The sequence below is a fragment of the Cygnus atratus genome, chromosome 2 (assembly GCF_013377495.2).
Source record: "Cygnus atratus isolate AKBS03 ecotype Queensland, Australia chromosome 2, CAtr_DNAZoo_HiC_assembly, whole genome shotgun sequence".
Taxonomy (NCBI): domain Eukaryota; kingdom Metazoa; phylum Chordata; class Aves; order Anseriformes; family Anatidae; genus Cygnus; species Cygnus atratus.
Genome location: NC_066363.1, coordinates 79,630,507 through 79,875,116, shown reverse-complemented (window position 1 = coordinate 79,875,116; position 244,610 = coordinate 79,630,507). Strand labels below are relative to the sequence as shown.

The window sequence follows — 244,610 nt, the reverse complement described above, 5'->3', positions numbered from 1 at the left end:
GACCGTGTCAGGCAGAGCTCTCAGATGCCCACATCTGTGAGCGGGAGCGCTGCAAGGCGCTGCCCTGGGCAGGCTGTGGGGAGGTGGCCCCACACCAGCTTTTGGGGTCTGTGTGGAGGTATCCCCGAGGGACTGCGACAGGCAACAGCCATTTGGAAGGAGGCTTGGAGAACGGGCTTGTAAAGCACAGAGTGGTTCAGCCTTCCTCGCAAAAACCTCAGGAAACTTGGCCGAATACATTTCAATTTTCCAGTGGCTATAATTAAGCGTCTATTAATAATATATATTACATGCTCCAGAAATAACTTCTCCACACAGAGAATTTGCAGCCATTTTGCCACGTCCACTGGCATGTGCTGACAGCAAGGAATTCTCCAAATGTTGTAGATGGCTTTTAAGGAGGGTTTGGGGGGAGACTGCTGCCTAATTTGAGCGGATGTCTCTGATAAAACTACAGCCCTATTACAACACCCGAGTAGCACGGAGCCATCCTTCAGCAGGGTTCTCTCTTATAAAAGACACAGGGCTGTAGCTGCTCAGGTATCATTGCTATGATAAGAGGAGGAGAACCTGAACGGACAGGCAGAAATTATGATGTTTTAGTGATGTTGCTCCCAGGTATGCTGTAGCCCTGCCAAATGATTTCCAATCTCTGTGTGAATGCGCAGTAAAGCACGCAGATGAGCAGCAGCTATTGTGCATATTGATCTTTAATCCCATACTGGTTTTCATGGGGATAAGAAGGGCTGCTCCAGCACCTTTGAGCAAAAGACCGCTCGTCGTTTTCCCATGGATAATACACAGAGGTATTGCTGCCTTTCCAGGCCTCAAGTGGCTGCTTTTCAAAAGCACCTGGCATACCTGCTGTAGGTAATGCATGTTGTGGACGCCTCAGACTGAAAGACTTTTAAAAATGCATGCTGCACAGGATGAAACTTCAGGAATAAATTGGAAGGAGTGTCCAGTTCTTAGCAGTAAAACCACATTCGATGTGTGAAAGCTCCTGCTCGATTCCGTGCGTGTGCCTGGCCGCACTTACTCTCTGTTGCAGAACGTACTGGGGAAGGGAGGAGCACTTTTTCTTAAAACGATTCCACACACAAAGAAAGGTTATGAAAATGTAGCCAGGAATGTTTTTATATTCACAATTTATTTATTTGTTTATGTCAAAATGAGCATGGGCATATAATAATGCATTTGATTCTCCCCATTATTTCAAATCTTTACTCTTTCTCCTGTAGATCTTCAAGATTTTTATTGTCATTAATTACATGTATTACTATAGCAGCCAGAAGCCTCCAAATTTTTGCCCAGTGCATAGGGCAGCATTGTACAAACAGGTGTTAAAAACCAGCCCTTGCTCCAAAGTGACAACAAATGAAATCACGAGGGTACAGAAGTCCCTGTGGGGTCCATGTCTACGCAGCCAGGCAGAGACCCAGGGAACATGCAGCGTGCTGATGAGTGTGACATGGTTTCTCTGCTTTTGGGTAGGCTCTGGAGGAAGAAGAATCGGATCTACCGTTTCCTACAAGGGAGTGGCCAGTGCTGAGATCATGATGACCCTTTTCTTCATGCCTGCTGATGAACCTAGTGTCAAACCCTGCTCAGTAGGATCCTGCAATTTGGGAGGTGAAAAATGTGCCCTTACTGAGGAGCGGTGTCCTGGATTAACTCTTTTCAGGAAAATGTGACTGAAAACATTAAGTGGGAAAACACTTGCACCATCTTGCATGAACCTGATGTGTAGCTCTGCTTCCTTGTCCCTATTGCACCAGGATACAGAAACAGGCCTGAAGAGGCTACAAGGAGGTTGTTACAGGATCCAGCAGGAAAAACAAAACAATACCACAGATAACACAGCCTCAGTTGCACACCTTCTTCGAAGAGGCAGAGGTAGTTTAGGCCATCACTCAACAGGACAACCTACCTGCCTGGCTGAGTCCAGGGTAGGACGGTCTGGTTCTCTGAAGGCCACGGAGAGGTGAAAAGGAGCCTGGCTGTTCACACACCCTTTCCCCCAGCCACCCAAGAGACAGTTGCACGTCTGTGCCAAGCTTTACATCCCAGATATACAAATAATGCAGAATTATTTTCCTGAGAGGTGAAGGTGGCTTAGCCCATCCTTCTGTTTCCTGGATGAGTAGTTCATCCAGATGATCTTTTCCAACGTTAATGATTCTATGACTCATCGTGGCACAGTGGTCACTCTGTTAGCTTCTTAATTTCTCTTCACCCCCAGAGCAGTACTACTGCAAACAGGGCAGCTAGGTGATAAACCTCTCAGCTTTAAAACCTTCATGGAGAGGAGCCCTCCCTGCCTGATCTTTTCAGTCAGGGCGGATGAGATCACACTCAACAAGAGACCCCTTTGCTGTCCAGTAGGAAATACAGCACTGATCCTCCTGAAGGCTCAGACTGAAGAAAACCTCCTGCAGCACTCACACAATGCAGGAGAATATCAGAAAATTACCCCACGTCAGGAAAACATTAAAAATATCAACATCTCCTCTTGGGATTTCCCTGAGTCTCTGTTCCCTTCACCTTTCTCTCCATGGTGGCCGGTGGAGGAGGCTGAAGGATACAGGACCTGAACAAAAGCCAACCGAGCAGCTGAGACCCTACTAACGACAGCTACTACTGTTCTTTAAATCCAGCCCCCTGGCCCCATAGCTTGTCAGCGCTTAGTGTGACAGTGGTTATGCTCCGATTTCAGCTCAGACAGGCCAAGCTCTGGAAATAGTTTCGTGCTGCCCAAATAACGTTCTGCTTACTAATTAAAATATCAAGGGGAAAGACAAATTTGTTTGGGCAGGTGAAGGAACACGTGTCTGACCCTGACCAAATTCTCCATCTTCAGGCGCTCTCCTGTCACTCAGGAAATGTCTGCAGCTACTTCCCCTAGATCCTTCCCCCACCTGCTAGCAATTCTGTGGCTTAAACCTCAGTGACATGATTTGTGCAACAGCATGCCAGGCACATGTCGCTCATCTTTAGCTTCAGGGGTCTGAGTTCCTCTGGGGAGATGCAGTAAGGCAGAGGTGCATCAGGGTTCAGAACTATAAATGCTCTTTGCTCAGGATTAATCTGATACGCTTTCAAGGCATATCAGTGCTAATGTGCCTGTTACCATAACACGGGCGGCACTACACACAATCACACCCACAAGTTAGCAAGGGGCAGGCACAGATCCTGACTTTTGCACTGGTTTAGGACTGGGGCGCCTGTTCCTTTGGGGAAAGATGGGAAGGGCTGGAGCCACGCACCCGATCCCTGCCAGGAGTAGAGGTGGCTGTCGCTTCCTTCTACCACCAGAGGTATCGAGGAGGACCAAGGCCCCGTGAAACGGTTCACCTGATACAGCTACTAAATTCCTGCCCAGAGGAAAAAAAAAACACAACACCTGGGCAGTGCTTGGGGCCCCTTCCAGCACGCTGCCCCCTCTCCAGGAGGGGACGCCTGGTGATTCACGCTCTCCCCCTGGCCAAGTCCCCCAGCCCGAGGGTTTCCCTCAGCCATCCTTCGCTGCTGCCCGAGGAGGAACACAGGGGGAGTCCCTCAGCCCTCTCCCAGGGGACCCCAGCGGCCTCCGAAGAAACGAATCCGTCGCAACAACCGGGATTCAGGGTTGACCCCCTTGCGGGCCGTCAGTTCAACACCTTCTCCGAGGAGTGTCCCAGCCTCCCCTCCTCCTGCACGGGCTGCGAGGCCTCATGGCGTAGGCCCGGGCTCGGCACCGTGGCCGTGTGGTGGTGCCGCGGCCCGGCGGCCCCCCCGGCGTGCAGCTCGGCACACTTCTCCTTGTAGTGCTGCGCGTTGCCGGCGAAGGTCTCGCAGCGGCTGGGGTTCTCCTCCTGCACCGGGCTGCCCACGTTCTCCGAGGCCGCCCCTGACGAGGCCGTTGCCCCCTCCTGGGAGTTTTGGCTAAGGTAGACGACGATGATGTCTCCCTTGAAATTCATTACTTGTCCGCTGGAAATAAACGTGGAGTTACTGTTTCCAGTCACATTTCCTGGGGAAGGAGCGGGGGAGAAAAGAAGACAGGCGTGATTAATATTTTCTCTCATGAGGCGGGTGTTTAGCGCGGTGAATGTAATCTGCCGCGATAGCTTTACTTTTGTTCCATTATTTTCATCCCGTGACATAGGGATGCTCTTATAATCAATGCCTTCCACGGGGCTCTCTCATGATTTCCACTTGTGCCGCCTCGGGACGACACCTGTCACCCTCGGGGAGCCTGTCTGCAGCATTTGGAAAGGTTTTCTCTCTACACTGCTCTCCCGCAAGCGAGAGCACGCGAGATAACCTCATCTTCCCATGGCCTCTGGACGCTTGAGCTGCTCCCAGGCCGCCTCCACACGCGGTTTGTGAGGAAACAGCTAATATTTCTAATTCTTAGATGCGTTTTAGAGCCCCAGGCGTCACATTGCTTTTTCCCCCTTGGTAAGCAATCACTCCTATGGTGGGGGCTAGGCAGCAGGTTTATTGAATAAGTCCTGAATGACTTAATGCCAGGCCTTGCAGTCACAGCGTCCAAATGACACAGAGCTTACACGATTATCTTGTATTGTCCCATCTCCCACGTAGGCACACTCCAGCCCCCATCCAGTGCCCTCATGGATTTAACGGGATATATGTTGGCTACGGGGAAGAGAGAGTCTATAATACAGCAGCCTAACAGAGTTATGGCTTCAGTAAGTCTGCCTGCGGCTAGAGATTTCTCAGTATAAATCCAATCTTTCTCTCATTCAAGGACTGGGTCACTGACTCAAGTGACAGCAGGACCAGGCTCTGGGAATTAATAAACTTCCCTTGGAGTGGACAGAAAATAACTGAGAACAAAGTTTCAACAACAAACTAACAAACTTCCCTGAAATTAAACAAAGCTGACCAAAACAACCAAATAAATAACTCTTGTAGCCTATGAACACTTCTCCTTAGAAATGTTTTTTTCCTGCTGAGCTTCACTTAACCATGACTTGCAGACTGACCGTGCCCCTCACAGACGTTTTGTGCATTTTCTCAATGCTCTCCTCAACACTTGAGACGTTCACAGTCTGGTTGCAGCCGAGCGTGGCCCAGCCCGGAGAAAAGCTCTTTTCCCAGCAGCCGACGGTGCTGTTTACACACCAGCAGTGCACATTGGGTGCCAGCAGTGCCGAGTGAAGGCCTCAGACGAAGCACTCATAACCGAGTCTGGGTAGCACTGGAGCATCTCTCTAACAGCCCCCCTCAAGCAATCCTATTTATCTGAGCTGAACCACCTCACTGATAGCTCTCTGCCGTCTTTCCAAGTACTGCTGATTACCGTGAGGTGTCAGTAAGAGTGCTCACCGCAGAGACTTCTCCCTGTCTGCCTCTTCCCCTGCGTTCAGGTTGTTTGCTGTCAGCACGGCTCTGTTAGGCACCACGGGAGGACAGCAATAACTGTTTGCTTTCATACGGATTGCCTGCCACTCAAAAAAAGGCATCGCAAAAGTTCACCAGTGCTCGGTACGAGATTAAGAGTTTGGAAATGTAAATGATGGAGTAAAAAAAAAAAAAAAAGTGGATAAACACATTTAAATTGTTTAGTTGAATGTTGCTAGCAATTCTTCACTGCTTCCTGTTTATGCTGAAACAAAAGTAAATGTGAAGGACAGAAGCACAGAAAATGGACCTAGGAGCTTCCTGGATTGCACTAAGAAATGTGCTTCCAACCTGAAAAGTATAAGGGACACCTTCAGAGGGTAAGTGAAGGCAGACTTCTCTGCAGAATTTCAGCCTTTCGATCTCTTCGTACTACCTGATGATATTAATTACAATGACAGATTAATTTCTGTGGTAATTATTCACTAGGAACTGGAACGATGTAGGCGATTAATTTCCTCAGAGCCATCTAATGGCATCTGGGTGGTAGGAGCTGGTTGTTGCAGCTGAACCAGGCTGGTTTGGGCTCTGGAAGCGAAAGTCTCCACAAAACCACCCCTAGTCCCCTGTCACATGAATCTTCAACCACTCGTGTTTTATGCTGAAGCCCTACACGAGACGTGAGGTGGCTGTGATCCATGTCCTGACTGCTGCATCTTCTGACTGCCTCCAGGGAGATTTGGGAGGGTGCTTGAAGGCTTCCCTCAATTGCTGTCCATGACCCCTGTAATGGCACCTGTCCAGAGGTTTTACTTTGGCCCTCTCAGGTTATTTCACAGTAGGGGCAGAGTCTGCAATTTCTGTTGTCATTCTGAATGCTAAGGAACCAAAACCAAAACTTCATGGAATTACCCATGGCATTTTTCTTCCCATTTCTTCACCCACCCACTTTCAGGCAGTTCTGTCTTAGCACAACTGTGTGCAAAGCCTGGTGGCTACAGCTGCTTTGAGAAGCTTCACAGAAAGTTATTTCGCACATTTGTTCCATCCGGGCACCTCACAGGGCCCAGCAAAACAACTGATGTTGCTACAGCTCCACACACAGCCCCAAATGTGAGCTGGGGCGCTTCAGTGAGGAAGCTACTACTGCTAAGCCCTGTCCCCCTTCTCATGCAACCAGGAGTGACCAGCAGGGCACAGCCACTCCACAGGCTGAAAAATCCTCTGCCAGCAAGGCACCTTAGCTCCCTATCAACTAAACCCATGCTCTCATACTGCCCACTGCTCGGTCAGTGCCTCCACAGTCACTCCGAGGTGATGGCGAATTAGGAACGCTGAATCTGTGCTCAGGTGACAGCAGATGGCACCGTAGCACGTACATACCAGAAGGCACAGATGCAATTAAAATCACACAGAAAGAATTGCGCTGTCGAGTTAAGATGGCACTTCCCAGCATGTCACTTACATCCTAACTCTCCTGCATGTCTTAATGTTTCTTAATATTTTCTCTTCCTCTTCTTGAGAGATTTAGAAAGAAAAGCAGTACTTCTGCAGGGCCAGATAAGACTTGACTTTCAGTATTACCTCAGAGTCACCTTCCACAAAAATAAAATCTGTCTGCTTTTTACTACTATTAAGTTTTGTACAGATCAGGGAGCGAAACTGTTTCGAGATTTCAGGAAACTGAAGCAGTAGAAAGAGTATCTGCTCTTAGAAAGATCAACACTGCACGCTTTCAGGTTCTTGCACAGCTCGTATGCTTAGAAGGGAAGGGCCATCAAAATGTCACTTGTGGGTCTTCGAAGCGTCACTTTTGGGCTTTGGCAGATTGACAAGAAGGTCTGCGTAAGAAGCCTTAAGGCATGATGTGGTTTTAAAGAAGAGCAACCGCTTACGATTGCTGTGTGTATTACAGTAATACTCAGATGTCCCAGTCAAAGCTAAGGTCCCATTACGCCCGGCAGCACATAGATACAAAAGCAGAGCATCTGTCTTTAAGAGGTTATAATCTAACATGACTAATAACACATGACAAGAAGATTGCAGACTTTTATACTGAAAAGTCTGAGGGAGGAAGGTTTTATCCAGAAAATGCTCATAACTTCCCTTCTGCTAGTTTTGCTTCACTGATTTTTCTCCCTGCTTTCGTTTGACTATTTTGCAATATTCACTCAACTTGTAAATTAGTAGCCAAGCAGTAAACTGGTGACACCAGTGTTTCAGAGCTGTTTTGGGGACAACGTGCTTGCATGTGAAGAAACAAATGTATGTATGAAATTATTTTTAGGTGAATGTTTATATATTAGCAAATTAAAACAAAGAGAAAGTGCTAAAGGCAAAAAATTGATCATAGTCTCTTAGACCCTACCCTGGCCACCAGGTAACAGCTCCAGCTGGAGCTGTTTTACTGACGGCCACGTGACTGTAACTGGACTTCAACTTAACGGCAAGGACAAAGATGCACGTGCAGGCTGCTGAATGGAAAAACGCCCATCAGAGTTACTTGTCCCTTCTCAGCTCAGCCTCTAGGTCACCATTCTCTCCTAAGTTTTCTGTCATACAAATGCCCGCCACAGCGAAGATTACTGAGTTACAGGACTGGCTGGCTTTTGCAGCCAGATCAGAAGCTGAGTTCTGCATTGCTGGTTAGATCATGGCAGGACAATGACCCCTCACAGTGCTCGTGCTATTTGCAGAATTCACAGTGAACCAAAAGCCTTGCTAGTTCAGTTTTGTGTTTCGGGTTAGCGTCAGGGCAATTCAGCAAAAGGGCACCATGCCATTTTTCTCTACTCCTAGATAAGACCCTCTGGATGATACCAAGCTAGCACAGAGAACGGTCTATACAACTGCGTACAGGTCAAGCCTAATGGACTCACCAGATGCTGGAGGGAGGTCTGAAGTGCTGCTGTTTGTCCCTGAAGTGCTTCTGCTTGCGTTCTGGTACTTCGTGCTGGTACCGTCAGAAGATGCATCTTCCATACCATGGTCACTTGCTAGAGTGCTCTGACCAGCAGAGAGAAAATTCAAGCCACAGGTGCACTGTGCATAGGATCCAGTTTCTGGGGAGGTGGAGGCACTGTCAACTGCAGCACAACAGGGTTTGCTCCACTTTCTGGGAGATTCCCGGTATGAAATGCCACACCTTACACAGATCTTCTCTGAGTCATGGTTCGTTGCAAAACGATCTGTGTCTTTGCTGTCTGTTTCCTTTGGACAACTGTGGACACGTTGGTAAGATTTCTGAAGATATTTGTCCATGGCAGCGTGTGCACCATCTGCATCGGAGAAGGAGTCACAGCCTTGAGAGACGGATACGTCCTCTGTACTCCCAACCCCCGAAAAGCACTGATTCAAGCTATCGTTCTCCCCGATCTCCACCGGTTCTGAAAACGACGACACAGTTTTACTGTCAGGCCGACTCAGCAAAGATAAATAATCAGCAGCATTGAGATCTTTATCCATATATTCATCTTCTGTGGGAACAGGCGGGAAATGGTCGTGATCGGTCTCTGTTACCACAGAAAGCTGCTGGAGGTTCCCCCCGGCCTCGCAGGGTGCCGTGCTGGGGCTGCTGTGACTGCACGAGGTGTGAGCGCCGGCACAGGATGAGCTCCCGGGGCCAGGACAGGCAGCAGGGCCCAGGAGACGCGTGTCTTCAGAGCCCTGGGGGACAACGGCGTTCGGTATGTTTACAGCAACGGATGCATCTCTGGGAGGCTCCTGAAAGACACACAAAAGAAAAACGTATTTGATACGTAAACTGGCAGAAGGTTGTTTTCTGAACAAAGAAGGAATAGGCAATGTCTTGGTGTTTCCTTGGTGTGGAGCTGGCGGGGCTGAGCAGCACTGACGCATTTGAATCTTGAGAAGTGTAATTCTGTTCTGCTGTAAAACTGACTGGCTGGCTGAACTCTGCCAGTGATCAGAAAAAAATCAGGGTACAATAACAATGGTGGGAGAAGACTGTTCCTAGCTTTTAAGGATCACAGAATCATCTAAGTTGGAAAAGACTTTCAAGATCATTGAGTCCATCCATCAACCAGTCATCAAGAGGGCACTTGAGGGTAAATAAACCTAGAAGTTGCTAGATTCTGCTGTTCCTTCTGGACCATCAAAAAGCCCTATGTAACCTAGCTGCTAATAAGGTTTATAACCCCCCTGAACACCCTATGCCTTTCTTGATCTGCGGAGGCCTCTCTGGAAGCAGAATCTTTATTATCAGATAAAAAAAAAATCACACCAACGGCTGCTTTAACCTGGAAAAGGCTCAGACAACAAATACAAAAGCCCATGACGTTACTTTCCAACTATGTTTCACATGAAGCTATGTTTTCGGTTGGAGCTCCACAAAAAAAGGTTTGGGAAATACTTCAAGGGTTCCCTTCAGTTCCTGCCAGTCATGCCGTAATGATGGGTATTTGGGATCTGCTACCTTTCATTTCTAGCATCTGTTTGCTTCTTCCAGGATGGAGGAGAGAGAGTAAATGCCACCAGCCACTAATTGCTGTTGATTCACTCCTCTGTCCTGGGGGATGTAAACAGCTGCCAATGCAGGGCGTTACATGAACATTTATGAGAAAAAAGAGGAACTGCCTGCTCAAATTTTTTTCTTGTTGTTTTTTTTTTTTTTGGTAGCAATAGGATTTGAGTGTTGCCACAACTAAGCCAGACAGAGCTCCTAGACTGGCAGGTGGGATGGTGGGGACAGCATGCACCTGGGACACAGGGAACCTCAGTCCACATCCCATGTGGATCAGGCAGTGCATAAGCATGTGAACAAGGATTTCTGCATGTGCTAGAATAAAAGGGACTTGTGGCCATTTTCTCTAGCTGATGGCTGTGTGCTTAGTGCTTTGCATGTCTGGCATTCTTGGCATTGCCTCAGATCCAGGTTTCTCTTTCATGAGGACTCTGGTATGTAAAAAGGTGCAAACACAACTGAAGTTTCTTCTAATCTTAGGAGAGAGCCTTTCTAGATCCTAGGTAGAATCTCAGGGCTCATGTTCAACCTTCTCCTCTTATAAACATTTAATCTTCAAAGAGACTGTTACCGCTGTTAAAGCTGGCTGAAACCAGAGAGCAGGTTCAGAAGCTATTTGAGAATGGTGATTTCATAAGCCTCACATTTACAGAAAACCAGACTAAAAAAGCCAAAGCTGTGAGTGGTTTTTGAGGAACTCAAAACTTTTTTCTAGCCAAACATTATCATGGACTCTGAAGTAAGGAGGAGTGTCAGGAATATTGTCAGAAAGCCATAAAAATTTTAATGTCCCTGACTTTACCTTTGTTCCTTTTATTTGGCTGCACACTTCGTTAGCCCAATTCTGTAGATCTGCTGTAAGGAAAAGAAAAGAGTAGCTGTAACATATAGCAGGCGCTGAAGCTAGCCACAGGCCTAAACACCCGCAGTCATGCACTCACGATCCATAATATTACATTAAATAAAACCCAGCAAGACTGTTGTTTTTACTGATTGTTCAAGTGTCCCAGCATCAGTCTAGCTGAGGATTCATTGTAACTGGAACAGAGAGATATTTCTGTGGAATAAATGTTTCCAAGCTCCTAAAATAGACTACGGTTAAACTGTGTTCCACATCAAATGGGGTTTCTTTCCTGGTCATATGTCACCACGCTATGACTAGCCTGATACCAACCCACTTACAACTGTACAGTCTATTTCAAGAGAAGTCACATGGATGGCCCAAAGACCATTCCCAGAAAGGAGTGAGGAGACTGGAGAGAAGAGGGTAAGCCACTGAAACCACGGGATGGCAGACTGGAATACAGCGTATTCCACTTAATCAAGATGTATTTAATTGGGAAACTCACCTAATCAGAGTATCTCCCAAGGAAAAGCTTCAAGTCTAGTAACACTTTACAGCAGGGACTGCTGCTTAATAGAGTGAGCAACTCTTCTTGTTTTCTATTCATGCTTTCAGGAAATTTTGCAGGGCTCAGGTCTTGTGTACACTTTAGGCTCGTGCTGGTTTTGTATGTCTGAAGATAGATCAGCTACGTAGCCACTGGCACTTCTCAGCAATGACTCTGTTCCTCTGAAGTGAGGTCTGCACATTTACCATCAGTCCCCAAGCAGGCAGAGCTTCTTCTCTGGGGCTCTAATTAGCAGGATCTACCACGTGAAGGCAATAAAGGACTGCTGCTGCAGAGCAGCAGGGTGATAGGAATCTCAAATAAAGAGCATTCCCCCCAACCTGCTCTGCATCGTAAGTATTTGGTTTGCAGGGAGAGTCACCATTTCCTCCAGCCCATCCCAGGAATTCCAGATTTAGCAAAACCCGTGTTTAGTGTGGCAGAGGCAGCCTATTTCTAAAATATGGGTTGAAAAATACTTTACAAGAGAGGATTGCTGTACTCCCTTCCACTGCTCCCAAAACATTTCATGAATTGCTGGGGTTTGGGAAAGGAGATGAAGGGAAAAATACAGTAGGAAAAGCTTTCCATGGGAAAGAGAGGAGAAAATAAAAAATGGAGAGAACAGTAAGCATATGTCCTTCACTGTGAAGACATAGGGCTTAACACAGAGTTGAGTAACTGTTAGAGGTACTTCTGTCATATTCATAATATATTCAATGCCCTCATGTTATCCAGAATGTCTTTGCTAGATTTTTTTTTAATTTTTTCTATTTTGTTCTATTTGTTCTATTCCTTCTAATATTTCTGCAGTCTCTCATCAGAACTTTGTCCTTCAGATAAAACCATTGCCTCCATTATGTTTTGAAACAAACATCGGTTTTGAAATCCGTATTTTAATCCACCCAGATGCGGGTTTCAGGGGAGGAAAGGAAGTGGGGAGAAGGAGATGGGAGGTGGTGAAGGCCCCTTAAGTCCCTCCCTGCTTCCCTCTGACCACGGGCTCTGCCGTGCCAGGCAGCGCAGAGCAGCCCTGCTGATACAGAAGACCCAGCACCACCCTCCATCACCCACATCGTGCCCCAGTGGCAGGGCTGCAGGAGGATGCTGAGCAATATGCACTATGTGTAGGTGTAATATGCTCCCTGCCTACAGGAAAGGTTTAAGCCTGGCTTTGTGCTAGTCAAGACATCCGTACGGACAGCACATCCAAAACACCCCCTGAGTTTCATCACCTGGTGGTTCCCTGCGAAACCAGAGTGCACAAAGAGCCATGTGGCTGTCACATTCATACATATTAGCTATCATGTACCTGTCAGCTTTTTTCCCTTATTCTTGTAGTACACGATGAAGATGACAATGCCAATTAGTGCCACAAAAAACAAGATGACAATCAACACGTATAAAATCTTGTTTGTTCCTGCAGAATATAAGAAAGATAGTACCATCAACATGCAGCGTGTTCTCAGCAGTATGACAATCCTTGCTCATTCACTTGTTTTACTACAGCAGGGGGATTTTTTTCTTCCTAATTGATTTTCAGTTTCTGTAATAACGACCACAGCTCTAGCACCCACGTAGCTCTGTGACAAGCAGTCTCACCAAAGGTACCTGGTACAGAGCCATCTCAGTAAAAACTGTGCGTCTGCGAGAGGTGTGAGGCAGACATCCTTCTCTGAAAGTCTCCTTGCAATCTGTCAGCTGCCCTGGGCTGGGCTTGCTCTGCCTCCAGATAAGGGGGAAATGCAGATCACGGAGACTACGGACTTCAGCCAGCAGAATTGTGCCTTCATCTCAGATTATGAAGGATCACTGCATGCCAGCCAAACAGCCTCTCTGGTACCATATCCTCGCTGGAGAGAGAAAAGGGCTGTTGGCAGGAAGGGAGAGCTACATTCACCTGAGACTGTGTCCGCTGCTATAAAATAAGCGTGGGGAGAACCTGGTGGCCTTTAAACAGGAGACATGCATATGGAAACTGGCAGGCTGAAAAATGAAAGAGCAGGAAACGTGATGGAGGTCAGGGGTATAACAGCAGCGCTGCTCACCACACAGTTTCAGGGAGCGGTGTAAAGCACTGCTTAGTATTGGACATCTGGTCCAGAGCTGCTGGGCTTAAACTAATCTTTAAAAGCAAGATTTTCCAAGAGAAAAAGAGACCAGTCTTGGTCTACAGCTGCTTCTCCTAGAGTCAAGTACAACAACAATATAGTTAAGCCAGCCAAAAACCCTCGTAAATACATCCCTTCTCCAGGGACTTTCTAATGAATGATTTCTATGAGACACATACCGTCTTCTGGTTGCTGAGGTATCTTCCGTTCTGCACAAACTGCATCTGACTTATCAGTCCCAGGGACTACTTCTGCCATTCCCAGAGCTGTACAGCTGAAAAGGAAAGACAAAGAGGTTAGAATCCCAAAGACGGAGCTTGTCGGGGCTCCTACGCTTCTGCAGAGTGGTACTTTCTGTTGTAAAGTACTCTTGCATATCTCCACCCTTAAGAAGCTCAGGTACCTTCTTTATGTTCAGCTACATCAACTCAGCTGATGTTACTGCTCTCTCTTGTTCCCCCCTGGGGAGCAGGACTCAAGCTCCAGCATGAGAAAGCCCTTACCACTGCACAACTAGCCAAGATGCTCTGCGCACTCCGCAGACAAGAGGACACCCCCCTGAAAAGCGTGCTCGCTCAAGCTTCTCGCTGCCTTGTGGCTATCACAGGCCTTTTGCATGACAAAGGGACTTACTTGGTCCAGGCTTTACACTCGTCGGTGGATGAAGCAACCTTTGAGAAGTAGCCTCTGGGACACGGCATACACTTCGTGTCCTTGTCTTGTTGCACTGCGAGTAGTGAAGGAAGAAAAAAGATTACAGCTGAGTTTCTGTGAGTTCCTCTCATGCGAGGGGAAGGTGACTATGCTCCCCCATCCTCCCACTTCACCCCCCTTCCCAAAAGCTCCCCTGAAGAGAGGATCTAAAATTACGTTGGAGCTGCAATGACAGTCACACGTAAGCAGAAAGAAGTGCTCAGGTGAGACCAGCACAGTCTCTGCATGATCAGAATAAGAAATGACCAGGAGCCATTTGCAGTTACTGTGAAGTAACACACAGCTCTTACATCCTTCCACTGCCATTAACTTCCTCATGTCGATGCTATGCCACAGGCAGCGACACCAACTGGTGTTGTCACTTCTTTGAAGCCACAGTAAACACGATGCTGTATAAGGGTTTGCTAGATTGGAGGGAAAACACCACCACTGTGCTCTAGGCAGGCCCATTCAGCATTTCATCCTCTATTGCCCTATTGTGTGCTGCTTTTTTGGTGTTCCTTGTGCTTGGTACAGATGTTCCCAGTGTTCGTTACAAGTCAGAACTTGACTGTCTCTGTTTTCCACCCACAAAACACCAGCATTTTGATCTCAGTCAGAGACCTTGTACTAAATTAAATGTCTGTAATAAATCTTTGCATTACAAGTTGTCTAAAACAAAGAATACTTGCTCTATCTGAAAGGTGTTTATCACTTTTAACTCATAACATTACAGAATGGCAAACCAAAGCCATTTGGCAAAAACTGATTTCAAATCTGACCTCAGCAACAATCCCCAGTGAACCACTTCTCTGAATCGTGGAGCAATGCACAAACTGGTGATTCACAGACCGGCACCTCAGCAAACATTACAAATGCACCAAAGACCTTGTGATTATTGCCATGCACATGTGAAAGCTTGTAAATGTCACCTGATCCAAGATATTATTTAAACTACAGAGGCAGAAGCCTTCAAAATACAAATAGTCCTGGAGAGTTACATGCAGCAGCAATGATTTGAGAGTCTACAGTACCTGCTCTTTAACACCACAACCCACATGATGCTGGCCTTATTCTGTAGGCCTGAGCTGGACATTTTACTTTCATACATCCTCTCTGTATCTTACCGGGGTGCCCAATTCCAAATCCTGGAGCACATATGGTATTTCGTTGACAGCAGTCACAGTCCTCATTCCAGTGGTAACCTGTGGTACAGGCACACTGCCGCTGGAATGTGCTGTTTCCCGGGTTCACTTCTTTCAAGGCTTTCCCTAAAGGAGAAAGCAAACAGGAGAAAATATCTCTCTGATAACAGGCCTCATGTCTATGAACCTCCTGTTCTACCTATTTGCTTTGCTTGAAGGCCAGATGCAAAACCATTCATGTTAAAGAAAAAGCTATCTTGGGGGACCCTTGATTAGCATTAGGCACGTCACTGACTGGTCTCCTGAGCAATGCTTTTCCTTGTCGCTCCTGCAGAACATAAAGAGAGGGAGTGCACAGTATGCTGGGCAAAAGGACAGCCTTCAAGATTCAGCTCACAGGGAGTGAACAGCCCCTGTAAAGATAATCATATCAGCAGCACGGAGACTATGGTCATGGTATTCAGCAGGGCACAGAACCAAAACTTCCTGGTGTCTGGGGACCTCCCTATCCAACAGGTTCTTGTGCCACCTCCATTACCATGTACCTGAACAAAGCATCTGCCCTAGATCCGCTTGCTCATCTTTATGCTTCGCTAATTTGGATTAAAAGGTTTTTCAGTGTGAGCAGCTCACCTTGATCGCATATTTTATGTAGCAAGCATTTGTCTTCTTCATTCCAGACATCCATATACTCGTTTGGGCCACACGGCTGACACACGCTGTCAGAAGTCGCAGTGCATTTAGCAGACATATACTTTCCTGTGAACAAGAGAAGGACAAGCAGCTCATCTGTAAGTTGCACACCAGCTGTCTGAGAAGCACAGGGAAAATAATGAGCCGGGCTAACGCTGCTGTACTACAGGGACAATCATTTCTTCCTCTCCCCCATTCATTTCCTCAGTCTGGCCCCCAGTTAGAGGACTGAAACATCTGGAAGTTTATGGCATGGGAGCAGTCCCATGAGAATCCACGAGAATCGAGCTACTTTCCATCTCCTGCAGTGGTTAAATGCTATTCCAACACAACAGCTGCTGAGACTTTTGCTGAGGTCAGCAGGACCACTCCTGCACTACAAGACACTTGTGGGCCTGAGATCATGCATTTGCAAGGGTATGTGCAAACAGATTTGCAGAGTCACAAAAACAAGCTGCCTTACTGACCCCCAGAGCTGTTTCTAGGGAACTTTTTCGTTTACTAGGGAAGTGCAGCCCAGTGCTCACGTACCTGGCTCACACTTGGTGCAGCACCGTCCGGAGTATTCATAGTGTTGTTCGCTGTCACACAGCAGAGTGCTTTGTAGTGACAACTGCAGTGGAGAAGGAGAGAGAGGACATGAGACCCAGCATACCCAGAAAGCTTCAGACCTGCCTTATCACAATGCTGGCAGACAGAAGGAAAACTTCTCTTCAGTGCAGCATTTCGGACAGCAGTAAAACATTACTCAACATTTACGACTTCAAAGACGCTTTGCAGACAGACTAAGAGTATGTACGTGATACTGTACACACAGGGACTTGTAATGCAGCCAGGCGATAAACAAACAGCACAATCTTGCAATTTGTCATGAACTTTTGGCCTGCTGTATAATCTTTTCTTACAGTGCTCTATTATTTGAAACTCATGACTTCAAAACAATTGTAAAGAAAACTGTGTTGACATACTTCTGTAGTCTCTTCTACATATATGACCTCAGATCGAGACCTAGGCCACTGACAGTTTTAAAACACAGCATCTGGCTAACAGGTAAAGTGAATGATTTATACCCTTGAAAAATAAGTTCCCATCTTCTCACTGGGATACACAACACCCCTAGCTAGCACCATAAAATGCTGGACCTTATTTCTGCAGCTTTTTATGGTTCCCACTATGTTCTGCAGAGGTGACCTCATCTCACTGGGGCGGCCATCCACAGAGGGGACACAAACGAAGCCTTTTTGCTTCTCCAGGACCAAGAAAACAACACAACCGAGCCCCAACCCCACCAAACAAAACTGTTACATGAGAGGCCCCTGCTTTGGCCGCCCCGGAGTCTCCTGGTATTGGTCCTCCGGGCAAACTCAACACCTCACGTCCAGTTGGTGATCTTGTGATAGGTGAAACGACTCCAAATCAGGCCTCTAGCAAGGAACGCCTCACTCTGGTTGAACACTGCTGTTAAAATCTCATTTACAGGACACTGTAATTTTTACTTGGGAAAGCTGCGCAAGAACTTGTATTGCTGCCGAACAGGAGCTTTTGCTGTCTAATAGCATGTAAGAGCCCGGCGCCTGCTGATATTGGTTTCCATTCCTCTACTTAGCGTTCTCCCTTTGCTTCCACCAAGCCCTTGCCTCTCCTCTTATCTCCTTGTCTTAGTCTCATCAACTGCAGTATCTTGAATATAAACTACTTTTCCCTGAGCACCTTGACCTCTTCTAATGCTGGGAAGGGTCTTGTGACTTAAAGATGACCAAAGAGGTTGACATTTTTCTTTCAAACACCACCTCCTGGCTTGGAGTTTGAGCCATTTTTGCCTCGTTATTTCCTTGTCCCTCCCTATCTCTGCACTTACTAGCAGTGTCTTGTCTGTGACGAGATTACGCATTTTTTGGAACAAAGACTGTGCTTCATGTTTGCACAGCACCTCACGCAAGGGTCACTGTCAGCACGATTAGGATCCCGACCATAACGTAAATAAGCACAGACATACTTCCACAAGTTTTCCTTCTGACGCCTTGCTCGTCTTCCCGAATATCAGGACAACGACCAGTGCTGGCAAAGCAGTAAGTGTAATGCCAGGAGCGTGTTTTTGGTGCCGTGCTTCAGCTGGCGTGCACTGGCCAGGCAGGGGCTGAGACCACACTGCAGGACCCAGCAGCAGGAAGGACTCGAGGGACTGACTCCTATTCCCGGCCGTCTGCACTGGCAGCAAAAGCGACCAGACCAGGATGGGTCCAGTCACTTGCTTTTTATAACAGACCGCTCTTTCTTCCTCGTTTGCCCCAGTTCGAAAGTTCCTCTTTAGAAGAAAAGGCTAAAGAACGACCGGAGTGTCAAAGAAGGGCAAATCGTCCTTTTTAAGGAAGGATATGCAAATCTGCTGAAGAACTTTCCGCTAAAGGGTCTGGAATGACTTCCGAAAACCAAAGCTCAGCCTGAACAGAACAAGCACCTCCCCGCACTGAGGCTCGGAGAGCAGGCTAATTGCTCAGCTACCTTTAGGAAATCGATTCGGACCTCCCTGCTTTACAGCATAAAGAGGGCTATTGTTGCAAAATACAGCTGCAGCTGCGTAAAGCCACGCTCTGTGTCAATAAGTATTTTCTTCTGTGACTGTGTCCTTCCCCTTTTGGGACGAGCCAATGCATTTACCAAGCTGCGATATTCCCTTCTTTGGTTTACACTTGGAGAAATAAAGACAAAGCTATCACTGTCCATGTGCTAACTAACTCCCTCCGCCCGAAGGAGAGAGATCTGGGACAGGTATTTTTTGACCTGCCGAGTGTGAAAGCTGGGTGTGGAGAGGGCGGGAAAGGAAACAACAGAAACTTTGAGTTTTCTCAGGGTGGCAGCAGATCCAGCGAGCTGGGGGCCTTTTGTTAGCGGGGTGCGAGAAGCCGGCACGAAGCACGTGCGCCGCCAGCAGTGACGCCCCGCCAGCGCGAACGCATTCCCAGCCGCAGCGCCGGCCTGAGATAGGGAAGTGCAATTCATGTCACAGAGGAGGAACTCGCACCCAGAGGCCGGACGGCTTCACAAAGGTGACAGGAAATTAGTGGCAAAGCAGGAAAGAGAACCAAGTCTCAAGCTCGCCCTGTAACCCCTAGGGCATCCTTCCTCTCCTTGGCGCTTGCCCGTAAGCGGGAGCGATGTTGACATCTCCAAGTTCATCTCTTGGTGAAAAAGTTGTCGATCTCGTCTGAAGTAGCAGGACGGAACGAAAAAACAAAGCCTGATCATTCCTTTAACACTCACTGTTGGTAAAGGTTTTCATTAAATCCCACCACCGTATGTGAATGAGTGCTTCAATGAGGTCTAGGTATCCTGTGTACATTTAATTCGTCACTCGAAATGTATGCAAAGCACATGTTTACTCCTCTTCCTAAAAAAAAGTTAGCTCTCCTGCTTAATTGGTCCTGGGCAGCCAGCCAGGGCCTTGCTGGAGCAGGAGGACTGGGCCAGATGACCCCCAGAGGTCCCTTCCCACCTCAGGCATTCCCTGATTTGGTGATTTGTATTTCCTCAAAACAAGAATATCCAAGAGTGGAAGAATCTGGGGAACAAAGACAAACATCCTCTGGGCTCGGTGGATTGCCGCAGGCCCGGTTCGATAAAGCACACCGACACCTCCTTACCTTCAAGCACATGAGTAGCATCGATGACTTCTTTGGAAAAACAGGCATGCTCACGTCAAGGTTTGCAGGAGGACCGTGTTTTGGTGTCAGGCAGCTGCAGGCAGCCTTCTCAACTTCTTTTTATTTTTTTCCCCCCATTTCTTGCAAAAGGACGCTAAGCAAGAACGTGCTTGTAGGGTTGGAGAACGTCAATGAGTCACAGCTACAAAGCACAACTGTGTTACTCAGACCTTGAAAAAACACGCACGCAGGTGCTTCTGAAGGGGGAACCAGCAGCACTCAGATTCCTGTCCCCAGGCTTAAGGAAATATTTATTCTCGGTGCTGTTGAGCAATCGGATGACAGCAGAAGCTGTGTGTCATAGATGCTAAAATTACTTTCTCGCTCAGATGAATATTCAGACATACATTTCAGAGAAGATAAAGTTGCATGGGCCTCTCTCCTTTAAAAGAAAAAATCTGGAAGAGCAAGCTCGGGGGTTTCCACAGTCTTTTTCCCATGTCACTTCGGAACAAGAACCTGAGGCCTCAATGGGGACTGCTCATTAGCGATAATCTGACTTTTGCAAAAGTTGAGACGTAAAGGGACACGTCAAGGGGTAGCTATCATAAGATGACACCTTCTCGCTCAGTGTAGTTGTTTCTGGAGAGCATTCAAGCCATCCGTCATCATTTCACTGAGCAAAGCACATTTTTTCTGCATTTAGTACTGCAGACCCAAAGCACCTATGGGAGAATGAACTCCAGCACGTCCTGCCTCGCACACCTCTTGCTCTTTGAGCTCTGGCGCCTCAATTTACTCACACTACTTGCTTTTGAGATCCTTGGCCATGCCTGCTGCAGAAGTATAATATTTCCATGGCTCCTTGGGCTTTATTTCTCCCTGACAAGAGGACTGAGCTTTGACCAACCAGTCTGAAGTATCCTGTGCAGCCTCAGCACCTTGACCTTCAGCAAGGCAGGCCTCTGGTCACCTGCTGCCGCTCCTGTTTCAGATGCAAGTCGCTCCCTCTCCCCTTGCAGGTACCGACTGCATGCCCACAGCCCTTTCGGGCCGACCCGGTGTGGCTCAGCAATGTCTCTAAGCAAAACCAGATTTCTTCAGCTCACCGCCAGCCTCAGTGGCTCGACAAAAAATTACTTCAGAACAAAAATAGGATCTGGCTCTAGCGTGGCACTGCTCCACGTGGCTGGCATTCCCAGGAGCTCTGCTGGGGCACGTAACAGTAACGCTCACAGTAGACAGTTCTCAACATTTTTACAACTGCGAGTTGGTAAGGGGGGTGAGGACTTTTATATTAAAAAGGCTTGATCATAATCACACGGACACCGAATGCAACAGCTCCTTCACAGCCAGGCTTCGCTGCCGACACAAACTCAATCAGGACAGCCCGCAAGTCGCAGCCGCACAATTCCAGTTATTCGCTTGCAGGTCTGTAATTCAACGCAAAAATCTTAGCTTGTGAATGAAATGCTTTTGGTGATGTCAACTTTCCAGTGACCAGTAAACCACATCACAGAACTACCACCACGTGGTCAAATATAGCCGGGAAATGGCAACGGCTAAAAACTAAATATTATTTCGCTCTTAAAAATAGGTCCTTGAAACCCTGCTAGAGCCTGAATACCTAACGAGGCCAGAAGGAACACGAAGAATAACTCAGACAACACAGAGGTTAAGAGAAAACCATAACTTGCAAGCAGAAAGTGGACAAACGGGGGTAAAATCCCCATCCTGGCTATTCCCACTGCTGCCCCGTTTTAACACGTGCCGAAAAGCAAACACCTGAGCGGCTGGTGCTGCCCCACCGAGGGGAAGGTCCGTCCATCACTGCCAAACCCGACGGAGCTATTTCTAGCAGGCAGACGACGTGAAGGAGAAGTGCCTCGCTGACCACACTGGCAGCGGGGCGCAGGGGTAGGGCAGACAGGAACCTCAGGTACATCAGATGGGAGACGAGGGAGGTGATAGGCGGCGGGGCTGCAAGCGACCGGCGAGTCAGCCAGCTCTCTTCTGCGGACTGAAAACTCGCCATCACATGCACAGCATGGGTCATCCGGTGGCAAAGTCATCCCCGTACAGCATGCAGAAAGGCAGAGCTCATGTTTTCACCAGCTGGTCAGCAGCATCCACGTATTATTGATAGGGAGGAAGACAGCGGTGTGTTCTGAACAGCAGGTGGCTGCCAGGTAGGGTGATTTGGAAATGGATCAAAGAAAGGAAACCCGAAAGCCAACCAAACCAAAATATTTAACCAGAAGGTCTGAAAGCAACACAACGGTCCCTAAAAAGCAGGAATAAGAACTGCGGAGTAGTGACACTACCAAAGCTGCTACCTAGACAGCTTGGAGAAAGACCTGCGAAGGCAAATCCCATCTGGATGAAGCAGGTGCAGGAGCACCGCTCGGCAGGAAGGCTCTGCAGCCTCACCCCGCCGGGTACAGCCTCGGTGACTCGCTCCCTCCACTCATCCATGCTTAATTAAAATAATAACAATAAAAGGGCACTAAGGACACATTCACGGGCTGTTCTCTCCTCTCACATTTTAGTCCAACAGAGCATTTTTCCATCCTTCATGACCCGAAGTTGAGACTTAATGCAGAAATAACCACGAGAGATTTCTCGGGCCGGGCTATTTCTGGATGCCAGATTAGAAGGGCACAATAGAGACTGTGTACGCCAAAAAAACATAGAAAAAAACATACATAAACAAATGTGTTTATGCATCCTCTCCTTCCAGCACGCCACCAGTGCGGAGCGTAGCAGTCTCTGGTGGTGTGGTGTGGCCGGCAGGAACGGCGTGGCTGGGGCTGCCCCGTCTCGTCGTGCAGGGACTGCTGTCTGTACGAGAGGGCTCAGGACCGGGCGGAGAACTGGTTAATTGACTCTTCAGGTGCCACCGCGAGGAGCCAGCTCTGCCCGTGGGCCAGTTCAGCCCGCAGAAATATCCCTCCCCGATCTGGAAAGGCTTTGGCTGATCTCCGTAAGAAGCCTGTTTTACTACACGTGGTATCGCAGGGGAGAACTTTTTTCCTGTGAGGGCAGATTGAAGCAGTCATCTCACTGTTCTTGCTACCAGGCAATGAAAAGTTAGAGAGAACATGATGCTCGTAAAGGCAGAACTACTCGGTGTGGCAAAATAACAGGCTCAAAATAGATTCCCTTGTATGCTACGTAAGCGATTTTTAGGACTTCGTATGAACTTAGCAGCACATTTTCCCTATCGGTATTCCAGATTAATGGCTTGCCTAACAAAACTTCACGGTATTTTTTTTTTCCATAGAAGATTTTTTTTCCTTTTCCCTCCATTTTGACCACTGGCTAAATATATTCTGCACCGATCTGCAGTCACAAGTGTTGTTCTTTGTCATTCTTGAACAGACCCTATATACTTCTTTTTCTTTTGGAGTAACCACAGAGTGGTGAGGGTGAATGACCTCATTTTTTTTTTTCTTTCTTCATTTTTTAATTTTACCCCTCCTCGGCTAGTTGGCTCTCGCAGGGTGGATTGAACCGGCCAGCTCGGCTCTCTGACCGCACACGAGTGTGCCACGCGGGGATGCGGCGGGGAAGGGGCATGGGGCCAGGGGCTGTGCTCGGCCAAAATTTGTGTGGGGGCCGGAGGGGACCTGGAGAAAGAGGACGAGGGCTGGGAGACGCTGCCTGCATGATGATAGCCAGCTGGGGGAACAGATCTGCCCCCTTCCCAGCAGACCTCCCCATGACTTTGGTGGGAAGAGTACAGGGCTCTAACCCACGGTGATTAATGACTCTTCAGCTGTATTTGCAGCCTTGACATCCTAAGCACTGTGCAAACAGCAGGGAAAGCCAAGCCCTGGGCCCAGAGAGCTCACGCCCTGAAAAGACAAACAGAAAGGCGACCAAGGGAAGCACTGCGAGGAGCAGCTGAGGTCGGTGCACAGGCACGGGGCAAGGAGCAGGACGTCCCGGGGCGCCTGGCATCAGCCCCCCTGCCCCGGGGCTGAGCCCCCAGGGAGCTCCTGTTGCCGACGCTGACACCACGCCGCAGATCCCACTCCCTGGAGCAGCGGCACACGGACGAGGTGACACGTGAACGACAGGCCAGGGTGCTGGCGCTTCCCTGGAGGCGAAGCATCGCAGCCAGCGCTGCGGCGGAGCGGGCGTGAGGGCAGACTGCCTGCCTGGGGTGCCGGGGCTCGCTCCTGCAGCCCACCCTGCAAGCCGGTCCCGTGCCGGTCCGGGAACAGCCCTCCTTCCACTGCGTGAACTTTGGGCCGCGTTCAAAGAAGAGCAAGTCATAAAACGGGGCACGTCCTTGCAGGCAGGCTATTGTGCCGCACAGACCGAGGCCTACCCAAGTCCATAGTGCAACCTGGTTAAACAGCACTCGATTTTTATATCGTGTCTGTAACACACAAATATTTGCCTTTGCGCTTTCCATCGGTAATAACGAGCCATTCTCGGAGCAGCTGCTTCTCCCTGCGAGCAGCACCCACCGACGCACGCCTCAGCCAGAGGGCGAGCAGCTGCAGCAGCAGCCAGCGGCTCAGCACGTTGGGTTTCCATCGAAAGAAGGGGGCAGCCTGCGCGAGGAGCACGGCTGCAGCTGAGGAGGTGAAGAACCAGCCTCCCCCTTCCCCTCTCCCCCCCAAGCCCACCTCCAGCACGCTAACCCAGCACCCGAAGCACCGCCGCCTCCCACGGGGCAGAGCCGAGGGCTGCATCCCGCAGCAGCAGCAGGAACCCCGCTGGCTTTGGTCGGGTCACGGTCCTTGGGGCCACCTTTAATCCCTCTGCTTGACCTGTGTCGTCTTGTTTCCCTGCGGCACAGTGAGAAGAAAGCCCTGTGCCACAGGCGACAGGGGTTAGCACACCACAGATGGCAGGCTGATAAGCTCTGAATTCTACTGACTTGTGGAGCGTGGTGAAGGTCCGTTTTGGTCCTCGCTGTGGGAAAGTAGAAATTGCATCAGGAAGATGATGTTAACGTGAAAAGAGAAGCGACAACGGTTTCTTAGATTGTGAATCGGTTCAGTTTTATATGCAAGGCGTTACTCCTTTTATACGAGGTGCTGTAAAACGTTATTTCAGATTTTCACATGATCCAGGGGGAACCTGCAATGCAACGAAAAGCTTGCCAGTTTCCCTTGCAGGACCCTTTCCTGCAGGGGCATTTTGACAAGTAAACTAACCGAATGACAATAACTGTTAAAATTATGCTGTTAACACCAGAATAAATCCAGGGCTTTAGGCTAGATATGATATCGTAAGTTTTGCTCTGCTGGGTGACTCCTTTGGCCCTAACAAGGGCCGGAACACTGGACTGGGAACGCCTATGATCTGACACAGCACGGACACGTTTATGCTCTGTTTTTCTTTCTCGCCTAAATACTGTGCGTTTTAGGAAGTTTAAAGATAATCTACATGTTGGGCAAAATAAAATCCTAGATTATGAGGAATTCTGGATGCTTTCAGTGAGCAAACTTTCCCTGTACAGTAAATATTATGGAGTAGTGGAAGAATCCATCCTGCTGCCATACAAGAAGAATCCTTGATGTTACACCCGGTAACGGAGTTACCGCATATTTGCGAATGCACATTCTCACAGGCTTTAACGCCCATCTGACAGAAACGACCTTACTCTTCACCAGTCTGAAGCAAGGAACGGGACGTGAATATTCTGTACAAAGAAGCTGAGCAGATCACATTTGCTTTCAGATCTCAAAAAGCAAAATACTGTGTCCTCTGACATCTGCCCGGGACAAATCACTTGGAAAGATCATCTTGAGGCTGAAGCACAAGACAAAGAGGGCTGAGCTTTGCTCCCAGTAGTTCTGCTCCATGCTTGGTATGTGACCTACAGCAAGTCACGAATTCTCTGTTCCTGTTTCCTCTTTGGTGAACATGACGACGATGATAATGTCTATTCTCAGCAGCGTTATGAGTACCTACTAACTTACATTCGCAAGTGTTTCTCATTCCTCACAGGAAATACATTGCACATATTACTGTCCTACCACCACCCCACCATACTGTTGACTCTAACACCAAGGGCATCAGGCAAATTTCAGCCCTGCCACACTTATTCTCGTAGCTTGTTCCATCAGAAAGACCACCCGTAAGGGGATTATAAACGACACAGTTCAAATCAGTCAGGTAAAGGAGAACCTGAAAGGCTGCCTGGGAGCAGCATCTATCCAGGCCTGCCTTGCATTCTCCTGCTTTACTTTCAGGACTTGCTCACTGTGGCAGAGAAAGTATTAGATCAACGAGATTTTGACGACATGTGGCTTTTCCCATGTAAACTTAACTACAGCTTTCCTAGAGACCCTTATTATTTTGCACTGCTACTAAAACACTGGCACTGGGAAGCTGTACCCTATGCAACCCCCCGCAGACTCAGAATTAAGCACGTGTTGAAAGCAGTGGAAAGACTTTACACACCAGTCCCAAATAAATACAAGTTCCCTGTTTTGCATCCTCTGAAAGGCTATGAACTGAAAGACAAGAAACAACGAGGGGTAACTACTGGCTCCTACACCAAGGTACCTGAAACATTGAGATGAAAAGCATGGAAATCTGAATTTATAAGGTTTGGTCAAGAGGAGCAGGTTTCAGGCAATGAGGAGATTCCAGGGGAACAACTGCCCCAAAACCAAATAGCTCCAGAAAGAAGTAAATGTCATGGCTAATGATAACCAGGTCTGCTTGCCATGCTGCACTGAACACAGTCCTGAACACCAGTACAGAAAAACAGGTAGATACAGAAGCTGCTGAGGGACAGGACAAAGTGCCTGAAAGCTGTTATGTAAAAGTGACTTTTGAAACATGCAGGCTCGTTTGTATACATATGGAGGACACCTGGAAAGCAGCAATTTCGGAGAAGCCTAAGGAGTGAGGGTGGACAGAAAGAAACATATATTTTGGCGGGGAAAAAAGGCCCGTGTGGTTTCAGGCAACATATTTAGGAACAGGGATCCAGAAGGAAGGCTCTCAGGACTATGTGGTCAGACATTAAATTGTAAGCTGCAGACAGCAGAGTCTTTTCTTTCTTTCCTCCCTTAATCTTTTTTTCCTTGAAGCTGCACCTTGCTCTCAAGGGACGCTGACATGGCCCATGCAGCACCATGTTTAAGGAGGCACTTAACATGACACTCACGCCTAATCAAGAATAATGAGACAGAGAAATAGTAGAAGTTCAACTGAAAGAAATACGGATGGCAGCGAGGCTGCCAAACATTTGATTAATGGTTGCAATAAAGCGCCTGCAGCATGGGATTAGCAGAAGACCTGCCAGCATACAGGGCCCTAAGTAACCTGGAGGGAGAGGAATTATTTTTAAGCGGTCTGATGAGAAAAAGCAAAGTGAGATCCTGCAGACTTGAGAGGGGCTCTGTCGCGCGGTGCTGACGGGGCTCAGCGACAGCAGGCTGCAGGAAGGGGCTCCGTGGGCGCAGGGAGGCCAGCAGGCACCGCGGCGAGCGGCCGCCGCCATCCCGGGGCGCGAAGCACACGCTCGGCCGGCAAACGGTGGCGGGGCCGAACCCGGTGCCATCTTTCTCCTCGAAGCACGAGGGCCCTGCAGCACCTCCAAAGCTCACAGGGCCACCGGGTTTGGCACCTGGGCCACCCAAAGGGCCACGCACCCACCAGGCCCGCGCCCTCCAGCCATGGGGCTCCCAAGGCGGCTGCGGGTGCTGGGGGCTGGCGAGACGCCCCGGGTAGAGCCGCTGGGTAGGGTGGAGCCCGCCTGATTATTATTATTATTTTTTTTAACTCTCCATGCAAATTATACCCCTCGGCAACCTCACTGCTGGTTTCTCACACCCCGCCGCGGGCGGCTTTCCCCGCCGGTTCCCCGGCTTCGTGCGGAGGAGCTGGGCTGGAGGGCGAGGAGGAGCCGCCGAGCCGAGCCGAGCCGAGCCGGGCCGGGCCGGGCCGGGCCGGGCGGCCAAGGAGGAACCGCCGGAGCGAGCAAACGGGGGAGCCGAGCCGGGAGGGGGGGCAGCGGGCAGGGGGAGAGGTCCCTTACCTGCTGGTGTCCCGCGGCGGCCAGGCAGAGCAGCGCCAGCCAGCCCGGCGGGCCCGGCATGGCTCCGGGGCCCGGCACGGCACGGCCCGGCACGGCTCCGGGGCCGCGCTACCGCCGGCCAGCCGAGCCCCAGCGCCCCGGCGGCGCGGGCAGGCGCATCGGGCGGCTTACTTCTGCTTCTGCCTTTCCTTCCTCTCAGCTACGCGAGGGGAGAAGAGAGAAGGAGAAGAAGGAGAAGAAGAAGAAAAAAAAAAAAAAAGAGCCTGACTGTAGTTCCCACAGCATTTCCTCAGACTTGACATGCAGGTTTTTTTGGTTTTTGTTTTTTTTTTTTCTTCTTTGATTTGTTGGTATGTTTTTTTTTTTTTTTTTTCCCCTTCTTCTCGTCCCTCCCTTTCCTTTCTCCACCCCCTTTTAGTCACCATACCCACGTCCCTCCTCCTGCCTCTGGGCACAGCTTTCCATGTCCTGCTCCGCAGGGCTCCCACCACCTTCTGGGCAACATCCTGGGGACACGTCCTCCCCAAAATCTGCTGCCTGCCCAGTCATCGCCTGCTCCTTCACACCACTTCTGGCTGTTCCCTCATGCTATCTGAAGACGTCTTGGGGCTCAGCCGAGCCTCCAACAGCCTTCAGACACCCTCAACCCACCTGCCTTCATGCACCCCCGTGGCCCTCGCGCCATGCCAATCCGCACGGCCCCGGGGAGGCAGGGGGACCCTCGCTGGTGCAGCGTGAGGATGGGGCCGAGCCAGCCCTGTCATCCTAACACCTTCCCCTTATGCCCGTGCTCATGTTCCAGAGCAAAAAAAAAAGCCAGGAGCATGATTCTGGATTGAATTAAGAAGGAAGTTGGTTCTTTCACTTGTGTATTTAGATTTAACCCTTGGCTGGGGAAAATATATATATATATATATATTCATAAGCCGCTCTACATTTACAAGTAAATACATGCTAACACAGAAGACAGAGGGTATTTAAAAACTATTCTTTACTTGGTCTGCTGTGGTCTCTTTTCTGCTCAAAGGAGCCAAGGAGAAGTCAAGGCAGGGCTGGCCCCAGGATTTCTCTGATAGCTAATGCAGAGCACCTGTTTGGGTGGCAAAACACAGCTGCCATCTTCTCCCTACCTCTGCATGATTTCTGGAGGCTGTTAAGCCAGACCCATTTACTCTTTCTAAAGCTCCTTTCTACACTTAATACGTTCTCAGCATCCTCTGCACTGCTCGCCCTGACATGAGCTTGATGCTCCACACCACAGTGTGGTATGGAGCCAAACACGGGGTGATTCTCCTGGCCCAGGGCTGGCGGCTGGTCCTGCTGCCCCTTCACCTCAGGGGCAATGAGGCCAGGGGTGTGCTGTGGGCTTTTAGGGAGCTGTAAAGCTTGCAATCGTAGGATCAGAGCCCAGCTGAGCTGCCAGAAGAGTCAGGGCCTCTACGCGCACAGGCTGGCCAGGCCGCAGCTCTTCTGCTGAACAGAAGAATACGAGGACAGGGGGAAGGCCATGGCACCGAGTGTGCCCAGAGGGTGATGCACAAAGCCTCCTTCGCCCGGCGCTTCGTAAGGCAGCACGTGAGGCCTCAGTACCACAGGTGCCCAGCTGCTGAGGATGGCTTTTGCTCCTGGGGGGAGACCAGAGGAGAGCCTTCTGCCACAGCCACCTCCCCACCACCAGCAGCTCACAGCCCTGGCGTTTTGAAGTGCTTGTATTTGACGCACAAGGAAATGTTTCTTTTTAAACAGAACAAACTGTTAAGTCTCTTCCCCTTTTCACATTTAGCACAATACCAAGGCTATGAGCAGTGTTTATTTACCAGCTGCTCACTCTAACCACAGATTTACAGGAGCAAGCTTGCTGTCACCAGCAGTTAGACGCCTTGTCCTCTCTGCCTGGGAAGGTGCTGAGGACAGCCCAGCCCTGCTCAGCACAGAGCCGCTCCAGGCAGTTCACTGTTACACAGCAGCTTCGTTATTTTCACATTCTGATCCCCGGTCTTGCCTGAAGTATTTGCTGTTCGGGCTGAAATTTCTTCTTCTTTTTTTTTTTTTCCTTCTCTTTTTCTTTCCACTATCTGAAAACAGCCTCTTTTGGAAAGCTCAGACATTTTCCTCTGAGTTAAATTTTATGTTTCTGAGCCAAAAACCACAGAAGCCACTACTGGGTGCTTTATAGTCTTAATTATGTATTGCAGTAGATTGTTAGAAACTGAAATGTGAATGCTTGGAAATACAAACTAGAGAACATATAGGAGAAAGTGTTATCAACGCTCTTTTGTTTATTGCATTTATAATTCTATGCAGCACAAGTAAAAACCAAAAATTTACACCAAAACTGGTTTGTCAGCTTTTATTTTATAGAAAAGATACATTTTGTATTATCGAATACTGTTTTTTTTTGTTTTCAGCTAGCTTTGCAAAACACATACATTGAATAAACATGAAATACCTGAAATCTGAGTTTTGAACTTCTGATGGCATCCGGGTGCCTGCTGTTTCTATTCACTACTGTGATGTGTAAGCCTCAACTGGGCTATCCTTTGCAATGCTCTTCCTAAAGAAGAGAGATGGAAAACCACGTGCAGCCTTACAGGTGCGACAGATTCAAAATACCCTATTTGATATCAGGATCCCTTCCTTTGTGAAGTCTGCCACAGAAACAAACCATCAGAGCAGTCGATAAATTAGCAGTGGTATGGTTTGTTAGTACAGATCTCTTCTTACCTCCTTCCTAGCAAGAGAGAAGTAGAAATTGCATGCCAAAAATATGTCAAAGAAGTACAGCAGTCAATGCTGTATTGTCTTATAACTGTCTGAAAATGAAGCCATTTCAGCACTGGTGTGCAAACGCCTCTTTTCCCAGAGCTTGGATAAACAGTGACTAATTCCCAGACAACCAGCCAACTTGACTCCTGTCATTCAGACATTTTCAACCTGAAAAGCAAAGATAAAGACTGTTTTGATAGATACAGCAATCGAATGCAAACAACACCTCTACACACGTGAACAGGCTCACGTTCACATCCCCAGATATGCCTTCTATGGGTCTTAGAAGAGCCTGGGTCTTCGAAAGGATGGAAAGGAAACCTGAGCAGAGAAGCAAAACTGAAAGGCAGGGGTTTGTTTCAGCCTCTCCGTGCTGCACAGAAATGCTGTGAAGGTGCCTCACATGCAGCAAAGGGACAGAGGAATGGAAGGAGGGATTTTCCTTGGATCTAGGTGAGTGGGTTCCTTCCACTAGATGTAGTAAAGGCTGGTTGGGACTTGAGGTTCTGAACTACATACAGGCTTTGTAAATATGAGCACCCAGCAGGGTCAGGGTGAGTGAGAAACCCAGAGGATCTGCAAAGCTGCTGGGGCAGCAGCAACCCATGCAGAGAGCGTGTTGTGGGGCCAGGGAGAAAGGGTGCCCCAGCTGCCTCGCTACCCACCGCAGGGAGAAGCCCCCTGTATGGTGCAGGGTGTGCAGCTTTCTGACAGTGCAAAAGAAAAAAGACGTATTTGCACATCTTTAGCACAGGGGGCTCTAATTTCAGTTTAGGTCTCCAGCTGTTAAAATAAATCCATCAAAAAATTCCATTATTTACCCCCCAAAAAATCTATACAAAAAAACACTGTCAACTTGAAACTGTCTTCTTCCTCTGAAGTACACATTTCCACAGCAGACTATTGCCCAATCTGCCTAAGATTTTCAAACGCACACAGTATTTTTCATGACAGAGCAACTATAAGGAAGCTTGTAAGGCACATATGGTGTGGGTTACACCAAGCACACTTCTGACAATCCCACAAAAACGTACCAGAGCAGAATGCCTGTCAGAAACCTGAAGTTTGCTGCATTCAAAAGGAGCAAGCGCACAACTAGCCACTGCTAACAAGCTGAATGTTTGAAGTATGTGCAAGCACTCATTGAACTGATACGTTATCGCCGATGTTATCACCTGTGGCAATAACCATGCCTACGTACTTCTGGAAGGAAATACAAACGTTGTGGTGAATTTTTAACTTTGAACATTTGCTCACACTGATGCTGACCTCCGAGACTCAAGTCCTATGTTCATCCTTAGGACAAGAGCAGCAGTGGCAGTACTGGGAGCTTTCCCTGTGCTGCCCAGAACACCAACCTGTGTGCAGCCCGGAGATGCGTCTTTGGGGCTGGCAAAGCACCCAACAGCCCACCCCACCGTGAGGACTGGCACCTGAACACTTCTTTGAAACACTGTGCAGCACCCATCACCAGTTTGACAGAGCCACCCTGCCACGTTATCTAACCCTGCGTGCTGAACTATCAAGAACATCTTTGAAAATTCATCAGAACGCTCAGGTGACTCATCTGTGGATAAATAGAGTGCATTCATCTCTCAGCAAAGGATCGAGTTGAAATGAAACCTTGCTGCCTAGTAAAAACTACAGCTGCTGCTTTCCTGTCCCCACGCAGCATGCTGAAAGGGAAGGTGTAACAGGCCTGGCAGAACGACATAAGGGTTCCTACAGGGCACAGGCTACAGCTGCTGTAACCACTGCAGGACTCCATCGTGATGTGTCCACCTCAGCTGGAAAGAAGTTTCTCAGCTTTTGGGAAACGGGAAAAGAATAGCAGCACAAGATCACAACATAATTTTTGGAATGGGCATACTCAAATACACAGCAAACAGCTCTATTTGTATGCACAAAGGACTTAAACAGTAGAATTCAAAAAGGGCATCTGCCTCTAGGATGGAAATGTTGGAGGATGTCCTGCTGGGGATGCTGATGTCCCAAAGCGTGCCTCTCGCAGGTTAGGGTACAGACCAGCCCCAGGGGCAGAAGATGAGGGAGACTGTGAGGAATGCATACAATGCAAGTGCTGGGAAAAGAAACAGCCAGGTTCACAAGTCACATTTTCAAGTCATTGATTTCTACTGTGTAACTGCTCTTGCTCGAGCTTTCTACAAACTGGAAAACTTCAGCCAGAGGAAACTTTCCACTGTACTGAAAGTATGACACAAGTTCAAGCTCAGTACACAGTACAGGCGCCTCCAAAGAACCGGGCTGTTTGCCACTGACCTGCACATCTTTTTACAAACTCTGTAAGCAGAACCACCTTTCTTACAGCTTACCTGCAATACTGGAGAGCATCAAACGTAAAGGCAGAGCACTTTAGAAACAGTTTCCCTGGAAAATGATTACTCATTCGTGGTTACTTGTTGAGATTTGTTAACACCTGAGATATTACCGTGCACTACTGAAATCCAGGACCTGGCTAGCCAACATATGGGAAAACAATGCTCCTCCATACCTCTGTTGACTGATTCCATTGCCTAAAACAAACTAGCTACTCCTATCTTTTTTATGACCTGAATGTTAGCTAGAAATACCAGCCAAACACACTCAGCAAGCCAACAAACCAGTTTCCTTGACGTGCTGTTGCCTGACACTTTATTGCGATCCTGCAATTCATCAGTTATTCTGTGATTCTGTCTAGGATGAATGCCATGCCAGTCAGACCATTATATCAGCATATTAATGACTTTCTACTCCGTGAAGCTTTTTCATCCTTTACTTCAGTATCAACATCAGCAAGTTTTATACAGAAAAGTACTTAAAACATCTTCAGCGCGAGATATCCATTTTTAGAAACTGCACTAAAACTCCTAGAACAGAAAAATCCTACTAACACCATCACAACATGGAGTACAGAAACATTCCACATTCCTGCTTTTTCTGCACCACTGTTAAATCTTATCTGCATGTAGCAACAAATTCCAATACATTACAATAATTCTTTCCCCTTCTTCACCTGAGATATTTCACCTGTAATTTTTATCTTTCAATCTTAACATGTTAATTTGCAGTAATTAATGTCAGGTTCCCGATTTTCTCTAGCCATGAATCCATGCAAATACTGTTATTAGTTCTCCTAACCAGACCATACTTTTATGCACAACAAGCAGCAACAGCAGGATTTTTTTCCTCTTCTTGATAGAAAGGGGAGCTGGGAGAGAATGACAGAAGAATGTGTTGCTTTTCTCAAAGAACTCCCTTTATTCTCATTGCTTAGAATATAAAGAAAGATTAATTTACCTTACTTAAAGTTTAGAAAACAATCTCTTTCAGAACAGAGTACATGGAAATAATGACTTGTATCTAATCTACACAAAACTTATTTAGATCGTGAACACTCACCCAGGCAGCCATGTGTCCTCCACCCATCAATCATCTTTGCTTAAGAGCACAGGAGTTGATCCTTTAAATTTTGTCTTTCAACATTTTGTCTTTAAACATTTTGTTTTTTACAGAATCCTTATTTTGGCAAAATCATAAGCGATTGAAGATACGTCTTTGAGGATGAATTCCTTTCCATGCTGGCTATCCATCTGTCTTGTTTTAATGAAGCATTTTCACCCAAAAGGTTTACTTAACTTGTTTTGTATAATAACAGGAAGGAAAAAAGTTAATCTTAAAGAAAGAAAATACATTTTTAATTTTATTTAAGAGTTCTAACTCTTATCTATCCCACTCCTGAGTGCTACAGTGCCACTGTTTGGAGGAAAAACAAAACCAAAACAACTACCTTCCCCCCACTACCCCCCAGGAGAAAAAAAAAAAAAAGCCCGCACACAACCTTCTGCAACCAACATACACTAAAATAGACATGAAATTTAGGAGGTTAAACTCCTGGAGACTACCTGCAAGATGTTTGTTGCCTACGCAGCACTTTTTTCAGCTCAGTGGTCATGACAATGGAGCTGGTCTTTCTGGGGTTTCTCAGTCAAATTCCTCCTTGGATCAGCTAGTATGGAGTAAAACGCTGACTACTGAAAGCTAAACTTTGCAAGTTTACAGATATTACATTTATACTCATAAACTAAGGAGACTCTCATGCCACAATCACCCATGGTTAAATTGCTGTCACAGCTTTTTGGCTTGTGCTGATCAGCAGGTTTCCAAACTCTGGCTGAAGTTCAGTGGGGGCTACGAACCACTCTCACAGGCAGGCTGAATGCAGCTGCGCTGCTGTAAAGAGTTCAGCCGTAAAATTATTTCGGTCTCAGGACTACAGTGCTACCTCTGGCACTGCAACTACTTGTACAGATAATGAAAAAAAAAGGCTAAAGGATTTCTGTGTATTTAACATATATATAAGGGCTGTTTTGATGTGATCATCTTCTTGGAGAAGAGAGGAAGTAACAAGACACGGCAGGTATACAAAACTTTTTATTGACAACAGAACAATAGAGAGGAACATCACCACTTCCCATTCCTCAGGAATGTCTCCATTTCACAGTCAGTCTGCTAAAAGTATACTTTCATGGTAACAAGCAACAAGAAGGCATGGAGCTGTCTGTAATCTCAAGAAAAATGGTTCAGTGAAGGGTAAAGGGACTGGCAGTGTGCAAGTGTGCAGCAGGCCCTGTCACAACACAAACACGGCAGGCAACCGTATACGCAGAGCCAACAGGCACAGACTCCAAGCAGTCAGAAGCCTCAAATTACCTTTATTATTTCCACCTGAGGGCACTATGTGAAGTGCTACCATCTGTATCCTGCCCCAGGAGACTGCAATTTCTCCCTTCACTCCTTTGCTTCCCTATCCTTAAAGACATTTATGCTTCCAACTGAATGGTGTTGTCTCAGAGAATGCCTGATCTTTTGTATTTTATCACATCTTACCAGTTTATGCATGCACTTGAGTTTACTTTCAGAAGCTTACATTGACATAAAGGAAAAAAAAAGTGCTGCATAAGAATAAACGAATTTAGTTGTTAATGCTTCCTTGCCAAGAAAAACGCTTCATTACAAGATACTCCTTGTAATGTTTTTTCATAAAGTATGTATGCAGTCTACCTAACACTTGAAAGAAACTGCATGTCAAAACTCCTTACTATAATTTCAACTACTCTGAAATGAAATTTGAACTGAGATTCAAGCTAAACAACAAAATCTGTGAGTACACAGAACTGCGCAATGAATGCAAGACGAAAGCAGTCTTTCTCCTGCATAAGGTTACTCCGCCTGCAGAACTGTGTTGGGACCCTGTAGTAGTTTATACATTTGTGAATCTTCATTTATCATGTTTTGCCTTTACTTCAGCAAATGTGCCTCTGGATGTGCAACTAGTTGTTAAAGTGCTTTAAAATAAAACAAAAACTCCAACAAAACAAAACATCCCTCAAAAACCGCAACAGATGTGAGAATTTTATCTGAAGGATTTTGTACAGCATTTACAATGTCAGCATAAAGCATCTGAAACATGAGCATTCCCTGCAGACTGATGCAGTGCAAGCAGTCTTAGACATTAGATGCTGCAATTCCTCTGGATTCAAGATGCACAATACTTACAAAAACAACCCTAGAAGCACAGACAAATGCTGGTGGCTCCTCCTCTTCTTTTTAGAAACATAATAAAAAAATCTGCATTACTCTTTCATAATTTAAATACATAAGTAATCTCCACTTTTATTACTTCATGACAATGACTTCAAATTTACATTATTTTAAGTACCGTCATAATAGCTCCATGTATAATACAGATATTTGCTGATATCCTGTCAGAAAATAATAATAAAAAACAAAAACAAAAAACAAAACCCTTCCACTATATAAAAAAAATTATGCCGGAAAGACAAGAACACAGAACAGGGACTCGGTACAGACTATGATTTCAGTTTTATATCAACCACAGTTAACCCAAAATTAACAGATACACAGCGATATTCAAAAGCAGTGCAAATATCTTTGGAGGTTAGAATAAAATTATACTACAAGAACATAAGACAGAAGAAATAAAAAGGCAAGTACTTCAAGTACAGGAACCAGTCTCTGTGAGGTCCATCTTAGTGTTAGCTGGGAGCTCCTTTTCCCATCTTACTTCTTCCTCTGGAACACATTAGCCAACATTGCACCCGATGTAGTCAGCTGGCCCATTTTGTTCAAAAACTTGGTCTTTGTATCCTCACTCACAAGGCTCGCAGCAATCGACATTGAGCTAGGAAAGACAAAAATTCAGTTACAGAAGACTACAAACAAAAAGAACACCGTGCTGTTCTTTAATAAACATCTAAATTGTCTTTGCATGTTAGTGGTTTCAAGATGACAGAAGATCAGTCTATCAGGAATTAAAAAACCATCGCCACCAAGCCCAAATACATATAATACCATTCACGTAACACCATAAAGTGAATTATCATGGCCTCTAGAACAGTCCTAGTGAAAAGTAGTAAAACGTTTTCGTGCACACTATTTTTAATTTTATTTTTTACTACCTTTGGGAGTCATCACACTAGCATTAATTAGATATTTGATGATTGCTACAGTGACAAATACCTCTGTGGAAAGATCAGCTTTACCTTCTCACCAGAAATGTCTATCTTTATCCTTCAAATATTACATTTGTTTAATACAAGAACAACAGTATTGGATTAGACCAATCTAGCCCATGTATCCTGCTTCTGACAGTGACCATAAGCAGACATGCAGGGAAGAGTAAAAACAAAGAAAGTATAAATGGTGGCCCCTCTCCTTAAAACTTTCTTATTTTCCAACTGCTTCTGCCTGAGCAGAGTTTAGAATTTGCATTGTCTGTCAACTTAGTAACTCCCAATAGATCTTTATTTTACATACCTGCTCAGTCTTCCTTTGATACCCTATACATTTCTTGCAAAACCCACCCTTGGGCACAGCTCTATTGGTTTCACCTGGCAGAAAAGCCTTCTCCTGGTGGCTGCGAATGTGACCCCTACGACCTTTCCTCGAGCACTCCTACTTCATACATACTGAGGATGACAATGCAGAGTCCACGAAGTTTTCACAAACCAGACTAGAAAGAGCAACATACTGAACCTACATGATGCTACAGCTGTTCTCATGTGCTGTAGTCACATACAAGCAAAACCAGCAGTCTGGAGTAGGCTTTTAGCACTATGAGAACTTCAGCCTGCAGGCCATCCCCATGAAAGAGGGATGTGAGATGCATGCCACATGCATTGCTCTCAACACTTAAGCTAAGCACCTCCTGCCTCCTGAGATTCTGGACTGAAGCTCAATCACTGTCTTCTATGGATCAAAAACTAAGAACAAAGTCATGTGGAAAACAGGAGCTTCATTACTACGATACAAATAAAAGTGTGTTGCCCTGCGTTTTACACCAGAGAGACAGAAACAACCAAAACTGAATTAAGGTTCCTAAGATGTGCTTCAGTGCAGGATTTCTGGTCACAATCTTGGACACCATTATGGAAGATCCTCCACAGAACATTATGCTGGAGGCACAGAAAAAAAAAAGAGAAGTGAAAGCCTTACCCCTGTGGTTCTTGGACGGTCTTGTTTTCCACTTTCTGTTCACATTCTTTTATCATGGAGCTTAAAATGACCTAAAATGAATAAGGAAGAGATAGATATGATACTTTTTCTGTTACATCAACACTTCATACTAAATCTGCTCCCCAGCTAATTTTGACACTAGTTTAAAATGAATCTCCTGTGTTTTTCAAGTGCATTTAAGTAGCAACTATCTGACAATGCCTTAAGGTAGAAACTACAAAACCATTCAAAATACTTTAAGGAAGAAAAGATTTTTTGAACCAGTTACAAGACTTCAAGAGTCCCTCCTGCTTCCCTCCTATTTTTTTTTTTAAAGAGAGCCAAACAAAACTCACTTCTGTTATGCGTCTCCATATCTCCATTTTTTTTCAAACCTTACATTTATTAACAGTTAATACAAACGCTCATCTTCCCTGTATTTTCCTTTAGTTTTCAAGTATGTTTTAAAATTCTTGTAATTACCAGCATGATGCATGAAAGAAAAAGCAAGGAAAGAAAAGAAAAAAGCACGGTAGTGTGCAGAGATAACAACTTAATGGAAAGGAAATGTGAAAGCAAACTTAATACATCATTTCACTGATGTCTTCCAGGGTTACTATGGATCAAGTTTTTTTTTGTTTGTTTGTTTTTTCTTTTACTTTAGCAATTCCAGCACTAAAGGCTTCTGCAGAATATTTAGGACTAAACTTCCCCACTTGAAAGACTGACAATAGAACTGACTGGGTCTTAGAAATCTCTGTCATGGTGCCTACAAGCATCACGTCAAGGCAAGGAGCAAGGCAAGGCAACTCCAGTTCTGCAGTAAAAGCCATAGTGAGTTTTCTAGCACACTGGAGCTGGAGTAAATATTTTAAAGCTTATGTTTCCCTTAGGATAAGAAAATAAAACATTTGGCATCACGCCTGAAGACAATCTATCATAGTGAGGCAGAATGTGATAAAGATCGCTCTCAATCCTCTGTTATTTATTTATTTAAGCCTACTTCAGCCTTCAGTTCCTTCTCTGGCTACAGGACTCAAACCGAATTATATAAGCTCTTTTGGTTTAATTTAGAACTGAAAGTGTCCTTACACTTTACGAGTTCCACTAATGACTACACAAAAATGAAGTACTAATATTTGTAACAGTTATCTCATTAGTCAATACGACATAAGAAAGAAAATGAAACGAAACCCAACTTTTGCCTAGTGCATCTTTCAGGTATGTTCTCGGACTTCACAATACACAACACACCTCCCAGCTCACTCTGAACACAGAGTATTCAGTTGCCTTTGATTGATGCTCAGACCAGTACTGTCCCAATCTGAATGCCCTCTGAAGTCATATTATTTCCTTATAAGGTTTGAAAGTCCTTCAAATTAATTCACATCCCCCCCCAGTTCCACAGATAAATAATATAAAACAATATAATACAGAGCAAACAAGAATTAGACTATAGGTTATTAGGCTAAAAATGTAACCAGAAGAGATTTTGTTACCAAGTTTAAGAATTCAGGACTCCTAGAAAATATAGTCTAGCTGAATTATCTCACTTGACCAACGTAAAGAATAGTAATTACTTTTCTCGAGTACAAAGCAATCCCTGAAGAACACTATTAACCTTGAGAAAAGACATTCATAAAGACCTTTCTTCACACAGTTAGATTAAATCTTTTCTTCCATCACTTGAAGTGTTCAGACTGTCAAGATTTTCCAGCATGCAACTGAATTATTTCTCTGACTTTCAGCTACTGAATTAATCTCTATGTATTCCAATCCCTATTAGTGTTCATCTTCTTCAAGTATTTACAAAAAAGACCAAGACACATGGCCAAAACTTTGAAGTTTCTCAAGTCAGCTTCTCTAGCTACCTCTTTGCTTTTGCTGCTTTTTGTGAGCATCTACCATGGAAGATCTTGGTAGCTCTCATGTTGTCCTGTCTACTTATTATAATCTGCTTTTTATGATTCACGGACTCACAGAATGGTTGATGTTGAAAGGGACCTCTGGCGACCATCTAGTCCAACCCCGCCTTCTTAATCAGGGCCACCTAAAGCGGGTTGCCCCAGACCATGTCCGGATAGTTTTTGCACACCTCCAAGGCACAAGACTCCACAATCTCTCTAGGACCAGTGTTTGGTCACCCTCACAGTAAAAAAAGTGTTTCCTGATGTTCAGATGGCACCTCCTGCATTCCTGTTTTTTCCCACTGCCTCTTGTCCTGTCCCTGAGCACTACTGTGAAGAGCCTGGCTCAGCCTCTTTGCAGCTTCCCTTCAAGTGTTTGTACACATGGATGAGATCCCCCTGAGTCTTCTCTTCTCCAGGTTGAACAGTTCCAGCTCTTTCACGTCTCCTCATAGGAGAGATGCTCCGGTCCATTATCTCACTGGCCCTTCATTGGACTCTCCAGTATAACACTCTCTCTTCTCTGCTGGGGAGCCCAGAACTGGAAACCGCACTCCAGATAGGACGTTCGTCCCACATATTTCAGGACTATGTTTTCTTATCCTTTCTCTCTGCTGAATTTGCTTATCATTTGTCTCCTGAACTCCACCAATTTTCGCTTCCATTTTCTTGGACATATTGTGGCCACGGATTTTAGTATATTATTGTTTTAATGAAAAAACAGATGGTAAAAACATTTCTTTTTATTCAGTCTGTGAACATCTGTGATACTAGCTGCAGTTCAATACTTTTCTTCAGGGTACTCAGCCTAAAGATATAATCAATTTTACAGATTTTAAGTCGTGGGACTAATCTCTTTTCCCCCAAATCCTCAATGCTATATACTTTGATACTATTCACGAGTAGCTTTCCTTAACTTCTGGTTTTAAATATCATTACATTTCAGCTCTTGCTGCCACCTGTATCTCATACTCAGTAAATGCTGCTGCTCACCTCATGCTCTGGTGAGAGATGTTCCATGTCATTTCGTAAACACTTAAGTCCTGGTAAAAAGTGATTGACCATTAAATCCTCTGAAATAACTAAAAATCATGTCGTTAAGGATTGTCTTTTGAAATTATACAATTTTATTCTCTCTTCTGATACTATGCAATTTTGTCCTATCAAACACAGGGACAAGCTACAACAGCAATACACAAGAAACAACATCATTTGCTGCCTTACAACTAACAAAAAAAAGTTTGAAACTTTTAACTTCATATATTTCATACATCAATACCATTTTTCATACATATATATATATGTATTTTCAAAGTTACTGGTTAAGATCAAGGGATTTTTTTGCAAGTACTTTTAAGTTCCACCTTCCGTGACAATCTCCTCTTTATACTGAACAGATCATATTTTAGATCACACATTCAAAGACAAACTTAGTTATTTCTCAAATATTAACCTTCTCCCCCCACAATAGAATTAACACCCAAATTTCCCCTAAAAAGGAAAAAAAAAAGGATACAACAACAGGAAAGAGCACTGTAGGCTTCGAACAGGTGGGTGGCAATATCCAGTCTCTTAGAATCCACGGACTGCTGGTTGTTGACCAAGGCTAACTTGTGCAAGTGTGGAATAACAACTGTAAAAAGCAAATACTACCATAAGTATTTGAAATTGCTTTCCATAGACTTGCTTAGCATTAAGAGGTTGTTAAGTTACAATTGCAGGCATCTGAAACAGCACGCATCAATGTGGGATAAGAGCTGCAAATAATGGCTTTGATGGGACTGCTCATGCAGATGTAATTGACCAATTCCAATGTGATATAAAAGTGTAATAAGAACATCTAAAATGAAAAAGGCCCCTCAGAGTACCACCTTTGGAACAGTAACAATTTACAGAAAATATTTTGTGACATTATTATTCCCCTGTCCTTAAAGCTGTCCAAAGTATATTTCTATTTTATAAATACAGCTCATCAGCTAGCGAAAGAGATATTGCATGTCATGAGAAAACTTCACTGACTAGAGAGGAAGTCTTATCTGGTGAATTTAGCCTGCTAAACTCAATGCCTACAACCGTTGGTATGATTGCTCCTCATGCTTTGTTTACATCTCTAAGACAATCTAATAATGAACTTTGCTTTTCTATGTGCCTTACATTTCTGGGGCATGGAAAAGAAACAACAGACCAAACCTCTACCTTGTTAACCTGGGATACACTCACATTTAAGATGTGTGGAATACTTGACATTTATAATGCTAGAGGGATTGGGGTGAAGAAGGGGACAGGGGTGGGGGTGAGAGGAAGGCATTTTACATGCTAAGTAATTCAGAAAAGGCAAATTCGTATTTGTTCTTGTGACCAGTCCCCTTCAGCTTTGAAATTATTAAATTTCCACATGCTGATGTGCTGTAGGTACATCAATGCGAGGTCAAGTGAAAATTATACTGGCAAGGTCAAAAAAAATCTAAGGACACATCAAACTCTAAAAAATAGGAGTTTTCATGGATTTTTTTGTAAAGACAGTATCAACACAACCAGCAAACTATTAGCCTCAGGACAAGAAGAGGAAGAATTCATCTTCCCAACACTGCAACTTACATTCATCTCGAAACCTGGGCTCAGCATTAGGTCCAACTCTTCCAAACGTTTTTATGATTTCTGTATGTAGAGAATGTTGGTCTTGATACTGAGGGTCCTCCAGGAAAGATGCCAGCTGCATTTTTACCCTTTCCAGAAGCTTAAAAGTTCCCAGAGAAATAATAAGTTCACCAAAGAATGAAGATGTTAGAAACATTAAGCTCAGAGTACGTCTATAAATCTTCTGTATTTTATATGATAAACTTTGGACCTTCTGCTCACTTACAATCTTTTCTGAAAGGATGTTCCAACCTGTTTAATACAGCTCTGTATTTTAAAGACTTAACAGTGTTTTACTCTGATCTATCTTTAACTATAGGCAGGTGCTTTCACGTAGCCAGTCTCTCCTCCTGAAGTTTGCTCACAATTTTTATCTATTGTAATTTCCCTCATTACTAGTATCTTTGGAGTTTCTCTTTTTAAATACAACTGAGTTCACATTAGTTTCTTTGTAATATATCACCTAAATAAGATGAAAAAATTCCTGCAGAAGACAGATGCATAGATGAGCATCATAAAAGCAATGGAATTAAAAAGATTACTTCAACTAAAGGCTAGAAACACTGAAACAAAATACAAATATGTCTAAGATGACAAATAACTTAATTTGCACTCAAAGTTGTTAAAGTAACATTTTCTGATACATTTTGGAAGGAGCTACCACCTTTGTTCTCTAACGTTTATTATAATTAGTGCAATGAATACAGTCATTTTTGTGCGGTAACAAAACCGTATTCTTTCCAAACTGATTATAGACATGCAATCCAAACTACAAAATTGTAACTTAGCCATCTTCCAAGTACTTGTGAGTCATCACTGACTTCTTACTCACATTTCCTCAAATGCATTCTTTTAGAGTATGTTGAAATTACAGGAAGAATGCAAGCTCTGCAAAAAGTTGCAAGGACTTTACAAAGAAATTTGATTGTACAACTAGTACATGAAATAAAATATAGTATTTCTATAATTAGAGCAGAATCCTAGCTGTCTTGTTCAGAATTCTGATTTACTACCAATGTTTCATCATCTAGAAAACAAGGAGAAATTGCGTATCTACATTGTCCTGAAGTATCATTTCATTTACTGCACTACGATGTCTCTTCATGTCTTCTTGGGTACCAGATGCTGAGACAGTTGCAGAGGACCAGCAACATGAAGGAACTACAAGAGACTTGTGCCCTTCTAAAGTAGTTGGAAGCCAACAGCGATATCATAAGCAACCTAAAATGGTGCAATGTATTTATGTGGAGGTAACCAAATCCTAACATGACTTTTTGATCACCATTTTAAAGTAAAGCCACCTATTTAATTTGGAAAAAGTGGATTTGGATTTCTCAACTGTATTAGAAAATGTTTGTTTTACATATTTTATCCATGGGTTTCCCATCTTTTAGCACAGGCCTCTCCCTTTGCATATCTGTTTTTGTGTTTCTTTTTTTTTTTTTTAGTGTTTGGCTTGATATTTAGAAGCAACTGTTTTTCTTAGTTAAAAGAGGGTTTGCTTTTTTGTATAAAAATAGTACACAAAACAAACAAAAAATCGAAACAAACGAACAAACAAAAATGACTACAGAAAAACTGGGAAGCATTTTAAAAGAGAAAACTACCAATGAAGAAATAATTTAGAAGTTTTTTTTTCCTTTCTTCTCCAAGTTCATTAATAGTAAGTTATTGGATTTATCAAACCAAGTCTGACAATAGGACTCTTACCTCTCTTTGAGTAACAGTTTCCATGATGGTCCCAAAAGCAGGAATTGTTGCAATCCTCACTGAGCTACAAGAGAAAAATGGCGTCTTTAAGATCTATTCAACATTAAGAATATGAATAATTAAAAATAGAGCAAAACTAAAAAATTAGTACTTTAAGTTACGTTAGTTTCTAGCAATGACAAAACAAAAAAAGCAGACCAGGAGAAAAGACAGACAGGATTAACTCAAGGTCTCAATCTGAAACTCACAATTCAGGATCACTGGACAAGGTTACAAGGGCCGGAGCAACCCGCTTGTCAACTAATGCTTCACTCATGCCTCGAAGAGTCAGCTGTAAACCAGTCAACATGCAATAAAAAATGGTTTGGTAAACTGGAAGGAGAACTGGGTTAGCTGTGACTGAGGATGGGCAGGCAGACTCTTGGGGTTTATCTTGTTTTAGTCACCCACACAATATATTAAACTGATTAAGACACTATTCATGCTCTAGCATTTATTGATAATAAACCTGTTAGTAAGATTAGCAAAGCATCCCTCCTTAGCTTGAAAGAAATATCACATCAGAGTATTATATTACATGTACTCCAGGAATTGAAGTACTATGGTTGTCTACCAGAAATTAGGCACTGCCAAGACTGTTTCACATTTCAATATTGCATATGATACTTAATTTTGCAATAGTAAAGCTGGTAACATTACAGAGCACATTAATATGCAGCTTTCTACTAGAAATGATTTAAGCAAGTGTCAAAACTGAAATTATGATTTAATATAAAAATCAAAAAAGACATCAATTTAGTTTTCTACTTAAAATGTATTCTGCGATTTTATTCTGTTTAGTTCTAGGTGTTCCAATAAACCTTTCTATTTACAGATAGGTGATTTTAAAGCTACATTTGTTCAAAAGTAATACCTTTTTTTTCTCTCAGCTAGAATAACAAACAGAACTGATGGTTATTTCTTCCTATTAAGAGGGATGCTAGATATATAAGACAGTCAGGAAACTTACATTTCAGGGTCACTGGAGAGAGTAATGAGAGCAGGAACAACTCTCTGAGCTACCAGAGTTTCATGTACCCCCTTCACCAACAGCTGAATGGTCGGAGCAGGGGGGTTATCACAGGTGATGCACGGAAATAGCGAGCACAGTATCATGGGAAGAAGAACGGCACAACCAAGAGAGAGAAAGAAAAAAACACAAAAAGCAAACCAAAATTAGAAGCTAAGCAAATACTGCTACACTAGTGCTTCATAAATGCAAAGGCACGAAGAAAGCTGAAGTGGTCTGGCGATCAGCACAAACCTGACAAATTCCATGACACAATGTAGTTTCCTCTATTTTTGGCTATTTTAAAACTCAAACTTTAGAAAGTTTAGGAAGTAATTTATGCATTATCATTCAAATCTTGTAAAACACTAAAATGATGCCAATTTGACAGTCTAATCTAAACAGTGCTCTACCTCAAGGGAATGGTGTTTCTTATAGTATGTGACTGTCAAATGCAAAGTAAGATTTCTTTAGTTAGGCCAAATGCATGTGGTTTTCCAGCACTGAATGACACCTCTCAGACTTCTACCAAGGTGACAAACAGCATCTTCCCAGAGGCCACTAAGCTTTCCACAGTCATTATTTATTTTAGATTTAACAGCCTTCTAATCAGTCTGTATATGAAACAACCCAAGTTATACTTGCTGGTCTATGCAGGTAGAAAATGGATAATAATCCTTGATTTAACCATGAAATGTATTTCACCAAGTCTTTTTGCAGACTAAAAAATATGTTGCAATACATCCCACATATTAAAAACTGAGATCACAGTGAAATTTATGTCATTATCCATAGATGTTTAAATTGTTTACACTCAGCAGTGCCTAAGTGATTTTTTTAACATTACTTACGTAGCAAATATATACGTATTTGTATATACTTGTGAAGTATGTGTATGTGTAGCAGATGCCCTCTACATGTTTTCTACATACAAGATGGCCTAATTTTTAGAAAATGTCAGATTCTAAACTTTCCTCCTCAGTGAACAGTTCCGTTTTGTTTTGCTCATTTGTTTTTATCTGCATTAGTAAAAAAGGAAAAGCCTTGATATTTTCATCCTGCACGTTGTATAAGAAAGTCTGCATGTATTTGCTGGTTTTAGGGGATAGGCATAATGGGTTTGGTGAGTAGTTTCTGAGAGAAATTTGAAGTACGTTCTCAATATTTAGCTATATTCTAATTACCCACACTCCAGCATGAACACAAAGTAAATTATCTGCTTTTTCTCCGGAAGTGTCACGTAAGATCCATATGTGCCATGGGGAAAGCAGTACCTGGTAGTGTATCATGCAGTGCTAAAATCAGGCAAAAAAATATTTACACTCTCTAATTAGAGAATTTTACCTTCTGCTATTTGATTGAGCATTCCGGTTTTACTGACTCTGAATTTAAAACATGAAGTCAATTATTAAAGACTGGAAGGAACCTGACTTTGCGGAAGCCTTCTACACAAAGGTGTGATTTTTGTTAAGCAATATTTGTGCATGTGCGTGCATGTGTGTACACATGCTGTGAACATATTGTGATTACAGATAATAACTGGAGAAGGAAGCACAGGGGAGAGAATTGTTAAACTGCGTAAGCATTATTGCTGCAAAACACCCGGGGTGGAAAGCTGCAACTTCCTATACTCATAATTCACATAGTACTAGGAGTGCACTAGCAAACTACTACATTTTAATACTAATGCTTTTCATGATTAGTTAGAGTGGCAGCAACTTAAAAAGTGCTGCTGTATTCAGCTTTAGTGGTACTCTTCAAACTGATGTTAACGACATAGCTCACTGTTCAGCCATGGTGACCTTCCTCTCATACAGTTAAGTTATACAATGCTTACTGTTTTCAATTTTGAACAAATAGGTGCTTTACTTTTTTCTTTACTAATCTTGAGAAAAATCTGGAGGTAATGTAGCGCTTTGTAATTAGCAAACATTTTAGAATGATCTCAGTTCCATGATTATATGACCTGCTGCACTTCTAATTATGGTAAAGCATGGCAAACAGCATCATTGTCTTACAGAAAACAAAACATGCTTCATAATTCAAGTGTCATTCTGGACATATGTTCCTAACCTTGCACCTAAACAGACCAACAAAGTTTATAACTCAACTACACACTTGTTCAAACCAGCACAGTCAAATCTGTTTGCATCAACATTTAAATGGGAAACTACTGACAGAAAACATTCACACACAGGAGCAAAAGAAACAGCTGGATGGGCAAAGCCACATAGCAGCATGTAAGGCTACAGTGAGACAGACAACACAAATTTTTAAACCTCTTTTAATTCCTACGGAACAATGTGTGTTCATTACTTCAGACATACTACACCTTAGAAATTGTAGCACAAAGTTTCCTGTCCCCAAAGGCGAGCAGAGACACAGACCTCTGTGTCCTTCTTGGCCACAACAGACTATAAGGGTTTGGTAATGTGATTTTGCAGGCATAAATGGCAGTGGTCTCTGTGCTGCTGCAGACCACTGCACTGGTCAGAATATTTATAGTACACATATAGCTGTCCTGCTGGTGATGCGCTCTTCTGTCGTACTATCTAGTCATTATTATCTACCTTATCAGAGAATTGCTGGGCTTCGCCAGTGAACCACCTCTGAGACGTCAGAAATTCCTTGAATAAAGGAATCTTCAAAAGTAAAACCAACTATCCATCTCTTTACAGAGCTGACTTACATTGCCATGTATAAATATGTAAGCTGTGGCTACTAAGTGGCAACATTATTAAAATCTATCAGTTGAGAAAAGTGTCCTCAATCAAATTGCCTCTGCATTAGTAAAAACTGAAATATATTAGGAAACAAGCAGTCAAGCAGCATGCAGAACTACCTAAAAATAACCAATATGCAGTCAGAGTAGAAAAAACTGCAACTAAGACAATGGCCTGTATTAACTGAAGTCTTTCATGCATTGACCAAAAATTGCCATCTCCTTTTTACAGGGAAAAATGAGCAAATATGAAGTTGGGTATTTTCAAGCGAAGTCAAACAATAGGTCTTGTCGTTGTTTAGTGCTTTATCCGCAATGACTTGAAAAATTGCAGTAGAGAAAACTAATGATTTTGGTTATACTAATTGCTCTTTCTTTTTGTGATTTGTGTTTGCAAATAGCTACAAGATGGCAGATTCAGCTAGAGGTCTATAGCAAAGCTATACAATGAATCAAACTTAACAGAATCCCAAACAAAAGGAAAAGGAATGAAAGGAATGAAAAAAAAGATATTTTCTTTGTTCAGCAAGTAGAATATGTTCCAGTGTTTCTGTATATGCCTTTTTTAATTAAAACTTGATAAAACAAAGGCATGATGTAGAAATAAAATCATACTTATTAACTAAAGGCAACGGTCTATGTTAACATCTAAAAATCTGTTCAGAAGAAAAAGATGAAGTTGTCAATCTAGTAAATTAAGGAATTCTATATTTAGCCAATTATGTATTTTTTGTAAAAATTAGAATCATTTATGTTTATACTACCATATTTGGCACCAATGGAAACTAGTTTGAACTACAATGCAGGTGGACTGTTTGTATACAGTAAAAGGTATTGAAAACCATTAACTTGTGAATTAGGCTACTGATGACATGTTAAATAGCAAAAGCAAATGTTACAACTTGGAGAGAGACGCTTGCTTATATTTAATACAGACCTAAGCAAACACATTTGACAATGTATTTAATTCTGGTTTGAACACAATTTTGCAATGAAATGCATTTTCATAATCAGAAAATGTTTTTCAGCATGCAATAATCAAAATGCAAAAAACAAGTCAGTAGCAGATCAAAGAACACATACACGGTTACTACAGAAACATTTTGAAAGTGGCTAATGACAAATTGCTTAATGAAAGATGTGCTGTTGAATAAAGAACAGATACAGAAACAACTGTACAACTTCCTGCTCCATCACATAGTACACAGCTTATTGAAGCAATGTGTAATTTTTAGGCATGTATCAGTTTTATCTGAATCACTATTTTTATATATACACTAAGGTTTCAAATAAGTGATCTAAAAAACTTTGGGTATCACTTACCTCAAACATTCTAGCAGCTGTGCATCGAACAAGAGCAGAAGTATGGACAACTCCATACCATAAGACAGTTAACAGCAACTCGTGATAAGCTGGGTTTGCTCTACAAGGTAACAGTTGGGCAATCAAAAGAACAGGACAAAAAATATCCCCAAACCCTGCATAGGTTCTTTGCTTACAAAAAACTGTCTCAAGAATCTATTGCTCAACTAGTCTAAACCTCCAACTCTTATCCTTTATGAAGGATACATTTGCTCCATTCCAAAGAACACGCAACATTTGCTGTCTAGAAAACAGGTCGCATTTTCAAGTTCATTTAAAAAAACACCTTGAGAATATAATTTTCAGTATATTACAACACTGAACTGAATGCAAACACATACGTAGAACATACTGTAATAATATGCAAAATACTAAATGAATTCCTATTTTATCCTTAATAACATTTCTGTAGCTTGCTTTTTTTTCCTATGTGTGTGAGCGGGTTTGGTGTTTCTTTTTTAAGCTTTTTTTTTGTTGTTTTATCACTACATTTTTAATTTTTGAGATAAAATGTTTACATTTTGTGAAACACCAAGGAAAAACATAAGGATGCTCTTCATTCATCTGAAGCATCGCTGTTAATAAAATTACAGCCAGATTGGGAGCTCTTAATAAAAGCTTCTAATGCATTCAGTTCCAGTCAAATCCAATGTATATTTTTTACCCCAGTTCCACAAAGGAAGCTTTCAGGCTATCAAGAGGAGCATGTGACAGTGAAAGCATGGTCATGACATCTTCCAAGAAGCCAACTAACAGCTTGCGGTCTTCTTCCTAAAGAAATACAACATTAAATGTAGTAGAACTGCTGTCGTTGTGATGACCTACAGCTACAAAAAAGACAAACTATGAGAGAGAGAGAGAAAATTAGATTTAGCATTTAATAATCTTCTTATGAATTTCAAAAATGTCCTTTTAGAACATGAACCTTTCAAAGTACACACAAGACTGTATTCTTCTATTTTATCAACTAAGCACATGCTCCTGCACAAATTCCTCTAAGAGTTTTACTAAAGAAACTTAAAGCCAATTACTCGAGCACTTTCATGGCTCCTGACAGTTTGTGATTGCTTACAGCCCACTGTGAGAAATTTAAGTTCATCTGTGAGATGATGTAGGGTTTTGTAAGCCCCATTTTCTTGCAAGCCACGTATGTGCCAGTCCATAGCTTCTGCTTACTGCAGGATTAGGGAGTATTATTTATGGAGTGTTTATTTTAGTACTAGGTAACACTAAAATTTTATGACTCCAACTGTGCTCAGAATAGCTATTTACCTGCTTATTTATTTCAGAGACTGTTGCAAAATTATGGCTTGCAAGGGACACAGCTAAATAGCCAAGAACACATTTATTGAACATCACAAATATTTTTGATAAAGGCACATCACAGTTGCCAATGTCTAAGAGTTAGACACTAAGATTTAGTGAATTCAGGTTTTAACACTGGTGACTACTGCCTAAATGTAGCAGACCTACCCAGGAAACTTCTTAAAATGCACCTACAGCTGCCTACTTGTCTATTATCTTCAAAGCATAAGAGCATTAGAAGTTTTCAGAGAAAGTGGTGTGTTTTTTAATATATATTCTGTTTTTGTCTGGGAGAATAAATGTATAACGTTATGTGAAATTTAACAAAGAAACAGAAAACCAAACCTACCTGAATATAGCATGTAAGGACCCCTGTTGCATAGATGGGAACTGTGGCTTTTGTTAGCACTCCGTTGCCTGCTGTGGAATCTAATGGAACATAGTGAAGAATTTAGTTTTCATATGTACATATATAAAGTAAAATATTTTTGCATTGTAAGAGTGTGTGCATATATATATTTTCATCTTTATATATACATAATGTATATACATATACACACGCTAAAATAATGCTCGACTGGTATTTGGATTTGAGATTTTATTTGCAATTTACACACACACAGTGTACAACTTCAGCGTTTTGTTCAGATTAAGATGAGATTTTCAACATTTCAGAAAGATGAAAAATTTGAGAACTGTGGTGTGAAAATGTTATTTGAACAGGAGAGTAACAATTTTTTTCCAGCTGCTGCTAAGATCAATTTTTATTCGTTTGAATAAAACATTACTCACCTATGTTTTCCTCAGACAGTCTTAAGATTTCTTGGAATTGTGGTTTTACCTACATAAAGGATTATGAAACGCACATTAGAAAACCTGTTGGTAGCATCAATTAACTTTCAAAAAATTAAGACAACAAATCCAGAAAAGGACATTTTGAAGGCACAGAAAGAAAAAATAAAACCTTTAATAAGCATAGCCTTTTGCCACAATTTGAAGTATGACATAAAGAGAATAAAAATTTCTACTGAGTACCCACTCAGTAGCTACCTTTGAGGTAGCAGGATTTAGCACTCTTGCTGTTAAGAGCTGAAGTCTCTTGTCACTTTGCTTAACTGGGCCTTAGGGTTTATGGTTCTACCTAGCTATATGTAAAAGAAATAAATAAAGGAATAATTTTTGCGTGTGTGTTTATTTCCTTGTTGTCCATGAAGTGCTCACTTCCAAAATATAGCTGTGGTCAACAATACTGAAACACTTTTATGTAAGCAAGAATTGCAGAAATAACTTACAGAGGGGACTTTTTGAAGACCAGAGTGATTTTAACTTTCCCTATGGAATCTGCATATTGTAGGTTCGCACGGAATGCTAATCTAGTTTTTTAATTTTACCTTTAGATAATCTCGTATTTTAGCATTTCCCTTTAAAATATTTTTAATGAATATCCTGAATAAATATTCAGAAGTTATTGTATTGAGAAAAAAATTACATACTTCCTTGATAAAAAACATTTAGATAAAACCTGTAGAAACTATTTTCAGCAGAGAATATGCATTTTAAATTACTGATCAAGTACAGGATGGAGTATTTATAAGTGCCACAAGCAATGGACAGTATGCTGTTCTGAAGAAAGAAAATTGTGAAATCGCTAGAATTGGAATGATCTCTCCCACTCTCTATGCCACTCACAAAACAAGTCTGAAGAACCCAGTAAAAAAACCCTTGCACATTAGGCAAGATGAAAAGGTCATTCTGAAATGCTCATTGGCTAAAAAACGTAAAACAAAAGGATGCAAAAGACGGTTTAAAAAATATCAGGCTTAAAAGTACTTAGAGAAAAGCATCAGTGGGGCATACAAATGTCACATAAAACATGGGTACTCAAACATACTGTAAATATGGATAGTATATATTATCAAGGTACTTTTTTGGCAGAGCATTTCAAGGTACTTTCTTACCTTAGTGTTTGTAAAAATTTTCCCAAATGTCCTACAAAGTCTCCAGAAAAATCTAGAGAACTCATGGACACATGCAGTTGATGCTACATTGATCTTGCCAACTATTTCTATAAGTTGTGGTAGCCTAAAAATCAGGAAAAAAAGAATATTAGACACCACTTTGATATTTTGCTTCTCTCCAGTTATATTTGTATAGACTTACTGTTTATGCTAATAAATACACATATTAAGTGCTACTGGTTCTAATAAAATTATCTACACGTTCTGTACAATTCCTAACCGTTGAAGAAAGCAAGGGTTTAAATGTCAGAAAAGTGCATTCTGTTAGGTAGCTGAATCTTCCGACTAAAATCAAAGATAATCCAGAATGCAATAAAAAAAATCTATCCTTTTCTCTTTAAAAATTAATAACTCTTAAACACAATCATACTTGAAACCTTTATGTTTTGTACCGCTAAACAAAACCATGCTGAAGAACTATAAATTTTGACCGTTTTTAGGAATTGTAAGGTGGAAATGAACTCACAGTTGATTTACTACCCATAGCAGAGTCTCCCAGCCAGTGGTACCCTCGTGTTCTAGCTGGTAGTCGTAAAGTTGCAACAGCACCGCCAATTGTTCACGGCTTCCAATGATGATGGCCACATCCTGAAGAGGTGATGCAGGTCGGGGAAATCTAGTGACTGTAACAGCAGAGAACAAGCAACCATGAACAAAATAAGATGAAAATACCTTGGCGGTCATCTCAATAAAGATAAACAAGGAAGTCTGAAACTCTTTAGTAATGTCTGTTTATCAAGTTACGTTTTAAAAATCAGTGAGTTAAATATAACTCTAAATAGAGATTATAACCCTCACTTAAGAAAAGAAAACGCAAAGATTGCGGGTGATTCCAGAGACCACACTGCAGATTTATTGTAGAATGACTACAAGACAAGGTCTCTTGACTTCTTCTGCTAAGCTTTAATCATCAGACTGCTCCATCCTTTATACTTCAAGTAATTTTTGAGGAGATGGGGTAGTGGGTGGGCAGCATCAAGTATTTGAATCATCAGAAGAGAGGAATTTACAAAGAAAAAGCAAGACCTCCAAAAATCCTAAACCATTAAAATATCTGGGGCAGAAGGTCTGCTCCACCAACATTTCTTCTATTTCTCTCAATTTATGCCAAGTATACTTAAACTTATTCAACAATGAAGTGAGAAGTACGTAACCTTTCCTATTGTAGAATTCAAGAACACAAACTTGCCATTCTAGCAGCGCTACTGAATTAGTGAAAAGTACGTGAGATTTTTTCTTCCACTTATGTGGAGGAAGCAACTCTCTGACTATGTTGAAGCCTGAAATTTTTGAATTCCTTATTTAAGCACTAGCAACTCAGGGAAAATGTACTCATCTTCAAATGACTCAGGTCAGCTGGCAGAGCTTTACTGTGGCATGTCTAACATTTTTATGTTAATACACATAACATACCACTTGCTCCTTTCCAAATTCCCTTTTAAATGTAAAGTTGTTACCTATTCTTTGAATCTTGACATATAGCACCATTAACAGCATGTAGCAGGTATTGCCAGTAAAATCTTTAAAAAATATTCACAATAGAAGAAAGCATTCTATAGGCTGGGAGTGCTGATCTAAGTGTAACTTCACTAATAGGCCATTCAGTCTGCCAAGGTAATTACATAGACACATAAGAGACGGTGAAGCTCCTGAACTAGGCTGTATTTTTCCCTCTTGGTACAATCTTTTATTTGTAAGAATTCACTGAATCTGACGACAGCTTTCTTGAACTATTATTGGCTATTTGTGGAAAACAGGTATTCGGAAACCTTTAAGAAGTCCAATTAAGGGTTGTTTTGCTTCCTCAAAAGTTTCTTTTGAAAAGTAGAGAGAAATACTCTGAGATGAAATAAAGAAAACTATTTTTGGCAATAATCAAGTGGCTCAAGCATAGGAAAGACTGGAAAAAGGAAACATTGCTTAAGGATTTGCTAAGGGAAACCCAAATGTAAAAAAACATACAGGGCAAATCAGAAGGCAAAACCTTATTTCCTTCCCTCCTTCCTCCCCAATTCATGTTTTGTATTAGAACAATGAAGTATTTTACTGCAAGATTGTCACAGAATTACATAAAATGACATCACTAGGCACAGAGAAGCTATTTTGCCTATAACCTACACTAAGGAACACTGCTAAGTAACTAAAGAAATTTTAGCAAAAAATCTTAAAAGATATAATTTAGTTCTCCTTTCTTCTACTGGCAATCATTTTGTACATATTCACGTCTTACAAATTTCTTCTGTATCAATAAACTGATGTTTGTAATTAGTTAAATAGCTGAGACGGGTTTTTTCTATCATTGACTTATTTCATAGCAATAGAGTAGGAGTGGGGGTATGAGGGAAGGAAGTAGAAAGACTTTTTCCCAAAAAGGGAAAAAACAGAACAAAAAAAGTCATGACAAATCTTCCTATGTTGGAATCTAGCTTTTAAAAGAACAATAATTCACTCCATCAACTCAGTCACATTAAAGGAAGTTCATAACACGACAGAGGTTCCCTGAACTTCTTCCTCTGTTCTTCCTACATCTGAAAATACAACAAAAATAGGTAGAGTAGAAAAAAGGTTTGGGGACAGGAACTTAGATTATTTTATAGATAGCATGTTATTAAAAAAAAACACATTGAAGTTTATGCATAAATTCTGCAGCTTATGTTTTTTACTAACCCTAAGTATTTGAGAATTCCATGTAAATGTGGACTACGCACTATTTCTGACACTTCTTCTTTGCATTTAACACTGATTTGAGATTTGTCACTGAATTATACTTATGTTTCCCAAAATTCCACTTATCAGAAATTAATCATTTACCTTCTATCTGTGGTACTTCTCCCTGAAGTTTAGCCTTGCTTGCGAAAGGTGCATTCTGTAGCACCAATGCAAACAATGAAGGAATCAGTGACTGCAAAGCAGACAGATACATGTGGAGCTTATGTTCATCCAAGCCATGTTCTCCTTCCTGAAACAGACAGGACATTTAAAGTTTTCAGGTTGAATGCACTTGTGATGAACTTCTACATAGAAATGCTAATTATATAGCAATATATTCTGACCACAAGTGTACTTTGTGTCACCATCCAAACACCCTTCTCGCCCTTAGGGTACTTCTCAAAAGAATTAAGCTACATAGCCTTTGGCATTTAGTGGTTCACATCATTGAACATACCAATATTCTGAAAGAACGTTTTTCAGCACATTTTGAAAAATAGGACTCCTTCGTCTTGAGGACCAGTGCATCTAAAAATTGAATAAACTAGTTACCTGTACCCTTAAAATGGGCAGCTTGGTTAAGAATGTTAAATTGTATGAAATATCCTATTTTCCAGAACTCTCCAGGTATCTACCCCAGCCAACTGTGCAGACAAACAGACTCAAAACTGCAAACCACGTAATTAAACCATTCAATCATCCTTCTTCTGGTGTGCAATAAATACTGCACTTTATTAAAAGCTACACTGTGTGACTCTTAAAAACAATGTAAATACAGGACAAATGTATTCAGAAAAACACATGCCATCTGGTCACAGACTCAAGTAAGCTTTTTCTGAAATGCACATTGATTATTGGGCTATAAAACAAAATGTTAAAGAAGCATCTGTTTTGTTTGTTCTTTTTTGTTTGTTTTCTTCCCATTTTGAAGCACAAATAAATGTTAAGAGTTACAAAAAAAAAAACTCCAGAAAATTGCTAACATAAGTAGCAATTACATAAATTTTTTAAAAGTCAGTGTACATAACAAAGATAAAAAGAAAGCTCTCCAATGCAGAAACAGCTGAAAACATACCCTGAGCAGTTTTTCAATTTTATTAAGCAGTGTAGGTATAAGATGGAACTGTAAATTTCCCAGCTCTGTTGTCCAGGCAGCATATGCAGGTAAAAATACCTGATGTGTTGCACTAACTACGCGTTCTGAAGGGTCTCCTAAAGCCGAAAGCAGCAGTTCAAACCCCTGGCAAAAAAAAATAAATATTAAGAATATAATGACTTTTCCTACAATTTATGCTGAAGATAGATACACAAAACATGCACAGACTAGAAAAAAATCACCTATTGTAAAACTTTTACACTAATAAAAAGTAAACCAAAGTAGTGTATTGAGGCCTCTCAACATACATTCCCACTTCATCTGCAAAGGTAAACAACACGTAGTCCAACAACCTTGCTAGCATTTTTTTACCGTCAAGTTATCAGAATTAATACAAACACATTTGACCACTCCACCTTCAAAAACTCATGACAGGAAGAGAAATTCTTCGCTTTAAAGAACTTGAAGTATTATTAGCCAGCATTAATAACAACTACAAGTAGGCTTTGTTGCAGTAGATCAATCTTTGTTAGCAAATGATGATTTCAAATTGGCTAATAGTATCAGGTGAGCAATGAAGTGTTATATTCTTGAAAGTGATTTATGAATTATTAAAGAAGCTTCTGTATGAAGCTTACACTCAAGGTTCTAATGACACTTGTAAGTATATGCTTTCTTTTCAGTCTCAGTGATACAATAAAAATCAGCATTCATATAAAACATGAACATTTAAAAGTATCAAGAACTGTTTAATAAAAATATTTAAAATTATGTGTTTACTACTCCAGAAATAAATATAGAACACATTTCATAGACACAGAACCACACAGAACCCAACTCAAACTGTACCTGTTGATATTTGTCTGGATCGTCAATATACCCCATAATGATGCCAAGGCTTTTGATCACAGCTTCTCGTACCAGATCTGCCTTATCTTCCATTAGCATTTGTTGCAGCATGGAAAGTACTAATGAACTACGAATTTCCTTCTGTTTGTAAAGAAGAAAAATTCTTGTTAAATCCAGTGAAACAAGATATGCTGGTTCATATCAATTTCTATAAATAATTTGCCCTTCTATTAGTGCTCGCAAACAACAATCCCTTCCTCCAACTATGGATCCCCTTTTGATTACTATGCATTCAGCTGCCAAGATAGCAGATGAATGAAAATAAAGTTTCAGTAGCCTCATTATAGAGCCTTTTGTCCTACTAAGCACAGAACTGGAGTCCTTTAACTCATATGGAAGCACGTACCAGAAATAACTGACAGTAAAATACTACTGTAGGCCTAGACTTGGAACAGTACTTAAAACAGAATCTTTAATCACTTCATTGCTAAACTGGAAAAGCAGGTTTTTAATTTTGATTATTTTCATCTTTGTCTGAAGCTTCAAATTCTAGTTGGCCACTGACCTAATTTTGCTGCCTCTTTTGAATAGCAGCATTCTTCATGTCAAACATTACAGTGTCCAAAGAACTCTGTTACTGGGTGTCATTTTTTCAGTGATTTACTTAATTGATCTTAACTACCTTTACTTCATGTTTTCTGAAACAAAGACAATTTTATCAGGCTACACTGGTTGTTAAGACATGTTATAGCTACACTGACCTCCTTTCACCTATAATAACAGATATCCTCTTTATTGAACCTCCTATGTGTGACAAAGTAGAAGATAACGTGACTGTCTACACGTAACATCCACCCTTGGCTATATTAGAGAAGGTAACATGTTTGTGTCAAGCAACAGATTTTATCGTTGGTTTCATGAAAAGTATTAAGAGTCATTATTAATACTTACTGGAAGGTAAGGTGCTAGAGCTCCGCAAGACTCTGCTACCAGTAGCCGTCTCTCTGGGTATTTGTGGTTGATCTGGTGAAGAGAAACAGAATGGCTATTTGCTTTGCACAAACCAGTATTCAAAATGTGGTTAGAATGAACTGCAACAGAGGGATATGTGTGCACCTCTTAGATAAACATTGGCTGTGCCTGTAGAAATTGCATATGGATATGAAGAACACGAGTAACTTGGGAGCTGGCAGATCCTGCAATATTTTGTCTTGTCCTCTAAGAACTACACAAGTGCCCTCTAGTGATCTGAGCCAACCATTGTAGCATAGCTGCCCGGGTCTTGCCAAGCAGTCAGGGTCAGAAGAGGACACAAATACTAAGCCTAAAAGTATTTGCATGGTTTTGAAGTTCTGTTCCCACGTTCAGCATGAACATGTCACGTCTCTAAGATGCGACTGAACACAGTTCCTGTTCTCAAGAGCCTCTTACTCCTGTGCTGCCTACCTCCCCTTTCCAAAGGCCATTTGAAAATTCTGCCATAGAAATTTGGTATCAACACTTCTGAAAGAAGTTTGCATCCCAGTGGAATCAGCTTTTATGATCAGTAAGAGAACAGCACTAATGGCTGCGCAATGAAAAACAGTATGTTTCAATACACTGTGTGAATAAAAAATTTTAGGGCAAAACAATGGCAGGGAAAAGTGAATAGTTTCATCCTGTCAGGTAAAACAGTATATGCACCTGGTGCGACTATTTCTTTTTCTCTTGCTGTGCAGAAGAACAGCTATCTTAACATGGAAAAGACCAAGGTAGTGCCGCCATCTGAGTCTTGGCCTTTACTGGGCACACTTGTCTTCAGCAACCCCAGGTCCCTAAAAATCATGGGAAACTTTGGAGCCAGGAATACTTACCCTTGGGAGAGAATGATCAGGTTAGGAAACATTTAAACAAATTGGACACATATGAGTCTAAGGACCTTGGTGGGATGCACCCCTAAATGCTGAGAGAGCTGGCTGCTGTCATGGCAAGACCATTCTTGACAAACACTGAACGGCTGTTGCAATGGGGGAGGTTCCTGAGCACCGGAAGAAACCAAATGTGACCACTATCTTCAAGAAGGACAAGACAGAAGATCCAGGGAACTACAGATCAGTCTGCCTTACCTCACTGTCTGGAAAAGCGTTGGAGCAATTAATCCCAGAAACCACAAGAACGTGATTGGGAATCATGTTCTTCAAGTCAACATGGATTTGGGTAGGAAAAACCACACCTGATCAGCCTGATAGCCTTCTAAGATAAGATGACTGGCTCAGAGAACAAGGAGAAAGCAGGGGATATTGTTTATTTTGACTTCAGGAAGGTTTTTGATACTGCCCCCCAAAACATCTTCACATACAAGCTGACAAAGTCTGGGCTCGACAAGTGCGCAGTGAGGCGGACAGAAAACCGTCTGAACTAATTGCAGGCTCAAACAGTTGTGACCAGAAGCACAAAGTCCAGTAGAGGGGGGTCAGTCCCCAGTGGAATGCCCCAAGGGGTGATTCCAAGGCCAATAATGAAGATGTGTAACTAAGTGGTGCACCCAGGCAGAAATAACTCCCATGCACAGGGCCAGGCTCAGGGCCAACAGGTTGGAAAGCTGCTCAGCAGAGAGTGACCTGGAGGGCCTGGTTGTGGATACCAAGCTGAGCCAGCAATGTACCCTCATAACCAAGAAAGCATAGGGTATTCTGGGCAGCAGTAGGATGACCATGATGTGTAGGTACGGAAAATGATGATTCTTCTCCTCTCCTCAGCACTGGTGATACCAAATCTGTGTACAGTTCTGTGTACAGTTCTGGGCTCCCCAGCCAGAGAGACATGGTCATATTTTAGCAAGTCCAGCAGAAAGATAAGACGATGATTAAGAGATAGGAGTATCAGATATATGGGGGGAGACTGAGAGAGCTGGGTTTGTTTGGTCTTGAGAAATGAAATCTCCGAAGATATATCATGCATATGAAGCAAACTTCACCATCAAGCATGAAAGAATTCCTTGAGTGTCTCTGATTTTTTTGTTTTGCATTCATACACCAACAGGGCACCTGTATTATTTTGCAAGCATGGAGATTTAGATTTCATAGATGACAAACACTATGGGCATGCATTAGACTGCTTTTAATACTTGAAACTAATGGTATCTTTGGCTTACGTGACAACTTTCTAAACACAAAGTCCCTAGTGGTAATAGACATATACTCCACTTCCTGAACCTTTGCCTACTCAAGGGAAATTGCAAATACTCGTTTCATCTGGTTTAGGTGGAGTGGCAAGGCAATATAAATATTGCCCCTGTTACTTCAGAGACATACTGACATACTGGAAAGGAAAAAAGAAAAAGACCCAAGTTTCTCTAACGCTTGTTGTTCAGGGAAGATTATTATTCCATGAAAGTGTAAACATAACTGTAAATTGATTATCATTTATTTTCCTTTGTCTTTAATTAGTAGTACTACATTTTTTGGAAGCCAGTTAATTGGTCACTAGCTGTTAGGGAACTTTTAGCATCCACAGAGCCTTGATCTAAACTCAGATGAGCAAGCCAGAAAATTCTACGTGTAGAGCTGTGAACAGCAGGTAGAAATATTGCAAAGACTAGCTTGAGATCCAGAGTATGCAGATAAAAATGCTGAATGTTCTGAAAGCCCAGTCCTTTGCATCTGTAAGTACATTTTGGTTGGAGCTCAACTACATTAGCCCCTTCATGATTAAGGGATTAGTGACATCCACTGAGAAAAGATAGAAAATCATACCGTATGTGTACTTTTGAGGTCTTTCTACAAAATCAGTTCTGTGACAATGAGATTCAGTTAGTATTTTGCTGAAGAAAATGCTGACCTGGGCTCAGGACTGCAAACAAAGTCTGGCAAACTGCATTAAATAAATGCATGATGTCATATGGCTTGGCAGCCTGATATGCTGCACTGTCACAGTTGGACTGGTTTGTCTTGTGCATCAGCAATTATCAGGAAACTGGAACGATGAAGATGGGCTCTTACTGAAGTGAGACTGGTTCCTTTAAACACTGTTTAACTTTCATGAGAAGGACTAAGAAAACAAAACAAGGTTTAAGTTTAATTGCTGTGGATCTTTCCTTTAATCAATAGATAAATTAGTCATACACATAAGCACAAATGCTACATCTAATACGTACTTGCGCTGTCAAAAAGCGTTAAGGCAATTAAAGATTGGACTTTATTGTGAAACAGAGATGGCTGAGTTATGCATGTGGAGAAACAGGAGACAATTATCAGACCAGAAAGACGGGGCCATCAAAACAAGCATTACAACTCTTGTCATAGCTTAATTATTCACTGTCTTTTAGGTGATGAAATCCCTTTTTTTTTTCTACCCTAAAGAAGGAAACATTTTCACCCGAACTCATCTTGTTCTGTTTCTATGTCTCAGATGAAACAGAAAGAGCATTCAGTTTGGTTGTTCAGTTCTTTCTGTTAATTCAGACTATCTGTAGAAAAGGTCATTGTGATTCTAGAAGTCACACTGTAAGCTTCAGGCTGGTCTTGGAGGTGTAAGCCATCTACATTTCTGACTACATTAATCTTTAATTTTCTGTTGAAGAAGTGTGGATACTGCTCCAAGGTGCTCCAAAGACTTATTAATTACAATGTCAAAGTCAGCAAATTGTATCTTTGAATGCAAATGGATTTCCAACCGTCTGGAAATGACTGTTTGAAATTTATAAACACACCTAGTTGGCAATAGGACTGCTGATGAATGCGTGCCTATCTGCATTTCTATATAACATACAGGTACGTGATGTACAGATACCTAGAATCTCCAGATACACTTGATGAAACTTTCTGTTTCTGAATTCCTTTCCACGTTACATAAAAGTTTACATAATAATGACAAAGACCATCCAAATACATCTCTGAAGAATTCCTTGAACCGACATTTATTGAAAAAGAAAACTAAAACAACCTCCACGTCAACAAATAAAACCCAACATTTATGAAGTTGCAACTAATTTACTAGTGTAAAGCACAAAATAACCATTACCTGTTCCCAACACTGTGGTAAAAGCTCAGCTTCTACACGCGTTGGTCCAACATGTCGGGCAAACGCCACACAACCGGTCAGTATCATCTGTCTGAAAACATAAATTTAAAAAACTTAATCTGTTTGTAAAGAGAAGCTCTATAACATATGACATCCTAATTCTTTAAGTCAGGAAAAACATGTATGGTCAGGCAACAGGTAATTATCTACAGTCAAAATCTTACTCCATACACACTGACTGACACCGACTGAAAGGCTAAATCTTAAACTGAAAGCCGTTATATTGTTTTCTACTTAATATGCCTTTTCAAGAAACTAGTAGATCCAAAATGCAGTGAGCCAGAGCCTGAAAATCTCTGACTGGGGAACCCCTGAGCACTCATTTCCTAATGTCTGAGATTGGGAATCTCTGACTAAATCTCTGATACAAGTCTTAATTCTGAATACCATGATTCACCATGCAATAACAAGATCTAACTTAATTAACACTACCTACTGCTTTTATTTAGAAGCATCTGTTGGTTTGAATGACCTTTGTTCAAAGTAATTTCATTCTTCCATGAAACGGTCTTGCAACATTCTAATATGCAAGTTACTGTAATCTCTCCCAAAATACTGGACTTTACTCTTGTCAGAAATCTTCAAAAGCCCATTATGGAAGGGACACGATCTATCAGTAGTATATATGATGACCTAATTTCTATTTATATTCTTGCTAAAAAAAAATGACAACAACAAAACAAACAATTTAGGAGATTTAAAAATACTTATTCCTAAATAATTATTATTTACTATTAGGATCCAAAAAAACTTAAAGTAAAAATGTCCTTTTGACCAATCCATGCAAGCAGCTGGGTGAGTAACTTCAGGAACTATGTGAGGTCATAAATCCCTCATTTTTTCCATTATCTTACCTACATTTAAGACATTTGAAGAACCACCTTCCTCACAAACAGCTATACACAAAATGAGGTTCTACTGTAGATGTAGAAGTAAAATTTAACTTAAAAGTGGATATATAGGGAATGATTGAAGATAGATCATCCTGTTGCAAAATACATAGTAGGGAAGTTTGGAGGGAGGGACGGATGTTTGTTTTTAAGTCCACTGAGGCAAAAATGAGATTAAACTATTGGCATTTGCAAAAGTGTACTCAGCTGTCATTTATGATATTTTAACTTTTATTTGATGAGAGTTTATTTTGCTAGGAATTTTGAGTTTTAGTTATTTCTTCTGTTAACAGGACTGGAATGAAACCAACTTTGCATATAGTTTACCAATTTGATCTAGTTTTAGTGTTTACATCAACACTTAGATAACCAGTTTCAAATGATAACACACAAACTTGAGACACTCATTTTATCACCTTTACAGTCAGATTAGAATACTACTGAATTTGTTCATTAATACTTTGCAGAAGGCAAGACAGAATTAATCTGATACCATTTCAGTGTCATTTCTGAACTCCTGAATATTTACTGCAGCTAACAGTATGCCCTTAAGGTTGAAAGGCAGAGATTCTGCTGATTATTTCTTGACCAGTAATACAACATACTCCTCCATCAAAAAGAGACGTGTTAACTTTCAGAATATTTTCAAGGAGAAATAGTCTACCTAAAAGATTTTTTCCCAGCATGCTATAGGCCAAACAATACAAACTTTTTTTTTTAAAAATATTTTTTTAGTTTCTCTACCACATACAGTGAACTAGACCTTTGATCAAGGTAAAAGGTTTGGGGGAAAAACAAAAACATAACGATTAGATAAGACTCGAGAAATCAAAAGCTGATATTGTGATAGCAATATGGAGACAAAAGACTGTGGCAATTCCAAGTTCTACAACAAACAAGAGAAATTCAAATACCTGTCTGGTTCTTGACCTACACCTAATCACAGAATTGGGCAACAGAGCATACTTACATAATATATTAATAGCAAATGGCAGGATACAGTAGTCATGTGAAATCTACTGCATCAGAAAAAGGGAAAGACAAACTGTATATTATTTTTAACTAAACCTCAAAAAACCTTAATGAAATCTCAAAATTAAGTCAGACTTCCCTTTTGCCTTGGCGATAAAGTTGGGAAATCTCAGATATTGCAAAACTATTCAAAAATAATCTTTGACATATTTTACTATAACCATCCTTCAAGTATGTGACAACAGCTGGTATTTCAGGGAAAGGAAAGGTTGAAAGGAAGCCAATGACAAGTTATTGAAACCAAATACGTTAACACTGAACTATTCCAAAAGTTGCCATCTAGACTAGATATGGGGCAAAATGTATTTCCAGTTATTGTCAGGATGCTCTCTTTTGTTAACAAGATGTTGAGAAGGCTTTCCACAAACAGCTCTCTTCAGCTTATGCGCTTACAATCCCCTAGACAGGAACATAAAGCCAATCAGTACTACTCAGCTTCATCAGTACAAAAAACAAAGTGGAATCAAGAATCAGACTCAAGGAACGTGGCAAGAGTTAGAGCAGAACACATAGCTTAACACTTCTTAGCTCTTCCTAGATGTTTTAGAAAGTGGCTGCATGCACTGGTTAGCAATTTAGTCTTACAATACACAGTTCAGAGTCTTTTGTTACACCTGAAGTTTACATTAAAAACTTGCTTACAAGAGTTTTCCATCATATGTCAACAAGTTACATGAATTCTGCACAAAGTGGCATCATACGACCCAAGAAAACTCATACTAGTCCCACTAAGTGTAATGTATTTTAATTTCTCTTCAGTAAGAGAGCTGTTTCTACATATATTATGCTTGGAGATCTTCTCAAGAGTTTACATTTCAATCTATGTTTTAACCTTGTCCTAAAAGACCCCAACAATAAACTGCTTTCTTCATGGCTCCCTGGCTTCCAAAAATGACATAATTGTCCAAAAAGCATTTTAAGTAAAGCTAACACGTATTTGCTTGCAGAAGAGAATTTGATACACATTTGGAAAAGCCAAATAGTGAATTAATGAGCAGAGCCTTGAGGATAAAAGTGGACTTGTTAAATATGACAAATGTACAAGACTACGGTGATATGCTACGTCTACAAGCACCAAAATGCCCTTCACAGGGGAAAGGACAACACGGGCTTTCTGACTAACTGTTAGCATACTTTACAAGGCCAAATATTTATAGTAAGCAGCAGGTTTATTTTAATGGGTTGTTCAGTATAAATGCGATGCCATATTTCAGTCTCCTACATTTAACAAACTAAAAAAGTCAACTTATCATCTGCTACTTTAATGTAAAATGTAGGCCTGTACAGCATAGCAGTAGGTGACTGAGTAACGTAAGAACTAATTAACATGATTGTCCTGGTGATTAAACCTGAATGTCTTTGCTCACTTGATAGCACGCAAGACTGCTAAAACATTATTCAAACTTACTTAGATAAAAAGCAAGCATTAATAGTATCCTTCCATAAATATACGATATAAAAAAATACTGACTGAAACAAGCTCTGAATAAGTATTTCCCAATTTTTATTCAGAATCTCTTTTCTTTTATGGAGATTATTCTTCAGTAAGGTGCTGTGGCAACATTAAAATTGATTACAACTCACATGTGTGTAAATAAGTCATGCATACATGGCATGTACCCCTCTGCCCTCCAGGGAATATAGCAGAATACTCTTCCCAAATTTATGATGAAACCAAGTTATCATTTTTAGATATAAATTTCTATTTCACAACAAAGAATGAACAACTTTAAGGAAAAAGCAAGTTGGATTTTCTTCCGTCTTAGCTGCTGGAAATGACATACCCAACAACAGCTAAACAAGTGTATGAAAAATCAACTTGACAGGCCACCGGCCTTGTGACAAATCAACTACAAGGGACTAGAATTGAGATGCAGCTTCCTGCCCCGCTCAATCACAAAACAGTTTTAGCTTCACAATCTGCATGGGACATTGAAAACATTTTAGAGAACTGTAGATTTTTCAGAAGCAATTTTCTGATGTACCTGAAGTAGAACAAGGACTGCTTCTTTATGTCATTTCAACCCGCATGGTGCCACTGTACTACAAGTTAACTTATTTATTTATACTTTTTGTGTCTGTTTGTTTTAGTCTCCAAGACATCTCTTTCAATTACACATCATCACTATGTTTTAACATGGGAACAATTTAAAAAGACACCAGAACACTTGGGTTTCAGAGATTCTTCAAAAGAAACGTGTTTGACTTAATTCATTAAAGCCTATTCTGAAGACAGAATAGAGAAGCAACAGATACAGATGCTTTATAACAACTCTGAATAAAATAATGGAAGAACAACAGATCACCAAATATGAAAAACTTTCCATAATTAAAGAAAACATACCAGCTAGGATACAGCCTTTCAACCTTAAGGATAATCTAACCCAGAGTGGTACAAAGTCAGACATTCTGACTACTAAGAAAGAACTACATTTATAAAGCAAAATAAAAACAATATTTTGTTTCAAAGGCTTAACTAAAATAAAACAAAGCTGTTAATACTTGTCAAAACTAAATAATTTGCTTCAGTCTTCTGAATGTTTATTACTATCATAGTAGTGAACCACAAACAAAAACAGTACTACTTTCCTCCAACTGTTTTCCCATGCTAAATAAACACTGTTTAGCTTACAAACATATGGGTAACTAGAACACGCTAAGACAGGAGTTTAAAAAAGCTGCTTTGATCCCTCTATCTACCACTACTAAGAAGCAGGATCCTAAACTAAGAAGTAGGATCCTAAAGTTTATTTTTACAGAAAATTCCAGTTCATCCTTAAGGAAGAGAGGAACTGAAATGTTACACTGCAGCTAACCAAGCACATTCTTGCATTTCAGTAACCAGAAAGTACAGGTTATAGAAATGGAAAGCCCCAAAGTCCACACAAATTTGTCAACATTGTACCAACAAAATATCAGCTTCAGTGAAACTTGGTTAAAATCATCCAGTAATATCCAATTTCTATTAGTTCTGCTTCTCTGACAAAGAAAAAATGTTCCTTCTTGTCCTGCAACACACAAACACACCTTTGCTCATCATCTGGTCGTTTGATCAAATTGAACAGGATGTGTAGAAGCTGATCTCTCTCTTTGGGTTCAGGATGGAGGCAGGCCGTACACAGGATGAGTGGGATCAGTTCCTAAAAAGTTGCAGGTAGGGGAAAACCAAACAAAGTAAAAATGCTTTTGGCAAATTTTCATTAATGGAAAAAGAAACTAAGAAGATAAATCTAGTCATGTAACATCAAAAAAGTTACAGATGTTTCAGTCTTGACCTCTTATAAAAGTGACCTGAAAAAAGTGAAGGCTTATGAAAGTTAGAATTATTTTCCTGCTAGGAAAGATTAGGGGACAAGCAGCACAGAAAATAAAAAGCTCTACACAAATTACAATTAACATATGCAGGTCACTTGTAACCAGAGTTACAGGACATATATGGTCTATATTTTTTCCACTACCTACTGAACTAAGAAAGTTCCACAGACATCTATGGAACAATCTGTGGAGTTAGAGATAAAATGTCCAATGAAGCACGCACAAAATTTTCATGCACAAATTTGAATGAGCATCATGGAACATACACTGGTAAAGGTGACTGCAGACAAATACCTTCTATTTTGTGTTGATTGAGAATGACATGGTTTATTAAAAGATTTTTTTCAATAAATAGGCAATATCTAAGTCTGAATTTTATCTTTAGAGCAATTCAATTTCCTTAATGAACAAACTACCAAGAAAATACCATATGAAACATTAACTAAGAGAAAATACAAGACTGTTCACAGCAGCAAAGATTTTCTTATCTATATGCCTTAAAACCTTAATGGTATTCATTCCCAGAAGAAACAAATGTTTGTAAAACATGGACTGGAAGTCCTTTTCCTTGACCCTGATAATAGGAGCCTTTACTCCAATTTGGAAACCACACAATTTCCAGTTGATTTTAATAATATATGGACAGAAATATCACAATGGGAGTTTGGGGGAGAAAAGCAACACAAACCAAGGTGTCTGCAGAGAAAACACAGGCTAGTAGCCAGGAGACTGCCTCTCCCACCTTGCACACACTTGGGAGCCAATTTCAACAGAAAAGCTCTTTGCAAATTAATAAGCAGTGACAACCAAGCAGATGACACTGGCAAAACACTTTTCAGATTACCAGGAAAGATTGTACAAAGCCTAGAAAAAACTGTAGTTTTCTCTAACATCGTTGCAGAGAGGTGCCAAATTCTGCTTGCAGACATTCAAAGTGACCTATTCTTGATGTTCTTGAGAAGTAAGCTCAACTTTGATTATCCTGAATAGCCAGAGCTATGTTTATTATAAGCAAAGAACAATGCTCTGTTTTAGAGCATCGCCTAAGCTAGTCTCCTCCTGATAGTTCTTGTTTTCATTAACAAAAAATCTACTCAACATGCTTTTTTCCCCCCTGAAGATGGCCAAGACAGGTCCTAGAATGTATTTCAATGTTCTGCGAGTCACTTTAGCAATATTTAACCCATCAAAAGGTATGGATTAGGAAAATTACGAGACAGATGAGTGCATACAGAAATATCTCACCAACCACTTCAAAAATCTGGAAGTACAGAAGGAGAAATGAAAACTAGATTTGAGCAATTGGACACTTTTTTTTCTCAACATTTTAATATGAACCAATTTTTGATTTTGCTTTTCTATGATTTTAGCACAATGTAAAAAAATGTGAAACCTTTCTAAAGAGAAATTTTACAAATGTTATTGCACGAAGAGCTAAATTTTCTTCATTTGAAACCTCCCTTCCCTCTAGAATTTGCACGTTGTATGTTATTCTTTGTATCTTTAATGTTCAGTTTTTGCTCCTATTTGAAGTTCTGAGAAGGGAGGGGACTTAACCTATTTATTTTTTTGTTTTGTACTTCACAGAAGCATTTTCTCTACTGTAAACACTGTTTTAACTCAAAAAGATTCTAAAAAAATTACAATAAAAATGCCGCTCTAAATACCAATACTTATACATTAAGGTAAGATCTTTCAAAAAATAAATCCAATTGCATTTTGTATATACAAAACATAATTACTAACTTCACCATAATGATTATAGCTCATGGAAAAACCTTTTTACCAAAAAATAACTACATTACTATGCTGAGACATAACTTTCTGAAGGCTACTCTAAGTTCAAATCATCCTAATAGTCTTGCAAATATTCCTAAGGATTCTTATAAAGATTATTACCATATATATATCTCCTGTGAAATGGGACACACATAGTTTTAAGGAGGTTTTGTTTCATCTGTTGAAATCATTACACTGACTCCACTTTCCTACTAGGTTTGAGTACCTACTCAAAAATCTCAATTGCTCACTCAGAACTACTAGATTTCAAAAGAGTGTCATGAGGATTTTTTTTTAAAGCTTCCTTTCAAATTAAAGTAAGTTAATAAAGTTGTTTTCTTCCATCTGAGTCTGTATGAAAGGAAAACATCTCTCAACATTCACCTAGACAACTGTTGATGGATTACCTAATACCACTGATACGGGGCAGATACAAGGCTAATTCTTTACCTTGCAGAAAGCTGGTTATTATAGCTGATGGAATTAGCTGTATTTTCTTGTCCATTGGTCATTCTTTCATGCATACTATGGGAGAAGAGAGCGTTCTCTGCATCGCTGCATCAGTGCTGCTACAGTTCCTTCTATTAAGGGGAGTGGAGAAAGAGTGAAAAGTCTTGAACAGTCTCGTGCGTGTTCCCTACAGACTTCATAGAAGGGAAGGTAAAACTGGAGATGAAAGGGTCTTTCTCTAAAGAAGAACAAAAACTGCTCTCATAGATGGACAGAACGGGTCAAGTGAGGTCTTCTGAAGATTTAAGAAGGGACAGATTCTTATCTGAATATTCAAGATGATTAAGAACATAGCCATACAACACCGACTTACAGGCAGGTTCAGGTTCATTCCTGTTTGCTGATAAAGGACATGCCTTAGATAAATCCCAGTTTTTTCATTCTCAAAAAAGCCAGCAGAGGAATGCTGTAGAAAACAGCACATTTTCCAGTAACACAGAACAGAATTGGCATTTGGCTAATCAAGGAGAGGACTTCCAGTGCTAATTGAAACATTCTGCCTTCCTTGGGAAGGAATACCACTTGTGCTGACACTTAGACGTTAAGAACTTAAAATTTAAATGAAACTTCACTTCTCTATTTAATTTTGGATCCTTCCTAAACATCCTGTACATGCCTCACAGTCGCCTTTCCCTTTTGCCTCTGACTTCAGAAAACTGTGATTAGTTTCTACTGCTGCCAGTAAATGATACCAGAAGGAGTGACTCACAGAGTTTTCTCATTAGAGGGCAAGCAGACTGCTATCATATTCTCAGCGCTTGTGATTTGATGAGTGAGTCCAGAAATAAATCACATTGTACTGGAGGTCTCACCTCTACTACTGAAAAGGTAAGTTTCTTTCTGGGGCAGTTTGTATTTGTGAGATGTCCAATTGTAGAAGGGAGAGGAAAAAAAAGTTAATTTGTTTTTATTGTGAAATGAGCCACACACAGGTAAACCATGGACAAGACCACAAAGTTGACCTAGCACACTGCACAGAAGAACTGAAACCACCCAGCTTTTTGTTTTGCTTCTGGATAACTCTCCTTTTAGGTCTCCCCAAAGAAAAAAAAATCACATTTTTTCTACAGCATGAAATATACCATAGAATCTTTGCACGACTTCTCCCTAACTTATAACAACATATTCTGTGATCTTTGAACAGGATTCACTATTTGAGCTGACTGAAGTTCTCAATAACAACAACATTTACATAGGCATATGAAGCAGCTCTTCATTATGGTCAAAAGCAGATGGCTTTTTAACAGGAACTGGTATTACCTCAACTAGAGGCAAAACAGTTCCTCCCACATGTTTTTTTTATATATATATATATATATATATTATATACATATTATAGCAAACATTTGTCTATTTTGCTGACAACTTTCGTATAAGGTAGCATGTTATTTTCCTATCAGTGTTGTTGCCCATGTTACAAGATTTTTGTTTAATGTTCTGACAAGTCTTATACAACTGAGTTTCTCTCACTTTTCATGTCTTTTGGTCAAAGTGTTCATCAGTAAAATAGTCATCTCAAAGAACAAATGAAATTAGTGTTAAGTGCCAAGATTGGTTACTTTAATAGCTCGGCATAGTCATCTTCTTTATTATTTAAAATATTAAAATTAACAACATGGCAAAGAGTTGTAAACATAATAAACCAGGATGACATTATGATAAATCTCATGAATGTGTTCCTTTTATTCTTCTCTGCTAGTCAATGTTTAAGTTGTGATCAAATATTATATTATTATTATAACATTTTATATTATATGATGTTAAATTATTATATTACATAATATTACAATATTATGTAATCTTTTTTCTGTAATGTAAAGCCTCTGAATATTAGTAAAGCTAACAAAATCTTGATCGAAGCAACTGATACAGCTGCAGGTGCTAGTTAAGTTACAGGTACAGAATCTCTTGTGCAAGGATGTATTTGAAGTTCAGAATTTAGACATCTTTTAGTTTTAAAATGAAAAAAAATATTTAATTGTAGTGTTAATACATGACACAAACTGTAAGAGCCTACATCAGCCTAAATTGTACTAAGTAGCAGAAAAAAAATTAATTGCTCATTTAAATGTTTTTCTTCTCCCCTATTATATTCCTTTATTTCTCCCCTAAAAGAGAAGCAGTCTTTTAGAATACACTGATGGATGACCGCTTTCATGCCTGGAAATGGGGGGGGGGGGGGGGGGGGGGGGGGGGAAGAGGGGAGCTTTTTGGTTTTTTTACTTTTTGAACAAAGCCTGCATTTTATGACTTGTAAAGGATAAGACTGAGATGAAAATCTGAGGTCACATATGCAGTACAACTGTACTGAGACAGATAACTGTAAAACTAACCACAGACTAAGTGCCTCAGTAATGTCTACGTGTAGTTAACACATGCTAATGCAAACAACTTCACATCTACAGCATTACTCTCTTCTAGCCAAGAATGGCACTCAGAGCTTGCAGATTCCGCATTATCTTTCCTTCAACTATGAAGAAATAACAGCAGAACTTGGTTCTTAGCATGTTCAACTCTATATAAATAGAAGTTTCCCAACACAAAAATTTAGTAGAGGACATTCAATAAGCTATTGCTATTATGATTTTAATAAGTTTGCATTACACTAATGAAAGCTAACAAGATAAACTAATCCTGGAATAACAGGGAATTGAAAGGTACCAACAGTCGCGGAAGTGTTTCTTGATTAAGATCAAGTGTAACAAGATCCTGATACTAAGTCAAAAAGTTTACTCTGGCGCAAACTCTGCTCAAAGACTACAGATTGCAGAGTATGGAAGTTGAACATGTAAGCAAGGTTATTCCTGTTACCTGACACAGACATTGATTTTTACATTTATTAAGTCTGACAAATCAGTTTTGAACTGATTTATTATTGCAAAACAAAATTTAAGTGTCTCTTCTCTAACTAAAATTTAGCTAAAGGAATCTATTTATTGTATATCTCCTGGCAAATACAAGGTGGTTGATTATGTTTTTATTTTGTTTAAATAAATGTACATCAATACATAAAATAAGTAATTTTGGAAATGTGTCAGTCATTCTGACACTAACTAGTTGTTCAGATGTCAACTATGATATTTAATGGACCACTCCTTAACATGTCAGGCAGCCTGCTACTAAGGGTGAGAAGCATTCATGAAATGGCCTCTAAATCTCTTGTGAAGGACAATACCTATTGAGACCGTCATTCTCCACAAACACAGTTTCTCCAGAATGAAAATACACAGCACAATAATTTCAGCTTAAGATTTTGCAACTAAATAGAACGTGATGGATACTTAAGGAACTAAGATGGGGGGACACACTAGAGATTCATTACAAAATTATGTTTAATTCTCATGCTTTACACACTAACAGAGAAAGATCTTAAATACCAGCGTTATATATTTTCAGAGCAGACTAGTAATCATTTTTTAAGTATCTTGCTCAAATTGGTGGTCTTTTGATACATTTTTACTTATCAATAAAATCCTGCTACAACTCCCTAACAATACAACTGTTAAGACAAGACCCAAAGCTGTACCTTGTTGAAGAGAGCCTAATTCCTAGTTTGGGTTTCTGTAATACTGATATTTCAAAATACTAATGGACGGTCTACCCAAGTTTTCCTTCAAATTCCATGACTACACCTGAAAGAACATTACAATAGCTACAGTAGTGGGTGGTAACTGAGAAAAGATATTTTTAAAGAAAATTTCAATTCTTGGGACATTAAGCATCCCATGCGATCCAGTTACAAAATTCTGAATTGTGAGATCTTCAATCAAATTGAAACACGTGATTCATTTAAGATGAAAATATATGTAATCAAATCTAGCTTCAATTGTAAAACAAAGTAAGTAGGGAATAGCCTGAAAGTCACAGAACTATTAAATGCATTACACAGATTATGCTACCAGCTGTGAAAATAAGCCAAAATACCATATACTGCCAAGCAGAGGGAAGGAGAGGAATAATTATGAAACCAGAAATTAAGCACTGATCCTGGAACATTCACAGACCTATTTTGAAAGATTATTAACATAATCTTTTCCATTGAAAAATAACAACAAAAAAACACTCACTATAAAAGGGTTGGGGGAGGGGGTTACAAATTTTGACACTTTTAATTGGTACATCTCAAATTCAACATATTAACAGCTAATAATTATTTGTTACTAAATTTTAGATTATAGGATCAGTGCAAATTTCTTAAGGAGTTTTCAAAGCCTTAAAATAGATTTATGCAATATGCACTAAATCTACCATACTGTAGGTCCCCTTGGCAAGAACTAAAACTTACTCAAACTATACTATTTTAAATCTCTTCTTTTGGTGTTACGTATAGGACTGTTGAATTTTTGCCTTTTTTTTTTTTTTACATGCTTTTGGTAACATGCAATATTTACAGTATAGCAAAAAACAAATTTTTTTCCCATCTTCAATCACCATCTTCCTTTTCTATATTATACAGCGTGCATGATTATGCAAAACACCAACTTCATTTACAATCAAAATAAACATTGCATTCACTACAGGTTTAAGGAAAATGTATAAGCAAAATTGGTAATTTTCTTATGAAGAGGTGCCTTTGATGAACATTGTCTTGGATGTTACATGGAGCTTCCAAAAAAGACAATAAAATCTTTTTGAAGTACATAGTGCTGTAGAAGAAACTAAACATTAATCTTCTTTGAAATTGATAGACTAAATAAACCAAATGCAGCGTCTGAACTTTATATCCTCTGTTCTTTGTAACACATATCCAGCACAGTCTTCTCTAACAAAAATATTTACGCTACCACAAACAAATGGACCTACAGTAACATTTAGTAGTCTTGCTGAAAGCTAATGGGTGCCTTAAGCAAAGGAGGAAATATTAGGATACCATGCAGGTTTACTGAACTCACCTGACAGAGGTGTAAAACCATTTTCTAGGAGCAGAGATGCATGCACAAAAGTAAGAATATGATTGCAAGTAACAGACTTTCATGACAACATCTTCAAAACGAACAAGAAAGCATCCTGGTAAAAATAAAAAGCAAAATTTCAGGGTTCCTCACCTCTCGCTTTGCAAGCAGCACATTAGGAACAATATGAGGCAGGCAGCGTCCCAACATTAACATGACACTTTTTTCACTGTCTGCAATTCGAGATACCTAGAAAACCAAGTATATTAACTTACTTTTTTTTTAATTGAAGCACAGGAATAGAAAAACATCTTTTTAGAGAACTAGTAAGAATTGCTGCAGGCTGATCATTTAACCAAAAATATTTAATTCGCTCACATACTAACTCATTAGTTTCTGGTCTTGCAGTTGGTATGCCAACTTCAAAAGCATGAATCCACTTGTTGAGACTCAAAACTTTCCAGTAATTACATAGTTACAGCTAGGTATCATACTTAAGCTAAAATCCCCATTTCTTAAGTTTCATGCACTTATATTTATCTTTCTATTTACATTACAAAGTCCTGTAACAAAACAATTATTGCTAGTTTAACTATTGCTACCATGCAGAATAAAGGACACACTAGTTTATGCCAACTGGAATTTACCTCTGATCCCAAACGGCTGTCTGCTGACATCCGACAGAAGGACAGTAGTGCTTGATGGAAAGCTGGTGACAATTTCCTGAAATACCATCAGAAAGGGAGGGGAAGAAAAAAATAACAGATCAGAAGGGTAACTGACCAAGTCCTTTGACTCTGGTTTAACCAGCTAGATAAAATGACATTCAAAAGCTTGTTTTCCATGAAGCACACAGCAGAGCTGTTTAAAATTATCTTTGATTTTTAGGATTTTTAGTTTGCAGCAAGGCAACAGTGGATGTACTAATTAACAAGTTACTTTTAGTTCCTAAAAAGGAAACATCTTTCAAACTGCTTCACAGACAAAAATAGGACGAAAGAAGAAAGAAAAGGAAGCTTTGGCAATACAAGAGGAAGCAGGCAATTTTGAAAAGCAAGGAAAAAATATCAAGGCAACAGCAGTTTTTGCTCAATGCTCTGATTCTGCACATTGGATAAAAATGTTTGAGTAGTCAGTCATTTACTAGCTTCAGGATTAAATCCATACTGCTAAATGGCCACTCTGAAATCTAAATGTTGGCCTTCAGACGGATAGTGAGAGCATCAAAACTAAACTTGAGTTGCTGCCTCCTCCCTGACGTGTGTCTGTAGAAGTACCACCTCATGGTCACACGCAGCACCAGCACACAGCCCAGCTACTCAAAACCTCAAGCATTTACATAAAACCCCGATAAGAGTCTCAGAACTACCTTGTCCAAGGACAATAATTTGGCAGAAGTGTTCTCAGAAAGCAATTATTGGACTGACCAGTACATAAAACAGGCTAGTGTCGGCAGCAGCAGCATCCAATTTTTCCCAGTAATGAAAACTCCCTCTACCTTACCTGAAGCCTGTATTTAGATGCTAATCAAACATTGCTTCATGCACTATGCTTAAAAAGAGCACTTGTCTTCCAGAACACGCACAGAAAATAACTGACCGTATATCACCATTTTCTGTTTGAATCCTCTAACTGTATCAAACGAGATTAAGGAAGAAGTCCTATTTCTTATGTGCAAAGTGGTTATCACCTTTTCAACTCTTAAAACTGCCATTTTGTGAGCCTAAGTGCACAAAAACCTACACGCATGTGATTGCACATGTATGGACATATATACATTTTTATTTACTGGATTGAAATATTACACTATAATAAATACATCAACCACTCTTTTCTAACAAAAACCAAAAACATCCCACACCAACATTAAGAAGTTATGTTCCTACTTAACATTGTTAAGATGAAAACAGAAGGATTTGGATAAATATACCGGGGTATTTCTCCTCTTCTGACTATTTACAAAATACGATACCTAAGAATTCACATTTATTACTTAAAATCAACTATTTTTTTTGACAATATATATTTTTTAAAAAACGTGTTTTCAGTTTTAATGAAGTCAGTTTAATTCAAACCAACTTGATTTAATGAAAGGATTTACTTTAAAAAATGAATACTAAAAGACCTAGATGGTAGTCAGTTGTAAAGCATCTTGGTTTGATAATCTGCTAGCCCTTAATATGCAAAAGCATTATTGAATGGTGCATTTACAAACTCTACTCAAAGCTTTACAGTTTATTTACACTGGAAGAATAGGAACAGGTGTTGCAAAGCAGTACTGCAATATTAACAGACTCCGAAAGCCCTAGCCAACCTTTGTCTTGGAGGTCTTTTGTCTGAGCGCTCCATAGAATGTCAAATCCTCATCTACCTGAAACCTTAATTAAACACGTAAATAAGGGCAAAGTTCTATCCCCATTTTGGAGAGACTGAAAAGCTAAGTGTGACAACGTGCCAGTAAATTTCTCTGGGGATTAATTAACAGCAAGCTCTGGGCAACATGGATTCCATTACGCCTTCTGGCTACGTACACTCTAGAAAGCTTCTTGATGAAATCTAGTAAAATCCTTGAAGGCTTTTCCTCGCAGAAATGAAGACAAACCCAGGCCTCTTGCACACAAGGCAGTGGAAAGTCTTCTCAAGGACCAATAGATGCCAGTAATGAAGATGTTCAAATATAAGAAAGTATGATGCATACAAAAATCAAGCACCACTACTCTATTCCATATATAACTAGGAAAAAAGAGTCAATTTACTGAAAAAAATAGGACTGAATGTTACATGCAGAAAACACCTTGTGTTTGGTTCAAATTGCCAAACACCTAAAATGAGTTGAATAAATATATGCAGTGAAGTCTATTTAAGCTACTGCTAGTGCTTTCTCCTGCAATCTGTTATACAAGGCACTTTTCCAAGGATCTCCATGTCCTCATTTTTGGGCATGCACACACATCTGTTCTCACTGCAGTTACACAAAGCAGGCTCACTTGCTCTTCTAGCCTTTCTTCCCATCTGAGCAAGATTTTTGCCAAGAATCCATTCTGTAGCTACTGCAGTAACAATCTTGCCTTTTAGAACCGCGGCTTAGCATTTATTGCAGCTTTTTAATACCCTTTGAATAAACTGTAGTGATTGTCTTCTACAAACAACTGCCCCCAGACTGAAGGAAATAAATACACAGCACTTGAACAATACTTCTTTTCCCACAGATCTCAAAATACTTAAGAAAGCATTTAATTCTTAATAGAACATTACTGTATTACAAGCCAAGTTGGTAACCCAGGAAGACAATTCATAGATAAAAATCTATAAAACACTATCAAATATGGCTTCCTTTGACCCTTCAATGACATGTCAAACAGAACTTTCAGTACAAAAATAGCTAAACATTACACACACATTACCTATTTCTGCAGTGAACACTGTATGAGTGGACTTCTAAAGTTAACATTCTCAATGTGAATTCAAGGTTCTCTTCAACTACTTTTCAAATAAATCCACTTGCATATAGATTTTAAAACTTCAGTTTTAACTACTTTATTTTTATTTAACTACTTATTTTTATTTAACTACTTATTTAGTATTTAACTATTTTTCTAAAGATGTCGGATTCCTCTGGAGATACTCATAGTTCCTTCCTCACTCACTGATCTCCCCCTATTTTGATACCTATCCTCTACTATCCCTAAAACCATCAATCTACCATTCACGTTCTTAATTCCTCCTGGCACTCCCAACTGCTCTAAACAAAAAAACATGCAGAAAGTCACAGTTGAAAGTAGGCATACACATTTATAATTCATGTATGACATGTACAAATTTTGATTATTGAGGTTTACTTTCCCATTAAATGCTAGTAGGTTCAGCTAGAATAGATTAAATTAGTAGTAATACTCTAACCCACTGTATTCAGAAATCAGACATCTTTACTGCTGCTTTATTCTAAAGAGGATATATCACTAAAAAACTGTCTCCATCCACTAGGATTGAGTGAGAGAAGTTTGGTAAATCTAGGGTGAACAGGACTTAGAATTTGCAAGAAAAGTTAATTACTAGCAAGGGTAGCAACTCACTTTTTTTTGAGTGGGGTGGGGAGGAGAGCAGGAGGCAGCGGTAATTTTCAGCCTGTATTGATTTTCCATCTGCACAGAGTATTACAAACGTAGATTTCTGCTTGGTATTATTTTCAGATACATACCTTTAGCTGTATATACTCTTAGTATCTGGGTGGCCCACATTACTTCCAATAGCTACACAGTTGCTTATCTATTACTTACTGGACATCTTACTTTCTCTCTTCACTATAATGCTTAAGAAGATTGCATATATTGGAGAGATTTTGTTACGAACACCCAGACACAAACCCATTGCTTCCAAGTAAAAACATGAATACTCTATTTTCATTAAAAGAATTAAAGTTACGTAAAGAAGAACTGCCCAGAATTCAAAGCTCAAAAAGCAGAATGTCATTGGTAACCTTTATTGGTTATTAAAATAAATAATAATTTTTTAAAAAAGATATATGGTTGTTTTATATACTGTAAGAATAACAATAAGCACTTGCATCTACATACGAAAAGCAAAAATTTCCCCAACCAGTCTTCAAGTAGAACAGAAGAGATTTCATTACAAAATTAAATTTTAACGGAGAATGGAAATATCCTGTCTCCTCATTCATCATATTGATTTTAGCTTTTTCTGTTGTTGTTGTAACGAACAGGGCAACTTTTAGAAACAAGTAGGAGGTGAAAAGAAAGCCTTAATGTTGATGCTAAAAATTATCTTCCCTAAAACCCATCAGGAACAATATGTGAAAATACCAGCAGTACACCCTAAAGGTATGTTAAGTCTTTCATTTGTATTCAGAACATGAAGTGATCTATGCCTGCTGCAGAATTTTACTGTTAGAAAAATATCTATCCACTTTACAAAAATTTTTAATTAAAGTATTTCAGTTAAAACTTATCACCAACCTATTAGGTTTATCAAAGTGGACTGCAGCTTTACTTGATGGAGCACAAGAGGACAGTTTCTCGGTTTCTTTACGGGGCACAGAATTTAGCGTATCATCTTTAGAAGTCCTTGAATCCACTTCAGCTGATAAAGAAAGGCTTTTTTCCTCAGTGTTTCCATGTTTATTGTCATTCTCAGAGCTCTTGATATCCAAGTACCGTCCATTGTCCTCTGAGACTGTGAGAGGCACTTGTTTTGAAGAAGGATGGGGAGCTACACCATAAACTGTTGACACAGCAAAGTTTTCATTCTTGAGGAAGTCTATTTCACTAAAAAATTAAAGCAAACAATGAAATATTTTTGTAACTTTCATGAGAAGGTTGTTGGAATCACAAGACAAGCAAGGAAATAAGGACAACATACTGAACAGCTCCCTCTTTATCTCCAGTATGTTCAAAACTTCCATTAATAGACATAATCTGCATCACACAAGGTCTTCAAATAAGCACCAGTTTACCAGAGTTCTTTAGTCAATAATTAGTAGTAAGAAAAATGTTGCATTCAGAATAAGTGAATCAATTATATACATGAATAAAAAGAGCTAGCATTACATGCTTCTGGCTGAACTCTAAGCACTGAAACATTGTCAAGAGACAGAAATCCATCTGGGGTGCAAAACTTAAAATGCTATAGCAGGGAATTAATACATACCATCCCACATGGCTTTCAAATGGTATCTGTGCAGATCAATAAAGCCACTGAAAAACTACATGCTTGCCCTTACGTTGTATTGATGCATCTCTTATGAGAAATTATATTTTATTGCTTACAGAACCATATGTTTTGACCAAACATTTGAAGTCTTTTTGTTTTTGTTAAAGATACTGTCACTTCTACAGGTCTTGCACTGTAGAAAGAAAACCTATATTGAAATAAGTTATTAAAACAAACACCTTTAACAGTGTTTGCAAGCTGTATGCACTGCAGTACTGAGGAGCGAAATACAGCTGACTCAAGAGAAAACTTATACAAAACACATCAGAACTGATTCTGTTTTCAATTAGGTAAATAAAGAAGTTGCCTTGAAAGAACAAAGCTCATTACAGAATTAAATGATGTAGGTAATAAAATGCGACTACTCAGTTTGAAGCCTCTTTTTTTCCTTCAAATCAAATAGCACGTATTAAAAGGAAAGACTGCCCTGTTCCAAAGAACTCCTAGTAATCCCACTGTTATAAATTATGTTGTCATAACTGTTCTAGAAAAACACTGAGAAGTTATTTCAACATTTCTTTCCAGTCAAGCAGATTGATAAGTACATACCTCTCAAGTCTTTGGATTTGTTCCATCAAAGACCATTTCTCACTGTTTAACACACTAATTTGATCTTCTAATTTTTGCACTATTAAACATTGCTAAATACAAGACAGAAACAAAAGAGTTTAGTACAGTAAAGTAGCAATGCAAACAGCTGAAATATTTCTTCTGTACAATCTCTTACTTCTATTGATTGTGGTGTTGTTTCAAATACAGGGATGTTCCCAAGTATAGGAGTGGCAGCCTCCAATTCATCATCATCTACACCAACTGATACATCCACCACATCTCTCGCAGTAACATGATGGTTTCCAAAGTCACGATAGAGTTGTAACAGGTCAGGAGGTTTTGGAATGTTCAATCCTACATCATCCCACAGTTCAAAATCCTTCAAGGGAATAAGAGAAACCAAACTAAACCACACTTCCTCTTAGTATGTTTTTTCTTCCTCATTTAACTGTAGGTCTGTATTTGCTGTAGAACAGCAAAACAGTCGTGTCAAAGTTGCACTGTAGTAACAAGGAAATCTTGAAGGAGATAACAAGAAACAAAAGTAGAAAAACATCTCATTTCATGAAATAAAGCATTTCACACTAAATACAGCTCTAGGTTGTGTACTCAACAGAGAATCTTCCAAAACACACAGCACACTTTTTATTTCTTTTGGATGCAAATACTTTTGAGAATCAGATACATTGCTGATCAAACTCCAGCAGAAGCCAGTAAAGTTGGTAGAAGACTGACAGGGCTATCATTTTGTTCCCATCTCATTCACAAGTGCAGGTATAGTCTTCCAGAAGCAGACAAATAGCTCTGAAGATGACTGACAGTGTGCACGTGCTCAGCAAAATCTAGACATAATGGTATTAACTGTACATGGGTGAAAACAATAGTAGGGCCTCCCATCTCAAACCATTACTACATGACTTTACTTTTTTCATTGACATGTAACCATTCTATTACTACAAGATTATTTCACATTCCTACGTATAAGCAGGTGTACACCTTTCCACAGGAGTTGTAACGCTTGCTTTCAGGGCATTAAATCTCAAATACAAATACACAGTTACAAGAGTTTTTTCCTACTCTTCAAAATTTTCACTATGTTTTGTCATAGTCTAGTTATATACATGTATTTGAACAAATAATCCTTATTTTGTGAAAGAATTACATTAATCTAGAAAAAACAATGTGCATGCTATACATTACTTAGTATGTTTATGCTTACTCTTTACAATTGAGAACTTTGTTTTTGTTAGTAACCTTACAACATAAAACATTTCTAGCTGAGAAAATGCAAAAAGCAGGGAGAAGTTATTCATCTTATCTGGTTTTGGGGCTGTACCCTCACAAGTTTATGTATGAAGACCTATTAAACTCCACTTTTAAGTGGGTGATCCAGCAAGTATTTTTAATTATTTTCTTTAGAGATGAAGATTCGAATTGTAGGAAAAAAAACTAGGGGATTAGTTAGAGAGAGAACTGGTTGAAATTCGCATAGAAAAATATTTAATTCTACTAGAAACATTCCAGTGTTGTGCTACATATATATTGAGTGTTGATGACATCACTTTCTTTACCCAGTAAGAGTTATTATGTAACTAGAACCTTCCCAAAAGAGATATAAAACTGATCACCTTTAGAAAAATGCATTAAAGCACAGCTATGTTATGAAATACCTAAGATAAGACCTTATTACAAAGAGCTCCTCCAAGACTGGATTCAGTGTCACAGTGTGACTAAATATACACATAAATATACACTCAGGAGATGACAAAGAATGAGTATAATTAATCACCCCACACAAATCAACTATTTAAGGCCACATGCTGGAGGACGGCGTTGCAAAGCTCATGGAAGCCCTGCAGTGTGGGGCTGTCTTCCTGAGCCTGCAGGACAGCAGGGCCACGCTGCAGCTGCAAGGGGAGGCCAGGCACGCTACCCTTCATCTCTTCAAGTTTTCTGTTGCTGAGGTGAGAACCCAGCTCCAAGTGCTGATGTCTGGCTTGGTGAATTGCATCAAGAACCTAGAGGAATGTCTCGAAGATCTGTGTGTGGTTGTGCAACAGGGCAAGCGGAGAAAGGAGATCAGCCTCCGTCTGCTGCCGTGGTATCGTCTCTCTCCCACCAAAGGTTTCCCCAAGTGAGCTGGTTCAGAGAACCACGTGAGGTGGCAGTTAAGAAGCTATGTTTTCACTCTTTGTCCCACACTTCTCTTCATGAGCTCTAGCCAGATTGGCCAGGAGAGACGCAAATGTGTAGACTGGGCAGCAGAGGTGCTACTTTTCTTTTCCTGCTTGGGCTGGCCCATTCCCAAAGCTGGCCAGGGCCTTCCCAGACCATCTTGGGCAGAAGAGATCCTGCATGGGACTAGAGAAAGCAGCACTGTGACAGTGTGCAGGAGCACAACTTTGCCCCCCCATGGATGACACCACACCTTCATCTCTGTGTGTGGAAGTTACCTTACGGAGGCAAGTTGCCTTTACTGTAAGGGTGACAGAGCACTGTAACAGGTTGCTGTGGAGTCTCCTTCTCTGGAGATATTCAAAACCCTACTGGATGTGATCCTGTACAACATGCTGTAGGTGACCCTGCTTGGCAGGGGGGTTGGACCAGAAAATCTCCAGAGGTCCCTTCCAGCCTCAGCCATTCTACGATTCTGTGACAAAGTCATGTTCAAGATTTTATGACATCCAGATCCTTGAGTTTAACTGGAAGGACGTCCATCAGAATACAGAGAAGTGTAGAAGTACATATAACTCATAGTATAATTAAACAGTTGTAACAAAAAGTTGAAACAAAATGTATGCTTAACTTTAGTTTCAAGAAATAAGTTATTAGTGTTACTACAGCCAACTGCTGGAAGCAGCTAGCTATTTGTTGCTCTAAGAACAGAGCAAAGCTATGCAATTAAGTATTGTTATCTTAAGAATGATTACAATATTATAGATATTTATTATTAAAATAACGTATGTAAGTTTGATATTAAATATATACAAAAGCCAGCAATGTGCACTTGCAGCAAATAAGCCTAACATATTCTGGACTGTACTAGGCAAAGTGTTGCCAGGGGGTCAAAGGAGGTGATTCCCTCCATTCAGCACTAGTGAGGCCACACCTGAGGTGCCACACCTGAAGTGTGGTGTCCAGTTCTGGGTTCCCCAGTACAAAGGAGACATGCGCATACCGGAGAGACGGTAAGGGCCACAAACATGATGAAGGGATTGGAGTACCTCTCCTATGAGGAAAGGCTGACAGCTGGGACTGTTCAGCTTGGGCAAGAGAAAAGTCAGGGGGATCTCACCCATGTGTATAAATAACTGAAGGGAGGCTGCAAAGCAGATGGAGCCAGGCTCTTCTCAGTGGTGCCCAGTGACAGGACAAGAGGCAATGGGCACAAGTTGAAATGCAGGAGGTGCCATCTGAACAACAGGAAACACTATTTTACTGTGAGGGTGAATGAGTACTGGCACAGATTGACCAGAGAGGTTGTGGAGTCTCCATCCTTGGATATCTTCAAAAGCCATCTAGACACGATCCTGGGCAATCCGCTCTACGCCAGCCATGCTTGAGCAGGGAGCTGGACCAGATTAATTCCAGAGGTCCCTTCCAACCTCAGCCACACTCTGATATTAAGTATTTGACTTTCTAGATACGTAAGCTGAATAGTGAAATACAAATTGAGATAGTTTTCATCATCTTGTTTTGGTTCCTTTATAGAAAGCAAGCATTCTAGTTTCCTTCCTACAAATTCTGAGGATATACTCCTCAAAATGCTGTGTTTTCAGGTGATGCTTTATTTATGAAAATGCTAACATACTTAACTCTTAGAATACTCATCTTAACATTACTTAAGTTCACTACAAAATCCAAATATGGAAAGCGGACGTGTAAAAAAAAAAAAAAGCACATAAGACCTTACCTGATCATGGTTTTCATCTGAAAATGTTATTGACGTAAGCTTGTAACTATTCTTCAATAAAAATTCATTAACTAGGAAGTTTAGAGCTCTTTTCTCAAGAGGTCTGATTGGCTCCTAGAAAAAAAAGAAAACAATACACTACTTCTGTGGTTCACTTTCCTGCCATCTACTGAAGGCATGTCTGGATTAATGTCCATGCAAAGCCCAGTTATCACCAACCACCTACCTGAATTTCAGGACTTGATTTATAATTTTTTCGTTCCTGCAAAGGAACTTCATTTTCTGGGGAGGAAAAAAAGAAGTAACTAAATTTTACTCTTTCAGAGAGGATGAGCTCAGCTACTTCTACATTGTTCAAAGTAGAGACTTAAGAAAAGGTTTATGTACACCACCTGCAGCCTGAGTCAGGTTGGCTCGGAGGGCCTGTATGGTCTCCTTGGCTTTCCGTAGTTCAAATTCCAGGACTGGACAGGGATTTGGATTAAACACACACAGGCATCCAACCAAGGCAAGGGAAACAAAAAATAAAATATAAAAAGCAAGGATGGGTGTGAAAAAAAATATACAGTTCGTATTAAACAGAAAGCATGCAATCTTTATGGAACTTATGAACACATGCAGCAGAGTTGGTCTGAAAGCAAACTGGTGAACATTTTCCATAGTTCCATTGGCCTTAAGTTAGCTATATCAAAATTTCAAGCTGTCTGACAAGGACTCGCTGTAGGGTGTTTTGTTTTCGTTTTCAATTTTGTATATTAATTGGATTTTTTTTTTAAATTTCTCCCCCAGTTACAGTCGGTTGATACTGTCAAGCATTTTGATTTCTAGGCAGTGGGGGACTACACGGGTGATCAGAGGACAGATCTAAAAAAAGCAAATACATGCTGGTGGCAGTGTTAGCTGTTTCCATGTAGCAATGCTGAAACCTTAATATAAATGTACTGTCCCACGGAGTACATTTTTTTTTTGAAAATGAACTTATATACTGAAATTTTACTACCTCAAATGGCAGAATTTGAAACATAGTTCATATTCTTACTAAAAACACATCTCTTTTTAAAACCTTTTTGTTTTACTATACGTTTTCAGAAGTCACAGAATAATTTCTGTTAATTAAATGTATTGAAAGGAATTCAAAATCTAAAGAGATGCACAAGACAAAAAAAGCAAAATATGCAGTTCTCTCAATATTTACAGAGAAGCTTGCAACAAAAGAAGTCTTTGATCCATTATTCTTAGAAGTTTCTGGTGAGTTTTGATCATGCAACACTTTCAATCATCTAGGGTTATTTTACAGACTACAAAATACAAAATTCTAGCTGCCACTTCCACCTGCCCTCACTTTCATTACTGTTATGAATTTCTCACATTCCATTATTTCCTCTAAAAAGGGCCAGGAGTGCTTTGTTTGCACTGGAATCTCGTGTGTTTTAATTTTAAACCACATCTACGCTGCGGTGTCCAATTATAAAGCCTTGTACTTTTGCAAGAAACATAGTATGTGCCTTTTTAATAGCCAGTTAGAGCATCTGAAGGAGCCTATTTAGGGAATTGCTAGATAATTTCCGTGCTTTCCATTAATTCCCAGATTACTTTAATTACACTTAAATAAACAGTTATGATAAATAATGAGTCTTGTAATTAAATATACAAGATAAGCACAGAACAGTTACCATACCGAAGTGTTAAACTACTTGAAGCTATTCTAACAGTTACTTAATTTTGATTCCCACACAAAACTAGAAGTGTTGCAGTTGCTTTTAACAAGAATATATTTGAGTGACTTTTGATCATTCCTGGAAATAATTTAACATGGCATTTTGAAATATTTGCAGAGGACAGTACATGGCAGAAACGCTGAATTGGCTCTTGTTTGTAAGAAATGTTACTGAAGACTACAAAAGGTGGTTTCCTTTTTGGAACATCTGTGACTAAGAATTTTTGGATCACTAAGAATTTTTTGCATGCATGGAAAAAAAGATTCACTCAGTTTGCATTTATCCATAAAAACTGAAGGAGTAACTACGGTACACCACGTTTGCTACATGAAAGGAACTTGTTTGATGCACAGAATTTTACTGCAGCAATATAAAAGCGCAACTGAGGATACAATGAATAAAATGTATAAAATCTCTCTAGTAGTCAGCAATGCTGATCTGCAAATACTTCTGTGCAACAAAGTTAGAAAATGCTCTTGTAGTAAGGTATCTGATCATTTTAGTACTTCCTTACATTTGATTTACTAATTGACAGTTACGATTCTAAGTTAAAAGCTACTAATTTTTTAGTTTTTGAAAATAGTAAAGAATTCAAATTAACTAATTCTTCTGATGGAAATGACTTTGTGTTAACATTTTATTCTCTGAAATTTTTTTCAATGACCAGAACAATTGCAGATCAGGAGTGCCCTGCACTAGAATGGTATAAATAATAATAAAAAAAAATGTTAGAAAAACAACACAAACTAGAAAAACTCAGGAATCTCATCAAGGAAAATAGGAATAAGACATGACTGAAGGCATAGAAAGCCAAAAAACTCATGTCAGACAAACCCATGTCAGACGGCAAGAATTAATTTTTTAGTTAACTGTGATGATGCTTAAAATTCTTAGAAGCCATGAGGACTTCCCCTATTCAACCTTAAAAGATTACTCTGCTGCATGTTTCTCTTTATACAGTAGAAGATTCGGAACATAATATATTTGTGAAGAACTCACTTCAAAGCCTGTCACAACAGCTATACCATTCCACTACAAAACAGGATTGCTATAGTTGTACCTCATTTCCTTGTCTTAGCAATGTAACCATTATAATTGCCACTGTACAAACCCCAGTGTACCTAGAAGTCACACACTTGGCTTTTATCCAAAGAAGCTTGTTTCCAAGTTTTTATTTTTTGTAAAGTTACAATCTCAATAAAATTTAATTATGATTAGAAGCTCTATTTTAGAACTTATTCTGAAATACAATCTTCTGCCAAAACACGTGAAGATTTTTAATTCAACGTCTATACTAACGAAATCATTTGTTGATGATCTGAGATTCTCTTCTTAAATAAGAATGCAACCCCCTATCCCCTTTCTTAAATAAAAATGCAACCCCCTATCCCCTTTCTTTCTAACCATTTAGAAGTACTGACTTCTTTTAAAAGAAATGAGCTGGTCTCTCTCTTCCCCCTCTCTCCTCCTGTTGCAATGCTTACATACCTTTGCAAGCTTAACCCTTTAAAAACATTGATAAAGTCTGCTGAAGTTTAACTTCATGCTTGACTGAATTCGTAACATGTGTAACTAATTACAGTACTTGGTGAAAGGAGTTCACACTCCTTAAGAATGATGCATGGAAGAGCTTTATTGCAGACAGCCTAGGAAAGGAAAGAACTGAATTGATTCTCTTCATCAGGAAAGCAGAGAGCAGAAACTGGGAGCTATGGGGTTGGTTAATCCTCCTGTAGGAGTGCATTCTGAATTTAAGTGGCTGTCTTACTTTTCCTTTTTAAAGAATTCAAATCACTACACCTGCTATTCTGAAAAATATTACTTAGCCCTACTTAAGAGTTGAATTTTCAAGCAAGCAACTAAGGATTAGACCAAGAATTAAGTGCTTCTGTTTTCATGTAGCTAATCTAACACTTAAAAAAATAAGTGCATATGAGTAATGGGTGGCTTGTCTGCTCAGCTTAGAAATTTAAAAATGACTTTTTTTCAAGGATCTTATTCTATTCATTCACTTAATGACTTCAGAAGTTGTTGAACCATGGATTCATGGCTACATGAACATTAGTTATAAAGAACAACTTGTGGTTTGTGATATTGAATGATTTGAGATGTACATGAACAGCACTCTCGTTGGGCAAAGGCAAAAAGCTGAAGGATAAACAGTACTTTTAAAATTTTTCAGTATTTACTTCTGTTTACATGGCGTGTTTTTTAACCCAATTACATATGAATTCTGAATTCTACATTAGAATTATCTTGTCAGACTTTTGCAAACTTCAGTACGAAATACTTCTGACAACACTCGGAATCTAGTTTGACATCGTGAAGACATTGATGGCATTCCAACATTTTCATTTAGAAGTAGACCTCCTCTGAAGCACAGTATCAAGGGCCCCTGTGCTTACCCAGCTTTCTCTGAATTTGGGCATACTGTTAAAAGTTTTACTGTTGTTCAATTTCCTCCATCAATTCAAAACTATTCCAGAGGTCCTAAATCAAGCCCTCTAAAATGTGTGTGACATCCCATTACATTCAATGGATTTGTGCCTACATCTTGTGTCAATGAGAAGAAATTGGTTGTTAATGAAGCTAGTATCACAGTACACTTCAAGACCTGATGTTTCCTAATTTCCACTTCCCAGATACAAGTCCTAAGAAGAAAAGAAGTGACCATATTTACTGTCAGCATGAAACATTTCAGGACATAAAACAAGCAGAACTGAAAGGCAAAGTTGTAGTAGAGATGGCTATCAAGCTACAAAAATTATGATCATTCAGAGACTTGAGTGCAAGTTAACAAAGAACTTGTTATCATTCTAAGACTGGGAAGCCAACACTTAACTCATTAGCCTCATTAATGTGTCCAAGTTAACAGGACAAGACCAACTACAGAGAAGATCTGATAGAGCAGACTGATCTTTAGATTCAACCCTTGGAGACTACCAACCTTGAAAGAAATTAAGGAGATGCACAACTGCTAAACAGGGCATAAGACAGAAAATGAGAAGACAGCAACTGGTCCATTTCCAGTATGAACAAATTGAACACACAATGGCAGCAAGTGACTACAGACAAGTAGTAGCAAGTCTTACAGACTCCTATTGTGGGCTTCTGTTGTGATTTTTTTGTTTTGTTTTTGTCAATTTTTTCGTTTCTGAATTGTGTTTAATATTTATTTTTTAAAAAAGGGCTCTACAAAAAGCAGAAACATTTATATAAGTCTAGATAACATGAAATCCTCAAAAATAGGTGAGTTTTTGAACTTCTCCTCTCTCCAAGTCCTGACAGTGACAATATTTTATTGTACTAACCAAAGATACACATTTTAGCCAGAAATTAACACAGAAAAAACAGAACACAAATGACTGAAATGGAATTTGATGATTTTTCATTTTATTGTCACTGAAATAATAGCATCACATTTCTAAAATTATCAGAACACTAGACGTCAAAGGTAGATTAGCAATGCTAAATACTTTAAATTACAGAAAGTAGAGTTTTTAGATCACAAATATACATGTGCAGTCAAAGATGCAGCAGAAGATTCAGTTCAGAATGTCAGATGACCTCTTTACACTGAATACTGGAGGGTATTTGATTTCAGGTTAGGTCTTCTGTTCTCTGGTTGTTCTATGAAAATTCCTATTTGGAGGAGGTTTACTAAGCCTAATATATCCTTCGGTACTGACCTTATCTTAGTACGAACTGCTTCGGTACTTAGTCTTATAGAACAAGTTGTTTTTACCTAGTACATTGCAAGATCTAACAATGCATACATTTTTTGAAACTTTGTGTATTATGAATGCATTATCCAATTAGTTACACAGCACTCTAAGTCTATATTAAGATCAGGTAAATGAGAAAGAAAATAGATGTTTTCTGTACGATTAGTTTTGCAATGTTGATCCGCATTCTGATGGGTCTTTGTGACTTGCATCTGTTCAGACAAACTGATGACAAGAGACTCACTTTGCTTCCTTTGATCAGATTCTCCAAATGACAAGTTCACACCAACTCTTCAGAAAATTTTTGCTTCTAGGCTTTTTAACTTCAGATGGAATGAGCTGGACTAACAGATTTGAAACACTGAAATCCATTTTTACCAAGACTCTTTCTAGTTATTTCCTATATATACATATATATATATATTTTTTTTTTGACAGGTAAAAGAAGTCTGGCAGCTAAGTCTAACACCATCCATAAGGGCAAAAACAGAAACATGAAGGCTTTGGACAGCATACGCAGATATTTTTGATTTGGTGCTTTCCAATATAAAAAAGTATTTGTATGGGATATGTTATAACTTCATTTTTCAATTCCCTCTGACTCAGGATTCATTTCTTTTAATGACTGATATGACTTTTATCCTTCATTTGACATTTGACTAGAAAACTGATAATAGAAATCATGGACTGTGTCCAAATGGTTAAAAAACCCACAAAGATAACAGCATGAGAAATGCATATAAAAAAAGAAACTACTCAAATCTAACTTTGAGAATTATCAAAAGAACACATGACTATCAGATCATGGCCTCCAGCTTTTGCAATACATTACAATTTTACCTCCTATGGATCAAAGCTCTTTGCTAAGAAGAAAGAATATGAGAAGAAATAAGCGGGATGGATTACTTACATTTCAAAGCACATTTGCAGCTAAGGACGACTTCAAAGACAGAAGTTATTAGCCAGATTTTGTTCAAAGGAGGAGATGGATATAGAAAGGTTTTGAAATCTCTACTGAAATATTTTAATGTGCATATTAAAAAATTTCAGTGTTCTGAAGGCGATTCCATGCAAGTCCGTTTATTGCTTGGAGGCTGCATACAGAATTGATGCATGAGATTGTAAGCAATTATAATTGAACAGAAATAGGATGTTCTAGAAAACTTCAAGTTTTCACTAACATCCAGAAATCCTATCTAGTATTGCTTTCTTTGGTAAAGTTCTTACATCAGTTTTTAACAACTCATGGAAAAATCTCTCTAAAGGAACACAGAAATGCAATGTAAATATCCTGCCAAATAATTTGCTCGTCTATTACATTAAAGTAGCCAATTAATATACCATAGTCTTCAAAAATCTCTATTCTTGTACATAATAAATTACATTTAATATTTCGTTTTAGGATATATTGATTTCATGCTGGAAACAATCAATATTTTGTAATTAATGTTCCATCAGAAGATGAAAGGTTTTACTAGATGTCAATTCTGTCTGGTCCTCACTTTCCACAAGCACCTCTAATCCAAGTCAGTTACTAAACACAGCTCCAAGCAAAGATCAAGCCAGTTCTTTCAGTAATACTATTGCCAAGAAAGATTGTGGCATAATGACCACACAGACACCTTGTCGACCCCCATGGCCACACTCCCACAAAAGATTACCTAGAAAGATTACGTACATACTGGAATAATCTACCAAGATGAAGAAAAAAAATCAGGAAAATGCCTGCTTCTGCACTGTATTACAGAACATGATTCAGAAATATCTGGGTTCCTTAAAGACGTTTTGTTTAGAACAGCAACTGCGTATTTTTAGATTTTTCGCTCCTTGAAACTGACAATATACATTGCAAAAGACAAGAATTCAATCATTGTAAGAATCTGACAGTTTTCACGTAAATCAGAGAACAATAATTACCTATAGATTCAGAACAGAGCACCAAAATACATGAATCTTCCTCATGTTTGTGAATTTCACTATTCCTCTACCTCAGCAACAAAGGTCACATAAGAAAAATGACAGTTTCCCGACATTCTTGTTTCTTTTCTGTGGTTCAACACTGGTTGCTATTTCAGACTAATAGAGAGAGGAAACTTCAGAACGAAGAACCTTTACAGAATTATGTTTAAGCATCCTCTTCTGTACTTTTGTACTTGCCAGTGTTTCTGCTCGGATAAAGCACAGTAGATAAAGCAGAGATAGTGATATGGAGCAGAGGTATGACAGCTTGCATCACTTCAGGTTTCATAAGCTAAAAAAATGTGAACAAAGGTCACAGCATGGACAATTTTTGGGTGGTTATGATGTTAAGCAGCATTATTTGACAGGAAGAAAAATAAGCAGCATGTTTTAGAGAGATTTTCTGATTTTCTCTGGAGAAGCTGTGAATAGATAAATATCTGCATCTTAGAAAAAAGCATGGATTATAGTAACATAGCTCACATGCAAAAGAGACTACTATAAAATTTTCAGATGTAAAAGAAAAACATTCTCTGCCTTTGAAAATTGAAAATCCTGAAATTAAAATTCCACAGCCTTAATTTCAGTACTACACGAAGCAAAAAGCCCTGTCACTTTGAAAAAATCTTATATGATCCAGAAATCAAATGGGAAGAGAAGAAAAGCACTACAATTAAGATTTGTAGCAAAGATGACTTGTGGAACTGAGAAACCCTAAATGTTGTGTTTTTTGTTTTTTTTTTAAAGCATGTTTGATCTAAACATACACTATGTTTAACCAGATGATTCACTGCAGATCTGTACATCAGAAAGCTGTTACCTAGCTCGTAGTCACAGACTACTACATGGAACACATTGTGTTTCAGCTAAATATTAGAAGGCAGTAGGTTTCTATTGTCAGAAACTGTGTCCAAGTTTCAAGAATATTGCTTGTTTAAGTCATATAGAAATACACCTGCCTGAAAATTTACAATAATTATAGTAGAAACATCTGAAGTCTGACGCATTGTTAAGTGACTAGTTAAACCACCAGTGTGAAGTCTAGTCATCTTCAGGAATGTTCATTTAAATACACTGCTGCTACAAACAGCAAGGCAAATTGTGAAGTCAACTTTCTATTATTCCTAAATCATAAGAACTTACCTGCTACTCTTTCGTCTGTTTCCCTATTGCCATCATCAGAGTATCTTGCAAAATCTAAGGAATCAAGAGTACTGATGCTTCCAGCGCGATCTTAAGAAAAAATAGAAGAGAAAAAGAAAAGACATCTTAAAAAGTCCTGAAGAGTTGACTAGCTTTAATGAAGAAAGTCGAAACATCTTATTTCAGCTACTATTAATAAAAGGCTACATATGCTGCATGACTGAAATTTCACTACGTTTTCCAAAAAGTCTGTCTCTAAGCAGGTATAAATAACCAGGATCAGAGTACATCAGTAAGTTTTTAAAAATACAGCGCTACACCAAGATCAGTGAACAGGCGCTATAACAGATTCCCTTTCCCCACTCCCCAAAAGACAGCCCTTCCGCCCTCCAGACAGTATGTCAAGAACAGCATATAGTAGCTCCTTCCCTTTTCCACAAGGGCCACAGACCTCTTCTTGGACTTAAATGAGTACACATAAGAAACCATGCAGATACAAACTCCTTTGTAACAAGCTGCAAGCAGTTCTGTTCCCCTTTTTAGTATTTTAAGTCACATTAATGTAGCCAAACACTTTACAGTACTTCTTTTACTTCACTGTATTTTAAATCATTATATTTTCTATTTACTCAGCATTATCTCCTGACTCTAACCATTAACTCCAGTACAAACTCACTTGATACAACATTTACTAATGAATGCATTATCTAGCAAAATTAAAGCAAAACAAGCACAGTTCTTGGTACTGCAGTTGTAATACTCATGTTCTAGAATTTAATTTTTAAATCATTCAAGAAATTTAGAAACTAGTATAAGGTTTTGATATGACCACTAACTTTTCCATTTCAGCAAAAGAAATGTATACTATCCTGATAATTTCAAGTCTGTTAAGTAAGTACACATTCACCTTTTTATTAGAAAAAACGTGCAATGAAATAGCTCAAACAGTGACAGAACCCAAAATAAATAGAATACATTCCTAACACAATTGAACATGCAAAATTATATTAAGTAATCTAAATCTTTCTCCTCCTTTGGAAACTAATTTCTGTGTAGCTCTGCAGACATCATTTTAATTACATTAGAATTGTTGTCACTTTAACAAAGAACAAATTCCACATGGCTGTCAAAAATTGCACCTCTCAGAGGGAAGAGAAGCAATTTCATCACTTCTTTGTCACATTCTGTCACGACTAACACTATTGAAAGTATTTAAATCTAAAAGAGTACTTCTGCATTGTGTCAGAAATTAAAGTATCTATTATACAGACTGATTGAAAACCTTATGCTTATCTGGAAGACTTCTGAGAATAACAAGTTTGCTAGTTCAAGCAGAGGTATTCTGCTCCACACTACAGTGCATGGCAATCCTCATTTGTCTATTTGCATCAAGTACGTGGTAGTGTACGCTATATGTATAATAGTATCTAACCATGTTTTTTTTTGCCACAACTATGCTTTGCTATCCAGGCGAAGAAATAGATTGTTCCTCCTGAATACATCCCGTTTGGTATTTAGTTTTAAACCTTACCGTTCATTTGCAGGTTCTGATCTTTCTGCAGTTTTTCCAGACACTAACCTGATTTAAGAATTCCGTTTAGGCTGCTTCACAGTGCTTAGCATCATGAATTTTGAATGCACGGCGAGAAAGTCTTCTCATCTGACTTTTCTGAACGCCTAACACTGTTTGGAAAGCGCTGCTGCAGTTTATTTCGTTTGGGGCTGCAAGTTTTCTCAGTTCAGTTTTTTGAAATCAAATTCAAGACTCAAGTTAAACAAAGAAACAGCATACAAATAAAGATCTCAATGAAAAAACGATGTTTAAGGAAGGTGACCCAGTCTCAGACATAGCGCCATTGTGGCAAAGCGCAGCCCAATTTTCGATTTCTCTTACAAAGCAGGTAACATCAAAAAAGCAATTCCCAAACTTTCAGGTAAAGTCGATCACATCAGAATTATCCAAGCATCCAAAGCTGGACGCAACAAAACCTTGTTCACATGACTGGCAGCATATTTCAGAGGCAAAGGCTTCCCCAAAACTCGTAAATCAAACCCAGCCACGAAACACAAACTTATTTGCCAAAGCAACAGCCAGAGGCTTCTTGAAAAAGAAGTTGCCTAGAAAACAGCATGGTGTCATCTACGTCAGGTGTCATCCTGTATCAGGATGTATGCAATGGAGGCTATTTAAGATTGTACCAGCAGCTGTAAATCAAAAAGTTCCCCGCCAGTGAACACGCACCAGTTTTACAATGTTAATAGTACTTGTATAAACCAAATAAAACCATACACTCTGGCGATTTTAACATCCAGAAACTGCCTTAAGCATCATCTAGACGCACACCAGCAATTTGTGGGCTTAAAACTTGTACATTCACTGTTTAGACTTCTCATCGCCATCACAGTATTCATAACAGCAAACATCTGACACTCTTATATACAGGTTGGTAAACGAATCTCCCTCACATATAACTTTCCTTCTCAAAAACATAATTAAACTTGGTGCTATCATCACTAAACCAAGTCAATCTTTGTACTTGAAGAACGCGGAGATAACGGGCTTCCATCTGTAGATACGGTTTCCAATGAAAAATGACTATTTATCATTGTGGTGAAACCTGAATCTACACTAAGGAGTGTGTAGGCCACCCAAAAACATGATGTAGGAAAAGAAACATTAGCAGTATACACAAACAGGCTGCACAGGACTTCCCCAATTCAGTGTCCCTCTAGGTAATACACATTGCAGATGTTGGGAAATTACAGCTTCTACAACACAAACTAAATGGTTAGTTTGGGTAACATAACAAGACTTCTATCACTACTTTGCTGTAGTATAATGCTTTTAAAATATGCGGTGTGGCTACAGCATGGGCTCCTATCACGGTGCCCACACGGACCTCACCGACCTCAGCTAGACTGGCAGCCTCTGCCCCGAGGCACCGATGCTCATGAGCCAAGGGGAAAGTGGGCAGCAAAGGCAGCCCCGTTCCTCCCACCCAGAGCCAAAGCACTTCACCAACATGAAATGCAACCTCGCTCCTTACTACCTCCTTTATAGGCAGTCGTCCGTGGAGACTTACCTCCCAAGACCGATGCCACCATCCAGAAAACTATACAACAACATTTTATAACCTCAAGGTTTATGCTTCCATAAAGCATATACCTGCACAGCAAAGGATCAGATGGGGACGTCGGTACCTTCCCTGCAGGCCACACAATGGCCTCATTCACCCAGAAAATTAGCAGGGTTGTTTGAAGGAGAGCAATCGGGATAGGAAGGGTTGTGCTCAGCCCATGCAGCTCACCTAAGGAATGTGAAACATCACCATTTTTCTCAAGTAGAAGTAGTTGCACTCTGAGTGGAAGTATCGCAACTAAAGCATTCGGGAGAGAGAACTACTTTTTGAACCAACTGGGAAAAACACAATTTATTTATTTTTTTTTTAGGAAAGACAGTATGTTTCTTTAGTTAACATCTATTTAATGAAAAAGAAAAATCTTAGCTTCATGCTATTTGGCAAGGAAAAAATCAAAGCAGAACTCTGCAGAGGGAAAGAGCTAAAGAAGAGAAATATGCTTTGGCTGACCTCCGTTTCTGTTCTAGCAAAAAAAAAGCAAGGCAGCAGTGAGAAGCCATTTTGCTGTTATTACATGCATGTTCTCACCAACAATCTTCTGCGCATAGATTTTGTATTCCTTTATATGTTTTCTGAACTAAAACACCTTTATTTTTAATCAGTAATTCCTTTCGAGTAAAAGGAAAACAAACCCTGCTGTCAGTTTCATATTTCAGAAATATCAAAACAATGTAACAGGAACAGTGCTGACAAGGAGGTATTAAAAAGCGTAGCCCTGCGATGTGGCGAGACAGAGTGCCAGGGATGCACAGAAAGCAAGCAAGAGAGGGGTAGGCTTTTGATACCTCCTGCTAGTGAAACGCCAGGAAATAGACTGGGATAGTAACAGAGAGCCTGTATACGTCTTGTCTCCCACTTGAGCCACTGGAAAGGTATTAAGAAAAATCAAAAAGCTAAGAATCATATTTGATACTCAAAGCTAAGTTTTTTAAACCATCCGTTGAAAAAATGGAACTGCTTTCATATCGTTTGTGAAGGTAAAACTCAGGCTCATCATTATGTTTTGCTCACTGCCTTATCTTTTAAAATATTGCTTCATTCCAAAGGAAAAAAAAAAAATCCAATTCCCTTCTTATTCCCAGACCTGTCACCTGTATTATGTGCAGGTTTCTGCTGACAGCTTCTGTTCCTTGGGCGTATTCACCTCTTTCTTTCAATGCAACCTGAGCGTAACTGTCTAAGGGAGGAAAAAACAGACAAACCAAAATCAAAACAAAGTGGTAGCTCCTAGCACTAGCATATATAAAGATAAGGCTAAGTTTTGTTCACTCTGATGGTAAAAACAGTTTATTTCAACTAATTTATCTAAAGGGATGCAACAGGAATCACATCAACCACAAGGTACAAAAATTAAGCAGAAATAAATTGCCATCTTCTACATTAGTACTTAATATTCTTTATGTAAGCATATCACCATGTATCTGCTAAAGACAGACAAACCAAGCAATACTGCTTCTTGATGAAAATGCTCAAGAAATAGTATAGATCTTTTTAGAAGCTATTCGCATTTACTTTGACAACAGGTAAATTTTTAAAAATACTTGTTGGTAAAGCAGCCATCAGTAAAGCAGTTGTCATGTTTTCTTAAGATAACAAGAAATCCTATCACTGCGTACTAGCAATTAACCAAGCACAGCATCTGAAGACCAAGATCTTTTTCCCTGAAATTCAAGAAGTAATAAAGGTAATACCATTAGGGATTCAAAGTGGATTCGTCTTTTGCAAGCATAAGCGTTCACTTGTACTGAAAAATTTCTGTAGCAAAACTGCTACCACACTTTAAACTGATGAGGGTAGTAAATGGCTGCTGGCAATTTGGTTTAGATGAGCATCCATACAAAGCGAGAGGCAATGCAAAGAGAATTCTTCACCATGAAGACCAAAGGTAGCTTTTCACTGGATATTTGATACACTAGGACCAAATCTTTTCCATTTTAAGCCAGGCTTCATGTGCATCTTATGCAAGAAGATACAGCTGTAAGAAGACAGCTCATATATATGACAGGAAGATGCAAATGTTTTCAAGACAGTAAAAGTTCAAAGTTCATTAATCTAGCTTAAAACTTACGCCTATCATGCTATTATGAAAACACCATCTAGACTCTTCAGAAGCCCATCCTCACACATCATTCTTTGGAGAAGAAAAAAAATCACTACATTTCACCAGAAAAGGAAACAGAAATGGAAAGCAAAGAAAACACTCCTGGAAAACACTAAACCTACATGTTTAATACAGTTCTACTTGTCATTTATCGTAGCCTTACTAAGGCAGGAACGTGGCCTGGAAACACATCACAGACCTGGAAAAAAAACATTATGGAATGTTGTTCATGCTATCAGATATCAGAAAGTATTTATAGAGAATTTTGAGTATTCGAGCTTGCAAAGTTCCAGAAGCTCACCTTCCAGAAGCATGGACTTTTTTTTTTTTTTTGAAACACTTCAGAGAAGGTCAAAATGCTTTGACATTGGTGTTAGAAGTATTGCCCAAGCAACTTGATCTACCAGAAGTAATTTATTTGACAACACACACTCTTCACTAAATTAAATTTTAATTACGTAGGATTTCAACCTTAATGAGGCCTCCTTAACATTAGATTTCCAGGTTGTACCTCTCCGCAGTTTTAGATATAAGTTACTCTTCATTCTTGAACTGAAGATAGAAAATTTGTTCTGCAGAAAACAGATAAAGAAACAGGGAATTGCTAAGGTTTATTTTTCTTATGAATTAAAAAAACAATTCAACCAACAGACATGCTATATAATTTACTGTTATGCTACATATAACAGTAAATTAGACTCCAAATTTTATTAGCTGTAGTATAATGAAAGTAGTTGGGAATTATAAATGTCAGGAAACCATGTAATTACAATTATATTTGAGAGAATCCAAGAAATAAATTCTGATTACGAGATACTCTCAGATCCATAAGAGATAAGCTACACATGTTGACTACTGCAGTGCTTTCCAACCTACAACCCATGGACTACTATCAAGGCAAGCTTTAGGATAGGTAAGGGTGTGATTGCATGCAACTTTAGAAAGTATACAGAAGTTTCTCCTGTTATGAAGCTCTTCCTCCTCCTAATCTACACATTAAAGTACAGTCAAATTTTCTATCCCAAGGAAGCTAAGGTCATAAGGAAAGCAAAGCTGATTTTTCTGAAGGTGTCTGTAAGTCAAAGAGACTGGAAAAAACACTCCATATCCATCTGAAGAAGCCAACAGTACAACATTTTACAGAGTACAGCTCATCTTTATATTTAGGACATCCAACATAATTTTCAGGTTCACAAGAAGATAATAGGCAAACCAGCAGACTGGTAACAGAACCCAACTGACAAGTTTCCTTAGAAACTACTCAGGTCTGCCACTTTTTTTCTTTTTCTTCTGTGCTAGAGTAAAAATAGAAGAATTGCTTATGTTCAGGCCTAATACTAGTGTCAGAATACGTATTTTAGATCTAGTTCTGTTGGTGGTACAGAAGTCAGCAGACTAGGTATTACACCTACCTTAAACGTTCAAGACCTAGTCTAAACTAGCCCTTTCAGTCACACAACAGCTTGCTTGCTCTCTTCTAGAGCACTGGTCTATAGAAACATGTCCTTGAATTACTCACATCTTCAGCTGTCTTGCACAACATCACAGGCAGAAACAGCAGGAACTGAGGAAACTGGGCATGGACACCACGTGGGAGAAAGAATAAGCACGTGCAAGCGGTAAAAGAGGAAGTTTTAACTCCAAATTAGTACCAAAATGCAAATATGTGTATGTGAATAAACCAACTGGCAAGAGGGGTGCACTCACAGATGCAGAACAAGATAAAAACGCAAACAGCTTGAATGGAGATCTCTCTACACTGAGGAATCTGACATCAATAACACTTTGAAAAGCGATTATCAATTCACAGCTTATATTTGTAGCCACATTATGTAGCAACTGAAATAGGTATTTTGCGTAGTATCTTGTGCAATACATATGAATAAACGAACAATTTAATTCCCCATGAACGATACAGCGACTTTCTTTACTGTAAACCTTGCTGGACTTGACAAGACGACAGTGGAGCAATATCACTTTGCGAAGTCTTAACTGGCTGCTGCATTTAGAAGTTCTGATATGGTTCAGCTTCTTCCCAGCTTCCCACTGCTGCATCAGCCAGCAGCGCAAACTAGATCCACAGCAGCAGATACACGATCTACCATAAAACCTATCAGGAAAGAACAGACTTAGTGGTCAAGTTTTTAAATCAATTTGAAATTTCATAGTGAACATAGTGAGCAGATCGACACGCTCCACATTGCTATGCTAACTCTGATATGGAACTAGGGGCCTTTAAGGCCATCTATTGCATCAGGCACTGAATCGTACACACCCAGTCGATGAGCGTCTCTTTCACCCTCGCCCAGATGTTCGTTCTTTGATGAATTTTCCAAATTGCTACGTGCTCGAAAGAAGTTCTCAGAGCACCACCAAATTAAAGGGAAACTAAATTAAGTACAGCTCCTAGAATAAAATTAACTTTGAGCCACCAGAGCAATCCACTTACAAGTCACCTAGAATTTTAACAGGTGTTCAAGGTGATCAGATCATGCTAGCCCACGACGGGAAATCCAAACCAGTGTGAAAACAGATGATCAACACATTCACCTACTTCATGCTTCTACTACTTCAAGAAAACTTCTGGGAAGCATATGAGGGTTAAAGCCTTAAAACTACTTGGAGAAAGCTAATCTATGCTTGCTGACCATGAACAGCAGAAAAAAATAAATCACCAGTTATGTATAACAAATGCTTTGCTATATAGATTACAATAAAAAGATAATGCTTTCTCTTATGGAAAGGCATGAGCAGAAGCTCCCGTGCAGGACGCCATACAAGCACAAGAGCGATCCCGCAGCCTAGCAGAGAAATAGCACGCTCACAAGCCACTGACTGGGGTTAAGATACAGATCCAGGCGCGCACAGGCTGACCTCGCAGAGAGCCTCCCAGCAGCAAACATACCGCCCTGGTACGTCTGCTTACAGCGCAGACACCCACGTTACTTGAGCCCGAAAAAAACTCAGTTGGCCCTGCTAAAAGCCACTGAGTGTTGCTGCAGCGAACAAAAAGACCCCAGGGGCAATTTACCTTGGGGAAAGCACCAAGGCTCCAGCTGCCAGAGCTTCCCAAAAGAGAAGAGCTAAGGGAGAAGCACGGTGCTGGGGCATGACTTCCAGCCCGATCCCAGCTTCAGCAGAAATTAGGAAAGCATCAACAGAATCAAGTTAGCTCCATATGCTCTGTGTTGCAGCTCTGCCTTTCCCAACGCATACAAATCAGCTTGCAATACAAGGATTTTTCCTTTCTCTGCAGTAACCCAGCTTTTAGTGATATTCTCTGATGCCAGGCAAAATTATCTTGCATCAATCCAGTCCTTAAGTGGCTGACTTTGATGAGGAACTACTTAACATGCACAGATGACACCCACCTTAATTCTCAAGCACCGTCTTCACTCAGTTTTCACATTATTTCACCTCCAGCATATTCTCCTTTCCCTGATTTTTACACTTATCTCAGGATAGTAGTAAATTTTCCAATTAAGTTTTAACATGTCTAAACTGATTTTAATATTTTTTCATTTCTTTATAAAAAACTAAAACTGAGAAACTAGAGACTGAAGCATCTCTCCCACAAGGAAAGGCCAAGAGAGCTGGGACTGTTCAGCCTGGAGAAGAAGAGGCTTAAGGTGGGATCTCATCCATGTGTACCAACACCTGGAGGGAGGGTGCAAAGACAAGGACGTTACTCAGTGGTGTCCGGGGACAGGACAAGAGGCAAAGTGCACAAACTGGAACACAGGAGGTGCCATCTGAACATCAGGAAACACTTTTTTTTTTTAACTGAGCAGTGTCAGAGGTTGCGCAGCAAGGTTGTGGAGCCTCCCTCCCTTCTTGGAGGTATTTGAAAGTCGCCTGTCAAACGAGTATTTGCTCATTTTTACCCTGCCCCACCAACATCAAACCAACATGAAAAAGTACTTGTTGTATAAATAAGATTTTTTTTTTCCTGTGAGTTTTTATGTAATAGTATTTCCTTCAATTCAAAAGCAAAGTTACATCACCACCGTGCAGAGCTGTACTGCAGGAAGGGAGGAAGTAAATTGCCTGTCCCCTATGGTGCACAGAGGGGAAGAGCTCAGTATTTCCCAAAGGCTTTTTCAGCTTGGTCTATTTAAAATCAACATCAAAAACAACACCTCTAAAAAAACCTTCTTGTCCAACAAACTCAACATACACTTTATACCATGTCTTAGTCATTTGTATTGTAACTAAAAATCCAAAGCCTACCGGCTTACCTACAATTTTCAGCCTTTGCCCAAGAGGTATCAAATGCAGTTTTATCAAGCCTACATCTTCATAATATCCTAGAAAATCAATGACAAGTCATACATTTAATGTGAATAGCTGCAATGCCGAACACGCAACAAAATCAGGTTTTAGGATATATCTCCATGTGCTGATAGGAAAGATACTTCTGATGCTGTATTTTAAACAGTTCCAAATATAAGAACGATTTAACTCAGAATTTGTTAGAAATGTTAATTTGGTTTGAAAGTATGAGAACCCCCTGAAACTTCCGTTTTCCATATTTTCATTAATTCTGAGTTTACAGAATACAATTGTTAGAAATTTTAAATTTACCAGGATGGACTTTGCACGCAAGTCAGCTTCCAACACACTTGGATATCACTACCTAATTCATCATGGCTTGCCTGCAAATGCTAGACAGTTCTTTTAATATCAGGCAATGAATCTTGTGTAAATTTCCAGCAAGCGTGCTCTCGGCAGAACAGAATTTACAAGTTGCATCTTCTGTCACGAAAACGACAATTCTCAGAGGAAGAAAAGCTGCAGGAAACTCCATATACTTTGCAGAGAATTGAAATTACACACGGGGAAGCTTGAGAAGCTGCCGACCGCTGGCTCTCAAACGCAATGCTCTCGCTGATGCCCTTGCTCTCCCCCTCCTCTCCACACAACCACCTCTCCCTTCCCCACCAGCAGAACTGGTCGAAGGGAACGTGTGCTGCTCCAGCACCCAGTCTGCCCATTTTGACGAAACTTTCAAACAAGGCACGGCTCAACTCTCCCGTGACTGCACTAGCTACAGTGCCTATACACGGGTTCACTTCTGCTTTCCCCAGCACGGAAAACCAGCAGCAGCTCTGGCACAGGAACAGAAGAGAAAGCCAGGGCCCGTGCAGCTAGATTCCCCAGAGGGTACCCGCAAGCACCCTAAGAGTGGAAGGGCGCACAAATAAGTTACTGCAAGGTAACGCCTGGTGTGGCCATAGGAACCCTTGTTACCCAGTGACAACCTGAGCTGTGCCTGCCTCCTCCCGGGGGATGTCAGCCTGCCCTGCTTCGCCCATCTCTGCCGTGCGTACCTCGTGCTGCCTGGTCGCATCATTTCTTTGTGTCGCTGCACCATTACGGGCACGAACCCATCTTCAGATCCACCAAGACACCCCAGAGCGCTCCAATACAGATATCAACCGAAGATTCACTCGGTGGCTGTAGCTATCAAAAATTCAGCTCCTCTTTCCTTCAGCATTACATACAGGTATTTTCTGTCCTTTTGAAGAGACAACATTCAGCGTCTCCCACCTGTCCGTAACAGCAGTTCTGACTCCCTCTTCACCTGCACCCTTCAATCCTTTCCTTCACAAGAGGAGGACCTTTCCTAAAACAGGTATTAAACCCACTGTCTCACCCACAAGCCGTCAGATCACCATTCATAAAGAAACCAATGAAAGTTTTAAGCTGATAACCAAAGCAAAACAATACAAGGCAGAACCCTAGTCATCAGAACAACAGATATTACATCTTCTTCTCAGTTTCCAATCCTATTTAGATTGCCATTAAAGCTGTGGGAGCTCTTTTGACATAGTCCTCTTCTGAAATACATTCATTTAAAGCAAAAATCTGATGAAACGCAGAACACGACAGGGACGCGTACAGTCACAGCATCACTGTGCCTGTAGCTCAGGGTTCAGAGCTGTGATGAAGCCTCTCCCTTCTTGTGATAGCATCATCAATGTGCTCTTCCTGCGCCCTTCTTCCAGTAGGACCTAGCTGAATTCCAAAGGCTATAAGCAAAAACAGAGATACTTCATTGTATCTGAAACACACACATAAATCCCAAACTGCAAGAAAACCCTGCAGTTTACTGCACAGTAGCAGGATCAACTCTCCCTATATTTGTGCCCACAGGTTAACTTAATATAACTGGATCAACCCCCTGGCAAATTACAAAAAATTTTACTTTTGAAATATCCAGAAAAAAAAATCATCCCCTGAAAAATGGGGCAGCAGACAAGTTTAACCCCTTTATGATTTTCTTTAAAGCCTTTTCAAATTTTTAAAATATTTCTCCTTTATAAAGAAGAAAATAAAAGGCAGATTTTGAGACTAAAGCTAACTCTAACAGCGTAAGCTGCATCCCTTCAGGAAACAGCATTCACCAAGCGTAATACTCACAGGGCACCATACCAAACACATAAGAAATACAAGTTTTCATCACCTGCTACTCTCAAGCCTGAATTATGGCTGTCAACTTAAAGGACTTATTGGCACAACGTTTGAGGCCGGGCAACAACGATGAGACATTTGAGCCGCTGGATTATTTCCAATCTTTAAGTGTCTCAATTTATATGATACAACGGTGATGGGGAAGGGACCGTAATTGTACTTTTAAAACGTAGGTGCTAACCAAAGCCTCCTCAGAGATCTGGAATACCGCGTGAAGCAGGGACTTCCAAACTACACCACTCATATGACTGGCATTAGAAGAGTGGTAGCAAAATGGTCTAGCAGGTTGGTCACCACTGCTATTGAATCCAATGGAAGAAGCAAACATGCAAATTTGGGAAGACCTAAGCAGCGATGCAGGATATGAAGGATGACTGCACACAAGCGCTTTGCGACTACCGGAGCAGCGCTGACTCCTTCACAATGTCAGTTTTTTTAAATTCCAGAAACGAAAGTGTTAGACACCATACACCTCTCCCTGTTTTTCATTACAGTACAGCTTTATCTCTGTTTGCAGCTGTGACATATTGCTGCTGCAAAATGGAGGGGTGTTTTTTTCCAAAAATACAGGAGAACCTAGTCATCTGACTATCAACTGCTTTGTAACCAAGCGCTCTGAAGCACAGTTCAGAGACAAAACAGCCTCTAAGTCACTAGTTGGCCACATGATGCTAGTTCTTTAGCTGCTAGGATACTTCATTAAAACCTCTTTGTAGTAGTCCATAAAGAGAAAAGTAAGGGAAAAAAGCCCAAGACTGCATATATTTTATATATATGGTTATATATATATGGTGCTAACCATATAACCGTATTTTAGCTTGCCTAAAACACCAAAACCTGCCGATGAACACTTGCAGTGAAATTCTCCCATTCTGCATATGAATGCATATACAGTGCAAAGCTGCCCATTGCTCAGTGGAAATCCTCAGGCAGCATTCCAGACATGCTTCACATTCAGTGCCAGTCACCTTTTCCACATCCACTCAGACTACGGAAAACCTCAGCACACAACCAGAGTCATCTAACCTGGGAGTAGGGGATAGCAGGTGCAGGGCCTGTGCTGAGAATGAACTCTGACTTTAGGCATCAACACAACTTTTTCTTTATGCTGAACACGTGTTTTGTTTTTTTTCCCCACTGAAGCACAAAATTCAAGTGACCTTGAAATGTCAATCATACCAAATTCTACTACCTTCCACATCAATAGTTTCTACGAAGAAAACTGCAGTTTTATGCTCAAACTCATTTTGGCATATTAAAGTTCTCACTTGAATACCCACATACGAATTCTTTGCAAGTCTGCACGATTGCAGGAATAACAGACCACCTCTCAACAGCTTAACTTCACCGCTAACTTAGGAAAACACTCGCTCACTGCTGGATCAGACCTGTGGTTTATTTATCTGATCAAATACAATACCCGCTGCTGAAGAAGAAAATGAAAAGAATTCTTGCAAGGACCTTACAGTTTTCAGCCCATCAATCTTCTGCAATCAATTTTAACATTTGGATATTGGCTTAAATTCAGAGATATGAGTCCTTATCAGTTCTCGTTAACATTAACCAGGCTCAGGCTGAACAGCACCGACACAAATCACTAGCTCTGCACTAGATCTCCACATCTCAAGAAATCTGATGACAAAAGAAGTTTGAAAATCTACTTGAGCTATGCAAAAATACATTTTTCTCATTGTTCTGGATCTGACACCTATCAATGTCAGTCAATGTTAATTGTCTTTTGAAATGCTTTTGAGACAAGAAAAGCACACAACTTCTGTTATAGACACTGGATTTCAAGACGCTTCTATGTAACTTTTAACCTAAGGTCTAGCATATCTATTTTTACCATGCCCCAGTATTGTTACACTGCTCCAAAAACACGTTTTAGCCCCCCTCCTCTCCTCACCTCCTTCCCCCCTTGTTTAATAGTTGCATCCTGCTGCCATGCATTCAGCAGGTCAGCACAATGATCATAGAGATGTTCTCACATAAATGTACATTGCTGTAGAATGCCCCAATTTCTGGGGCGTGTAACACCAGTTACACAGGCTGCTGTTCTCCTAATCCTACTGGAGTATGTACATCATCAACAACTGGAAACAGCATATCATGTTCGCATAGAAAGGAGAACGTTTAGTCAATTGGATGAATTGCCTGGAAGCCCCAAGAAAGCTGCTTTTAAGGAAACAGAAGTTTTTGTTGGCCCATGGCCTTGAAGCATGAGCTTCTTCCAGCGTTCACCAATCTTATCATGAAAGCAACCACACTTAAGCTCTCGGTAGGAGAAAGCTAAGTATGAAATTCTAAGCATTCGTAAACAAGACAAGCAGCGTATAAACAACACGGCAGGCATTGAAGAAAAATTCCATCCAGCTTTTAAAATACATTGAAAAAAACGATAAAAGCTGAAAGCCTATATGCCTCCTACAATCCAAGTCATCCAGATACCACCAGTTCTTTCCAATTTTTAAGTCTGACTGCAGGTCTTTGCAACATTAGAAACTTTATTGTAAAGTAAACGGAAGTATAGGACTACGTGCAGAACGCCACTAGGTATCTTGGAATATACGTATAGATACCCCTTTCAACAGTCTGCTGAAAAGAACAGCGTTCATTTCAGCGCTGGTCAGGAGTTCATTAAGACCTCAAAAGTCAGGTGGCTGGGCAACTTCTCTCTCTCAACGCCACTTCCATTAGCTACCAGGTTTTTAGAACTCTACTGTTCTCAACAGCAGCATCGTTAAATCACACAAGTAATTCTATTCTAAGCCATCTGCTCTACTACTAAAACCTAAAAGCTTTTAAGGCCAGCTATGCCACACCTTTCAAAACACCCTCGCCACTTCCAGTAGGTACGTTAGTCCAGTATATTTCCCCCCACCCCAAGAGGTGATCCCCGAAACAGACAGCCCAAGACTGCAAGCGCCTGGAAAGCCTGGCAGCACTGGTTATCGGAAACACTGCGTTAGTCGTGTGCGACCAGGCAGTACCCGTGGAACTGAGGCCCACCCTTGGGCGCCTAAGCACCGCGCTGACAGGAATACCGCGCTGGCTCCTGACAGCCTGTTTTTGACAGCCGCTGCGTGGTCCTGTGCAACGTGCTCTGGGTGACCCTGCCTGAGCAGGCGGCCGGACCAGGTGGTCTCCGGAGATCCCTTCCAACCCCATCCATTCCGTGAGACTTTAAAGGGAGGGGTCGGGGGTTTTGCAGCCCTTCAACCATGCAGCACACGCGTTCCTTCTTGAGGGGAGGTACTCGGGAGGGCACACGAGGCGCCACCTCAGCTCCTGCCCCGTGCCCGGCCTCCACCGTCAGGCCGAGGCTCCCCAGGACCCGCGAGCAGGACGGCGGCAGCCCGGCCGCCCGCCCCGTCCCCCCGGCACTTACTGAGCTGCCCGGGGCCGGGCTCCCTGCCGCCGGCCGCCCCCAGCACGCTGCCGGCCAGGCCTCCCCCGGCGCCGGGCGGCGTGCCGCTCTGCCTCTCGAAGTTGCCGGGGTTGGAGAAGAAATCCCGCAGGCGGGGCAGCTCGCGGCCGCTCTCCAGCAGCTCCGTGTGCAGCTCCAGCGCCGTCAGCAGGAACTGGTCCCGCAGCAGCTGCGCCGCCATCGCGTCCATCGACACCCGCGGCGGCTCCCCCGCCGCCCCGGCCCCGGCCCCGCCGCCATCGCCCGGCGCCCCCGCCGCCCGCGGGCCCGCCGGCTCCTCGGGGCTGCCCGGCTCCTCCCGCCGCGGCTCGGCCGGCCCGCCCGGCTCCGTGCTGCTGCTGCTGCCGCCGCCGCCGGGCCGCCCGCCGCCGGGCTCGTCCTCCTCCGAGTCGCTGAGGAAGGGGTTCACGCTGCTGCCGCCGCCCCCGCCCGCCGCCGCCGCCATCTTGCGGCGCGACGAGACCGCGGCGGGGCCCGCGCGGAGCCGCCTCGGCGGGGACAGGGACAGGGACGGGGACGGGCCCGCCCCGGCTGCTGCGGGCGCTGCCGCCGGCGACGTGAGGCGAGGCCCTCCCACGCGTCCGCCCGCCCGCCGCCCACTGCGCTCCGCAGCCCGCCCCGCGGCCTCTTCCGGCTCGCCGCTCTCGCGAGCGCTGCCCGGCCAACGGCGCCGTCCCCGCTGCCTGTGGGGGCGTGGGCGGGGCTGGGGTGGGGGCGTGGTTTGCCGGGGGTGGGCGGGGCTTCTTGGAAGCGGGGGCCGCGGACGCGGAAGGGGATCGTGGCCGGGCGCGCGGCGGGAGGCGAGTGAGTTGTGGCGCCTGCGCAGTGCGCGCTGCGGGGAGCGGGGCCTTGGGGAGGGGAGGGGAGAGGAGAAGGTCGGGGGTCGGGGGTCGGGGGACGGGGGACGGGGGACGGGGGTCAGGGGTCAGGGCTGGGCTGGGCTGGGCTCTCGCCGCCGTCAGAGTGAGGGGCTGCGTCCTCACGGCTCATGGAGTCCCTCCCCAGCTCTCCTGGGCCCCCGCTAGGTACTGGAAGGCTGCCGTAAGGTCTCCCAGAGCCTTCTGCAGGCTGAACAACCCCAACTCCCTCAGCCTGTCCCCACAGGAGAGGTGCGGCAGCCCTCTGAGCATCCCCACGGCCCTCCTCTGGGCTCCCTCCAACAGCTCCCTGTCCGTCCTGTGCTGGGGCTTGTTGTGCACGTGTTCTGGTACAGACCCGTCAGGGACACCACTTGTCACCGCCTTCCTCTTGGACATAGAGCCGTTGACCGCAGCTGTCTGAATGCAACCGCCCAGCCAATGCCTTACCCACCCGGTGGTCTGGGGGACAGAGGATGGGATACAGTTTTTTTAATCTTTTGATCGTCCTATGTACCTTGTGAGAAAAATCTCAATAATTCAGTGAAGAAACCCTTAGCCAAGTTCAGTTCCAGCAGTGCCTTTGCTTTCGTGATCCCCTCCCAGACCTTATCCCCGTTATCTTCCCTGGATTTGTGTCCCGCCTCCACTGCCGGTGGATTTTGGTTTTGTGTTTCAGTTTGGCCAAGATGTCCCGACTCAGCCAAGTTGGTCTCCTGCCACCCCTGCCCGACTTCTTGCGTGTTGGGACTGAGAGCTCTTGTGCCCTATGAAAAATGTCTTTCAATATTTCTGAGCTCCCATTCATTCCTTTATCTCTGGGGTCATTTTCCCAAGGGATCCTGTGCACCGGTATCCTAAGTAATGAAAAATTTGCCTTTCTGAACTTTGGGGTCTTGATTCTACTTTATGCCTGTCTCGTGTCCCTCAAGACTGAGAATTAGTCAGAGTAGTAAAAAGCTTTTTATCTGGAAGTATACCATTCTCATTAAAATGATGATGTGAAGGTGTTACCTGGGTTGTGCATCTGACAAGGCCATCTTTTGTTACGCTCTGCCTTCAATATGTGTTCATACTGAAGGAAGTTCAGCTCACTGGAAATAATACTGAACAGGGTCAGCGTTACTTTCTCTTCTATTTCTTTGAAAACCTCCTCTTTCAATTCCTGCTACGCTCATAGGAGTTCTGCTAGTGTCAAGCTGATTCACTGGGAGTTCTGTTGGTTGCTTTACTGATAGCAAAACTGGGGTTGAAATCTAATGGAAGAGTGGCCAGATTTCAGGGAGGCACAAAGACGCGTTTCTGAGTGTTTGGAAGTGACCATTCCGCAAATTAATTGAAACTGTATCGAGACTACATATAACCTTATTTTACTGGGCCTTACTAGATATAGGAGTACTTAGTACCATAACTGCAAACTGGTTAATTCATGTTATATTAGTATGCTATAAAAGAGTGGTACTCCTGTATTTAGTTTACATACATTTTTCTTAAAATGCAATCAATCTGTCCTTTAATAAACTTTTTTCTTTCCAATAATATACTGATTTCATATTGTCTATATCATAGGAAAAAAGTAGGGGAGTGCGAATGGGTTGTAGCATCAAATGAAGCGGCAGTATATTGCAAATGCATGGGATTTTGACTTAGATTACAATAAAAATAAGAAAAGCGTTTTCTCTTGGTACTTTGGTGGAATCAGTGTGGTAGATTTCGTTAAGGAAATCTTGTCACTTTCCTTCCTGGAGAGTTAAAGGATGCTCAGCGTGAGCTTACTAAAAGTTCACCTGCTCATGGTCTTTTTCCCTTTTTTCCCTTACTGATGTCCTGTAGCAGCCTCTAGTGGTGATCTGCGATGTTTACAAGTGATTTGAAGTTTAAAGATGGTTAAGCAAGTCTCCCTTTCTTTTAAGGTATGCGGTGCTTCTGGCTTCTGTGTAGTTTTACAATAAGGACTAAATTTTTCTCTTCTCACCTAAAATAATGCAAAAATATTCCTCTGTTTCAGTACTTCCTAAGAGGTTTGTTTTGGCTTATTAAACTAATTGAAATATTTACACTGATGTCCCTCAGTTGCTCCAAAATAATTTACTGGCACCTAGGATAAGGTTAACACAGCTGAAGTACATATTCCAGAGCTGAAGAACGTAGGAAGAAAAGTGTGTTTAAACTGCCTTGTGCAATAACAATATGCTTAAAAATAGTTTATTGCAGTATACAAATAGGTACTCTAAGAGTTTAATTTAAGAGACTTGAGAAGAAAGCCTCATAAGAAACATCCATCACCATGGAGGATGTGTGAGGCAGAAAAAGATGCTGAAGCTTTGGAAACAAGGCATTAAATAAGTTTACTTGATGGAGACATCTACAAATTCATTTATTTTTCTGCCTCCAAAAGGTGTGCATTGTTTCTTACTGGAATTAAAATTTTCTTTTGCCTTTAAAGGGTGCAAGTTGTTTGTCTGAAGAATAGCTTACCTTAATATGTCTCAGAAAATGAGGTTCCAAAAATAGGTCTGTCAAGCTGGGTATCCAAAATATGGATGGCTTGTATGGAGGAAAAAAACAAACAGCCTTCAGAGGGTTTTCCTATGTTTTTTTGTTTGTTTGTTTGTTTTTGTTTTGGTTTGTTTTTTGGGGGGGAGTGTATAAAACAAAACCCATTTTTTCAGCCTATGCATATTTTTTCATGAATTTTTAAACGTGCACTTCTTGAAGCAGAAAATGAGTAGAAACACATCAGTCTTTGCTCTTCCTGTGTTGATTTTCGTAGGGTTGTTGAATCCTGATGTAATATAAGCTATTTTATAAATATTTTTTGTATGTTAAGTATAGCTTTACCCATAGAAACTGACTTTATAATGTATCTGAAGTTGGGATCTGAAATAAAAATAAGACAGAAGTGAGAAGGGACTCTTGGAAATATTTTCAGCCTTTACAAAAATGCGATAATGTCCCACAAAGCAAGAGGAGAGCATGTAAGTTTGCAGACGACACCAAGCTGGGGGGAAGTGTCGATCTGCCGGAGCATAGGGAGGCCCTGCAGAGGGACCTGGACAGGATGGGTCGATGGGCAGAGGCCAGCGGGGTGAGGTTCAACACGGCAGAGTGCCGGGTCCTGCGCTTTGGCCACAAGAACCCCATGCAGCGCTACAGGCCTGGGGCAGAGTGGCTGGAAAGCTGTGCAGAGGAAAAGGATCTGGGGGTGTTGGTTGATGCTCGCCTGAGCATGAGCCAGCAGTGGGCCCAGGTGGCCAAGAAGGCCGACGGCATCCTGGCTTGTGTCAGGAATAGTGCAGCCAGCAGGGCCAGGGAGGTGATCGTCCCCGTGTACTCTCCTCTGGTGAGGCCGCACCTCGAGTGCTGTGTTCAGCTTTGGGCCCCTCACTACAGGAAGGACATCGAGGCCCTGGAGCGTGTCCAGAGAAGGGCTACGAAGCTGGTGAAGGGCCTGGAACACAAGTCCTGTGAGGAGCGGCTGAGGGAGCTGGGGTTGTTTAGTCTGGAGAAGAGGAGGCTCAGGGGACACATTATTGCTCTCTACAGCTACCTGAAAGGAAGGTGTGGGGAGCTGGGGGTCGGCCTCTTCTCGCAGATAACTAGCGATAGGACTAGAAGAGATGGCCTCAAGTTGCACCAGGGGAGGTTTAGGTTAGAAATCAGGAGATATTTCTTCTCAGAAAGAGCAGTCAGGCGTTGGGACGGGTTGCCCAGAGAGGTGGTGGAGTCACCGACCCTGGGGGTGTTCAAGGAAAGGTTGGACGTGGTGCTTAGGGACATGGTTTAGTGGGTGACACTGCTGGTAGGGTGATGGTTGCACCAGGTGATCCTGGAGGTCTTTTCCAACCTTAATTTTTCTATGAGGTTAGAAATAATTTCTTCCTTTGGGAGGAGAAAATTCAATCACTTTTTTCTCTCTAGATTTGTTGTTTTGAAGCATTTCTGTGAACAATGGATGTTTGAAGAGCCTGCTGTGAGACGCATGGTGAATAAAACATTTACAGCCTGAGAAAAATTTTAGAAATTTCGGAATCAAACTTTGTTCAAATTTCATGTCATATATTTCATGTTTTTGCAAAAACGAATAGAGAGAAATGCCACTGAAGCCACAACTGGGGGATAAGAGATACGACCTTTTATACACCCACAAATCAGAGAATTGAGTTGTTGGTCTTCATTCACTCAAGTTTGGAAACCTGTGGAAGATGGGTGTATTGTCTGCAAATGTAGGCTGTACAGAAAGAAAGTTGTGGAGGTTAACAGATGGCTGTTAAAGAAGGCATGCCTTACCATGTTGAAGGACAGTTTAGGTGGGAAAGGAAACAGTGGAAATCAAGTATGAAAATGGTCTTTGTAAAGTCATTCAGAGGTTTAAAAGTACTAAACTCACGTGAGAGGCTATGCTGCCTGAATTTATTAATGTGTCTGTTATTGAAGCTTTCTGGAGGTGAAAACAAGGCTTGAAATTGAGACGGTCTTATTTATTCCCGTCACTGCAGAAGCACACTCCAGCAACTTGCGAAGAGGTTTCTATATGTACTATGTTTTCCTTATTCTGCCTGCTGTTGTTCAGTTGAGTATTGGAGGAAAATGTGATTGAAGATATTTAAGCTAGCCTGTGGAGGAGGTCATGCAATGAAGGCAATGGTGTTAATAAATGTGATATAAGTTGGAAAACAAAGTAAGAATCTGAGGACGTGCTTCGAATGTGCTAAGTTAGCACAGCTGGGAGGTGATGCAGTCCTGCCCATCTGGTGCCAACAGAGGTCTATTTTATTAATTAGAATGGGGAACTGTACTAGAGCAAAGTTATTTCAGTTTCCTTCCATATTTTTTTTCTTCAGATTATTTTCAGTTAATTCTCCAGTCTGTCTCACTATGCAGTTTTACAGGCAGCTGTGCCAGTCCAAGGGAGGGCTTGGCATGGGAATACGTGGATGGGAGCAGAGGACGGGACAACTCTCTGCAGCTGTCCTAGCTTGGTTTTTCTTGTGGTATTTGTGACTGTGAGGACCTCTTGTTCTTCTGACACGGCAGTAGCAGTTAGGTATTCGTGTAGCAACACCTGATGAAATATTTCCCTTGCTGGTTTTAATTATTTTGGGAAGCAGATGTTTTTAATTACAAGACAGTTCCTGCAGATGGTTGGATACAGGTAAATAAGTGCTACACAGATGTGAATAATAGACTTTTTCTGTCACCTTAAAACTAGCTGGTTGTTTCCTCCCTGAGAGCAGGTACCTAATGTAGGTAGAACTTGTCTTTGTGTTGTTAACATGAGACCATATTTGATGTCTGTAATAATAGTGTCTGCTCTTTGTAATCTTCTACGTACCAGTATTGCATCGCTCCGTTGTTTTGTTAGCAGAGAAATCAGTCAATGAAAGATAACTACTTGTGAAAGGAAGGCAATACAACTTCTTTGCTTGAAGACTTCTCAATAAACCTCAACATATCCGTGATCAAATACTATGTACGCTTGCATTACTAGTTTAGAAGTTGAACATTCCCTTGAAGGTCATACAGTCCATCCTTTTAATGTTTTTCTGGGCCTTGCAACTAGTTATTTCAACTTCTTGAATCATTTCATTTGGTGATTGAAGAAATTGGAGCACTTTTCCCCCCTTGTGCTAGTTTCTTTATGATGAACCTGTACATACTGAAAGCCTGTTTCTAAGATGGATCCTGCTAGGGTCTTGGTCTGTAACAGTGCCCACATACAGTTGAAGCAGAGCCAAGATCCTTCTTAGTGCTTGCATAGCCCTGAGAGAGACAGATGGCATCAGAAAGGGAAATTCCCTTCGGGAGCTGCCAAACAGGCAAGTTTGGGATGAGGGAGCAGGGTGGTAGGCAGGGATCGCTCTATGGGGTGTGCTGTGGGTGCAGGTTCTGTAGGTTAAGAGTTGTACAATAGCAATTATGCTAGCCAGTTGATTATACCTTATGATCAAAAGCAATTCTACTGGCGAGCAGAATTGGTTGAAATAGTACTTTTATCTCACAAGCTCGTGAGTCCTTTCTAAAACACTTTTTTTGAAAGAGTGGGAACCTGTGAAATGATTATTTGACTTACGTGTTTCTTTATTATTGAAAGCATTACTCTATGCTTAGAAGGTTGTCTTGCAGTCCTTTTTTCCTTCAGCCTGAAACTATTGGCAAATTGACATTCGACAGCCTGTGTGCAGGAAGTAGCTGATAAGTGGCTTCTTCCATTGAAGATATTTCTTGTTTTTTGGTAGCAGTTGATACTGATCAGAAAATGTGACTGAAGACAAAACTCTGCTGTTTCAGCTTTTTCCAGTCTTACACTAGCTTCTGTAGAGCATACTTTGACCACCATTTTCTTTGTCTAAATGTTTTCTCTGTGTATATACAGAAAAAAAATTGCAAGCTGGTTCTTACTGCAAGCTTAATAGAGCTGAAGGTCGTCTTCCATCCTTTTCCCTGTGTGCTCTACCTTAATATTTGCTGTGTGACTTTGAAGAGTTCGATCCTTCCGTCTTTTACTGATAAAGGGAAGAACTGTGCTGCTTGTACCGGTGCCTGTGTCTCACTGCCTGTGTTTATTGAAAATGACTTTACAAATATCTCGTGGGCTTTCAGCTTTGGATAGTCAGGGAGGTCTCCGGTGAGACAGCAAGACTGCTGTGGCAAGTGGTCTTCCGTGCAGTTGTGTTCTTGTAAGTACTGCTTCTTTACTGACCATAGCAGTCCTGGAAGCAGGTGTGCTGGGCTCTGTTAGGTGCTCCTCCGCGGAGATTCTTTGCCCAAAAATAATCCACGAAACTTGTGAAAAATCTGTCTACGAGATCTCCAAACAGGACATGAAGAAATAAAGTCAAAACATCCCTTTTCTCTGCAAGAATAGAGGTTATACAGTGTAACTCAAGTCACTTCTGGCAGGAGAAACAACTAAACAGTCTATGTTTATGAAATGATGAATATATGAATGAAATGTCCATGGAATGTGATGTTAAGCTGTAGAACAGTGGTGCTCGAAGAAATCTTGCTTATAGAGTATGGCGGTATGACTCCAAAGTCAAGAAAGACCCGAAAGGAATCGTGAATACTGCCTGAAAACAGACAGGCTCCCAAAGCGCTGTTGCTGATGAAATAGCTGATTCACAGCAAAAAAAAGACACAGCAGTTGGGTTTGAGTTTTGTTTTTTCTGAGATCTGTGCTTTTATAACGGCCTGCATGGTGAGCAAAAGTAATGCTTCATTTCTCCCCTTCCCTTTCTCTGTACTTGGCTGACTAGTGTTTGCAGAGGATGATGCTCTTGTTCTCTTTCACGCCTCAAAGCATGAGAAAACCACCCTTGTTCCTTCTCAACGCCGTCATCTTGTCACTGTTGTTCCTGAGTATGCTTTTGTACCTGGGAGACTTGTGGATACTGTTCCCGTGCTCCCAGGGTAATTCAGATTGAATTCTGTAGGCTGGCACTGGAGTGACTGATTTGCAGGGAAGTTCAAGTCATTCTGCCTCGTAGGCCACTGTCAGGTTTCTCCTTGGAGTGTTTTCGCAAAGGAGACTTTCCTAGGCAGGCAAAGCAATTTTGATTATCAGGAGATGTTAAAAAGAAAATTAAATATTCCTTGGGCTCTCTGCCTCAGGCTTGGATGTACTTTACTGAACCACATTTAAAATTTAAAGCAGATGTCATTTGTTATTATAATCCATAAAATGCTCAGTGAAGATGTTGAACATAAAATAATTATAAACAGATGGTTTAAATTACAAAAGCCACTTCAGTGCAAGAGCAAGTAAAAATACTGTCATTACAGTTTCATTGTCTGGCGGAGCATATTATGCCTCAGTAGAGAAAGAATGAAATTTGGGAAAGGAGGAAGAGGGACTTGATCGTTATCTCACTTACATTCATTATATGTGTGAAGTCACGATGAGGTTTTTGAGTTTCCAATGTTTTAAGTATTGTGTAAAGATGCAAGTAGGCTTACTGGGAGGCCGGCTGGTAAGTCTGCTGTATGAATTTGTGCAGTCGCTAGGTGTGTGCCTTGACAGCAGGAATCACTTGATTGTATTACTTGACAAGTTTAACTCTTTAAAAAAATCTAGACTAGTAAAAGAATAGGGTAAGGGCTTCTAGCGCTATCGTGGATGGACTATAATTGCCACACCATGAAAAATACTGTCACACAGCAAAACTCCCATTTCGCTCCCCTGCCCTAAGCGGAAGGATCATGTTTTATGTATGGACAAATTGTACAGTCACCAATTTGACAGTTTAAATTACATAATACACAAGGCCGTTTAGTTGAAAAATGTATTCGTCAGCCAGAAACAGGGCAGACATTCCTGTCTATTTCTTTTTTCCATAAAAGATACTTACCAAGGCCATTGGTGCTTATTGAAAAAGCCTTTCCAATGGGTTTTCTTCATCTTAACCAACAGACTTGGCAGGATTTAGTGAGGCATGGTCCCTCTAAAAGAATTGATTAATGTGACTTCAGCTCCCTCTCTTGACACTTTATTATCCTTAAAAAATACTCCTGCCAGTGAGGCATACTCCATGTAGTGTTTTGTGCTTGTTTTATTGCATATTTAGGAAAAAAAAAAAAGGCAGGGAAAGGAAAAGTTACATTTCTCACAAAGAACTATGTTATATTGCAGCGCAAATATGGGTTTCTTTGCCTTATCTGTAATGCTGAGAGATTATAACTGCAGGGAAAAACAGCTTGGATGTGGATTGCTTCAGGGAAACAAGCATTTCCGTAATTATATCAGCTTTCCCGCTCAGCTTTAAGGGAGCTGATCCTTTCGTGGGGGCTGTGGATGCGGGTTGTGCAGCGGCCAGACCTGGCTGCAGGGAAAGTGCTGGGCTGTGGTGCAAGTCAAAAAGTCTTGTGAGCAGGGTATGGATCAGCTGGAGAGGAGGGCAGAGCTGATGTGGAACAGGCTGCCTGCTTCTTGTCTTCCATGGGGCTTAGGGGGCTCATCGCAGCTGTCTTGCTCCCCTGCTACTGTCCCAGGCTGGGTGTTGTAGTTCCTGCACTTACACGAGCACTGGTGAGGAACCTGCCTCTAAGGAGGGATTTCTGGGGTGGTTTTGATGGGTGTGAGTACAAAGAAAGAGGAGGTCTTCTCGGTTCCCTGGCTGGTGGCAGGTGTTGTTTTTTCTTTTCCTAAAAAAGAAAAAAAGACCACCTCTCACGTGATCAAATCACTTCATTCTGGAAAAAAATAATTATCTGCGGCCAGGTGATCCTTGCTGCTTGTCTTTAATCTCCTAGACTTTAGGAAAGGCATCTGCTGACTCTGTCTTGTCTTTTCTCTCGGAACGAAGACTCCCTGTGCACGTATGTGGTCTTTTCTCTGATCACGTACGAGATCCAATAAAGTGAGAGGTTGTGAACGCAGTCTGCTGAAGCCCACGATGCAACCCAGGGCAGCGCTAATTTTCTATCTGCTCTGCTCATGTGGCCAACTCCTATTTAATGGGCAGTGAACAGCTTGGTGGGTCTTTAGTACTTTTCTGTTAAGAATCTGAAACTCTGTTGTTGGCTCCAAATAGTTTAAACAAAGCACTTTAAATACATAGTTGAGTTTGTGACATACTGGAGGTTGGACAATGTCGTTATTGGCTCCGTATTTAGTTTTAGGAGGTAGTGATAGAAGGAGAGAAAATACAGAAAAAGAATAAATCAGAGCCTGATGCACTGTTTACTACTTGGGCTGAGTCTGTGGAGGAGATGAATTGGCTGCCTGAGCTGTATTATTATAAGGAGCGTCTTTGGATGGACAGTAAGAAACAGCAAGTGATAAATGGGTTGAAACATGCTCCTGACTCTCACTCTATTGTCTGTAAGGCTAGAAACTGTAATCTTTTCTCTTAGTGTGTGATAGGCAGTAGCTAAATGCAATTGAGTAGAGTAATGCAATCAGGATTTGGGCAAAGCTTAAATCTTTGGATTGTGGGAGGCAGTGCACTGAGTCACTTGCTAGGGGGTTGCCTGGGAAAGCATCAGAGGACCCAAAAATGCTGACACGTCCTTAAATTTTATTGACAGCAAGATGTAAGATACATCTTCAAGGGAGAGTTTGTTTATCCACTTTTTGTGTGGCCAAGCACACGAGGGCAGAGATTTTTGCACTAGAAATAAACTTAGATTCAGTTCCTTGTCCTCCAAAGTTAAAAGGGCTATGTGTCTAATGCATTTCTTTTTTGCTCCTCTTGACAGGCTTTGGCTTTTGCTTTTCCTTATAACTTAATAGTCTATCTACTTTTCTTTTTCTCCTAGTTTTTTCGTCCTTTTAATATGTCTTGTGGGGTTGCCTTGGACCATCAAGCACCAGACTCGACAGAGAAATTTGCTTGCAATGACTTCTACAACAGGAGGAGGGAGAAGAGGAAGGGTCTCTTTCTTCTTTCGTGTGGTGCCTCATAAAAGCTGGATTCCATTTCTGTGTCTCTGAGGATGCAGAGGAACAGTACGTAGAAAAGCATTTTTCCTGCTAGAGCAGATGTGTGCTCCTGAGAAGCATTACCTGTACTCCTCTGTGCCTGGGGGGCGTGAGGGCAGACTTCACTGGCTTGAGGGATGTCTGAGCGCCTGGAGTGTACTGGGACAGCTGCTCTCTGCTCTTCCCAGCCAGACAAGCGTGCTGGAGAGCTGCTGGGCACCAAGGCGTTTGATACTGAGGCTTTCATCTGCAGCTCCTCTTCACGCTGACAGGTGTGTCAGGGCACCTCTGAGATCCTGTTCCACCTCTGGTTCCCACATTGAACCTGCAGGCTGAGACTGGCTTTTGAACAATCCTGTCAAACGGTGATGCAAAAGCACAGAGGGAGAAGAAAAGGGGCGGGGAAGAGATCTCTGTGTTGCAGATGATTCAGCTCAGTGCTCTGAAGACCTGTGCATTTTCACATTTCGTGGTGCTGTCACCCCATTCTAGTTGTTACTGCACTGGTTGTGTGGAGGCTGTGGACTTGCAGTCCAAGGCTTTCCATTGTGTCTTTGAGAACAAGGTCAAGTCATGATTCCAGCCCTCTTGGAAAAGGGGAGAGAGCAGTGTAATATTAGAGCCCATCATAGGCAGAAAAAAAACAGATGTCCCAGGAGACTGACACAGAGGCTTTTTCTGACTACTGAAGGTCACATCCAGATCTTGCAAGAGAAAACATTTTCACAGTATATTTGTAGCTTTACTTTTCCACACTGATGGTCCCTGCACAAGAGCGCAGTGGAGGAGATCACCCCAGGGAACCCATTTATATTTGAAGTGAGACACGTTCATCTTTTTTCCTGTTTGTGCTACAAATGCTTATATTTGTAATTACACTGCTTAGCATTAGGCCTTCTTTTTCCATGGAGGTCACTTACAAATTCTGGAAGTCCCCTTGTCTTTTAACCTTTGCTTTCTTCCCTGGTGGTCTGCCTTTCATGATTCAGTGATCCACGGTAAATCAACCTTTAATAGTAAGTCCCAGCTGGTAGTGATTAAGCCAAGAAACAAATTAGTGTCAGCCAAGACCTGTTTCTGCATAACTGTGGATTGTTTAGACAGACAAGATCTTACTCAAAATGGAAACTGGTTTTTATGTGGAAAGTGGCCATTTCAGTCCATCATTCAACAATCTTCCACCCATGTCTGTCTTAGACTGTGGTACGTAAGTTCAGAGGGCTCTAGCAAAGGCATTTCTTTGTCAGGGTATACTTTACTTCCTTAATCTGTAAATGTTCATTTCCATGTGTATTTAAGCCTCTGATAGGTTATTTCATGAGTCAATGTAACCCTGAATGTTATATTTTACCTTGGTTGCTGTTTCCTCTGCACGTGGGGTGGTTCAGAACCTGGTCCTTATATTTGATGGTTGCAATTTCTTCTATAGGCAGTGTGCGTATGGGACCCCTCTGACAGTCTTCAGTCTCTAGGAAAAGCTTTCTGAAAATTAATTAGCCCGTTTTAATCGATGCTTCTGAACCTTTTAGGCAAACTGATGTTTCAGCATCCTGGAGTGAAAAGGGATATTTACCTCTCTTTTCAGTCAGGAACCAAATTTTATCCCAAGCATCATCTCTGAGAGGAGTAATGTGCACAGCCCTTCTCCTCAGGTAGTCTCATTGCTCTGCTTTTTCAGATCCTGCCTGCCTGCCTTGGTTAGGTGTTAGAGAAGAGATTGGGTCAGAGTAGTTCTTCAGCCATGACCGTGCTTAAAAGTATCTGTCACCTTTAAGCGGGTACCTGGAACCGTGCTTTTTGATGAATCAGTGCAAGAGCTGGTGTGCTGCGGAAGGGAGAGCTGCGGAGATGTCTCATTTGCTTGAAGAGCTCTGTAGCTGTAATTACGTGATTTCAAGCAGAAAGATACACGGGAGTGGGGCGGACATGTAGAGAAACGCTTGAAGATAAGAAAAGCAGAAGTATTCAACTGCCAGTAACCAAAGCTCTACAAGAGAGGTCATCTTTGTGCCTGCTTGTTTTTCTTTCTCCTCACTTTGTAGTCAAAGATGTTGTATTGAGGGCTGAGAAGAAGTGGGGATGTGCTCCAAGTGTGGTAGTGTGTGTTGAGAAGAGCTGAGAATGAGATGAGAATAGACCCGTGGAAAGCTGTGTCCAAAAAAAAACTGATCTTGGGTGTTTGTCTGGTGGGATAGAACGGGTGCTTTGACTGTTGGGAAGTCTCAAGGAAACCCAAGTTGAAAATCAGTTACTGGAAATCCTAATTCATGTTGTTCCATGATACTTCTTGTGTTTGAAGACAACGTATTTCATAAACAGTCTAAACAACTTCAGAAGGTCATTGTTGCTTGTCTACAGTTGCTTCCTGCTGACTCTTCTTACTAATGCTCTTTGAGCCTTCTCCAGCCACAGCCGTGTGCTCGTTTGCAAGACCTCACAAGGGCTTAGCGGTTCAAAAACAAGACTGCAGTTAGGGCAGGGAGCTGGGTACCCGTCTGTGATCCTGCTTGAGATAGTTACACATCTGCTTTGGAGCTTTGCGAGTGCTTCATATGTGTGGGAAAGTATTTGTGTGCCTGAGGAGAGGACGCTCCTCGTGGTGGTAAGTCACTGCAGCGATGCACAAGGCCGTGCGTTACGGGAGCGATATAAGCTAAGCTAGAGGCAGAAGGAGCAGCTATAAGGGGTGTGATGAAAGCAGGTGGGTTGGGAGCTGCCTGTAGTGAAATCATCTAATGGTGATGAGCAATTGGATATCTTGTGCCCGGAAGAATGGCCTACTATAGTGTAATTGAACTGTGGTTGCAAATGAAGTCTTTTTTTGGACTTAATTTTGTAGATCACTGTACTCTGATGACATGGTATTAAACTTGAATTGTGTTGATTACACTCTTTTTGCTGCAACCTACATCTCGGGCCTGGGGAGATTTAAAGCAAAGGGAAATACTTCGTGCCGTAAACAGTTTAGATTACTAATGCTGTAATTGGAAGAACTTAGAAAATGTTAAGCTATAGAATTGTAGTATTGGGAGCACCCAGCAGCAAGTATCTGATTGAAATAATGTGCTCTCATTAAGAGGGTATTTAGTTGCATCGGCTTCTAGGCATGAATAGTTCAGATTCTCTTATCAAACAGCACAACTACATCAGAAGAGAAAGCCCTTTGGAAAATAAGACTGAGTAAAATGAGGTAACGAGGTAAAGACAGAACTGTGCAAGTTCCTGCTTCAGTGATAAAACCTAACTCTGCATTGAGTAGGGCTACGAGATGGTGTCTCTTTGAAATGCCGTATTTATCTCGATCTTGTTACTTTTTTCTCTCAGTCTCTGAAGTTGGAAATCGTTACTATATTAATTATTTTGATTAGGAAGAAGGCTGTTGCAGCTGTATTTCAGTAGGGAAAATTAGTGGAAATGTAACTTATAGTTAAGCTGCACATAGGCCTGAATTTTACTTTGACGAGTATTATGACATAGATACAAAAAATTTTTTCAAATCTTGAAATCAAAACTTTCAAAACTTCAACTCTTTTTCCCCCCCCGTGGTTTTCCTGACCCTTTAAAACTTTTATTTTAAGAAAATCTTTCAGGGTTTTTATCAGAGTCAAATATGCTGTAGTGAAGCCTTTCTTTCCTTCCTTGATAAAAATAATCGTCTTACCATGTGGTAGCTGTCTGTGCCTGTCCGTGTTCATGTTTCAAACTATCAGAGTTCTGTAAGTAGCAAGATAAGAAATGTATGCTTTCTCGTTCAGGAGCACTAACTAGATCCTGAATGAAGAGCTGCTTTTGGAGAGAGGTGTGTATTGATACAGACAATTGAATGTCGGCACCTTCCAGGCTGTTAGGAAGATCTGTTTCTAAATTAGTGAATGGAGGTGTGGAGGTGCTGTTGGGTAAGGTTGATAATTAGCTTATTTAAATAATGAAGTTAGCGGTTTGGACAGAGCTAATAGCCTCATTCAGGCTAAGTTTCCCATTTTACCTAACTCTGTATTTGTTTGCGTTGCCTTCAGTAGGCATCGTATGAAACCCTCAGTGCATGTGGCGGATGCATGCATTTCCAGCGTATCTATTTTTAAGCATCTTTGTATCCCTAACCTGACTTCAAAGAATGAAGGCAGAAAAAACATGCTGAAAGGGGAGGTTTCTATCCAGCTGAACCATAATTCTTCACCTGTTGCTTTTTTTGTCACCTTTCTTAGAAGAGTAATAGCGTTCTGCAGTCACACAGAGCATCTTTGTTCGCTTAAGATAAGTTTCTAAATGGAGTATAATGAGCCCGGAATTGGTGGTAAATTTACGGAAAGCACCTTTGGATGGATGCTAGCTGTAGGATGGCTTTCCCGAGCTGACTTTGGTCCCTGTCTGCCTCAAAGCTGTCGTGCGGTCGGCCAGTAGAGGGTAGTATGTTCACGGAGACGTCGTGTTGTCCCGTCACTGCTGTAGGTAACAGAAACCGGCTGAATGTCAGAGATGCTGGCTTGATTTAATGGTCTTCTGAAGCCAGCCCGTATCCCAGTAAACGCCAGAGTGGAGTTGGTGCGACATAGCTATCTGACAGGCTGAATCAGCAATGCGATGACTTCTGACCAAAAGCAGTGTATCTGGGAAAAAGCTTCTTGTAAATAAAGTTTGCTTTTGGATCTGGGTAACAACTCTAGTTACGGTACTCCCATTCTGTAGCAAATGAAATAACTACTAATCCTACTAAGTCTCATATGACTAACTATGTTTTTCTTACTCCTCTCAGTGTTGGACTTTGCCTTGGCAGCCCCCTGTTACCATGGGTATACCAGTCTTCATACTTGCTGGTCTCCTTGTCCATTTTGTGTTCTTGGTCTCCATTTTTGACATCTACTTCAGCTCTCCTCTGGTTCATGGTATGACCCCTCAGCAGACTCCACTGCCACCTCCAGCAAAACGTCTCGTACTCTTTGTTGCCGATGGTCTGCGGGCAGATTCGCTGTATGGATTGGATAGCAACGACACTTCCCATGCACCTTACCTGCGGTAAGTGCATCCAAAAACGCTTCTGATCCAGAAGGTTTAGCTTCTGGAGATAGTTCTCTGTAATGAGGAAAAGTGTTCTTATAGGAACAAGAGAAACAAAGGCAACTGTGGTGGCTTGGTACTGCCTTCCCTCTGCCTTTGAAGTGGCAAATTTTTGCAGTTACGCTCTGCATGGCATCGATTTTGAAACCTGAGTCATTTATTTAAACTGCTTCCTGGATGTTCAGTTTAGCAGGAGTAGTTCATTAACGCACCTGTCTTCCAATTCTAAGCTGCTGCTGAGGCTTCTTAAGGAGTGATTAAAAAAGATGGGCTGAACGGATCTAACAGCAAGCTGCCTCTTCCTGTTTGTTCCACCTTTCCTGCGTGCTTGACCCCGCTGCCTCTCTTGTGCTATCTCTAGCATCTCTCATTGCATAATGGCATGATTTGGTTTAAGGTTGTGGAAAAATAATGCTGCCAGAAAGGAATGCTAAAAGCCTTGTCTTTGAGTGATTAAAGTTAACGTTCTCCAGCCTTCCTTGTTTCCTTATATCAAGATAGTTACTTGATCATAAGACAAATAATTGCCTAAACTTGAAAAAAAGGAGATGGTGCTAAATAAGACTGCTTTTGTGTAATAGCTGAGGTCTGGCTGGCATATCAGAGCAAATCCACGTAATCAATCAAATCTGAAGCTGCTATGGCATTTCCAGTCTGCCATAGAAATCCGGGAAGCCTGTGCTTTAGTGCTTGCCATCCTGTGTGGGATTACTTGTAACTGTTTCTCTGGCTGAGTTAGCGTTCTTGTAAGGTGTGCTTTATGCTACGCCAGTGTGTTTTCCATACCTTCTTTTAGTGGTGGACTTCATGCCTCTTCCAGAGCAGATTCTTCTTCTTAGGACTAGAATTGTTGGTCTTTTGTAGCATCATAAGGTTGTGAATGCCATAGTGCCCCATCTCTAGGAGCAGTGGTGTGTTGGGGCCAAAATAACCTCTTTTCCAGCCATTGTCTTAAGTTCTTCGGTTTCAGAAATTCAGCGTTATTACACCTTTCTAGTAATAAGGCAAACCATATATTAGCTTGTCCAGTATTGGGAAATTTGTACTTCTCTGTCTTTGCTTTACTTTGTCCTATTCCAAAACTTGTGTAAGTAAAACCTTGTCACCTGTGCTGAAAGGACCTGGGTAAGTGGAGGAAAGAGCTGCCTAAGAAGAAAAGATACTGGTAGGTCACCGGAGTAAAATGCCAGTGAGATTTGAGGTGCCATCTGTCTATCTCTAGTTCTTTCATTCTGCCTATAAATAATAAATGCATGTGTGAGCATGTATATGTGAGATGAAAGCATGCAGCATGCTGTGCCTTCTGAAAGGTGGAAGGCAAGGCAGACCAGGGCATATCAAGTCCACTGTTCTGCACGTTCATTCTTAAGTGTCAAGCGTCCAGTCCCTTACCTGCTTTAGTGTGCAGCATAATAGGCAGATTACTTGTCTCGTGCAGGTGGAGCACTTTGGGAACTACTGTTTCGTTAAGGAGGAAAGATTATCTTTAAATGAGCAAGAGTTATTCATGTAGCAATGTGCTATAAATGAAAGCAAGGTGTTTTAGTAGGCATGTAAAGTTAATAAATATCCATTATGGTTGGAACAGATTGCTGGCTGATGTATACCGAGTACTCAGGCTTTTATTCTACAAATATTCTTGAAAGATCTGCTGTGTTCCAACCAAACCAGCAGTGTTGTGGTAGCTACAAGGGACAGCAGGTGGTGTGGTCTGAACTGCTGTGGTAGTGCTGATGAGGACTGCAAGAAGGATGTTTTATTCCTTGTCAGTCACGTTTTGTATGTATTACTATATCATATTCATCACTATTATGGGCAGCTAATGTTTGTCCTGTCAGGGAAATGAATTTTTAAAACAGTTTTTCTGAGTAAAAGGCTTTGAAATAATTCAAAATGGCTAAGTGAATTTTGAAAAGGTAAATGATGTTCTGACTATATTCCTTATGTTATTGTTCACTTCAGACATGTTAATGCAACCCATCAGAAACAAATGAAAAGGATTACTTTCTAACTTTGGCAAAATGGAGTTGGGAAGTAATCCAAGGGGTAGAAATCAAAGTCTAATTAAAACAATTTCCTACCTGTTGTTACAGTGAAGTGAGAGGAGAGCCAAAATTGTTTTATCTGTCTTAAGTCTTCCACTAATGCTAGTGCAATATATCTTGATCAGTCTCCAGTAAGAATAAATTAGAAACCTCTTTAGCTGATACTTAAATCCCTTTTTTTCAGAATAGTACTTGTTTTCAATATGAGTTGTCTTGAAACTTGGCTGAGGTGATAGCTAGAAATAATGTCAGAAAATTGTATTGCCTCTTTCATTTTTCTCTGTAATATTTGGGCTATTCAAAGTAGTCCCGTGAACTTTCAAGTAGGCCTGAGAATGTGAGATCCAAGATGAATATAAGCTATGAATTCCATGAGCACAGTCACGCCTTAAATATTCTGTGTTCTGGCTTGATTCTTATGTCATTCATGAGAGAAATGTGTTTAGTGTACAGAACTTGTAATTAACAACTGTATAAAACCAGATTGGTCTATCTGTTAAAAATCAAGTTACAAAACATGAACTTGGGATGTACATTCGATCACATTCAAACTCAGCGAGTTTTGTAACTTACACCTTGAACAACAAAAGTAACTTCTGGTAGATTTGATTCTTAAAATTGATTTGGATTTGTTGTTCAAAAGAATCCGCTTCTTTTTTCCTGAGCATTAGTATAAGGTATGTCATGTTGTGTTTTAATCTCTTCTCCTTCCACCCACCACCCTGACAGTGGGCAGTGAATGTTTCTCTGCTTCCAGAAGATGGAGACAAGAAAACATTTGATGATAATGCTCGCGCTCTCTGACAGGTTCCAGCTGTTCATATCTTTAGCAGACAAGAACAGTTTGAGCCTGTTTCTTATGCTTGAGCTTTGTCCTCTATTTTCTTTGCTTTTAATCTTACAGCTATTGTATGTGTATAATCCCTAGACAATTTCTTTATTTCTTTGTATTTGGTGAGAACCTACTCTCCTTCACTTCAGCGTAACTGCAAAAGATATGAGGTTTGCCTGGATTTTCTCCGTGTTGTTCGAATGATTTGCACATTACATTCACGTTTGGTTTATATCCTCCCGTTGCTGGCTTCCAAGATTAAGCATAGATAAAGAAGACAGGCATGGTCCCAAGAACTAATTATACTTGAGCATATTTAATGAGCAAAGGAAGATTGAACTTTCAAGCTAAATGGAAAGAACAAAGAAAAGCAATGCCAGACAGCAACAATTTGTTGGGCAGGGATGGGGGAGTTAAGCCATATTAGAAAGCAGCAGGAAAAAAAACTCTACGTTACATGTAAGTGCTGTAAAACATCAGCTAAACTAGTCTCTTTGAAGTGTTGGTGGTCAACAATAGCAATGTTATCTGTGGGATATTATAATACAGAACTACTTTCAGTTAATGTTTGGTTTGAGTTGCTGCACAGCAGGCTAAAGCAAAAAATCTATTTTTAATCTGGGCTTTTTGTATTCCCTGTGTAGCATCCTACCTGTCACTCTTTTTATCTGCAAAATATTTTACTTGCAAGAAGTCACAAGCATTAACAGCCTTGTATCCTGTTTCCAGGGGCATTCTGGAGAACAATGGCAGCTGGGGCATCTCTCATACCCGGGTCCCAACAGAATCCAGACCAGGGCATGTTGCACTGATAGCTGGGTTTTATGAAGACGTCAGTGCAGTTGCTAGAGGTATGCCAGTCCCAAAGTTTTAAACACTGTCCTCCAAAATAAGGTATTTTAGTGATTGATATATACTTGCATAGTGGTTTGTATAACAAGATTATGTGGAAAAACCTCATTTTGGATAGTTTTCCCAGTGTTAATATTGATAGCTATGAAAATGCATTACACAAGTTAGTATTTTGTAACATAGTAAAATTTAGCACCCTAAGTCGAAAAGCAGAAAAACTTTCTGGATTTACCTTTTCATGTAACATATTTTTTTAAATTATAATTTGGGATGTAATGGAAGGTGGTTAAATGTTGCAAACAATAGTAAACTGGAGTGTTTTAGCTGAACCGTTGTCAGGTGGAGTTGAAGGATCAGTAGCAAAATGGAGTGGAAACTTCAGCTATGGTTTAGCTGGAGATAGCTGCTGTCGGTGAATGCTTGTTGGTTAATAATATGGAACAAACCTTCACATTTCTAACTTGCTGTCTTGTATGCTTCTAAGCCTTCCCCCAGGAACATTTGTAATGTTGTGTGTTGTTTTTGGAAAGGGGAGGGTAAGAGGAATTACCTGATCTTGTCCAGGCTTCTAGTCAGAAGGTTCTTCCTTCTGACATCTGCTTTGAATGCAGGATTGGCTTGAATTGCTGTTAAGAGGATCTCTTTATATTTGTCAGCTGCCTTGTCACAGAAAGCCTTTAAGGTTTGCTTGTGAAAGGGTGGAACATGATTACTGGTCCTATAATACGTGTGTGTAACTTAATGCACAATATGTTGAAAGCTGCAATCAGATAACAGGGAATTTAGAATTCAGGAAAATTTTAGCTTTGTAGAAGGTAAACCAGCTGTGTGTTGTTTGTCTGAATCCTTTCATAATGAGATTTGCTTAGGTTTTCAGCTCATTTCTTGATGAATGGGGGACTAATTGCAAATAGAGGTAAAAAGAAGTAAAACTGAGACCTACAGAGTGCCGTTCATTGTGAAAGAGTAGAAGGGACCTCCCCCCCATCCCTCCCCCTCCCCAAAAGAAAATTTGCATGGACTATTAGCCTTATAAGTCAAAGAAACCTTTTGGCAGTCCAGTTGAAATCTATGTATGTTTAACAGGATGGAAGGAGAATCCAGTGGAATTTGACTCTGTTTTCAATGAAAGTAAATATACCTGGAGCTGGGGAAGCCCAGATATTTTGCCAATGTTTGCAAAAGGTAAGGTTTAAATTTTGTGAATCTTTAACACATAGTTATCTGGTAATAAAATAGAAAGACTTGCAATTTTCAAGTTAGAGAAGAAGGTGAATGACATGTTTCCAGTTTATTTTTTGTACATGTGATTTCTAGTTTGTGAATTCAGGACTGGGTGGAGAAACGGTAAGCTTTTAAGAAGATATCCCTATTTTATTATCCCTATTTATCATCCATTTAAATTGGCTTTACTTAATTCTGTCACCATACTAAAGGAGAAACACCCATAATTAAAAGGACTTCATGCTTTTAATTTGGTTTAAAGTTCTTACTTCTTTTTCTGAACTCCAGTCTCTCCTCATTCCCCCCAGTGTCTCCTCTGTCACACACACCTCTTTTTTTTTTTTTTTTTTTTTTCCTATTCCTAGGTTGGTCCATATAAATTTAAGTTTATGAAAAGCTGTAAAAATATATCCTAGTAGTTTACACTTTCCCATGACCTCAGATAACAGCTTGTATTTAGAAATATTTTGATGGTTGCTGGGGAGAGAGGAAAGGTAGTATACTGCCCTTGCACAGATTATTTACATTTCTAGGGATGTGTCCTTGGGAAAATATTTGGGGAATTCAAGAATTTTACAAAGCCCTGTCCTTTTGTTAGTTTTCTTTGAGTAAGAAGATAAGCAGGGGACTGGATGCAGCTTTGATGTTTTCTGCAGGGGTGTGCAAGGGTAATTCCATACAGTTGTCTTGTGTCTCAGTATGGCTTCTTCTGAATGACACCAATGTAGCTGTGTTTTTTTTGTCTGCTTGGTTTGTTTTTGTTTTTGTTTTTTAGAATCCTCCAAAAATGAACTGTCCTTGAAGGCCTATGGCTGCACTGCTTGAGAAAGGTTTAGTGCAGCATTGTTTGAGAAGTAGATGCTATCTGGGAAGCAGTTTCTCGTGATATAAAGCTGATTTAACTTGTTATTGGAAAAAGTATTCTTACCCTTCTTCCTTCTCTCCAATATAAGCTTTATCTATAAACAATCTATTTTTGATCATGTATAGAATAAAGACATTGACCATGTCTTTGTTATGAGTTTCCGAAGAAGAGGTGAAGTGGGAAAGTTTGGCTTCTATAACAAAGAAAGGAATGGAATCAAGTAGTTGTTAACTTTAGCTTCGCTTTCACAAAAAGCTGAAAAGAAGATGAGTGGAGCATAGCTTAAACCCTCTCCTCCTTTCCATATTGAAAATTAGTGAGGTCACGAGTCTTATTTTTTTTTTTATCATGCCAAAATATTCAGAATTCTTTTAGCTGTTTCACCACTCTCGTTGGATGACAAATGAAGAATATATGATACCTGCTGGGTTTTGTCAAGGAGTGAAAAATCCTGTTTGCTGGCATTATTTATCTTCAGGTCTTTTTTCTGTCATAAAATAAATATTTCAGTCAGATCGTTGTGGATTCTATAGAGAAGGCAAATAAAATGCTGTTGGATGTCTATATCAAAATACTTCATATGCATGATATCTGAAGGAGGGAAGTGGTTGGTCCACTTTGTGCTGGTGAGGCCTCACCTCAAGTTCTGTGTACGTTTTTGAGCACCACAATATATAAGGACATAAAACTATTAGAGTCTGAAGGAGGTCTGTGAAGATGGTGAAGGGTCTAGAGAGCAAGACGTGTGAGGAACAGCTGAGGTCCCTTGGATTGTTCAGCCCGGAGCAGAGGAGGCTGAGGGGAGGCCTCATGGCGGCCTGCAGCTCCCTCACGAGGGGAGCGGAGGGGCAGGCGCTGAGCTCTGCTCTCTGGGGACAGCGACATGACCCGAGGGAACGGCATGGAGCTGGGACAGGGGAGGGTCAGGCTGGGTGTTAAGGAAAGGTTTTGCACCCAGAAGGTGGCCAGGCACTGGGACAGGCTCCCCAGGGCAGTGGTCACAGCACCCAGCCTGCTGGAGTTCAAGGAGCATTTTTGGACAAGGCTCTCAGACATATTATTTGGTTTTTGAGTGGTCCTGTGTGGAGCCAAGAGTTGGACTTGATGTTCCTTGTGGATCCCTTCCAATTTGGGATATGCTATGATTTTAAGAGTTCCCTTTCTTGGAAACCAGCTGCAATGCTAGGGCCATTGTTTCTTGGGCCCTGAGAATGGTATCATCAAGACCATGAGGACAACCCTGTGCCAGGGTTATTGTGAAGAGTTTGTGCCTCCTCAGTATTTACATTCAGATTGAAACAGACCTTTCCATCACCTCTTCTTGTTCCTACAGCACACCAAGGAACTGGAAAAAAGCAGAATTTTTCACATTCCTCACCTGGCTCTGTTTGGTGCCAATTGTCTGTTGCTTGTGTACTCTATTGGCTCCATATCTGACTGTCCTTGTGCCTTCGTTAGCTCTTTGCCTCCTTTGTACGTGTAAAATTTGCCAGCCAAAGTCTCCTGCTAGTGTAGGCTCTGGTGTCCCGTGACAGACTTGTCAGACACAGAACTGTCTTGCTAGCAGAGTGAGAACTTTGATTTCCAAAGGATGTAATCTTATTGTAGGAGGATAACTCTATTCCTAACCCTACTATTTGAATCTTGGTATTAAGGGCTGAGACAACGTGCCAGGCAGAAGTCTGCAGTAGGAACAGCTGGTATCTGGTGTGGGGGTTTCTGGCATCTCCATGTTATTTCCATTAGTGTAATGGCACCACTAAACACAGTAGAGCTCTGTGCTTCTTAAGGATGTTTTCATCCTTGGCTGTCGTCTGCTTCTCTGTCACATCTTTGCTTCCTCCTTGCCTTGTCCCCACATTTAAAAGAAGTATGAGGCATACTGTTGCCTGTCACCTCTCAAAATACAGAAATATAAAATATTATTAAATAATATTGTATAGTTGGTTTCCTTGTTTCTTAAAATCATTTTATAAGATCTTTCCAGCACTCCAAAGCTTTCCTCATATGGCCTCATTTAGCCACTGTGTTTCTTTTTAACAATGCAGGGTTAGTTTCTTTTGCTCTGGTGGAAATTAGAATAGATAACTAGTAGCATTCCTTTACTCAGTCTGCAAGCTACATGCTTTTTGTGTAGCTTCTTTGGTGTTGTACTTTACAAAAACAGGTCTTGTCTGATGTTCTGTAATGCTACGGAAAAAACAGTACAGCACTCTAACCTCTTTGAACATCAGTCGTTCTTACAGTGATCACCAGGGCTTATTTCTTCTTTTGAGCTCCTTTATCCACCAATTTGAACTCCTTAATTCACTTTTAAGTGCCCTGGAGTATTTTGTTCTTTTCTTTCAGACTGAGAAATGCAGCGAGTGTTCTGGGTTATAAGTAGTAGTAAGATCTCCTGAGGGACAGCAGGGGGAACTGCACCAGATCTGTGCCAGCTTTCATCTTTCTGGCCTGAAATACCTGCATCACTTGCGTAGGTTTGGATGTAATCTTGGTTAAACAGCTCCCTTATACTGGGATGTTAGTCCATTCACAAGCCTGGAAGCTTACAAAATGGCGTTATACAATTGACATCCAGAAAATCAGCTACATGCTGACTGGCAGTCAACTGATAGAAGAATGTCTCCCCTTTGGGATTTTAAGTAGTCGAAGTAGAAATAGCATTCCCAAGCTGTTAACAGCTCAGCCACTGACTGAATAGTTCATTAAACTGCACCTAATTTCAGATCTTTCCAGGACTTCAGAAGTTTACTTTCTTCTAGGTCTTCATTATCTTTCCCCCCCTCTTTTTCTGCTTTACTTTGTGGACAGTGAATGCAGGATGAAATCATCTTGTTCAGATGCTGTGTATTTGCATCAGTGGACCTCATGTTGTACCCCATGCTGTTGCCTGCCTTGTATGTAATATATGATGGTTTCCTGTATAAAAGGCCTACATGATATCCTGTTGTCTTGTATGATTCACTTTAACAACCGAAACCTAAGTACAATTTACTAAACAAATAACAAAAGAAAAAAAAAACAAGAACTTGTGTGCTAAAATAAGGCTCTAGGTGTCTAATTTCCTGTTAGAAGTTTTAGTGGAGTTACTTGTTTCAAAACTAAGCTTTTTAACTTGCTTTAACTGGAAGTTGTTCAATTTCTATCTGTTTTTTCTCACGTGAGTGTATTGGATAACATTGTTGCTCAACCTCCTCAAAGATGCTGATAAGCTAATGAGATAAAAATGGTATCCAGGCTTAAAAACATAAATGCTGGAATAATTTAAGGAGAGGTCCTTCTTTGAATTCTCTCAGGATTGTCATTCTTGATGGATTTGTGTTCCTATGCATTAATATTCATGTATTTTTTACTAAGGGAAAAGGATGAAAACTTTTCTTTCTGTTGTCTCCTATTCCATCTATATTGTTTTTGCAGGTGCTTCTGGAGATCATGTTTATACATTTTGTTACACAGCAGAAAGTGTAGACTTTGGAGCACAAGATGCATCCAAGCTTGACACTTGGGTTTTTGACCATGTAAAGGTGAGCAAAGAATCTTCTTATGCTACCTGTGTATAAAACAGAGGTAACGTTTATTTTACTATAGATCTGGAAAATAAGAAATTTTTGAAAGAGATATCATTTGAGGCAGTAAGTATTAAACAGAAAAAAACGCTTGAATTGATTATCATGAGTCATGTAATAGATTAGAGGAAGTGTGTCATTCAATACTAATTAAAATGCTAATAAACGTACCCTTTTAACAAATACTCTTGGCTTTCCTTAGACTTAAATTTGCATATTATCTGAAACCTATCTTTTTAGAGTACTACAGACTGTTTAAAATTTTGTGTGATTAGTTAAGAATTTCCTAACAAGTATCTGGATATTAGGAAAAATTTCTTTACTGAAAGGGTCTTGCAGCATTGGAATAGGCTGCCCAGGGAAATGGCTGAGTCACCATCCCTGGAGGTCTTCAGGAAACATTTAGAGGTAGAACTTAGTAGGATGGTTTCGTGGTGGACTTGTCAATACTACGTTAAAGGTTGGACTTAGATGATATCTTAGAGGTGTTTTCCTACCTGAATGAGGTAGGGAGAAACAGGACTTCGTTATGGAAAAAAAAATGGGCAATATTATTTGCTTCATTTCTGTCAGGACTCAACCTACTCCAAGTATAGTGTTGCTTGTTCTGATGCGTGTAGATGACTCCTGATTATCTGCTGAGGCTGATGTTATGCTGTGACTGCCCGAGGAGCCATGGTTAGTTTTGTTAAAAAGGCAAGTTAGGCCCTGAAGCAGGATTACTCATTCACATGGTGCTCTGCTCAGCTAGACAGTCTTCTGTGATACTACCATTGTTTGTATTAATATCCAATGCACATAGTACTTAATTTGTGAATTCCTGTGTTCATGTTATGCTGTGCTACTTCAGTTGTCCTGAATTAAGAAATGCTGTTAGTGGGTGTTGGTGCATAAGTCTGTACGTCAATGGAGTGATTAGGTGGGGTTTGACTTTCTGTGTCTCATAACAATGTTAAATGCAGTTCAAGTCTTAATAAACTTCTTCCACGTGATCTTTGGGCTGGGTACATTAACATTAGCTGCAGTGTAAATCAAATCAAACCTAAATAAAAACAAATAAACCAATATATAAACCAAATCAGCATCAGTGGTAGGGAGCCAAGGGTGGGCCTGCTTAAAACGATGATGTAGGGTTGAAAAGTTTATTACAAGTCACCAGTGTTCAAAGGAAGTGATTTTCTGAGTTTGCAAACAGAAAGATGATTTTTGTTTTGTTTTTTAACCATCGCCCTCTCTGAACTTGCACCTGTGCCAGGTTGTTTGTTGTAATATGTATGAATAATACAAATCAAATTAGGCTGTCAGTTACCCTTGAACAGTTGCCTTAAAGTTACACCCTGCTGTCATTTAGAGTTGCACAGGTATATGAGGGTGGTGCTACCTTTCTCTTGTTTTAAAACACACAATGACATTTCTTATTTCAAACTATAATGATATGCTTAATATATGTCATTGCTGATGACTTTTTCTTGGAACCAGCACCCACCATTATTGTAGAGGCTTATTTTGCCTATCTAAATTTCATGCTGTGAATGGGTAGGACTTGACTGACTAGTGTAAAATACTCATTTCATTAATCATCTCTTCAGTTACACATCAGCGATTGCTTCTGAAGCATGAAACTTGAGGCTGCCTGAAACAGGTCACTCTTCTACTATAACTCCAGCATCTGTCTCAGCCACGCTGATGTGAATATATGGGTAACAATGATAATGTGCTGAAATCTGAAGTCTACTTTTTCTACAACACGTATTTGAGATAAAATTAAAGGCAGGAAAATGCTTAACAACATATCATTTGACTTTGTCTTGCATTTCTGGTCCCCGAATTTGTGTCTCCTGCTCTAGGAAGTAAAAGACAAAGGTGTGCCCCCTCTTTGCTGTGTAGTTAGCAGGTCCCAAACATCACGAGGCCTTTTGCGGTTTCCTCTGCCTCCCAAAAAGATGGGGATAAAATGGAGAATGGCCGACTAATGTTATAATGTAATGTTAATGGCTGTTAGCTCTGTCTCTGTGGAATTGCTTATTCTCTTCAAAAGTGCTAAGTAGCAGAAACTCAATTAGTCAGGAGGTATGTAAACTCTGACTAGTATTTGTGTATGCATTGGAAGCAGATTTCTTAAGTCATGAGTGGAGGAAAAAACGTAAGATTCTTTATAGTTCCTACAATGTCTATTTATGGTATAAGGACATCCTAGCCCTTTCTGAGAACAGAGGAAGCTAGGTATAGACTAGATGATGTGAGTGGTTATCTGCAGCTTGATTAAAGCTTTGTGGCATGTTAATGTGTGGTAGTAGTTTGTGGGTGCTACTACACCCACCTAGGCCACTTAGGTATGGGGTTATTGGACTTTTCCAGAAACCTTCAAAAATAACTAGCAGACCAACTGGAATGTGGCAGGATGTGACCCAACAATTTTCAGTTAATGACCTTTACCTGGATCATACTTTGACTTCGCGCTGAAAAAAAAAAAGGGAACAAATGCTATAAGACTAGGTTAACAGTAATAAATAAATATTTCAAAATGCATTTCTGATTTTTTTTTAAATGTTGGGGAAAAATGCTTTTATAAGATTGAACCTAATCGTATTTAGTATAAAATGATTAAAATATTCCAAGTATTCATACAGTCTCTTGGAGATGAGTCTCAGTAGTGGTCTGACCACAATTTATTATGACCACAGGTTCAAAATACTTTTAAAATATTAAGTTGATGTCTTCTGATTTAAAGGGACATGTAGATGCAGATAGCAAGCTTCTTTCTCTTTTCATTTTGCCCATAGTATTTCTTCCTTTGTCCCCTTTCTGCCAGAAACAGGCCACCCAAGCCTTCAGACTGTTCCTTGTACGTTTGCTGGAGGCTGGAGTCCAGAACTGGATCATGTTAACCTTTGAAGCTCTGCAAGCCATGTGCCATGACCTGATGTGGATTTCAATACAAATAGCTTTGTTTTAATTAGCAGTATGATGGTTGAATGATTTATTTAAATGTATAGCGCTGCTGTGCATAAGCATGCTCTATGGATATAAACCTGACATACATATTTTTATCCTGCCTTTTTAGTTTGCATCTAAAAATTGGCATAACCATTTAAACTCTCGCATGAGCACACATCAGTGTGCACAACTTTAATCAGCCAATTTAATTAAGTTGTCCTGGATCTGTGTGTGAAGAAGCTTTGTGGCAGGAGGAAGTTTGTTTAGTCTCTTTCTTCTTGTGCGTCCATGCAGTCAGCAGCAGTTTATCAACTCTACGAAAGGATTGTGCTTCCAAGGAAGGCTCTGTTTTGGGGGGAACAAGGTACCCTCAACAACTTGGTAGATATCAGTGAAGTCTATATTTTGTTCAGACATCAGTAAAGCAGGTATTTGCTAGACCTTCTAGGTACACTTTTCTTTGCTTTTTCCAATACAAGGAGGGGTGTGACACTAACATTTCTTATGATACTAAGATTTACAGATGTTAAAACCCCATTTCTCTTTTAAATGTTATGTTTTAAGCATTATAAACAACTTTTCAGTTTATTGTGAAAGTTTTTAATGGGAAATTTATTATTGATCTTCCTAAACTGTTCAGTTGTAGCCAGCATATTTATTTACCAGGAAAACAGAAAAGTTAGTTGGATTCCAGGAATGGAATTATCTATTCCTTGTAAAGCTTGTCATTAGTATAACTCAGAATCAAAGGAAAATCAAGTTGGAAGAGAGCTCTAGTGGTATTTAGTCTAGCTCCCTGCATGAAGGAATTCCAGTTACAGCAGGTTGCTCAGGCCTTCCCACTCAAGTTTTGAGCATCTTGGAGGGCAGAAATGTTCCAGCCTCTTTAGGTACCTGTTCAAAGATCTGGCTGCACTCATGGTTTCAAAAGTAATAAAAACAAGTAGTAAGTCCCTATCTTACTGGCATTTCCCGTGTTTCAATTTGTCCTTTGCCCTATTGTCAAGTGTTTCAGAGAAGTCTGGCTCCATATCCTCTTCAGCTTCCTAGTAAAGAGTTGTAGGCCAAGTTTCTCTCAGCCTCATTGTTTATTCCCACCCCAAAACTTCTTGGGGACACTTGGCTTAAATGTACAAAGGAGATAATATCACTCAACAGAGCAAATAAAAGCTAAATGAAAAAAATAGAGACAAATATGTAGTTAACGTTCAGTGGTGGCTTGGCAACTAGTGGCCACAGGTTTCAAGTTTTGTGAATGGGTACTAAAACCAGGAGGCATTTAGAAGGCTATGAGGATAGTGTTGGGCACGCAGTACAGCAACCACTTGAGCAAGGTTATTTGTTTTTTCCCCAACTATTTAGTCTCCTGTTTATCAGCTTGTCAGGTTTAGCAGCCTAAGATAATTCCTTGCAGTGAATTTTCTATTTGCATTTTGGAGCATGCGATTTTAAAAATGTTCCATGGGATAAAGTTTGCATTTGCTCTTTGAAGAGATGCTGTCTCTCAAGTTACACTCTCCTTCCCTTTGCCATATTCTTAATTAGCCTGAGGTTATGCAAGCAGTTCTGGCTGCTGCTGCTTAGGGTTAAGAGGTGGCTGGTGCTGGGGGAGCGGGGCATTTTTGGAGCATCACAGGAACTTCTCTAAAATAAAGCCTTGTTTTCCTCTTAGAGTTTTCTTTTGCTTTGTTAAGCCTTGATGTAAAGTACCTTTCTTCTAACATTCATCTATGTTTTAAGATATAAGTCCAGTAATTTCCTGTTTCTGTACTGATATTTAATTAAAAATAAAACAGAACTATACAGTATCCTGTAAATTATTGCTGTGTTCTGGGAGGCTTCTTCAGTTTGCGGTCAAATATGTGTAGGTGGACAGACACATGTGGGAAATGGAAACATCTATAAAAATAATTATACTGCTTTCTAAACAATGCAATCAGATGGCTTTTTTTTCCTTGTACCTTCATTTAAATCATCTCTGGGCTTGGGTAAGACTTTTTTTGTTTGGAGAAGAGATGGAGCATGCAAATATCAGTCTGTGGCTAGGCTATATTCAGGGGGAAAAAGGGTGGAATTGAGTACTGTCATGGCATCCTCACGCAGCTTACCATGGTGGTCTTGCTGCCAGCTTGGTTTACTTCTTGGTACAATGACTTAAGTTTACGCAAGGTGTGAGCTTTAATTTTTAGCAGCTCCACCGCCATCACAGGTATGTGGTAGGTTGCTTTTCCCTTTGGCGACAGAAATGGTTCGTTGTGTCTACCAGCATTCTCCCTAGGCTCCTGTGTGAAATTCAAAGACACTTTTCTCTAAGTTCCTGTTACTGAAAGGTCCTCTGGATGCTCTTTGGCCTGAAATCCTACCCAACCTTGTTTCCTTGGGCAGTTCTGTTTCTTGGGAGATCATGCTGAAATAGCTGTCTGCCTGCATTTTGCATTGCTGTAATATGGTCTAACTCTGAATAGCCATGTCAAGACTCAGACAATCTCAGGGGAAAATCCCCCCCCAGCATCTGCCTCGGGGATGCTTAAGTTGGACATGTGCAAGGCAGATGTATGTTCTGTAGCGCTTGTATTTGCAAAGCATGTCTTGTTTTGTTCTGTTTTAATTTGGTTTCTGCAAATGAGTTGTAGCTTGGTATCTCAGTCCTGCAGAATCTGCTTCCAAAGCAGCAGTATTGAGAACTTCGCTCCCAGCTTAAAAATCTATAGAAATATGAAGCTGTAAGTGGAGCTCACGAATGGTGCGTAGTTGCGTACATGTAGGAGGCAAAGAAGGGTTGATAACAGTCATCTGGTATGTCTCCCTAATGAAACTAGGAAAAAAAATACTTAAGTGTTGCCTGTCCTAGATAAGCTGAAACCTTGGACTGACTATATTGATGGTAGTAAGTAAAGTAAGTAAATTGGGAAGCAATTTTTCCGTCATAACTACTGGTATTTTGATGCAAAACCAGCTGCATTTTAGTTTTAATAGGCTTCCTGTCGTCTTTGTCCGTTCTTCTCAGATTAACATCTTAATGGCTTATTCCATACAGAGCTTCTTTAATTCTTCAAGAAGTAATCAAACATTGTTCTCTGCACTAAATGAAGAAAAAGTGGTTCTGTTCCTGCATTTGCTAGGCATAGACACGAATGGACATGCTCATCGGCCAAACTCAAGGTAATTGGAGAGGTTAAGTATATCTTTCTTATTAGTGTTGAGTGTATACAGTAACTCTTTTTTTCTTGACCTTGCTCTTTATCAAGCCCCAAACAAGACTTGCAGTCCTGAGGGTTTCTACAATAGGCCATGTATGTCACCATGATTACTTATGCTCTGAATTTTGAGGGGTTTCTTGTTTTAAGGTCTTCTGTATAGAAGTTTTTTGTTGTTTGTTTTTTGTTTGTTTGTTGTTGGTTTTTGCTATATGTGTTATGCTTGGTTCCAATTCTCTACTCAAATCTGATTTTTAGCAGGTCCTTTAATTTATACATGATCTAGAGGATGTGTAGGGACTTGCATTTTCACATGTAAAATGTAAATGATTTTTGGATTCTGCATGGCTGACAGTTTGTAAGGCTGGTTCTATAGAAAAAAGTAAGTTCAGAAATAATGATGCTGAAATTTGTCAGCCATCCTTTACCTTTCCTAGGACACTTGAATGAAGAGTTTAGATTATTAACAGTATTCATCATCAGTTCACCTTGCAGTAGGGTATTTGAGAGATTTACTTTTGTTTAGACAAATGTTTTGTATATAGGATTTTATATTTTTTCTGTTCTCTTGATGTTTGCAGAATCCTTGTTCTGATTTTCTACATCATTCCAAAGTTTATATTTGTTGTGTGTCTCGTGTTCTTTTCTATTTTGGTGTTTTCAACTTGACTTTAGCAACAGCAACAAATAGAAAATCGGTTGGCCAATAGTTAATCTTGGTCACTGTCTCTAAAAAATACATGATTTTTTAGGTTTAGAGTCTGACTCAAACTCTGGGATCTGTGCTGATCTATGAATAGTCTCAAAACAGTTCTTGCATTGTGAAGTCTTAGTTACTAGCTTAAAATAACTTCTGAAACTTCTAATTTAATGTTTGAATTTTCCGGAATTCCTTAATTATGATTCTTAATTCTTAGAATCACAGAATGGTTTGGGTTGGACCCTTAAGGATCACCTGGTTCCACCCCCCTGCCATGGGCAGGGACACCTCCCACCAGACCAGGCTGCCCAAAGCCCCATCCAGCCTGGCCCTGAACACCTCCAGGGATGGGGCATCCACAGCTTCTCTGGGCAGCCTGTGCCAGGGCCTCACCACACTCTGAGTGAAGCGTTTCTTCCTTGTATCTAATCTAAGCCTACCCTTTTCTGGTTTAAAACCATTTCCCCTTGTCCTGTCATTACACTCTCTGGTAAATTTGCTTCATTACTGTGGGTAATAAGCTGTCCACAATCAAGGACCGGTTAGGTTTGCAATACAAACAAAAAGCCATTGAGACTGTAGTGCAAGGGACTTTCCAACTGCAATGTGACAGTTTAGTATCTCCCATTAGACTTAGAGGAGAGGGAGTTTTACATCTAGAATGCCTTTTTTTAGCTTGAGGTTCTGTGAGGAGTAAAGTTGGGCATAATTACTGTGGATAACTTGCTTTATACCAAACGCAAAAGCTACCTTGAATCTAATAACTTCTTGTTTTTTTTTTTCTCCAGGGAGTACAAGGAGAATATTAGAAAAGTTGATGAGGGTGTAAAAGAAATTGCTTCAATGCTTGAAAGCTTCTATGGAAATGATGGAAAAACTGCATTTATCTTAACTTCTGACCATGGAATGACAGATTGGGGTGAGCATTTTTAAATGTTAACAGTCAGCTGAGTTTATGGGTGGGAGTCGGATGTGGGATATATAACTGGAGTGGGATTAGAGCTCTGTCCCATTAGAAGCTTTGGAGCTTCTGCTTTGATCTGATAAGTACTGCTTGTGTATGAACCCCATGTGAATTAGGAAATGGTTAATGGGGACTGCAGGGGCCCTCATCAGTCCTGTGACAGCTGAGTTGCATATCTAAACAGAACTGACAAAAAAAAAGGTAAAGCTCAACTCCAATTCTCTTAGTGGCTGCTAAGGGGAAGAAAAAGCCCTGAATACCAATTCTATCAGTACCTCTTTGAGGAAAACGAGTCCAAACAGGAGACTTATTTGGTTGCCAATAGCAAAGGTGGTCTTGTTCAAGTCCAGGTGGGACAGAAAGTTATCACTTTGGTCCTGTGAGTGCCTGGGAAAGGTGGTGAATCAGACTGGGAGCAGGTGACCAAGTTTTCTGGGGTGGTCTGTCTTCCCACTTGTGCTTTTAGGTACACCAGAAAGGATGGGAGTGCTGCGCGATCTTTTTAGAAGAGGCTGGTGCTGGAGAGTAGGAGGAGCAGCGGTGAGGACAGGAGAGGGAGGCAGGTGGCCAGCCAGGCTGGTACTCACAGAGGGCACTTGTGAAGGGCACAACCATAGCTGCTGAAGGACTGGAGGCAATTCTGATATAACAAGATTTAGGGCAGATGAGGAGAGTTTCCTGAGGTCAATTCCTTTAGACAAATCTTTTCCCCTTTCTTTTTTCCTCCAATAATATTAAGAACGTTGCCGTCCTTGCGTGCTACCAACTGGAGGGATAAGTCTGTCTTATTATGCTGTGTGTGCTCGTAGCTATTAATTGTGACACTTCTGAATCAAGGTGTGGTCATGCCAAAATTCAGCATCTTATACCATGTGAAATCCTGAACTTTTCTAGCGGATGCTATTCAAGCTTTCTGTTGTCAGAGATGACAAAAGTATTCATATCTATTCAAAATCAGCCTAATTGCCATCTGCTCATTTGCAAAATGGTCTGCTTTGAATATTATTTATTGTTGAGCTGGCTGCCACTTAAAATAAAATTGAAATTTGATTTTTTTGTTTAAAGTAATAATTTTTTAAATATATGTATATGCAAGTGTCTGTGTGTATATATACATAAAGACAGATATTGTATGATATATATGATCAGAGGGACCTCGGGAGGTCCAACCACCCACTCAAAGCAGACTCAGCTTTGGGATCAGACGAGGCTGCTTGGGCTTTATCCAGCAAGGCCTTGAAAACCTCAAAGGATGGAGCCTGCACAGCCCCTTTGGGCAGCCTTTTCCATTCCTTGGCTGTCTTTGTGCAGGAGAGGAATACACTTCCATTATCTGCAGTCTGAACATCCTCTGTTTCAACTCATGCCTGTTGTCTCTCATCCTTCTGCCATATAGCACAGCGTAGACCTGGTTCCATCATCTTGCAAACTCACTGACACTGCGGTACAAGCAGGCTGCTGTTGTGTGTCCTGCTACAAACACACTACACACACACACTGTGGTGGTTTTACTCAGGTGGGTGGCTGAGCTCCCCCACAACTGCTCTCTCACTCCGCCTCCTCAAAGAGGAACGGGGAGAAAATACGATGAAAAGGGCTCAAGGGTTGAGATAAGGACGAGGAGATCGCACAGTAATTATCGTGACGGGCAAAACAGACCCAGCATAGGGAGATAGTAAGATTTATTGCTTATCACTAACAAGCTAGAGAAGTGAGAAACAAAGGAAAGAAACCAAAAGCACCTTCCACCCCATCCACCCTCTTCCACCTCCTCCCCCCGAGCGGCGCAGGGGAATGGGGGTTATGGTCAGTCTATAGTGCTTCTTCGCTGCTGCTCCTTCTCGGTCACTCTCGTCCCCTGTGCTGTGGGGTCCCTCCCACGGGATGCAGTCCTTGCCGAACTGATCCGGCGTGAGCTGCCCACAGGCAGCAGCTCTTCAAGAACTGCTCCAGCTATGGGTCCGTACCACGGGGTCCATCCCTCAGGAGCAAACTGCTCCAACCTGGATCCCCCACGGGTGGGCAGCAGCTCCTGCCAGGTCACCTGCTCCTGCGTGGTCTCCTCTCCACGGGCTACAGGTCCGGCCCGGAATCTGCTCTGGCAGGGGTCTTCCACAGGCCGCAGCCTCCGTCGGTGCAGGTCCACCTGCTCCACCGTGGTCTCCTCCACGGGCTGCAGCATGGAACCCTGCTCCACCATGGTACTCCATGGGCTGCAGGGGGACAGCCTGCTTCACCATGGTCCTCACCACAGGCCGCAGGGGACTTCTGCTCCGGCCCCTGGAGCACCTCTCCCCCTCCTTCTTCACTGACCTTGGCGCCTGCAAGGCTGTTCCCCAGTCCTCTCACTCTCCCAGCTGCTGTGTGGCGCAGCGGTTTTTTTTCCCTGTCTTAAATATGCTCTCACAGAGGTGCAAAACAACATCACTTACTGGCTCAGCTCAGGTCAGCAGTGGGGCCCTTACCAAATATGGGGCAGCTTCTAGATCCTTCTCACAGAAGCCACCCCTATGGCCCCCAGCTACCAAAACCTTGCCACGTAAACCCACTATACGCACACACAAATCTCTTGTCCAGGTTAAACAAATCCCAGCACCTCAGCCTCTCCTCACAAGGCATGTGCTCTTCTGACCAGTTTGGTGGCCTTTCACTGAAATTGCGCTAGAGGAGGGCCATGAAGATGATCAGAGGGCTGGAGCACCTCTCCTACGAAGAAAGGGCTGAAAGAGCTGGGGCTGTTCAGCCTAAAGAATAGAAGGCTCCGGGGTGACCTCGTTGCAGCTTTTCAATACGTAAAGGGGATGTACCAAAAAGATGGAGAACAACTCTTCGCTCTGTCAGTGACAGGACAAGAGGGAATAAATAGCTTTAAACTAAAAGAGAGGAGATTTAGATTAGATTTTCAGAAGAAATTCTTCACTCACACGGTGGTGAGGCCCTGGCACAGGCTGCCCAGAGGAGCTGTGGATGCCCCATCCCTGGAGGTGTTCAAGGCCAGGCTGGATGGGGCTTTGGGCAACCTGGTCTGGTGGGAGGTGTCCCTGCCCATGGCAGGGGGTTGGAGCTGGGTGATCTTTAAGGTCCTTTCCAACACAAACCATTCTGTGATTCGTTCCAGTTGGTTGATGTCTTTCCTCTTCTGGGGAAGTCCAAAATTGGATGCAATGCCTAGAGGCTATCTCAGAAGGCCTTACTGGGGGAGAGTAATCCCTTGCTTGGATCTATTCCCTGGTAACGCAGCCCAGGGTGCTGTTGGCCTTCCTTGCTGCAAGAGCATGCTGCTGGCTCATCAGCAGCTTGCTGTCTACCGAGTGTCCTGTGTACTCTTCAGCAGGTGTGTGTGTGAATATAAAATGGATGCCATATTAAGGTATTCAAAGACCTGTCTTTCATCTGCATTAGCCTGGATTAGTTTTCCAGTTAGTGCATGTGTTTGTTTCAGTAGGTGAAAACAGATCAGCTTTGCTGTTAGTTTGTCTGGAAGAGAAGGTAGTCTTGTTAATAAAATATATTTGTATATATTCTGAGGTGTTCTCATGTACTGGAACATTTGAAGGGGGAATGAAAGGTGACAGGAGTAAGACTTCAGGCTTTGAGAACTACTGGTCTGCCACAGTTTTCTGTCATTCCTTTCTGTCAGAAGTGAAAGCTTGATCTTCAGCCAGAAGTGTCAGTAACTTTAAAGCTGACCTGAGTGAATACAAGAGCAAACCTAAAGAAGAGGCAGAGGCCCATAGCCAGCCTTCTGAAGGCTACTTCAGTAGATTTTTATTCAAGCTTGTAGTATCCACAACTGCTACAGTCTTTCAGTGACTATTTACAGAACGGGATGGGCACCAGATTTAAATAAATAATTAGGAGGGTTGTGAGGATTTCCAGCCGTTGTTAGCAAAGGCTGATAAAAATCACTTGCTTTCTCAGTTTGACTCCATGACCTTGCTTTAAGCTGACCTCAGAGGGGATTCCTGACTGCTAACACAGGTAGTCCCACACCAACCCTCATGGCCTCTTGTTCCTGCTGCCCTCCTAACAAACATACCGCTGTGTGGTATGCTGGACAGGAGAACAGAAACCTAAACCAGCAGCACCATCTCCTTCCCTTTCCCTTGAAAAAAGTGTCTGTTCGGGGGTGCTGATGGGTGAAACAGGGAACTGACCCAGCTGAAATAATTCAGTTTAAGTTTGGATTCGACTGAAACCTGGTCCTTAAAATAGGAAGGGTGGGTACAGCTGCCTCTCTCAGCTACATCTGTCTTGCGGTGTTAATGGAGGCACACTGTCACTAAAATGCTGATAGAGCTGGTGGCTCAGATAAAATGAAAGCTCACCAAAAACCGTACTTTCCTTCTGTGATACAAGGAAATAGCTGATGCATGGAGGATGGAGGAAGTGTGACCTCCATCTGTTCTTTTCCCATATTCCGTGAGGAGGAATATTTGCTGCTTTTGAGCCCAGAGAATGCCTTCCAAGGGATTTCTGTATGTCTGAAATCTTATTTGCAGACCAGTGTGGCTATTTAAAGAAAGCAGAGCTGGCTTTTCAGTTCTGCCATAGCAATTGTACAGGCAACCTCAGTGCTATTTCCAAATTTCTATCTAATTGTTTTTGTCTTTTAAAAAATCTGCCCTTGAAGCAATGCATTTTTCTCTATCCTCTTGAATGATTAAAATATACATATGGAGGGGCTGTGTGTCTACACACACATACAAATAAAACGTATAGTCTTGTAGCGTGTGCCCTGACCAGCATAGTTTGTATAACCATCTCATTACTTTTGAGACTGGATTGTGTCACTGCTGTTGCACCTCACCCACTGAATCCAATGACCAAAGTTTCTTTCAAGCTTGTGTGGCTTCTGCTTCAGTGCAGCTGTGTTGAGATGTTGCAGTTTTAGTTTTCTCCTTTGGGCAGCTGATATGTTAGTCTGGAGGGAATTAAATTTCTCAGAGAACGACCTGCTGTTTCATCAATTCTTAAACTGTGCTACCAGGCTTTAAAGCCTTAAAAATGAACTTGCATCACTGGGAAAGGATGGCAGATGCTATGTATCTTGTCTCCTGTTTTTGAAATTGAAGTTTAATCCTTATTTGAGTACCACAGAGATCAATTCTGTGTGATTTCTAGGCACATAGCTAACTGCTCAAATCAACCAGCTCTGGTTTCCATGGAGCACTCAGGAACAGGCACATGCAACAGGATTTGAACAGGTGACTTTCTGTGCCTTAAGGCTTTTGAACGCTTTTGCTTTAGTTTTTGTATTAAGCTTCTTTTCTTTCTTTCTTTTTTTTTTCATATACAACATTATATTTGTATAGGCTTGACCTAAGTGATACCAGTTTCCCAACTTAATTCAACCTTGAATTTTGTTCCTATAACAGAATCTTAGCATACGTTCAATAATAAAAACTGTGTGTGTAAACATTTATTTATTACGCTATGCATGTTAAAGCTTACATTGTTTTTGTTTTGGTGTATTTTAGGTTCCCATGGAGCTGGTCATCCCTCAGAGACTTTAACACCACTGATTGTTTGGGGTGCTGGAGTGAATTATCCACAGAAAGTCACATCCCAGTTCTTTGAAGACAATTTTTTGAAAGGTATGTAAAATACAAAACTTAAGTGTGAGGTTTTAGTGGAAAGGGCAGTGTTCAACAGTTATATCTGTTAAGCTTCGCTGACTTCTGTTCCATTGCAGTAAATGTAACTTGCTTTGTGCGAGAAAGTGTAGAAAGCAAAGGTGACAGGACAAACATATGGGGGATATAGCAAAACTGGATAGATAATATCAGAGTAATTTCTTCTTGAGTCATGGAACTGAGGACTTTCTCTTTGCATACATAAGACTATTAACACCCTTAAAATTTAGTTCCAGAGGAGACTTACTTCTTCAGAAGACTCCTAGAGGTTAAAAGTTATTTGTACAGAAACATAAGTTGACATGTCCTAGGACCTCTTTCTAGCTCCACAGTAGAATCCTGGGAACTTGCCTAGAGCATCTTATCTCACATCCGTCCTTGTGGCTGTTGAGGAACTGTAAACAGTCTTTCTCAATGAAAAACTGTGACTATTTTACTGTTAATTTTCCCCTTTGTAACTTATTTAAGGAAAGTAAACACTGCTATTAAAAAAAAATAAATATTTCAAAGCTATAAATACTGGTTTATTGAAATTTCCTTGGGATTTGAAAATCAGATGTGATTAACTGCATAAGCTCTTCCTTTTTCATGTGTTTGACTTCTGTAGCCTGCTCTGTTTCTTAAGATGCCTTGAATCTCTCATGGTGTTTCTTGGGATCAAATGACTTTATATTTTATTGGATTGTTTGTCAAGCTGCATTAGAGAAGAGAAAATGGGCAAAAATGACTTGAGACATGAGGTTTTAACCCCACCCTGCTCTTGAGAAGGTATTTGGTAACAGATTAAACAGGACTTGTCCAGCGTAGACCATGTACATGTTGTGCTCATTATTCCCTGCTATAAAATTACAGCATGTCAGATAAAATTGAAAATTAGTTGTACAATAAACAATGGAAAAAAATGAAAACAACAGATTTTGGTGTCTGGTGGCTTATCTGCTAGACTTTTAAGGACACTTAGTGTCTTTGTTTATCCATAATAGATGATTTTACAGCTGTTGCAGTTTTGATTCGTAGCAGCTTTAGTACAAACATCAGCATTTGATTTCAAGTAATTATGAAAATGGTGTGAGAACACTTCAGAGAAGGTGACTGTTGAGCTGACATCTAGGTACACAATAGAAAAAGGGGGTGGCTGCTACCAGTTAGGAAATGTTTATTTTCCTTAAAGCAGGGAATATGTCTGCACCCTGCTGTGCCTGCTTCGTGTTTTCCTTGTAGTGGTGTGGGGTTTTTTTGTTTGTTTGTTTGTTGATTAAAAAAAAAAAAAAGCCCTTCATTCTGACCTTATTCTGCAGCCTTCCATCTGAAAATCACGGTGCCATTTGGCTTAGGCACTGGTTACAGGTTCTTGATTGTCAGGAATAATCTCTCTTTGAGTTCTGAGTGTCTTTGAATATATTGAGAGTTGTAATCTCTATTTGAGTAATAACTATCTTCTAAAAAGTGAATACGCTCTCTGTGGTAGTATGTTACATTCTGGCAGTGTATTACAGCTTCCAGTAGGCTATGCAGCATAAAAGAAAAGAAAAAATTGTTGAAATGGAACTTGACACTTTCTCAGGTCAGTACAGTTCAGCTACTCCATTAAGTTACAAATCCATATGTTTTCATAAAACTGCGATATGCAAGAAAAAATGATTAAAATAATTTTCTTGAAAAGTTCTCTGAATTTGCCTTTCCTGCCCCGTAGAAAAGAAGCTGAAACCACGCGCAGGTGAAGAGAGATTGCTTTATTACTGATGTATGCAGGTGTCAGATTTATACTTGAGATTGCATGTGCCAGCGTTCACGTTCTTGCATCTACTGACAAAATCCTTCCTCAGTTCTGAGTTACAAGTTCATGGAAACAGCACAGTATTTTCAATGCTGGCCTACCTGAGCTCTGTTCAGTGCAAGTGGGCTCTAGGCAGCTCAGTGAATTGTCTCTCCTCTCATCGCCATCAAGGGTAGGTGCCCCCAGAGGCGGTGCTGGCAGTCAGGACTCGGTCCATCCAATCTGACATGCGATGATTAGCGTGCTCCCTGGGTACTCTGATGGACACGACGCCTGCTCCGGATCGGCAGCCTTCTCCTCATCAGTCCATTCACCTGTGTGTTGCCTTCCCTCAAGGCTGCCCGCGCAATCCTTGCGGAAGGATTCACGACGGCAGAGCCCCATCCTGCGGGCAGTGTGTAGTGTTACCAGTTTGGCTGTTGCCTTGGCCCCTCAGGGAAGAGAGAAAATGGAGCTGCTCTCTAGGCTCCTCAGCATGCACACACACTGCCAGGTGGCCTTCAGATGCCTGTCCAGAGAAGCCTGTAAGTGCGTGCTGGTGGCTTTCACCCGCAGACTTCCCTTTTTCAGAGGAAGCTCAGCCTGCTTTGCTGCACATGAGGTTTCACTTCCGTGAGGTTTTATGAGAGGCTTGGTTTGGTCCATGCAGCCTCGTGCTAGTCTCTCTTCAGCTGGCACCTCCCTGCGGTTTCCCCTGGACTGTTTGCAACTGACTGCCCTGCAGGCTGCAGGGCAAGGGAAGGAAAATGTCAAACAAACTGGAAACTGCTGAACGCTGCACAGGAAACTTAAGCGGAGAGCTTGAAACACAAAACCAACTAGGGCAGCATCTAGATCCACCGTGTCTCGTTCCCAGGAGTGCAACCCAGGTTGGCCAGTTTGTAGGTGTGTCCTGTTCTTTGGGAACACTTGGATTTAGTGTCTTACAGCGCCTGGTCCAAGCCATGTGGCTCAAATTATTCTCCTCTTGAAAATATATAAACAAGGGAAGCAGAGAAGTAAAAGTTTCTAGGTTTGCTAGAAGCTTCTCCGGCAGAGCTACAGTTTCTTCCTTCCCTAGACACGTTGTATGTGTATAGACTGTTTTTCCACGTTTTTGATTGGGAAATGTTATTTAAAAGGGAAAACACATTGCTTTTATATAATAAAAATATAGGTGAGAATCTGTCTCTAGAAATACAAACCTGCTTCCAGCTCTGGGAAGCAAAAGGAAGCAAACTTGCTCATTTTGGTGCAAGTTTAATACAGGATTCATGATAAATGCTGATAATACTTCCCCCGTGTTGCTATGGGAACTCATTGCAACTATTTCTTACTGCTGTTAAGATGCATGGCTGCTGTTCAGGGTGCTCTTAGCACATAAATAACAGTGAACTCGCAATCGGGTCCCTGAAGCTTGCAGTGGTAAGAGCTAATTGCTGAAAATAAGCGTGGTACATGCAATACTCAAAATAGGGATGTTTGGGTCTGGTGCTGACAGGGTGTATTGAAAGACACAAAAAGGATGCAGCCCAGGATTTGAATGCCTATTGTTGTTTGGAAAAATAATGAGGTTGAGCCAGAACTTTGAAATATGGCTTACCAGCGCTCTTAACAAAATCCGTTTCTGCTGCCCTTAAACTTTCATTCGTTTAAACCCAGAGGATGATTGTAGACAAGGTGCTTATACTGGAAGTGGTGTAAGTGAGGCAGCTGCAATTCGGAGATGCTGGGCAGAGCCCTGCTTGCATCTGTGCTGTTTCTGTGGTGCCGTTTGGGCAAATAGCATTAGCAGGGCAGCGACCGGTCCACTTAGCTTTGTGTGTTCGTTTGGGAAAGGTGGCTGTGTCCCTGTGGCTAACATTAGGTTGGGTTCCCCAGTTGAGGATAAGTTGCCCTGAATTCTTTACTGCTGTAATCAAGGTCTGCTCTAGGTACATAGCTGACAGCATTTTAAGTACTGCGAGCAAGCCTTTCTCAGCCCCTACCATTTTTCTCCTGTGTATCTGATTTTTTTTTAGCTTGAGTTACCAAAATTGTAGGGTTTGTGGGTTTTTCTTTCTTTTTTTTTTTCTCATGTTATTGTTGTAGGTATTGGGTGAGCTAATTTAAACACTAGGAGAAGGCATGAAAAAAACACCTCAACTTTGTTTTGAAATAGCTCTCTACCCCCAGTGAAAACAGAAAATTTCCTCTTCATTTCCTTAGAGGTTAATGGAGAGCAGGAAAATGCTGTTTTCAACCAGCTTTTTGTATGATGCACCATAGCTTCAGGCGTTTGTCTCTGTCTCTGTCTTCATTGTAGTTGTTCTGATTACTAAATTGTTGAACTTTTCCCTTGAGCTTGCTTTTAGCCAGTATTGCATATGGCACATATGAAGTATGTTTGTACCACTCTGTACTGGTACATTAGAAACCTTTGGTTAACCTTAAAAAAAAAAAAAAAAGGCACTTGAAGAGATTTAAACAGTCTTCCTGAACCTGAGTTTGATTCTTTTAGTTGGTACAGAAGATAACACATCACTTTCTGTGCTGTGCTGAAAAACAGTAAAGGGCTTGGACTTTCTTCAACTGATCTGGGTCACAATTGCAGGCAGCAATTTATCCTGCTGGATAAAAGAAAATGTGAACTGAAATGAATGCATTTTATTGTTTCTGCCTGTTGTGTTCCATCCATAACCTCTCCTGAGCTAGCATCCTAAAGCCAAATTATAATTTTCTTTAGTAACAACACTGTCCAGAAAATGCCAACAAGACATTAAATGTCATTTGAATTATCCCTTTCAAATCTGTTTAGACTATTTGTTCATGTGCTCTGTTATTTCTTGTAGAGTGGAAACTGGAGAACCTGAAGAGGCTGGATGTCAATCAGGTATCAAATATACCTAATTTAAGAACTCATAAGCTTTCAAATGGAGTTTTGTGTGATTTAAACTAATTGAGGGAACTTGAATGAATCATCACACTGACTTGGCATTTCCATGGAACGTGCAGGAACTGCCCCCATACTGACCATAAGTGATCTAAGCTTCTTCATGTTAACACACAGCAGCTAGGTACAACTTCTTTTCCTGAAGATGCATTTTCACGCCATTTTTAATTGCGATAATACGCCTTTTTAGAAGGAGTGCAGTACAATATGTCAGGTATTCCTTGCAAGCTCAGTGTCAGTTATCCGAATGTAACTTGAGTAGCATCTGTTTTCAGAGTGGGATTTGTTTTTGCAAGCTGTTAGAAATAGCTTGTGATGCCTTCCTTCAACTTTCTGCTTCTTAAAGTATTTTGGATCTGAGCTATTGCCTACTCCTATGGAAGGTGCCTGGGTAAACACAAGAAAGTACAGTCTGATGGCCACGCTTCCCAAGCTAGTGAACATCTGCATGCTTTTTGCTGCATTGAAGTTAACCAGCTTTATGTTTAGCGTTGTTTTTCAGAGCTATTTTGATGTCTGTATTTTTGTCACTTTTTTCAGAAGTTGCTATCACTTATGAATCAAAACCAATTCTTACTGTACCATTGAACTGTTTTTTTTAACAAGGTCTGTAGCTATGGCCCAGCCACTTGGCTGTTTAGACAAATATGTAGCATTGCACTGTGAAGGAAGAAGAAAAGGACAACTTAACCCTTGATACTAAATCAGCCAATCTTTTATAAATCAAGGAGATAATGTACATCTGTGCACTGGCAACTTGATTCTTCCTTTATCCCATCCTATGAAACCCAGTGTATGAATAAGACTCCAAACATGATAAAACAATGGAAAGAAACTTTTACTGGAAGGTTAAAGTTGGGAAAGCTTTGGATAAGCTCCTTTCAGCAAAACCTTAGTATGAAATTAGAGTTAGATTTCTGCTTATATTATACTACATACTCTCTGACTACAAACAAATAATGTTTTGGAGTCTGCATCTGCACAGTAAACATAAGGCTGCAGCAGTGCCTTTGATTTCAGCATAGTTTCTTCAGATTTATGGTGGAGAAATAAAAAATTTTGGTGTATAGTTATATACTATAGAAAAATATAAACCTAATGAAAATCCAGTGTTTATCATCATAAGTAGAAGGTAATGGTAACTTATTTTCTGAGAAGCCTCGATGTAGGAGAAGGGACCTTCTTGAGGGTTAAGGGCTGAGTGGACACAAGAAAAAATATAGAGCCCCTCTGTGAAGGGGAGAAGTTGAGTAATCCTCACTGTGAAAACTTGGGAGGAGGAGCATTTTGAAAAGCAAAAATTGTGCAAAAAATTGGTGTATTGCTTAAAACTGTAAATATGAAATGAGTGCTTTCTGTGGTGTGTTGTCATAAAGCGGTATGCTTCTGAGTGCAGTGAAGAAGGTACTGAATTCCTGTGAATAAATACCTTTTTTATTTTGCTTTTTAAACTAAATATATAGTCTTGAAACTTTATCAGTAGTGGAGTCTCAACGTTTTGAATCTAATCATTTCATGATGACTACAAGAAACAATAAACGAAATATTATGAAGTAGTGATGTTATAACTTCACAGTTTTATACCATTTACTGTTACAAATGTAGATACGTTAAAATTAAACTGAACTTATTAGTTCTAGAAGCTGGAATTGTGTTAAAATGGGATGTTTCTGTTTGCACAGGCTGATATAGCACCGCTGATGGCTTCCCTTATTGGTGTTCCTTTCCCCCTGAATTCTGTGGTAAGCAGTACAAATGTCTTACCATATTATGGGAATCTGCGTGTCTTAAAGGAAGAGATTTTGGGGACGAGATAGAAGGGGAAAGATTACAGTTCTGGGAAATTGCTCGAGGGTATGAGACTGCTTTAGTTTTAATTTTATGTGCATATATTTTCACTTTGGAGCATAAACTTAATCTTTTTATATATTATATAGTACTTTAATTTGGAAAGGCAGTCGATCCTTTTATAACCTGCAACCTTACACTGTTGAGCTACGTAAAAGGTTTTGTTTGTTTTTTAGGGATGGTAAAAATGCAATATGGTTTGAATAACATTTGATTTTGATCAAGAAAGCTGAATATGTGAACAAGATAGTTCTTGCAATCTAATGTTTAATTATTTCTTGTATAATTTAGTGTGATGAGTTTTTTTCAGATGGTATCTCGTGCTTTTAATTTCACGAACAGTGAGAGAACAGTCTTCACTGAGATAGCTTTTTCTTTGAATTTGCTTCCTATGTTTTTGTGTAGCCCAAAGGTTGTCTAATAAATACCTAATTGGCAATTAGCATTGCATCAGCATGCTCTCATGCTTCTCATTTTCCATTTAAAACATCAATATACAACACACTTTCAAAATATTTCTTCTGCAAGCACTGCCCCAGTCCCCCTGTCTTGCAGTGATTGCTGGACTTGCAAACCAACCTGAGAAAAGTGTCCTAACACTCACTTTCTCATCCTGAGTACTGGGCAAGTCAGGACCAAGCAAGGGTTTGAATGGAAACCTTCTAGATATTTACAAAAAAATGGCATATGATGAGTGGTTGAGGCTTTATTACTATATAATATGTAGCTTAATTAACAGTTTGCATTATGTGCCTTTGTGTTCCTGTGAGAGCCGGGATAATATGAGCAGTCTTTGCAATGCTGAGAAATGATGTAAGAGCATTGTTAAGGTGTTACAGTAGTTATTTAAGTAGTAATTTGAAGCACTCTTACTGCTCATTTGGCCCACCATACAGTTCGAGAAATTCCGTTGTCTTCCCATAAATTTTTAAGATTTACTTTTATATTTATTTATTCTTCCCCAGGGAACCCTGCCTCTGGAATATCTGAACAACAGTGCTCATTTCAAAGCAGAGAGCATGTTTACCAATGCTGTTCAGGTTCTCGAGCAATTTAAGGTAATTAAACGTGGTGAAAAAGACAAATATCTCTTTGAATAATAATTATTATTGTTCTGTGTGAAATAATTATAGTGGGCCATGCAGTGTATATGGCACGCTGTAATTCAAAGGACTAAAATTGTACGCACATACTAGGTGGTGCTAGCTGTGCACTGTATCTGAAGAGGTCTGAAAGACTTCAATAAAACATCTCCTTAGTAATGAAAATGAGCAACTTTTTCTTGATTCGGATCTTAATGCTGATGTTTATTGATGTTAGTGTAAACCTGCAGCAGTATGTAGGTAGGCCTGAAGCTGAGCACTAACTTCTGCTATTGGTAAAGGAAAATTTCCTTTTCAGCAGTGGTTGGGAGAGAAGGCTCTAAGGCAGACCAGTAAACAGATCAAAAAGTAACAGGCACATGTCCATTAAAGAAATGAAATTAGTGTGTTAATTAACCTTTAGATTATGCTTAATATCTGTTGTATGCTTTGTAAGCGTTTATCTCTGCTTTCTATCTTGATTCGTCTCATATTGGATATTATAAGAACATACATGTGGTTCAAAACTGGGGGGGGGGGGAAGGGTTTTGTTTCACTAGATGCTGTTTAACTGTGGAGTAAAATCCTAAAAAGAAACAAATCCTAGAAGTTTTAGTTTTGGCAAGTCATAGAAATGCTTTGAAGGAGATATATCATCTCCACAGATAGGAAGCAGAGTCATGCAGAACTGTCGGGAAAGCATGTGAAGGTGTCAGAGCGAGGAATTCACTTGAGATGACCTGTAACATGGTGATTAGTGCCTTCAGCACCTTCTGTCCCTTGAACGCACAGGTTCCCAAACACAGTTTGTGTGGGTATCAAATTGGCCATGTCAACAGCAGAGTTGCTTTCCAATCTCCAGTGGTGGAGAGCTGGCGTGTAGCAGAGGAAGTGACTGGCTGTTGGGATGTGAGGTTGAAGTATGCTGGCAGAGCCTCCACAGCTGGAAGACCTCTGCTCTATGTATTGAACATGTAAATTGGCTCTTTTTGGTTAAATTGTTGTCTCAGGGAATATTTAAGAAAAAAGTAGTTCTAGTCCTCCTTGTCTTTATTTTTATTCTGGAATTTTGTAGTGTTGAGCTATTTTCTCGTTGGATAGTTTGTTTCTAGAATTGTTTTGGAAGGTTTGTTTGCGATTTTTGTTTGCATTTCTTTGCTGAAGCAGAAGTAGCACACTGCCTTAGACATGCCAAGTGGGTTTTTACTTTTCCTGTGATGGACTGACCAGACCACAGTTTGTACTCCCTGGAGAGAGGATGTTGTGTTGGATGGATAGGATGAGACATGTGGGTTGCTACTTCAAGCTGTCAGATTCTGGAAGCAGTGTGCTAGAAAGTTCTTTCCTCTGCTTTATGCCAGCAGTCAAACTCAAGTCAAACTGGTGCAGGAGACCTTAAAGATGTTTTGAAGGGCCTTGGGCAAAGTGACTCTGGCATCAAAGCCTTCTATTTTTATCCAAGTGCAGGTTAATCGATCTAACAGTATTGCTTCACCACTGTTGCAGCAGTGTTCCAGTTCCTGTCCAGCATAAATAATGCCACTTTCACAGGAGACTGTCACTGAAGTCTGTTAGGATTTCTAGCCATTTCTTTCCTTTCTCCTGAAAACTGTAGAAGTCCTGTAAAAAAATCACTGCTGTAGAGAGGGAGCTGTATTTTACCTACGTTGGAGCAGCTCTGGCTTCCCAAAAAACACTGGTTCAGCACTCAGAGGAGTTACACAGACAAACATTTAACACCCGGTTTCCTGGACACTATCTTGGCAACTTGATTTAATTCCTTTTCCGTAGTCTTAGAACTTCTCTGTGACTTAGTTTAATGCCTGGCATAATTTTTGTTCTTGTTGCAACTTACATTTAATGGTTTAACTTTTTTCTTATGCAGGTTAAGATGAATCAGAAAAAGGCAACTACATTGTCATTTCTGTTCACACCATTTAAGTAAGTGCGTGTAAAAACTTACCTTGATTGTTTTAACGCTTTGGTATTTCAGTGAAATCCAATGACAGAGAAATCTGGCCTCTTCCTTCCTTGTTAAATGATAGTGTTTATCTAACTATGAAACTTCGCATTAGAATGAAGATTTTGTGCAATAAATTTCTATTTAAAAGTTCTGGTTAGAAGTAGATCTAAAAAAAAAAAATCCATCCCTTACACTTAGTCTTTGGTTAAGGGTTATTTACTTAGCTTTTTTGACAATATAGCTATATAGAGACTGCATGGTAACTCTCCCTGATTTCTTTTTTGCTATGTTCTTTTATCAGTCCTTGGGAGAAAAAAGGTGCTATAGGGCTAGGAAATACAAACGAGAAAGAGAACAGATTGTACGTATATCGAAGTTGGACTAAGAATTGTTTCTTCTGCAATTTAAATTCTAATGAATAGCCAACAAACAAAACCCCTTGCAGCCAGAAATCAGGCTCAAACTCTTTGTGTTGCCTAGTATTTGTTTCCAAGGCCATGAAGGAATTTTGAAAAAGATTTGTGTATCTGTGAGCTCTGTGTTCCACTGTACGCAGCCGCTACTGACCTACTCACCCATCACTCTTATCCAGCTAAAGCTGCTTTATCCTATTGCCCTGCTCCTGCCCCAGAAGGTTTGAGAAAGCTTTGCTATGGGTGCGCATGATCGGTTCTGCCTTTAGTGTGTGGAGTGCTCCAAAAATGCTTTTTCATTGAGCGCAGCTGTTTTCCTTTGGGAAATAAAACCGATGTTAATTAAGATCTTTAAATCATAGGAGCAGGAAAGTACTAGACTCTTTTCCTGTGAAGTACATTTAACTGCTAAATAAGATTGCTGTCTTTCTGAATAGAGATTTATTGTTTGAGTTTTATACCACTAGCTTCTTCAAAGGGCAGGGCTCCAAGACATTTAGTTTCTGAGACCCCAGTTAAGTCAATCGTGGGCACATAACAAATGCTTTGATTTAAATTCTGATTAAGAATGAATGACAATTGCATTACCTAATAACTTACTGATCTGTATGGAACAAAAATGCCATATGCAAAGGACAGTCAGTCATCTTTGGTTCTGTGGGGAAAGCTGTTAGACTGTCTTCACAGCTCTTCTTTAAATTTCACCTTTCTGCAAGAAATGTCTGATTCTGTAAAATAGGGTGTATTTTCTTAACATTAAGGTTACCTGTAAAAGAACTAAGAGCTGCTAATTGCCTAATGAATTGGTGTTTTCATCTTTTTTTTTGGGGGGGGGTGGGGGGAGAGAAGGTGTATTTTGGGTCTTGAAATGCTTGAGACATTTATCACTTTGAAAATATAACTAAAACTTGGTATAAAAATATTGTTACTTTTTAGCATGGCGCATTGCAAAAATACATTTATTTTACTTTCTCTATATATGCTTAAATAATTTCTGAATCAGAATTCGGGGTAGTGGTTTCGAGGGAAAGGTGTGTGAAACCAAAACCGTTCCTTGGATGTGTGGATTAGCTTACAGAAGGTGTCAGCATGTCGTGTGTATAACGACTTGCCTTGGTTCCTCAAGAAGATCTTGTTTCTCTTCACTCTAGGAAAGCAGGAAAAGATTCATATCACAGACCTTCCCCTGCTTCATGGGGATGTGACTGTGAGAGCAGTGATTGTGAGCCTGAGCATCAGCTGCCGTTGCTGATCTGATGCATTGGTGTAAGCCAGCTTTAACCAGTTGTCCAAACAAACTTTGCTTGAACTAGAGTGAGATGCTCGGGGAAAGGCGTGTATCCCCTTTTGCTGGCTTTACTGTGTAGGTCAGGCAGCGTGTGTGTTTGGGGGCAGAGAGGAGATGGGCATTTCAAGTCTTCGCAGCTAGCCTTGTCCGTGTTAACTGTCAGAACCCTCAAATTTGTTAACACATGTAAGTAGTTTTTCTGCTGTGTGCTACCGAGCATGTTTTGAAGGATAGAAGCCCAGAAGGCAGCAGCATTATTGCCCACATGATCCAGTTTCAACTCCGGTAATACAATACATGTTGTTCCACTGATATCGCTACGCTAAATAAAATTGTGTGAAAGGAAGAGTAAGTACAATTTTGTATTAGCAGTCTCTTCAAAGATAGCAAAAATCTCCACAGATACAATACAGGACTAAATTACCCCGTCTTTGGGTATCTGGAACAGGAGATCTCTTGGTATACTGTTTCAAAATAATTGGTAGTAGTACAGAGGTTCCATTCCTGCACAGCTATACACTATTTGGACTTGTCAGCATAGGTGTAATGAGAGGCTTGGCCACTAATTTATGTTAATCTATGATTGGCCTGGTGCACTGTTGAGCACAGTTCTGGATTGTTACTTCTGACCACTACTGGCCTTTCATTAAGGTGAGAATAGCTTCTTCCACCACTACTCATTGTTTTGAATTGTGTACAAAGGAGTTATATATCCTTTTTAAATCTTTCTGGTGCATGAAATGTGTAACTTGATGCTCAGAAACCGTAATGCTTTATTCCTCCCTAGTTTATGGGAGGTTAGTGAAGCATAGTTCATGGCTTTGGGACCATCAGCTTTATGTGGAAATTTGAAAAGTAAATACTCGGTCTTGGAATATTACACATTCTGTTTCAGTGCCATGATAACCCGAAAATAAACAAAAATGCGTAAGAATTGCACTCCTTAAATCACTTAAGTTAAATGGTGTAACTGAATAAATGTTGTTTAAGTCTGTGTAACTGAAATGTGGATGTGAATTCCAGAAGAAATATGAATGTAAAATTTCAGACGGAGACGTTCTATTTCCATAGAAGTTGATACAATTACTATTAAAGCTGTGTTTATACAGAGGGAGATACATTCACAGACAATGCGTTCTGTAGAAAGAAAACTTTCCAGAAAAACTCAGCTTATTTTTTCAGGAAGAAATAGCATAAAAAGGTATTCTTATATTCTAAGGGGGAAATCCTGTTTCTGAGCTTGAATTTTCAAGGCATATCATTGCCACATGACTAGAGAGCTCTGATGCAATGACTCAAAAACTAGTGTTTGAGTTGCACATTGAATCTCTCACACCAAAAGCATTAAGCTAGTTTATCTATACGACAAGCCTGTTTTTATGCCTTATTTATACAATGCTGGCAACAGAGAGGAAGTCTCTTGAAGTGATAAAAGTCTCCTGATTTCCACAAGGAATCTGTCCTCTAGTAGAAATGTGGCTAGCGCAATGGGCGGAGAGTAAAGGAGGCCATTGGAAATGTGCCTTTCTCGCTTGGATCCAAATTGCATCTCTGAAATCATCTGTCAAATTTGTAAGGATGGGGAGGATGGATCTGGTCGTTGTTATGCAATGGAAACTTCAGTAAGTGTCTACCTGACCACCTTTGAGGCCGGTCAGAATTTGGGTAGCTGTATCTATTAATAGGGATGTGTCTGGCTGTCAGTGTCGTTTTCATTTAGTTAAAGTCTCTTCATCAAGGAACGAATCTGTATAAAAGTGTATCCTGAGGCTACCTGTGAAACTGAGTATACATTTTGGAAGGAGCTCAGCTGCAAGGGTCTGATTCTGCAAGGCAAGGTGCACAACCTGCTCCTAGAGGGGTGAATACACAAGAGCAGAAGCGTCCCCTGCTTATGTGCAAGTCACTTGTGAGGCTTGTGTTGAATAATTGTTTAGAATATTTATAGGCAATTCCAGTTGGATATCTGAAGGGATTACTGTCTGAAATGAGTTTTCCTCCCACTTCCGCCCACTCCCTGCATTTTTCTCCAGCTGTGAAAAGCAAGTCGTCAGAGGTTACTTGTGTAACAAAATCTTGCTACGTTCCTGAGACATAGGCACAGTGCCCTGACCTTTGTAAGTAAGAAAGGCAGGTACCAAAACACCAGACGCTTTGAAGAAAGACAGAGGGAGGACAAATCTGAAGACTGCTGAGAGGAAGACCAATGTCCAGGATAGTGAATTATCTTAGCATTCTGACCACTTAAAGCAACTGCAGAGCTGGCACTGTTTGAAGAGGAGCGTGCCGAGGGGCCAGATGCTGCTGTTGCAAAAGCATTCCCAAAGCTGGCACCTCCAGACTCTGCAAGAAATCCTAAAAGGAGTAGCTGGAGGACAGTTGTAGTGAGGTGAGTAGATGGGACATCAGTGTTGCATTGAAATCCTCTTAAACCAATTAAAACAACTTGATTATTCCAACAGGTGCAAGAGATTTAAGATATTAAATTACACAGAAGCACAGGAGTGCTTTTTGTGTATGGCTGGCGTACGCAATGCTTTCAGGCAAGACTCTGCTTCCAGCTGTTCAGGTTCTGGTTGACCCATGGTAAGACAGCAGGAGCAGTAGGTTAAGAACCACCACATACAAAGAAGAGATGGGCAGCTGGATTATGAGTGCTTGATTTCCTCTAGCTGTGCTTTTTTGAATGTCTTTGGCAGTTTATATCAATAAGAAAGGTGGTGTTTTTTTCTTCAGGAAACAGCATAACTATTACTCGAGGTCATGGTAGTATCTTCTCATATATGAAAAACCTCATACCACCTTGATGTTGCATTCTTAAAGTAATTTAAGTATTCTTAAGTAATTTAATTGCTTGAATGCTAAATTTTAATAATCCAGGAGTTATTGGTATGTATAATCAAGCTATGACTTCCATATCTATAGTTCTATAGGAAGTCCCCGCATTTTAGTGTGTGCAGTGTTCTGCAATTAGAACGTGTTTCTCCCTCACTGTGCTAAAATGTAACATTTCCTTCCCCCCTACTCTCCCATATAAATTGAGACTGCCTTAAACATTTGTACGGATTTAATTCAAGGATGCATCAGTCACGTAGACTGGGTCTTTGCACGTAGTTATGCATCATGTATTTGTGCTCTGCCCTTGCGAGGCCCCACCTGGAGCCCTGCGCTCAGCTCTGGGGCCCCCAGCACAAGAAGGACGTGGGTTTGTTAGAGTGGGTCCAGAGGAGGACCACGAAGTTGATCAGAGGGCTGGAGCACCTCTCCTATGAAAAAAGGCTGAGAGAGCTGGGGCTGTTCAGCCTAAAGAATAGAAGGCTCCGGGGTGACCTCATTGCAGCTTTTCAGTACTTACCGGGCTTATAAGAAAAGATGGAGAGCACCTTTTTGCTCAGGCAGATAATGACAGGACAAAGGGGAATGGCTGTAGACTAAAAGAGGGGAGATTTAGATTAGATTTTCAGAAGAAATTATTCACTCAGGGTGGTGAGGCCCTGGCACAGGCTGCCCAGAGAAGCTGTGGATGCCCCATCCCTGGAGGTGCTCAAGGCCAGGCTGGATGGGGCTTTGGGCAGCCTGGTCTGGTGGGAGGTGTCCCTGCCCGTGGGAGGGGGTGGAACTTTATGGGTTTTAAGGTCCCTTCCAACCCAAACCATTCTGTGGTCCTATGTTCTGTGATTTGCCATGGCAATAGAAAATAGCTCGTTCATAATGTGGAGTGTCTGTGAAGACGTACAGCAACTTCAAAGAAAGGCCATGTGCACAAATATCTCTTTTCTTCTTCCTTTCTGTGACTGAAGATACAGCACTCCATTGTTCCCTCTGTCTGATGGCCTTTCAAAACTGAACTAAGAAATATTTTGACAAAATCGACATTTGGATCAAAGTGAAATGAGTGATTTCTCCTCCACCATTAGGTGGGGCAGGGTCCCTTAAGGTCAGTAAACACAGTGTATCCTTTAAAGCGTCAAGTTCTTGTTTTGTTTAAATAAATGGCATTTATTTAAGTAAATGGCGGTACCTGAGACGCATGTGGTTATATACATTAAGGATTGTTAGATGTATTAGACATTACTGTCTACTATCAAATGCATGTTCTTTGGCAAAAAGCAAAAAAGGTCAGCTTCTGTTTCACTGAATGTGCTGTGTCTGAAGCGCTCCGAACGCTGATCAGGGAGGATGCAGTCCTTGTCGAAAGCAGGCACCCTGCTGGTCGCAGGTTTCAGCACACTCAAAAGCTTTCGGTTTTTACATACAGAGCTTACTGGCGGTGCTTTCTGCACAGAAGGACTGGACGTAATTGGATTTATTATCAAGTGGGAAGTAGGTCTTTAGAAGAATCTAAGAGGCTAATGTGTAAGATAAAGTATCGCAAGATTTGTATGTATTTGCCTGTCACCTTGTGTAAATCTCTTTGGCCTTTTCTGGGAGATTACGAGGCTTCATGTAATGAGGATGGCGGGGGGTGTGCAGGGCAGGCAGCGGGGTGGGAAGGGCAGAGGATGTTCGTCACTGGGGAGTCAAGTGGGAGAAACACACAGGGCTCTTTGGATCTCACTAAGAAAGGCACAACAACAAATAGGGTAAAATAGCTGCTTTAATAAGATAAGATTTACTCATTATCTATATTCTTTTTACTTGATGTCCCTTTGGATGCTGGGCACCCCACCTCATGTTCCTGTAGCATCAGGCAGAGCCCAGGTGGATTTTCCCACAGCATTGCACAGATCCTGCCCGTGGAGAGGTTCCTTCTCTTTGGTCATTGAAACTGTTATGTGATCCGCTTACAGTAAATCAATTTTATTTATTATTTCTACTGTCAAACAAAACGGAGGTTCACATGAGAACTTCCTGCTGCACTGTGAGATGAAGGCCAGGCTGTGCAGGCAGTATAAGCACTGGGTGAGAGCTGCCCGTGGCTCCTCTGTTACAGCCATCTGGCTGAGCTTGGCCAAGGGATTTGTGCAGCACCACACAGCCTGAAGGCCATGCTGGATGTGCAGTGCAGGCCTCGGGTGGCTTGATTCAACTCAGCAGCTCGGTGGATCGCTGACTCCCCTATGTACGATGGTCTCCAGGTCAGGATTACTGCAGGGAGGCAGGCCCTAGTGAGCAGGGTTACCCAAAAGTGCATTTCTGTGCCCAGGGGACCCTGTTATTAGGTGCCTGCCTGAATCTAGCACATGTTGTGTCCACGGTTGCATGCCTCAGATGCAACTGGTAGGAAAAGGGTAGCTGTGGTTTGGGTGTTCGGCACGTGGGACCGTGGAGCAGAAGACCTGTGGCACAACACAGCAGGCCCATAGTACTGCAGCTATCTAAACGTAGCTCAATGCGTGACATAAATCCATCATGCATCTTGCAGAGGAAAGGACTGGCTTGCAGTATAGGTAGGGCATTATCATTTAGTCGGTGTATCCCCTGCACTACCGAAATAGAGGAGACTAAAAATAGTTCATTTTCATTCCTTCAAGCATCTGCATCTTCCCTATTAAGCTTTTTCCGAGGCTGCTGCACTATGTCCCGCTGACTCCTCAAGCAAAACACCCCGTCCCTGTGAGATTCCCGCTCCGGTTCCTCAGTTCCACTTCGAAGTGTCCGGAGGGACCGCATCCGAGTGGCCTCTGCTTGTCTGCAGCTCTTGCAGTAGTAGTTTGCGTGCAAACTCGGGCTGTACGCTGCCCGGTTATCTTAATTGTTTCTGTTCAGTGAATTGGCAGCTGGCAGTTAGCTTGCCTTCTCCTTTTTCTCTCATCTTTGCTATCTAAAGGATTTACATAAATATCCTAAGGCACTTCGCTGTAGAATATTTGAATGTGCTTCATCGGGGATGCTGATTTGTGGAAATAAAGGCTATTTTAGTTTTTAGGATTTGGTAGCCTGGGATTAAGCCATTAGCAGTCAGACCCCTTCCTGTGGTTTCATTCATGTCCTATTTCTTCATTTGCACGTTTGTAAATCTGAATGTGAAAGCATAGGTTTTTGAACTGCATCACTAGAGATGCTTTTTGATATCTTTAGCCTATGGAAGTGTATATTCTGTAATTTCATTATGCTTTACAGCTTAAAAAACTCAGGACTTAGAAGTCTCTTATCACCCTTCTTACTCCTCTTCTTTATTTTTTCAGAGTGCCTGATGTGGTGCTTTTAATATTTATTAAAAGACAAAAGTTTGCAAAGGCAACTGATGACAGCCCTACAGCTAGACTGGCTGACTTACTCTAGCACAGTAGTTGGGGAACTCAGAAGCCACAAAAACCTAGCTGAATTGTAGCCACTACAGAGCTGAAACGCCTGGCAGTGGAATAGCAGGAGACGAGAGGCTGGATCAGGAGGAGGTGGAATATTGAGGGTCCTGGGCCTTTAGCAGCAGCGTCAGAGGAAGTTAACTCTTTAGTGTGGGTTAACTCTTTAGTGTATCGTTTTCTTTAGCACTGCCTTATCACGCTAAAATGTTACTGTATTTTTTCCACTTGTAAACTAGTTGCATCTTCTAAACTACCAAAACTAAATTTCCTAGGACTCGCCTCTTTAGTAGCGTAGGCTGAATTTTAACATTTTACTAAAATGTTTTCAGCTGTCTCTACAGATTAAGCATCACCAAGTCGCCCACTGAATCATTTAATCTTTGGTGTTTCACTATTTGATCAACACTGAAATAAGTTTCTGTATCTCACAGTACGTGCTTTCTGTCTGTCTTTCGAAGATACAGTAAGACAACTCATTTTTTTGAACAGGCACATCTAAAGAACTAGAACAAACGCATTTTAAAAATGGAGAAAATCAGTTTCTGAATGTTAAAATGAATGTGTAATTTGGTAAAGTCCATGAAACTATAACACCCTATTTTTTCCTGATCATTACTTCTAGTAGCATCGTGTACTCTGTACTTTACAGCGAGTTCAGTGAAAAGTAAACATCATGGTTCCAGACTTTGATTTCTGAAATATTTATTTGGTTGATTTTCTCCATGGCCCACTGAATGAACTCATGACTTTGCATTGTTTGCTATTCACTTTCTGATAATTTTCTGCTCTTGATAGAGAATTGTGAGGGCTTTGTATTATGCATTTCATTCTCTTGCTACAAGGGTATGCACCATGCCTTTAAAAGAAATGATAGGATGATAAGGTTAGGCTTGATTCTGATTGCGCTATCATTAATATCAAATCTCTGCACTCAGATTGCTTGTTAGTACGAATTTGATGTGGATCAGGAATAGGCATGCAATCACATTTCTGCCAGATTGATCCGCATCACGCACTGTAAGTATCTTGCTTTGTCCTTTCCCACCCGATCTCTTCTGAGATGCTCTCTGTTGTACGGTGGGAGTGTTTGAAGGCAGCTCTCGTAGGAGACTGGCTTTGTTTTGGGATCCTCTTGCTGCTCCGAAAAGGCTGTGAAAAAGTGTTGTTCCATTACTTGTACATCTTCTGAATAGCAGCCCTGCAAAAGCACCGGGTCTAGTTTTATATCTGCACTTCCAAGATGCCATTTCGCCAGCAGCAGTGATGTGGATCAAAATAATAATAGTTGGTCCTCTAAGTGCTATTTCAGCTGATTGCAGAATTGCTGAACTGGAAGCAATCTGTCCTTCTTAGTATGACTCCCTCGCAGTGGGAGAGTTGGTAAACAGTCTGAATATATTCAACTGCTTCTGTTGCTGGCTGTTTTCTCTCCTGGTGAGAGCAGAGAGATGTTAGCGCTGGCCCCATGCAGCATGACGAGAATGCAGGTGTGTGGCAGAGACCTGGGCTGCTCCGTGGGTGGGATGGTGCCAGCGGGAGAATCTGGTGATGAGGGGGGCAGTGTTACTCCAGGGGATTCCTTTCAGGTTGCAAATTACCAAAATGCCAGCAATTTTGTTGAGAAGAGGACAAGGATCTGTGACCGCTCAGCCTTTTGAAGGAAGAGGTTGCTGGGCCTGTTTGGAAAGCGGCAGTCCGCTGCCTCTTTCATTGCAAACTGTTTGGGAGTTTGAAATTTCATAGCAAAGCAGGTGAGAAGGTCTGCCATGTGTGATGTTGCCATATGTGCTGGATCGACATGAGCTGGCAATGTGCGCTTGCAGCCCAGAAAGCCACCTGTATCCTGGGCCGCACCAAAAGCAGCGTGGCCAGCAGGGTGAGGGAGGGGATTGTCCCCCTGTGCTCTGCTCTCGTGAGACCCCACCTGGAGACCTGTCTTGAGCTCTGGGGTCTCCAGCCCAAGAAGGACAGGGTTGGAGCACCTCTCCTATGGAGACAGGCTGAGGGAGTTGGGGTTGTTCAGCTTGGAGAAGAGAAGACTCTGGGGAGACCTTACAGCGGCCTTCCAGTACCTATAGGGGGCCTACAGGAAAGCTGGGGAGGGACTCTGTCAGGGAATGTAGTGACAGGACAAGGAGCAATGGCTTTAAACTAAAAGAGGGTAGGTTTAGATTAGGTATTAGGAAGAAATTCTTTTCTCAGCGGGTGGTGAGGCCCTGGCACAGGCTGCCCAGAGAAGCTGTGGATGCCCCTCCCCTGGAGGTGTTCAAGGCCAGGCTGGATGGGATGGGGCCCTGGGCAACCTGGCCTGGTGGGAGGTGTCCCTGCCCATGGCAGGGGGGTGGAACCAGATGGTCCTTAAGGTGCTTTCCAACCCAAACCATTCTGTGATTCTGTGTTCAGGAGAAGCTGACGCATACAAAATCCTAGTAGACTTTATTCAGGTGGCCTTTCCACATCTCTTTGGGGTTCATCATGAGGTTCAAGGGATGTATATCCTTACCCTCGAGATTTTTGTTTCCCCTCAATGGGAAGAGTTGGTCTTTTTCCCCATTTCCTAATACCTAATATGCAAAGTTAGATGATCGATGTCTGCTGAGCAGCTATTGCTGCTGGTGGGATATGGGTTGTAGAAATGTGATCACTGTTTTCTGCAAGTCTTGTCATTCTGAAAGTGTTGTAGAATGCACAGGTTTCAGTGTTTGTGTTTGCTAATGGGGAGAGTAAAAAAGGAGTGATGGATGTAATGTGTATGAGCTGATGGTGGTGAGGTACGTGGAGTTTGTCTTGGAGAGATCGAGTTCTCTTGTAATAAATTAAGCTCTCAAGCACGAGTAGCCTATTAGTTTTACATACAGGGATGCGTGTGTGTTTGAGGGAACTGAAAACAAATTTGTTTCAACTGCTTGACAGCAAGCTTTAAAAAAGAAATAAGAAACTCCGCATTTTTCTTCATACATTGCATCTGCCAGTCTGTGATGCTTCCTTGACTTTCATGATGAAATCTGGAGCACTTTAAATGTTAAACTACTACAGATCCTAAGGGCTGTGGGTTTTTTATAGCATAATTTTGGAAAATTTACTGTACGATATAATGACTATAAATCATTACCCAAATAACCAGACATAATAAAATTACCATTCTAGTAGTAGAGGGTACAGATGTCATTGTAAGATGTCTCTCTCCATTCTGTTTCATGGGTTGGCTTTAGCATGCTGTCTGTGCTGTTGGGGATGGTAATTCTGTAGCGTGATGATAAATAAGATTCGTTGGCCAAAGAGAGGTCCCCTTGACATTGCTACGGTAGCCTTGCTTCGTCACAGTCTTGTTATTAGTGCTGTCAAATAGCTTAGCTTATATGAAGCGTGAATGATGTGTTAGAAAGATTAATCCTGTCAGGTATGCTTGTGAGAAGGGTAGCTAACATCTCATAAGGGATAGTTTACAAGCACTTACACAATTAGCCCAATTGTTTTCTTTCATAATTAACTATGTTTATTCATGGATGAAGCTGTGATTTCTGTCTGGAGCTAGAAAGCTAATTTCAGATAGCCATATTGAAAAACAAAATTACCCTTCTCCTGGTGCTACCATCATTTCCTGTGAAGAATGTGGAGTCCTAATGTTATTGTGAATGCATTTATATTATTTATCATATACGTGACTATTAAGTTCTTAGTTTTTTTGTTCAAGTTAAATCTCAGGGTACTACACTTCACAGTGCGTGAGCGATGTATTTTGTAATGCTTTCTTGTTCAAAGAAAGGAGGAGAGCTGAGTTGACTGACTGTGTTCTCTTTCCTATTACTAGACAAATACAGAGAAAACAAAACTTCTAGGATATTGTGTTACAGAAAAATTTGACTTTTACTAGTTGTACTTCAAATTTGGTATTTGGTAGAACTGGATGGTGATGGGTAGCCAGAAGGAGCATGTACATTCACAACTTTAAGCTCTCTTTATAGAGTTCAGAATCTTTCTAATGATGATCAGTAAACTCACTTAATTACTATTAACATTAATTGCACATATGTGCGTTAAATGACCTTGAGAATACATTAGCATGTTAGTAGTGCCTCTGGGATTGCTGCACAGGGAAATAACTGCTCTGCTTATTCTTGTCTCTGACACTATCTGTTTTGTATTCCAAACCTTCTGGGTGGTTTCAATTAAGTTAAAATTAAACTAACTGGTGCTAAGAATAGTTCAAGATGTAACCTGTCAGATTCACATTTGCCTTGCAGTTTTGTTGTTTGGTCACATCTAAAATGAAAACCTACCAAACAGTTTTTCCAGTTTGTGCTCTGATCATTACTATTAGAATATAGTAGCATCTCATCAATTTTGTCTGTAAAGAATGAAATTCTTGACACCTGATAAATTTTATTCTATTTCTTCTCTTGCACTGAAATCTTGTATGTGTTCAGGTAGTCAAAATTAACCATCGTACATAGTCATCTTTGAATAGATGCAATACTTGTTTAGGTATTACTTTTTCCTCTTCTCCATTCCTTCATTTTTCTGTGGTTCCTTACTGTTTGCCTCAAAAGGGTAAGTTTCAGCAGTTTGCAGCTTTGTTTTTTCCTTCTCCAGAGTCTGGTTACCTTTTAATGTATAGTAGTATACTATGGTGGAACCTCTCATTGCTGAATGCATATGGGTGGAGCTAAGTCCAGTAGTTTTCAGCATTGCCTTGAATTCTTAATACTTCTAAATATTCTTAAATTCCTCCTTTAGGCTTTCTACAATCAGTTGTGGGCTGTTTATTTAAGTCCCTGTCTTCTCCCTTCTCTAGTCAACTTTCCACTTCTGTTCATGTGTAAGCTTTATCTCTTTGATCTTTCTGCTATCTCTGGTGAGGATGCGTAGCAAGATCCTTGGTGGATGATAAACTGCTTATGGTGGACTACATTCAGCCCTTAACTGAGGGATAATCTGCATGCTTAGTAGCTCTTCTCTTCAGTCTGGTGTGAGATGTAAAAATCCTCTCATCACTTCTTTTAGTTTTTGTTGAATATGGAGGCAAATAATATCTAAGATGACAATCAAACTTTGTATTCAGGATGAAACTTGCGTTTTGATACAGGTATGTGTGAACAGTCTTTAGTTTCTGGTAGAATTCATTAACTTAACACAAAAGTAATCCGTAGATAATTGTAATGTCGGTACCTTGAAATCCATGTGTATGGAAGTATGGTAAAATGTGTGGTACGATGTTAGCGATTGAGAATTAACTGTGCATTTGCTAATGGCAACCCCATTTGACATAATAATTGCATTGCGCATTTGACTTACTGAACCTTTCTGCTTAAAAAAACATTTAGTCTGTTACACCGTTCCATGTGCAGAGATCCCAGGAGCTGTCATCTAAGAAGGAATAGGTAAAGACTGTAACTTGTTCATTAATATTAAAATGATTCATTGAGAGTAAAAAGATAATTAGGGGATTTATAGCTAAATGACTGTAGGAAAGATATAAAGTGAAAGGTAAAAATAAGGCTTTTCTAGCATATTAAACCTTTGCATTAAATATTATACGGATAAAATTGTCAGAAAGCATACATATAAAACAATAAAAATGAGACAATGCACATAGGAACCCTTTGGATGAATTTAAGTTCTAAATGAATATTTATTAATATTAATAATTTTAAAATAATAATATTAATATTTATTCCAGATTCTTTAAATCCTTACCTAAAAGTTAGCACTTCTTCTTCCTGTTATTCATAAGGTGGAAACTGCCACATGGGTTTGGTTCCTTTGGCGGTTTGCCCTGCCAAAAACGTTAGCAAAACTAGATAGATCAAAGATTTCTCTGAGGCAGTGCTAGCATCTTGTTAGCCTACTTGAAGAATTGATTCCTCCTTGAATTATCACCAGCCTTGGTGCACGCTCTCTGGCTACGTGGTGGTAGCCCTTGGCCTTTGGAGCTGGAGGGTTGACGTCCATAGGGACATACCACAAAGGCGTGGAAACAACCAGCATTCATTCTGCTACTTTTCAAGGCTGTTTTCTGAAGTCTTCTGTCTTCCCCTCCAAAGTTAAGGTGATGAAACGTTCACTATCACCATGTCATTCATCTTCCTTTCTTCCTCTGTTGCTTTTCTGTTACTGAATGTATTGAATTCCATGGGACCTGTCACTTCCTGCTCGTTTACAGATACCACCTTTAGATTCTTCTAGATTTAAAACAGCTGAACGTTTTAAATGCAGTTAGTTATTTACCTTTTTCAAAAGATAGATTTTTGCTGCTATTATCTTATATGTTTTAGAAGACTTCTGCTCAATACTGCTGTGCTCTGAAATCAAAGCAATCTAGCAAAACGTATCAGGGTACTATTAGTAACAAAAAGAAAAAAAAATTAGGTTGGCCAATCACAGAATCTTTCACATCGGTTTCATGGCTCAAAAGATAGCGTGTATGTATCATTGATGATGTATCAGCTGCTTCTGGGTGGCAGGCAGAAGTAGTTCCTATAGCTCCTATCGAATGCTCAGAAGTAAGTGTTTCCAGGCAGTGGTTGCATAACATCAAAAACTCCTCCCGTGGTTCAACTGAGTGCCCACCCAGGTAATTGCTGCTGATGAAAATAATAGGAATGAGACCCCAAGGCTGGATCTGGATTTGGCACAGCCTGAAACATGAAGTTTGGATTTCTGCGTGTGGAGGAGTGTGCGCAAGGGCCAATGGTACACTGCCGGGCCATCGTGCTGGGGGTGCTGTGAAGATGATGCTGTGGCTCAGCAGCATTGTGGAGGGTGTGAAGGAAAACTTTCCTGTATCTGTTTATAATCTATCATGAAGTTGGGACCCATGACAATTTTCCTCTGTGGTGCTGAGAGGGCCAGTGGCTGACAATTTGCCCGGGGATCCTCTGCCCTGCTGCCATCCTTAACCTGGAACAAAGTGGCAAGGGACTCAGCTCCTTCCTCCTCTGTTTGTTGGGGGTTGGTTGACTGGTTTGTTCTTCCGTGGTGCTATTTCCTGTAAAGGAAGAGTTGTAGAAATGATTTCAGATGACTATCAAACTCATTAAAGTCAGAGATTTTTACCACAGGCCTCAGTGCTGTCAGGTAATTGTGCTATCCCCTGGTATGGGGACTCCGTTAGCAACTTTCTGTGGAAGAGGAGATAAACTCTTTCTTTTCCTTTTTTTTTTTTCTTTTTTTTTTTTTTAAATAAAAGATTGTTAGGCGTCATCTATGGCCATTGTGGATCCTGAACAATTTGTCCTGTGCTGACAGGCTTTCAAACTTCATACAGCCATGAGTATCATCAAATCATTTAATTTGCTTAATTCTTGTGTGTGCAGTGCTTCTTGTTCAGGGCAGTGATCAATAATAATGCACGAGGGAGAGAATTTTCACCAGCAGTATTAGGTGGGAATAAAAGATGTGTCTATTAATGCAAAATTCTTGGGGTAAGTTTGACAGCAGCAGTGTTGACTTACATGTGAAAGTGAATATAGAGGTATAGAGCGTTCCCCTAATGAAATTTGGAAAACTTGTTTTGTTTCGTTTCATTCCAGAGTCATTTTTGATTACAAAGTGAAGTTTTTCTGTCTCCTCCTCTGTTCATGAAAAGAAGCATTAATGTTAATATCTGTTTATTTTGTTGTACAGGCCACTTTCTGATTCTGAACAGATCAACTTTTTAAAGAAAACAAGACTATATATTCAGCAGCAAAAGTACGATGAAGCAGTAAGTGCGTCTTTGCTATCTATCTTCTAGAAAATTTGAGAACTTCTGCTATATGTAAATATATTTAGATTTGTTTAACTTATATGTAAATATATTTAGATTTGTTTAACTTAAGGACAAATATTTTCTGGTTTCTGATGCACATCTCACTTACCAACACAAATAAAATCCCATTGTAAGTCTCCAAAGTTTTGCATTTCATGACATCAGCTCTATTGAACAATACTGACTTACTCAGTTTTTTCTCATAGTTATTAAACTTTTTGCTACCATTTCACAGTATAGCAGCACACAATGTATGTTTATCTTTTCCGCTGTAAAAAAGGGTAAACTTAAAGAGAAACTAAGGCATACAGATCATAATCATCCTTCCTAGGCTGCTAGTTGCATGAAAAATATGGTGACTTGCTCTGTCGTAGACCCTGCTTTGTTTTGTACTTCTCTTACCTGAACCAATTGTTCATGTTTTTAATTTTGCATTTCACTTTGTCAGAAACTGAGAGCCATATGTGGAATCATTATGTGCTTCGCAAGTCTTGAATACCTTCCTAAGCATTTGCTGCTGCTCACTGAGACAGGGTATTTGATGGTTGCAGTTTGCCAGTGCTTGTATTCTGACATTCACAGAAATAATTTGCAGAGCTAAATGATACAAAGAAGACTTTCATTTTAACAGGTTTTGGTTAGTTACTGACTTTTGTGTGAAAAAGCCCATGAAAAAGTTGAATCTGTACGATTGCATTTAACCTAGCAAATGCATGGAAGAATAATTCTGTTATGTGCTAAGGTTCAGCTCCTTTTTTTTTTTCTTAATATGTTTCTCAGGGTTATAAACTACTGTTTCATGTGCAGAACAACTAAACCTATTTTATAGCTTGTACCTTTTCACTTACATCATTGTAAATTGGAAATAGCTCAGTTGACATCAAGGGATCTATTTTGGTGTGGGAACAGATCTTTTTTATTTCCAAATACTACTTGTCTGTTACAGATTTACTTCTAGGATGTATTTTAATCATTTTCAGTAGTCAAACCTGCAAGTTTGAGTGTTGGGTCATAGAACAGAATCGTAGAAAAATTAAGGTTGGAAAAGACCTTCAAGATCATCTCGTCCAACCATCCCCCTACCACCAATGTCACCCGCTAAACCATGTCCCTAAGCACCACGTCCAACCTTTCCTTGAACACCCCCAGGGATAGTGACTCGACCACTTCCCTGGGCAATCCATTACAATGCCTGACTGCTCTTTCTGAGAAGAAATGTCTCCTAATTGTTTTATTGTTGAAGAGTAGTGCTGTTTGTTCAATTCTTTGTTTTAATTGTTGAAGAGTAGGGGCATGACGTTTCCACTTTTCCACTCACCAGGGACATTGCCCGAATGCCAGGACTTTTCAACTCTGATGGAGGGAGGCTTGGCAACTCCATCAGCCAGTTCCCTCAGGACCCTGGGATTCATGTCATCAGGTCCCATAGACTTGTACCTGTTTAGATTCATCAGGTGGTCTCAAACCTGCTCTTCACTGACAGTGGGTGGGACTTTGATCCCCCAGCCTCCATCTACGGGTTCAGGGAAATGAAAGACTTGGGAAGCCTGTCTACCAGTGCAGATGGAGGCAAAGAAGTTGTTGAGTACCTCAGCCTTCTCCATGTCTGTTGTTACCAATTACTCAGATATAGAAACTCCCTCCTAATGTAAGAAATAGCCACCTATAATCGCTTACACACTACTATTTTCACCCCTCAGTCTATTTTCACAAATGTTAGAGGCGCATGGTGGCCCTCGGGGACTCCTCCTGTCACCCCAGCGCAGCAGCCCGAAGGAAGCTGAGTCCTCTCTTGTGCTCTTCCTCGAGGCTCTGTGCAGAAGGGATGCCACCTCTCACACAAGGGCTGGGGGATGGGAAAGAAGCACTCACACAACCCCTGAGAATCGGCAACAGAGTTCTTTATTGCCAGGACATCCTGCAGGTAAGCTTGCAGGATGCCCATGGTGTTTGGTGGCTCCAAGCTAATGCTTGGGATGGAGCCTGCGCGATGAGTAGGGAGCTCGCCGGGCACTCCAGTGATGCTGCTGGGGCGCTCTGATGGCACAGAGCGAAGACATGCCGGGGTAGTCGCAGGTCTGATCTGGCGGAGGTGGATCCACTTCCATCAGTTCCTCCACATCTGGTGGATCCATCTCCATGGGCTCCACGGCGTTTGGCAGAAGGATAAGCCACTCCTTGCCCGGGGCTGCCCAAACAGGATGCCTTCTGTCCGGAATGTTTTCAGGCCAGGGTGCTGAACCAGGGGGTCGTCCAGTTCCACCCCTAGGTCCCATGCCACTGTCTGGTTGATTTTCATGCATGGGTTTGACGCTGCCGTCCATTTTACAGCCATGCCTGGGTCCCGCACTGTGTTCCGGATTATGGGCACGCCACTGCTCCCCACGGCTGTCTGCCTGATGCTCCTGACTTTGCCCCACGCCACTGTTGTGCCTATAGTAAGGCCCAGGCCCCCTGTTGCTGGGTGTTTGAGGGGCCAGCCTGTTCCCCGCATCGTTGCGGTGCCAATGGTACTGCCTGTATCTGTCTGTGGGCTGGGCGCCAGAGGTCCCTTGGGCACTGGTGTCTCTTGTGCTGCCAGCGCTATCCCTCCACCCACGACACATTTTTTGGTCAGGTGCATTCCTTCTTGGTGCTTCACCGGACTGCATGGCTGTCCTCGCACACCAAGGAGGCCTGCCGCTCGCCTTGCTCTTCTAGTCTTCTTCCTGCCGCACAAGCTGGCAGTCAGAGGGCCTAGATGCTCAGCGAGTGGTGGGCCAGCTGCAGGGGGCCTGTTTTATAGGGCCCAGAGCAAAGGCGGGGCAGTGATGGCCACAGCAAGCCTCTGTGGTGGAGTGGCCCATGCATGGCCAAAGGTGGCTGCGTTGGGAGCGGCCTGGAAGATGCCCTCACGTGGAAGAAGAAGGAGGATTGGGGGGGTTGAGGGCCCCTTTTCTGGGGCTGGCTCCCCCAGGCCATTTGGCTTGCCAGAGAGAAAGGCTGCCCCTTGGCCACAGGGACTGCCCTCCACGTCCCATCCTGTGCCCTGGGTTTATTTTTAACACTGTTTTTTTGTGTAATCTCATTCTATTCTTTACAGAAAAGAACAGAAGCAAGGTGTATCTTCAGCCCCAGTGCCCATGTGCACTTTGTGCTCTGAATGAAGAATTTCTTCCTCACATCACATCTAATCTAAATCTCCCCTCCATTTGTTCAAAGCCATTACTCCTTGTTCCATTGTTACACTCCCTGAGAGAGTCCCTCTACAGCTTTCTTTCATCTGAACTTGGAGTTGCTCAGAGGCCCTAGAGGTCTAGGGACTCAAGACCTCTTATATACGAACTTTACCCCTTGTTTGCTTCAGGTACCCAATGTGTTCATGATCGCTCTTTTGAGTACTAACAAATTAGGGTTGTTCCTGTGCCTGTGCCCATTCTCAGCTTCCTATATAGCAAGATAGAAAGTTCTGTGCATTACCAGTACATTCTGTGCTGGGATTTAGGAGTTTCTTTGCATTCTCAACCCTGCAACTCTTTGCATTTCAAATATGTATTGATATTTGTTTTCTCAGGAATGGTGTGATTTTGGGGGGAGTTTGCCCCTTGGCAGACTCTTCAATAGTTGATGCACTTTTTTCTGTTGATTGAAGTTTTGTCCCAACTTTTTGGTTTAATAGGATCTGTCACCTGTTTTAACTGATAACAGCAAGCAGATGATATCAGCATACTCTAATTCATTTATTTTGAGGAACTTTGTGCCCTTCCAAGTGTTTTATGTGTAAGACTGCTTCTCAAAGGATTTTGACAGCGAGATAAATGTTAAATATTATTGCCCTTATCCTTGTACTTGACCTCTTATCTGATCAAGGCAGATCTGAACTTCTTTTTTCAAATTTCCTAGTACTTTGTGGGTCATAGGGAGTAATGGGACATTATTGATTGACATTTCCTCAAATTGAGCAGGAACTGGAAATCAAGTGCTCCAAGAGAAGAGAGTATTGTTTCTACTGGGAGATGGATGTGATATGTCCACTACTGTGCCTAGCCTTGAGAACCATATCAGGCGAATTAATAGAGACAATTATAATAATAACAAAGGATTTAATGGATACTTGGGCACATAAAGAAGCATCATTATGTGTGCTTAACTTCTTATTATACCCTTCCTTACAGATCTCTCCATCAATCAGAGAATCCTCTGTGACCATAAATTACACAGTTGTTTCCCATCTTTGGGAAAATCACTGGGGTCAGCACACCTGTGTGTAAGGAATGCAACTCACAGTGGGAATACCACCATCTTTATCACGGTGTCTCCCCAGTGGTTACTAAAGGGAAGGAGGTACTGAGCTAGAGCGACTTGTACTTAAACTTAGTACAGCCCAGTATCATCTGTATCCATAGTCATCCTCCTATTTAAATGTGGTGCTCTCAGAAGCTCGTGACTGTTGTTTTTTTCCAGGGGGTCACCTGTAAAGGTCAAATGCTGATGGGACAAACAAGTGGTGTGCTTTACAGAATCACAGAATCATCTAGGTTGGAAGAGACCTCCAAGATCACCCAGTCCAACCTCTGACCTAACACTAACAAGTCCTCCACTAAACCATATCACTAAGCTCTACATCTAAAGGTCTTTTAAAGACCCCCAGGGATGGTGACTCAACCACCTCCCTGGGCAGCCCATTCCAATGCCTAACAACCCTTTCAGTAAAGAAGTTCTTCCTAATATCCAACCTAAACCTCCCCTGGCGCAACTTTAGCCCATTCCCCGTTGTCCTTGCGACCGTGCGTCCGTGCGTCCGTGCGACCAGGCATGTGGGAGAATAGACCAACCCCCACCTCGCTACAGCCTCCTTTAAGGTACCTGTAGAGTGCGATAAGGTCGCCCCTGGGCCTCCTCTTTTCCAGGCTGAACAATCTCAGCTCCCTCAGCTGCTCCTCGTAAGCCTTGTTCTCCAGACCCCTCACCAGCTTTGTTGCCCTTCTCTAGACTCGCTTGAGCACCTCGATGTCCTTCTTGTAGTGAGGGGCCCAAAACTGAACCCAGTACTCGAGGTGCGGCCTCACCAGAGCTGAGTACAGGGGGACAATCACTTCCCAAACCTGCTGGCCATGCTGCTTCTTATGCAAGCCAGGATGCTGTTGGCCTTCTTGGCCACCTGAGCACACTGCTGGCTCCTATTCAGCCGACTATCAACCAGTACTCCCAGGTCCTTCTCAGCCAGGCAGCTTTCCAACCACTCATCTCCCAGCCTGTAGCTCTGCTTGGGGTTGTTGTGCCCCAGGTGCAGGACCCGGCACTTGGCCTTGTTGAACTTCATACAGTTGGCCTCAGCCCATCGGTCCAGCCTATCCAGATCCTCCTGCAGAGCCTTCCTGCCCTCGAGCAGATCGACACACGCACCTAACTTGGTGTCGTCTGCAAACTTACTGAGGGTGCACTCGATGCCCTCATCCAGGTCATCGATAAAGATATTGAAGAGGACCGGCCCCAGCACTGAGCCCTGGGGGACTCCACTAGTGACCGGCCTACAACTGAATTTAACTCCATTCACCACGACTCTCTGGGCCCGGCTACCCAACCAGTTTTTAACCCAACGAAACGTACGCCAGTCCAAGCCAAGAGCAGCCAGTTTCTCGAGGAGAATGCTGTGGGAAACGGTGTCAAAAGCCTTACTGAAGTCAAGGTATACCACATCCACAGCCTTTCCCTCATCCATTAAGCGTGTCACTTTGTCATAGAAGGAGATCAGGTTCGTCAAGCAGGACCTACCTTTCATAAACCCATGCTGACTGGGCCTGATCGCCTGCTTGCCCTGCAAGTGCCGCGTGATGACCCTCAAGATAATCTGCTCCATGAGCTTCCCTGGCACTGAGGTCAAACTAACAGGCCTATAGTTTTCCGGGTCAACCCTCCAGCCCTTCTTGTAGATGGGCGTCACATTTGCTAGCCGCCAGTTGACTGGGACCTCCCCTGATAGCCAGGACTGCTGATAAATGATGGAAAGCGGCTCGGCCAGCTCCTCCGCCAGTTCGCTCAGTACCCTCGGGTGGATCCCATTTGGCCCCATCAACTTGCGTACAGATGGCTGACTTTATGTCCAACAGGAGTCTGAAGCAGTGCACACTCCAGTAGTCGATGTTGGCCAAAACACCATACCTGGCTGTACAGAGGACACATGCCGGGAACAGCAAAACTGCCTGAGCTGCAGTTGTTGTTTGGGTTGATTTGTGGTATGGAGCTTAAGTTACTTCAAACTGTTACTTGCATGTTTTGTCTGTCTCTAGGTATCTCTGTGCAAAACCCTGATTAAGCTTGCTTTGGAAGGCCTGTCGTATTACCATACTTATGACAGATTATTCCTGGGCCTAAGTATCGCAATGGGTTTCGTGGGGTGGACGACTTACGTGATTCTGGTGATTGTCAAGACCCATACCAATTTGACTAAGACTGTCCAGAGTAGTAATAAGGTAGGTCAGAAATATGCAGTGATTTCTCCCTGTTTTCAGTGTTATACGTGTGCCTGGTGCCTTTGTGCAGGAGATCAAACTGCACGCATTCCACTGTTCAGTTCTTTTGACCACACATGGAAACATCTGCTGTAATCCTGCCTGGTGTTATTGTTTGGACCATTAATTAAGATCAGTATTCCAATGCATTACAAGTCAGAATATGCAATACTGTGTTTTCTGAGTTTCTTTCTTACAGTTGTGCATTTTACTAAATGCTAATGCAAATGTAATAATTTAAAACTATTAGAGAATCTATCTATAACCAGAAGTCAATTTTCAGCATTAATTGTAATGAAGTCAGCACTCTGGTAATAGTCATTGTTATACAATGAAGAATACAGACTTTTGGCTTCCATTTTGATTTTTGCTTTCTACTGTAGGGACAAAAAAATTTGCATGTAGATTCTTTTGTTCCTGTCCTCAGTAGTGGTGGGTAATCAGTCTTCAGAAGCCTTGCAATTCCATGATGGCATTTTTAAAATGTATAACCTGTTTTAATTGAAAGGTGAACTTTGTTTTCACAGGTCAGCTTGCACTCTTGCCCTTTACAATTTGCAAGAGTAGAGAAGAAAATATCAAAGAGGAAGCTCTTTATAACAAGGTTAAAATGGCTCGATTTTTCACAAAGTCCAAAATCCTAGGAAATTCATTTTTGTTTCAGTCATTCATCAGAAGAGAGAGACCTCAAAAAGGTGAACTGGCTAAAAGCTAGCATTTCACCAGGGGAAGATTAAAGCTTTACGGAGAGAAACAAACAAACAAACAAACCCTCCCAGACTTAAGAATTTGTTTCAGAATAAAAGAAATTGTTTAATTTGGTAATGAGTATTCCTGTAGCATTTTTACTGCCTTCAGTATATTATTCTGGGAAAATTCCCATCATGCTATCTCGGTGTTTTTACAACTGGCTGAAATTGAGAGAGTCTTGGCTTTTAATGAAAATGATCAAACAGAATTGAATCAGAAAATATTCATAAGCGATGTGCTTCATTACTTAGTTTTTCTTTCATCAAATAATTTAGAAGAAATAGTCCAAGATGCTTATGTTAGATATGAACAAAATAATTACAAAAATTAGACTGAATATCGGACATGTTAAAAGCTTAAGCAAAAATGTAGTATTTTTAGTCAACATCAAATTTCACTTCTAAAATAATTTGTTATTTTCAACAGGTAAAATCTCAAAAATGTTATGCAAAACTTAGGCCAGTGACACTGGTGGGGAAAAAAGAGGTTCCATATGTTGCATGTAGAATTTTTCTTTTCGTTGTTTTAATAACAGGCCCTTTTCTGTAGATTTTTTTTTTTTAGTGTTCATATATATTTAGGGAGTCACAGTGTGAGCCTGACGCTTCTTCTGTGGAAGTTATTTGGTTTATAGATAGTATCAGAGCTACTTAAAGAATATTGCTGAGAAACTAATCTACCATTGACAAATAGTTTTGTGCAAAGCACAGCCGTGTGTATCCAGTAGCAGCCTTTGAATAATGAAACTGCATATCCTGTATATGTCATCTATAAAAGTCTGTGGCTTCTTATGCTGCTTATGAAAAAACATTTTTTTTCTTTTAGAGTGGGGTGTTGTTTCACTGAGAAAGAAGCCCAACCTTTTAATCTAATTTTAAACATTCACAGAAAATGTGAAATCAGTTTCTATCTTCAATGCATGACCAGCTATTGGATTGTATAATCTTTATCTCGATGTGGAATAAAACGTTGATTGTGTGTGTTTACTCATTCAACAATAAATTCCATTGTGTGTATATCATATCTATACATATTCATTTTGTGTACGTGTCAGCAAATGTAAAATTTAAAACTAATGGAACCAAATTGCATTAGGTCAGCTTTCTGTACGACTTTTTTTTTCCTTTAATGGCGTATCTTAGCAGAAATTGTATTTTAAAAATCATTTAGAACTTGCATTTGCTGTCAGCTTAGATCAGGGCAGTTTTATGTCAATTACGTCAGGGAGGAGAACAAAAACTGCTAACCCATCGATGTGACCTGCTAATTTAGTGTCTTGTCTTCTCAGCATATCTAGCGTAGTCGTGTATCCTTTTAAATAACTCATTCAGAGAAACTGGCACTTCTGTTATAAAAGAAAACAGGTTTTTCAGTCATTACCTACCCATTGTGCTGAGGACTGCTCTGCTACTAAAGCTGCCTTCACAACCTCAAGTTGCAATACCGAAAGATAAAATTGTTCATTTAAAACTTGTATGTAATCTTCCTCTACCTGAATGTTCCTAAGGAAGGAAAAGTAGTTCAATGACCAAGTAAAAGGTGGATGGATTGACTGTTTAATGCTCTTCTTTGTGCAAGTGAGAGACCGCTGCTAACTGCTGATTAGTCCCCATCAGCCTGCACTGCTTCTGCAGCAGTCAGCCTTCTGCATCAGCCTTTGCACCAGGAAAAATTGGGTTGGTTCACAGAGCAGCTCCTGCACCACCGTCCTTGCTTTCATCTCCACTTTGTTAGCAGCGAATTGAATTTGGGGCTGGCTTAGCTTAATGCCCAAAAGTGGAAACTGCAGGGGATCGGGAGTAACTTAGGGGAACTTAGCTGTGGAAGGCTAGTGGCAAACCTCCTTCGGTAGCTGCCACTAAATCCTGAAGAGCTGATCTCAGTAGGAGTTGATGTCTTGTATTTTAATCTGTTTCTCTTATAAATGCCTCAAGTAGGAGAAGGAAACATGTGCTAATGGAATTTTCATTAAATGCTTTGACCGTAATGCTGTGAACTTGAATTCAAAAGGTTATGCTTTGAGTCTATTTTTAGAATCTAAATTTAAGAGTTGTTTTTTTCCAAGACTCTTTGTGCTCTGACTTCCACTGGACTTCAAGCATCTGTTGAACTTAAATAGCGTTGCACACATTAGGCTTCCAGATTGTACAAGTGCACTTTGCCTGTGCAGAGTTTACTGCAGGACCCTACGTAGAGCGATATTTAGAAGCAGATCTTCAAATCCTTCTGCAGCTTTTAATTGGGCTGGAAACAGCATCCAGAGTTGTATTCATAGACACGAGGCAGCTCGAGTGGCTGTTCTAACATAGCATTTGCTTTGGGGTGTAACTCACAAGTGGAAAATAGCTTGTAGTTTAAACCATTTCATTGCTGTTTTAGCGTTGTTTGTCTAATCATTTGTTTTTCAGGAATCTACAGTGCTCTTGTACGGTTTTACATTTGTTGGGATGATGATAACATTTTTCCTGTTGATTCAAACGTGTCCTTGGACATACTACATATACTGTCTGTTGCCAGTACCTGTGTGGTATGCAGTTATGAGAGAGTGAGTAAAGAATATGTTTTACAAATCATGTTTTTTAAAATCAGGTTCATGTGTCCTTTTTGTTGATAATTAAATTATTTCTGTAAGTTTGGGAGAAAAATAGATACAACTGTAATTAAATTTGCTGAAATGTTTTCTGAGACATTCCAGAGTACTCTGGTTTATATTTCACTTGACATATAGAACAGTTTCCAAACAGGCTAATGCAGCTGCCAGTTCTAGCAGATATCTTTTCTTTTAGCAAAAATAAATTCATGTTATTCCAAGATGAGATGTTTTCAGTACTTTGGAACAAACAGGTGCTAAAATCTTGACCAAAAATGGGTAAAATGGAGCGGGTTGTTCCTTTTCTTAAGTTATTCTGAAATGGTCTGATCCTGGAAATGTTAGGTATGCTGAACTCCAGCTGCTTTTGGAGAAGATGTGCTAGTCATATTGAGGATTGTGCTCTGATACTGAAGTGAACTGTTCTTGCTTGGCTTTAACTTGACTAAATATCTCATGTCCAACAAGACTTCTTCCTTTCTGTTTTCTATTACTTCCATAATCTGCTGGCAATTCTGTAGATACCAACTAGGTATTATTCAGGGAAAATGAGACCAACTGCAGTTAGATAATGAGCTGCCTCATAAAACACTGGAAGAGCTAACTGTTTTTTTTTTCCCTCTGAAGCATGTGAATGTTTCATCAGTTATGATGGACATTAAACACAGCATAACCAAAGATGTTCATAAACTCAGAGTCAATTTGGATAAAAAGCAATCTGAAGCTTGTCCAAATACTCATGAAGATATGCCAGAAATGGGAGGGAAAAAACTGAAGGGTTTTATTGTAGGTTTTATATGAAATAAAACTGGGCAGAAGGAGCCTCAGGCCATCACCCAATCTTGATTTCTAGCTGCAGACAGGATCTGCAATACCTTGGTCATTTCTTGTGCTCTGACCCCTCACCCCTGCCCTTCAAAGCAGTAAAATTTTATATTATTTCTGTTGTGTTACAATAATGATTATTGTGTTCCGTCATTTTGAACAGATTTCATGTTATTCAAAACCTCGCTGCAAATCTCTGGTCACTTCCAATCAGTCGGTCTCTAGGATTCATCTTGATTTCTATAGTGGGAATTGAAATACTAGTAAGTATCTTATTTGTGTGTATCAGCAGGGTATCTCATTGCTGCCATTTCTCTCTTTGAGGAATTGCAGGTTTTATTAATGTGCTTGGTTTTCAATCTTACATTGAATTTTCTTTATTAGGTTTTCAGCTTTTTCTACCGCTCTACACTCACTGTGGGTCTTCTTGTGTTTGCTGGCTGGCCAGTGATCACACAGCTGTGGGTTCAAGCAAAGGTACTGTATGGCTTTTCTTGCTTTACTTAACAACAACAACAACAAAAACATTTTAAATGACTGGCAGATGATTGCAACTTAGGGTGTTGGGATTCATCTCTTTTGTAACACTGCTTCTGATTCTTTTTCAGTTATGCTCTAACTCTGATCTTTGTCAGCAGCACGTAGCAAAGCAAGGGAATTTCATGTGATTTGGGTAGAATTCTCATATACAAGACAAGCAATAGGATTGGTTAAGAATCAAAACTGATTTGACAGACATTTTGACTGACAGCTGTCATGCATTCTAGTCTACAGTGATTTTAGGCAAGAACAGTTGTAATCTTTCTAGATTACAACTTGACAGAATTCTAGTTTTTTTCCTGGAGTCCAGTATCCTGGCTGTCACTGTCATGTATCATGCTTCTGTTCTCGTTCCAGGATAGCTATGAGCTAGCTATCAGTTTTCTGTTGTTAGTGACAAAAAGAATGATTGGTTTAAAGTCATATGAAGTGCACATCATTTATCGAATTGTCATAGTGACAAAAGCATTGACATACATGACTGGTGAAAATGCCACCATTTAAGAAATATATCTTTTTAATTAAAAAAAAAAAAAAAGAAATAACTGAAAAATGCTTGTCATGTCTTTATTGTCCGCAGTCAAATGGCGTGTATTGTTCCTCAGAGGCAGTTTCCTCTACTGCTTTTCACAGGAAAAAAACTCCTCTGCTTCAGTAGATAAGGGTGTGAAGTGGCACAATCTTTAATATAAGAGACAGTTGTTCCATTAGTTTGTTGAAACTTCTCTTACCTTGCAGAATACCTAAAACCTAGAGGTCTGGGGTAGCATTAGCATTTTAATTGCAATAAAAATTTGTACCCAAATTGCTAAGTCTTGCTTTGCAAGAACTGTTGTGATGTAGGCTTCTCTTCGCTTTCTTTTATTGTATCTCAGTAATCAAGTAACACGTCTTAAAATTGGGTGTACAAAGAAGACACTTTCTAGCCCTGAAAATATCTTTTCAGGGACTAGAATCTGACATGAGCTTGAAAATTTTAAGTGATGTATCTCTTCCCGACTACTGAAAATAAAACACCTGAGAGTTTTCTTTTTCCTCATAGCAGAGAATTTAGGGAACTAGTTAGGTGATTATGGTAGGTAAATCAAATGACATTCAGATACAAAGACTGGAAAATGTTACCATATTGCTAGAGACTGGCGATTAGTTAGCTGCTGCAATCTTCTGATGAGATTACGGTTTCATTCCTTTCTTCCATAAGGTTACTCAGCAGCTTTCTGGTTACTGCGATGTGCATGAAGGCCACGCTTTGAGAAAACGCTTTTAAGAATAAAAATTAAAGCTTAGCTTTAATTCTCATTGTCTTTGATAGGATTTTGACAGCTGTGTAAATGAGTTTCTTTTTTGTATTAAATCAAAGCGCTGTAATTCAAATGACCTTGTGGCCTTTTACAGTTAATCTTATTATTGATATGTATGTGGGGTTTTTGTCTGTTGGGAGGTGCTTGTAGCTGTTGGTAGTTCACTGAATTTTTTGTTTTTTGTCTGTCCACGTGATGATTGTTTGTCCATATGGCCTCCAAAAATCCCATTTGTTTTTGTTTCTTTTAGACAACAACATTGATCTGGACTGTTCTGTGTGCACTCCTGGCAGTATTTCCTTTAATGCCTGTTGTAGGAAGAGAACCAAACATTCCTCTGGTGTAAGAATCTTGTCTTGCTGTTTAAGAGTTTTATTTCCCTCTTTGATATTCAAAATTTAGACCGACTTGATATATGTGAGGAGTTGTGTTATTGAAAGCTGGCTGAGACAGATATTGAAATTCAGAATTTAAGTAATATGATTATAGAGACGTTGGTTAGTCACTAATGTCAATTAGAAGAGACTTTTAATTCTCTTGCAGTACTTCAAAGAATGCCAAATCCATTTGCTTTTTGCATTATTCTGTGATTTCTTGTGGAGGGAAACATTTTTCACAATACCAGAATTGGCAAATTGTATATGAAAATAAAGTTGTCATTAAAGGAGGAGCTTCACTGGGGTACAGACATGGGAAATAGCAGTGACATGTGAATACGAATATTTATTCAAAAGCAGTTTACTTTGACAGCATCTTTCTGAATTTCTCCATCCGATTTTAAATACTTTGTCTTTGAATAACTTTCTGTAACTAATGAGTTATTCAGAGAAATTGAACAAATAGGGTCACGAGAGCTCTCCTATTGTGTGCTACTCTTTCATCATAGAGGCATTCTCTTTTATCCGGAAGCAGGCCAGTTAGTTGGCCTGAAGGAGTTAGGCTTGTGTTATCCTTGTAGTTACTGCAGAGAGACTTGGATTGACCTAGACTGAAAGGGCTCCTTCTGCTGTCTGACAGAAGATACTGTGCCCCATGGGAGTCAGGGTGCCCGATCCTCAGTAAAATATGGGTTGAGGGCAGCAATATATGATTGCAGATAGAATAAAGAGCCCATATATTTTCAAAATTATTTACGTTCTGCCTCAATATTTTTCACTGTAATTTAAATCTATCCATCGAAAACCTTTGGTGCTTGGGCATATTAGAAATATTCAAGACAGATTAGTGATGGCTGTAGTACCACCTCTTGGCTGTATATACGGATATGTATTTCTGCTGGTTGTGAGCTTTTTTATTCTTTATAACAGCTTAGCATAGCTTAGAAATCAAAATGGAATTAAATTACCTTCAAGTCTTCCTCCCTGACACTTCTTTACATTCACCTTACCCTGGCTGTACATCTTCCTATTTATTTCTCTAATGAAACATTGTGCCTCTAATACAGCTTGTACGCGTCTGAATCTTGTCAAGGGGGTTTTGAAATTGCAAAGCCTTGAAGCAGCAATTAAAAGTATATGTTTATGTGACACTTCATGATATTGAAGATAAGGAGATACTGGAAGAGAAGATACCACAGGATGAAATTAGAGTGCCAGTGAGAAATAGGTGCATTTATTAAATCTGTTCTTGAACACTGGCACTATAGGTCAGGCCAGCGCTTCTTCAGGACATTAATAGAACTTGCACAGTATGGTCCTGACTGAACTCCGTCATAAAAAGGAAGCATACAAGAGGTGAATGCAGGGTTGCATGACCCAGGAGGAACGTAGACATGATTGTTTCAGTGTGCAGGATGGGTTAGGATGCCGTACAGGAGCTGAAGGAAAACTAGGGAAAATGTGGACTCCGCTGTTCATTGGGACAGGGGACTTGGTGGCAAAGGACTTGGAACAGACTAAAGCCTTCCTTGCCTCTGTCGTTATTGGTAAGACTGACCTTAAGGATCCACAGCCTTCAGGCCCATGACCTGCAGGAAAGTCTGGAGCAAGGACAACTTCCTTTTAGTGGAAGAGGATCAGGTTAGGGAATGCTTTATTTGGAGGATCCAGGGAACTACAGGCTGGTTAGTCTCGCATCAATCACTGGGAAAGGCAATGAAGCAACTAATCCTGGAGACAAACCATTTCCAAACATATGAAGAAAAAGAAGGTTATTGGGAGTGGTCAACATGAATTTACGAAGGGGAAATTGTGCTTGACCAACATGACAGCCTTCAAAGATGAGATGACTGGCTGACTGAACAAGGGGAGAGCAGTGGATACGGTTTATTTTGATTTTAGCAAGCCTTTTAGTATGGTCTTCCGTAACATCCTCATACAAAAACTGATAACATACAGGCTAGGTCAGTGGACAGTGAGGCGGACTGAAAACTGGCTGAACTTTCAGGTTCAAAGGGTTGTAATCAGTGACACAAAGTCCAGGTGGAGGCCAATCAGTAGTGGTGTACACTAGGGGTTGGTACTGGAGTCAGTACTGTTTTGATATCTACATTATTGACCTGTTTGATGGGATAAAATGTACCCTCAACAAGTTTGCAGGTGATACAAAACTGCGAGAAGTGGTTGATTCACCAGATGGATGTGCTGCCATTCAAAGGAAGCTCAGTAGGCTGGAGAAATGAGCAGACATGTCCCTTGTGAAGTTGAGGAAAGGGAAATGCGAAGTCCTGCACCTGAAGAGTAATAACCTTATGCATCAGGCAGGCTGAGGGCTAACTGGGTTGACCATGAGCTCTCACTGTGCTCTGTGCCTCAAAGAAGGCCAATGGTGCCCTGGGCTACTTTAGGGCGAGCATTGCCAGCAGGTCAGGGATGGTGATTATTGTTCTCTGCCCAGTCCTGGTGAAACACATCTGGATTGCAGAGCCAGTGCTGGAACATCTGTCATATGAGGAGAGATTGGTAGCTGAAATCAGGTATCCTGGAGAAGACTCAGGAGGGTCTTATCCAAGTATGTGTATACTTGAATGGGGGAGAAGAGTAAAGATGACAGATTCAGATTCTTCTCAGTGGTATCCAGTGAAAAGACAAGAAATGGGCACAAATCCAGGTACACAAAATTCCATTTAAACATAAGAAACTTTTTTTTTACACCGATTAAAATGGTCAAAGACTGGATCAGGTTGCCCAGACAGGTTGTAGAGGTTTTGTTGTTGGAATTATTCAACACCCAAGTGGACATTGCCCTTAGCAGCCTGTGGAAATTGGCACTGCTTTGAGTAGGGAGTTAGACTAAGTTGCTCTCCAGAGGTGCCTTCCAATCTTCATTCTGTAAGTGAATAGCCTGCAGTTGTGTTACTGTTCTGGCTAGATCATTACCTGAAAATTACTATTGTAATGCAATTAAGCAGACCGATTTTATTGAATATGAGCTATTTGTACTTTTTTGTTATGCCTGAGACAACACAATGAGTGGAGCAATCACAAATGGACATTTTGGTCAGTAGCCTCTACATGGTGATGCCAAAAGACAAATGGTGGTAATTGAAAAACTAAAAATGATGGGTAACAAAGCACGTACGTGGCCAAAATGGTGATTTTTGCCACTATCCAAAAAGAATGTAAGTCTGTATTTGTGGATGATAAGCTTGTAAAAAAAAAAAAAGTACATGACTCTGAATTTTGTTTTTCCAAAGCTGGATGTTAAAATTCCTTTAATGTATTCTGTCTTGATACTGTAACAAGTTATTTTATCTTAGTGAAGAAGACGTCTATGAAAAAGTCCTGATTTGTTAATTTTGGTGTAATTTCTGAGGATTTTATTGTTCTTTTGTTTTTATAGAATAGCAACTGGTTTGCTGACTCTTTTGATCTCTGGCTTCTCCTTGGCGTCTTCATGTAAAAGTGAAAATAAGTACAGAAATAATGAAGATATGAAAGTACATTTTTATCAGGTCGGTTGCTACTTTACAGTAATTCTCAATGTTAGTGTTTCTATGTGCAATTTTTTTTGTACTTTAAGAACCTTTTCCTACCAAAGCCACAATTTTCAAAAAGAAATTGGTTGTTGCTGAGTTTTCTCCGTAACTGCTGTCTTCAAGAGGACTGTACGCTCATGGTAATACACATTTTTAAATCTCATAATGTGTTCCCAAAAGCTCTTCCTTTATGTGCATTGGTACCTAAATGTGCATGCACATTGTGATGCTCTACTCCAAGAATTTGATGCTCTACTCCTGCCTTCAGTCTGTGTATTTAACTCCCACTGACCTTTGCAGGACTGTCCATGCACACTAAGGACAAGCTTGTTGGTTCAGGGTTTATTTCCAGTTTCTGGGTGGCTGTTTGAAAAATAACTGCGAGACTGATACTGAGCTGCTTTTCTGTTCATTAAAACTTCTTTCAGATGAAAGATGAGATTTTTCTTCGCAGCTTCATAAAATAGGTAGATCTTTTCATACTTGGTGCTAATTAAGTTCTAGAGAGCTTTTAAGATTTTAATAATACTTTGCATGTCTGCAGTCCTCATTTTTTAAAAAACTTGCTACAAGATAATGGTTTTATTTTAGGACTAACGGTGTTTCTTAAAAGCTTTATTGGTTATGACTTGTATGCTGGAATTTCCTGTTGAGCTAAGCAATGCATTCGTTATATTTTCTTTTTAGGTATGGAGCTCAAATTGGTTAAGAGGAGGTGGGGAAAGAATACTGAAGTCTTAAAATGCCTTTACCTGAGCATGCATGTACTTATGATGTGGTGGTGGTTTCTCTTGACTTTTTCAGCTTAAGCTAGGAAAGGAAGTATTGGTTCCTGTCTTAAACATTTAAGACAGACATTTCCAGTATATAATCAGCCGTGGATTTCTCACTGGAAAGCTCAGAAACAACTTATAATGGGGGAGTGGGAGTGCTCTTAGGTGGGCCAAGGTCAACCCGCCACACAACTGTGACAGCATCTCAGCAGTGTAACTTTGTGGAGAAACTCACAAACGAGGAGGAGGATGAAATAGATCAGTAGTCAAAGAGTAATGCCAGATGCTTCTTGAGCCAGCTTCAGAGATTCAGGAAATTCTGTGAGCCCTGCGATACTTATTTAGATGAAAAGGGTCTGCCTGCTTGTTCAGGGAGAAACATCTTCCTTTTAGTCCCAAGCTGTAAGAAGATCATAAAGCTCCTCAATTTGCTCCTTAATCAGGGGATATTTTTACAATAATGACATCTCATTACTGTTATCTGTTAGGTTTTTATTTCAATAGCTTTCTTAGGAGTGACAAATCTGGGCTCCATCATTCACTCTCTGGATGAGGAAAGGATTGGGAAGGAAGAACATTTAGACTCAGAGGGGGAAAAGAACATTACAGAGCCGTTACATATGTTCCTCGGTTAAGAGCTTGTTTTGTGGTTAAAATTTATTTGGTTGCTCTGAAATGTACAGGAATGCTAAAGGAAAACGTCTGTCATAACACTGGTGTCATTTCTAGACACTGGAATTCCCTTGTTCTCCCTTTACTTTTTCTTTTGAGTTGGAGTTTTCAGAGGGGCTGGGGTGGGAGGAGTCAAAAATGCTGATCTGGAGCATTTTGAGCTCTCGAGTTCAAGACACAACTCCTGGGCAGTTTTAAGGGTGAGATGCATCTTCTCATCAGACAAGGCCTATTTTATAAAGGCAGCGGTCAGGTTACTGATGCTCCTACACATAAGCACACACAGTCAGGTTCTTGCTTTGCATCTGAGAAGGGATTTCTTGAGAACAGTTTCTGCAGCTCCCCCACGTGTGCTGTTTGGAAGCTGTCACTGGAAGTAATGCTTTCCTCTGATATGTGTTACTACTTAGGAGAAAAAGAGTGGTTGCTTGATGATTCTTATTCTTCATTTTGGTGAACGAAAGGATAGATTCATTTGCTATGGTTCGTTCTTCTTGGTGTGCTCCTTTCCTGTCAAGTGTTGATTGAAGTAGAAGGAAAAATACAGTGTCCCTCATGAGCAGTCTTTAAGTTATGCCTTGGGATTCCCTTAGCAACTTTGCCAACCTGTCTTTATAGGTTCCGCTCTGACCAAAAGCCTTTGGACTACCCAAGAGAGAAGGAATAACTGGAGGTTCTAGTTCTTTCAGCAAAAAAAACCCTGGTGATCTGGCCTAACTTCTCTTACCAGGATCCCTTGACTCCTCTTTTTTCAGTCCCTTTCTTCCTTGTTCTGGTACTGTCTGCATGCAAGACCCCTCTTTTGAATCTTTCATTTCAAATTTTCAATCACTCATCTCAAATTTTTGCATCTACTCATTTAGGATGAGATGCATTTTCATACAAGAAAGCAGATAATATTTCCTAAAGACTCAAGTAGTTCTTTAAAGCCATTTGCCCGAGTTGTTCGCCACAAGTTATTTTGGAATTGCATCTCAATAAAGATGCTTCCCTTTTCAGTTTTCTTCCTATGTCAGAGAAGGAAAGGGGTTCAGCATTGCTTAGGCTTTTTTTGTTGTGCTTATTTTTTTTTCTTCAGCAGACAGCTTTCTTCTTTCTTGTCCAAGTGAGCTTCCTTCTCCATCTGAGAATTAGCCTGTAGTGAAGATGCCATGTCTGGTAAGGAACAAAGCTTGTTCCATTACGTTAATTGTTCCCCCTTTTGGCAAAAGGAGACGAAACTAAAAATAATAATAATTATTTTTTTAATGGCAGCTTGTATGTAGCCATCCCCAGAGATGATAAATACCTCGGGTCCAGTCCTGAGCTGTATATTTTTGTCTTGGTTTCTCCATGCATGGGACAGAGTATATTTCCTGGCAAATGAGTATGAACTACCTACCTGTATGGATCTGAGAGTCCGTTTACAGGCTACACATTCGTTTACTGGCTTTTGTAGGTATTCATCATGGATTTCCAACACTTGTCTTAGCCTTAAAGAAACAAAAAAAGACAGACAACCAAACATTATGATCAAAAAGATTTGTCAACTGAAGTGTTATAAATAAAAGAAAAAATACAGGATTAATTAATTATATTTACATTTACAGTTGTAACAAAATCTTCGGTTTTGTTCAGACCTAGTTTTGTAGTTTTGATATATGTCACTGTCTGCTTGAGGCAGAAGGATACTAATTACTTCCCTATTGTTTCTGAAAATTGTCAAGAGTTTCTTAGGTTTTCTTTTGATATCATTAAAGCGGGAATAACACTTTTTTTCCCAAATTTGGTTTGCTGTGGCAAGGAGAGCATTGGTTTCTGGTTAATGCCACATCTGTCTTTTAGAAGGCTTTGGGAGTGCTTAAAAATGAGTTAGTTATAATCCATCAGCTAGACTGCTGCAGTGTTTACTGTACAACTTCATTTTTCTGGAGTGAATGTCAGTTTAGCTCTTTGCCAGCAGTTTCATAGCTGAGGTCCAGTTCTTGTTGTACCAAAATCACTGCTGTTCCCACTGGCTGATAAGGCTGGGCCAAGCTGTTATTCCTATGAGACTTGAGCTTCCTGTGGGTCCAGGGCGGGCAGTTGATTGGTTTTCTTCTTTCAATTACTTAAAACCCGAGTAGGAATCCATGTCATATCTATGGAGTTAGGGGACAGGAGGGGTATTTTCAGCCAGCCTTGTATGCAGTCCAGCAGATGATGCTGGTTCTTGGACCATCCTGTCTGTGGGCTGTTGTCACGTGTGGTGCTCAGAAAAGTTGCTGGCAAGGACGTGCAGGGACTGCAGATGTCACTCTTGGTTTCCTCTTTCTAGCTGAGACCTGCAGATGACCATTTCTCAGAGGCCAGCTCTCAGGCTGTTCAAGAAGAATCTCTGAACTAAAAGGAGGTGTGCAGGAGGAAGGAAGACAGGTTCTTAGCTGGAGACCTCTCTTTACATCTCCAAGTTGCTTCTGTGTTGTTCCACAGTCCCGGAGATGTCAACGAAAGCTGGGAGCACTTTGAACATCAGCTAAACTGTGAACACAAATCTCAGAAGCAGACGCTGAGCACCGCCCCAGGTCTAGCATAGATCTAGCAGCAGTAAATGGGGTTTTACTGATGTGCCCAGATCATCAGTAATCTTACAAGGCACAAGTTATATTATGCGTGATGACTCAAAGTGACTTCACCAGTGACTAGGAGGTAGCAGGGGGGATTACCAGAGCTCGTGACACTCAAAGAAGTTGAAAAGATATGTCAAAGGGGAGAGGGGATCTGGCCTTGATGCAGTGAAAAGATCCCAGATAAACATCAGAGGTCTAAAAGGGCCAATTATCTGAGCTTTTGAAGGCATAATGGTTTGACCTGGTTTGGTCACATAGAAATACAAGTTACATTTTCATGTGCTCTGAAATTAAGCAGAACCAGCAGATACTGAGCACCTCTGAAACTGGGCCAAGAAAGGGTGCTGACTGCCAAATATATCCTCTGGGCAGGTACCACTAAATGTCAGGATGGGAAGTGGCAGCTATTCCTATGGTAAAAAGTTAAGGCTGGGAACATTGTTTAGTTGCTTTGCCTTAAAAAAAAACACAACAGCAATTAGATCTTGCAATGCTATTTTAAAGCACGTTTGCAAAGTGCCGTGTATGCTTGATTTGCCTTTAGTGGAACTGTGGAGTTGTGAACAAATAGCAGTAATTAAAAACTTGGCTCAAACATTTTCTTGAATAATTGTCTGCTTTGAAAAATAACTGACTCATGGGGTAATGTCCCTAAGGGTGTGCTTTATTTTGTTTTTTTTTTTGGGGGGTGCTCCTACCAGATGACTGATTGGCGCCTCCTGAATTAGTCCAAAACAAAAACCCTTTCCATCTTCTGTGTTTTTCCAGAGCAGAGGCAAGTGTGCTGCCCCTGCAAAGCTCTTAACTATCCTTTCCCTTCACCCTGGGCCTGATCCTGCAGCAGAGCCAGAAGTTCTGCTGGTTCTTCATGGCTGCCATGCGAGGACAAATGCTCTTCTGCCTATTTGTTCTGTGTTTGGTTGGTTCTTTTTTTCACATTTGCACTTATTTTAAGAAAAATATAGGAGGAGGAGGATGTGGGAAGGTGATAAATGGGGTTAGCTTATAAAAAGGGAATTCCATGTTGAGCTTTGATTCGTTGGAGGATTCTCACTGTATCTAGCAAATACGAAACATATATACCTACGAGTGTGTCAAAAAAAATGCGAGGAAATCGGAAGAGGCATTGTTACTTGATAATTTTACAAGATATATAAGGTGTTGGCAAAAAATTGGGGGCATATATTTTGTGTGGTTTATGTGGACATTTAAGGAGTTACTGTTTACAGAGGGTATATCACTGCAAATTACTGATCTGGAACACTTAAGCTATTTAAAAATAGCATGAATAAATTAAAAAAAAAAAAAGACTAGAAAGATGTTTTAAAGGGCATAAATTCTACAAGGGTAGAAATACTCCACTTGCATATCAGAGAGTCTTCCTCAGGCTTGCCACTCTTACGTTGATTCACATGAGGTATTCATGCAACTCTAAAGCATATTTACATATTTAGTATGAGATGGCAGAGATCCCTACACTAATTATGCGTTTTATTGATTTTCTTCTTTCTAGATGTTGAGTATTGCACTTTCAACATATGTTGTGAGCAATACCCATAACAGTCTGAAGAACAAACAGGGATTGCCTGTGTTCAATCAAATTATCAGTTGGACCACTCTAGGTAAGAACATCTTGCTTCCCAAACTTGTTTTTCTGATAATTTGTGGTGTTAGGGGTTGGTTGGGGTAGTGGTGACACTTTAGTATTAACATTTTACTTTTGCACGTATTCCTTGATTTGAATCCTTATAGTTTGTAAATGTGTTTACTGTTCTTTTCAGATTTTTTTTTTCTGATGAATGTGTTAGTCTTCTAAAAATTACTTCTTTTTAAGTTTGTAACAGAATGTGAACAACTGTGACTTATAAGTAGCTTTATCTTTTGTTTTGAATATTCTGAGTATCTTGAAGATCCCTTTAGGGATATAACAGTACAAATGCCCTTTTTGCTTTACTTGAAGCCAGATAAGGGTGATCTGAGATGTTCTACAAGCAAGCCAGTTAAAGCACAGTGAAGTAATGAAAAGATTGTTGCTATATTTCAATAAAAATAAAGCTGCAGCTGATGACAGAGATCCCTGGGGCATTGGGTAGGCTTTTCAGAGCTGCCTTACAAAGTACTTGTGAACTAATGATATTAGTATACATTTGATATCTGTTAGAACCTAACTGTTAAAGAAAAAATTTACAAGACTGGATTTTTCACTGCTCTTAAATTAAAATCTTAGGATGATTAAACACAGCAAATGTAATTATCACTGGGGTTATAGACCACAGTAAAGTAATGCCTTTGGTATTTCAGCTATAAAATAATTTCTGTAGGGCTCCATTAGAAAATGTTAGGAATTATTTATCCCTGACTCATTTGGAATATGGGACTTCTTTTAAAGCTAAACATATCCCCTTTTAAATTTGAAAGCAGCGGTTTCCTATAAGTCAGGACGAAGAATTTAAATACAGCGTAATGGAAGAATTATGGCTCTTGTTTTCTAGTTGCTGAATGTCAGATATTGTGTGCATTCCTGGATTGGTGACATTGCTGTAACTTAATCAGATTTTGTCTGTTTTGCCATTCTTGCTTCTGTTTGATTGAACTAATTCAAGACTGATACAACTGATTGTGATCACTATGTGTATGAGGAATACTTTTTGTAATGTAGTTCTCTTTGGAGCATTCTCTTTTCCATCATCCTTTCCTACCTCTTCATACCCTACTAAGCTAAGTGCTTGTCTCTGTGTGGATGAATTCCTTGCAGTTTTTAAAGTCAATGAAATCAATGATGTCCTGCTTGGCTTACTGTAGCAGGAATTGAGGTTAAAGGTTATCTTTCTCTCCTGTGTAATGGTGAGAGAAAAATATTTTTCATCAAAGAGATGATTTGGGAAGTCATAGAGGTCTAGAGTTATAAGGAAAAAGTGTATTAGAAATTCTCTCTGCTGATGGTGTTGTGTCTATGATAGAAGCAATACTGAAAGTGAAGCAAGCTATGTACCCTGTTTGCTGCCATGGTGGTATCGAATTTTAGCAAAATTTTTCGGACTGGAAGTAATCATTTTAAGTGGATGTGATATTCCAGGTAGGAGCCTTATGCATTTGTTGAAGTTACTTTACATAATTAAACACCTAAGCAGGCAAAAAGCTAAGGCATCCAACAGTATGTCCTCAATACTCCTGTTGTAGAGATGCCTTGTCACTTGCATAACCACAGCTTAGCATCTGCCTTGTCATTAGCATCTACCATAAATGTGACATCACGTGTTTTCTAGCAAATTGTTCCCATCCCCACCCCCAGCTATTCATTCTGATGAAGTCTACCGTGTTTAAAAAAATAATAATTTTAGGCCTAAATTAAAACTTTAAAGAAAGGCTGGTCGGGGGGAAGGGGGAAATCAGGCTAGAAACTAGTCATGGGTGGGTTCCTGAAGGCCTGCAAAAAGGTCCAGCTGGCTTCAGCTGTTATGCCACGTGGTTGTTGCAGTGTACCTTAACTACAAACATACAGAGTTAAACCCAGGAGGTATAAAGTGAATCCAGCTGCTTCCACATTCTACAGAACCTTCTTTTGTGTGTTAGTAGCTTTCATTGATGGAAATCTACGATAGCAACTAGCCAAATTTTCAGTAGCTTCATGCCATAATTTTGTCCTGGGACACAAACAGACTGCATAGGTCAGCCAGAAGTGTGCAGGTCTTTTGATGGCTAATATTTCATGTGACATATCAGAGATGGAAAGGGTGATTATCACCTGCCAGACACTCATCTGTTTTCATGTGTGATTGTGCACGGAAACCAATGCACATCTGATGCGTTGAGCCTAATTTACAGAGGCCCATAGCCACACTGAATTTCTTTCCACCAACTCTGGCTTGCAGTGAGTGTGCCTGGAGTTTCTCCTTGAGCCAGGCTTTCTTTAAGCACAGAAAGCTAAAAGTAATGCTGAAAGGCTGAAGCACCCTTGAAATGAAGTCACTTATTCTCTAACTATAGCAGTGGCCCAGGCTGAAAGCCAGGAAATAAAACATGCTGACCCACAGTTTGTAGAAACTGCCTCATCTCTATTTCATTGATATGCTTACTATAAACACTATTATATGCTATGACAATAAGCACAACAAAACAAATGAGCTTTGCATATATTATCGTTTTATTCCTGTTCCTTGATAGAATATGTATTAATTAAGACTCAATGCTGATGCAGCCTTTGAATGTTTCAGCCTAGTGAGGGGACCATAACGCAACAAAGAATCACACCAATGTTATTTGTCCACTTCTTTCTTTATAAATGTATTAAATAAAATTCTGTTTAAAAATTATTTAAAAAAAAGAAACAGGTTTAAAGGGAACAGGTCATGAGGTCATGGCAATTCTTTTGCTTCTCCCTTTCCCTGCTTCAAGTGCCTGGCCGTTTTTCCTCTACCTTTCTTCTTCTTTGCTCATTCTCTTCCAGTAGCCCATTTCCACTTTTCTCAGTTTTCCTCACCTCCTGCAAGCCACTGGGACTCATCCTTACCTGCAGAAGTTTCCCAGCTAGAAGACTCTTCAGGAGCAGCACTGACTCAGCTAACCAGGGCTGAGCAATGGACTGTGCTAAGGAGCTACATGCAACTCCTTAGACCCTACACCTTCATTATAAAAATGCATTACAGGTCAAAAGGCGAGAAGCATGAATCACAACAGATAGGTCCCCTATAGTTCCTTAAATCTTCCTGTTTTAAACCTTTCAAGCAGAGAAGCTAGTGAGTTGATACTTTCTATATCTGTACTACCAGTATTTTCAGTTGCACCTCAAAATATGGCAGGCTACCTAGTCTCATCAAATGGAGCAGTTGTTCCCTAACTGCAGTCTTAGAGCTGTTGGTGGTCTTCAAGGCCATGGTTAGTGGTTCTCAGACTTGTAGTAAACAGTGAGGTTTGACTGGTTTTTGGGGGGTAGTTCTTCTGTATTATCTTAAGGGAACAGCAATTCATGAGAAATTATAAAGGTTGTGGGCTAGAAAGCCAGGAGATTGTAGAGAAATGATAGAAAATGACAGAGAACCAAAATTACTTTTGATAAATATTAAATGTTCCAAACACCAGTTTTCCTTTACCAGAAGTAACCTCTGAAAATAAGTAGGAGGGCATATATGACCAGTATTGAGTTTTCATACATAAATGTCAAGATTTGAAGAATGTTATCTTGTTGCTGATGATGAAATGTTTTGCATGCAGTGACTGACAGATCTCTCTTCTTTGCAGTTTCTTCCTCAGTGTTGCCGTTACTGAGCCCCACGTTTCTTTTTCCGCGACTGTTCAGCATACTGCTTTCCCTGATGGCCACCTACCTACTCCTCAGCACGGGGTACTTCTTTCTTACTCTATTTGCATTGACCTTGCATATGAGAATTGGGGCTAAATGTGAAACTGTCTGCTGAATCTCATGTACATTCCTTTTAAAGGTGTAAATCTTGCTTGCAGCTGTAGTCTCACTGTTTATCTCTTTGATTAGTTCCCTAAAGAAAATTTCAGGGGAACTTCCGTAGTTCTCCTTGTATTTATTGTAACCACTCTGTTTTGTTGACATTCCTTTCAGCTAGACCAAGCAGAGGCTGAAAGGATGTGTATTCAAACAGTCTTGCACCAAATAAGAAAATCTGTTTTAGTTTCTTCTGTTGTTTTAGTACATGCTTTTCTCCTCACAAAAAAAATAAATAACTTTCTTCTCAGTTGCCCAGCACTTGTGTGTAGCTATGGCTTAAATGACGTGATGGGAAACAAGTAGCCCTAAAATGAGGGAAAATTTTATTCAGAGATATTTTCGTGGAAGTATCTTTTTCTCAAAGGGATGCTAGATCCCCATAAAGAGCAGGGCTTTCTCCTTTTCAGATAAAAGGTAATTCTCCAGAGCTTGTAAAGGAAGAAAACACCATGTCAGCCAACCCACTTTTTGTCCAGAGTCAGTAGCTCTTAAAAGCATAATTAATGGGGAGTGTAGGAACCATCCCTTCTGCCTCCCCTCCCACTTATCCTCTGGATTTAATTACACTGGAAAATTAAGCGGAATAAAATATCTTGCAGCAGACATTTTGCAATAGCTGCCTCTTGTGGATACGCTCATTTCAGATGAAACATCTCTTTTTTTATCTCCTGCCTGCCCCTTCCTCCCACTTTCCCATTAGGTTTTTGATCCTGATCTTACTCCTGTCAACACACGCAGTCTTGAACTCGACCTTCTTAGCCTGTCCTGGTTGCTGGATAAAGCATTAACATTATTCTGAGGATGACGACCTCCCTCTTTGTATTATGGCCCTTCACCAAATTGCTTAAACGCTTACAGCTCTTTGCTGCCTTCCTACAATGTTCAAATAGACCAACAAATTCTAAAACAATTGTTCGGAAAAATGAAACCAAAAAACAATTGCAGCAAACCCAAGGCTCTCCGTACCAAAAGCATTTTCTCCTCAGCATTCTGTTACATTATGTAATGATAGCCTGGTGCCTTACTTGGGTAACTCCAGCACCTTCCTAGGTGTAGTTAGGTGGAAGTATTGAAGCCAGCTGAATAGCGTAGCTGCTTATAACAAGTTGTCAGTGACTCAGTCGAAGACATTCAGTTTGTAGGCAAGTGTAGATGCTTGTGAGGCTTGCAGGTACTTCTGACAACCCAAGCATTGTCATCTTCATGATAAAGTGCTTGCTACTTTGGAAATTAAAACAAATATTCAAAGTTTTTTGTTCCAGTTTGAAAGCACTTTGTAGCTACACTAGTGGGGAGATATAATACGGAGACGATATCAAGATTAACTGTTATCATTTTCTTTCTTCTAGACAAATAAGTCTGAGTCTTATGAAAAAAGGGAAAAATTACAGTCTTTTCAGTATTAGTGTCAGAGTCATTGTCAGTTTTAGAATGCCATCCTGAAAGAAGAAAAGAAGAAGCACCATGAAGTGCAACCTGGGACATAGAAGGCAGGGAAAAACTAGTTTTATCTGACAACAGTCTACACCCCCAAGTTATAAAGGTGTTTTAATTTCTCAAATAAATACATTCATAGTTTCCTATGCTGGTATGCTGTAGAAGCCAGCAGTCCCCCCTCTGAGACTGGGCGTCTAGCTTCTAGAAAAGCTGAGGTGACTTGATTAGAGTGTGGCTTGATGCTGCTGTTGGGATGGGTGTTGCTATTGGGGTAGATCGATATGTAGCAAAGAAAAAGGACATTCAGCTTCAGTAAAATGTGATGCTCTTTTAATCATATAGATGCCTCTCTCCTGGCAGCTGGTTTGAGACCACCAGAAAGAGTTCATGTGATTAGGTCCTAAAGAGACACACCTTCTAGATGCTAAGTTGGACTGTACCTCCTCAGTTTCAAGTAGCTCTTATATTTATTATCTTATTATTATCTTATTATCTTTTTTATCTTATTATCTTATATATTATAAAACTTTCAGTTTTGCAGAAAACAGGTGCTGAATTTGACATTTTTTTTCTTCCCGTTTCTTTTAAATTTCATTTGCTAGAATTTTGTTAAAATCAGTCGTGATACTGATGGGAACTCAGCCAGTGTTGTGGCAGCCATCAGATAGGGAGATGAGTACAAAACACAACTGACTAAAGCTGAAGCAGTCTGCCTCTCGTAGTTTTATAATTTAATCACTGTGTGGCTTTAAAGTTCACCAGCCAACTGTGTGTACTTCTCAGAAATGGTGGGTGAAGAAAAAAAATATTGATGTTTGATGTTAAGTAGTTGTTAGTGACTGCACTTACTATGATTATTACGTTGTTACTCAGGTATGAGGCTCTGTTTCCACTGGTGCTCTCTGGTTTGATGTTTGTGTGGATACACATGGAACAAGAAGCACTGCAGCACTATGGTCTTTCACTCAAACCAAAGGTAACAGCTCCAGATAATTTTATCAAGTTAATTATCAGCTTAATCTTTTTCCTTCAGGCATAATAAACAGTTCCAATAAACAATAAAGTTCCGAGTGACTTTCGCAGAGCAAAACTTTGCGTTTCCTTTTTTTGAGCTTAGGAGGCCAGTAACAGCTGTCTCATGAAATGGGAATGTGACCTTGTAAAAAGGATGTTTCACATCAGAGCTCCTTTCTAGGAATGCAGGAAGCCAATTTGACTTAGTGGTATGTTCTGTTGGCTACAAGCTGTTCTTCGAATGTAGTGCTAATCAGAGTAAGGTACGGTAACTCTTCAGATCAAGTGCAATGTCACAGTGCTTTCTTTCTGATGGCAGTCGTGAGTGTCCATGTAAAGTCTGAAAAGAAATAATTTCATTTCTGAAATGACCCATAGGAAATACAAGAAATCTTGTGTGACTTTGTCCTGCCCCTCTCTTTCATCAAAGATGGCGCTTTATTTCTGATATGACAGACAAGGAGTAGGAGACTAAATTGAAGCTGTAACATTCTTGGATTTGCCTGGAGACAGAATTTTGTAATAGGTATCGATGCAATTTTTTTCACCCCAAAATTTTCAAAGCACTTTTTAAAGCCCTTGCTGCTCACGCTGCTGTTTAACTTTTAGATTAGGTCCAGGTTTTAGCAGGCTGTGGCTTTGCCATCGATTTGGTTAGAGCCCAGATGCCTGTTACAGAGCTGTCTGGGTGCTCAGAGCTAAGCAGGTATGCAACGTGGTTCTTCCTCACTTCTCCCAATTGTGCCCTCCTTGGTGCTGGTCAGAGAGAATCTGGATAGGGATGCACAGAAGTGGCCAGAGACGCTTGTAAGAGAAGTGGTGGTATTTATCTTTCATGACAAAGCAGTTGCTAGAGTGGATCTGACAAATGCTGTGATTTTGTCTCCTCAAGGGAGACAATTTTACAACTTGAAAGAGAACAGGTTTTACCAATTTATTGCTGGATATCGGAAATGAAAATGGGAATCACTTTTTATGTATATTGCATATACTAGCGGTATTTTGTGTGAGCAAGTTTCGTGGCATCTTAAGTGATAGAGACGGAGTCTGAATGCAAAAATGTAAAAGTAACACGCACACAAACAGAAAAAACAAACCATAGTGCAAGGCCATGATAGCGGAAAATTCTTAGCACAGCACAGTTTTCAGTGGGATCTACTTTCTCTTCTGCTCCTGAACCCACTGTACCTTTTGCATCCTGTGACAAGCCATCTGTGATGCTTGCCCGCCTGATGGTGGTCTGATATTCTATTTGTTTTAAAATGAAATTCTATTAAAGCATTGTATTATGTAGAAGACTTGAACAGTGACGAACGCTTTATTAATCAAATGTAAATGACAAGAACATAAGTGAGCTATAATTATGGTTTATGTTGTCACTATCTGTATGTCTTTTGACTTTTCTTTCGTTTTCTTTCGGTGAATGGAACAATAACGCTCACCCCGCTTCCCACTTTTAGATTAGAAAAATCATCTCTTGAATGCCTGTTAATACCTGCCATAAAGTAAATGTTGTACTTGAGAATCCACCTCAGTTCTCTGATGTGAGATCATTAATTAAAATGTTGACAGTATTGAATGTCTATTACTTGACTTTTTTCTTTTCCTCGGTGAAAAGGAGTTCATTGGCCTCTTAAACTCCATGAAGACAGTTTCTCTTCAGGTCAGGTGATTGAGTGAAGGAGATGGAGAATATTTTAGTATTCTCATCCACAGCATAAGTCAATTAAGGATGATTGCAGTCTATTATTTCTGTGGGTCTTTGTCCACATGTTCATGTGACCAGTGGAAGTGTGTGTGTGTAGGAGGAATATTTATGATGGAAAAAGAGAAGATGATAAATATAAGTCATGGAAGTTCTTTTTTAGTCTAGATAACAGCGGAAACTCTGCTTGTGTTCACTTACTTGATCATCTCTCTAGTACAATCTTTCTGGCAGATTCATTGAAGTATAATGAAAATATGGGTAAGTTTGCAGTCCTCATCATAATGTCACTCTAATAACAGCTGCTAGGGAAGTAGGTTTCTTTCTCATTCATTTCAGTGAAAAATATGGTGTTTCTATCGAAGTACATCCGTTATGTTACGTATTGATTTCTTCTGCTGTCTTCCCAGCTTGCTGTTTTCAACTTCGCCTATGCTACTGATATAACTCAGTTTCGACAGCTCCACCTAGATGACATCCGCAGGTCTTTCTTCTTTGTATCCTTTTGGCTGCTGCTTTCCAGGAAAAAGATGGGTTTGTTTCAGAAGGTCCTACAATCAAAAACTTCTAGTCTGGTAGAGAAACAGAAAGCTAGCGAAGAAAAAACAAAGAAAAAGAAACAAAGAAAGAAAAGCTAGTGAAGAAACGAAACAGAAGCTAGTGAAGATGATCTGACTCGCGTAGCTCAGAAGACAACAGTCTTCTTGTCCATTGCTTTTTATACGGTAGTAAAAAAAATAAATCTATAATGAACTGTACTTTCCTTTGAAATCTGTCTCCTTGGCCACTTTTAAAAGTTTAATCTCTTATAACTATTACAGTTGAGTTTACCTTTATTCTAAGGGCACCAATTTTCAGTTTGGCTGTATTTTATTACATTTTGGCTGTAGAGAATTCATTCAGCCTTCACAAATTCGTTGGAAAAGGTGATATTAAAATTATTCTTGTTTTGTTTTTTCTCTTATGGCAGTTTATTAGGAAGAAAATGTTGGCTGTGGCCAATCAGATGAGATGAGAAGGAAAGTTCCAGCAGACTCTAATGAAATACGTTGCCAGAGTCTGGCCTAGAATAAAATGTGTCACACATCCTTTCTGCTGCTAGAAAGGATTTGTGCTTGGGGGGAAGGGTTGCTTGTTCACTAGCATAGCAGTTATTTTGCATTACTGTAACTGCAACTGCTGATATTTTTTTTCAATACTCTAAAAGCTTGATAACATTACTGCTTTTCTCTTTCATCCTGGGACTGCAGTTGAAATTATTTGTTTTTACAGTATACCTGAAAACAGCCTGAGATCCTGCAGTGAGTTCATCTATTTCATTTGCTGCTTTGCCGTTTTTAACAACAAAAAAAAAGCTATTTTTTGTTGACATTACTGCTGTCAGATCCTAAAAATTAGCCAAAACCAGACCCAAACAATATGATTATATTTTTTAAAGTTTCAGAATAGTACTTCTTTAATATCAAACACTTAAGATGAGATTAAATTATTATATTTAATTGAAAACACTTGAATGTATCCTGTTCAGCTCCTGGAAAAAAATACACAGTTTGCTAGTCTCCTTTGCGAAGACCAGGTGTGACACATACTAGCTCAAAAGGTAGTGTTTTGTTTAACTCAGGTATGTGTAACAATTAGAAACAGTGGTGTTAAAAGACTTTTCTACTAGAACAATCACATTGTACCCACAACCCTGTTAGCTGTTTATCTTAAAAAGAATCTTTAAGGTTCCCATACGGGGCACAAAAGTCAGCCTTGCACTGATTGGCCTTGTAGCCTGATTTTCCAAAAGCAGATTCAGATTGCATATGCTTAGCATTTTCATTAGACCTATGTGCCACTGGTATTTTTTTCTGCTTTATTAGAAAATTGTTGTTGTTATAAATCTCAACTGGCAGATTTGCACTATGCTGTTAGACTGCTGTGTTACTAAACTTGAAATGATGTGATACGCTTGGGAGGCATAATTTCTGTAGTTATGCTGACCTAATCCTTCAGAAATATTGCATACAGAATCGCGATGATTCTGCTGAGTATTTGGTAGCAAGCTGTTTATGCAGAGACTTGAATGATCGGAGGCAGTAGCTGTAACAGGAGTGGAAAGACCCAGAGGGGCCTCTAGCAGCAGGAGCCATTGTCAGTGACCCTCTGCCTGATGGGAAGAGGGGGAAAAAAAAAAAGGCAGTTAAAACCAGTTTTTAACCAAAGAGGTGAGAGCTAGAAGGGTCCCAATGAGCTCAGGAGGTAGAAGAAAGTTCATCTTTCATGAACTCCTGTAGCAGCAAGTGTTGTATCTAGATGAATAAGGTAGGTTTATAAAACATTGAGCTATACAGATTGTGCCAGAGTTGTCCTCCCTCCTCGAAGCAAGGAGTAGCTGGGAGTCCTGAGTTGCAGTGGATAGACTCAGCATAATTTTTGGACAGCAAAGCTGCAGAAGGGATAAGAGCCTTTAGTCTTCTTTCATGGCCAACTACCTCTTCCACGGTTAATTCCTCACTAAAGCAATCTATTTTGTTTGGTGATACACAATGCTATTATTATTTTTTTTTTTTTGCAACAATGTGTGTTTGTATTTCTGGGATCGTGGTCCAGGTATCTTCCTGTCTTGTTAGGGACCCAGAAAACAAACTGAAGGTTTCTGGTAGGGGATTAAGACACCCTCTAAAACATTACATGTGCAGCTTGTCTTTCAAATTTGATGCAATCAGGTCTGAATTCTTGGGTGGAGCTGGACAATGCTTTGGTTTTCTTAATGCCATGGAAAGCTGTAACAGTAGGTCTGCATCTTGTAGTTTCATGACAGGATTTGGGAATTAAATTGACAGGATTTGGGAATGAAATTGACAGGGTTTGGGAATGAAATTGGAATAAAGGGAGAAAATGCTGGGTTTGTTTTACTACAGCTGTTTCTGCAGTGTGTTTTCCTTAAACACGTCTAGGTTTTCTTCATAGTGACAGCCTTTTTTGGCACTGGAAACATAGCTTCCGTTAACAGGTAAATCTTATTCATTGATTTGAGAAACAGTAGGCTACAACAGTTCTTCCTACAGTTGGTATACTGAATATAAATTTGGTTAGCAAGATCAAGGCAGCAGAATTAAAGCAATATTCAGCAATAATAATAACTTACTTTTTCTGCTCTCTGTAACCTGTTCCCTAAAAGCCTGCACTGTTTGGTTACGGGGTCATCTCAATTTCCATTAGAAGCTATTGGCAGTATGAGTTGAGAAAGCTCGGCTGCTCATTAGCAGCATGACTCCCCAAAAGACACCAGCAGAGAAAAATTGTAGAGAAAGAAAAGTGAAGTGTAAACAGTCCTTGCTAATTTAATATTTGAGCAAGAGGAGAGAAGGCTGGAAGCCTTGTTTAAAAATGTATATACACAGGACTAACTAAATGCTATGTTTTTTTTAATGCAAAATGCCATTTTGAGGACATGTTGTAATGTCTTTTTCATGTTTCCCTAGTTTTGATCCTGCGTCTGTCTATTGTTTCTTAACTGTGTTCAGTCCCTTTATGATGGGAGGCTTGCTTGTGCTGAAGGTTAGTAATCCTACCTTAGTGAAATTTTCTCAAAGAGCTGTTTAATAAATAACATATCGTGTACACAGTTGTTACTTTGCAATTTACAAAAACATATATATGTATTTGAGCTTCATTAGCCTTCTCAACCATGTGTGAAGCTTTCAGCCTTTGTATTGTTTCTAGAGATGGATTCTTCTGATTCCCAAAGGAGAGAAGCTAAATTGTATGGAAAGTATAATTTAACTGTATTAGATCAGTTTATTGCATTAAAATGGAAATTTTAAATGTTGAAAAGACTTCTAGATTATTTTTAAAATGGTAAGTTTTCCCTGTAGTATAATATCTACAGAAACATGGATGGAATAGGTATATTTTATTAGTTCCATCTATCTACATTACATTAAGTACAGTCTTTGAATGCTCTACTGATTAGGCTGTCATTTTCACAATGAGTGCTATTTTTAATATTTTTTCTAATATCTTAGTGGTCTATTAGAGATTGGATTGCACTTCTTGTTTGCAGGCAAGGTGTGGGAGCTCTGTTCTGATACTTGAGAACAGGATCCGCCAGGGGCAGAGGCAAACAGGAAGGGAAACATGGAATTTATGGATTTCTTTTAAAATATGCAGTAGCTCCTGCCTCTGCATCTCTGCTGCTTCTGTCCCAGGGAAAGCACTTAGGTATATGATGTGTAATACTCCAGGACACAAGTCAGCGCAAACTTTCTGGATCCTAGGGAAGAGCTTTTTAGCCTCTAAGAGTTGTGATGTGCTTATACTTCTAACTTAAGAAGTGCAAGTCAACTTTAGAAGGAGCAAAAGACAATGTTAATGTTTCTAACTTTTTTGCGGGCTTTGTTTTGTTCTTAGTTTACTGAACTGCTTTCATTTGCTTTACTTGGCTTTGGAGGAGCAGTGTGATCTTTTTTTTTTTGCTGAATACATGCTATACTTTAATTTTAATTTTTATTTTTGTGTGTGTGTGTGAGGCTAAGATAGACCTATTACACTTCACTTGGAGCTCTGCAGCCTGTCACACAGGATATTAGATCTGAATAGTTCTGTCTTCTAGCCTTGCTCTAGTATTTATCATCAGTGTTAAAATGGCTAAATGAAGTGAGGATCATTAATGTGTTTTAATTATAGTTTTCCATACTGCCTCATGGTTTATTTCACTGCAGTTCAGCTATGATGATGGAAGGGGTTTTCTGTTCGTTTACTAAACATGCTTCCTGCAGAATGGGTCTCTACTCTTTCTTGCCAATATTTTGTTTTTGTAACATACACATTTTGTGATAATTTCAAAAGAATGAAACTGTTTCCACAACCTGCCAGGTTGTTGTGTAAATACAGTTATAAACCAAAATGTTGTTTCTGTTTTAACAGGTTGTAATCCCATTTGTTCTGGTATCATGTGCTTTTGAAGCTGTTCAAGTCACAACACAGCTATCTTCTAAGAGGTACAGCAAGTGCTGTAGTTCTGCATTAGTAAGGGTTTCAAATCTATTTTGCAAGACTTCAAGATTGTCATATCTAAATGTAAAAGAAAAAAATCAGCGGACTGTTACTTGTTATTACAGTTTGGTTTTCTTGTTCAGTGATTCTGCAGGCTCAGGAGTTCTTTTTGTGATAAATGATTATAAATGGAGGCGTTGGCTCTGTCTGAAGCAATCCGATATTTAATATTCTTTCTTGACAATACACAGAAGGAGCACTGTTTTCTCCGTAATATAGAAAAATGAGCAGAATCTGAAGTCTGATTTTTGTTTCATATTGCAACTCTGCTTATAGTACAATATTTTAAAAATAATCCATTTATAACATAACCAATTCAGAACTGTGTAGCACTGACCTCACCACAGACAGCATTTAAAAAAAAAAAGTATGTATGCCCTTCTATGGCAGTTTAATGCTGCTCAGGTGTCCTCAATATTATATGTTTTTTGTGGTAGGGCTAGATGGCTGCCAGCCCTTTCTCCATCTCTGAAGACTTTTCAGAGTGAATGTGAGAAGGGTCCCCAGCCTCCGTTCATCATGTGGGATTACAGATGGTGCTGAGATGTAGGAGGTCCACCACCTGATTTTGAATTTGTCACAGTGGGATCTTGTGTGGGGCCAAGGGTCTCACTGGACAGCGGCAGGGGGACCGCAGTGACTTTATCCTGCATATTGCTCAGCTAAGATGGAGGAAGCTGCCCTTGATCACTGTGATGTCCTGTGCCTTTCTGTTTGTTTTCACCCTGCCTGTGCTCTGCCTGTTGTCTCCTTCTGCAATTTCACCTGGTACTTAGAGGGGAATGGCAGCCTGAAACCCGACTTCTTGTTGAAGAGGCAGCACAAGGCTTGCCTTCCCACTTACTTTTCCTGCCTCAGCTGTGCATGCAGTGTGTTGGGACAGTCCCTTGACCCCCCAGGAAGGGAAGGGTATCTGTCTTCCTCACTAAGGTTGATACAGGAGCAGGGCTGCCCTGAGGAACTGGCGTTGTTCAGAAAGTCAGCTAGCAATTCACATCTATAGGGATCGGGCATCACAAAGGTCAGCATTTCCCAACTTCCGAATGCTTTGCAACACTGGAGATATTGCAGGCTTTTGTGTAATGTGCATGTGTGTGTGTGAGAGGGGAAATTGTGTATTTTTAAAGCATGGGACACAAGTACATCTTTGCAGGTTTATGAGGCTGTGGTTGTACCTCAGGCTGGGATTTTTGCTGGCTTCATTTAGCTGCTCAGGTAACAATAGCAGTGATACCGCCACAGCATCAGCTTGGGATCAAGACAGAAACCATAAGATGTGCCCAGGTTCCCTGGAGGGGTTGTGCTCTGATTATCAGCACATCCTGGAGTCTGTGCTGTACTCTCATTATTGCTCTTGCTGCCCCTGCTAGCTAAATTAAGCCATCACAGGGGGCAATCTTGTTTTTGTAGTGTTATAAACATGCTCTGAAATTAGCGTTGTCCTTCCGTTGTGAAAGGCTTCCCGCAGTTCAGAAGGGCGTAAAGCAGATTTTTGTTGTTCCGACAAATTGCTCCCAAACTCCCTGTTTATAGATTAAAGAATTATTCTTTCTTTCTTTCTTTTTTTCTTTTTCTTTCTTCTGTTCACGGGGAATATTCTGTCAGAATATGTTCTTATAACTTCCCTGTGAAAACAGCCCTCTGGCTGAGTGCTTCCTAGGCTTCCAAGATTGCAACATCTGATCTGAGCCATAGGTAAGGGGACAGATGCCTTTCAGTGAGCCTGAGACACAGTAGGTTTGTGGCATCCTGATTTACTAATGAAGCACACGCAGACTTTGGCAATACCAGAAACTTCTTCTTATTTGAAGATATTGGTATGGGTGTCCTCCCAGAACAGGCTTGTGCAATGCTGCTGCAGGACATTTTTTTCCCAAAAAAAGGCTTCATGGATTTACGGCGATAGTACTGATAAATTAACTGTATTATAGTTAAAGACTCCTCTGCTAATGGGTCAGTTCCTTGCTACATTGCTTCAGCATCATTAACTTAGAAACTAGTTTTAACCAGTTATAGTAATTGCTTTCATGCAATTTAGGATTTACATAGTTTAATGAAAAGAAGAATAGGTTAATGGGGAAAAAAATAGCTCTACGTGCTCCCTTCTGGTTCATTTTATTGGCCGCAGTCTACTTTCCAGAGGTAAACTGCTGCCTGACAGACTCCAGTGAGTCTGCGAGCGTGCCACCAAAATGCTGCACCTTGTTGGAGCGGCTCACAGGTACCCAGGGCTCTGGAAGGGGGAGGCAAGCTCCTCATTCAGCAGGGATGGTTGTAGAGTAGGACTGATCAGCTCAGGTATCCGCCTGCGCAAAACACTTTTGCTCACGCCTGAGTCCATCCCGAAGCCTCTAAATCAGCTTTCTTTGGCTTAGCTGGCACATGATTTCCCTGTGTAAGGGATGGACAGGCACTGTTTCTAACATGCTCTTGTTCTCTGCTAGTGACTCGTGTTAGGTTTCTCTGTTGCAAAATTGAAGCTGTTAATGTGAAATGTTATTTTCAAGTAGGGTGGGATTAAAAACACCAAATATTCTAGTCATATATTTTAACTGTTCTCTAATACATTGAAAAGTTGCTGAGCGATTGAAAGGCGACCACAAGAAATCGCATCTTATTTTCTTTACGGGGGAGAAGGGGAGTTAGTATGCTTTGCAACATCTGTGGCCGTGAATGAAGGTTGATCTGTTGCTGTTTTATTTTTCTTTGCAGCCTTTTCCTCATTGTTCTTGTGATTTCAGACATCATGGCTTTGGTAAGTTGTTGCACGTTCTCTTCGAATAAGATAAAGCAGAGGGCTCTACTAACTCCAGCTAGAGATCTGAATTTGCTTCAGACTTCAAAGTTTTTGCAACTAGGGCAGTAAAATGAAATCCTAGCATAATTTAGAAATAACACTCCTGCAATCACCGCTCTTTGAATTTCGTGTAATTAAAGTTTCCAAAGAAGCAATATACTTATAATAACAAGAGACAAAAAAGAAGTAACAAGTCATTCTGAGTTTTTCGTGTGCTTTCCAATCAAATTCTTAGGAAGAGTTTAAATGAGAGTATCAGTTTTAGCTGTGTGCTAGGTTTAGTTAATTTTTCAGGAATTTGAACCTTTTCCTCACACCTTCTCCCCCTTCCCATAAAAAAAAAAAAGATTAAAAGGAAAAATGTGTTGCCATTTTCATTGTTAGAATTATCAGCATCTGGGAGATCTGCAACACATGAAAAGACACTGTGCCTTTTGTAATAAGCTGTTAGGAAATATATTGAGATAGATTGAATTACCTTGGTTTGTGGACACAAACAACCCAAATCTGAACAATAATAACCCAGTATAATTTTTACAGATTAAAGGTGTGTTTTCATTGTCTCCCTCTAACTGTATCAAGTAATATCAGTTGGTGCCTCTTAATATCATAAGTTCAACAGAAATCTTCAAAAGCATCAGGTAGAGCTGGTGTTCTCACTTTTATGTGTTGTTTTCATTTAGTCGCTTCGGAGTAAGTATTCCAGATGTGATGTCATTGGGCATCATAATGTACAATGCAGTGTGATCTATGGATCTTACCTTATGGGAAAAACAGCACAAGTACAAAACCAAATAACGACTGATTTGTCTGTAGAGTAAAAAATGGAGAAGGTATAGTTTTGTGTAATTCCAAATAAGTATTTTGACTAAACTAGTTTTTGATAACCTTCAGAGGAAAAGGATTAAAATATCAGTAAGCCACTCTCTTAGTGTTTCGCTAATAAAATCAGTCCTATTTAGACCAAGACAAAAGAGGAGTGGGGATGTGTACAGATACATAGCAAGCCCCAGTATTTTGTATCTCACATGTTCTCCTATTTTGACTTAATGATTTTAAAAAAAATAGCAAATATGTACTTGGTGTAGAAAACAAAACAAGACCAAAAAGGTTTGATATGTAGGAGCTTTGTGTACATCAAGAAATGAGAAAGCTAGCAGAAAAAAAAATGAAACAACGCTGGTTTTCTTGTCTTCCGAAGTATTTAATGTGGCCATCAGCTATAATTCACTGATAAATAATTGTCTTCCCCTGACTTTATTGCCTTTTTGCAAATGGGGAACTGCCAGACTTGCACTAATAAATTTGTGGCAGAATTCCAGGTAAACAATATGTAGTCTCCTTTTTGACATGAGGCATTACTTGGGATCCCATTATTTTGGGCAATAAGGTGAACTGTATTTTCTTATTGAAAAGGTTCTCTGCTGGTAATCTCTGCTTCTTGCAAACAGAAACAGAACTCAGTCTATCTTTAGCTGTTTGTGTTTGATACCATGTTAAGTCTATCTCTGGCTCCTAGAGTGTTCTTTACTTTTGTCCAAATGAGCATTCCTGGAAAGGTCTTGCCCTTGTTCTACTTGAATTAGAAACTTGGAGTAAACAACCTGAAAATGTTCATTTTAATTTTAGGTTTCAAATTGTGCAATGATGATGTACTAATAAAACTTGTTGTTTTTTTTTCCTAGCACTTTTTCTTTTTGGTTAAAGATTATGGAAGCTGGCTCGAAATAGGAACAAGGTACAGTATTTTTTTGCCTCCATTGCATTTTAAGAAGGCTCATAGGTTAATATTGTTGTTTATCTACTCAGAACTCTTGTAATTTTTTCCAATTACTCTCCTTAATCGAATGCTTCAGTGATGTTCCCCATACTTAAAACACATATGAATACATATGTGCACACGTGCACCCCAACACATGCGTAGATATATCCCCAGCTAAAATTACGTCTTAAAATCTGTGCCAAAGCAACATGGAGTAAGTAATTAATCTTGCATGACAAGAAATCCTGTTATTTTTAAAGAACAGTAATTACACAAAAATGTCTTAATTACTGATTTGCATTGTAATTAGTTTTAATTACTGTTAAAATAATAATTTATCAAAGCTGTTAATTGTCATGAATCTAGTTAAATTTCCATATAAGATCCCCTGTGAATTCATGAACATTGTGCGAATATGTTGGTGGGTACCAATACCCATGCATTTATCCTACCCGCAGTTGGGGGAGAATAAATCTGTGGCATTTAAGATACAAATCACAATTTCAGCAAGTGAATTTGTTTTGCATTGTGAGTCCTACAGCATACATCGTTGAGTAGGTTTTCAACTGTGCATTCTTATTTGTGAGTGGCCCAGAAATAGCAAATCCAAGAAATGCGCGTTTCAGACTTACCTTCCCTGAGTTGTGGGAGTAGGTAGTATTCTGTAATAAGCTTAGTAGGGAATGTGGTGTTAATAATCCAGCCAATCTGGTCACTTGAAACTGTTATTTAAACAAAAGTTGAATAGTGACCCGTTGTTAATACTCTGTTTAGTCTACATTTACCCTGTGCTTTGCTGAGCCCTGCACTTCTTTGGGTGCACGCATGCATATATACACACACATTCTGCCTGTTTTCTTTTGGAGCCTGAAACTCCTGCCTACAGCTGTTGAAGGTTCCTAATGGGAGGAGATCGAGTTAGATCAAATAATGGAAACACTGCTTTAACATCACAGTTCCTTGTTGCTGTCAGGTTATGGTAGATCAGATGGCCTCATCCTTTGGTTTGAATTCCTCTGTAGGTTAATAAGGATTTTAAAGACCTCTAAAGTGGTCTGTTCAGCTGGGCAAGAAGCTTTAGCGAGCAAGAACAAAAATTGTCACAAGTAACCCAAACCTTTGTTTCTCATGTACAGTCTTCACAGCACAGTGATTTACAGCTGGGATAGGTTGTTGGATCTATTTCAGCTGGAGGTAGGCTTTGTTCCAAAGAGCTTGGGGGAGCCTGTTATATACAAATGCAATTCTGCCTCTCGTGTGTGTTTTGAACACTGAAGAAGGCATTGAAGAAGTCCTTCTTCAAAGTAATTTGTGATTAATTTTATACATGTCAATGCATAATGCTCAGGCAGTGTTAAATTTGTCATTACTTCACTTTTGAATGCTTGACTTTACAACCTACATTATTTTATTGTAGTTTCTTTACGTATGTTGTGTGTATATGTGTGTGTGTGTGTGTGTGTGCATGCACATAAGATAAAACTGACTGGGCTGTGTAAGAAAAGAGGTGAAGCTGTATGGAGAACTGAAGCAGTCCTCTTACCTAGAGTGAACAATCTTTTGACCCCCTGATCCTGAGCAGATTTTTCAACGTGCAGTCCTCAAGCTTGGCAGAATCAGCAGGCAATGGCAGAAGATTTTTTTGTTTATTCCTGAAAGATGAGATTCATGGGGTTTTGGGCAGTTCCCAAAAGTGGTGGGAGAGAGATACTAATGTGCCTCTTTCCTGTCCTTTTGTTACAGACGCTGTGACAGCTCTGTAGCATTCCTGCTAAAGTGTTGTCTGTTGTTGCTTTGACAGCAAGGTCTGAAAATATCCTCTCTCAGCTGACATTTTAGGTGTTGCCAAAATTTTCCTGAGAAGACTGAGTCAGTTAAGGAAATGATGGTTGGTTTGTTTCCAACCATTTGTATCTCAACAAAACCTGTGCAGAATTTAATGGAACAAAGAATAGGAGCGCCCTTAGGACCAGATGCTGTCTTTTTTTGTGTGTGTGTGTGTGTGTGTGGTAGTGATAGGAAGTAGTTTGAGGAGGATACAATTTTCTGGTTCATTTTATATTACCAGTTAGAAGATCACTGAAATGAAACTGGAAAAGCAGCAATTTAGTTGCCTAGTGAAAAACGAGAGATTCATTCCTTTGAAGTCCTCTGAAGTGGTGTATATCCTGCATTTGGAAAGTTTCTGATGTATATTTCCATTCTTTCATCCTTTTCTGTGGTGATAGATTTCTCTGGATTTTCTAATTACCACACCTTGAAATTTTTGAATGTCCTCTCACTAAGAATATGAAAGTTGAGTAGGAAATGCTCATTAGGCGACAGCTGGGTTTTTCAATACCAGTGCTCAGTACTTTCAATTGTAAGTTCCCTTGAGGAAAAATATGACTTTCATCGCTATTTTATGGTGGTATTGTTTCCTAGTGGATCTCTCGCATCATTCAGAAGTAGCGTTTGTTTGCCTGACTGATGTATTTCCATTTTTTTATTTCACCCCTGACTCCTGCCTCTTACATCTGAGTCTACCATGCCTCAAAGCTGCCTTAACAACATGTCTGTATTCTTCTGGTTGAATACACCATACCACTTAAGCATTGTCTCTGAATGTAAAGAGATTTTTACTTTTCCCTCTCTTCCAGTTCATTAATGAAGTGCCGAGAAACAACACACCCGACATAAAGTCCTGTAGTATCACATTCAGCAAATTATCAACCCACCATTGATTACCTCCTCTCAGGAAATTACAAATTAACATGATTATTTATGGCTGTTTAGAAAGTTTTGATTCCCCGTTGGTTAATGGTGCTACCAAAATCAGCAGGAACTTATTTTTCAGAGGGTGTTTGCTTTTCATTGTTTTGATATAAGAACAAAGTATAATCTTTCAGTGAATATCGAATTCATAGTGTTGTCTTATGCAAGCTTCTGAGGTCTGCCAACCTTACCCTGTACGTATATATCTCGAGGTGACCCTGAATTGTATCATATGCTGTAGAAGAACCCGCCATTACATTTCGTAGATACACTAATGCAATATTCCCAGTATGTTTGATTTATCAGTGTGTAGTACCTGATCATGAGAAGTTTGTTCTGACAGATTCTTTTATTTTTGAATAACAGATAAATAGAATAGATAGCTTTTCGGCTTCTTTGTCACTAAAATATATTCCTCTATGGCTTAAAAGCTATGTTTTATCTATCTATCTATAAAAATGGAGATATATAGCCTTTAAAACCTACTATAGCTGTATAGTACGTGCGGTGTGTAAATAGCTGTATAAACAGATGGTCAAGACAGAACCCTGAAACTTCTTTATATGACAGTATTATATAGTTTTATCCAGACACACACTGTACTACTTCCTCTCCTTTTATAACAGTTGCTAGAAGATATAAAGATAGATACAGTCTGAACTGTTCTTCTGCAGTTTCAAAGTTCAGAGGAGATAGATAAAGCATAGATCAAGGGTTTAGGTTTTCATCTGATAGAAACAGTTTTAGTTCGGGGATGGTGGTGTTCTAGGGCTGTTAATTAAAACAAGGGTCTTGTGTCTAGGAGGAAAACGGTGTTTATCAACAATCTCTAAAGCAGGATCTAGAACGATGTGCTTTGTGATTTGCTTCAGATGAAATGGAGGGAGAGATGGTGAAGGATCCTGGCTGAAAATACAGGAGGCTTAAAATTCAAAACCTGTGTCTAGTCTCTGAAGTATTTCTTGGTGGTTGTTGTTGGGTTTTTTTTTTTGTTTGTTTGTTTGTTCCCAAGCACACAGAAAGCAGCATGTCCTGTAGAGATAAGGTCCTTAAACACTTCTGGAAAGAGCTCTTCCAAGTCCTTGCATGAGTTACTTTATTCTATTTGTTTTAGTTCAGTCTCCGTTTTTTAATTGTTAAGGTAACTTGCTCCATCTTCCTGCCTTCCCAGTTTCCAGTCAGGTCTGCCATCTTAGCAGTTAGCCTGGCTTGAGAGAGCAGGCACAATTTGGGGCAGGATCAGTTTTTCTTGTTCTCTAGTTATGTTTGATTCCTCTTTTCTTGGATTAGTACTTCTCCTCGATATCCACTGTCCCAAACAAAACCACAAGAGAGTAGTACCTCGTATGTTCTCCTTCTGGTTACTTGTGACCAAAACGGGTGTTGCCCTGATTCAGATTTTTCCTAGCACTAGCCTTGCCTGTTAACCCTGATCCACAGGTGGGGCAAACACCTTTCTGTTGAGTGGCGCTGCCTTACTTTAGTTTGTCCGTGTTCCCCTACACCAGCTACCTCTTCTCTTACCATTACCTGTCCCTGCCCATCTTGTCCTCCATACTCGTTGCCCCCACTGTAGGCTCACTGTGCCCCACCGTGCTCGGTGCCTTCCCTTCTTCTGCAGGGGTCTGACTTGCCTGGAGCCTGCAATCTCACTCCTTTGTCTTGTTAGCTCAGCTTTGACTTGCAATGGAGGAACCTTGTTCTGAGAATTCCCTGCTTCTCTGTAACTACAGATCCAGCCAAGGGTGTAGTTCTGGGTTGTGCAGGAATCAAGAGCTTTTTCCACTGCTGTTGTGGCACATACCTGTAAGAGTCTCGCTTTGTTTGCTTGTTTAATTACAGAATTACCCCAGCCTGAGAACTAATTTACCAAGCAGAGCTGCCTGCAGGCACTGCAGTACCAGTTGCTGATAGCCCCAGAGATGCTGGCTGTTTGCAATTATGTGACAAATAGACTGAAATTGCTTTTAATTGTGCTCTGTGGCATAATATATATTTTCTTTACTCTGAACACCAGATATTTTAATAAAGGAGCATAGCCATTCAGCCTTATGCAGTATAGCAAGAGAAAAATGTGTGCAGCGCTCTCTTCTTTATAAAAGCATGAAGAATCTAATTCCTAGACCGACAGGTGGCTAAGCAGAGTTTGCAGAGGCTTTTTTCTTTGAGAAAGCCCCTCTCTGTTCCCCCGAATAATGGATGAGCACCCACATCTGGTAAAGCTTCTTTCAGGACAGAGGGGAAGTCAGATGTCTGCTGAAGCACCATGCTGATGGCAGCAAGTCTTCAAGCAAGCCTCAGATGACCGTCTCTGTCAGGGTGTCCGTAAAAGTAAAGGTAGGGTCCTCATTTGACTTCTCATTTTCAGATTTTGCATTTTCAAGCTTTCTTTTAGAGCTGGAGTAAAAGTGTTGTTGCTACTGTACATGAGAAACAACAATTCTGGTGCCAAGTGAGTGGGAAAGCTGAGGTGTTTCCAGTAATACATGAGACATTAAGCCACGCAGCTGTTCATCAGGGTGGCTGTTCTCTTGATAGCTATGCGAACTGCTGTACCTGGGGTGCTCGTACAAGGACACGTTACACCACGAAAACAACTGCGGCTAGGGTTCGACTTTGGCAGCATTACGTCCTTTCCCACAGAGCACTGAAACTCGGACAGAGTCTGTAACACACCCAGGTGGACTTCCAAGGGCTGCTCTTGAGGGAGGTGTGTAATCTTTCTATCATAAATTCACTGCGGGCCACGAAGTCCGAAGTGCACCGACCAGATGAAAGTGTGCTTTGTGCCTGGTTTCATGCTCTCGTTGCGCGGATTTGTACATTCCCCACAGAAACAGAGCAGGAGACTGGCTCTGGTAGCTGGGCTGCTCTGCTTAGCTCACGCTAGAGAGGGAGATATTAGTAGGAAAGGGACGTAGGAAGTATGTCTCCTGTCTGATAAATTAAACCTTCGTTTGTTCACAGTAGGGAACATTTTCAGTTACACTGCACACAGGTGGGAGTTACGCAGAAGCAAGCTGCAGGATGTTGGGGTGGGTTATGCTTGCTGAGGCGGGAGCCCATTCGCACCGGTGGATTTTTGTAAACGATTCCTTAAACGTATGTATTTTGAGCAAGGTATCTGTGAGAAGGTTATAATCAGCCTCAATGGAAACAGAAAAATCTTGTAGCATGAGTCAGGTCCCTCTCAGTGCTCTCCACCCATTTTGTTCAGATGGGTTCCTTTGGTTGCTTGCATCCTGGCTGTGGGAGAGCTCCTGCTCATTAGTGAACTTTTGGATGACTTTTATTCTCTCACAGTGGTTAGTGGCCAAGCTTTGTTAAGAGCCAGCGCTTCTACGCTTCGCAGAACTAAATTACGGCATGCCAGTGCCAAGATTGTCACAGTCTCGGGGTCGTGAGGATTGATAGCATCAGTTACGAGCTTTACTGCTCTTCCGTGGCTAAACTGTCAAACAGAATGGGTCCTCAGGCAGAATGGGTCCTCAGGCAGAAATTCCAGATCATTAAACCTGCAAGTACTCCTTGCAATCCTTTTTTTCTAAATAAACTCAGGCTTCATCAAGCCTGAAGTTACCCCACGCGTCCTAAGGAACCATCTGCTTTGAAACAGTGGAGATGGGGTTCATCGGGAGATATGAACACCTCTTGTGTCAGGATGTCAGTGTCTTCAGTAGTCCTGGGGAAAAAACAACAAAAAATAATAAAACAAAAAAACAGCTGCGCTGGTGACTCGGGATGCTGTGATGCAAACGAGTGCAGCAGTGTTTCATCTGAAACGCTAGGCTGAAATGTCATGATTTAGAAAAATACTAATTTCTTAGTGGTTACATTAACAACCAGCGTGATTCAGACACTGAACGCAGGATGCTGAATCTCCCGGGTCAAATCTCAGTCTGAACCAATAGCTGTCTGTACTGCTGGTGAGCATCAGATACTTGAGGAAGTAATGTGCAAGTTTGAGCAAGTGGAGAACAATCTGTGTGCGTGCTAAGCTTTTACTTATTAGTGACTTGAGGTCTTCCTAACCCAGAAGTTGCATCTTTGTATCACGTCTATTAGCCACTCTTGAACTGATTTGATTAATTTCTTTGAATCCATGTGTTACCACAGCAGTGAAATCTATGATTTCTAGAAACATTGAGTGAAAAAAATTATTTGTTTTCTTAAAGCTCCTTATCACTGGAGAAGTGCTTTCTCTAGAAAATTGCAGCTCGACTGACCTAAATATCTGAGCGGTCTTATTACAGAGAAATGTCTACCTTATGGCAAGTTCTCCCTAAATTCTGCTTGATCAGTTCATAGCAAACTGCACTCTTACAATGGTTTGTTGCATACATTGAATTATCCACTTGGATGAAGAAATACATATTTTTTATATGCATGTGTGTAAACCCAGTGCCTCTTATTCACTTGGTACACATTCAGTTGTGTTTTCTGTTGTCCCCACCTTTTTTGTTTTGCAACAGACTTGACTTTGGTTTTTTACTTGATAGTGCTGCTGTAATCATCTTCGTGGAGTAGCATATGTAAAGTGTTATACTAGGTCTAGTTCTAAAAAATAAATAAATCAATAAATCAGATGAATAAGTCAAATTTTCTACTCCACAAACTTGCATTTCTCTGTTTTTGTCTGTCTCTTCCTTGCAGCATTAGCCACTACGTGCTGGTGATGTCGCTGACCATATTTATGATGCTGATGAACGGACTGGCCCAGTTGCTAACTACAAAGAGACTTGAACTTTCCAGAAGGACTAAGCACCATGCCACGTGATGAAGCGATAAATGTTCCTGCCCTTCTGCCCACCCTCCAGCTTCCTTTGAACCAACCTCCATTTCTGGAATGTAAATATAAATTAACAGACTTCAGTGCCAAAATCCCATCCAGGGATCAGAGGGCGCTGCTGCTGCAGATTAAATGCTGCGACAGAAATTTGTGTTTGGAGGTTGTCGTTTAGACATCATGGGGCCAAAACAGCCTTAGCTGTATTCTCCAGCTGTACGTATTTCTTGAAAATAAAATAAAACGCGGCAGGTAAGTCCTGTTTAAAGATACAGGAAACCTTTGGTGGTTTGTTTTTTTTTTGGCTGCTGTAATTTACTTGCCAGCTGTTTGTCTCACATGCATACTCTCATCAGGAGTCTGCAAAGTCATAGCTTCATTTCATGTCTCACATAAGTATCTCACAGACAAAAGCATAAATCAAATCAGTCTGGGCAGATCACTGATTTATATGTTGCCAATGTGGCATACGCATTTGAATATCTCTGGAGCTGGCTACGCTTTTTGCAAGCCTTGTAAACATGAGGCAGACTGTGTGAGGCAGGTTAAGACTGGTACGCTGCGAGGCTGTTGCTGTAAGACAATAGCTTTTAGCTAACCTCGGTGCAATCTGCGGCCTCTGACCATGCTCCCTGCTGCCTCCTCTGCCAGTGCTTGGGCGGGCTGAGCAGTAAGCCAAATGAAGTAATTGATCCAAATGGAAATGAACCTGATTAAAGAACTGTAGAATAGTATCAGACAGATTTCCTGGTCCGGCTCGTGACAGAGGGCAGGCAGGAAGGATAGGGCTGATTGTTTCAGTGACAGCCTAGAGTTAGATCAGCATAAAGAGGTCATGAAGCTGCAGCTGGAGCTGGTGGTTTGCACACAGTGATGCCTATTCTGCTGTGCGGAGGATTTTTTTTTTTCCCCGTGTTTCTTCGTTTTTCTTTCCACTTGTGTTCTGGTCTGAATTGCAAGTGTCAGTTTGGGTAATGGCTATGCCGTGAAACAAACACAGACACAAATCTCTTGCTTGTCTGCTGATTAGAAGTGAGAGCACAAAGAGCCAGGAGACTTAGAGGCTCTGCTGTCATGGGTGCTCCTGGGGACCCAGCAACTGTAAATCCGTTGCGTGAGGCTTTGAGACGGACTTGCAGCTTCGTAGCGTTTCCAACAGCAAGCGTCAGCTTCCCTACCACTAGCCCAAAGTTAATTAAGTAGCTCAAACTGCAGCGCCCACCTATACCTCAATGTTTTAGCATTCCCTAAAGTCATCTGTTGTAAGAATTAAACAAAAATGGTATCTCCTGCTCAACAAGAGGCCTGCACAAAGCTAGGTGCCCTGCCTTTGAAACTAGCATCACCGACAAGCTGTGCTGTGCAATATCCCCGTGTCACACTCCCAAGCTGCAGCCAGGCCTTCCTGTCTGTGAGCTGATACGTATGGCACGTGGCGCTGGCAGCCAGGGCTAGACGCTCGTCACGAGGGCTGTTCCAAAGCTCTTCCCAGCCATCTGGCATTTGGCCACGGTCACAGGGCTGTTTAACACTCTTGGAAACTAGTCATCCCCGCAGGACGTTTGGCTGGGAGGAACCAGTCACAAAGCTCCATCTGCTTGTTGAGTGCTCGAAAATATCCTGTCGTGGGCCTGCAGTCATCCATGCAACCTCAGAGTGCCTCGTGAGAGCTTCTGAGCACCGGAGAGGGAGTCATTTTTCCACTAGGTAGTAGCCCGGTGGCCCTCCTGGGCATGTTGCTAGCACAGCTGGCCTCAGTCACAGAAGATATTTCACAGTTATTACAGGCTGTGCACGCAGGCTTGCGTGTTGGAAGGTGGGCGTGTGCCTACTGCCAGTAGCCATGCTTTAAGGCGAAGAGCAACCACGAGCGTGTTGACAGTTGCTGCTGCAGCAAAGACAGCGTTCAGACATGGGAATCTGCCACTCTCGTTCTCCGTAAATCCGGTGAGTCTTTGCCACGGAGAGCCATCCCACCTCAGCCCCAGACTATCAGGTGTGCACGCTGGGTGCTGTATCATCAGCTCTGTGTGACCTAACCCATCTCCTGAGACCTCTGTCCACTGCTCTGTCATTTCAGCACGCACAGCTATAGGCAGCTGTACCATTGAACACCCCAGCCTCCATCACCAGAGCGATTTCTTTGCCGGCCGACTGTTTGCAGAGCAAATTCACTGATGGGAGCAGCTGAACAGCTGGCGTTGGTGTGACATGAAGGAATTGACTCAAAAAGTAGGAACGCTGGGCTCGCAGGGCTGCCACCCTGAAGGCAGGTCTTCTGCAGGCACGTCAGAAACGCTCGTTATCTCTGACACGGCCAAGTGGATGTCCTACCTACCCAGTAAAAGCACCGGAGGTACGTTCTGTCTAGTGCTGCAGGCTCCCTGGGACAAGGCACAGAAACTCGAGCCCGATGTCATCTTTTATTATCTTGGGCTATTTATTCTTGGGCTATGATGGTAATACAGTGGCTCACCCCACTGTCCCCGGTGCTGCTAATCTGTGGTGGCAGGCATAATCAATATATTCTGGTACGCAGGCAAGTGGGAATGGCTGTGCCAAGTGCGACCTGCATCAGTTACGCTTTCTCCTTGTGGCTTCCATTGTGCCTCCTTCCACAAAGTAGGTTTTCTTACATCCGTTCCTGTAAGAGCTGAACAGAGGCATCGAGGGGGGCATTTGCAACGTGCACTCTTTTTTATTTTTTTCCCCAGTGCTTCTCTGAAAGGGACTGTTCCTGCTTGCCCTTTTTTAATTGGGCTGCAGTGGCAGCACCCTTAGCTCACCTTTCCCTCCCCCGCTGCCAGCCCTGTGCATCCCTGTGCCGTTTCCAAATTCAGTTTCTAGCGGAGGCCACGGGAGTGCTGGAGAGCAGCTCTGGTGGAGGGGCGGGGTTGGCTGTGCTGATCCTGCTGATCCTCTTGCTGGAGTCTTGGCCTGCATGTTTGGGTTTACTCCAGCTCAGGGAGGTGTCAAAAATTCTCCCGCTCAGCTACTTTAGGCAGACCCATGGGGTGTGTGACAAAGTAGACTCCTGCCTCTTACTGATACGTGTTTTCTTTTCCAAAAACAAACGTCATCTGGAATAAAAAGTCCTCGCCAACCTCAGGAGTTACGGTAGGGAATAAAGTTCACGCTTATCTGAGTTTAGGCTTTCTTCTGCTCTGCTCGTGGGTCTTGAGTCCCTCTTCACGAGCGGGGCTCTGGGCACAGAAGCAGGGACTCTGATGTTGCAGGCATCAGCTGGCTCTTGTGTTTTCAGCCAAGGACATGAAGGCAGAACTACCCCGAGCACTCCTGCCTCCCTTCTTTCACCTGCAGCAGAGCTGCAGCCTCTCTGACTCCTACAGCAGGTGAGGCTCCAGACGGTGAAAACCTCAGGCAGGGAAAGGCAGGGAGATCGACATTATTTATCCCTGAGGCAGCGCAACTTCTTTTAACTATACTGGTAGAGTAAAAACCTCTGCAAATCTTCTGTCTGCTTCCTTTCAGAGACATGGATCCCCGAAGAACAAACCATAAGCCTGGAGTACCCATCAGGTGTTGTAATGCGAGGGAAGCTGCAATGTGAGAGCAGCTGATATAAAGCTCTTGTAATCTTCAGCGCTAGGAATTGTTCTCTGCTATTGTGTTATCAAGGCCATACAAAGCTTTTTGATACAAGTCCAGAGAGTGAGCTGTTTCTTCAGTGATGATGACGCTTAGATTATATCAAAACCTCTTATGACTCAAACCAAATGATTTCCCCTTCCCTCCCCGCAGAGTAAATCAGATTTTACAAGCTTTGCCAATTTCAATGCCTGCCGTAGCTGTTATGTGAAGGCTGTAGCTGCCTCACAACTTCTTGAATGAGGATGTGAATACGTTCATTCATCAGCTGTGATACTTTGACCCAAACCTTGCATTCTAGAAAGGCTGACCTCTCCTGTCTGGTTTGGCCGAGCCAAGATACAAGCATCGTTTCACCTCCCACCTCCCAGCTGGTCTGTAAGGGGTTGAAGCTCATCACTTTGCAGAATTTTCTGTCCACGTGAATCCTGCAATCCCTTTTGCCATGTCTTACGCTTTGGGGTGGCGGGAGTTGCTTCTCAAATGCTTTTGGCAAAGAGGATATGAGCATGGAGGGTGCCCCGGGGTGTGCAGTGCATCGCAGTGGCTGGGCAGCTCTGGGCACCCCCTTCTCCATCCTCCCGCAGCTTTATCCAGCCTGAAGGCAAAAAAACTTGGACTTCTGTTGTCTTTGGGCAGCTGCCTTGTGAGCTGCAGTGGCCGGGGGAGGTTTGGGAGCACACCTCGCATTGTGGCAGCAGCGCTTGTGGGACAGCCCCAGGACAGCCCTGGCCATTCAGGGGACAGGACTGGTGGCAAGGGGACATTATTTGCAGAGAGCCTCCTGCTGCAAATCCCTCCTCAGGCAGAAAAGAGTCACCCAGACCAGTTACACTATTAGGGACACCGGGGTTGGATCCAGCTCCAACCTCAGCTGCTTCCTGCAGGGGCGTCTTCCTCAGCCCTGGGGCAGGGTGCAGCCTTTTGGCGTTTGGGGAGGCCTGAAAAGGGAAAGGAAAATGCCGAAAGCACGGCACTCTTCCCGTGACCTTTGAAATCAAGCTTGTCGATATTTTCTTTATTCGTTTATTTATTGACTCGTGCTTGGCAGCAAGCTCCATAACTTTCTAACTGTGACAGTGATAATATCAACTGGAAGTAAAGGAAAACAGATTTCATCTCATTTGCGTTTTATTTTGCAGGCAAGTTATAGGAGCAAATGCCCTTTTTCTTTTCATTTCTTTCAGCGTTGCATAAGATGAGGCTGACGTACAGGTTTAGCGTTCGCTCGGGTCCTTACTGCTGACAAGCCTGTGAATGGCCGGACACCAGCCAGTGATTTGTGAGAGCGCCAAGAGGGCAAACCCACATCCCCAGCCAAGTGTACCTGCAACGGGAACCGAGCAGTGACGGAGCCCAGCGCTGCTCTGAATTTCGTGTTATCTCGAGGTGCCATCTCTGCCCCCGTGAGGCCCCTCTTATCCGGGATCATCCTGTGATCCAGGCTGCTGAGTGCACACCCCGTGCTCAGGTCGGTGGCTGAGAGAAGGACAGGAGCGTGCAGAATCAGGCCTGGGGATTTTAAATTTAAATCACCGCGAGCGCAGCCACAGCCGGGTCCAACATTTCTGCCTTGCAGCGAGACGGGAGAAGTACATGAAAGCCGGGCGTCACTACACAGCCCTTTGCTGTCCTCGCTGCCTCCTCTTCCTCCTCCTTCCTCCTCCTTGGGGGTCTGCAGTGTGGCTCCAGCAGCGCCTGCCCAGGCCCAACCAAGTTTCATCGGACCTGAGCAGATCCAAAGGACATGTTCAGTAACAAACGTTGCAAAATTGAACCGCTGACATTTAGGGTAGGGGAAATCTCTGACGGAGGCCTAAACTCCTCTAATTAAACTTAGCACAAATGCTAAAGCACAAGGCACGTCGAGTGCAGTTCTCGTATTGACTTCCCGCGGAGTAGTAACCTTTTATATGTATCTCAATAGACGTGGCCTTTTGTGCTGGACATCGTTATTCTGCTTTTTTGGTGTGTGAGACAGTGCAAGAGGGAAAGCTGCAGAGTGATTTCAGCTGGGGTTGAAGTTTGGTGGTGTTTGTCTAAGTGAGACACGTGAGCAGAGTCAGGCTTTGAAAATACCGCCCTTTTATTTTTGTACCAATTTCCATATTAAGTTAAGGGACACTAGAACTCAGTGTACAAAGAATTGCTATCCAGAGCTATATTTAGCTACTCAGATGTTTGTGTCTCCATCTCACCACAGCTCCAGAAGTGAGTGGATATTTTCCATCACTGGCCTTGAGTAGGAAGCTCGTTATATCTGACCTGCTGTGAAAGGAAAACAAACGTTTAGCCACCATACATTTTTTCCATGTAGAGGTACTTTTCTGCATCTCTTGTAACCTACCTTAACACCTTTCTTACAAGATAATGCAAACTCATTTTAACATAACTTGGCATTTGACCGGTATTTAAAGCAGAAAGCAGAAACAAAGCACGCAGGTCATTTTTTGAGAATGAAATACTGAAGTAAAACCTCCTAGTATTTGGGATGACAGCCAAATCTTTATCCAGGACCTAAATCCAATGCAAGCCTTCCAAAACATTGTCCAAGACTCCTCTGTTTCCGGGGGCTTTATTTCACTGCTGGTCCCCAAACAGTCTTGCAGCGAACCCTGCCTAAACTCTGCCCCCGAGTGCGGTGCGTGGCGGTCTCCCCCCTGGCCTCATCCCCACCCTGTGCCTCCTCCTGGCCAGGACCAGCGCCTCCCTGCAGCCCAAGGGGTTTGTTCAGTTCTTTTGTTTGTTTGTTCTGGATTTTTTTACATGATTCTTAAATCTTGGGGTTTGATTTCTTTTTTTTCAATTAATGCTTGGGAGACCAGCTGGCAGCATTCATTCATTTTAATATGACTCACGTCAAGAAGTGCTCAAACTTCCTCTTAGAGAAAGTGGCTGAATGCATTTATTTTTCAGGCAGTTTGCTTGGCAGAGGATAAATTCTTACTGAAATTGCTCTACGGAGCCAGGGAATGGACTCTGACATTTTTCCTTCACGGTACTCATTTCTCTCAAAAGCGTGTGACGTTTGGGTAAAAGCAGCCTTTTCATTAGCGGACGCGTGGAAGGGCCCACGGGCGAGAGCGCAGAATAACTGGCTCTGCAATCCACAGAAGTGCAACTGATGGCGTTTTTAAGGCTCTGTATCAGCAAGGCACCACTGCTACCTATCACTCCAACGCAATGTATTGGGAGCGAATGGCTTCACCTCTATTTTCTCTCCTCGTGGCGATATTAACTTGTGAAAAATCATGGGAGCTGCAAGCTTCCTACACAGGAAGCAAGCCAGCGAAGGTAAGCGGAGGTGACATCCCCCGTGGTGCACAGCAGTTAACGTCAGCAACAGAAGGAAAAATTAAAACGGTCGCTGATGTTTGGGAGAATTACCTTGTGATACACCGCGAATACCCTCACTCACAATAAATAAAAGTTATTTAACTTAATCTGCGCCACAGTTATGCAGATGTGCTCATCATGCATTTGACAGCTTGCTCCCATCCTCACTCTTTCCGGTGGCGGTGTGCGTAAGATGGATTGATGTACACGCTCCTTAAGGCGAAGTGCGTGATGCTCGTCAGGTGAGAGCTAAATGGCATTATTTATTTGTTTATTTCGCAAGCCGGCGAATGCGCCTCGCTATTAAGACTAGGAACGCCGTAATGATTCTGTTTAATTAACGGAGACGTAACTTCCTTGCCAGCCCTAAGTGCTGTTTGGTCTATCTGAGATGTCACAGGACGGGAGAACTCCTGCAAAGGGCTGAGGAAGCATTGTTTGTGCTCAGCACGTGGAGCTTTATGAAAGCAATTTACATATTTGCACGCTGAAGCACGACTACCAGCACATAAGCAAGGTGATAAATGATTAACTATAAAAGATTGAGGGTTTCGGCAAAAATCCAGCTGAGCACTTAAGCATGTGCTTACCTTCAAACAACCTGGCTCTGTTGACTGCAGTGGAGCAGAGTCGGGCCCTTTCTTCAGTTCAGGAAACTGCTCGTGCACTTTAATTAGAGCTGTGCTTATGGGACCTGGAGGACCTGAGTCTGGCTAAGGGAGCTTACAAAAGGGAAAAACTTTTGTGTGGAGCATCCGCGTCAGGGTGGCGGCAGTAAGCAAGAGTAATCAGAGCTTATCATGGATGGAGCATCCTCGGCTGTCAGGTGGCTGGCTTTCCTCAGGCTAGGGACAAAAAAGGGAGGTATTTCAGCAAAAGGCTAACCTAGCCGCCCGTTTCAGGACAGCGTTTTGTTCTGTTTTGTTTTTAATTTGGGGGAACATAAACATATTAAATATTTTATTGTTATTCAGTGAAAATCTCGTTCTGCTTTGGCCAAATATTGCTTTCACTAAATAGCTTAATTGGAAAGGGAATGAGGCCAAGAAAAACCTAAACCCAACAACAGCAACAAAGTGTTTTTGTTTTGCAGTATCTTTAAACTCCCTTCCACCATTCGTCCTGCACCCACCTTATGCAACCAACCAGAGAACCTCTAACTTTGCTTCATCACAAGCTCCTTTCTGGCAATATTTTTGGAAGTTCCTGGAGCTGCAAGTGAAAAAAGCTGCTCTGAACCACGGGTGTTATTAAAAGCTGAAGGTCTGAATCAGGGTCGTTCTGATGAAGTTGTGTTTGGACTCCGTGTAACAAACTTTCTTCAAGTTTCATGTGCCCAGGCGAAATTTAGCAAGCCAGAACTACAGCTGAAGCCATCTGCTTTCTCCTTTTAACATTTTTAAAGGAGAATATGTGAGTTTATATCCCTGTCAGAAACATGCTTGTTGAGTTACCGCTTCCCTCTCCAGCAGATACGTAAACACAACGGCTACTTTGCATTCTCTCAAGCATGAAACCTTCCCAATGATCCCTGTGCCCTTTTACATTAGCACTGACCTGTGGACACCACTGTTGCATGTTCTTAGCTTTTTGGGATGATTTTTGACCTTTTTTTTCTCTTTATTTCTGCTGATATCATCTCTTAAAATACGTCTGAGGTCGATGCTGGTCAGGTGAAGCTTTATTGAAGCATGGCAAAGTGAAGGTGTCTTTCAGGAGATATGCAGGAAGCCAATAATCTCCCTTTTTTGAATAAAAATGGAAATGAGTGGATTCAACCCCTAAAACACCAGCCCTGGATGATTGACAAAAAACAGAAAGGGATGTTGAAAAAAAATAATCTAGGGTCCAAATTCAGATCTAAGAAATAAGATACTGTTCCTGGAGTGTGCATTTTCCAGAGTAACCAGGAGACAGCCAGAAAAAAAGTTGGAAATAGGATCCTGAGATAATGGCTGAAATGTCTCTTTACAGGCTTGAGTGCTAGCTAGAAAATAATAAGGAAATTATCTCTGAATTGATTCTGTCTTCAAGGCTTTTGTACTTTCTCTCTTTTGTGCAGAATCAACAGGATTGCATAAAAAATACCTGAATCCCTCACCACTTTCTGCTTATAATGGAAACAACTTAAAAGACAGCGAACAGTGATCAAACGGCATAACATACAACTCCTTATGAAAGCAGCCATATTTTTGTGGTCAGAGGGGAGGGGGCCTAGAACTTTCTCTGTAGACATTTAATGCACCAAAATAGATTTTACACCCCTGTAATACACACACCTTGGATGTAAGACAACAACCACCAAAATCTGTAGGATTTTCTCGAAGTCCACGAAAGCCAATGATGAAGAGGTCTATCGTAGATAGACCAATAGTCAAAATGTTCTCTCAAGAGTGTAACTTAAAGGTCGGTTGCTTCAGAATCGAAGCAGTGCACCAGAGACAATCTTTTTTTTTTTTTTTTTTTTTTTTTCCCACTGCGATGTCTCCGTCTGCAAGCGTGGCCTTTGGGGGCGCTTGCCTTTCCACTGAGAAGTCTCAGGCTTCATCTTCTCTACACGCTCCCAGCAGGCAGCTGGAGGCAGCAGCCGGGTCCACCCCTGTGCCTTCTCCCCTTTGTGCTGACCACGGGTGCTCCCTCAGCCTGCCCCTGTATGCTGTGTGCCCTGGCCCCCCACTCCCTCCAGTGCCGTCAGCTGGGCCCACTCCACACCCACCAGTACGTTTCCTGTACTGGGGAGACCAGAACAGGATGCAGGAGTCCAGACACAGTTACTAAATTGTCCCCAAATAAGAGAGGAAAGAGGTTTTCTGTTATTTTTTTATTACTATTTTTTTTATTGCTATTTATTGCCTGGTCTTGGAAGAGCTCCTAATGAAGCTCTTATTCATTCATTCTTCTCTGAATGAACAGTGACGCTGCGCTCCAGCACTTCTTCCCAGCAGACCTGAAGTCTTCTGCTTCTTCAGAGGAGCAGCCATCTCCCTGACAGTTTTGACTGATCTGCTGCTCTTCTTTGTGCGTTGCCACAGAAGGTGCGGCTTCCTCTTCAAGCAGCCGTGGGGCAGCCTTCTTGTCCTCAGACGGAGACATCGCCGGGCTCCAGGTCCCAAGGGCCACCGTGGCCCTCTGAGGGGTTCCTTCTGCCGCCCTGGTGCAGCATCCCAGAGGAAGCCAAGTCCCCTCTTGTGCACTCCTCGGGACTCCGTGCAGAAGAGATGACACCTCTGGACGAGGTGGGGGTAGGGGATAGAGGATGGGGGACGGGAAAAAGGCCACCCTGCAGGCGAGCCAGCAGGATGGCTGTGGACGGCCTTTCAGCTATTTTGAGGTGCGGAGGCCGGGCCGTGAATACGGAGCAGGTCGGGTGCTCCTGCGATGCTGCCGGTGGGACTTGATGGCAAGGAGCCCGGGCACGGTGGTATTGTGCCAGCTCAGCTGTGGTGGAGCATCCACCTCCATTGGCTCATCTGGAGGTGGATCCACCTCCATGGCCTCCGCATCACGAGTCGCAGGGCAGGGCACTGCTCTTTTGCCACAGGCACCGGTCCTCCTCTGCTTCCTCGTCACAAGCTGTGGCCGACTTCTCTTTGGTTTGAGGAATGAATCCTCTCTAGACCCATGCAAGGATGGGCAGCCTCCGCCCCAGGTCCTCTTCCTGCCATCCATGATGGGTATCGTCAGAGGCCTGGAAGCTCAGCGAGTGGCGGGCCCTGCGCAGGGGCCTTTTATAGGGCCCGGAACAATACGGGGGGCAGGTGCCACTGTGACATCAGGAAGCCTCTGTGATGGTGGCCAACGCATGGCCAGGCGTGGCTGTGTTGGGAGAGGTGTCTGTGGCCTGAAAGACACCCTCACGAGGAAGGAGGAGGAGGGTCGGGGGGCAGAGGGCCCCTTTCCTGGGGATGGCTCTCCCTGGCCATTTTGACCGCCAGAGAGACAGGCTGCCCCTCGGGCACAGGGCCTGCCCTCCAGCTCCCCTCCTGTGCCCTGGCCTCCAGCCCCCTCCTCATCCTGTGCCTGGGCTCCCTGTGCCACAAGATGGTGGCAGCAGTGTTTCCGGAGGGGCAGGGACCTCCACTACACCCCTGCCACCGACCGGGCTCCCTGCAAGTGGTGCAGCCCCCCATGCTGACAGCAGCTGAGAGGGGGCAAAGCACCCAGACATCCTGCAGATGGGCAAGGGAGGCACGGCCAGGCGGCGCCAGGTCTCCCAGCGGTCAATAAAAGCCCTGCTGACGATCAAGTGCCACGGGAGCCCTTCTCTGGGGCCATCTCCTACACCTACCCCTGCCCCTGGAGCATGAGGAGGTGCCATTGCTTGTGCCCTGAGGCATGGGGGAGGAGAGGGTCTGGTCTCTGCGCTGCTGTGCTGCCACAACATGGGGAGTCTGTGGGAGGGCTGCCGAGGTCCTCGGGGCCTGGAGGTGGTGGGGGTCAGTCTGAGGTTCACCCTTGCTCTCTTCTCTAGTGTTAAGGAGAAACCTTCTCAACATTTTTGGGGCTTCCCTGCTTCCTTGCTCACAGGAAGAAGTCTCCTGTCTGGTTGGAAGAATCACCAGTAGCTCCTGACTGGGAGCCTTCAGGCACATTTCCAGGGGGAAGCCCCTGCCTGCCTAAGACACCTGGTGCACCCCTCCCTGCTCAAGCAGGGTCACTTACTGCACCTAGCCCAAGGCCCATGTCCCGGCAGGTTTTGAGTATCTCCAGGGGAGGAGACTCCACAGCCTTTCTGGACAACTTATTCCAGTGCTCTGTGCCCCTCACAGTAACGTTTTTCCTCATATTCAGGTGGAACTTCCCCTGTTTCGCTTTGTGCCCACTGCTTCTCATCCTGTAACCGGGCTCCACTGAAAAGGGTCTGGCCCCCATGCTCTTAAAATATCTGCATACACTGATAAGATCCCCTCTCAGCCTTCTCCAGGCTCTACAGGCCTAGCCTGCTATCCCTAGGCGCCTTTGCAAAACTACTGTGAAATGAATTCAATTCCATTCTTATTTGTAAACCCCTGCAAGATAATGTTTGCTACGGGTATCATTTGCTATAGTGTTCTTTATTGTGCTGAAGCATCACCCAGTTACGTCGTGACCCAAAATTTTGTTGTTTTCATGTAGTTGCAAGGGTCTGCAGGGTGTCATACGGAGCCATGTGGGAGCAGGTCTTGAAGAGCTGCTGCCTGTGGGCAGCCCCTGCAGGCTCAGTTCGGGCAGGACGGCATCCCGTGGGAGGGACCCCATGGGGAGCAGGGGCAGAGAGGGACCGTGAAGGAGCAGCAGAGACAAAGCGTCAGGGACTGACCGCAGCCCCCACTTCCCATTCCCCTGCGCGGTTTGGGGGGAAGATGTAGAAGAGGGTGGATGGGGGAAGGTGTTTTCAGTTTGCTTTTAGTTCTCACTGCTCTAGTCTGCTAGTGATAGGCAATAAATTTCATTAATCTCCCTATGCTGAGTCTGTTCTGCCCATGACGATAATCACTGAGTGATCTCCCTGTCCTTAGTTAAACCCTCCACCCCTTTCCATCATGTTTTCTCCCCCTTTTCCTTTGAGGTGGAGGAGAGAGGGACTGTGGTGGAGTCCAGCTGCCCGGCTGAGTAAAGGCACCACACTCTGCCATTAGCATTATCGAATGCTTTGGGTTTGCTTTTTTTACTAAAAGGAAACTACATATTTTTAGTTCCTCTGGAGTCAGACAATTCAGAAATCGGTAAATCACACAGAATCATACCAGAAGAGGAAGGTATGTTGTTTTCTTTTTCAACCAGTTCTGTGTTTTGTCTTGCCTACAAAATTCTTCCTGCTTCTCACATGTGTGATAATGGAGGCAGCCAGCGTTTCTCATATAAGCCAGAAAAGATGTAACGATAAATGTTTAACTGCAGTTTTCCATTTCATATTCTGAAAGTAAAAATAGGGAAAAAAAATAGACATCTTAATGATGTCCTGTCATCATCACAATCTCTTCAGCTAACATGGGAGGAGGACACACGATTACCTGGACAGAGACAAAGTATACTGACTTCAGTTATTCCTCAGCTGAAGCTGCTTTTTCAGTGTGTGAGCACAAAAAGCTTTAAGGAACAATGCATAAAATGCTATTATCTTTGGAAAAAACAATATTCAGCTGGCTTGGCCATTATGTAGGTGAAAGCACGATGTGTACCAAGACTGTTGAGTATATTTCCATGAGATTAGTTAAATCATCTAAGCAAAACGTCCCCGCTATCTGTCTCACCCTATGCTCAGATGCTGGGGAACTTGGAAACAAAAGCAGCAATGAGGATGCAGCCCTTCATGAGCAATGCCATTATTTTTCTGATAAAAGAAGAGGCACAAGGAGGTGGAAAGAGGCAGATTAGTGGTAGGGAAAAGGGCAGCTCTGGACTCTGTTCTGGTTACTGTCACAGCATGTGACCTCGGGCGACTTGATGAAGTGTCTGGGATCACTTCTTTGCACTTGATTTCGTCTTGAACAAAACTTCACGACACCATAATTCCCACTGAAATCTGCAGCCTTTGGTAGGAGGTACAGCACACATCACCACTTCACCTGTGAGATGGGAGTCATTTGACAGGATGACCCACGCTTTACCCTTTTTCCACAAGGTTAATAGCCTGCCTGGACATGAGAGGCAATTTCCTATTGCTGTCTCTGTAATGGGTGCAGTGGGAATCTGATCTCAGCTGGGGTCTCTGGGAAAGGCAGCAATTCCCATAGTAACCCCCGCAGCATTGTTTAAAGGATCTTTCCCAGGTTTTGATCGTCTCTGCCGATATTGTGTAATAATAATATTTGCTGGAGCTGAGACAGATGCTGGCCTTTCCAGCATAGCCCTAGGATGAGCCAGCCAGGATGGATGGGGTCTTTTTGTGGGTTGGTTTTGTGTTGTTCCAGAGCTTTGCAGGCAATTTGGAGAATATGTCCCCAGGACATTCTGCTTTGGAAAACAGGCACAGGGGCTGGGATGTGTTAGCTCAGCTGCAGCTTTATTGGCAATACAGAACACGAAATAACACAAAGTTTTCATCTGGCCATAGAAATGACTAAATAGAAGTACTTTGCGACTCTGGGAATGTTACATTCTTGTCATGTTTCAGCATTTGCAGATACAACAGATGAAGCAAATTAAACTATGTGTTCACTAAAAGAATGCATTCTTAGCCACAGTCTTTGTTAACTTGCCTGCAAATAAACACGAATAACTGGAAGATGTATTCTGAAGAGTTGGTAGCCTGGTTTGCGTTATTTTTTTTTTGGCCTTTTGCTTACACACATGCATATGTGTGTGTGTGTGTGTGTGTGTAGCTGCAGGCAACCTATCAGCTGTGCCTGCTAAATTTGTTACCTGGTGGGTTTCTCAGCACAGGAGAAGCCACATGGCTGCACATCCCTCATTTGCATTCCAGTTGGAAACAGCTTTGGCAATTTGTTTATGCAACTAAATGTATGCAATCATCAATAACACAGTCCACAATAAGTCCCAATTAATGTTGCCACAGGAACCTTCCTTCATGTTTGTGCTGGCTTCTGTAGATTTAAATGCTCAACCTTAATGATGCATTAATGTTGTTTTCTTTTCTTTTTTCTTTTTTTTTTTTTTTTCTTAACGCTGTGTTTGCAGTATCAGGACTACAATTTACTTTGTTCTCTTTGCCCAGCAGGGACATTTTTTCTACTGGCTGTTTAATAAGAAGCCTTCATGAGTACAAAAGCCATTTATCTTTATTAGTTGAATATTTTTGCTCATCACCTCTCTTACATTTATGAATTAAATATTTATTGATTTTTTCCACAAAGAAAAATGCCCCGCTGCTCAGTAAGAGCAATTACACCAGCTACGCATAGGAACAAGAACCGTAAGCAAAGCAAACTTACTTATGTAAGTTGTGTCAGAAATGACAGAAACTGAATGTCTTCTAATGGAGGTCCTTACTCACTTGTGGGGTCTGTTTTAATTGAAGAAATCTGTAAAATGGGCTGTGAAAGAAGGGCTTGCATCAGTTTGTTTGCTTTTTTGTTTTTGTTTGGTCTGTTTTTCCCTTCTTTGCTTTGTGATACACAGAAGAAAGATGAAGGATTTTTTGTTGTCTTCCCCACTTTTTGTTTGTAATTTCATCAATAGACCTGGAGAACTGGTGAGTCTGCAGGTGTCTGTCAGATACCACATGAAACCTATCTAGTTATAACTGAAAGCGATTAGCTTACTCCCATTTTTTGACTGATGAATTGCCTTTAACGCTTGAAGGACTGCTGTGGTCATCTACCCGGTATTTCTGCATCAAGTTTGCTTAACTACAGCAATGGAATTTGATGTCGAGTCTGCATCTACAGCATGGAAACCAACCCCCCTGGCCAACATGCCAGGTTGTCTCTGTCTCTGATATCTCATGTGAACTATCAACATATTTAAGTGTTTGTGTAAGTACAGGATTGCCTCCTCAGGTTTCAATTGCAAGAAGAAAACAGTCAAGGAAAAAAACTCTAAAAATTGTTTCCCCTCCCCAGCACTTTCTGTACTGTTTGACATTATATTGCTAGGTATTATATTATCATGAGATCAGTTTCTTTTTATTTTCCCCCTATGCATAATTCAAAGATAATCCCATATGCTTCAGCTTTGACACATATGGTCTGCAAATGCTACCTTTTACTCCTTTAATTCTCAAGGGTATCATAACGATGCTTTGGATCACCACATCCTCTCAGGATAGATACTTTTGGGCACGCTGCTACCTACTCTAAGCCTTTCTCTTCCCTGCACCGTTGAGAAGACTGGACGCCTGGGCTGGCAGCCCTTCCTGGAGGAGGCTGGACTCATCACCCTGACCACCGTATGCATCACCTGGTTGAAGAATTGGCTCTGCACAAAGATGTTTCACACCAAAGCATGTGGTGGGAGAGACGCTGGGTGCTGTCATCCCTTTTCCGTGTGAGAGCAAGAAAAAGAGAGCAGCTCTCCCACGAGCAGAAGACCCGGTAGGGCCAGGGCTTCTAGGCAAGGCTGTGCCTGTGCCTGATCCCCTGGGAGCCCAGGCAAGGGACAGCAGGCGGGTGACATCTGCTGACCCACCACGTGGCTGTGCCCACTCTTGGCCACCAGCTCTTTCCTGGGATCTCTTGTTCTCCCGGACCACTGCGTCTCATCAGGCTGGTAGAAATTCAATTATTTCTGGTACTTATACCTCTGAGACTCCTTTGAATTGAGCTGAAGTCACCTTCGAGAGAGAGAAAGGCAGAGTGCAGTGGAGTAGGTCTTTTCTCCTTAGGACATTAGCCTCCTTAGGCTAATGATCCTGGCCTCTGCCTGCCTGACCTTCCCCTCCTGCAGCCCTTGGCAGCTGAGATTAAAGAAAATTGGTGCCCCTGGTATAAATCATCTCCACAAATCACCTTTCCTCAGGCAAATACTGCCTCTGGGGATGCAGCCCTCTGAACCCTGTTGTCCAAATTGGCCAAAACAAGGCCAATCCTGCTCCTCATTACTGACTCCCTTAACATCTGCAGGATGCCCTGAAAACCTGAACTTCAGTTCTCGTTTTTGGATGGAGTGAGCCTGGAAAAGAAAGGGAGCTTCTATCCCTGGGGTCTGACCTCTGCGAGGGGTTCCCTCAGCCACTTGGGGCCTGCAGCTGGGGCTTGGCTACACGAGTTGCAGGCAGTTCCTCAATGCCCAGCTGTAATTACTTCTTTTCTTCAAGGAAGCCATGATTAAGAGCTCTTTGGTGTGGACAGCTGCCAGTGGCACCTTCAGTGGGATGAATTCTCTGCTGGTGAAGGCAAAAGCCTAGGCCTTCCTCTCCAAACTCTAAGACATGAGGTTTTCCTTCCTCGCTGCGCAACAACAAACCCTGACAGAAGGACATTGATCCCAGCTGGGCTGACACAACAGGTTACGTGGGACTGCCCCAAGGAAGGAGAAGCAAGCAAAAAGGCCCACGGTCCTGTTCTGCTGGGTGGCAGCAGGCCTTGGTTGGGCTCTGTGATGATCTCCTCAGGTGCACCACCAGCAGAGCATGCAGACTCCCCGGGCTTCACTCTATATGTTTGCCTCCCATGATAAACCACTTTTTGGTTTGGAGTTTGCTTTTGCTTTCAACAAAAATGCTGTTTACACAGTTGCAGTTTTCATCATCTGCACTTTTTTTTTTCCTGCAACAGCAGTAATGTCACCTCCCTCCCACTCCTCTGGGCACTTCTGACACATCCGTCAAATGCCCACAGCACGTTTGTCACAAAATGCCTTTTGACAGGAATGGCAGCTCACGGCCCACAGCTACAAAGGATGTTACGAAGAACAGCATGAGGACAGTACATGGGGCAAATGCTGAGGTAATGTCAGACATCGGGGCTTACATAATATTCTTCAAAATGCTCTTTAATCAGCTCTCCTTGTGGGACTTCTCCATCTTTGGCTCTGATGGACTTGTTTTTCCCCGTGAGCTTGCAGACGTGTTTTTGCTGTTATCTCTTTCTGTTGAAACACTCCTGTAACGATCATTTGCTCATAACTGGAGCCATGCTTCTTGGGAAACTGAATAGCAGCAGAACTGGAAGAAATTTTGTACGTCTCCTGATAGATAAGATTTAGGTTAACACTTTCTTGTCAGACACAGGCTTGCCAAAGCTGTCTTCTGATCAGTTGTTCTCCTGTATTTAAGCTCTACTGATATTTCACCTTCATGTTGTTTCTGTGGCAGGTAATGCCTTTCTTTGTAATGTGCCTTCTGGCTGAGGGTATGTAACCACCTGTGGAGGCGACCACGCTGCTGGGATGAGCACACCTGAGGGCCAGGAAGAGGCCAGCTGGAAGCATTGCTGCCTTTTGGTGTTAACAACTGCAGCTCGTACAGTATTGTGAGCAACACATGTGCAAAGGTGCACGTCCTTTCTCTCTGGAGCTCCTAGAGTAATGAATTGCAATGGGAGACCCACTCCCCGACGTGCTGGGATGCACTCAGGTGTGCAGAAGGTCAGCTCCATACCCACTGCTGCTGCACTCCCCTGGGTGAAAACCCCAAGGTGCCCCTGAGGTGCCCTGCAGCAGGCTCATCGCTGTCAAAAACAGCCTGGCTCTGCATGACAGGGAGTGATATTTTCTCCTGTGGTGTCAGCCAAACCTCGTCTTCACCCGTGTCAGGTTTGCGATGGAAGATGCTCTCCTCCTTCTCCTCCTCCTCCTCCTCAGGACTGACTCTTTGAAAACCAGGGCTGGCTTTCAAATGCTGGCAGTTAAAAGAGAGAACAACACGCCTGCCCATGAAAGCTAACCGTCCTGAATGAGCTCATGGGAAAATCTGATCTAACCTGCCTGTCTGAACAGCATTTATCAGCACTGCTACCCGAGGATTAGGCAGCCCAGCCTGGCTGCTCCGAGGAAAGTCAGCGAAAGCAGATGTTTGAAATATAAACTTTCCAATGTAGCATTTTTTTTAAAAAGTCACGCTTTTTTTTTTTTTTTTTTTTTTTTGGCAAAGCCTCTAGAGAAACAAGCAGTACTTCAAAATGCTGCTGCCTCCATTTGTTTAAACATTTCAGGATGCTGATGTCATGTCCCTGCCCCCTACCCCAACCTCAGCAAATATGAAGACTTCTGAGCTGCGGGGAAGAAGAGGACCAGTGCCTTGCCCGGTGTAAATCCCTACAGTAGCACCGATGTCAGGGGAGCTGAGTTACATAGGCTCGCGTGCTTGAACTGCGAGGGCAGGCCGACTCGCGTGCAGGCTTGGGGACTGTAGCCCTGATCCCAGTGCTCTGCACATCCAGCCCTCCAACGTGCCCAGCCTGGCACTAGTGTCTGCTGCTTGTGCTCCACCTGCTGCGCACGAGGTGGGGGTTTTCAGCCAGGTCTGGCCAAATTACAGCTGTCATTCCCCTCCTGGGTTGTGAGCAGTTCAAACAGTGCATCCCTGGGCTATAGGCTTCAGGTGGCCTCTTTAGGAACAGGGCTTGGAAGATGATGGGAGGCAGCTGGGGGATGAAGGTCTGCCTCAGAGCTGCCTGCCAGCTGAGCCCAAGAGGTGGGACTGCTGGGACCCTCCTGGTTTCCTTCTTCATGGTGGTAGTGTTCCTCACGCCCTGCGCTCCCTCAGGTACGTGCCCTGGGCTTGTATCATACGGGGGTTTTGTTATGGGATTTTTATCGTGAGGCAGAAAGGCTTCAAAGCATGTGCTGGATACCAGTGAGGCTCAGGTTCATTCCTGCTCTCCTACTGCATGTCAGGCAGGCTCCAAGCCTTGCTGTTGTTGGAGCAGGATTCCTCCTCTCTGCCCTAGTAGCTATGTGGAAGTCTGTGCTGCTACTTTCATGATACCCCAGGGAGTATTTTTGTCAGCTGTTGTTTATTGCAAAAGCACGCTAATCCTCTGATTCCAGCCCAGTAGGAATGGAAACCCTTGTTGCTTCACATTACTCAAGAGTCAGCGTTTTTTACTAGATGGGACTGAGGGATAAAGGATGTCTACTTAGGAGTGTAGACATGTGATACTAGAATAAAGTTAATAAAAGATAAAATAAAACAATTAAGATTGTACTTAAAAATATATATGTTTTTTCTTTTTAGCTATTCCTGCAACCCAGCTAGCTCTTTAGGGTAGTTCATTAGCTGCTGCTGTCAGGGCTGGCATATTCTGGAGTGCTTTTTGTTGCCTCTTAAAGGTGACTGTTAGAAAAATTACTCTGGTCACCGTGTTCCTGTTCTCTACACAGGAGAACCTTCTTCTTGTTTGATTGCCCCTTGCCTGTGATTTACCCCCTGGGATCTTTTATGGGTCTGTAAGGACTTATATTGCTTCGTTCTCACCTTCCCACCCTTTCAGGTTACTGAATGTACGTTTCTGTTGAAGAAGTAATTACCTCATTCCTGGATTCAGGCTACATCCGTTTGCTTATGAAGACAGTGTAGTGTGTCTCTATGCAGGATATATTACAAGAAATGTTAACACTCCAAACTCTTTCTATGATTGATAATTGGCAGCTTGCCACGAACTTTGCACACAGCCTAAATACATAAACGCAACCAAAGGGTGATCCGAGGACATGGTTTCCAACATGGTGCAATGCTTGGCTCCCATTTTATTAGATTTTCAGGACTCCACCCCAGCCAGCTACAGAGGAGATGCTGAGATTACCGTAGTTAATAAAAGACAAATCCCATGCTCATTGTCATGCCCCTTTCAGCAGTATGTTGCTGCTTTTGCAGGGGTTTTCCCAGCACCCAGCTGGTGGCCTTGAGGAGAAGTTTCTCCAGCTCTGCTGTGGTCAGGACCCAACAGTCCCCTGCCAAGACGATGGCATTTTGCTGTCATGAAAAAGAGGGCATAGGCTGACAGGTTCTCCTGAGGCAGCTGGAGGAAAGAGCTTGCTGTATCTGCCAAGCATATTTCTCCTTGAGCTTTGCATGCGGGTAGGTGTGACTTGCACACAAGTTCTCTTCCTGTCCCTCTCACGTGCCCAAAAGTGTCCACGGGACTTGGGTCCTATGGACCCAATAATCCCAAGGATGTGCTGGCTGCCCTTGCTGAAGCTGCAGAGAGTGAACGCTCCCAACTTTGTTGCTTCAATTACTCTCTTGCGCCAGACTGGAAATGTCTAAAATGCTTATCCCTTATCCCTTGTCCTGGTCCCAGAGGAACCAAGTGACAAAAATACTCCCTGACATCAGCAGAGCCCATCTCAGAAATCTTACTGAAAGAACTGAGATCAGGTCTGGGCCCCAGACTGCTGATTAGAAGTAGCAGTTTGGGCTAACTTAAAGCATCTTTTTTTCAAAAAAGTACTTCTAAGGAGTATGAAGAGCATGGAGACTAGCTTTTTTTTTTTTTTAATCTCTTTTGAATCAGAAAAAAGATGATAGTGAAGCTAGTGGAAGTGTAAAGGATTTTTCTCTGAGAAATTATCAACCTCTTTGTTCTTTTTTTTAAAAAAGAAAACCTAGTGAAAAGCCTTTCTCCTCCCCAAAAGCCCAGCCTTTCCAGAGTTCACTTTAAGATCTTTAAAAAAGTAGTTTGGAAGAACAGCTTTAATGAAAAGCAAGGCTAAAGAGAAAATGTTTGGCTGAAAAGTGATTTCTTCTGAAAAAGTAGCTCTCTTTTGCCTAGTTTCTATATTTAAATTCTTATCAGAGAAAAAGCTATTTTTGCAGGAAAGTTTCTGCGGAAAAATGTTTTGATCGGTTCAGTGCAGGAGTCAGAATTCCAACCCGAGGGTAGCTCTTCACTGAGCTGTATTTCAAAAACAAGCCTCCAATTACTTTCCTTTTTACTGAAAAATACTCTCCTTTTCTTGCCAAGCACGTCTGGCAAATCTCAGACTAACCGTGCTGCTGGGGCTAAAGTGGGGCTTTGCATTGGAAGATGATTTGTGACTGCCCGTCCTTTTTCTCCTGCGTCCTTATAATGGATGCAAATCACTTGCATCAATTGTCAAGATGGATACGAAGGACTCGCTTGTCATATCGCGATACATACATATGTTTGCTCTTTTCAGATAGGTACGATGTTCATGATTTGCAGCCAAGGTTTGATTTGTAGATGGTAATACAGCTCTGCAACATGTAAGTTTTCCTGGTGTGACCTTTATAAAAAGAATACACTGGATTAGAGAAGTTCTATCAGAGAGGCAATGAAATGGTAAAGCTAATAATCTCTGCCAGGATGCTAGGCATAGGTTGTCATGCAACAAATGGGTTTTGTGGGCCCTTAAGAGCAAACATCTGCAGTACAATTCATGGGTTATTAAAACCAGAATGCTCATTAGCAGAATCTTAAAAGCTTGAGGGGTGTGTGTGTGTGAGAGGGAAGTTAATCCAAATATCTTTTTGTTATTTACTTGAAAACAAGAGCACCCAGAGTGAACCTTCTTACTGGCCTTGAGGCTTTAAGTTGATTGTGTTAGTATGAATAATAGAGCAGTAGTTTGTGTAATGGTTAAATGCTTTATGAGGGTAATGATATTTTTCTAATTTATAATTATCAAACAAATTTCCATTTGAAATCATACAGCACTCCTTCCCCATAATCTCACAATGCGTTTACAAGTAAAAAGGCTGAAAATGAACTGCCTTCACCTTGTGAATGAACGGATTCATGTATGCTGGAGCAGCCAGAAAGGCTCACCTTGGGCACAGGGTTTCTCAGCGATGGACAACTCCATTCTCACTCGCTGCAAATTGAAAGGTCTTGAGGGCTGCGAGGAGGCACGGGGCTCCTCATGAGATACAGTTCATGGTACAGGATGGGCTGCAAAGCCTCTCCAGAATCCCCGCTCCCCTGCAGGATCCAAATGGGATGGAGGACAGTGGTGGCCCTGATGATCTGCAAGCTCAGGCTTTGGGTTATTGGGCAATAACACAAATTCTGTTTTGCCATCTGGTTGATCGGGTCCAGAGCAGATACCTAGGGTGCTCATATCAGCAAAAGGCACTGTGCTGCATTCTTCCTGGAGCCATCTGGGAGTCCTGACCGGAGATGTTACAGCAGGTGCCCACCTGGCAGGCTGCTTTCGGAGGTGGAACCACAGAAAGGGAGTCCTCTGTTTCTAGCTGCTGTTGCTGTTTGCATTGGCTTTGGGGAGAGACCAAATCTGGAAGGGTGAAAAGACAAAATACAAAAACTCTTCCCCTGGCAGTGAATCAACTTTTCATCCTCCAAAATATTATGAGAGGGAATTTGCTTGTCCTGTCTCTTGATCAAATAGTTTCTTTCTTCATTCCACTTTCTGGATGACAATATTAGTAGTAAATTGTTGCCCTTTCATCCTCGCAGGTCGAAGTCATATAAAGTCTAACTCAGGTACCTGGTAAGGAAGCATGTTTTACTATAGTAGTTCTTACAGGTATTTTCAGAAATATCAGCTCCATGGATATCCACCTACTTGAGTTTTTAAATATATTTTAAATATGTTTTTTAAATCAAAAAGTCTGGACAAACCTCTCTCAAATCAGCTCTAAGTTCAGAGTAAGAAAAAAAATCTGAAAATGTATTCAAAGCCTTCATAATTTAACATCTCTCCATTCCTAGTGTAAAGAAAAGAAATGGAGCTTACAATTTTTGGTGCTGCAGTCTCGGGGAATAACTTTCAGAAAAGCTAGGAGGAGGGATCTGAAAGCGAGTTTTGGTTTTATTTTTTTTCCCCGTTGCTCATCTTAGCATGAGGTCGCTAGTAGAGAAAGCTATGCAGCTTGTAATCTTTTGGTCTGTTTTTTGTTTGTTTGTTTTTGTGTACTTTTTTCTTAGGAAAACAGTCTTAATAAAGGGCCAGATTTATTACAACACTTGAATGTTACAAATCATCAGTGTATTGTAATACTCCATTTTGATGCAAACATGAAAACACAAAGGCTTTTGGGGCTGGACTTGACTGCTCTGGATTATTTTCTCTCTCCTCCTCTCTCCCTCTTCCCTTCCAGAATCATTGATGCGTCTCTAATAGGAAAAATGCAAAGTGTGCAAGTTGTCTTTGCAATGTGGCTTAACATCTTGTCATGTTGCACTATAATGTTGACTCTTCTGTACAGGGAGAGAGCATGAAAAAATCCCAGAAGTGCTGTTCTGATTCAGGCAACCACAAAAGCAATTCCCCTTTTTTGTTGGCTGTGGGAAAAGATTCTACAGAGATGGGCATCTCGGAGCTAATCAGCTGGTTTGACTTAAAGGGAACTGTGTGGAGGAAAGCCAGTGGCATATTGCGGACCTAACTGTGCTCAGACTTAGCTATTGTTTTTCTTGCCGGTTTTTTGGATGCAGGAAGGGAAGAGAAGGAGCTGCAGATTATTATGCTTCCAAAAACTGGATGTATTGAATGATCATAATTACATAAAATGTGAGAGGATGAAATGGGGAGACTTACCCAATTAGTTGCGAGACTTCTGAGGGATGAATTTAATTATTTTGGTATATTGTATTTATGCCCACTGAAGTACAAACTCCTTCAGCTACATGTGTCTGCCCATGTGTTTTTATTTAAGATATTTATAGAGCTCCACTATTGTGGTAGCTGTGCCTTTCACAGTCCCTAATTCAGCATGTCACTGGCATATTGGTGATGACCCCCTCCTTGCACAAAGGGAGCTGAGACAAAGCATACATGTTTTGTTGAACTCAGAGGGATTTTCTTCCTCATTTAAAGAAGCGCTTCAGTATACCCTTTAGTATGATGTTCAATTTATTTGCCCAAGCCTTGAAGAAGCTCAGCACAATGATTCTGAAACATTAAACCCTATCCCAGTTGATGCTCTTATAGCTCCCACCTGCCTCATGCCCCTGTAACTCCTCTAATGCAGTCCTAGCACAGTCTGCCGCAGATAAGAAATGGGACCCAGTCCTTTCCAGAAGCAGGAAGTCCTCTGCAAAAAGGAGATAAAAAGGCTTGGCAATGAAGCAGAGGCCTTCAACTCTCTTCTTTCACTTGGTTACGGAAGGGTTCATAGCATACCTAAGGCTAAATTCTTTGATCAGAGCAAAGGCTTCCAGACTTTTTCTCTTTGGCTGTGTTTTTGTAGCAGTGCTT

The 244,610-nt window shown here is 41.5% G+C and overlaps 3 protein-coding genes across 6 annotated transcripts; 1 reads left to right on the top strand and 2 right to left on the bottom strand.

The window, feature by feature from the left end:
* Nucleotides 1–1,131: 1,131 nt before the first annotated feature.
* On the bottom strand, nt 1,132–27,721 carry TNFRSF11A (TNF receptor superfamily member 11a). The gene is made up of 10 exons (XM_035552788.1): nt 27,521–27,721; nt 16,397–16,478; nt 15,806–15,931; nt 15,155–15,298; nt 13,968–14,061; nt 13,514–13,608; nt 12,536–12,643; nt 10,635–10,687; nt 8,229–9,072; nt 1,132–4,012 (listed from the first exon to the last, which is right to left on the bottom strand). The coding sequence occupies exons 1-10, from the start codon at nt 27,578–27,580 to the stop codon at nt 3,648–3,650; spliced, it is 1,971 nt and encodes a 656-aa protein (XP_035408681.1). The 5' UTR covers nt 27,581–27,721; the 3' UTR covers nt 1,132–3,647.
* Nucleotides 27,722–34,699: 6,978 nt separating this feature from the next.
* RELCH (RAB11 binding and LisH domain, coiled-coil and HEAT repeat containing) lies at nt 34,700–108,967 on the bottom strand. The gene is made up of 29 exons (XM_035552786.1): nt 108,484–108,967; nt 93,381–93,470; nt 85,228–85,299; nt 85,062–85,117; nt 84,836–84,949; nt 81,098–81,301; nt 80,920–81,011; nt 79,617–79,925; nt 75,291–75,366; nt 74,797–74,892; nt 67,175–67,287; nt 62,166–62,256; nt 58,116–58,187; nt 57,165–57,305; nt 56,295–56,459; nt 55,322–55,469; nt 52,977–53,133; nt 52,451–52,574; nt 51,285–51,333; nt 50,842–50,921; nt 49,852–49,958; nt 49,149–49,248; nt 45,065–45,147; nt 44,056–44,119; nt 42,307–42,445; nt 41,225–41,341; nt 40,702–40,790; nt 37,802–37,872; nt 34,700–36,488 (listed from the first exon to the last, which is right to left on the bottom strand). The coding sequence occupies exons 1-29, from the start codon at nt 108,965–108,967 to the stop codon at nt 36,368–36,370; spliced, it is 3,624 nt and encodes a 1,207-aa protein (XP_035408679.1). The 3' UTR covers nt 34,700–36,367.
* Nucleotides 108,968–109,260: 293 nt separating this feature from the next.
* PIGN (phosphatidylinositol glycan anchor biosynthesis class N) lies at nt 109,261–220,439 on the top strand. Of its 4 annotated transcripts, XM_035552754.2 has the most exons (30): nt 109,261–109,326; nt 124,556–124,815; nt 128,464–128,585; nt 129,673–129,771; nt 134,096–134,202; nt 140,219–140,343; nt 141,867–141,997; nt 147,523–147,639; nt 152,266–152,306; nt 154,049–154,108; nt 155,180–155,272; nt 157,182–157,237; nt 172,835–172,913; nt 179,228–179,410; nt 182,608–182,744; nt 183,778–183,877; nt 183,999–184,091; nt 185,706–185,797; nt 189,236–189,347; nt 194,918–195,026; nt 198,643–198,745; nt 201,173–201,275; nt 203,429–203,515; nt 205,961–206,016; nt 206,489–206,564; nt 207,933–208,006; nt 210,774–210,816; nt 212,544–212,596; nt 217,597–217,711; nt 220,028–220,439. In XM_035552754.2, exons 2-30 carry the CDS (start codon nt 124,589–124,591, stop codon nt 220,031–220,033), a joined length of 2,799 nt encoding a protein of 932 aa, XP_035408647.1. In that variant the 5' UTR covers nt 109,261–109,326; nt 124,556–124,588; the 3' UTR covers nt 220,034–220,439. The 4 variants fall into 4 exon arrangements, with proteins under 4 accessions (XP_035408647.1, XP_035408646.1, XP_035408650.1 ...); XM_035552753.2 differs by lacking the exon at nt 217,597–217,711; XM_035552757.2 differs by lacking the exons at nt 203,429–203,515; nt 205,961–206,016; nt 206,489–206,564; nt 207,933–208,006; nt 217,597–217,711.
* Nucleotides 220,440–244,610: the final 24,171 nt, after the last annotated feature.

Excerpts from the sequence above, each read along its gene's own strand:
- PIGN (XM_035552753.2), top strand. The coding sequence starts at position 124,589 with ATGGGTATACCAGTCTTCATACTTGCTGGTCTCCTTGTCCATTTTGTG. Across the intron at positions 129,772-134,095 it reads TTTGCCAATGTTTGCAAAAG|GTGCTTCTGGAGATCATGTT; the intron begins GTAAGGTTTAAA and ends TTGTTTTTGCAG. Across the intron at positions 141,998-147,522 it reads CCATGGAATGACAGATTGGG|GTTCCCATGGAGCTGGTCAT; the intron begins GTGAGCATTTTT and ends GGTGTATTTTAG.
- TNFRSF11A (XM_035552788.1), bottom strand. The coding sequence starts at position 27,580 with ATGCCGGGCCCGCCGGGCTGGCTGGCGCTGCTCTGCCTGGCCGCCGCG. Across the intron at positions 16,479-27,520 it reads CCGCCGCGGGACACCAGCAG|TTGTCACTACAAAGCACTCT; the intron begins GTAAGGGACCTC and ends TCTCCACTGCAG. Across the intron at positions 9,073-10,634 it reads GCCAAATAAAAGGAACAAAG|GAGCCTCCCAGAGATGCATC; the intron begins GTAAAGTCAGGG and ends TGTGTCTTTCAG.
- RELCH (XM_035552786.1), bottom strand. The coding sequence starts at position 108,967 with ATGGCGGCGGCGGCGGGCGGGGGCGGCGGCAGCAGCGTGAACCCCTTC. Across the intron at positions 53,134-55,321 it reads AGAAGTACCACAGATAGAAG|TCACTAGATTTCCCCGACCT; the intron begins GTAAATGATTAA and ends CTGCTGTTACAG. Across the intron at positions 36,489-37,801 it reads ACCGTCCAAGAACCACAGGG|CTCAATGTCGATTGCTGCGA; the intron begins GTAAGGCTTTCA and ends TGTCTTTCCTAG.